We start from the raw sequence: 288,358 nt of genomic DNA on the forward strand, positions 1-288,358 counted from the left end.
TACCCCACCATACCCAGGAACGACTTTACTTGCCGAGTAGTGACAGGTCGGGCCAATTTCTAATTGCCTCAATTTTGTTCACCTGAGGTTTAATAATTCCATGCCCAATTACATACCCCAGGTACTTGGTCTCTTCTAATCCTATTGCGCACTTTTTTGGGGTAGCGGTTAAGCAAGCCTTCCTAAGGGAGTCCACTACAGCCTGTACTTTAGGTAGGTGACTTTCCCCACTCGGTGCTGTGGATAACGATATCGTCCAGGTACGCCGAAGCGTACCGAAGATGCGGACAGCGTACAATGTCCATTAGCCTTTGAAACGTAGCGGGAGCGCGATGTAGACCAAAGGGTAATACCTTGTACTGATACAGCCCCTCTGGCGTAATGAAAGCTGTTTTTTCCTTGACAGCCTCCATCAGAGGGACCTACCAGTACCCTTTGGTGAGGTCCAACACAGAAAAATACCTTGGCCCAACTTCTCAATAAGCTCATCCACTCGGGCATGGGATATGCATCAAACTTGGACACCTCATTCAGTTTGCGGAAGTCGTTACAGAACCACAATGTCCTGTCCGGCTTGGGTATTAAGACTATAGGACTGGCCCATTCACTTTTTGACTTCTTGATGACACCTAGCTGGAGCATTAGCTGCACTTCCTCTGCGATGGCTTGTCGCCGAGCCTCGGGTACTCAGGTATGGTTTTAACCGGACTTTTGCCTGAAGGCTCAGTGATAATGTCATGTTGGACTATGGAAGTGCGTCCAGGGAGGTCAGAGAACACATCCGTGTTCCGAGTAATGAACTCCCTGGCTTCCTAAGGCTGTCAGCAATTTTCACTGTGGCAGCCGCTTTCCTTGCTTCAGACAGAGGGGCCGAAACCGCTTCCCCTAAGAACCCTGGTCGTGGGCTGTCTTCCGTACAGGTTTCCCTATCTTTCCAGGGTTTGAGCAGATTCACATGGTACATCTGCTCCGGCTTTCGCTTCCCTGGCTGGTGTACCTTGTAATCTACCTCTCCAATTTTTGAAGCACCTTGTAGGGCCCCTGCCACCTAGCTAGGAACTTACTGTCTACGGTTGGTACCAGAACTAATACCCGATTAAAGGTCTGGACCCGGGCCTGCTGATTATAAATCTTACTCTGGGCTCGCTGAGCTGCCTCCATATGCTCCCTAACCAGAGGTAAAACAGTTTCCATCCGTCCTTGCATCTGGGTGACGTATTCAACAACACTTCTGTGCGGTGTGGGTTGTTGTTCCCATGCCTCTTTGGCCACGTCCAACAGACCGCAAGGGTGTCTGCCGTATAGCAGTTCGAAGCGTGAGAACCAAGTAGAGGCCTGGGGCACCTTTCGCACTGCGAACATGAGATAGGGCAGAAAAAGGTCCCAGTCCCTTCCATTCTTAGAGACCACTCTTTTTAGCATATTTTTTTATGTTTGATTAAACCTCTCTACCAGGCCATCCTTTTGCGGATGGTACACGGACATCCGTATCTGTTTTATGTGGAGCAACTTACAGAGTTCCCTCATGACCTTGGACATAAACGGGGTCCCTTGGTTAGTCAGAACCTCCTTATGCAGACCCACATGAGAAAACAACTCCATTAACTTCCTTATCTATGAGTTTGGTTGATCTATACCACAGTGGCACCTCCTTCGGGTACCGAGTGGCATAGTTGAGGACAACCAAGATGTGTTGGTGTCCTCTAGCAGACTTTGGTACCGGGCCTACGAGATCCATAGTAATTCGCTCGAACTGGACCTCGCTAATCGGGAGGGATATCAGGGGACTACGGAAATGTAGGCTGGGGCTAGTTATCTGGAAGGTTGGGCAAGACTTACAATATTCTTCTACCTCTCTGAGCACACTGGGCCAGTAAAACCGCTTTAGAATCTTATCCTGCATTTTTTGCATTCCCAGATGACCCCCGAGAACCAGCTGGTGGGCTAACTCTAACACGAGTTTGCGATAGGCCTGGGGCACCACCAACTGTTCAATGGATTCACCTCGCAGCTGGTTTACTCGATACAACATCTCTTGATGAACCACAAAATGGGGAAACAATCGCCTCTGCCCCCGGTTGTTGTGGTTCCCAGGCTCGGGATAGGGTTGGGTCCCGATGTTGTGCAGTACCAAAATTATCCCCGGAGACATTGAGGATTGGCTAGCTCCGGACCTGGTGGCAAATCCTTCATATCTCCCACCATCACACTTAGCGGGGTTGTCTCCCCCTCTTTCCACCGAAGCTGACGGTAATCCCTACTGCTGGCCCATCGGACTCAGGTTCCCAGGGTTCTGGTCTCCCCACTGGGCCACTCTGCTAGGGAAACCGGGGTAGTCTCTCCCAATTATCAGTTCATACAGTAATTTTGTGACGACGGCCACCTTATGAGTCCACCTGCCAGCCACCGTTGATATAAAATCCAGGGCGGTGGGAAAGTCCTTTAAGTCCCCATGAATGCACACAACGCCGACCCTTTGGCCAGTATACTCGACGGGCTGCACCAGGGCAGCTCTTACCAGAGACACCAGGCTCCATGAATCCAGCAGTGCCACCGCCAGAGTGTCCCCCACTTCCACATGGCACAGGTGGCTATTGTCTACAGTCTTAGAGGTACCTGTGGCACACAGCTTCCTGGCATACAATGAGTGGCGTTTGCCATTAGTTGGTATCCATGGGTTCACCCCGATAGGGACAGTCCTCACCAAGATTTCACCTTTTACGGTCGGGTAGTCGGCTGTTTGATTATCGGGAAGATCAAAAAACACTTGCTGGGGCCCAGATGCCAGGAACGGAGCGGCGACCTCAGCCCAGTGGTCTCGGGGTAACTTCTCCCTCACGGCCACCTTTTCGAACATCGCCATATAGGTCTCGATGTCATCCGAGGGGGACATCTTAGGGATTGCCGCACAGACAGCTTTCCGGGCATCGTGGACGTTCTAGGACGCTCCGGCTGCTTGCAACGCCATGACATGTTGTAATAGCAGCTGGATAGTTTCCTGCTGCTGCTTGTTAGCCTCGCGCTGCTGCTAGTTAGCCTCCACGAGGGCTTTCACGACCGCCTCCATTTTGACAGGGGACACGGGTCGTAACCTTGCCGGCTTAATGTAGGACATGCACTTGTGCCCGGGAAAAACAAAAAACTTTTCAGCCTTCAGGCCTGCCTCACTGCGTTTGCCCGCATCTGACACCAATTGTGGGGTTTTGCTCTGGTAGATAGGCTAGCGGACGCAGTATAGAGGCAATCACAAAGTCCTTAACTTAATCAGTTCGGTGTTTATTCACACAAAGAAAAACAAAATGACCGTTCACAGTCTTGGTGTCTGTTCACACCATGCAATGTCCATAGAACAAAATCTTCACCTGGTTAGCAGTTTTCTATCCGCAGTCCACAGCAGACTATAGGGGCCTGTTTCCCGGCATGCGGCTCTCGGCCCTTTAGCACGGCACAAATTCACAGGTCCCAACACACAGAGACTCCCCAGCTTCTCTGTCAGATGGAGGAAAAACCACACCCAGCTGAGACTGCTGGCTGGGTTTTACATAGGCCAAAAAAGACCCGGCCTTTGGCTACTCCCAGTAAGAGCCGGCCTGAATTGACTTTACAGCCACACTAACAACAAAACAGTGTCAGTCAGCACTAGCTGCCGCTGACACTTAAAACTATCGGCTCTTACCTAACCGAGGCCAGGAATCTCGGTGACACATACCTTCCATCATTGATGGCCCCTTGCACCTTCCTACATTATATATTAGTGTTTGAGAACTACCAGAGTTTGCTTCAAAACACAGAAACAGGTTGAACCACAGGTAAGCATACAGATAAACAAACACCCATTTGGCAGTGTACCAGATCTATATAAATATATGACAAAAATCTCAATAGACCCCCATATCATTGTTGCAACTCTCTTATTGCTCACATTTGTGACTACCTATGATTTGCATATCCACACCGTGTTCACAATATTTATAGAAATAAAGAGTAGGTGAAACCTTCATTTAGTCCTTTTGGACTGTCCAGCCTATAGATCCATTTGGTTTCTTCTTGTAATAGGATTTTATCCAAGTTACCCTTTCTCGATTTTTGGCATATACCCCAGAATTTCAAGCAACTGGAATTCCCATCATGATGCTGTCTGACATGTCTTGAGATGGAAGAGTCTTCTTTAGTATTGATGCTACTGATGTGTTGACAGATACGGCGCCTGAATTCTTGTATTGTTTTACCTACATATAATTTCAAACAGGGACACTGAGCAACATAAATGATACCTGTCGATTGACAGTTAATAAATTATTTAATTTGTTATTCCTTGTTATCAACTGGATTACTGAACTTTTTGATTTTCTTGATAAATGGACAAAAGGTACATCTGCCACACAGATGAGTTCCCACTACCTTAGACTGAATCCATGTACTTGGAGAATATTCTGGAGTGAAAAAGTGTGAACCAAAGTATCTTTAAGGTTCTTGCCTCTACCATACGTAATACTGGGCCGTGTAGTGATGACATCCCGCAAATCATTTTCCGCCTGAAGAATGTACTAATATTTATTCAATATTTGATAAACCTATAAATTATGAGAGTCATATGTGCCTATACATCTTATAATGTTGGTAACTGGTAATCTGCATTTGATTGCATAACAAATCAGACCGGTTCATATTCTTTGCACGGGCAAATGCCCTATGTAGTACTTTTTTAGGGTAACCTCTTTGTCTAAATTGCTGATACAAGCTAGTACTTTCACTTAGAAAGCTGGAATCTTTAGTGCAATTTCTAAGAGCCCTCATGTACTGGCCCGTAGGGATACCCTTTCTCAGTGGCAAAGGATGAAAGCTTTACCAATACAACAGATTGTTTGTAGAGGTCGGTTTGCGATACACCTCAGTTAGGACGCGTCCACCAGAATCCACACAGATCCTAAGAACCAGGAAGGTCAACATGTGTTCATTAATTTCTGAGGTTAATTTCATACCAATGTCGTTCTGGTTGAGGCAATTGACAAAATCATTGAAGAGTTCTGCAGTGTCATCCCAAAAAATTAAAACATCATCTATATACCTGCCCCAAAATAAAATGTGACTAGTGTATTGAGAAAAGTGATCCGTGAATACAATCGTGTTCTCCCACTAACCCAAAATTAAGTTAGTATAATTCGGTGCACATTTACTACCCATCACGGTGCCATTTGTTTGCAAATAATAGTGTCCATTTAATAAAAAATAATTGTGAGTTAACAAAAAATGAAAAAGTGTAAGGACAAGTTCATTGTGAGCGTGGAATTGTGTCCCCTTCGTGTACAAAATAGAAGAAGTGGCCTGAATACCTAAATCGTGTCTTATATTCGTGTATAGCGCTTCAATGTCCAAACTTGCCAATTTGGTATTAGCTGTGACCTGGATCTCTTGGAGTCTGGTGACCTGCGTCCTTTTTGTCTTTTATATAGGATAATAGACTTGGGACAAATGGAGTGAGAAACTCATCCACATATTGACTAATGTTCTCCGTGAGACAATTTTTACCGGAGACAACAGGTCTGCCAGGTATCGGTTGTCTCTGCTTGTGCACCTTTGGGATTGGATATAAGGTTGCAATAGTGGGATGTAAGTTTATAGAGATATTTGAACTCCTCTTAGAAATCAGATTATCTTCTTTTGCTTTAGTCAGTATGTTTTTGAGGTCAGTGAGAAATTCATCCGTGGGATTATTAGATAGTTTTTAATAGGTGCGAGCATCATTTAATAATTCCATCACCGTCTCCTGATACATGGGTTTGTCCATTATGACGATGTTGCCGCCTTTGTCTGATGGTTTTATAACCACTTCTTTATTAGCTAGTTCATATAGTGCTTGCTCCTCCTCTTTGTCGAGATTGCTGATGTGTGATTTATGAATTGACTTAATAGATTTAAGTTCTTCTGTAACTAATTGAACAAAAGTATCAATATTTCCAAATTGAGAAAAAGGAGGAGTAAATTTGGATCTCAGTTTTAGAGACGACAGAGGCGGCTCAATGCTATCAGTGACTTGCAAGTTCTCAGTATCCAGTGATTCTAATATAGGTAGAGCTGTTCTCTCTTGTTTTTGTGACTAATTAAAATCTCTTTGTGAGTTTTGTGCAACGCTAACCTGAGAGCAAATAAATGTATGTCCTTTACCCATGTAAAGCATTGCAGCTATTGATGGCCAACACAAAGGGACTGCTTTGGAGGAACTATATTGTGCTGTGCTATGGTTATGGTATTTTCCCTGTGGTATTGCTGACCCGCCTACTTGTGTTGCCCTACCTCCTGTAAATTTAGACACTCCTACAACATGGGGCCACTTTGAGTTTTTCTTTCTAGGGCCACTTTAAGTTCCCAATCCTCCCCTGGGTAGCTCTGTCTCCTAATAAAAGCTGTGGCCTGCTTACCAACTCAGTTTTCTCTCTGTCTCCCCATAAGGCACACGTGTGTGCTCACTCCAGCTTATAAAGGGCCAATGCGTGTGCACCCTAGTCTTCATCAGCCAGTAGCTGGCAACCTTGTGGTATGCAAAGCACCTTCTCCATGTGGGAAGGCGCCAGCTTAATAGGTTCCTACTACACTAGTGTGCTGCTAGGTGTGTTGTATTTCTGCAGCCTGCCCGAGTACCAATTTCTACTCATTTCCTTAATATAGACCCTCTGGTGTCTTACTTGAACTATGCCTGATGTCCATACAAACCCTGAGTTTCCTGTCCTGACCACAGACTGTTTATCACATTGCATATACTCTACCTTCCCTGACCTTGGTCTGTCTGACTATGGTTTTGCTGATCCCTCTGTTCACTGCACCAGTGTCTATTTCCCCTGTGGGTTAGCTGTCAACCAAACAAAAACTACACCAGGAGCTAGGGCCTGGTGGTTCTCCTGCAGCAGAATCCGGATCCCAATATATGGGTGAAAACCAAGGGACTGCCGGGATAAGGCCCTTAGACCCAAGTCATGCTCATTTAGTTGACATCCTCACTAGGTAACAAGAGCTACATGGACAAGGCACAGGAGCAACAGATACAAAATGCCAGATGTCAGGGTCAAGAGTGGGTTTCCATACCAGTAAGATCAAAGTAGTTCAGAAAGATTAATCAGTGGGGGCTGAAAAAAGACACAAAGGCAAACAAAAAGTACCAACAATTTCTAACTGTCTGCTCTATATAGTTATATAGACAGTAAAGATAAGGTGAAAGCAGTCACACCAAGTATATAATTTGAGCATGGAACACAAAGGAAATAAAATAGAAGAAAGTGCTATAGTGCTGGAACCAAAAGTCATGGGTTCCATTCCCTGTAGAAACCTTACATGATCTATCTTTTTTTTTCATTATACGGTATATCACATCTAAAAAGGACACCATAATCATCCACGTGCAGAACACTATAATGTACTTTTGATGCCGATGCACATAAATGCAAAACTATCTGCTATGTAGGACGTAATCATCCTCAAAAATAACTTTATAGTATGACTTTAAAATGATGTTTTGCATGTGCAGCATTTCTTAAAATTACTAATAAAATTACTTTTGTCAAATAGCAAGTCTGTAATCTGCAGTTTCTGCACTTTTTTCTTCCTTTTTTTCCACTTTTGAAAGTCACTGGTACACTAAAAAGGATTGATTTAAATTAATGTTAATAGGCGCTCTCTACTGAATGTCATGATAAAGTCACCATTTTTTGGAATGTCTCAGAATAAGACGCCTGAGACTCAAAATTGTAAGCAACAATCCTTCTACATTGTAAATGCATTTCAAAGCATTTGCAAGATTAAATAAAAAAATGTCTGTCTTCTGTACTGAAAAAACTAAGGTGATATTTCTAATGTGTGGAAGATAGTGTTGAGCTGTAGTACATGATTTAGAGCATTGAAATCTAAATTAGGAATTGAGTCAGCAGTATATGTCTGTTTGATGTGCAATTAATGTTGTTTCCACTAGTGGCGCAATACATTTCTCATCTGGGTTTGGACGATTGTTCTTCTGATATACCCCTACAATCTGTCAGCCCTCTCGGCAGAACTGCTACATGGTTACAAGCAGGGCCATATTTGGTCTGTATAGAAATATAATTTTTACCTAAATTATACCCCACTTCTGCCATACACTGCCAAATAATATGCCTATACAATAGCCATATAAAACTTCCAGGGGACCCTTAACTTTAAGCCGTAATCATTGGGGCTTAAATGGGTTGTCCCATTAAGTGCATATGACATACATAAATATCCAAAAGGTATGACTTCCACCTCTCGGACCCGCTTCTATCTCTAGAAAGAGGGCGCTGTATTGTACTACCATGAATGGAGCAGTAACTGTACATGCAATGTTTTTTGTTAGTTTTTTTGTCCAGCATCATGTCGGAAAACTAACAGATCGAATTCAGCGGGCCACAGTGGTGTTCGGTTATGCTGGATATGGCAATTCCAGTATTCTGTCAGTCTGCCGCATTTGTGGGCATAGCTTTATGTGCCTGAATTTCAGAAATATCTTTTAAATTTAGTTCTGTATATGTATCTATGCAGCCATATTGTTTTTTCTACTATATCTATATATTTTGCCTAGTTCAGTTCTACTTACAGTATGCAAAATACTTTTTTTGTTATTGTGTAGTAATTTTTGTTCTATCTATACAGTAAGCTCGGTTCTGATGCTGTATTTATGTAGTAACTAGAGATGAGCGAATTTCTCAAAAATTCTATTCGGTCGGTTCTCCAAATTTTCTGAAAAGATTTGATTGGATCCAAATTTATTTGTGGCAAATCGCGTTAAAAAACAGCTATTTCCAGGCTGCAGAGAGCCTTTATAGTGGTGTAGAACACTGTGCCTTGTAGTAACATGCATAGGGAGTCTGCTGTGGGAGTGAAATAATACTGTGAGTCAGTATGACATGTAGATGACAGGCGTCACTCTTAGAATTACTGCACAATTCACTTTTATGGGCAGTTACGGGTCCAAAACTGACTAAATAACTCAGCCTTACAGGTCAATGTTAGCTCCGAAGATCCTACTATAGCGTGAAAGAGTGCAGTCCTTTTACACAGTCGTCAGCTGATTCCACATAGATGTCTACAGAACCTGTTCTATTAAACACTTATACAAGTAGAGCCCCCCGACAGAGTGGAGAGGGTGTCAGCAGTAAGTTTGTGTTGACGTCACTGATTATTTTGCCCTTCCTCTGATCTGTCAGAACAATGCAACGGGCGCCTTCCCCTAGGGCCCTCTATATAATGCGTCCCAGGTGTAGGAAATGCCGAGTGGTATAATGGTTCAGCCTAAAATGTCTCTTTATGTGTGTCACAGTGCTCCTACCTGGATACCGCTGGACCCCCAGGCTTTGGCTCCGAAGCAATAAATAGGGGGAATAATTGAGGGATAAAAGAATAACTTGAGTCCAGACCTTGAGATGAAGTTCAAGGGTAGCTTTACTTTGGTAAATGTTTCTCCAAACAGTTTACAGGCTTTGTCTTGGTTCCAACAGGCTTTAGCAAGAAACTGGCAAACTCAACTCTGCTATAACTGTTTCTCTCTGAATCTGCTGTACTGACAGGCTGGCTGTATAACTCAGCTTCTTCTCTATGCTGCACTTTACTTTGTAGTCGACTCTAGATTATGCCAGGGAACTTTCCTCCTGGCTCCTGAGGCTTCAAACTTTGGCCTCCATGGCCAGCAGAGCTTAGGGTGCTCTGACTGGCGTGGGCACGTCCAGCAGACGTGTCCCTGCACACCCTTCCCCTGTCTAAGGAAGACTAGACTGGAACTAACTGGTTCCCACCCTTCCTGCAGGAAGTAGGGTTGGCCCACTCCTCTACAGAGTGGGGTTAGAATGGAATGGAAGGTTCCATTCTATCTAAATGCAGCTGCCGAAAAACGAAGATCCAGCTCACTCTTGCAGAGATTTACATGTATTTTTTTAGTGAGGTTAAAATTACATCCAGTACAAAAAACATTCTCAGTCTACGTGTTTCGGGCTACCATGTATGCAGGCCCTTACTCATGACAAGTGACTTGTCATGAGTAAGGGCCTGCACTGGGTAGCCCGAAACGCGTAGACTGAGAACGTTTTTGTACTGGATGTAATTTTAGCAGCACTAATAAAGTACCTGTGAATCTCTGCGAGAGTGAGCTGGATCTTAAAAGCGCAGAGCGTCACAGCCAGGGAGAAGATGAGTTTTGATTGGAAAGTGCTACAGCCAGGGAGAAGGAACGCCCATTTAGAAAAAGGGCAGTCTCCTCCCCATTGCTCCGTTGCTAGCAATTAGCATACAGAGCTGGAGAATATACCGGGGGCCACAGAGGGTGAACGGAGCGGCGCCCAGGAATAATAGTAAGTGCATTGAGATCCCTGGGCGGCGCTCTACATATCCTGATAGCTAGTTTTACAATGAAGGTCCTCTACTAAAAGGTCCTCTACTATAATTGGTGGCACAGTGCGCCCGTCCCTCCTCCTCCCGTCTCTCTTCTTATTGGCAGCGGCACAGGGGGAGGGAGAGAGTGACTCCTTCTCCCCTGTGCTGCTGAGGGAACATGAGCAGCGCACTCATGTTCTCTGATGCTAGGCTGCGCAGTAGGGCAGCCTACAGTAGTATCGATAAATGTCAAATCCTGGTATCGTATTGATACTGGGACAAAAGTATTGATTGGGTATTCGATACCCACAACAACCCTACTCTGGACTGTTACAACAATAACACCAAAAAAACGGATCTGTCTGTGAATCCGCCTTCACTCGGTCAGCATTTGGTCAGTAATCTATCAGTATTGCTAAAGCCCGAAAAAAACAGGAGTGGATGATTCAAAACAGAGATGACACGTGAATTGAATCTTTGCATGTCTTCTGTATTTTTTACCCACTCCTGCTTTTGGCTGCCAAATCATAAGCCAAATCTGATGCAAAATAGGGACCATGTCATACAGGCCTTACAGCTGCTACATATATAGGATCCGTTGTGCATCTCATTTTCCTTTCCTTCTGACAGATCAGAAGAAGGGTCAAATAAATGATGATGTTAACCAGGCCTAAAAGGCAAAATAGTGACCCTGTCATGGAGTGGGGAGGGTCGTAACAGCATGAGAAGTCCACAGAGTGGCCCAATAACAGAGTGGTGAGGTAGCAGCAGCAGAATGAGGATACCACAGAGTGGCCCAATGACATAGTGTTGAGGTGGCAGCAGCATGAAGAGACCACCGAATGGCCCAGTGACATAGTGGTGAGGTGGCAGCAGCATGAGGAAGCCACATAGTGACCCACTGACATAGTGGTGAGGTGGCAACAGCATGTGGAAACAACAGAGTGGTGAGGTGGCAGAAGCATGAGGAGACCACTTAGTGGTAAGGTAGTAACAGCATGAGGAGACCACTTAGTGGTAAGGTGGCAGCAGCATGAGGAGACCACAGAGTGGCCCAGTGACATACGTAGTGGTGAGCTGGCAGCAGCATGAGGAGACCACAGAATGGCCCAGTGACATATGTAGCGTTGAGGTGGCAGCAGCATGAGGAGACCAGAGAGTGGCCCAGTGACATAGTGTTGAGGTGGCAGCCGCATGAGGAGACCACAGAGTGGCCCAGTGACATATTGCTAAGGTGGAAGCAGCATGAGGAAACCACCGAGTGGCCCAGTGACATAGTGGTGAGGTAGCAGCAGCATGCGGAGACCAGAGAGTGGCCCAGTGACATAGTGGTGAGGTGGCAGCAGCATGAGGAGACCACAGAGTGACTCACTGACATAGTGGTGAGGTGGCAGCAGCATGAGGAGACTACAGAGTGGCCCAGTGACATAGTGGGGAGGTGTGGGGCAATACCAGTACCAGCTGAAAATGGTGGGTGGCTGTAAGAGCACCTGGTAGCAGGTGTGGCATCAGGTGGTTGGCAGCATCAGAATAGTAGCTAAAGCAGGTACCCAGAAGAAACAGGTCTCTTTTGTCAATGTGTAGGTGTGGCACCATGGATGATCTAATAAGATGCATCAGGCCCTGGTGTTTAAAAATCCTGGCTGATCCACATCTGATTCAACTTCAAAAAGGTCAGTTTCTCCACATTTTGGGTAGACTATGGCCCCCAAGGCACTAAACACCTGTTCCGATGCCACACTGCTGTCTAGGCAGAAAAGTTTGTCCAGGGCAAACTCAGCCATTGCAGCCACAAATCAAGTTTGGCTGCCCAGTAGTCCAGGGGATATTCAATGTAGGGTGACAGGGTGCACTTTCAAGTATGCCACAACCTGCTGGTTCAGGTTCTGCTCTGTCTAGTACCTGCTTGAGAAAGACCAGTCATGGTCAAAACGTCGCTGTGATTATACTGATGTTTGAATAAAACAACCAGATTTTTTTCACCTCATTGGCGAGTGCTGCGGATTCTTTTACTTTGGGCATTTAAATGGGACCCGCGATCTCTACCCGCGTGCACCATAAATTACTCTTCAACGATAGGTATGTTTATTCCCGGATTGGGACGGTTGGTGCTGTTTCTTCATAATTTTTTCTAGCTTCTTCAATAGGAAGGTGAAGGAAACTGCTCATCAGAGACTCTAGACTTCAGTTGCTGATGATGGAGCTGGTACTGCTCCTGCCTCCCAACTTCTCCAGCAGCCATGGCAGTGGAACGTGAGCGCAGAGGGCCCCCCCCCGGTCAGACCTGTGTGAGGATGGGCGATGGCGCACATAGGCAGCGGCCAACTGACTACATAGGATGTCTCAATAGTAGTTCAGTTTGTCCTCCCTCTCATCGGGTGTAAAAAAAGGCCCCCATTTTGGACCGGTAGCGAGGGTCTAACATGGTTGAGAGCCAGTGGTCATCCCTCTGCCGAATGGTGACAATTCGGCTGTCACTACGCAAGCAACCAAGCATGCATCGGGCTATTTGCGCAAGTGACTTGGAGGAATCCCTGCCTCCATCTCCATTGCATACTGCCAAGGCAGCGGCCAACTGACTACATTGCATACTGCACATAGGCAGCGGCCAACTGACTACATAGGATGTCTCGATAGTAGTTCAGTTTGTCCTCCCTCTCATCGGGTGTAAAAAAAGGCCCCCATTTTGGACCGGTAGCGAGGGTCTAACATGGTTGAGAGCCAGTGGTCATCCCTCTGCCGAATGGTGACAATTCGGCTGTCACTACGCAAGCAACCGAGCATGCATCGGGCTATTTGCGCAAGTGACTTGGAGGAATCCCTGCCTCCATCTCCATTGCATACTGCCAAGGTGTGTCTGGGTCATCTGCCTTGTTTTCCTCATCGCCCTGTAGCTCCTCCGGCTGCTCCTGCTCCTCGTCCTCTCCTGTCCCCTGTGTAGAAAAAATAGCCATTTCTCTACGCATTGCTTGTGCTCAAATGCCGTCCTCCTCCTCTAGTTCAGCTCCCACAGGGTTCATGTGGCCGTGAGATGTAGTTGCCACGTCTCCGGTCCCCTGGCCAGCCAGATTTAGCAGCATCTGTTCCAGGACATGAAGCAGTGGAATTACGTTGTTCATCCCGTAGTCCTGGCGACTGACAAATAAAGTGGCCTCCTCAAAGGGCCCGAGCAAACAGCAGGTGTCACGCATGAGCTGCCACTGACTACGAAGTTACACAGGGGAGTACCTCTGTCCGCCTGTATCATCAAGAAATCATTTATGGCCTTTCTCTGTTCATTTAATAGGTCCAACATATGGAGGGTGGAATTCCAATGGGTGGAAAAATCGCATATATGCTTATATTGGTGGACGCCGTTCTGCCGCTGCAGCTCAAGGAGGGTGTGCTTTGCTGTGTACGAGTGGCTGAAGTGAATGCAAAGTGTTTGGCCATTTTCAGGATGTCTTGCAGATGGGGTGAAGACTTCAGGAACCACTTTACAACCAGATTAAACACATGCGCCATGCAGGGCACATGGCTCAGCCCTCCTTGACGCAGCACCGACACCATGTTCTTCCCGTTGTCAGTCACCATGGTTCCAATTTTAAGTTGTCGAGAAAGCCAGGATTCGATTTCTTGATGAAGGTCGTGGATCAGTTCCTCCCCTGTGTGATGCCGTTCGCCCAGGCAAACTAAGTGCAGAACAGCGTGACACCGCCAAGCCCTGCAAATGTAGTATGCTGTAGGAGCATGGTAAATTGTCCCTGCAGTGAAGGCTGAGGACACAGTGGAGGATGAGGAGGCAGATGCGGACATTGTCACAGGACCAACGGCGTGATAACGTGGAGGCGGAAGTGGTGTCACCTGGTCAAGTTGCTGATGTGCCTGGGCAAAAATCAAATTTACCCAGTAAGCCGCAAAGGACATATATGGTCCTTGACCGTAGTTACAGCTCCAGAGCTCCTTCTATTCTACATATGTGTGAAGGGCTGATACTGCTTTTTTTTGCAAAGAAATGATGGTTTGGGACTCTCCACCTCGGCTCGGCACAAGCAATTGCAGCACACCAGACCTGCAGGGTATTGCGATGGTGAGGTCACGGTTATGGGCAATCGAGGGTTACTGACTTTTTAGAGGAGAACCCTGGGCAGGCATGCGGCAGTGAAGGAGAGGTAGACACAAGTTCCTCTGGGGCACACTCTGGATGTAGGGACCAGGCCTGATGGTGGATGAGGTGCCCTGGATGTTGCAGGTATTTTGAGTGCCTGGGGCAAGGTCCCTTTAAGGATCGTGACGCCAGTGCCTGTAACGGTGGCACACTGATTTATAGGAGTAGTAATTGAGGTACACAGAAGGTATGGTGAACCAAACGTTGCTTTACTTGGAAAACTGTCCAAACTTTATACAGACAGTTGGTTATGCAGTCCCTTGAATCATATAATTCACAAGCAGGTTTACTTCTCTATATGGCAGGTAACAATCTTGCAAGTTACTTGGAGGGTAAACAGTTAATGCTTCACAGTCAAGGCTGCTCTATCCCCTCAGCTATTCTAGCTGGCTGGATCCCAAGGCCCGGATGCCTAAATGCTGGCTTTAATCCTTGGTAATAAATCTTCCTCCAGTATTGACCCTTGCTCTTATCTTATAGTACCTCTGCCCATCAGCTTACTTCTCTGAGCTGGTTGTACTGTTCCTGTTGTGAGGGATGCTGCAGGTTTCTCCCAGGAGGTTCATCCCTACTACTGGGGTCACTTCTTCTGTGGTTGCTGGATTACTGGTCTCCAGGCAGGCTGTACTCCTTCACTAGCCTCCTGGTGCAACTAGAAACCTGGACTATCCAGCTGCATGTCAGGAGGAGGCCCTCAGCATATCTCTGGCTGGTGCCTTCTCACTTCTGTCTCCACAGACTCCTGACTATGACCTAACCCCTCCCTGTCTGGGCCTGGACATTTATACTAGAGGCTCCCTATCTCCCTCTAGTGTCTAGGATGTCTAACTACACCCAAATAGGCCTGCTGAGCATATAACAGGGGAAACAAGCATATGTAAAACACACAGAAAAATACATTAAAGGCATATAGGAATATAACATCACTGTCCCTTGTGAGCAGAAGTAACACGTGACTAAATTGACCCTTGTGTAGTGCCCACCAATCAGTTTTCTGAAAGGTGCAGAGTCCACCCTTTAGAAAGGGAGGGACTGCAGCACCAGCAATTTGTCCAGGAGCACGTTCAGCTTCTGTGCCATTGGATGAGTGCAAGCATACTGTTGTCTCTTGGCAATCGCTTCAGTGATCAATTGCTGGCGGAATGACTGACGAGGAGTAGGAGGATGAGGAGCAGGAGCATCAGGACCAGCAGATGATGGAAAGGACAGACAGCTCCCTTCGGCTGAGGTGGTGGATCCTTGACTGCATGAAATTGGGTGCGGGCCACTGGGTGATGCAACAATTGCTGTGGCAGGCTGGACCACCACATTGGAGCCACGGTTCTTCCAGGCAACTTTATGGTGACTCTGCATGTGTTGACATAGGGCCGTGGTGTCTACATTGGCACCCTGGCTATGCTTTACCTTTTGCCCACAAATTCTGCAAATCACCATGTTCACCATGTTCAGAACCCACTTAGCCACTGATAGAAGTTATATGGCACTAATATGTGCTATCACCTGATCTCTGCACACATTGGACTTCACCGTTAAAAGCGTCTGGCAGTGAACATATTATTCCCATAATAAAAATGGCCGAGGTGACTTCAGGACAGCAGTACGCAGCTGCGGGACTGTGAGCATATCGAAACCCGGAAGTGTGAGGTATACATCATCGAGACATGCGCAGTTGCGCTACAGGCACGCCGGACCGCGTGAGTTATGGCAGCCGCTCATTCTCCACCTCCTCCTTCACCCTCCGTCTGCATTACCTACGTAGTAAGCACTTAGCACTTTATTATTACACACAGCTGGCACTGTTAATGTCATGATTGTTAATTATGAATTTATGTAAGATTTTTTATAGATCACAGAATCATGTACACCGCTTATCAATTGAATATTTATTGTATGATTATGCATCAGTGATCACTGGTGTTACACTGTAATGTATGCACTTGTATTGCAATTTTTTGCTAAATAGTTTTATGTATTATGAATTGATTACACCTGTCTTGTGAATTGATATGACCTAGTATAATGGTATATAAACTCAGTATTTTGTCTGTACTCACTGCTTGAGAAAGGCTCCTACATAGAGCCGAAACGTTGCATGTCCCACATGGGTAAATAAAGCATTTTTTGCATTTTTACTTTCTGGAGTGCTGCCCTTTTTTGCAATTTATATATATATATATATATATATATATATATATATATAAAATTATTTTTATTTTTTTATCTCCCCCCACAAAAAATTATATAAATATTCACAGCAGAACGGCAAATAAGATGCATTCTTTTTCCTATAACTACACCCCAAAAAAGAAATATAACAATTACAATTCACTGCAGAATGGCTAATAGGACGTGCGTACCATATATTTCCTATGTAAATTCACAGCTGAATGACAATGAAGACATATATTTTTTTTTTCTGATTATTAAACCCCCAAAAAAGATAATCACAATTCACAGCAGAACAGATATAAGAAGTAGGTTTATTTTCCTTCAATACACCCCATAATTGGCTGTAGTACAATGTAACTTCACTGCAGAACAGCAATTAAGACGTATATATTTTTCTGATGAATAAACTCCCCCCCCAAAAGAAATATAACAATCACAATTCACCGCAAAATGGCTAATGGGACGTACCTATATTTCCTTTTAATGCACCACGTAAATGGCTTTAGTACAATGTAACTTCACCGCTGAATGGCAATTTATATATATGTGGCAAATGTTTTTTCCCTTTTTTTTTTCTATTAATACACCCCCCCCCCCAAAAAGTAAAATAATGTAAAATCAAAGCAAAACAGCTAATAGGATGTACGTATCTTTCCTATTAGTACACCACGTAAATGGCTGTAGTACAATGTAACTTCAATTATGACATATATATATATTTTTTCCTTTTATTTTTTCTATTATCACCCCCCCCCCCCTCCAAAAAAAAGTAAAACAATGTAAAATCAAAGCAGAACGGCTAATAGGATGTTCGTATCTTTCCTATTAATACACCTTGTAAATGACTGTATCACACAGAACTTGCACCCCAATAACAAGCAAGGTTTGCTGGAATTAGTGATGTATCATATAATGCAAACAACCTCAAAGCAGCTGTATAACTGCAATTTGGATCCCCAATAGGTGCAACAAGGTGTAATAGAATCGCTCCTATTACCCAGGCTGTACACTTTTCTATTGCACCCTGTATTCCTTTCATAGTGTAGATGATGCCTCCATATCCTTTCCCTACACCTTGAATAATCTTTCCCTGAACTTGGAAATCGATTTTTCAGCACAATGAAGTATTTTATAACATTGTCCCTAGCGCCTGCTGACATCTATCCCTGCACTAAGCACACTGGAAAATGGCTGAATCCAAGATAGCTGAGGCTATTTATAGGGCTGTGACATCACATTTATAGGGCTGGCTGCATGCATGGCATTGTGGGTGATCCCTTGTTCCCAGAACTCTTTGCTCCATGTCTGAACACGTGCAGTAGTCATTTTAGAAAAAAAATTGATTCGTTACCACGAAGCGTGAGGAAATTCGGCCTAGGTGTGAATCAAATTTTTCCTGAAATTCGGATTGAATTCCACTTCGTCAACTTCGATTAGATTATCTCTATTAGTAACCTTTGTTCTATTCCTGTATCTTTGTTGTAATCTTGGTTCTATTAATGTATCTATATAGTAACCTTTGTTCTGGCACCATATCTTTGTAGAAATTTTAGTTCTAGTAGCGTATCTATGTAGCCATTATGGTTTTGTTACTGTATATACGTACTAGTCTTTGTTCTGTTATCATATTTAAGTAGTAATCTTAATTATTTTACTGTCTATGTAGCAATTGTGGTTCTGTTACTGTCTATGTATTAATCGTGGTTCTGTTATTGTATCGGTGTAGCAAGTTTGCTTCTATTACTGTATATTGGTTCTGTTACTGTATCTATGTAACAATCTTGGGTCTGTTACCAAATCTATGCAGTAAGCTTGGTTATGTTACCATTTCTACAGTGCCTTGCAAAAGTATTCACCCCCTTGACTTTTTTTTAACGTTTTTGTTCATCTAAATTTTATGTGATGGATCAGAACACAATAGTCTAAGTTGGTGAAATGAAATGAGAAACATATATAAATAAAACTATTGTTCAGAAATAGACAACAGATAATTGGCACGTGCGTATGTATTCACCCCTTTGTTAGGAAGCCCATAAAAAGGTTTGGTGCAACCAATTACCTTCAGAACTCACATAATTAGTGAAATGATGTCCTCCTGTGTGCAATCTAAGTGTCACGTGATCTGTCATTACATATACACACCTTTTTTGAAAGGCCCCAGAGGTTGCAACACCTAAGCAGAGGCATCACTAACAAAACACTGCCATGAAGACCAAGGAACTCTCCAAACAAGTAATGGACAATGTTGTTGAGAAGTACAAGTCAGGGTTAGGTTATAAAAAAAAATATCAAAATCTTTGATGATCCCCAGGAGCACCATCAAATCTATCATAACCAAATGGAAAGAACATGGCACAGCAGCAAACCTGTCAAGAGACGGCTTCCCACCAAAACTCCTGGACCGGGCAAGGAGGGCATTAATCAGAGAGGCAGCACAGAGACCTAAGGTAACCCTGGAGGAGCCACAGAATTCCACAGCAGAGACTGGAGTATCTGTACATAGGACGACAATAAGCCGTACGCTCCATAGAATTGGGCTTTATGGCAGAGTGGCCAGAAGAAAGACATTACTTTCAGTAAAAAACAAAAAGGCACGTTGTGAGTTTGCGAAAAGCATGTGGGAGACTCACAAAATGTATGGAGGAAGGTGCTCTGGTCTGATGAGACTAAAACTGAACTTTTCGACCATCAAAGCAAACGCTATGTCTGGCGCAAACCCAACACATCACAATTCCCAAGGAACACCATCCCCACAGTGAAACATGGTGGTGGCAGCATCATGCTGGGGGGATGGGACTGGGAAACTGGTAAGAGTTGAGGGAAAGATGGATGGTGCTAAATACAGGGATATTCTTGAGCAAAACCTATACCACTCTGTGTGTGATTGAAGGCTAGGATGGAGGTTTACCTTCCAGCACGACAATGACCCCAAACACACTGCTAAAGCAACACTTCAGTGGTTTAATGGGAAACATGTAAATGTGTTGAAATGGCCAAGTCAAAGCCCAGATCTCAATCCAATAGAAAATCTGTGGTCAGACTTGAAGATTGCTGTTCACAAGCGCAAACCATCCAACCTGAAGGAGCTGGAGCAGTTTTGCAAGGAGGAATGGGCAAAAATCCCAGTGGTAAGATGTGGGAAGCTCATAGAGACTAGTATTGGGCGTGAATATATTCTAAACGCGAATATTAATCGCGAATATCGGCACTTTGAGAATATTTAGAATATTTACAATGTAGTGATATATATTCGTATTTTCGAATATTCTAGATTTTTTTTTAACTGAACCCATGATCCCTCCCTGATTCTTCCTTGTGCGCCAATGAGAAGGCTGCAATGTCTTTGTCTGAGCTTAGCAACATCCCTAGCAACCAATAGGAAAGTTGCCTACCCCTTACTATATAAGAACCTCCCCAGCAGCCATTTTCTGTAGTTTTATGGAGTTCTGAGAGAGACAGCAGTGTCATTGCTGTGCTCTGTGCTTTCCACTCATTACATTAGATAGATAGTTAGATAGCTGATCTGACTACAAATATATATAAGCTATCAGAAAGGTGAACCTAACCTATCTTTAGGCTGTGGTAGGGCAGCCTAAAGGGGCCAAAAAGAGCAGACCTTAGTTTAGAGTAAATATATACATACCGTTACGACACCCATTTTGAACGGAAAAGACCTTTCATGATGAAGGTGCGGAATATACCGTATATATCACAGTGACTTCCATCTACCTTAACTCTCTGTCATGTGCACCGCCACATCGTTCTTGGAGATGGTTAATGCTGATGCGATTGAAAGAGTGGCTGGTAACCAGGAACGATTTACTCCTATGTTGACTAACAACATATGACCATATTGCGAGAAGGTCTGAATCCTGAGAGCTGCAGACTGAAGCAAACAATGGTGAATCTGTTTGAAGGGCCTAGATGAACTCCAACCATCCGCCAAGGGCCCTGATCGAGCACCGACTGTTCCTGGTGGCAAAATACTTCACCTCTACTTATTCACCAGGCCACACTTTCTTTCTATTAAGGACCCAAAAGTTAGAACATGGCGTATGCCGTCTTACTATAGTAGTAGATTAAGTGAAATGTGTAAACTCACCAGGCCTGGGGAACCATCCACAGGAATACATGGCTATTTCGATTAATGAGCTAATGTTGCCTGTAATAAGGACAGAACGTACACATAATACCTGCAGTTGTGACAGAAAATTAGCTTAAGGTCATGATAAACTATGTATGCTGCCCCTCTAGTCGTGATAAGACATGTCGTGTCTGTAGACATGACAGACTTCGTAAAGTGCGCCTTATTACTTTACTTCCTACTGGAAGACGGACCGATACTCAGGACTTAGGCCGGACACCAACACCCTCAGCCCAAGTTTGTAGATGAAGTAAGCATGCCTGGGAGAAGATGATGTCCGCAAAGGCAGGCTTGGGATGACTGCTTATAAAGAAAACAATGAAGACCCAACAACCTAGAAAATAAAAAAGTCAGAGAAAACAATAACGTGAATGAGACTCTAATGGCACAAGCTACGCGTACGAGCCACCACAAGAAAATTGTATTGCGAGCCACAGATGACTGAGCCATGCGAGCTGGTCTGAAGGCAGAAAAAGACATGGAACCTACTTGTTGTGGGATCATGCAGCCAGCCTCGAATGGCGGAGTTGTGTGTAAAAAAAATTTAAATTTTTTTTTGTTTCATTTTTTATTAAGACAATAAAAATTACAGAATATTGTACGGTATAACTGCCAAAAGAGGCTGTAGAAAAACAATACAAGTAGTAGGAGTTACATCAAATTGACAGCCATTTTATAGACAATACAAATTCAGATCATACATGTGTACTAAGGTTAGGGCATTATAATTGATGTTAAGACATTACAATTTATGATTAGGCAGTATGGTTGGTGTTAGTGCTTGTAGGAGGATGTTAAGGTATATCAATTAATGAACAGACCTTCTGATTAAAGTAAAAGACCTAACAGTTAATGTAAAGCTAATGTTGAGCATCAATTTTATTTAAAATTCCTATACAATTCCCACTCTTTGCAGGCAACTTTGAACTTAGCGTGTGTCCTATTTTCCCAGGCCGCAATTTAATCAAATCTTTAAATAGTATCTACCTTACAGATCCATTGATCAAAAGAGGGGACATCAGTAGAGAGCCAATGTTTCGGTACTAGAAGGTGTGCCGCTATTATTAACTTGTTGAACAATGGAGGAATTCTAGGGGGTGTGTCGGATGAATAGGTACCTAGGATAGCCAATTGAGGAGACAGCAAAATAGCTGAGTTACATATTTTGTTGCTCTTTGAGAATATATTTTCCCACCAATTGTGGATAAGTAGGCACGTCCACCATATGTGGTAGAAGGTTCCCTTTTTTTCACCGCAGCGCCAACATACATCCGAGCCCCCCTTACCATATCTACAAGTTATATCTGGTGTCTTATACCACCTTGTTAAGACTTTATAGCCGTTCTCCTGGATCCTCACACACCTAGAGGAAGTATGAGGCTTCAAGGGAAAGTTCTTCAGAGGAAAACGTGTGGTTCAGATCTTTTTCCCAATGATTAATGTAAGCCGGTTTTGGCGGCAGAATAGGTGAGCTAATTCTTTTGTAAATTTGCAAAATGGGTTCACTTGGGGGGATTGGTTCTGTATCAGAGATTCGAACCACGTGAGGGGTCTGATTAGAGAACGGTATGGTATGTTTTTGGAGATGTAGTTCCATAAAAAGGAGAGAACAAAGGGGTTGGTTGAATGTGCTTGGATAGCTCATAGAAAGGCCTCACCTTCCAACAAAGTCCCAGAGTCATTGAACACAGACCTGATAGGGATTGTTGAGTGGTGGAGCGGGATAGGTATACATTTTTTCAGTTCTTCAGAGGCTAGGTCTAAAAGGTCCCTGATTTGCACAATAGGGGAGGGGACAGGAATGCCATAATTGGAGTCCTAGAACCAATTCTCCAAGGTAGCTTTAAACGTTGGACCTGCTTTTAGAACACTTGAAAGTAAGTTCTGAGTGTCTACCAAAAGACCCCTAAGTGAGTGATTTGATTGGGAGGTTTCCATCCCCACCCACAATTTGTGGGGTGGTTGTCTAAACCAGTTGAGGGCTCTTGTCAGGAGAATAGCTCTGTTGTATAAAAGCGGGTGGGAAAGTCCAATACCACCAAAAGCTCTGGGTCTCTGGAGAGTTGCTATGGAAATCCTAGATTTTTTTTTGTTCCAAACAAAGGCTCTAATTGGCTTTGAGAGAGAGTTATAGTATTCTTTTGGGATGGGAATAGGGAGAACCTGCTGCAGGTAATTGAGTCTGGGAAGGACCAAAGACATAACCATATTTTTTTGGCCAAACCAGAATAATGTGAAAGAATGTAAATTGTCCAATTGGTCTTGCATTGATTTAAGGAGGGGGATATAATTGAGTGCAAACTGTTTGTTTATATCCTGAGGTATTTTAATCCCTATATATGTGAGAAAGGGAGCTTCCCAGTTAAAAGTGGACAATTTGGCCAATCTTTGTTTAACAGAAGGTCTAAGGCCTACTGGGAGGACATTGGATTTATTCAGATTAATTTTGAAGTTAGATAGAGGGCTAAAGATTTCTAAGATGTTGTATATCAGAGGCAGGGATGTTTCAGGGTTGGTTGTGATTATCATAAGATCATCTGCAAAAGCAGCGATCTTGTGTTCCTGTGCCCCTAGATTAATATCAACTCAGGAGAAATTAGTACAAGAATATCCCTTAGGATGAATTTTATTATTGTTTAAATTACATAAAAAACATACATAAAACATTTAATTGCAGAAATTTATACAGAGTGCTACACTTTGTAGTCAATATCAACATCGCTTATATTTACTGGTAATATGTTATATATATGGTTGTGCTGTTGGACGACTGCAATAGGATGCTCAGGTCAGCATATAATATCAGTTAGCTGATTCCGGCGATTATCTGCAGTCCTCTCAGATCACAGCACAATCAATGTAGTGTGGGAGAAATGACGATTGTGGTGTGGCATTTTAAATGATGTCATTCGCTGTTATAGTATATTCATAGAAGCCTATCACATTTTCTATTTGTATATCTCATTTCTTACCCTGTTGTTCAGCGTGGTGAGGATATGGGCTGGTCGGTGTAGCGTGCGCTCCTCGACGCGCGTTTCGCCTATTGCTTCATCACCTAGATTAATGCCTTTTATTTTGTTTTCTTGGCGGATAGTTTGAAGTAGGGGTTCCATAATTAATACAAAGATAAGGGGGGAAAGGGGGCAGCCCTGTCTAGTTCCATTCTTAATAACAAAGGAAGGGGAAAGGGAATTGTTCACAATCACCGATGCTGAGGCATTTACATACATTGAGAGGATTGCCATAATGTAAGCTAAGGGGAATCCACATTTTTCTAGTGTGAGGGTCATGAAGTCCCATTTTACCCTATCAAATGCTTTCTCAGGATCGGTGCTGAGAAGAACAATGGGGAGGGAGTATTTTCTGGTATGGAATAAGGCATTAATTAATCTGGCAGAGTTATCTTTACCCTCTCTTCCCATCACAAATCCCGTCTGGTCTCTGTGGATGAGCTTCGGGAGGAAGGGGGAAAGATGGTTAGCCATCATTTTGGCTAAAAGCTTCAAATCTAGGTTCAAAAGAGATATGGGGCGGTAGTTCGCACATAGAGTTGGGCCTTTCTCTTCCTTGGGGATGATAGCAATATGTGCCTTAGTCATGTCTGGGGAAAGGGGAGTGCCTTGTAGTGATAAGTTGCAAATTTTTAGGAGGTGCGGGATCAGAGATTCACTAAATATACGGTAGTATAAGGCTGGAAAACCATCCAGGCCAGGAGCTTTATTTTTAGGAAGGTTTTTATGGCTAGGGCTAATTCCTCAGATGTGAATGGGGAACTTAGGACCTTCATTTGGGATTCTTCTAGCTTAGGGAGAAGGATGTTTTGGAGAAACTGTTTAGTTGGATGACTGGAGGAGGAAGCATCTGCGTCCCTTTCTTTTTGGGGGATGTTGTAAAGGGCCTGATAATATTCTTGGAATAGCTTGGCAATTTCTTTTGTTGTTAAGGCAAGGCTTCCGTCTGGCCTGGTTATTTTGTTGATATAGTTATGTGCTCTTCTCTTTTTGATCCTACTCATCATGAATTTGGAGGCCTTGTCTCCATGTGCGAAAAATTTGTATTGTGAATGTAGGAAGAACTTAGCTGATTGTGTGTTCAGGTGATTTTTTAGTTCAGCCCGAAGACTGCACAGCCGGGATAGTTGGGCATCCTGAAGAGATTTTTTGTGGAGAGTTTCTATTTTTTGTATCTCCGAAAGCAACAAGTCTAGGTGTGCATTTCTTTTATTTTTAAATATTGAGCCTGCATTGATGAACTGTCCTCTTATGTAGGCTTTATGGGTATCCCAGACCACATGAGGGGAGGTATCTGGGAGGGCATTAATTGTGAAAAATTCTTCCATGGATTCCTGTAATCTAAGTATTTGTTCTTTTGAGGAAATTAACTGCTCATTAAGTCTCCAGATACTAGATCTGGGGGACATTTGAGGGGTAGCTAAGGATACCAAGACTGGGGAGTGGTCAGAGAGGTGGATTGATTCAATCCAGGCTTTGTTGCAGAGGGAGAGATGTTCTTTAGAAATTAAGATATGGTCCAACCTGTGGTAGGAGCCATGGTCATTTGAGAAGAAAGTGTAGTCTCTGTTTTGGGGATGAGGGTTCTCCAGACATCTATAAGGTGTTGGTTATGAAGCTGTTTTTTAATAGCGTTTAGTGCTTTATGAGAAAGGGATGATTTCTGTGTAGTCGAATCCATTTGAGGGTCCAATGTCACATTGAAGTCTCCACCCATAATAACTATGCCTTCTTTAAACGTGTCTACTATTGGGGTGATACTCTCAAACCAGTCTCGTTGGTTGGTATTAGGGGCATAAATATTAAAGAATGTATAGACCTGGTTGGATATATGTCCCTTGATTAAAATATAACGACCATCAGGATCCTGTATCTGAGAGCAGTACTGGAAATATAAATCACAGAAAAAATGCACCACAAGGATATGCCACTGACTATACTGGCTAGTCATAAATGCAGATATTAAAAGCTGAGACTTTTGCCAATATATTCCTGTCAGGAAGATATCGGAGCCCCAAGCACCACGTCACGGTTCTCAGCATGGCAAGGGGTCCTACCACTACGCTACCTATGGTGTGAACAAGGTCTGAAGGTGATGTAATCCAGCTCACAGCCAAGCTTCCACACAACCGCCTAGCAGGACAACTAGTGCAATGTGAACAAAGCCAGACTGTAAGCCACACCCATATCAGACCATGTAATGGAGGCTACCAGGTGCAAAGAGTGTTTGAATGCCAGGTGAAGGCACATACACTACATGTAAAACAAGACAAAAACACAGAAATATAGTGGCAAATCTGGGGGAGCTGCTCAACCCCTAACACTGTAGCGTGTTTTTCATTGGGGGAGCAGCCCCACCGCATGTGGACCGCAGCAAACGACTATCCCCAGCAAAAAATATTTTGCATACGGTGGAGGATGTCGGCGCGGTCCACATGCACCACAAAGGCATCCTACACAAAACGGAGCATTGTGCGGATGAAAATATAATCATAAATCACAGAAAAAATGCACCACACGGATATGCCACTGACTATACTGGCTAGTCATAAATGCAGATATTAAAAGCTGAGACTTTTGCCAATATATTCCTGTCAGGAAGATATCGGAGCCCCAAGCACCACGTCACGGTTCTCAGCATGGCAAGGGGTCCTACCACTACGCTACCTATGGTGTGAACAAGGTCTGAAGGTGATGTAATCCAGCTCACAGCCAAGCTTCCACACAACCGCCTAGCAGGACAACTAGTGCAATGTGAACAAAGCCAGACTGTAAGCCACACCCATATCAGACCATGTAATGGAGGCTACCAGGTGCAAAGAGTGTTTGAATGCCAGGTGAAGGCACATACACTACATGTAAAACAAGACAAAAACACAGAAATATAGTGGCAAATCTGGGCAAATCTTGAGCAGCTCCCCCAGATTTGCCACTATATTTCTGTGTTTTTGTCTTGTTTTACATGTAGTGTATGTGCCTTCACCTGGCATTCAAACACTCTTTGCACCTGGTAGCCTCCATTACATGGTCTGATATGGGTGTGGCTTACAGTCTGGCTTTGTTCACATTGCACTAGTTGTCCTGCTAGGCGGTTGTGTGGAAGCTTGGCTGTGAGCTGGATTACATCACCTTCAGACCTTGTTCACACCATAGGTAGCGTAGTGGTAGGACCCCTTGCCATGCTGAGAACCGTGACGTGGTGCTTGGGGCTCCGATATCTTCCTGACAGGAATATATTGGCAAAAGTCTCAGCTTTTAATATCTGTATTTATGACTAGCCAGTATAGTCAGTGGCATATCCGTGTGGTGCATTTTTTCTGTGATTTATGATTATATTTTCATCCGCACAATGCTCCGTTTTGTGTAGGATGCCTTTGTGGTGCATGTGGACCGCGCCGACATCCTCCACCGTATGCAAAATATTTTTTGCTGGGGATAGTCGTTTGCTGCGGTCCACATGCGGTGGGGCTGCTCCCCCAATGAAAAACACGCTACAGTGTTAGGGGTTGAGCAGCTCCCCCAGATTTGCCACTATATTTCTGTGTTTTTGAGCAGTACTGGAAAGGCACATCTCCCCTAAATCCCACACTAACTCCTCTTGAGGCTGATCAATTTGAGCCACAGTGAAACCAGAGTGGGTATTTGGAATGAAAAAGGTTTGGGTAGTGGTTAAATTTAAAATGTGTTTCCTGCAATAGCAGGATAGAGCATTTTTTATTTTTTCAGGAATTAAAAGATTTTGCATCTTTTGGATGGGGCATTAAAACCCTTGACGTTATATGAGACAATAGTCAAATCTGCCATCATAGATTGATAATAGGGGAGGGGTTAGCCTTCCAGAAGCTCCTCTCATCATCAACATAAGCAATTTTAGTCAGATATGTCTCAGCATTGCTATCGGCAATCCATCTACTTGTACTATAACCAATGAGAAACAATATAAACCTGGAACAACAAAGCCACATTACTATTTGCATAACTATTGGCAACAATAGGATGTGGTGTATAAAGTGAGAAATTGTAGATCACTTGGTAGAGATGGACAATAAGTAATCAGAGATCAAGGGGGGAGAGGTAGAAAAAGTGTTTTGGTGCCCTTGTTTTTTTTTTTTTAGATACTGGGCAGGTGAGATCAGAGGGGGTTAAGGATTGTAGTTATCCTTTAGGGAAAGAAAAAGATCATAGGACATAGAAAGGGGTAAAGAAAGAGAGAGACATTAAATAGCATAGCTTGGATCAGATCAAAGCTGTTTGATCACCTAAGTGGAAAGTTCTCAATCCCCTAGCGGTAATCATTTTCAGAGTAGATTTTTACCCTCCTCGTCTTCCTCTTTGTTGTTTCGGAGTGAGCTGTTTGTCCCAAGATTCGGAAGGAGGGAGGGATGGTAATCCCAATAGGTCTTGAACTGGATCCCAGTTCTGGATGTCGAGTGGGTCTATATTTAGATGGTCATAGACGGTATCCATGTCTAGATGAGATGTAATGGACATCCTGTGACCCTCAAATACAAAAGTGAGACCAAAAGGGAATGTCCATCTATAGGGAATTCTCCTGCCCCTGAGCCATTCCGTTAGGGGCTTGAGGGCTCTCCTTTTCTTGATAGTGGTTTGAGCAAGGTCCTGAAAGACCATAATATCCTGGCCGTCCCATTTAACAGCTTGCATGTCTCTAGCTTTAGAGAGGACTACTTCCTTTACTGGGAAGCTGAGAAATTTGCAGATGATTGCCCTCAGTGGTGCTGTGGGAGCCGGCTTGGGTTTCAGAGCTCTATGGGCTCTTTCAAGCAGCACTTCATGTACCGAGTTGGGACCCAGAAGAGATAGGCAGATTTGTACAATTGTATTAGGGATATCTTCCTGGGCAACCGTTTCGGGTATACCTCTAAAGCGCAGGTTATTTTGACGTCCACGATTTTCCTGATCCTCAATTGCGCTATAAATGGAGTTCAGGTTTGATTGGACTGCTTGTAGCTTTTGTGTTAACGCTGTTTGATGGTCTATCAGGGCCATTTGAGAGTCCTCTAACACCTCCACTCTGCGCCCTATGTGGCGGACATCTTGTTTTATAGTGCAAATGTCGGCACTGAGCGGCTCTAAAGCAGAGGCTAGCGTTGAAGATAGGGTATCTCTCAGGTAGGAGCGGGATATTAGGAGGGTGTCGGGTTCATCCTCACCTCCCTGTGCGCCTTGAGAAGTCTCTGCATCCTTTCGGCTGGCTGAGTGTGGAGATGCCGGCGCCATCTTGGCTTCCCTGCTCACATATGTCACGGCAGCTTTCTTTATAAATTTGTCCATTTCTCCACTGTTGGTGGACGATTTGGATTTATTCGCCGGCTCACCCGTTTTAGGACCTCCAATCTTCACCATAGTTCGACCTGACAGGCGGATTTTCAAGCTGAAATGGCACCTTTTCAAACAGAGCTCTAGCTTCACACAGTCATCCGGCTCAGACGCTAGCTCCGCCCCCCCGAGTTGTGTGTAAAATGTAAACAGAGAAGCCATGCGTGAGAGACTCTAATGGCGGAGTCATATGTGTAAAACTAAAACGGAGAAGCCATGCGTGAGAGACTCTAATGGCGGGAAAAATAAATAAATAAATAAATAAAAAATAAAATAAATATATATATATATATCTTATGCAGCACCAGTATGACTTGGGGACTCGCATAACCATGTCCCTCTCCGACAATAAACCTAGGACGCTAACCAGCCTACAGCCATATTGTACCCCTAATGAACAACATGAAGAACGGTCATCGGGCCCCCGAAGCCATGAGGCCCCCCGAAGCCAAAAGACTGACCTGGATGACCTTACAGTGACGATAAGTAATTAAAACGTGAGCCAGACCTAATGGAAAATGCATAGACATTAATGATCCGAACCACATGCATAAACGAAACATTAAACCAACCGCGAACCGTGAAATTGAAACAGAAGGGAGAAAAACAAGAGCCGGAGGCATTGCAGTTCGCTAAGAGAAAACCCTTGTCGTGACAAGTAGGCTTTCGAGCCTATACAGCTTGGAGTAAGACAACATGCATAAAGAGGATGATGTGGTCAAAATACTCATTTGCCTAATAATTCTGCACTCCCTGTATATACACATATATAAAATCTGCATAAAGGATCAAAAGATTGTACACATATATAAAATCTGCAAAAAAGATTAAAAGATTGTACACATAGGTAGGATCACTGCATACCGTCTCGAGTGCCTGAGAGACCATGTTCTGCAGTATCGTACACGATATAGTGTGGTACAGTTAGGCAAATCAATAGGTAAAAAATCTGCTTAAAAGGATACCAATACATATATTAAAATAATGTGGTGTCGTGGGTTCATTTACTCACTTCACGAGGGGGGCGGTTTACCAGGATAAGCATAATACACCTGTAAACCGAGTACCCCCCCAGCCTGGATCGCTTCTACAGGGAGTGCAGAATTATTAGGCAAATGAGTATTTTGACCACATCATCCTCTTTATGCATGTTGTCTTACTCCAAGCTGTATAGGCTCGAAAGCCTACTACCAATTAAGCATATTAGGTGATGTGCATCTCTGTAATGAGAAGGGGTGTGGTCTAATGACATCAACACCCTATATCAGGTGTGCATAATTATTAGGCAACTTCCTTTCCTTTGGCAAAATGGGTCAAAAGAAGGACTTGACAGGCTCAGAAAAGTCAAAAATAGTGAGATATCTTGCAGAGGGATGCAGCACTCTTAAAATTGCAAAGCTTCTGAAGCGTGATCATCGAACAATCAAGCGTTTCATTCAAAATAGTCAACAGGGTCGCAAGAAGCGTGTGGAAAAACCAAGGCGCAAAATAACTGCCCATGAACTGAGAAAAGTCAAGCGTGCAGCTGCCAAGATGCCACTTGCCACCAGTTTGGCCATATTTCAGAGCTGCAACATCACTGGAGTGCCCAAAAGCACAAGGTGTGCAATACTCAGAGACATGGCCAAGGTAAGAAAGGCTGAAAGACGACCACCACTGAACAAGACACACAAGCTCAAACGTCAAGACTGGGCCAAGAAATATCTCAAGACTGATTTTTCTAAGGTTTTATGGACTGATAAAATGAGAGTGAGTCTTGATGGGCCAGATGGATGGGCCCGTGGCTGGATTGGTAAAGGGCAGAGAGCTCCAGTCTGACTCAGACGCCAGCAAGGTGGAGGTGGAGTACTGGTTTGGGCTGGTATCATCAAAGATGAGCTTGTGGGGCCTTTTCGGGTTGAGGATGGAGTCAAGCTCAACTGCCAGTCCTACTGCCAGTTTCTGGAAGACACCTTCTTCAAGCAGTGGTACAGGAAGAAGTCTGCATCCTTCAAGAAAAACATGATTTTCATGCAGGACAATGCTCCATCACACGCGTCCAAGTACTCCACAGCGTGGCTGGCAAGAAAGGGTATAAAAGAAGAAAATCTAATGACATGGCCTCCTTGTTCACCTGATCTGAACCCCATTGAGAACCTGTGGTCCATCATCAAATGTGAGATTTACAAGGAGGGAAAACAGTACACCTCTCTGAACAGTGTCTGGGAGGCTGTGGTTGCTGCTGCACGCAATGTTGATGGTGAACAGATCAAAACACTGACAGAATCCATGGATGGCAGGCTTTTGAGTGTCCTTGCAAAGAAAGGTGGCTATATTGGTCACTGATTTGTTTTTGTTTTGTTTTTGAATGTCAGAAATGTATATTTGTGAATGTTGAGATGTTATATTGGTTTCACTGGTAAAAATAAATAATTGAAATGGGTATATATTTGTTTTTTGTTAAGTTGCCTAATAATTATGCACAGTAATAGTCACCTGCACACACAGATATCCCCCTAAAATAGCTAAAACTAAAAACTAACTAAAAACTACTTCCAAAAATATTCAGCTTTGATATTAATGAGTTTTTTGGGTTCATTGAGAACATGGTTGTTGTTCAATAATAAAATTAATCCTCAAAAATACAACTTGCCTAATAATTCTGCACTCCCTGTAGAGTTTTAACGGATGAAGGCAGCCAATCACACGGGTGCTTCTCTTCAAAGGTCTTTATTGCATGTACATATAAATCCGTCTCAACGCATTTCGGGACAGGCACGTCCCTTCATCAGGAGCAAATTGCTCCTGATGAAGGGACGTGCCTGTCCCGAAACGCTATCACGATACCACATTATTTTAATATTGCTGTCACGATACCACATTATTTTAATATATGTATTGGTATCCTTTTAAACAGATTTTTTACCTATTTATTTGCCTAACTGTACCACACTATATCGTGTACGATACTGCAGAACATGGTCTCTCAGGCACTCAAGACGGTATGCAGTGATCCTACCTATGTGTACAATCTTTTAATCTTTTTTGCAGATTTTATATATGTGTACAATCTTTTGATCCTTTATGCAGATTTTATATATGTATATATATATATACATTTTTATCCTACACATTGATATCTCTATACACATCCCTACAGCCTTTATTTCACTTTTTTGCAAATACAATGCTGATGCAAAACCTATTACACACTTAAGTAGCTCGACACCAACCCACCATTATCGATCGACCACTATTGGCGCCCAAAAGGGTTTATTCAAAAATAGGTGAGTCCTGGAGGGTATTTCTACCTACCAGTCCCCCTATTTTGGCATACTACCATAACCTGACAATGTAACAGACGGTTTTTTGAAATTTATTGCCCTATCACCTATGCAGAGCAGGGGTTTAATCACGGCAAAAATGGTCAAATGTCACCCAAAAATGTAAAAAAAATTTAAGGGAAAAGGTCAGACTTTTTTACCATCGAAACCAGACAGACTGACCTTTTGAATGTCTGGTTTAGCTATATTATTATGTCTGAAAACCTGTTTTTGTCTGGAAACAAATGCTGTGCCATTGCCATTGAGTGTCATTGAAGCTCTAATGTAAGTATGAGAGACAAGAGTTGTAACATTGTATTTGTCTTGAGTTTCTCCTTTCCATCCCTTCCACTAGAAGGTTCTAATTCTGCCAGAAACTGTATATTCGGAGAGCAGTCATAGTCCCTAGTGTTCTGAAGTTAGGTACCAGTGCTTAAAAAAGGAGACTCATGCAAGTCTGCATGAGTGACCAGAAGAAGATGCTGAGAGGATGACGCTGAGCTACAGACCATGGGTCACCAGCCCTTGACCAAGGAGACACCTGGACTACTGAGCTACAGACCGTGGGCCTCTAGCCTTTGATCAGGATACCAGCCTTCTGAGAGAGAGAGGGGGACAGCTAGCTCAGGTCTTTCGTCAGCAACAAACTCTTCTGCCAAGGAATAGACTGAAGAAGTCAGTCCTATGCAACATCTGTATTGTTTTGCACCTGAGTTCTTCCAGTAAAGAAGCACCCTGATTATCTGCAGACTCTGACTCTCTGTACCTATTTCCCATTGGGGTGCACCATGCCTTACCATCCCTTCCGGAGAGCAGCAACATGTGGTGATTAGAGATGTACGCGAATTTCCGCAAATGTTCGCGTACGGGCGAACCGCCATTGACTTCAATAGGCAGGTGAATTTTAAAACCCAAAGGGACTCTTTCTGGCCACAATAGTGATGGAAAGGTTGTTTCAAGGGGATTAACACCTGGACTGTGGCATGCTGGAGGGGGATCCATGGCAAAACTCCCATGGAAAATTACGTAGTTGACGCAGTGTCGGGTTTTAATCCATAAAGGGCATAAATCACCTAACATTCCTAAATTGTTTGGAATAACGTGCTTTAAAACATCAGGTATGATGTTGTATCGATCAGGTAGTGTAATGGTTACGCCCGCTTCACAGTGACAGACCAAACTCCCTGTTTAACGCACCGCAAACAACCGTAAACAGTCCATTTGCACAATCGCAAACTCCCCATTTGCACAAGGTTGGATACCAAGCTAGCCATGTCCCGTTCCTTGTCCTCACTGATGTCATTGAAGGTCTCTTCCTCCACCCAGCCTCGTACTACAACAAGGGTCCCCGAAAGGTAACAACAAGCCCCCTGGGACGCCTGCTGTGTTTGGTCTTCCACCTCCTCAAAGCCACCTTCCTCCTCTGACTCCTCTTCTTCAGACTCCTCTCTCTGCATTGCCTCTCTCTGCGTTATTATAAGGTGTGTTAACTGTTAAGTAGTACTATTCCTATCAGTTTAGCCCCTGTTACGTCCCCTATCAGGGGACGTTTATATGGAATCGATTTTAGGAACCGGGAGATGGAAAAAGATGCTTGGCCAGTCCTCCTACTTCAAATTTGGGGCACTGCGCGTGCAATCGAATGTGCCACTAGATATGAGTGGTGTGTTAAGTAGTACTATTCCTATCAGTTTAATCCCTGTTACGTCCCCTATCAGAGGACGTGTATATGGAATCGATTTTAGGAACCGGGGATGGAAAAAGATGCTTGGTCGGTCCTCTTAATTCCAATTTGGGGCACTGCGCGTGCGCTGTGTTATGTACTGTGCAATCTCAATATATGTGGTGTGTTAAGTAGTACTATTCCTATCAGTTTAATCCCTGTTACGTTCACTAGTATTATTATTATTATTATAAGGTGTGTTAGTAGTAATATTGCTATCAGTTTAATCCCTGTTACGTCCCCTATCAGGGGACGTGTATGGAATACATTTTAGACAACCGCAAAGAGTTGTCAATAGTTGACACACTCATGACATAAATTTTATTCCTCTATGCGTCAATCTTGGTGTAGTGATGACTGTGCTCGTGCGCACGTTCGGGATATTGCAGGCAATGGGGGTTTTTCAAAGCCTATGGTCGTGCTGAGGTAGTTCAGTGACAGTTAAGTGACCCAGAAAACAATGATTCTGCAGTGTGGGCCCATTGTTGGCCTAGTCGGCTTTAATGATCACCTTAGATGATCACAAAGAAAATTAATGTTTTTTCTATGCAAAATTATCCAGCCGATCGCTTTTGGTCTGTTCACAATGAAGCAACGACCTTATCATCTGGGGTGTGCCAACATTGCCATTGCCAACACACTCATAGAGGTGATCGCTAGAGATGTCGCGAACATAAAATTTTCCATTCGCGAACGCAAATTTCTCCAAATGTTTGCGAACGGGCGAACCGCCATTGACTTCAATAGGCAGGCGAATTTTAAAACCCACAGGGACTCTTTCTAGCCACAGTAGTGATGGAAAAGTTGTTTCAAGGGGACTAACACCTGGACTGTGGCATGCCGGAGGGGGATTCGTTGCAAAACTACCATGGAAAATTACATAGTTGATGCAGAGTTGGATTTTAATCCATAAAGGGCATAAATCACCTAACAATCCAATTTTTTTTTTAACAACGTGGTTTAAAACATCCAGTGTGTGTATACGATCAGTTATGATGTTGTATCGATCAGGTAGTGTAAGGGTTACGCCCGATTCACAGACATTGACAGACCAAACTCCCCTTTTAATACACCACAAGCAACCGCAAACAGTCCATTTGCCCAACCGCAAACTTCCCATTTGCACAAGGTTGGATACCAAGCTAGCCCGTTGATGTCATTGAAGGTTTCTTCCTCCACCCAGCCACGTACAACACCAAGGGTCCCCGAAAGGTGAATTGAATTGATTTTTCAAACGTGGAGATGGTTGATAAAACGCTGGCTCCCTCCCCTTTGTTTGAATCCACGCCACGGTCACTGCGTCTGCGCCGTGCAATTTACTGTCCCACCCGATATGAGTGCTATTTTCTGTAGTACTATTCTCATCAGTTTAATCCCTGTTACGTCCCATATATATCATAGATTTCCTTTTGTGAAAAAAAAATTTGGCCGGGTACCTTCGACTGCCTTCACAGTGACAGACCAAACTCTGATACACCGAACTGAATTGATTTTAGGAACCGGGAGATGGAAAAGCAGCTTGGTCGGTCCTCTTACTCCCAAGTTGAGGCACTGCGCGTGCACGGAGCAATGTGCTGTGACACCCTATATGAGTGGTATCTTAACTAGTTCTATTCCTATCAGTTTAATCCCTGTTACGTCCCCTGTCCGGGGACGTGTGTCAAATTGATTAATCATTGTTGAATGTTGAGGAACGGTTGAGCCGTATGCATATATATCCATGCATGCCTGCAAACATGTGCGGGCATGTATGGTATATGTGCATGCATTATCCACCGCATCATGGGATGATGTGCGCAGATGTGCCCAACGTCTGCGCACGTCTGCTCATGGGGATCCCCAGGGGCTCATGGTGGCCCCTGTGGGATATATGTGCTTGTGTCCCCTTATAATGTAGGGGCTTGTGTCCCCTTATAATGTAGGGGCTTGTGTCCCCTTATAATGTAGGGGCTTGTGTCCCCTTATAATGTAGGGGCTTGTGTCCCCTTATAATGTAGGGGCTTGTGCCCCCTTATATAATTATGTGCCCCCTTATGTCCCTAATATTAATGTATATACATGTGTATGGATGTGCCCCAAGCATCCATACTCATGTATATTATACGTATCCCCCCCTCCTACACCTGAAACCAGGTGCATCGGTTTGAATGTGCCCCAAGCATTCAAACCGATGCAATCTGGCTAATTACATCAGAATGACTGGACAAGGGTCCGGTCATCCTGATGGATACAAAGAGCTCAGATTCAACAGAATCTGAGCCCTTTGTTGTAATTATCTCCAGCGCTGCTGGAGATAATTACGCATGATAGAAGAAGGGGAGAAGCTTCCCCTCCTCCTATTATGCGCATTCCGACAGTGCGATTACAATCGCACTGTCCGGAATGCTAAGGGCAGCAGGCGGGAGATCAAAGGCATCTCCCGTCTGTCTGCAGCGCGTCCCCGATGTGCGGGCCGGCGCAGTGACGTCATATCACTGCGCCGGCCCACGTGGATGATGGGGGCGCGCGCCCCCTGGTGGGCGGCGCAGCGCGGGAGTGCGGGCGGCCGGGTTTAAATATCCGGCGGCCCGGCACTCCGTAGTTAGTGAAGGTCTGGGCCCCCCACGTGAGAGGAGCGCATCCTGCGCTCAGGAGAGGGCCCCCCCCGACCGGACCCCCACCTGTAATGCGAGCGCTTCCTGCGCTACAAGAGGACTGGACGACCCCCCCACCTGAAAGGGAGCGCATCCAGCGCTCAGGCCTCCACCGGATCCCTGTCCCGCTTGTTAGGATCGGGACCCCCACCTAAAAGGGCAGCGCATCCTGCGCTCAGCTCCACCACCCCTGGTTAACCCCTGCCACACCCCCATTCCCCTGGTTAACCCTTGCAGTTATCCCCGCTGGTGAACCCCTGCACTGCTGCGCTGTAGAGCATGCTTCTGCTCTGCAAACAAACTGTAGGGACAGTATAGAGCTAGGCGGGTGGGTTGTTATACCTGTATGTGTGTAATGTATAGATAGTATGTGGGGTGGAATTTGGGAACGTGTAGCGTAGTTTGAGTATTGTATATGTGTAGTGCTGTGTATTGTTAGTGTATTGCGTGCTTAGTGTGTTAAATAAATACCGTTATATTTGTACCCTTTGTGTAGCGTGTACTTGTTAGCGGTAGCGAGTTAGTAAGGCGCATGCAGCTAGCATTAGTGATTAGTGTAAAGCATAGCGAAAGTATTGTGTATTTATTATATAAAGGCATAAATAGGCGGAGTCATCACCAGGTGGCTCATCCTATTTAGGAATATTAATTATCGATATTCGCATAATATTGGTCATTAATATTCGCCCTTTATATTGGCGAGCCAGGCCCACTGCTTGGATTTTGAAATCTGTGTTTGGTTTTGAGGTTAGAGGTCGGTTGTCCTGTGAATTGTCAGGCAAGAGAGACGTAGTCAGCAGTCTGAGCGTCTAGGAGAGACGTGGTCAGCGGTCTGAGCGTCTAGGACCTGATAATTCGGACAGGAAGCGCGGCTCTTCCTCACAGTACCAAGCGCAGATCAAAATCTTTAGCAGAGAATCTATGTTCTATCTGTGAATTAATATTTTGCTATTTGCTTTGCACGGTCACTACACCGCTCGAGTGATTGCGAGGGAGAAGAGGATACGTCACTGGAAGAGATCCATCTTCGTGGGAGCAGCGTACAAAGTCAGGCTGGTCGGGAAGAGGCGTTCCGGGAAAATGGACTTCTTCCAAGCAGCTGCGAGGAGGTACGGCCCCAAGGAGAAGATGGACGCTCAAACGGTGAGTATGGACTTCCCCACACTGCAACACTTGAGCAAACACAGTACATTCAATCCCATCCTCCCCACCACATACAAGTCAGCAGAAATGCTGTGGTCCGATTTGTTGGCACAGGCTTGTAGTTATGACAAGCTTTGTGTTAACAAACGGACGGTGTTGAATAAGGCCACTAAACGGCTTCGGATGCTGGCCAAACTCGTTCATACGTTTGAGGCTAGCATCTGTAAGCCAAAGGAAGTGGCGCTGGTGTCTCAGTCAACAGAGACAATTCCTCCGGCTGTTCACTGCCAGTGCTGTGCCAATAGTTCCGACCAGGTTTCGGCATTGCGGGCACAGCTGGCGGAGAATGCGCAGTCTACTGTTGACCGAGATGCGCAGGTGGCTCGAATACGGTCACAATTAGTGGAAATGCAGAAGCAGAAGGAGGAAATTGAGGCTAAGTTGACCCAGTCTTATACTGAGGTCAAGGCCTTCAAGGAGCGGACTGCCTAAACTAGTGTGACGGTAGCCAAATTGAAGGCTCACGTTGCTGTAAGCTCCCAGATAATAACTGGCTTGCAACAGGTCATCACCAAGTTGGTGCCGGCCCTTTCTTTTCCCATAAAGTCAGGGTCGGAATATCCCAAAACTTTGCCCTATGCAGGGCAAATAGGGGGGAGAGTAGTCTGTGACAGGCCAAATCACCAGACCAAGCCTGTCCAGACTAACAGAGATTTCTCCCTGACTTTGGGGAAAAGAAACATCGTGAAAAGTGCCTCCCTGAAGATGGAACAATTCAGGGAGCGCGGTTGCAGTGTGGACGGACCTAGGCCACACCGGGCAAACATCAAATGCTTTGCTTGTGGTGGCTTGGGTCATATAGCGAAGCACTGCAAAACACACAGGACAGTAAGCCCAATCAGGTGCTTCAGGTGTGGGAACAAAGGACACATTGCAAGGAATTGCCCTTGTGCAAGTAATTGCAATGTGTCCAGTGATGGGATTCAGGTAGCAAATCGTGCAGCGGGGTCTAGTCAGCTTGGCCATAAAGGGGTAACCTCTTGGCGGCATCATCAGCTGCTGAGGAGCCAGAGTGGCCAAGCTAGGCTAGGCAACATTTGACACCCCTGTACTATTTGTTACACCGTTTGTACCCTATACATGTCCATGTTGTGTGTTTTTGTTGTCCATTGTAACGTTATGTTGATGGTGGTCCTTGTCTATGAGTGTGTTCCACCAGGCTGATTTATGTAGTGTTGTAATGTCCCGTCTGCTGTCTTGTTTCATTCTGTGTCCCCTTGGAGCGGAGCAGTGTTATACTGTGGATCGAGAACGTATAGGGTCGCGAGCAGATAATGTCACACGGGAAATCCTGCTGGTCGGGAGAAGGCATAAGGACCTTCTTCATGCAGCACACAAAGGATGATGTGATATTATTCTGGGCAACCAGGGTCTCGGATCGATACAGATAACACTGTTGTGCTCAAGGTTTTCGATAGGGCTGTGTTGCGCTGGGGACTGGGGCGGACAGACAACATTGGTGTAATGTTGTGCTGCGCACTTAATTCTAGTCCGAGCAGGTAGCACAGCTCTGATAGGGATTGGACGCAGAGTGTTTGGCAGCAGAGGGTGGACTGTGTTCTTGTGTTGTGGGGTCCTGGGGAGCCGGGGCATGCCTATGCCGTTGGTTCTGCGGGCCTCCGCAAGATGGGATCACAGGGGGAGGTCAGCCTGGGTACACATGAGTGGACAGGGATGCGGTGCCATCAAGATGGTGCTTTGTCCACAGAACTCCAGTTATCCTAACCTAGTAGGGAGGCCATCCTTATCTGTTGGTGCAGAGGGATGTGTAGCAGAGGACACGCTCCTCTGAAGGTAGGGTGTTCAGACACCAGTGTTGGGTTAATGAGGAGTCCTGTGAGACAAAGGGCAGCCCAATACCTTTCTCTACCCATGGGTCAAAGGTATTGGTGCTGGGAATTTTTGAACATTTAACTGCACCGTTAGGGGAGAAATTCCCCTGGGAGCACCTGGTATTTTCTTCTGCCATAGGTTTTATATGGAGCGGAAGAAAAACCCAGGAGAGGCCACGGAAGAGGCCAGCTATTCCCCCTGACGCTCTTGGGAGACTCCAGAGGATCCCACTGGATTTTGGCAGCCAAGCGACCTCTGCCTAGAGGTGTTTTAGAGATGGAGGACTGTGCCACAATCCAGCGGGAGCATTATTTAAGGCTCTGGAGGAAGATTTGGAGACGTTCGGGTGGAACAGCACATCACTTGTTTCACCCAGTGAAACTTCTTCTGGTTCTGGTGATCGTCATCTACAGTTGGAGGGTCAAGGGACTTATTGACCAAAATACACCAGAACCAGACAGAACTGTACAGAACTATCCGGAGGAGGAGGCTCAGGACACCACAAACATGGTTCCTGTAGCCAAATATTATTGTATGGACACGTTTTGTTTTCAATGGGGGTTCGGGACGTATAACATGTACTACCCTGAAACGCCATAGCACATTGTATTGTACATATACTGATTATGTTTGTTGGTTGATTGTGTACCCATAGACACTCTAGGTACAAATGTGTGACAGCCTATACCCAGGGAAACTCACCCAACGCATTGTGGTGAGTTATAATTTGGCTGTACACATTTGCATCCTATAGTCGTTTCCCATTGACACAGGGGTCTACGACCTACCTGTGTCTTTGGAGGTAGAGAGGAATGCCAGGTTGCATGAGTCTCTATGGGTGCACACATGTAATGGAATTTGGTGGTGTTGGGCGGGAGGTAACATATATTTTGTGTGAATGGGGATAAGGTTAGGTCACTATAGGGACAGGCCTCATTCATTTGCCACCTTGAACCCTGGAACGGTGAGGTTCTTAAGGGAAGGGCTGGAGGTGTAGTGTGGCGGAGGTGTTCTCCGCAGTAGAATTTAGGTACTGTGACATCGCCGCTTAAGAGTCTGACCTGCCTTGTAAAGACCTATTAATCTGTCCACGGGAGAACCGCACCCGTCAAGATGGAAACGGATATTGGACTGAAGAAAGTTGGGACTGAGACTGTGAGGGTGAACCCGCTCCAGATGCCTTGGAGGCGGGCCATACCTGAAGATCGGCAGAACGACCGAGAGACTGTGGGGTGTGGTCACTCCAAAGTGGGGGTGGCCGACACCAAGAGACGGATGAAAGAAAGGCCAGTTAGACGGCAGGAGTACCAAGAGACTGTGGGGGTGTGGCCACTCCAAAGTGGGGGTGGCCAACACCAAGAGACTGCGAAAGAAAAGACTGCGAGGGTGAACCCGCTCCAGAATCCTTGGAGGCGGGCCGTACCTGAAGATCGGATTACCGAGAGACTGTGGGGGTGGGGTCACTCCAAAGTGGGGGTGGCCGACACTAAAAGACTGTGGGTGTGTGGTAAGACGATGGTGTATCCTGTGGACGGAGGAGTAGGTTACGGTGAAGGGCAGGTCGGAGGTAAATGGATTAGGGATGTCTAAGTACCTAAAGATCAGTGTACACTACAGTTCTTCCTGAACTTCCACCAAGGATGGGGTTGAGGGGGGGGCAAATATATCTCAACCCGTTCCCCCAATTATATTGTCGTATTATAAAGTCCGACAACAGGGGGATTGTTGAGGAACGGTTGAGCCGTATGCATATATATCCATGCATGCCTGCAAACATGTGCGGGCATGTATGGTATATGTGCATGCATTATCCACCGCATCATGGGATGATGTGCGCAGATGTGCCCAACGTCTGCGCACGTCTGCTCATGGGGATCCCCAGGGGCTCATGGTGGCCCCTGTGGGATATATGTGCTTGTGTCCCCTTATAATGTAGGGGCTTGTGTCCCCTTATAATGTAGGGGCTTGTGTCCCCTTATAATGTAGGGGCTTGTGTCCCCTTATAATGTAGGGGCTTGTGTCCCCTTATAATGTAGGGGCTTGTGCCCCCTTATATAATTATGTGCCACCTTATGTCCCTAATATTAATGTATATACATGTGTATGGATGTGCCCCAAGCATCCATACTCATGTATATTATACGTATCCCCCCTCCTACACCTGAAACCAGGTGCATCGGTTTGAATGTGCCCCAAGCATTCAAACCGATGCAATCTGGCTAATTACATCAGAATGACTGGACAAGGGTCCGGTCATCCTGATGGATACAAAGAGCTCAGATTCAACAGAATCTGAGCCCTTTGTTGTAATTATCTCCAGCGCTGCTGGAGATAATTACGCATGATAGAAGAAGGGGAGAAGCTTCCCCTCCTCCTATTATGCGCATTCCGACAGTGCGATTACAATCGCACTGTCCGGGAATGCTAAGGGCAGCAGGCGGGAGATCAAAGGCATCTCCCGCCTGTCTGCAGCGCGTCCCCGATGTGCGGGCTGGCGCAGTGACGTCATATCACTGCGCCGGCCCACGTGGATGATGGGGGCGCGCGCCCCCTGGTGGGCGGCGCAGCGCGGGAGTGCGGGCGGCCGGGTTTAAATATCCGGCGGCCCGACACTCCGTAGTTAGTGAAGGTCTGGGCCCCCCACGTGAGAGGAGCGCATCCTGCGCTCAGGAGAGGGCCCCCCCCCCGACCGGACCCCCACCTGTAATGCGAGCGCTTCCTGCGCTACAAGAGGACTGGACGACCCCCCCACCTGAAAGGGAGCGCATCCAGCGCTCAGGCCTCCACCGGATCCCTGTCCCGCTTGTTAGGATCGGGACCCCCACCTAAAAGGGCAGCGCATCCTGCGCTCAGCTCCACCACCCCTGGTTAACCCCTGCCACACCCCCATTCCCCTGGTTAACCCTTGCAGTTATCCCCGCTGGTGAACCCCTGCACTGCTGCGCTGTAGAGCATGCTTCTGCTCTGCAAACAAACTGTAGGGACAGTATAGAGCTAGGCGGGTGGGTTGTTATACCTGTATGTGTGTAATGTATAGATAGTATGTGGGGTGGAATTTGGGAACGTGTAGCGTAGTTTGAGTATTGTATATGTGTAGTGCTGTGTATTGTTAGTGTATTGCGTGCTTAGTGTGTTAAATAAATACCGTTATATTTGTACCCTTTGTGTAGCGTGTACTTGTTAGCGGTAGCGAGTTAGTAAGGCGCATGCAGCTAGCATTAGTGATTAGTGTAAAGCATAGCGAAAGTATTGTGTATTTATTATATAAAGGCATAAATAGGCGGAGTCATCACCAGGTGGCTCATCCTATTTAGGAATATTAATTATCGATATTCGCATAATATTGGTCATTAATATTCCCCCTTTACATTGAATAAACGACATCCTGAAATAATTTAGTTCTGAGCTCTGTACTTGCTTTGTATTGGAATTGATGGGGATTTTTTAAATTGTCTGCATTATTTCTAATAAACTATTAAGAGACTTTATTATGATTTTTTTATTTTATGTATTAAAAACCCATACAACTTAAAAAAATAAAATAATGTTTTTTCTATGAAAAATTATCCAGCCGATCACTTTTAGTCTGATCATAATGAAGCAACGGCCTTATCATCTGGGGTGTGGCAACATTGCCAACACACTCATAGAGGTGATGATCGCTTCATTGTGATACGCAAGCCCTTTCACCACAACAAGGTACCGATCACGAAGGGGAATTGACACATGTATGTGCCTTTTTTTTGTTTTGTTTTTGCAGCCACAGTGCAGCACTAGAGGCCAGAAAAATTAGGCATGTACACATGGCTAAAAAATCAGGTATTGTTGCAGCCGCTGCTGTAGCAGCGGCCGGAAAAATTTATGTTTTCCAGGCAGAAAGGTGACTAAAACATTGCGACTTGAATCCTAGTTAGTGGCGGAGAATTCACGAAAGTCATCCGGTATGCAGACATTAAATACAGCAGCGTGGGGACCATTTTGAGGCCAAGGCATGTCATCAGGCCTTTTGTTTGTCAAACATATCCCCCACTGTCAGACCCTTCAGGATTAGGGATGAGCGAACTCGAACTGTATAGTTCGGGTTCGTACCGAATTTTGGGGTGTCCGTGACACGGACCCGAACCCGGACATTTTCGTAAAAGTCCGGGTTCGGGTTCGGTGTTCGTCGCTTTCTTCGCGCTTTTGTGACGCTTTCTTGGCGCTTTTTGAAAGGCTGCAAAGCAGCCAATCAACAAGCGTCATACTACTTGCCCCAAGAGGCCGTCACAGCCATGCCTACTATTGGCATGGCTGTGATTGGCCAGAGCACCATGTGACCCAGCCTCTATTTAAGCTGGAGTCACATAGCGCCGCCCGTCACTCTGCTCTGATTAGCGTAGGGAGAGGTTGCGGATGCGACAGTAGGGCGAGATTAGGCAGATTAACTCCTCCAAAGGACTTCACTTGATTAATCGATCGATCTGCAGCTGTGCATCATTGAGCTGCTGATACTCAAATGCTCACTCACTGTTTTTAGGCTGCCCAGACCGTTTGTCAGTCACTTTTTTATGGTGTGATCGGCGGCCATTTTGTGTCTTGTGCGGTGCTGCGACCAAGTGCATCCAAGCTGCGACCAAGTGCATTTAACCCTCAATGGTGTGGTTGTTTTTTGGCTGAAGCCTACATCAGGGTGAAGCTGTCACACCAAGTGCATTTAACCAGCAATAGTCTGTTCATTTTTTGGCCATATACTAAATCAGGGGCAAGCTGCGCCTGTCACCAAGTGCATTTAACCCTCAATGGTGTGGTTGTTTTTTGGCTAAAGCCTACATCAGGGTGAAGCTGTCACACCAAGTGCATTTAACCAGCAATAGTCTGTTCATTTTTTGGCCATATCCCAGTCTAATTCTGTCACTAAATCCATACCGGTCACCCAGCGCCTAAATACTAGGCCTCAAATTTATATCCCGCTAAATCTGTCCCTAGTGCTGTAGCTGGGCGAGTTATTTAGTGTCCGTTCAAGCACATTTCTTGTTCTGGGTTGAAATACAATTCCCAATTTAGCAATTTCATAATTTAGTGGTTTCTGCTATATCAGAGCTATTTGAAATCTATCCCTAAAAGGGTATATAATATTCAAGGTGCACATTGGGTCATTCAGAATAACTTCACACACACCCGCTACTGTGTATTTCCAAGTCTAATTCTGTCACTAAACCCATACCTGTCACCCAGCGCCTAAATACTAGGCCTCAAATTTATATCCCGCTAAATCTGTCCCTAGTGCTGTAGCTGGGCGAGTTATTTAGTGTCCGTTCAAGCACATTTCTTGTTCTGGGTTGAAATACAATTCCCAATTTAGCAATTTCATAATTTAGTGGTTTCTGCTATATCAGAGCTATTTGAAATCTATCCCTAAAAGGGTATATAATATTCAAGGTGCACATTGGGTCATTCAGAATAACTTCACACACACCCGCTACTGTGTATTTCCAAGTCTAATTCTGTCACTAAACCCATACCTGTCACCCAGCGCCTAAATACTAGGCCTCAAATTTATATCCCGCTAAATCTGTCCTAGTGCTGTAGCTGGGCGAGTTATTTAGTGTCCGTTCAAGCACATTTCTTGTTCTGGGTTGAAATACAATTCCCAATTTAGCAATTTCATAATTTAGTGGTTTCTGCTATATCAGAGCTATTTGAAATCTATCCCTAAAAGGGTATATAATATTCAAGGTGCACATTGGGTCATTCAGAATAACTTCACACACACCCGCTACTGTGTATTTCCAAGTCTAATTCTGTCACTAAACCCATACCTGTCACCCAGCGCCTAAATACTAGGCCTCAAATTTATATCCCGCTAAATCTGTCCTAGTGCTGTAGCTGGGCGAGTTATTTAGTGTCCGTTCAAGCACATTTCTTGTTCTGGGTTGAAATACAATTCCCAATTTAGCAATTTCATAATTTAGTGGTTTCTGCTATATCAGAGCTATTTGAAATCTATCCCTAAAAGGGTATATAATATTCAAGGTGCACATTGGGTCATTCAGAATAACTTCACACACACCCGCTACTGTGTATTTCCAAGTCTAATTCTGTCACTAAACCCATACCTGTCACCCAGCGCCTAAATACTAGGCCTCAAATTTATATCCCGCTAAATCTGTCCTAGTGCTGTAGCTGGGCGAGTTATTTAGTGTCCGTTCAAGCACATTTCTTGTTCTGGGTTGAAATACAATTCCCAATTTAGCAATTTCATAATTTAGTGGTTTCTGCTATATCAGAGCTATTTGAAATCTATCCCTAAAAGGGTATATAATATTCAAGGTGCACATTGGGTCATTCAGAATAACTTCACACACACCCGCTACTGTGTATTTCCAAGTCTAATTCTGTCACTAAACCCATACCTGTCACCCAGCGCCTAAATACTAGGCCTCAAATTTATATCCCGCTAAATCTGTCCTAGTGCTGTAGCTGGGCGAGTTATTTAGTGTCCGTTCAAGCACATTTCTTGTTCTGGGTTGAAATACAATTCCCAATTTAGCAATTTCATAATTTAGTGGTTTCTGCTATATCAGAGCTATTTGAAATCTATCCCTAAAAGGGTATATAATATTCAAGGTGCACATTGGGTCATTCAGAATAACTTCACACACACCCGCTACTGTGTATTTCCAAGTCTAATTCTGTCACTAAACCCATACCTGTCACCCAGCGCCTAAATACTAGGCCTCAAATTTATATCCCGCTAAATCTGTCCTAGTGCTGTAGCTGGGCGAGTTATTTAGTGTCCGTTCAAGCACATTTCTTGTTCTGGGTTGAAATACAATTCCCAATTTAGCAATTTCATAATTTAGTGGTTTCTGCTATATCAGAGCTATTTGAAATCTATCCCTAAAAGGGTATATAATATTCAAGGTGCACATTGGGTCATTCAGAATAACTTCACACACACCCGCTACTGTGTATTTCCAAGTCTAATTCTGTCACTAAACCCATACCTGTCACGCAGCGCCTAAATACTAGGCCTCAAATTTATATCCAGCTAAATCTGTCCTTAGTGCTGTAGCTGGGCGAGTTATTTAGTGTCCGTTCAAGCACATTTCTTGTTCTGGGTTGAAATACAATTCCCAATTTAGCAATTTCATAATTTAGTGGTTTCTGCTATATCAGAGCTATTTGAAATCTATCCCTAAAAGGGTATATAATATTCAAGGTGCACATTGGGTCATTCAGAATAACTTCACACACACACGCTTCTGTGAATTTCCAAGTCTAATTCTGTCACTAAATCCATACCGGTCACCCAGCGCCTAAATACTAGGCCTCAAATTTATATCCCGCTGAATTTGAATACAATACATTGGGCCAAATAATATATTTGTTGTTGTGGTGAACCATAACAATGAGAAAAACATCTAGTAAGGGACGCGGACGTGGACATGGTCGTGGTGGTGTTAGTGGACCCTCTGGTGCTGGGAGAGGACGTGGCCGTTCTGCCACATCCACACGTCCTAGTGTACCAACTACCTCAGGTCCCAGTAGCCGCCAGAATTTACAGCGATATATGGTGGGGCCCAATGCCGTTCTAAGGATGGTAAGGCCTGAGCAGGTACAGGCATTAGTCAATTGGGTGGCCGACAGTGGATCCAGCACGTTCACATTATCTCCCACCCAGTCTTCTGCAGAAAGCGCACAGATGGCGCCTGAAAACCAACCCCATCAGTCTGTCACATCACCCCCATGCATACCAGGGAAACTGTCTCAGCCTCAAGTTATGCAGCAGTCTCTTATGCTGTTTGAAGACTCCGCTGGCAGGGTTTCCCAAGGGCATCCACCTAGCCCTTCCCCAGCGGTGAAAGACATAGAATGCACTGACGCACAACCACTTATGTTTCCTGATGATGAGGACATGGGAATACCACCTCAGCATGTCTCTGATGATGACGAAACACAGGTGCCAACTGCTGCGTCTTTCTGCAGTGTGCAGACTGAACAGGAGGTCAGGGATCAAGACTGGGTGGAAGACGATGCAGGGGACGATGAGGTCCTAGACCCCACATGGAATGAAGGTCGTGCCACTGACTTTCACAGTTCGGAGGAAGAGGCAGTGGTGAGACCGAGCCAACAGCGTAGCAAAAGAGGGAGCAGTGGGCAAAAGCAGAACACCCGCCGCCAAGAGACTCCGCCTGCTACTGACCGCCGCCATCTGGGACCGAGCACCCCAAAGGCAGCTTCAAGGAGTTCCCTGGCATGGCACTTCTTCAAACAATGTGCTGACGACAAGACCCGAGTGGTTTGCACGCTGTGCCATCAGAGCCTGAAGCGAGGCATTAACGTTCTGAACCTGAGCACAACCTGCATGACCAGGCACCTGCATGCAAAGCATGAACTGCAGTGGAGTAAACACCTTAAAACCAAGGAAGTCACTCAGGCTCCCCCTGCTACCTCTTCTGCTGCTGCCGCCTCGGCCTATTCTGCTGCTGCCGCCTCGGCCTCTTCCTCCGCCTCTGGAGGAACGTTGGCACCTGCCGCCCAGCAAACAGGGGATGTACCACCAACACCACCACCACCACCTCCGTCACCAAGCGTCTCAACCATGTCACACGCCAGCGTTCAGCTCTCCATCTCACAAACATTTGATAGAAAGCGTAAATTCCCACCTAGCCACCCTCGATCCCTGGCCCTGAATGCCAGCATTTCTAAACTACTGGCCTATGAAATGCTGTCATTTAGGCTGGTGGACACAGACAGCTTCAAACAGCTCATGTCGCTTGCTGTCCCACAGTATGTTGTTCCCAGCCGCCACTACTTCTCCAAGAGAGCCGTGCCTTCCCTGCACAACCAAGTATCCGATAAAATCAAGTGTGCACTGCGCAACGCCATCTGTGGCAAGGTCCACCTAACCACAGATACGTGGACCAGTAAGCACGGCCAGGGACGCTATATCTCCCTAACTGCACACTGGGTAAATGTAGTGGCAGCTGGGCCCCAGGCGGAGAGCTGTTTGGCGCACGTCCTTCCGCCGCCAAGGATCGCAGGGCAACATTCTTTGCCTCCTGTTGCCACCTCCTCCTTCTCGGCTTCCTCCTCCTCTTCTTCCACCTGCTCATCCAGTCAGCCACACACCTTCACCACCAACTTCAGCACAGCCCGGGGTAAACGTCAGCAGGCCATTCTGAAACTCATATGTTTGGGGGACAGGCCCCACACCGCACAGGAGTTGTGGCGGGGTATTGAACAACAGACCGACGAGTGGTTGCTGCCGGTGAGCCTCAAGCCCGGCCTGGTGGTGTGTGATAATGGGCGAAATCTCGTTGCAGCTCTGGGACTAGCCAATTTGACGCACATCCCTTGCTTGGCGCATGTGCTGAATTTGGTGGTGCAGAAGTTCATTCACAACTACCCCGACATGTCAGAGCTGCTGCATAAAGTGCGGGCCGTCTGTTCGCGCTTCCGGCGTTCACATCCTGCTGCTGCTCGCCTGTCTGCGCTACAGCGTAACTTCGGCCTTCCCGCTCACCGCCTCATATGCGACGTGCCCACCAGGTGGAACTCCACCTTGCACATGCTGGACAGACTGTGCGAGCAGCAGCAGGCCATAGTGGAGTTTCAGCTGCAGCACGCACGGGTCAGTCGCACTACAGAACAGCACCACTTCACCACCAATGACTGGGCCTCCATGCGAGACCTGTGTGCCCTGTTGCGCTGTTTCGAGTACTCCACCAACATGGCCAGTGGCGATGACACCGTTATCAGCGTTACAATACCACTTCTATGTCTCCTTGAGAAAACACTTAGGGCGATGATGGAAGAGGAGGTGGCCCAGGAGGAGGAGGAGGAGGAGGAGGAGGAAGAGGGGTCATTTTTAGCACTTTCTGGCCAGTCTCTTCGAAGTGACTCAGAGGGAGGTTTTTGGCAACAGCAGAGGCCAGGTACAAATGTGGCCAGCCAGGGCCCACTACTGGAGGACGAGGAGGACGAGGATGAGGAGGAGGTGGAGGAGGATGAGGATGAAGCATGGTCACAGCGGGGTGGCACCCAACGCAGCTCGGGTCCATCACTGGTGCGTGGCTGGGGGGAAAGGCAGGACGATGACGATACGCCTCCCACAGAGGATAGCTTGTCCTTACCCCTGGGCAGCCTGGCACACATGAGCGACTACATGCTGCAGTGCCTGCGCAACGACAGCAGAGTTGCCCACATTTTAACCTGTGCGGACTACTGGGTTGCCACCCTGCTGGATCCACGCTACAAAGACAATGTGCCCACCTTACTTCCTGCACTGGAGCGTGATAGGAAGATGCGCGAGTACAAGCGCACGTTGGTAGACGCGCTACTGAGAGCATTCCCAAATGTCACAGGGGAACAAGTGGAAGCCCAAGGCCAAGGCAGAGGAGGAGCAAGAGGTCGCCAAGGCAGCTGTGTCACGGCCAGCTCCTCTGAGGGCAGGGTTAGCATGGCAGAGATGTGGAAAACTTTTGTCAACACGCCACAGCTAACTGCACCACCACCTGATACGCAACGTGTTAGCAGGAGGCAACATTTCACTAACATGGTGGAACAGTACGTGTGCACACCCCTCCACGTACTGACTGATGGTTCGGCCCCATTCAACTTCTGGGTCTCTAAATTGTCCACGTGGCCAGAGCTAGCCTTTTATGCCTTGGAGGTGCTGGCCTGCCCGGCAGCCAGCGTTTTGTCTGAACGTGTATTCAGCACGGCAGGGGGCGTCATTACAGACAAACGCAGCCGCCTGTCTACAGCCAATGTGGACAAGCTGACGTTCATAAAAATGAACCAGGCATGGATCCCACAGGACCTGTCCGTCCCTTGTCCAGATTAGACATTAACTACCTCCCCATAACCATATATTATTGGACTCCAGGGCACTTCCTCATTCAATCCTATTTTTATTTTCATTTTACCATTATATTGCGAGGCTACCCAAAGTTGAATGAACCTCTCCTCTGCCTGTGTGCTAGGCCTAAATATATGCCAATGGACTGTTGCAGTGGTGGCTGACGTGAAGCCTCATTCTCTGCTATGACATGCAGACTGATTCTCTGCTGTCATGAAGCCAGATTGTCTGTTACGGGACCTCTCTGCTCTGCCTGTGTGCTAGGCCTAAATATATGCCAATGGACTGTTGCAGTGGTGGGTGACGTGAAGCCTCATTCTCTGCTATGACATGCAGACTGATTCTCTGCTGACATGAAGCCAGATTGTCTGTTACGGGACCTTTCTCCTCTGCCTGGGTTCTGGGCCTAAATTTATGAAAATTGACTCTTACAGTGGTGGGTGACGTGAAGCCTGATTCTCTGCTATGATATGAAGACTGATTCTCTGCTGACATGAAGCCAGATTGTCTGTTACGGGACCTTTCTCCTCTGCCTGGGTTCTGGGCCTAAATTTATGAAAATTGACTCTTATAGTGGTGGGTGACGTGAAGCCTGATTCTCTGCTATGATATGAAGACTGATTCTCTGCTGACATGAAGCCAGATTGTCTGTTACGGGACCTTTCTCCTCTGCCTGGGTTCTGGGCCTAAATTTATGAAAATTGACTCTTACAGTGGTGGGTGACGTGAAGCCTGATTCTCTGCTATGATATGAAGACTGATTCTCTGCTGACATGAAGCCAGATTGTCTGTTACGGGACCTTTCTCCTCTGCCTGGGTTCTGGGCCTAAATTTATGAAAATTGACTGTTGCAGTGGTGGGTGACGTGAAGCCTGATTCTCTGCTATGATATGAAGACTGATTCTCTGCTGACATGAAGCCAGATTGTCTGTTACGGGACCTTTCTCCTCTGCCTGGGTTCTGGGCCTAAATTTATGAAAATTGACTCTTACAGTGGTGGGTGACGTGAAGCCTGATTCTCTGCTATGATATGAAGACTGATTCTCTGCTGACATGAAGCCAGATTGTCTGTTACGGGACCTTTCTCCTCTGCCTGGGTTCTGGGCCTAAATTTATGAAAATTGACTCTTACAGTGGTGGGTGACGTGAAGCCTGATTCTCTGCTATGATATGAAGACTGATTCTCTGCTGACATGAAGCCAGATTCTCTGTTACGGGACCTCTCTCCTCTGCCTGGGTGCTGGGCCTAAATTTATGACAATGGACTGTTGCAGTGGTGGCTGACGTGAAGCCTGATTCTCTGCTATGACATGCAGACTGATTCTCTGCTGTCATGAAGCCAGATTGTCTGTTACGGGACCTCTCTGCTCTGCCTGTGTGCTAGGCCTAAATATATGCCAATGGACTGTTGCAGTGGTGGGTGACGTGAAGCCTGATTCTCTGCTATGATATGAAGACTGATTCTCTGCTGACATGAAGCCAGATTGTCTGTTACGGGACCTTTCTCCTCTGCCTGGGTTCTGGGCCTAAATTTATGAAAATTGACTCTTACAGTGGTGGGTGACGTGAAGCCTGATTCTCTGCTATGATATGAAGACTGATTCTCTGCTGACATGAAGCCAGATTGTCTGTTACGGGACCTTTCTCCTCTGCCTGGGTTCTGGGCCTAAATTTATGAAAATTGACTCTTACAGTGGTGGGTGACGTGAAGCCTGATTCTCTGCTATGATATGAAGACTGATTCTCTGCTGACATGAAGCCAGATTCTCTGTTACGGGACCTCTCTCCTCTGCCTGGGTGCTGGGCCTAAATTTATGACAATGGACTGTTGCAGTGGTGGCTGACGTGAAGCCTGATTCTCTGCTATGACATGCAGACTGATTCTCTGCTGACATGAAGCCAGATCCTCTGTTACGGGACCTCTCTCCTCTGCCTGTGTGTGTGCTGGGCCTAAATATATGCCAATGGACTGTTGCAGTGGTGGCTGACGTGAAGCCTCATTCTCTGCTATGACATGCAGACTGATTCTCTGCTGACATGAAGCCAGATTCTCTGTTACGGGACCTCTCTCCTCTGCCTGTGTGTGTGCTGGGCCTAAATATATGCCAATGGACTGTTGCAGTGGTGGCTGACGTGAAGCCTCATTCTCTGCTATGACATGCAGACTAATTCTCTGCTGACATGAAGACAGATTCTCTGTTACGGGACCTCCCTCCTCTGCCTGGGTGCTGGGCCTAAATATATGCCAATGGACTGTTGCAGTGGTGGCTGACGTGAAGCCTCATTCTCTGCTATGACATGCAGACTAATTCTCTGCTGACATGAAGACAGATTCTCTGTTACGGGACCTCCCTCCTCTGCCTGGGTGCTGGGCCTAAATATATGCCAATGGACTGTTGCAGTGGTGGCTGACGTGAAGCCTCATTCTCTGCTATGACATGCAGACTGATTCTCTGCTGACATGAAGCCAGATTCTCTGTTACGGGACCTCTCTCCTCTGCCTGTGTGTGTGCTGGGCCTAAATATATGCCAATGGACTGTTGCAGTGGTGGCTGACGTGAAGCCTCATTCTCTGCTATGACATGCAGACTAATTCTCTGCTGACATGAAGCCAGATTCTCTGTTACGGGACCTCTCCCCTCTGCCTGTGTGTGTGCTGGGCCTAAATATATGCCAATGGACTGTTGCAGTGGTGGCTGACGTGAAGCCTCATTCTCTGCTATGACATGCAGACTAATTCTCTGCTGACATGAAGACAGATTCTCTGTTACGGGACCTCCCTCCTCTGCCTGGGTGCTGGGCCTAAATATATGCCAATGGACTGTTGCAGTGGTGGCTGACGTGAAGCCTCATTCTCTGCTATGACATGCAGACTGATTCTCTGCTGACATGAAGCCAGATTGTCTGTTACGGGACCTCTCTCCTCTGCCTGGGTGCTGGGTAGTGTTGAGCGCGAATATTCGAAAAGCAAATTTTTTTCGCGAATATCGCAACTTCGCGATTTCGCGAATATTTCGAATATAGTGCTATATATTCGTAAAAACGAATATTCGTTTTTTGTTTTTTCCCCCCCCCCCCCACAAAATTACAGTACACATATAATTGATTGTTTCCCAAAGGTCCAACAGCTCAGATCTTACTCACATTGCCTAGAAAGTGATTGAGGCGCGAATCTTCGTAAGGCGATTTTATTAGCGCACATGCGAATATCGGCACGTCCCAGAACAGAGGCAAAGGGCTTTGCATTCATACATTAGTGAATTGAGTTGCGAATCTTCGTAAGGCGATTTTATTAGCGCACATGCGAATATCTACACTTGTCCCAGAACAGAGGCAAAGGGCTTTGCATTCATACATTAGTGATTGAATTGAGCTGCGAATCTTCGTAAGGCGATTTTATTAACGCAAATGCAAATATCTACACTTGTCCCCAGAACAGAGAGGCAAAGGCCTGTGCATTCATATAGTATAGCACCATATTCGCGAATACGTAGAACTTCGTAAAATTCGATTAACGAAAATTCGTATTTTTTATTTTACTTTCCACCTTACAGATTACATTGATCTGTACTCTGTCAACTACTGTCATCACCCCCCACTGTATCTCGATTGATTCCCAAAAGTCTCACATTCCCTAGAAAGTGATTGAGGTGCGAATCTTCGTAAGGCGATTTTATTAGCGCACATGCGAATATCTACACTTGTCCCAGAACAGAGGCAAAGGGCATTGCATTCATACATTAGTGATTGAATTGAGTTGCGAATCTTCGTAAGGCGATTTCATTAGCGCACATGTGAATTTTGCATAGCATATGTATTATGCGATGCGAAAATTCGAATTATCGCATATGCGAAATAATAACGAATTTGAATAATCGCGAATATTTTACGAATATTCTTTCGAATATTCACAAAATTTCGCGAATTCGAATATGGGACATGCCGCTCAACACTAGTGCTGGGCCTAAATTTATGACAATGGACTGTTGCAGTGGTGGGTGACGTGAAGCCTGATTCTCTGCTATGACATGCAGACTGATTCTCTGCTGACATGAAGCCAGATTGTCTGTTACGGGACCTCTCTCCTCTGCCTGGGTGCTGGGCCTAAATATATGCCAATGGACTGTTGCAGTGGTGGCTGACGTGAAGCCTCATTCTCTGCTATGACATGCAGACTAATTCTCTGCTGACATGAAGACAGATTCTCTGTTACGGGACCTCTCTCCTCTGCCTGGGTGCCGGGGCCTAAATATCTGAGAATGGACTGTTCCAGTGGTGGGTGACGGGAAGCCAGATTCTCTGCTATGGAACCTCTCTCCAATTGATTTTGGTTAATTTTTATTTATTTAATTTTTATTTTAATTCATTTCCCTATCCACATTTGTTTGCAGGGGATTTACCTACATGTTGCTGCCTTTTGCAGCCCTCAAGCTCTTTCCTGGGCTGTTTTACAGCCTTTTTAGTGCCGAAAAGTTCGGGTCCCCATTGACTTCAATGGGGTTCGGGTTCGGGACGAAGTTCGGATCGGGTTCGGATCCCGAACCCGAACATTTCCGGGATGTTCGGCCGAACTTCTCGAACCCGAACATCCAGGTGTTCGCTCAACTCTATTCAGGATCCATGCCTCATTCATCTTAATAAAGGTGAGGTAATCTTCATGCTTTAGTAAAGCAGGCAAATCATTGTCCAGAATAGACCTAGTACTGATAAATAGCAAATATGTGAAACTGATAAAACAAATGAAATATGAAACAAGGTCAATATCTGATCACTCCCCGTTAGTACTTGAATTATGCTTCTCTCAGGAAAGATATACACCAAAACCTCCCTTTAGACTAAACCCTTACTGGTTATCAGTTATAAAGACACATGAAATAATTCGAAATGAAATAGGCCGATTCTGGGATATTAACTACGGCTCAGCAAAAATTCAAGTGGTATGGGATACCTTTAAGGCGTACATGAGGGGATTGATGGTTAGTAATATCACGAATCTCAGAAGGGAATATGGAAAAAAACAGAGAAATCTAGAAAAACATGTAATCTCAGCGACAGAATCCTTCCATATAAATAAGACGGAGAATAATAGGGAAAATATGCAAAAAGCCACACAAATATATGCTAATTTTTTACTGGATAAAGCTCAACAGAATCTCTTCTTTAAAGGGCAAAAATATTTTACAGAGTCTGGGCGACCCGGTAAGCTCCTCTCCAGAGTAATCTCCAATCAACAACCTAAAAAACATATAGACAAGGTTCGAGTGAGGGATGGTAGAATAGTTACTGGACAGGGTCCGGTGGAGAAGGCCTTTTTTGATTATTTTCTTGATCTGTACAAGGCTGATTCTAATATTACAGATGATAAGATAGATTTCTATCTAGATAGGATCAACTTTTCAACTATCACTGAGATTCAAAAGAAAGCATTAGAATTGGAGGTCTCAATTCAGGAACTTGAGGGAGCTATTAAATTAGGTTCAGCTAATTCTACTCCTGGTTCAGACGGGCTTCCATATGAATTTTATAGTAAATATGGGGACTGTATTTTTCCTAGATTATTGGAGGTCTTTGCTGAATCAATGGAGGATGGGAGGTTGCCAGATTCAATGATGGAGGCTACAGTGATACTAATTCCAAAAAAAGGCAAGGACCCTCTAGATCTAGAATCTTATAGACCAATTTCACTGCTTAATGCAGATGTAAAGCTTTTGGCGAGGGTCCTTGCTACAAGGCTCTCTGGGGTTATCTCCTCCATAGTCCATCCGGATCGGAGCGGTTTTATTAAAAATAAGGGTACACATCATAATTTACATCGGCTCTTTTCTAATATCCAGGCCCCTGGGGGGACCGCCCGCTCCATCCTGTCATTGGATGCCTCTAAGGCCTTTGACAGGGTGGAGTGGCGTTTCCTCTGGAAGGTTCTTGTTAGGATGGGCTTTGGAGAGAGGTTTATACGTACTCTTAGGTTATTGTATGGATCTCCAAGGGCTAAATTGAGTCTTAATGGAATTTTGAGTAGTAGTATCGAGTTAAACAGAGGCACCCGTCAGGGTTGCCCATTATCTCCCTTATTATTTGATATATATATCGAACCCCTTGCGATGGCCATCAGGCAGGACGATCAGGTCAAAGGATTTGGTACGCTAGGAATACAAGATCGCATCTCATTATATGCAGATGATGTTCTGTTTTTTATAGATCACACGGAAACCACTCTCCCTAGGATCATTCAAATGGTTAAATTATTTGGTGAGGTGTCTGGTCTTCTTATAAACTGGGCCAAGACCAGTCTGCTCCCAATAGACCCCCTGCCACAGAAAGAGGCTCCTGTTACACAGTTGGATATTGTTGATACTTTTCAATATTTGGGTTTGACTATATCGTCTCGGGTCGAAAACTTTGTAGAACTTAATTTGATCCCCATAATGGTAAAGATCAGAGCTAAAATAGGAATCTGGCTGAAACTTCCCTTATCTAGAGCTGATCGAGTTTCACTAGTTAAAATTGTGATACTACCACAATTTCTTTATGTGCTCAGGAATACACCTATTTGGATACAAGACAAACATTTTAAACTTATGGAGAGACTAATTAATGATTTAATATGGGGAAGAAAGCGAGTTCGAATTAAGTTGGAGTATTTGTATAAATCACTGGAGTGCGGGGGTTTAAATCTCCCCTACTTTAAGGGGTACTTTATTGCAGCCCAGCTATTGAGATGCTATGAATCAGAGCATAGCGCACTACTGGGGAAGTTGGTAACTAGTCACGCCCACAATAATATTTTTTCCTTGTTGGAATCTGGCCTATTGAAGAGTTATGAGCAAGGCTATAGAGAGACTATAAAACTACTCCTTAAGGTGTGGGCTATAACTAGGACATGGTTGAAGGTTAAGGGTTCACTCACATTTACGCCTCTTTGGCATAATTTGCATTTACAAAGGCTGGATGAAATTGCAGCTGACACATTTTGGCAGAAGAATAAAATTTTATATATTTCACAGGTAGTTAAAGATAGAGAAATTAAACCCTATATAGAAATGACACAAAATATAAAAAATCTTTCATGGTTTAGGTATTTCCAATTGCGTTCTGTATTATCTAGTTTGGATGATAAGCGGATGTTGGATATAGATAATTTATCCTTTCTGAATGATTGGGTAGGGGGTACACTTTCTAGAATAAAAATTTCAAATATATATAAGTTATTACTTAAGGTACGGTTTAGTGACATACACTCACCAGGACAAAAAGCGTGGGAGGTGGATTGTCCGAATGTACAAATAGAAGGGTGGGAGAATATTTTTGGGAATCTATCGTCACTATCCCAGAACTTTAACCATGTCCTGATACAATTTTATATCTGCCACAGATTATATATTACTCCATTGTGGATGAATAAATGCGGGCTAAGAGACACGTCCAACTGTCCCAAATGTGATACTGTAGGAGCAGACTTTCTTCATATGATATGGACCTGTCCAGAACTTATAAACTACTGGAATGGTATCAATAACTGTATTATGTGTACACTAAAAATTCGAATTCCTTTTGAACCACAAGTATTTGTTCTCAATGATCTCTCCAAATTAAAAAATCATAAGCATCAAAAGATTCTCCTGAGTAGAGTACTGATGTTGGCTAGAGTTTTGATCAGCCGCACCTGGTTTGCCCGATCCACTCCAGACATAAACACATGGATAAATTTAATTGATAAGGTAAAGAACTACGAAAAAATTTTATATAGACGGAGGGAAAATGAATACCAATGGAGTAGGATATGGGGTGGTTGGAGGTCTGGTTAGTTGAGATCAAGTTGTTTCATATATAGGGGTCCTACTTTGACGCACCACAAACTGGGAGGGAGGGAGGGGAGGGTTTTCTAAATACTATGAAAAGATGAGTGGAATATATTTATATATAATTACTCGGGTCACTAAGAATTGAGAGATTGTAAAAACTTTTTTATTGCAAATGTTTTGTAGTTTTCCCAATAAATAAATTTAAAAAAAAATAAAAAAATAAATAAATAAATAAAATAAAGGTGAGGTAATCAACACTTTTTTGACCGAGGCGACTTTTTTTGTCAGTGGCAATGCCTCCTGCTGCACTGAAGGTCCTTTCTGACAGGACACTTAAAGCGGGGCAGGCCAGAAGTTCTATCGCAAACTGGGATAGTTCAGGCCACAGGTCAAGCCTGCACACCCAGTAGTCAAGGGGCTCATTGCTCCTCAGAGTGTCGATATCTGCAGTTAAGGCGAGGTAGTCTGCCACCTGTCGGTCGAGTCGTTCTCTAAGGCTGGATCCCGAAGGGCTGTGGCGATGTGTAGGACTGAAAAAGCTCTGCATGTCCTCCATCAACAACACATCTGTAAAGCGTCCTGTCCTTGCTGCCGTGGTCGTGGTAGGAGGAGGATTACTTTCACCTCTTCCTCTGTTAGATTCCCGTTGTGCTGTGACATCCCCCTTATAAGCTGTGTAAAGTATATTTTTTAGTTTGGTTTTGAACTGCTGCATCCTTTCTGACTTCCGGTAATTTGGTAACATTTCCGCCACTTTCTGCTTATACCGGGGGTCGAATAGCGTGGCCACCCAGTACAGGCCGCTCACCTTGATCCTTTTTATACGAGGGTCCCTCAACAGACATGACAGCATGAAAGACCCCATTTGCACAAGATTGGATGCTGAGCTACTCATTTCCCGTTTCTCGTCCTCACTGATGTCATTGACGGTCTGTTCTTCCCCCCAGCCACGTACAACACCACTGGTCCCAGATAGGTGACAACAACGAGCACCCTGGGATGCCTGCTGTGGTTGGTCTTCCTCCTCCTCAAAGCCACATTCCCCCTCTGACTCCTCTTCCTCATACTCCTCTTCCAGCGTTGACGCAAGTCCAGCAAGCGATGATGACAAGGCTGTTTCTGGTGGTGATGGTGACCACAACTCTTCCTCTTCATGCTCATCTACAGCCTGATCCAGCACTCTTGGCAGGGCATGCTCCAGGAAGAAAACAAATGGGATGAGGTCGCTGATGGTGCCTTCGGTGCGACTGACTAGGTTTTTCACCTCCTCAAAAGGACTTGTGAGCCTACAGGCATTGCGCATGAGCGTCCAGTTACGTGGCAAAAAAATTCCCAGCTCCGCAGAGGCTGTCCTAGCACTCCGGTCATACAAATACTCGTTGACGGCTTTTTCTTGTTGGAGCAGGCGGTCGAACATTAGGAGTGTTGAATTCCAACGTGTCGGGCTGTCGCAAATCAAGCGCCTCACTGGCATGTTGTTTCGGCGCTGAATGTCTAAAAAAAGTGCGCCATGGCCGTGTAGGAACGCCTGAAATGGCCACACACCTTCCTGGCCTGCTTGAGGACGTCCTGTAAGCCTGGGTACTTAGACACAAAGCGTTGTACGATTAGATTCAACACATGTGCCATGCACGGCACATGTCACAACTTGCCAAAATTCAATGCTGCCAACAAATTGCTTCCATTGTCACACACCACTTTGCCGATCTCCAGTTGGTGCGGGGTCAGCCACTGATCCACCTGTGCATTCAGGGCGGACAGGAGTGCTGGTCCGGTGTGGCTCTCTGCTTTCAGGCAAGTCAACCCCAAGACAGTGTGACACTGTCGTATACGGGATGTGGAATAGCCCCTGGGGAGCTGGGGGGATTCAGTTGATGTGCAGCCAGATGCCGCAGCAGAAGAGGACTCAGAGGTTATGGAAGAGGAAGGAGTAGGAGGAGTAGAGGAGGTGGCAGTAGGCCTGTCTGCAATTCGTGGTGGTGTCACCAACTCCGCTGCAGAGCCACGCATTCCATGCTTGGCAGCCGTCAGCAGGTTGACCTAATGCGCAGTGTAGGTGATATATCTGCCCTGACCGTGCTTTGCAGACCAGGTATCAGTGGTCAGATGGACCCTTGCCCCAACACTGTATGCCAGAGATGCCATGACTTCCTTTTCAATCACTGAGTAGAGGTTTGGGATTGCTTTTTTGAAAAAAATAATCATCCGGGTACCTTCCACTGTGGTGTCCCAATAGCGATAAATATTTTGAAGGCCTCAGACTCCACCAGCTGGTATGGTAAAAGCTGGCAGGCTAAGAGTTCCGCCAAGCCAGCTGTCAGACGCCGGGCAAGGGGGTGACTCTGTGACATTGGCTACTTACGCTCAAACATTTCCTTTACAGACACCTGACTGTGGGCAGATGAGATGGAACTGCTGAAGGTGAGAGGCGGAGTGGCGGGTGGTTGAGAGGGGGCAAGGAGGACAGCAGTGGTTGACGTGGCTGAAGATGCTGGACCAGGAGGAGGATGGTGGCTTTGAGCTTGTGTGCTGCTTCTACTCGTCATCATGTGTTGATCCCATAGGCGTTTGTGATATGAGATCATGTGCTTTCGCAAAGCAGTTGTACCTAGGTGGGTGTTGGATTTCCCACGACTCAGTTTCTTTTGGCACAGGTTGCAAAGTTACGCTGCCAGTGCCCGCCCGCCCAGCCTCCTGCCTCCAGCCTGCTATGATCGTAGGTACAGGCTGCTGGATCGAACATATCTATAGTTAAACATTGCCTGTCTGCAGTTACAGTAGATACAATTAGTACAGTGAGCGGGGCTCAGTGCAATAGAATACAGTGACTGCACCGGGCCCCGCTGCCATTACAAAACTAGAGGCCGGCCCCCAGCCCCTCCTTCCTCCTCGCTGATACACACGTCGGCCCACACAGACACGGGGAGAACATAGAAACTCCATACAGATGTTGTCCTTGGTCGAATTTGAACCTAGGACCCAGCCCTAACCACTGAGCCACCGTGCTGCCCTGTATACATAAAGGTTATATTGTAACTAGAAATACTTTGGAAATATCAGACATGGGCAAATCCTTTTTCCTCAAGGTCATTATGAAGCGATTGAATCTTCCAGATCTGCAAGTTCCAGTTCTACATCTGAATATGCAGCCACTTATCACAGGTTATTTTGATGCACCAGATGGTTATTTGGGCAAAGTGATTTATACAGGTGAACGTTCTGTGAGGCTTTGTAAGTGTCAGTGGTTTTCTGCTTTCAACCCATCTGCTCTGTACTGACTTAAAGGTCATTGCGTGACCGGACATCAGCACAGATTTTATTAAGGGGGCACAGAGCTGATTATATTGTAGGAAACTAGGAGGAATTGCAATAAAAACAGGTTTTTGGAATTGAAATGTATTTCAAATACTCAGAAATTTTGCATGATACAGGTACAAGGAAAAACAAGAATACAGTATGAATGTGGTTTTCTAAAAGTGAATGCAAATCATATTGTTACATAGAGGGTGCGGAACCATTGTGTTAACCAAACAGATTTAGTTTGGGCAGTCCCCTGGTTTTCATCCTTTAATCACTGCACAGGGATCTAGACTTCTCTTCAGGGAAACCACCAGGCCACTATCTTCTGGAGTAGTCTGTGATTAGTTGACAACTGACCCATTGGGGTCAAAAGACACTGTTTATCAGGCAAAACCATAGTCGGGGACAAACCGTGGTCAGAGCAGGCAGAGTATGTGCAGATAAACAGTCAAAGGTCAGGGCAGGCAGCTCAGAATCAGTACAGGCATCAGGCAAAGGTCAGGTCATGCAATAAAGGATCAAATCAGCGAATAAGGCAGAAGTCAGGACACAGACAGGCAAACTTATAAATTATATAAGCAGACTGGAACCTATTGCTCAGGCATATTTCCACAGGGGAAGGCACCTTAAAGAGAATTCCTCACCAACAACCTCCCTATAAAACTGTTTGCAAAGACACATAGCTGTGGTTCACCTAATTTAATTTTATTTATTTTTTCATTTGTTGATCTGAGGCTCAGTTTCCAAGTTATAACTTTTTCTTAATATGCAAATTAGGCCTTTGGTTCAAAGATGGCATCCTAATTGCTCTTATAGCACCCAAGCTCTACTCCTTTCTGCAGCCAGCCCCTCCCAGGCTGCTTTGCCGCTGTCTGGCCCTGTCAATCAAAGCAGCGAGGGAGGAACTAACCACAGAAAGGAGTGGGTGCAACAAGAGCAACGGTGATGCCCTTATTGCACCAAAGGCCTAGTTTACATATTAAGAAAAAGTATCTTAACTCTGCAACGGAGTCTCCGGTCAACAAAAGAAAAACAGCGCTTTAATCAGGTGAATCACAGCTATGTATCTACAAACAGTTGTATAGGGAGGTCACTGGTAATAGATTCTCTTTAAGTAGCCTAAGATAACCAGACATTGACTAGCAAAGATTATGGTGTGTGTGTGCTGGCAAGCAGGCCACAGCCTGCATGGAAGGACAGAGCTACTCCAGCAGCAGGGGCATAGCTAAAGGCTCATGGGCCCTGGTGCAGGAGTTCAGCTTGGGCCCCCCACCACCACTTTCACTCAGTGCTTTATGGCAAGGAGCATGGGTGCACCTAGCCTTTTTGGTGCCTGAGGGAAAAATTGAAACATCCCCCCCCATGCCAAATTCTCAACCTAACCCATTCCCTCCAGTGCTACTGTTAAAAGGGTTGTCCTCTTTTTACTACTGATGACCTACCCTAAAGATAGGTCATTAATATTAGACCGGTAGGGGTGTTGGGAGATCAGCTGTTTGAAGAGAGGGCAGTGCTGATATGAGAGCTACTTTGTCTGCTCTGTTCACCTGCTCACCGCAGCAATTGCAGTGGTGAGTAGGTAAACAGAGCAGAGAAGACAGCGCTCGTATGAAAAATAAAGTGGACAACCTCTTTGAAGACATACTTGGAACACATTACATGTAGCGCTACAGAACATACAGGGTAATACAGCCCCACATATGTACCTATTCCATCCAGTGATCTCTCCTCTGATGTAGATATTCTCTTTTCTCATCTTCTCCTTCAGACCAGACTACCATGGTGACTTCTGTCAGCTGTGTCTTATCTCTGCTTCTCGTCACCCCATTCTGACCCCCCCCCCCCAAATCCCCAATACTATACTGTAGAAACAGTCCCCCTGAAAATACTGGTACCACACAGATAGTGTGCCAGTACCAAAAAAAATACCCCCTTACCTTTCAGATCAGACCCCCATATCAAACCCCTTATGAGACCCCCCCATCTCAGACCAGACCCCTTTAGACCTTTGTCAGACCCCCATTAGACCTCAATGTCAGACCCCACCCCAATATCAGACCTCAGATAAAACCCCCATTAGACCTCCAGATACCCATTAGACCTCAGACCAGACCCCCATTTGACCTGCAACTCCCATATCTGACACCTATTAGACCTCTAGACCCCCATCAGCCCCGATTAGACTTTCAGACACCCATTCAGACCCCCATTAGACCTCCAGACCCCCAATCGGACCCCCATTAGACCTACAGACCTCCAATCAGACCCCCATTAGACCTCCAGACCCGCAATCAGACCCCCATTAGACTTCTCTAGACCCCCAGTCAGACCCTTCAGACCCCTAATCAGATCCCCAATCAGACCCTTTAGACCCTAATCAGACCCTTTAGGCTCCTAATCGGACCTTTTGACTCTTCAGACTCTTCCGACCCCCAATCAGACCCTTCAGACCCCCATATCAGTCCTCAGATCAGACTATAAAATAAATAAAACAAACTTACCTCTCCTGCTGTGCCGCTCCTCTTCCGGTCGGGCTGTCTCCTGGGCTCTCCTCTTTTCTCAGGTCCCGCGCTGCAGTCACCTGACCTCCTGTAGAGTCAGGTCAGAGTGCGCTATGTACATCCTGACGCTGCAGGTAGCCAGGACACAGGAGCGCAGGACCCGGGAAGAGCGAGCAGGAGGAGGGGTAAGTACTGTACAGCGCTCACAGTGCTTTTATCCCCCTCCTCCTGCAGACTAGTAAAATCTTTTGTTATGGAAGCGCTCACTAGTATTCCCTTTTATAAGATGCAGTGCATCTTATAAAGGGAAATATACAGCACCACTGGCAAGGGGGGCCTTCTGCGACCGATGCGACCACTATAGTTACGCCATTGTCTGGCGGTCAGGCCCGCTGGGAAAAAGAGGAGGTTTGCACCACCAGGACCCAGAACACAGGAGCGGGTGAGCAGATAAGCAGCAGCAGAATTTCCAATGTTATTATGTGAAGGGGAGGAGCACTTGGTGGAAAACTCCCACAATTTTCTGCTGTTATTACTATTAGAGATGAGCGAATTGAATCCACCGAAGTGGAATTCAATACGAATTTCAGGATAAATTCAATTTGCGGCAAAGCCAAATTTCCTCGTACTTCGTGGTAGAGAATCGATTTAACCTGAAACAAAAAAAAATCATACTTACCTGCTTCATTTGCTCACGACGGGCCGGCCGCCGCCATCTTGATTGAAGATCTCAGCCAAAATCCCGTGCCGCCCCAGCCGGCGTGATAACGTAATCTCGGGCCACGTGAGATTTTGCGCCAGATTCTCAAGCAAGATTGCGGGTATATAGAGGAGGTAAGTTTGATTTTAAAAAAAATATGTTCATTTTACAGTTTTTACAGATGTCGTGATCATGTTTGAACGCAGCATCTGAGGGGTACAATGATGGGGGGTGGCGCTATTGCACCTGACAAGCAACTTAAGCAGGGAGGAATCATAACTTCAGATGGAAAAAAATGACGAATATTTTTAAAAAATTAATATATAGCACTATATTCTATAGTGCTATATATTAATTTTTTGACCCACGCCTGTATTGATCGTGTAATATTCGCATATTGCTGAATTGCTGATATTGCTGATTGCAAATTTTTCGAGTAAAAAAAAAGTAGAATATAACGAATATTCGAATTTGCTAATATTCAACGAATATTCTACAAGATATTCGCGAAATATCGCAAATTCGAATATGACCCCTGCCGCACATCACTAGAGCCATCATAATGTTCCTCTTATTGTCGGTCACCATCATTCCGATTTTCAGTTGTCGCAGAGAAAAACAGGATTCGATTTCTTGTTGAAGGACACAGAGCAGTTCCTCCCCTGTGTGGCTCAGTTCGCCCAGGTAAACAAGGTGCAGAACAGCGTGACACCGCCATGCCCTGCCCATGTGGTATGCTTGAGGGGCACTGTGCATTGTCCCTGCAGTGGAGGCTGAGGACACGGTGGAGGATAAGGAGGCAGAGGCGGACATTGTCACTGGACGAACGGTGTGGCAATGTAGAGGCGGAAGCGGCGTCACCTGGCCAAGTTGCTGATGTGGCTGTGCAGGAACCACATTCACCCAGTGGGCCATAAAGGACAGGTACTGTTCCTGACCGTAGTTATAGCTCCACATGTCGACACTGCCGTGCACTTTGGCAGACACAGACAGGGCGAAAAGGACTGGGCCACCTTCTGTTCTACATATTTGTGCAGGGCTTGTACTCAGTGGCGTAGGGATCGCCATAGCAGCCATAGCAATGGCTATGGGGCCCTACGCCACTGGGGGGCCCGCCGCCGACTGAGGATTAAAAATAAATAAAATAAAAATCATGTGGCGAGAGGGCCGGGCCCGGGGCGTGGCGCTGTGATAGGGGGCGGTCGGACTCGTAGCTGGAGGCAGAGAGGCAGTCTGGGCTGTGGTTCGCCGGAAGTGGAGGAGGCGGAAGCGGCATGTACAAGGAACCTGCGAGGCGAGCTGCTAGAGTGTGGGTGGCTGGCTTGGCGGTGCGCGCGGTACGGTACGGCTTCACTGTGTCGGTTCAAGTGGCTGAGGTGAGGGCTGGCTGGGGAGTGGGACTGACTCTGTCCCTGTTGCGATGTGTGTCCGACCGAAGCGGCAGGTGGCAGCGTAAGTCAGTGAGTGGAGTCAGACGTGGAGTACTGTAACTGGAGACGGAGTGGACAAGTATTACAGACCCCTCAGATAGGATTAGGTGGCTGTGTCTTTGCCAAAATCCCACTAACCATTACCACAAATGCAGCTGCGCCTGCCAGGCTTGAGCAGGTATATGTGTGAATATGGAAGATGCTGAGATCCGGCTGTACCTCACAGTGAGGTACAGCCGGATCTCAGCATCTTCCCTAATCCATATTCACACATATACCTGCTCAAGCCTGGCAGGCGCAGCTGCATTATTTAATAGTGTGGTGTGGTAATGGTTAGTGGCGTTTTGGCGAAGACACAGCCACCTAATCCTATCTGAGGGGTCTGTAACACAAGAAGGTGAAAGTACATATCGTGGGGTGTGTATGTGTATTAGACAGAAGGTAGGGATATGTATCTTGTGTAGTTTGGGTATTAGGGAGAGTAAGGGGTATATATCTATTGCTGTTACAGAGCCGCTCTTCACCTACACGTGTATCAGCACTAGATATATACCCCTTACACTCCCTAATACCCAAACTACACAAGATACATATCCCTACTTTCTGTCTAATACACATGCACCCCCCACGATATGTACTTTCACCTTCCTGTGTTACAGACCCCTGTACAATTTAAAGAGGACCTTTCACCTGGAAAAACATTGTGAACTAAGTATGCAGACATGTAGAGCGGCGCTCGGGGATCTCACTGCACTTACTATTATCCCTGGGCGCCGCTCCGTTCTCCCGTTATGCCCTCCGGTATCTTCTCTCTGTAAGTTATAGTAGGTGGTGTCTGCCCTTGTCCTGTGGGCGTCTCCTTCTCCTAGGCTGCAGCGCTGGCGAATCGCAGCGCACAGCTCACAGCCTGGGAGAAAAAAAAACTCCCAGGCTGTGAGCTGTGCGCTGCGATTGGCCAGCGCTACAGCCTAGGAGAAGGAGACGCCCACAGGACAAGGGAAGACCCGCCTACTATAACTTACATGTACTACTATAACTTACTGTACTTCTGGGACCCGCCTACTATAACCGCTCTACATGTCTGCATACTTAGTTCACAATGTTTTTCCAGGTGAAAGGTCCTCTTTAACAATCTTCTTTAATACACAGACATTTGGGCTGGGTTCACACCTGAGCGTTTTACAGCGCGTTCCTACACGCTGTAAAACGCTCAACAGGCAAAAACCAATGATTCCCTATGGGCATGGTTCTCACCTGAGCGTTTTACAGCACGTACGAACGCGCTGTAAAGCACCCTACGCCCCCAGAAGTACAGGAGCTTCTTTGGGGCATATTGTCGCACTTTCCTGCACATAGATTTAGCGGGAACGAGCGACAATGGGCGTTTGCTTGTTTTCTCGCGCGTATGTAAACGCACGATAAAAACGCCTGAAAAAAGCGCATACAGAGTACGCTCAGGTGTGAACCCACACTTAGATTCATACATTTCCTACACTGGCACAAATGCGTTGCCAGTGACCAACTGTCTGTGCTCAGTCCTACGCGTAACCGTTGCAAGCATATGAGGAGCTGCGGATGTGGTGGCGAGGTCCGAGAGGTATGTGGGAGATCCGGGACGGGGGGCCCATAACAGTTTTTTGCTATGGGGCCCAGTCATTTCTAGCTACGCCCCTGCTTGTACTGCATTTTTGGCAAAGAAATGACGGCTTGGGACTCTCCACCTCGGCTCAGCACAAGCTATCAGTTCTCTGAAAGGTGCAGTCCACCCCTTGAAAAGGGAGGGACTGTAGCACCAGCAACTTGGACAGGAGCACATTCAGTTTCTGCGCTGTTGGATGAGTGCACGCATACTGTTGTCTCTTGGCAATCGATTCAGTGATCGATTGCTGATGGAATGCGTGACGAGGAGTAGGAGGAGGAGGAGCAAAAGCATCAGGACCGGCAGATGATGGGAATGACAGACAGCTCCCTTCGGCTGTGGTGGTGGAGCCTTGACTGGCTGAAACTGGGTGCTTGCCAATAAGTGATGCAGCGGTTGCTGTGGAAGGCTGAACCACCACATCGGAGCCACGATTCTCCCAGGCCACTTTGTGGCGACGCTGCATATGTTGATGCAGGGCAGTAGTGCCAACATTGGCACCCTGGCCACGCTTCACCCTCTGCCCACAGATTCTAAATATGGCCACGTTCACCTCCTCCGGTGGCTTTAAAAAAATGCCACACCGCTGAGTAGGTGATTTTACACCCAACACTACACACTGACTGACTGCTACCGCCGCTTGCCACCCTGCTGACTCCCGCCCACGCTAGCGACTTGCTGGCTCCACCGCTGGCTCACGGGCAAGCTGCCACCCTCTTCTTCCGATGATGATGAAGCCCCTTTGTCACCCGGCTCCCAAGTTTGATCAGCTACATCATCATCATCATGTACTGTCTGCACGTCACTGATTTCCTCCTCAACTGTCTTTGGATCAGGAGCCTGACTGCTCTCAACACCAGCTCCTGTCCCACTCTCCTCATTACTACTTGCTCGCCTAGCGGAGGAAGCGGCTAATGTCTCCTCCACATCTTGGCTGGGCAGTAGCTTCTGACTGTCCTCTAGTAGCTCTTCCTCGCTAAAAAGTGGAGCTGAGCCTATAGCATATAATTCTTCTCGCGTTGAGGGAACAGAAAAGGACAGAGGCAGGTTGAGGACAGGTGAGGGTACAGGGCAGCTACCGGACATTCCAACTAAGGGTTGTGTCTGACGAACCCACTGGCTCTTGGATAGGGGTGTCTGATGTCACTTGCGACTAAGTTGAAGATCGAGTCAACCATTTAAGAGCCCCTGTGTTTCTGGTCACGACATGACCGCTAGCTGACACTGGGAGCTCAGGCCTCTGGAAGTGACCCCTCCTGCCATGGCCCCTTACTCTGCTACGACCTCTGCCTGCGCCAGAACCATTTAGGCCTCTGCCACTCCCCTGTGCAGGGCCTAGCATTTCTCTGTCTGACATACTGTTAGATCAAATAACCAAATGTTAGATCAAATATTTTTTATTTCGCCACTAATACAGAGCAAACAGGGCTTTAGACTATATCACTGGACCGCAGAAAGGCAATTCCGCCCTAATTTTTTTCTACTTTTAGGGCTCTTTCACATCTGCGTTCTTTTCTTCCGGCAAAGAGTTCCGTCATCGGGGCTCTATGCCGGAAGAATCCTGATCAGTTTTATCCTAATGCATTCTGAATGGAGTGAAATCCGTTCAGGATGCATCAGGATGTCTTCAGTTCCGGAACAGGACGTTTTTTGGCCGGAGAAAATACCGCAGCATGCTGCGCTTTTTGCTCTGGCCAAAAATCCTGACAACTTGCCGCAAGGCCGGATCCGGAATTAATGCCCATTGAAAGGCATTGATCCAGATCCGGCCTTAAGCTAAACGTCGTTTCGGCGCATTGCCGGATCCGACGTTTAGCTTTTTCTGAATGGTTACCATGGCTGCCGGGACGCTAAAGTCCTGGCAGACATGGTAAAGTGTAGCGGGGAGCGGGGGAGCAGCATACTTACAGTCCGTGTGGCTCCTGGGGCGCTCCAGAGTGACGTCAGGGCGCCCCAAGCGCATGGATCACGTGATCGCATGACACGTCATCCATGCGCATGGGGCGCTCTGACGTCACTCTGGAGCGCCCCGGGAGCCGCGCGGACTGTAAGTATACCGCTCCCCCGCTCCCCACTACTACTATGGCAACCAGGACTTTAATAGCGTCCTGGCTGCCATAGTAACACTGAAAGCATTTTGAAGACGGATCCATCTTCAAATGCTTTCAGTACACTTGCGTTTTTCCGGATCCGGCGTGTAATTCCGGCAAGTGGAGTACACGCCGGATCCGGACAACGCAAGTGTGAAAGAGGCCTTACACTACACAAAATGCTTTTCAACAGATCAGTGCAACGCAGGACGGCAAATATATTTTTATTTTGCCAGTAATACACGGCAAACTGGGCTTTAGGCCCCTTTCACATGGGCGAGAATTTCACGTGGGTGAAATGCGTGAGGTGAACGCATTGCACCTGCACTGAATCCGGACCCATTCAATGGGGCTGTGCAGATGAGCAGTGATTTTCACGCATCACTGGTGCATTGCGTGAAAATCGCAGCATGTTCTATATTCTGCGTATTTCACGCAACGCAGGCCCCATAGAAATGCACGGGGCTGCGTGAAAATCGCATAGCATCCGCAAGCAAGTGCAGATGCGGTGCGATTTTTATGCATGGTTGCTAGGAGATGATAGGGATGAGCAACCCCGGACCCCATTAAAGTCTATACACTGTATTATTTTCCCTTTTAACATTGTTATAATACAGAATGCTTAGTAAAATGTGCCTTGAGGGGTTAAAAAAATAAAAAAAATAACTCACCTCATCCACTTGATCGCACAGACGGCATTGTCTTCTTTCTTCTACTTTCAGGACCTGCAAAAGGACCGTTGATGACGTAAGATCCTTCTATCTTCATTCAGCAGAACCTGCGCTGACGTCACCACGCTCACCACGTCGTGAGCACGATTACATCATCAAAAGTCCTTTAGCAGGTCCTAATAGAAGAAGAAGAAAGAAAGAAGATGATGCCGGCTGTGCGATCAAGTGGATGAGGTGAGTTATGTTTTTATTATTTTTTTAACCCTCTATTGACATTATACTTAGTATTTTGCATTAAAGAATGCTATTATTTTCCCCTATGTTATAATGGAAAAAAATAAAATTTACAGAACCCCAAACCCGTACTTCAGTGAAGAAGTCCGGGTTCGGGTCTGGGTACCACATACAGTTTTTTCTCACGCGCATGCAAAACGCATTGCACTTGCGTAGAAAAAACTGAACAATGGAGTGCATTTGCAGTCAAAACTGACTGCAAATGTGTGCCTACTCACGTGGGTTTCCGGCAACGCACCCTGAACGCATCCGGCCCTCACCTGCGACGCCCGTGTAAAGGGGGCCTTAGAGTATAGCACTGCACCACACAAGGGCAAATAGGCCCTAGTTCTTTTACACTTTTACAGAACACAACAGGCTTTTCAACAGATAAGTGCAACGCAGGACGGCGAATATATTTTTATTTTACCAGTAATACACGGCAAACTGGGCTTTTACACCCAATTTTTTTTCTATTTTTACACAATAGGCTTTTCAATAGATAAGTGCAATGATGAACAACAAATATATTTTTATTTTGCCAGTAATACACGACAAACTGGGCTGTAAAATATCTCACTGCACCGCTGAGCGGCAAAGATATTTTTCCTTTTTCCAATTATATATGCAAAAAAGGGCTTCAAAACAGATAACTGCACCGCTGAGCGGCAAATATACTTTTCCTTTTTCCACTAATACACGCAAAAAAGGGTTTAAAACAGATAACTGCACCGCTGAGCGCCAAATATATTTTACTTTTGCCACTAATACACGCAAAAAAGGGTTTAAAACAGATAACTGCACCGCTGAGCGCCAAATATATTTAACTTTTGCCACTAATACACAACAAAAAGGGCTTTAATTTTGCTTTTCACCACACAACGGCTAATAAGCCCCTTTTTCCCACTAATACAAGCCAAAAAAGGCTTTAGAACATATAACTGCACTGCACAAGGGCAAATAGGGACGTAGATATATTTCCTTGTAATAAACCCTGTTAATGGCTGTATCAAACAGCACTTGCACCCCAATAACAAGAACGGTTTGCTGGAATTACAGAGCTGTATAATGGCAATTTGGATCCGCAGTAAGTGCAGCAAGGTGTAATAGGATTGTTCCTATTACCCAGGCTGTAAACTCCTCTGCTGGACCCTGTTCTACATAAATGCTGCGGAATGATTCCTCCCTATCCTTTCCCTACACCTTGAATAATCTTTCCCTGCACTTGTAAATCGTTTCTTTAGCACAATTAAGTCTTTCCTAGCACTGTCCCTAGCGCCTGCTGACGTCTCTCCCTGCACTAAGTACACTGGAAAATGGCCGAACCCAAGATGGGTGAGGCTAGTTATAGGGCTGTGACATCACAGGGCTGGCTGGCTGCTGATTGGCTGCATGCATCGCATTATGGCTGATCCCACCTTCCCAAAGTTCCTTGCCCCATGTCCTCACACGTGCAGCAGCCAATTTAGGAAAAATGTGATTCTTTACCACAAAGCGTGAGGAAATTCGCATTCGGTGTGAATCAAAATTGTCCTCAAATTCTGAACAAATTCCACTTCGTCAGCTTCGATTCGCTCATCTCTAGTTACATGCATTCCCCATGTAATAACAATTTTGTAGCATCTGTTCTTATTGCTCTATGTTGTGCCATTCCTTTATTATTTCTACTAGAATTTGTGAATCAACTGCTAGCAGTCTGCAGTAAGGGTACAGAGGGGAGGTAACAAGTTGGGGGGGGGGGGGGGGTGTACCTGCACAGACTCACTCTATCCAATCAGAGCTGCCATTTTCAGACTGTGCAGGGCCACACCCCAACTGGTTACCCCCCCCCCCCCTCCCCTCCCATTCTCTGTACCCTTACTGCAGACTGCTAGCAGTTGATTCACAAATTCTATTAGAAATAATAAAGGAATGGCACAACATAGAGCCATAAGAATAGATGCTACAGGATTGTTATTGTTATTACATGGGGAATGCATGTAACTTTAAAAACAGGCATGTCAGGAGCGGTGACGGGTCCTCTTTAAATCAATATAAAGCAAAACCTTTGACCGTCTTCTTTGAGCAGCCTATTCCCCTAGAACACCATTTCCATTGCAACTTTGTGCCTTTTTTAATCTTTGATTTCTTTCATTGCAGTGTATTTATTTTATTTTTGATATCTTTTGTTGTTTATATTGTTCACATAGTGCAGAGAAGTGATGGAAGGTCTATTAGGATGCATTTTACTTATCTTGAGCCTGGTCCTTTCTACACTTTATTATGGTGCACTTGCGTTTATAGCTGTAAATACATTTGCTTCTGGCTATTTTAAGCATTGAGACATTGCGCGTTTGATGGATAGTAAAGAAGGACTGGAAAAAAGGAGATGCGCTGTGTTTTGTTCTGCAGAGTTTTCTTCTGAAATCGTGCCATCTTTCCGGCATTGACTCTACAGAGCATTAAGTAAATGTTTGCTTTTTGACAGGCACTCTTCCAAATTGCAGCTTTTACAGCCCTAGAGGTTTTCACACAGGCCTTTCCAAAGAGCTTATCGTCTTTTCCCAGAATGTACTCGAGTAATTTCACTTGTTAGTTTGAAAATTTTGCAGAGCTGCGTTTCCTTTTTTTAGTTCGGTAAGATCACTTGTAGATTATTCTTAGCTGTAATGATGAGCGGAGTCTGCGGCAAATTCAGAACAGTCCACAGTGATGCTGGCGGCTATTACTAAAGAGATAGTAAAGTCGCCAAATAATACAAACCTCTACATATAATTATCACAACCGGGGAGAAAAAGTAAAACGGGTGCAAACAATCCACCTCTCACTTTGCATCTGATTGCATACATAGTGCATGGCAGTACGGTAGTTACATAGTAGTGCATTAGGCAGGTTAGTGTTTTATCACTACGATATAACAAACTAATAGCAAAGACAGGTGCACTCTGCGGTCTTACTAAACCCTCAAACTGATTTTAAAATTGAGAGATTAGTCAACATGTCCTACGGTGTAGGACATGTCTAAGCCCGGGCACCACGCCAAGGTTTCTCAAGTAGCCCGGGTCCTAACACTCTCCTACCTGAGCCGTATGGGCAATACCAGGAGCCAGTGGGCAAATTACAGGAGCATGAGGCCACTCATCACTACGACCAGCCTGTTACACACTGGATCGGAGGGGGACAAATGTGGGGCGAACCAACCTCCCTTCACCTAACCACCTATATTGTCTCAGTAATTATTTAAAGGAGCATCAGAGGGGTAATCATTAAACACAACTATGCAACAGGATATCAGTTATGTACTGTATTTGAGCTGCGAGTTCAGTTCCTCATAGTGTCAAAAAATGTGGTGCATGAAGGGGTTAAACAGGACCTGACATGTCCGTTTTAGTAATTGCTTGTATTGCTATGTAATCACATCTATTCTTATGAGTGTTGTGCCACTCCTCTATTATTTCTGCTAGAAGGTAGGAATGAATTGCTAGCAGTTTTCTACGAAGGTTACCAGTTGGCGGCGTTTCTGTGTACAGTCATCGACTATCCAAGCAGTGCCGCCAGCGTCAGACTTGAGTAAAGATGCACCCCCAACTGGAAACACCTGTGTGCACCTTCATTGCAAACTTACAGCAATTCATTCAGAAATTCTAGCAGGAATAATAAAGGAATGGCCCATTACAGAGTCACAAGAATTGCTCTTGCTAATATTACAAAGGGGAAGCAAGTAATTTCATAGGAGCACTTGTTAGCTATCATCTGGCGGAGTAAAGGTTCCGAAGATTTCCTGATGAACGAGCAAAAAGCTTGTTCGGCAGGTACCGTAATTGGATCTTTCTACATTGTTGTTTGAAACAAAACAAAAATGAAATAAGGTGTGGTGGTATACGTCCTTTATATTCATGAAGAGGAGCGCTAAAACAAAATAACAAATCTTTATTAATGTAGTACTAAGGTAAAATAGAGGGGTATATACCCAAAGGCCAACTACCACCTGGATAGAGAAGGTAGGTATCACTTAATTATGGGACCTCACCTAATAAGAATACTAATAACGCCACTGAAAGAGAGGTAAATGTAACAGTAGGGTAAAAGGTGGGTCCCACAAACTGAAGCCCCCAGCACTAACGGGCTACACCCACATGGTCGTGATGCTGACTAATGTGGGAATAGATAAAGCAGGATATCCTAGCACGAAGGAACTGTGGTGCTAGGACTACAGTTGCAGTGGGTGACACCGCGCATTGCCCCCCTTGCACTGAATAAAATTGAGGTGCTGGGCTAAGGCACACAGAAGAGCCGCTGCTATGGCTAGTGTGCCAGCAGACACCGACTCCACTGCCACCGCCACGTATGGTAATTGCTTAACGCATTTTCGTGCACTACATCAGGAGCAGAGTGCACCGTCAGCCTACTACAGCCAATTGCCTCAGAAACCGAGGCCTGGTAATATTATGTACACTCACGCCGTGTGTCATTAGTTTAGATACCACGCAAAATCCAGCCAGCTGATGTGATGACGTCATCACGGGCCGCACAAGATTTTGCAGATCTTCTATCAAGCTGGTGGCGGCCGGCTCTTCGCGATCAAAGGGATAATTATTTTTCTTTTTTAAATTTTACACTGTGATATTAATGTCAGATGCCGCGATCAGCTATGAACGAGGCAGCTGAGTGGTACAATAAAAGGGGTGCGGCTCAATCGCCGTTCCCTGTCATTGCACCCACTACTTAAAAAGAAATGCGCTCTGTGACAAAGTCATTTGTCACAGAGCTCATTTTTTTGTAAAATTCGGCGAAGCAGCCAAATTAAATTTTCCAATACTTCGCTCGTCTCTGGCTACCACTAATTACCCCATACACGAAAATAAATATCTATTTCCAAAAGTAACATTTCATAGATATTTTAGCTTCAATACGGCTCTGATCTGTAATACGGCACACCTGATTCACAGCTGTGGAAAATTAATTTGACGTGACAAACTTTTCAGGATGAGCAATATCGATTAGTGCAGAAAGTGCAGAAATGACTGGTTCTAAATACAGAACTCCCAAAGGCACTAGGCACCTAAACAAGGAGATGCTGTAATTGCTAGTTTCTGCTATAATTCAGAAACAATAGCGCTCAGACGGCACTGTTGTTCAAGTTTTTGTTAGTTAATTCTCCACTAATGTCAGATTAGTTGCTAAGCAAAGGCATGCTCGCAGAATTTTACTTAACAGAACAGATTTATGTGTCTGGAATGGTAACTGTGAGAGCGTGTAACAAATATCAACAAAGCTTAGAGGAACAACACCGTGTAGCAGGCACAAAAGGAAGTTGGGATCCTCACATCAGGGTTTCGAGTTCTGCTGACCTCAGATGGTTTTATTTACAGATTGTATCAAAAGAATAAAACAAAACAGACAAAACAAAAGCCTCTGGCGCAGTACAGTCCCCAACTAACCAGGTGCTGGCCCAGTGCCTGGCACCACATGCCAGCAGGGCGGTACAATCCATAGCATCAGTAAGTCAGCGTTTTCTGAAGTAAGACAACTCCAGCTCTTTTTTCCCAGGTTCTGGCCCTGGCTTTCACTATAAGGGATCATGCACACAACCGTATGTATTTTGAGGTCCGCAAAACACGGATCTGCAAAAAATATGTTTGATAACTGTGTGACATCCATCTTGTATCCAAATTAATTTTTTTTGTGGGTCCATTTTAACAATGCCTAACCTTGTCTGCAAAACGGACAAGAATAGGACATGTTCTATCTTTTTTGTGGAACAGTCATGCGGACATATGGAAACGGAATGCGGACGGAGTAATTTATGTTGTTTTTGTTTTGCAAACCCATTGAAGTGAATGGTTCCGCCTACAGGGCATAAAAAAAAAAAAAAAACCTGAATGGACACGGGAAAAAAAATACATTCGTGTGCATGAGTCCATGAGTCCTAAGGCAAATTCTACCTCTGAAAAATCTACCACATATTCCACGGCAGAGACCAGTGTGGTTTTAAATTTGAGTGTCGCGAACCTGCTTGTGGTTTACTCATATTGAATGGAGCTAAACCTCGAAAGGACACCAACTGCAGCTTCCATCGTCTGCACAAACACAATGCCAAAAAGGGACATGTCCCTTCTTGGCGCAGTCACGGTTTTAAACAATGGGAGGCAGACACAGTGCAGCTGCCGCCAGAATTTTGTCATGCCAAAATTCCAGCTACAAAATCCGCCAAGGGAACAAGCCACCGCAGCCCTAAATAGCCCAGCTATTGCATATGGGCTAAGTTGGGCTAGGAGAAAACTGTGTACTGGAGTGGGGAGGGAATGGAAGGTTCCACTAACAGTCCTAACTGCCATTCAATAAAAATCCAGAACAAAAAAAGCCAACTTATTAAAAACAAAAAGTCTCAGGAAACTAGATTTTACTAAGGGAACCCAGCTTTTCTGGATTTCTCATCTCACCCATCTTAGCAAGCAAGGCAAAATGTACATCTACTCCAGTAAGGTTATGAACATGGGAATGAATAATGCCAACACAGTTATATATCGTGGTTATTAAACCAGGTTGTGGTCCTTTGACAGTGTGGGCAGGTGCCAAGTCAAACAATGACAGTCAAGAGAATGGCCTATTAGATTGCCTGAGAATTTTATGGCCCGTTCACACTGGGTTTTTTGCTGGTGGAAAAAGCAGCCAACAGCAGTGCTGATTCTACCTCCTATTATTCTCAAATGGACATCATACTGCATTGCATATGGCCTTGGTTTATAGCCAAGACCACGTCAAGAAAGGGACATGGCCTTTTTCTTAAAGGGGTTGTCTAGGGTTAAAAAAAAGTATGCTTTCTTCCAAAAACAGTGCCGCCCCTGTACACAGGTTTGTGTGTGATATCAATTTGCAAACATATGCACACACATTTTTCCTTTCCTCCACACCATAAAAAATACATGCAAATCAGTACATCCCATGTACCCCAAAATAGTGCCTATGAAAACTACATTGCGTCCTGCAAAATCAAGCTGTTCTATATCTATGTAAAAAAAAAAAAAGTTCTCACTCTAAGAATGTGGTGACGCAAAAAACAAATAATTCCTGTTGGCCATAATACCATAATAGGCTTGGTACTTAATAAGTCAAAGAAATAAAATAGTTCTGCCCCTGCCATACTGCCCTCTAGTGTGAGTTTAGGGGTGGTATTTAGGATCCTGTCTTTCTGCTCTTTCAGCAACACTGAATGTACTGTAGAAGTGATGCTGGTAGAGGGATTTGCTGCTGAGGCACTCTGCACAATTAATTAACTGAATGACCACCGAAGAGGAGACGAGCACCAGATGTGTACACAAGGGGGTTAGAGGGATTACCTAGAAGATCTTGTACAAATCTACTCTGCTCATTAAAGTCCATTCAAAGTAAATATATCTGATAAAAATTGATGAATAGCTAAACATGCCAGTCGACTAATAAAATCTTCACAGTATAGTTGCAAGAAAAGTAAATGAACCCTTTGTAATTGCTGTGTTTTTCACCCTACAAAGACTAGTGTTGATCACGAATATTCTCATTGGGAATTTTTATCGCGAATATTGGCACTTTGAGAATTTGCGAATATCTAGAATATAGTGCTTATAGCTCCGTAATTGCAAATATTCTAGATTTTCTTTTCATCAGTACCCAGCTTCTTGCTTGTGAGCCAATGAGAAGGCTGCAATATCTTTGACTTTAGGAGTAGTGTTGATCGGGAATTTTCGGATCGCATAATTTATCGCAAGTTTTTCCGATTGCTGATTTTCGCAATCAAGAAAATAATGATTGGAGATTACAAATTCTCGAATTCGCTAATATATGACGAATATTCACCCAAATATTTGCAAAATATCGTGAATTCGAATATTGCCCCTGCCGCACATCACTGTACAAGACATACCTTCCCCCCCAATGTGGGGGGAAAATGTCAGTGCGTCTTATGGGGTGAATACTAATGGACACTTCCATTATGGAAGTGCTCATTAGTACAAGAGGACCAGGGAGCGGTGAATGCATCGCCCCTTGTGCAGGCTCTGGACTCACCTCTTCCTGGTCTTCGTCGGCCACACATTGTGTTGTGACCTGCGCAGAGTGTGAGGACATTGGCGCTCTGTGTCCTCACGCTGTGCAACATCGAGTCTCAGCACAGTGAGGGAGAAAGTTGGATCTCAACAATGGCAGTGGCATCCAGCGCAAGAGAGGTAAGTTAATTTGCTTTTTTCTCTGATCTGAGATCTGATTAACATGGAGTCTTATTAACACGGGGGTCTAATCTGAGGTCTGATTGAGAGTCTGATCTGAGGGCTGATGGGGGGGGGGTCTTATATTTCACCCTATGTGCTGTGGAAGAAACTCAAGATAGTCTTCCTGCTGATGAGTTGTGTGAGAACAGTTAGCATTTGGGCTGTCATAAGGAGGTCTAGGCGAAGGGCAATTCATAGCTGTGGTGGTGGTAGTAGTAGTAGTAGTGGTGGCACTTGTATCCACAGAGATACCAATAGGGGCAGTGGGAGCTGTGGTAACAGTGAGACTTGCACAAATACAGAGGAGAGAATTTGAGAGGGGCCAAGGAGCCCACAATGACATATCATAGTCATATCATATCAAGTGTTGGGGAAGGTGAGGACTATGATGATGATTGTGTATTGGACAGGACCTGAGAGCTGGATCAGGGTGCTGACAAGGAGGTGACATCAGTGGAGCAGGGTGGTGGCAAAAAAACAGCAGAGGCATTGTAGGACCAAATCCTTAAAAAAAAAACTAAAAAAACTGTAAGAGCCAGATCTGCTTTGATTACAGTCAGTTGACTAATAAAATCGTCACAGTACAGTTGCAAGAAAAGTAAATGAACCCTTTGCAATTATTGTATTTTTTTCGCCCTATAAGCCAAACTTTTTTCCCATCGAAGTGGGGGAAAACAGGCTGTGGTCAGGAACTTTTGATGCAGCTGATACTATGTGTGCAGGCTCAAAATGTGCCTGCCCTTGGTCAAGCTCGGCTGTTGCTAGCTCTGTGTAAGGATCTCCCCTCTGGCAGATTCTGTCCATAGGGCAGGCACATAAAATCACTGCCAGGTGCAAGATGTGCAGGACAAAAATAAGCCATGGGCATTGAAGCACAAAGATAGGTATCACAGCTTTATTGAAGCACATGAGGTGGCGACTCTATATACTGTGGGAAAAACTGGCCAGCATTTGGAACAAGTCTGCCCTCCTTTTTCTGGTCTCCTTTGTGGTAGCCAGGCCGCATCCCCAAGCAGTACAGTGCCTTTGTCATCATCCTCTGCTTCATCTCCTCCTTTTCTTCTGCTCCTTCATGAGTAGGGATGAGCAAACCCGAACTGTATAGTTCGGGTTCGTAACGAATTTTGGGGTGTCCGTGACACGGACCCGAACCCGGACATTTTTCTAAAATTCCGGTTTCGGGTTCGGTGTTCGTCGCTTTCTTGGCGCTTTTTGAAAGGCTGCAAAGCAGCCAATCAACAAGCGTCATACTACTTGCCCCAAGAGGCCGTCACAGCCATGCCTACTATTGGCATGGCTGTGATTGGCCAGTGCAGCATGTGACCCAGCCTCTATTTAAGCTGGAGTCACGTAGCGCCGCACGTCACTCTGCTCTGATCAGTATAGGGAGAGGTTGCAGCTGCGACGTTAGGGCGAGATTAGGCAGTGATTAACTCCTCCAAAAGACTTCATTCAGTGATCGATCTGCAGCTGTGGATGATTGAACTGCTGCTATTCAATTGCTCACTGTTTTTAGGCTGCCCAGAGCGTTTTTCATTCACTTTTTTCTGTGGTGATCGGCGGCCATTTTGTGTCTTGTGGTGCGCCAACACAAGCTGCCACCAAGTGCATTTAACCCTCAATAGTGTGGTTGTTTTTTGGCTATATCCTACATCAGGGTGAATCTGTCACACCAAGTGCATTTAACCAACAATAGTGTGGTTATTTTTTGGCCATATACTACATCAGGGGCAAGCTGTCACCAAGTGCATTTAACCCTCAATAGTGTGGTTGTTTTTTGGCTATATCCTACATCAGGGTCAAGCTGTCACACCAAGTGCATTTAACCATCAATAGTGTGGTTATTTTTTGGCCATATACTACATCAGGGGCAAGCTGTAACCAAGTGCATTTAACCCTCAATAGTGTGGTTGTTTTTTTGGCTATATCCTACATCAGGGTCAAGCTGTCACACCAAGTGCATTTAACCATCAATAGTGTGGTTATTTTTTGGCCATATACTACATCAGGGGCAAGCTGTCACCAAGTGCATTTTACCCTCAATAGTGTGGTTGTTTTTTGGCTATATCCTACATCAGGGTCAAGCTGTCACACCAAGTGCATTTAACCATCAATAGTGTGGTTATTTTTTGGCCATATCCCAGTCTAATTCTGACTGTAAACGTATACCTGTCACCCAGCGCCTAAATAATAGGCCTCAAATTTATATTCATCCAAATCTGTCATTATTGCTGTAGCTGGTCAAGTTATTTAGTGTCCGTCAAAGCACAGTTTTTTTCTGGGTTGAAATACAATTCCCAATTTTGCAATTTCCTAATTTAGTGGTTTCTGCTGTATCAGACCTACATTAAATCTATCCCTAAAAGGGTATATAAGATTCAAGGTGCACATAGGGTCATTCTCAATAACTTCACACACACGCTACTGTGCATATCCCAGTCTAATTCTGTCTGTAAACGTATACCTGTCACCCAGCGCCTAAATAATAGGCCTCAAATTTATAGTCATCCAAATCTGTCGTTATTGCTGTAGCTGGTCAAGTTATTTAGTGTCCGTCAAAGCACAGTTTTTGTTCTGGGTTGAAATACAATTTCCAATTTAGCAATTCTCTAAATTAGTGGTTTCTGCTGTATCAGGCCTACTTTAAATTTATCCCTAAAAGGGTATATTAGATTCAAGGTGTACATAGGGTCATTCTGAATAACTTCACACACACGCTACTGTGCATATCCCAGTCTAATTCTGTCTGTAAAGGTATACCTGTCACCCAGCGCCTAAATAATAGGCCTCAAATTTATAGTCAGCGCTACTTTCACACTTGCGTTCGGGGCTCCGCTTGTGAGTTCCGTTTGAAGGCTCTCACAAGCGGCCCCGAACTGATCCGTCCAGCCCTAATGCATTCTGAGTGGATACGGATCCGCTCAGAATGCATCAGTCTGGCACCGTTTGTCCTCCGCTCCGCTCAGCAGGCGGACACCTGAACGCTGCTTGCAGCGTTCGGGTGTCCGCCTGGCCGTGCGGAGGCAAACGGATCCGTCCAGACTTACAATGTAAGTCAATGGGGACGGATCCGTTTGAAGATGACACACTGTGGCTCAATTTTCAAACGGATCCGTCCCCCATTGACTTTCAATGTAAAGTCAAAACGGATCCGTTTGCACTATCATGAAAAAAAAAAAAATATATATATTTTTTTTTTTTTTTTTGTTCATGGTAATGCAAACGGATCCGTTCTGAACGGAGCCACCGTCTGCATTAATATGAGCGGATCCGTTCAGAACGGATCCGATCGAACGCTAGTGTGAAAGTAGCCTAAATCGGTGGTTACTGCTGTGCCTGTATTAGTGTAATACGGTACCTAAATAGATAGCCAGATAGTGTTAGGTGTCTTTAAAAAAAGGCCTGAATTTGAATTCAATACATTGGGCCAAATAATATTTTTGTTGTTGTGGTGAACGATAACAATGAGGAAAACATCTAGTAAAGGACGCGGACGTGGACATGGTCATGGTGGTGTTAGTGGACCCTCTGGTGCTGGGAGAGGACGTGGCCGTTCTGCCACAGCCACACGTCCTAGTGTACCAACTACCTCAGGTCCCAGTAGCCGCCATAATTTACAGCGATATTTGGTGGGGCCCAATGCCGTTCTAAGGATGGTAAGGCCTGAGCAGGTACAGGCATTAGTCAATTGGGTGGCCGACAGTGGATCCAGCACGTTCACATTATCTCCCACCCAGTCTTCTGCAGAAAGCGCACAGATGGCGCCTGAAAACCAACCCCATCAGTCTGTCACATCACCCCCATGCATACCAGGGAAACTGTCTCAGCCTCAAGTTATGCAGCAGTCTCTTATGCTGTTTGAAGACTCCGCTGGCAGGGTTTCCCAAGGGCATCCACCTAGCCCTTCCCCAGCGGTGGAAGACATAGAATGCACTGACGCACAACCACTTATGTTTCCTGATGATGAGGACATGGGAATACCACCTCAGCATGTCTCTGATGATGACGAAACACAGGTGCCAACTGCTGTGTCTTTCTGCAGTGTGCAGACTGAACAGGAGGTCAGGGATCAAGACTGGGTGGAAGACGATGCAGGGGACGATGAGGTCCTAGACCCCACATGGAATGAAGGTCGTGCCACTGACTTTCACAGTTCGGAGGAAGAGGCAGTGGTGAGACCGAGCCAACAGCGTAGCAAAAGAGGGAGCAGTGGGCAAAAGCAGAACACCCGCCGCCAAGAGACTCCGCCTGCTACTGACCGCCGCCATCTGGGACCGAGCACCCCAAAGGCAGCTTCAAGGAGTTCCCTGGCATGGCACTTCTTCAAACAATGTGCTGACGACAAGACCCGAGTGGTTTGCACGCTTTGCCATCAGAGCCTGAAGCGAGGCATTAACGTTCTGAACCTGAGCACAACCTGCATGACCAGGCACCTGCATGCAAAGCATGAACTGCAGTGGAGTAAACACCTTAAAAACAAGGAAGTCACTCAGGCTCCCCCTGCTACCTCTTCTGCTGCTGCCGCCTCGGCCTCTTCTGCTGCTGCCGCCTCGGCCTCTTCTGCTGCTGCCACCTCGTCCTCTTCCTCCGCCTCTGGAGGAACGTTGGCACCTGCCGCCCAGCAAACAGGGGATGTACCACCAACACCACCACCTCCGTCACCGAGCATCTCAACCATGTCACACGCCAGCGTTCAGCTCTCCATCTCACAAACATTTGAGAGAAAGCGTAAATTCCCACCTAGCCACCCTCGATCCCTGGCCCTGAATGCCAGCATTTCTAAACTACTGGCCTATGAAATGCTGTCATTTAGGCTGGTGGACACAGACAGCTTCAAACAGCTCATGTCGCTTGCTGTCCCACAGTATGTTGTTCCCAGCCGGCACTACTTCTCCAAGAGAGCCGTGCCTTCCCTGCACAACCAAGTATCCGATAAAATCAAGTGTGCACTGCGCAACGCCATCTGTGGCAAGGTCCACCTAACCACAGATACGTGGACCAGTAAGCACGGCCAGGGACGCTATATCTCCCTAACTGCACACTGGGTAAATGTAGTGGCAGCTGGGCCCCAGGCAGAGAGCTGTTTGGCGCACGTCCTTCCGCCGCCAAGGATCGCAGGGCAACATTCTTTGCCTCCTGTTGCCACCTCCTCCTTCTCGGCTTCCTCCTCCTCTTCTTCCACCTGCTCATCCAGTCAGCCACACACCTTCACCACCAACTTCAGCACAGCCCGTGGTAAACGTCAGCAGGCCATTCTGAAACTCAAATGTTTGGGGGACAGGTCCCACACCGCACAGGAGTTGTGGCGGGGTATAGAATAACAGACCGACGAGTGGTTGCTGCCGGTGAGCCTCAAGCCCGGCCTGGTGGTGTGCGATAATGGGCGAAATCTCGTTGCAGCTCTGGGACTAGCCGGTTTGACGCACATCCCTTGCTTGGCGCATGTGCTGAATTTGGTGGTGCAGAAGTTCATTCACAACTACCCCGACATGTCAGAGCTGCTGCATAAAGTGCGGGCCGTCTGTTCGCACTTCCGGCGTTCACATCCTGCCGCTGTTCGCCTGTCTGCGCTACAGCGTAACTTCGGCCTTCCCGCTCACCGCCTCATATGCGACGTGCCCACCAGGTGGAACTCCACCTTGCACATGCTGGACAGACTGTGTGAGCAGCAGAAGGCCATAGTGGAGTTTCAGCTGTAGCACACACGGGTCAGTCGCACTGCGGAACAGCACCACTTCACCACCAATGACTGGGCCTCCATGCGAGACCTGTGTGCCCTGTTGCGCTGTTTTGAGTACTCCACCAACATGGCCAGTGGCGATGACGCCGTTATCAGCGTTACAATACCACTTCTATGTCTCCTTGAGAAAACACTTAGGGCGATGATGAAAGAGGAGGTGGCCCAGGAGGAGGAGGAAGAGGGGTCATTTTTAGCACTTTCAGGCCAGTCTCTTCGAAGTGACTCAGAGGGAGGTTTTTTGCAACAGCAGAGGCCAGGTACAAATGTGGCCAGCCAGGGCCCACTATTGGAGGACGAGGAGGATGAGGAGGAGGTGGAGGAGGATGAGGATGAAGCATGGTCACAGCGGGGTGGCACCCAACGCAGCTCGGGCCCATCACTGGTGCGTGGCTGGGGGGAAACGCAGGACGATGACGATACGCCTCCCACAGAGGACAGCTTATCCTTACCTCTGGGCAGCCTGGCACACATGAGCGACTACATGCTGCAGTGCCTGCGCAACGACAGCAGAGTTGCCCACATTTTAACGTGTGCGGACTACTGGGTTGCCACCCTGCTGGATCCACGGTACAAAGACAATGTGCCCACCTTACTTCCTGCACTGGAGCGTGATAGGAAGATGCGCGAGTCCATCCCTTGTGCAGATTAGACATTAACTACCTCCCCTTAACCATATATTATTGTACTCCAGGGCACTTCCTCATTCAATCCTATTTTTATTTTCATTTTACCATTATATTGCGAGGCAACCCAAAGTTGAATGAACCTCTTTTCTGTCTGGGTGCCGGGCCTAAATATATGCCAATGGACTGTTCCAATGTTGGGTGACGTGAAGTCTGATTCTCTGCTATGACATGCAGACTGATTCTCTGCTGACATAAAGCCAGATTCTCGGGACCTCTCTCCTCTGCCTGGGTGCCGGGGCCTAAATATCTGAGAATGGACTGTTCCAGTGGTGGGTGACGTGAAGCCAGATTCTCTGCTATGGGACCTCTCTCCAATTGATATTGGTTAATTTTAATTTTTTTTATTTTTATTTTAATTCATTTCCCTATCCACATTTGTTTGCAGGGGATTTACCTACATGGTGCTGCCTTTTGCAGCCCTCTAGCTCTTTCCTGGGCTGTTTTACAGCCTTTTTAGTGCCGAAAAGTTCGGGTCCCCATTGACTTCAATGGGGTTCGAGTTCGGGACGAAGTTCAGGTCGGGTTCGGATCCCGAACCCGAACATTTCCGGGAAGTTTGGCCGAACTTCTCGAACCCGAACATCCAGGTGTTCGCTCAACTCTATTCATGAGCCATCTATAGCAAAATGTGTGGCCATAAGAAAACTATTTGCGACCACAAATTAGCTTGTGTGCAAGCTGCACTTCAACCTGGCCAAATTGCTAGTGGGGCAATTGCTGCTGTATCACTAGTGTTGATCGAGCACCAAAATGCTTGTGTGCTCTGGTGCAACACTTCCTGATGCTCTGGTGCTCTACAGAGCACACAAGCACAATGGAATTCAATGGGAGAACCTGACAATTAAACCAGGCACCCCCTGCTCTGAAGAGGCGAGGGTGTGGGGACTCTAGTTTGGCTTAGGAGTCCCTGCTCTGACTCCATATATAGCTACAGTATGTCCATATATGGAGTCAGTGCTTGGGGACACTCAGTGTATTTAAATCTAATTTAGCCTCTATTTCTGAAAGGTTTCTGGCGGGATTCGAACTCACAACCTTGTACATTAGAGCCAAGAATCCTATCCGCTATACGCCAGTTACTAAAAAAATAAATAAATTAGACTTCTGCTATATAGGAATACTTACTACTAATACTTAACACTAACTGTCTTGCAGTTTCAGACCTTTTATCTAACATACATATTTCACCTAAATTTTATTCTTCTCTATGGCCATCTGTCAGTTTTTATAAAAAAATAAATACAATCTTGAACATTATCTAGTTTTTTAAATGTCATGCAGTTCTGCGCCTTCACCATAATATTTTTCTGCTCCATGGCATTTGTATTTCTGGCCAGCTTTTTTTCCCCAAACAATTGTCATTGTTTAATGTATAAATAAATCCATTCATACCGTGTGCTCTCACATGGGTCACTCCTAGGAATTGTCTCTGTGTGGCAAGGTGCATGCCACCATGGAGAGGTGGAGCACTTTTATGTACCTTGTATGTACCTGTCTTTCTGTCTCTTAACGGGCTAATGTTATGCGTGGTTGCGGCAATGCAACCCCACAGTAACAGCAGTATTGACACCTCCATATTTGTGCTGGTCTGGTTTCCACAGCGGGCTCCACATCCTCCTCCATGTCCGTCTCAACAGGCTTCTTCCAATCCAAAACAGAAAGAGGTCAGAGCTTTGCTTTTACTCCATCTCCCTCCTTTCATATGTGTAAACTGAAGCTTGCCACGCTGTCTTAAAACTACGGTAATGACCATGGGCGAGAAGCACAGTGGATCAGTTGGTAATACATATGTATCAAGAAAAACATTTTCCCTCAGTACTGACTCGGAGAAAGCCTTTGATAGAGTCAACTGGTCCTTCATGAAACAGGTTCTCTCATCCCAAAACTTCCCATGCGCCTTTATGTATGCCATCGATGCCATGTATACCAATGCCTCCGCCTCTTTTTCAGTAAATAGCACAATATCCCTCCCTTTTAACATTAGGAACGCTACTAGACAGGGGTGTCCCTTGTCCCCTATTTTATTTGTTTTAGTTTGTAGGAGGGGTTCTAAAGTTATCAGGAAAGACACAGCCATCAAAGGTATTATTCTTGGAGACCAGGAACATAAAATAGCAGCCTTTGCTGATGATATGCTTGTTATGATTAGCAATCCAGAATCTGCTCTTCCCAGGATTTATCTACACTTGGAAAAATATGGACTTTGCTCCAACTTTAATGTAAATCATAGCAAATCGCTTATCATTTGCTGAGGTCTATCTGCTTCTACAAAACAAAGGTTAGCCCAAGCATCCCCTTTCAACTGGTCAGCCCCTTACTTGACGTATTTAGGGGTCAAGATTAGCACAGATCCTTCCCAATTGTTCGGCTTGAACTATAATCCTTTGTTAATAGAAATTACCAAGGCAATTAACAGTCTTGACATACCAATACTTTCTTGGTTTGGGAGGAAGAACATCCTGGCCTCACTAATCCTCCCGAAACTAACATATTTACAACAGGTTCTCCCTATCCCGGTTCCCTCACTTTTCTACAAAAAAGTGAGATCTCTCTTTAGCTCCTTCATTTGGCGCAACAAGAGACCTAGACTTTTGTATAAGTCACTGAACAGAGCAAAGAAATGGGGCGGTATTGCCCTCTCTGACCCAGAAATATATGTGAAAGTGATTCTCCTAGCTAGAGTGATAGATTGGTTGAGGGTACCTCCCCATAAATCATGGGTTTCCATGGAACAAGCCCTACTGGGAAGCACATTTAGGGCCTTCTTGCTAGGCCACAGAACAGCCCAATCCCTACCCCCACTAGCCTCTCCATTAATGAAAGCTACCTTTTCAGCCTGGAAAGGGCTCAGTGACACCCAACATTTTATACCATTTCCTTCTATAACCCTACAAATTAGAGATGTCATAAATGTCGCCCCCAAAGCTCTTTTAGACAGCGTGAAGGGATCCCTCAAAAACTCCACGACCCTTCTAAGAGACTTCATAGAAGACTCCCACCTTTATTCCTTAACAGACCTGAGGACCAAACTTAATTATCAACACCCTAATCTCTCCCCTTTACTCTTCCTTCGTTCATACCTTCAACAAAACATTAATTCACAGGACCTTTCCCGCCCACAAGTATGGCTAGAAAGCCTATTCGAATGTACCCAGACCCCAACCAAATTAATCTCTCAACTTTACAATAAATTAAGACTTCCTGACGCTCTCTTTACCCCGGCATTCATTAGACTCTGGGAAATAGATCTGAAAAGATCGTTTTCCAGGCAGGAAATAGACCAAATCTTGATTTCCCCACATAGGGCTTCAAGATGCGTCAGAATACAGGAGAATTGTTACAAAGTGGTAGCCAGATGGTATAAGACCCCAGATAAAACTTGCCTATACTCAGCATCTGCTTCAGACGCATGCTGGAGATGCTCAAAATCTAGAGGCTCCTTCCTACATATTTGGTGGGCGTGTCCTCCCTTAAAGGATTGGTGGATGCAGATTTTCGATATATGCAATCGAATCTGCAAGTCCTCTCTCATACCTCAGCCTGAGATTGCTTTGTTAAATTTATATCCTACAGCCTGTAGGACTCCAAACATTGGCCTCTTCAGACAGTTAATCAACGCGGCAAAATTTTTAATTCCGCACTACTGGCTCTCGCCAGATACCCCTTCTATCGAACAATGGCTCTCTAGAGTCAACCAGATATACAGACTTGAGGAAATCTCCCACTGGGAAAGGAGATCTATCCATAAGTTTAATGCCACTTGGCTCGCTTGGGAAACTTATAGAGGGCTTAGGAGTTGATAGAACTCTTAGAGCCCATACTCCACTTTAAGCCCACTCTACACATTTTCCAGTTAAATAGCACATCATTCAGGTACCTGATTAGCTTTGAAGCGTGGACCAGAGGTTGACTCTCTCTCGAAAAATGGACTCTGAATTTTCCAGTACTATATGCAATATGTAGTAATGACTTTAAAGTTCCTTGTGATCTATTATGTATCATACAATTGTTAACTTGTTAGTTAATATACTATGTCACTCTGTCCTCACCCTCCTCTATTCTCACTTTTTTATGTACTCCTGCTTTTATAAATAAAGCTTTTGAAAAAAAAAAAAAGATTGCAATTGCCCTATGTACGAAAGTAAAAAAAAAAAAAAAAAAAGAAACACATTTTCCAGTGGATGCCTCCCCGCCAACTACAATTGTGCAAGGTGGTCAGCAACGATAACAGAAACATTGTGGCTGCACTGCATTATCTGAAAAAATTTAAGGGAGGCTGATGATGATGATGGCGACACTAATTATTATGATGATGAATTATCGCAGTAGGGTAGCTGGAGAGAACTGGGTCCTCGTACACGCTGAAGAGCATGGCATGCTGTGTGCCTGCTTGTTTATGTGATGACAAGCATATCATTAGCATCAAGCAAACTGATGATTACTGGATAGCAATGCTTGTGGACCATCACAAGCAAAATTAGGGAATTTTTTCATGTTGCCAAAAAGGAGGCTACATTGCTGTATTACTAGGATACACTGTGTACACAGCTTACTGCAGCTTTGAGCAAACAGACACCTGCCACCCACAGTCTGACCAGGAGTCCCTTCTCCGTCCCCCACTGAGTCACTCATCTCCCGCTGTATCTGCTACCACAATTAGCAGAAGCTGCAGCAGCAGCAGCCAGTTCAGTTTGCTGAACATCATGAAACAGTTTTTTCAACTGCCACGCCAACCTGACAAAAATAAATGGACATGCACAGTCTAAACAACTAGGTTCAGTCATACCTGCACATACCCTGTTCCCTGACACCATGGATGGGGTGGCAGATTGCTGGGCTGGTGCAAGGACTTTTGCCAGACCAAGGCAAAAGCTAATTTTGCCGCCCCCTTGACTCCGCCCATTGACCATGTCTTTTGACCTGCCCCTTTTTTTGTCGGCCAACTATTTAATGATTGTTGCATGCAACATTTTACTTGACCAGCTAATTTTAGATATTCTACAGCAGTCCCGTTACAATCCCGCCTCCCCCAGTCAGCCTTTCGACCAAATAATAAAAATAGTAAAGTAGAACATTTAATTAAAACATTTTAATTGTAAACATTTTCTCATATGCAAAACATAAAATAGCAGCATTGCACATATACAGCAGCACATACCTGTCACATCCAGGGCCTCCAGGTGACGTCTCCTCTGATGTAGATCTTCTCTGTCATCATCTTCTCCATTTGATTTGACACTTCTCTCAGCCGCTTCGTCTCTGCAGAGTGTGACACACAGACATCTTAGTGTCCTCACTTTTCTATCATCCCCCAACCTGGAGTCACCACAGTGTTATCCTGCTGCTCGCTGTGCTCCGGCCCCAATACCACAAATACTATCCTGAAGAAATATTAGTGCCCCCATAGTAATATCGCTCCTCATAGTCCCACCAATAGTAATTCCCTTCTAGAATGCCCTCATTAGTAATACTGCCCCATACACTGCCCCACATTAAGTGATTTGCCCTCTACACTGCCCAATATTATGTAATTTGCCCCACACTGCCTCACATTATGTAATTTGCCCCCACACTGTCCCACATTATGTGATTTTCCCCCTACACTGCCCCACATTAAGTAATTAGCCCCCCACACTGCCTTACATTATGTAATTTGCCCCCACACTGCCCCACATTAAATAATTTGCCCCAACATTATGTAATTTGCCCCCACACTGCCTCACATTAATTTGCCCCCACACTGCCCTCCATTATGTAATTTGCCCCATTAAGTAATTTTCCCCCACATAAGTTAATTTTGCCCCCAGACTGCCCTCCATTATGTAGTTTGAGTTCATTCAAGTTCAGAGTCTTGAGCGCGCAATCCCATCCTGCGGCGCGTGATCCCGCAAGACCCACCTCGGCAGGTCACGGGTCTCGCAGGATTGCGCGCCGAAGTGACTGAACTCATGCCCGCGCAGCCAGCAAGTAAGTACAGGATCAGATCAGCGAAAGAAGTACAAGGGGGCGGGTGCTAGTGGTGTTGGGAACTTGGGTCCGGCACATGACACCCCATCAGACTGGTGTCACCCGGTGCGGCCCGCACCCGCCACAGTCACCTCGCAACGCCACTGGCAGCCAGACTCCAGAGCGCCCGTGCCCCCAGCAGACACTAGGGAGAGTGAAAAAAAACTTAATTGTAAAAGAAAAAAACTGTTTAAAAGTGCACAATAAGGATAGGGAGGAATCATTTCACATCATCTAAGTGCAGGGAGAGACGTTTCAGGCGCTAGGGAGAGTCATACAGAAAACATTGGGAAAAAAATACAATTTACATATGCAGGGAAAGATTATTTGGGGACAGCTCTGTCATTCCAGCAATTTGTTCTTGGGCTGCAAGTGTTATGTTGAAAAGCCTTTAGTGACTTATATCTGTGGAAAAAGATAAATATATACTCTGTTCACTTCGGCAGCTATATACAGTATGGTGAAAGCGTTTAGGGCCCTTTTATAGTACAGTACGAGAAAAATAGACGCTATTCACATTTGGTGTTATTTGCGCTAAAAGGGTTTCTTGTCATATTTCCATCGAAAAAGAGAAAAATACACTCCGTTCACATTTGGCGATATTTGCTTGTGCTCGAATATTTGAATAGCGAATATTAATCGCGAATATCAGCACTTCGAGAATTTGCGAATATTTAGAATATAGTGATATATATTGGTAATTTTGAAAATTCAAGATTTTTTTCCATCAGTAACCTCCCTTCTTGCTTCTGGGCCAATGAGAAGGCTGCAATGTCTTTGTCTGAGCTTAGCAACATCCCTAGCAACCAATAGGAAAGCTGCCTACCCCTTACTATATAAGAACCTCCCCAGCAGCCCTTGTGTGCAGTTCTGAGAGAGAGAGAAAGCAGTGTCATTGCTGTGCTCTGTGCTTTCCACTCATTACATTAGATAGTTAGATAGCTTATATATATATAATACAGATAGTTAGTGGGAGATAGTCAGTGTAGGTTATATCCTGATATAGTGTAGCTGATTTTGCAATTGCGAATATATATTGGAGCACTCTATCTGCATATAAAGCTATTGTAATGTTCTGCCGTGCCAACCATTTTTCTCCAGTCTCAGGAAACTTCTAGCAGCTTTAAATATGTAGCTATAGTGACCCACGCCTGTATTTCGTGCGCATTATGCAAATATTACATTGGCGATTTTTCGCGATCAAAAAAATAATATCAAATTCACGAATATATGATGAATATTCTACTAAATATTCGCGAAGTATTGTGAATTCAAATATTTTCCCTGCCGCTCATCACTATTATTTGCATTAAAACCATTTAGTGTCATATTTCTAGAGAAAAAGATATAGACATCTATGTGGAATCAGCTGACGAGGATGTAAAAGGACTGCGCTTCTTCTTTACACTAACATCGACCTGTAAGGCTGAGTTAATACTTGAGTTATTTGGTCGGTTTTAGCCCCGTGACTGCCCAAATAAGTGAAGTGTGCAGTGTGATTCTAAAAGCGACGCCTGTCATCTGCATGTCATACTGACTCACAGTATTGTTTTACTACCACAGCAGACTCTCTATGCGTGTTACTGTAAGGCACAGTGTTCTACACCCATATAAAAGCTCTATGCAGCCCGGAAATAACCGTTTTTTAATGCGATTTATCGCAAATTAATTCAGATCGAGGCAAATTTTTCCGGAAAATTGGTCGAACCAGCCCAATCAAATTTTTGAGAAATTCGCTCATCTCTAATAGTTACATAGCTAATGCGGTTGAAAAAAAAAGATAAGTTTAACCAAAGGATAGGTGGGGACACGAATCCCAGAAGGAAGTGAGACTCAGGTTTCTACACGTTTTCATTTGCATTAATGTTGTTTACTTTTAATAATTAATTTAAACCCTTTTAAAACTGTCCAGTGTTCCTGCTGTGACCATGTCCTAAAGGAAGTCTATTCCACAGATTTACAGAATTCTGGAGACTGAACTTTTTCTTCTCCAGTCGAAGGCAGTGCCCCCTTGTCTTTTGAGGGCATTTTACATGGAACAGTTTTTCACCATATTTTTTGTATAGCCCATTTATATATTTGTATAGGTTAATCATGTCCCCCCTTAGACATCTCTTCTCAACTTTAAATAAATGTAATTATTTTAGATTTTCCTCATAACTAAGACCCTCCAGGCCCCTTATCAGTTTCGTCACTCTCCTTTGTACCTTTTCCAGCTCCAGGGCATCCTTTCTATGGACTGGTGCCCAGAACTGAACTGTATATTCCAGATAAAGCCGCACCAATGGTTTGTAAAGTTGTAATATTATATCCCTGCCCTGCGAGTCCATGCCTCGTTTAATGCATGACAATATCCTGATAGCCTTAGAAGCAGCTGATTGACATTGTATGCTGTTATTTAATCTACAATCCTTCTCTATAAGTGACTCTCCCAGTGTTACTCCCCCCAGGACATTTGATGCAAGGAGATTATTACTACCCAGATGCATAACTTTACATTTATCCACATTGAACTTTATTTGTCAAGTTGATGCCTAATCACCCAGAGTGTTCAAGTCAGCTTGTAGTTTATAGACATCTTCCATAGACTGCACTGTACTACATAGCTTAATGTCATCCGTAAAAATAGAAATGGTGCTATTAATCCCATCCTCAATATCATTAATAGTGATGAGCAGCATAGTCAATATTCATTCTCACGATATTTCGCTAATTTTTGGCCTAATATTCGCCATAAATTCACCAATTCTAAAATTTGTGATCTCCAGTCATTATGTTCTTTTTTGCGAAAATCGACAATGTAATATGAGCATATTGCGGGCGCAATACAAGCGTGGCTCACTTTTGCTACATTTTTCAAGCTGCTAGAAGTTTCCTGAAACTGGGGAAAATGCACAGTACAGTAATTCCTATCACACTACCTAACACCCTCCACTGGAACCTATCAGCTACACTATATCAGGATCTAACCTACGCTGACTATTTACCACTGTCTGTTTTTTATATATGAGCTAACTAACTATCTAATGTAATTGGATAAGGAATAGGATCCAGATGAAAGCCCAGAGCACAGCAATGACACTGCTCTCTCTCAGAACTGCAAAAAAAAACAGCAGAAAATGGCTGTTGGGGAGTTTCTTATATAGTTATGGGAGAGGCTTAAAGGCAACAGATGAGGAGAAGCGCTTACCCCTGACCTAAGCTGGCTGTGTTGGGCCGGGAGCAAGGAGAGAGGGCAACCCTGGATAGATGGCCCGAGGACATGGAGTGGGAAATCGCCGCCCGGCAACTAGCCAGTTTCTCCTCCGGGAGGCTGGCCTTCATCCGGATAGAATCCAGAATGACGACTAGAAACGTCACCCTATTGGCAGGGCACTCTGTTTTGGCGTGGGCTATCGGGACCTGCAGGCTGTAAAAAATGTGGAGAAGAGTAGCCAGATTGCCCGACCCACCATGTGGACCCTCGATGATCAAAAAATCATCGAGGTAGTGGATGACCGTAGGCAAACCGCCATGATGGAGGAGGATCCAATGAAATGCCTTGGCAAATTGGTTGAACTACCATGGGCTACTCTTCGAACCAAAGGTGAGTCTGTTCAGAAAATAGTAGCGATCAGCCCATCTAAGGCCGTAGTAACCCCATAAGTGCGGTTTAACACGAAGGAGCTTGAAGGCGTCTGCGATATCCGCCTTCGCCAACCAGGAACCCCTGCTGGAGTTCACAATGTCCTTAATTCAGGTCTCTGCATCTTTGGGCACGTCAGATTGTGTTGGCTGATGCTGCCTGTGATGCTGCAGATAGTGTTTGTGATGTTCTCCTTAGGGATGTGGATTGTTAGCAGGTACTTTCTGTTTTGAATTTCCCCACAGATAAAAATGGGCTGGAGAACTCGGTGGCCATAACCCCTTGCTCACAGTTCTCTCCTCCATAAACAGTTCCCGAACCCGTGCCAGTGAGTCCCATGAGGTGCAGCATGGTGCTCTATCTTGTTGGAAAAAGCAGGACATTTTTCTTCTGGTGTTAGCTGGTTGTAAAACTGTTCAAGGTAAATTACGATACTCACAGTTGATTTGAAGAAAATTGGGCCCACTATTCGTGTTCCTGCACACCAAATGCGGATTTTCTAGTCGTAAAGTGGTGTTTCGTGAGTCAAATGGGGATTTTCAGTTGACCAGTGACATAGTGTTGAGTTAGCTGAGTTTAAAAAGACAGGGGGCACACCAAATACTGACAGGAGTGCAAAGGGTGGAATAATTACATATGGCAAATTATCTGACCCAAGAGAGAGTCAAAAGAACCACCCCATAAATGCATGTGCATTTGGATGTGCATTTATGGGGTGGTTCTTTTGACTCTCTCTTGGGTCAGATAATTTGCCATAGTGTTGAGTTAGCAGCAGCATGAGGAGACCACAGAGTGGCAAGGTGACATAGTGTGGAGGTGGCAGCAGCAACATGTGGAGTCCAGAGAGTGGCACAATGACAAAGTGTTGAGGTGGCAGCAGCATGAAGAAGCCACAGAGTGGCCCAGTGACACCGTGTTAAGTTAGCAGCAGCATGAGAAGGCAACAGACTAGCAAGGTGACATAGTGTGGAGGTGGCAGCAGCATGAGGAGGCCACAGACTGTCAAGGTGACATAGTGTGGACGTGGCAGCAGCAGCAACATGAGCCTGAGAAGGCCACAGAGTGGAAAGGTGACATAATGTAGAGGTGTTAGCAGCAGCATGAGGAGGCCAGAGATTGGCAAGGTGACATTGTGTTGAGTAGTGATGAGCGGCAGGTGCCATATTCGATTTCGACGAAATTCGCGAATATTCGATAGAATATTCGTTTTATATTCGTCGAAATCGAATATTCGTCATTATGCTAGTTATCGCGAATAATATGCGATTTAAAAAATCGCATATGCGATTTTTTAAATTTATTATTTTTATTTTTTTTTTAAACTTAAAGGCTACTCTCCTATTGAAATCGCAAATGCGATTAATATAACACGAAATAATCGCATTTGCGATTTCAACGTAAGTCTCAAATCCGACAGTACATTCTAGTATATGGAGACGTTACCATGGTGATGGGGACGCTCCATGAGCATGGCATATAGCAGGGATCAGCAACCTTCGGCACTCCAGCTGTGGTGCAACTACAACTCCCAGCATGCACACCTCCATGGCTGTTCTCAGGACTCCCAAAGAAGTGAATGGAGCATGCTGGGAGTCGTAGTTTGACAACAGCTGGAGTGCCGGAGGTTGCTGATCCCTGGAATATAGCATTACTAAGTAAAAATCGCAAATGCGATCATTTCGTGTTATATTAATCGCATTTGCGATTCTTTTTTTTTTTTTTTTTTTACTATGGTTGGCTTCAATGGTAGAATTAGCGAATATGACGAATATATTCGTTATATTCCACAAAACGAATATACGAATGTATTCGTCATATTCCACAAAACGAAGATAACGAAGTATTCTGCATCTCAGTTATATCTACCTATTCATCAACTTCGCTAATTCTAGCAATCATATAGGACAGTTTACTATAGAGACAGATAAGTATAATTCGCTATGCGATTATATGACTGCTTTTTTTTTTATATAAATAGAATAATTATAATACCTGATAATTATTATAATCTATTTATATAAAAAAGCAAAGTAATATAATCGCATAGCGAATTATACTTATCTGTCTCTATAGTAAACTGTCCTATATGATTGCTAGAATTAGCGAAGTTGATGAATAGGTAGATATAACTGAGATGCAGAATACTTCGTTATCTTCGTTTTGTGGAATATAACGAATATATTCGTATATTCGTTTTGTGGAATATAACGAATATATTCGTCATATTCGCTAATTCTACCATTGAAGCCAACCATAGTAGTAAAAAAAAAACAAAAAAAAAAAAAAACGCAAATGCGATTAATATAACACGAAATAATCGCATTTGCGATTTTTACTTAGTAATGCTATATTCCAGGGATCAGCAACCTCCGGCACTCCAGCTGTTGTCAAACTACGACTCCCAGCATGCTCCATTCACTTCTTTGGGAGTCCTGAGAACAGCCATGGAGGTGTGCATGCTGGGAGTTGTAGTTGCACCACAGCTGGAGTGCCGAAGGTTGCTGATCCCTGCTATATTCCATGCTCATGGAGCGTCCCCATGTCCATGGGAACGTCTCCATATACTAGAATGTACTGTCGGATTTGAGAATTACGTTGAAATCGCAATTGCGATTAATATAACACGAAATAATCGCATTTGCGATTTCAACGTAATTCTCAAATCCGACAGTACATTCTAGTATATGGAGACGTTCCCATGGGCATGGAATATAGCATTACTAAGTTAAAATCGCAAATGCGATTATTTCGTGTTATATTAATCGCATTTGCGATTATTTTTTTTTTTTTTACTATGGTTGGCTTCAATGGTAGAATTAGCGAATATGACGAATATATTCGTTATATTCCACAAAACGAAGATAACGAAGTATTCTGCATCTCAGTTATATCTACCTATTCATCAACTTCGCTAATTCTAGCAATCATATAGGACAGTTTACTATAGAGACAGCTAAGTATAATTCGCTATGCGATTATATTACTTTGCTTTTTTTATATAAATAGATTATAATAATTATCAGGTATTATAATTATTCTATTTATATAAAAAAAAAGCAGTCATATAATCGCATAGCGAATTATACTTAGCTGTCTCTATAGTAAACTGTCCTATATGATTGCTAGAATTAGCGAAGTTGATGAATAGGTAGATATAACTGAGATGCAGAATACTTCGTTATCTTCGTTTTGTGGAATATAACGAATACATTCGTATATTCGTTTTGTGGAATATAACGAATATATTCGTCATATTCGCTAATTCTACCATTGAAGCCAACCATAGTAAAAAAAAAATAAATAAATAAATAAATAATCGCAAATGCGATTAATATAACACGAAATAATCGCATTTGCGATTTTAACTTAGTAATGCTATATTCCATGCTCATGGGAACGTCTCCATATACTAGAATGTACTGTCGGATTTGAGAATTACGTTGAAATCGCAAATGCGATTATTTCGTGTTATATTAATCGCAATTGCGATTTCAACGTAATTCTCAAATCCGACAGTACATTCTAGTATATGGAGACGTTCCCATGGAGATGGGGACGCTCCATGAGCACGGAAGGCGGCAGAAGCGGCAACGGGCACTGACTGGAGCAGCCAGGAAGCCAGGAATCCAAAGGACAGGTAAGAACAACTTTAGGGAAGTGGGAAAGGAAAAAATATAACAATTAAAAAAAAAAAAAAAAAAAAGAATATTCGAAATAGCGAATTTATAGCACTATATTCAAAATATTCGCGAATTAGCGAAGTGCCGATATTCGCGAAAAAAATTCGCGATTCGAATATTCGCGCTCAACACTAGTGTTGAGTTAGCAGCAGCATGAGGAGGCCACAGACTGTCAAGGTGACATAGTGTGGACGTGGCAGCAGCAGCAACATGAGGAGACCACAGAGTGGCACATTGACATAGTGGGGGGGTGGCGGCAGCAGCAGCAGCATGAGGAGACTACAGACAGTGTTCTTTCTAAGCTGCGCAGGTGAGTGGCCATGCAGCAATTATGCCACCCACTCACCCTGCTTGAAAACTGACAACACTTGCCACCCCACACTATTGATGAGTTCTTCCTCTGTCTGCGCGGTAAGCAAGCGCTGCCGGCCACATATTCCCGCACTACTGCTGCCTCCTCCTTCTTTTTCTGACCGAAGAGGAGGACTGAGCAGCAGTGCATAGGGAGAGGTAACGTGTAGTGTTGATCACGAATATTCGAATTTTAAATTTTTATCGCAAATATAGGTACTTAGTTATATATATTCGTAATTTTGAATATTCAAATTTTTTCCCCCTTTTTTTTTCTTTTTTTTTATTCGATTTTTTTTTAAATCAGTACACATGATCCCTCCCTGCTTCTAGCTTGTAATTTTTTTCCAATCTGAACTTCAGATGAGAAAAAAATTACAACTATTAGACAAAGAAGATTATAGCACTATATTAGCTAAATTGCTCTATATTCGATTTTTTGGGAATATTCGCTATATTGCTATAACCTTGTTTTTTCGAATATTCGTAATATTCTAAAACAAAAATATATAGCAATATAGCGAATATTCAAAAAAAACGAATATAGAGCAATTTAGCTAATATAGTGCTATAATCTTCTTTGTCTAATAGTTGTAAGTTGAAAAATTTGCAATAAAAAATTAGAATCCGAAAATTCGAATTACGAAAATTTGCATATTACACAATCAAGAAAAAAATAGCGCAAATTTGCGAATTTGCGAATATTCGACAAAATATTCGTGAAATATCGCGAATTCGAATATAACACCTGCCGCTCATCACTAGTAACGTGTAGTCGGGCCATCTTAGTAGCTAGGCTCCGTCCTGAGAGCTGCCTGCTGTGCCTGCTACATAGTATGCTGGGGTGTCTGGGGGCAGACCCGGAGGGCATGCTGCTGCAGAACACAAGGGGTTAAACCACATCTCAGTGATCGGATGGTACCAGCTCATCCACCCGGGGAATGGGATACGCATTGAATTTGGAAACCTCATTAAGTTTTCAAAAGTCGTTACAAAACCGCAACGTCAATACTATAGGACTGGACCACTCACTTTTTGACTCCATAATGACGTCTAGCTGCAACATTAGCTGCACCTCCTCCCATATGGCTTGTCGCCGAGCCTCGGGTACCCAGTATGGTTTTAATCAGACTTTTGCCTGAGGCTCAGTGACAATGTCATTCTGGATTATGGAAGTGCGTCCAGGAAGGTCCAAGAACACATCAGTGTTCCGACTAACAAACTCCCTGGCCTCCTGAGTCTGTTTAGAGGAGAGGCTGTCAGCAATTTTTACTGTGGCAGCCGCCTCTCTTGCATCAGACAGAGGATCAGGTACCCCTTCTCCTAGAAAACCCAGCTGTGGGTTGTCTTCTGTACAAGTTTCCCTATCTTTCCACGGTTTAAGAAAATTCCCATGGTAAACCTGCTCCGGCTTTCGCCACCCTGGCTGGTGTACCTTGTAGTTTACATCTCCAATTTTCTCAAGTACCTTGTATGTCCCCTGCCATCTAGCCAGGAACTTACTGTCCATGGTTGGCACCAGAACCAAAATCTGATAATCCGGGTTAAAGATCCGGACCCAAGCTTGCTGATTATAGACCCGACTGTGCTTGCTGAGCTGCCTCCATATGCTCCCTAACAAGAGGCAACACTGTCTCTATACGATCTTGCATCTGGGTAACGTGCTCAATGACACTTTTATGTGGAGTGGGTTGTTGTTCCCACGCCTCTTTTGCCACGTCCAAGAGACTGCGAGGGTATCTGCCATATAGCAGTTTTAAGGGCAAGAACCTAGTAGAGGCCTGGTGTACCTCTCCCACTGAGAACATGAGAGGCAGGAGGAGGTCCCAGTCCTTCCCATCTTTAGACACCACCCCAACATATTTTTTTATGTTTGGTTAAACCTTTCTACCAGACCGTCCGTTTGCGGATGGTAAACAGGCATCCGTAGTTGTTTTATGTGCAGCAACTTACAGAGTTCCCTCATCACCTTGGACATAAAAGGGGTCCCTTAGTCAGTCAGAACCTCTTTAGGTAGTTCTACTCGGGAAAACATCTCCATTAACTCCTTAGCTATGAGTTTGGTTGAGGTATGTCGCAGTGGTACTGCCTCCGGGTACCGAGTGGTTTAGTCTAGAATGATTAAGATGTGTTGATGCCCTCTGGTGGACTTCAGTACTGGGCCTATGAGGTCCATAGCTATTCGGTCAAACAGTACTTCGATAATCTGGAGAGGTACTAGGGGACTACGCAAATGTTACTGGGGACTAGTTATCTAGCAGGTCGAGCAAGACTTACAAAACGCTTCAACTTCTTTGAATATGCTGTGCCAGTAAAACCACTGTAGAATACGATCCTCAGTTTTCTGCAGCCCCAGGTGACCCCCGAGAACGTGTTGGTGGGCTAGATCTAACACAAGCTTTCTATAAACATTGGGGACCACCAACTTTTTAATAGGTTCACCCCGTAGTTGGTTTACCCGATACAACATATCTTGATGAACCACAAAACAGGCAAACACTGACTCTGCCCCAGGTTGTTGTGGTTCACCATCTACTATTAACACATTTTCCGAGGTGCGGGATAGGGTTGGGTCCCAAAGTTGGGTGGTACCAAAATTATCTCCAGAGACAATAAGGTCTGCCAATTCAGGACCCGGCGGCAAGTCCTCCACGTCTTCCACCATCACACTTAGCGGGGTTGTCTCCTCCTCTTCTACCAAAGTGGCAGTCACCCCTACCGCTGGCCCTTCGGTCTCAGGTTCCCAAGGTTCTGGTCTCCCCCCTGAGCCGGGCCACTCTGTTAGGGTTACCCCTGTCTCATGGGTATCAGTCACTCTCATAGCAGGCCACAGTGCCGGGAAGCCCGGAAAGTCTCTCCCTATTATGAGTTTATAATGTAAATTGGTGGCGACGACGAACCTCATGGATCCACCTGCTGGCAACTGTGGACAGAGACACCAGTGCAGTGGATAGTTATTTAGATCTCCATGGATGCACACAACCCCGACTTTTCAGCCAGTATACTCGGCAGGCTGCACTAGGGATGCTTTTACCAGGGACACCAGACTCCTTGAGTCCAGCAGAGCTACTGCCAGAGTGTCTCCCACTTCCTCCTGGCACAGGTGGCTATTGTCTATAGTCTCTGGCGTACCTATTGCACACAGCTTCCTGGCATACAAGGAGTGGCGGTAGCCATAGTTGGTATCCATGGGTTCTCCCCGATGGGGACAGTCGGCCCTTATGTGGCCAGGCTCCTGACACCACCAGCAGACTAACGTAGCTAGGTCTGTAGGGGAATATCCTGGGTGGGTTTTGCTAGCACCAGTCCCGGGTCTGGGGTGGAGATTTCTGGGATCCTGGTAGCCTTATAACGCTCAATCTGGTCGACCATCTTAAGGGCATTACCAGGAGACACCTGGCCAATCCAGTGCTGGAGAGGGTCGGCAAAGCACTCCAGAATACATCAGCCAATAGACGGTCCAGCATAGCAGTGGAACTGAGCACGTCAGACTGCAGACATTTTTGCAACCGGTGTAACAGATCATAATACCGAGGTCTTGAGGGTTCAGCCAGGTTAAACTCCCACTGATGCACCCACTGGGCCTGGACCAACACAATCACCGCCAGTATTGCCATAATCTCAGCCTTTACTGTGGTGTAATTGGCCGCCTGATCATCTGGTGAGTAGAAAAACACCTGCTGGGGTCCGGATGCCAGTAACGGAGCGACCACCTCATCCCACTGATCTTGGGGTAGTCTCTCCCTCACCAGCACCTTCTCGAACGCCGCCAGATAGGTCTCGACGTCGTCTGAGGGGGTCATTTTAGGGATCGCTGCAAGGACTGCTTTTCGGGCATCGTGGACGCTCCTGCCGCTTCTAAATCCATCACATGTTGAATGGTTTCCTGCTGCTGCTTATTAGCCTCCCACTGTTGAAAGTTAGCCTCCATGAGGGCTTTCACGACAGCTTCCATTTTGTCGAGAGACATGGGTTGTAATCTCGCTGGTTTGATGTACAAAAATATTTCGGACTTCACGCCAGCCTCACTGCACGTGCACGCATCCTCCAGCTATTGTGAGGACTCGCTCTGGAAAACAGGATTAGCGTACGCAGTATAGGGGCAACAACAAGTTCTTTGGATCAAACAGTTCAATGTTTTATTCACACTTTAGGCAAGTGACAAAACATTTAAGGACAGCAAGGTGCTGCCAAAACCCGGAATGGCATTTAAAATCTGGTCCGGTATTTGACCTCACCTGGCTGTAAATCAGCCCAGCAGCACATGCTGTTTTCCCAGACCAAACCTCTCACTGTGTCACTATACAGGGAGTGCAGAATTATTAGGCAAGTTGTATTTTTGAGGATTAATTTTATTATTGAACAACAACCATGTTCTCAATGAACCCAAAAAACTCATTAATATCAAAGCTGAATATTTTTGGAAGTAGTTTTTAGTTTGTTTTTAGTTTTAGCTATTTTAGGGGGATATCTGTGTGTGCAGGTGACTATTACTGTACATAATTATTAGGCAACTTAACAAAAAACAAATATATACCCATTTCAATTATTTATTTTTACCAGTGAAACCAATATAACATCTCAACATTCACAAATATACATTTCTGACATTCAAAAACAAAACAAAAACAAATCAGTGACCAATATAGCCACCTTTCTTTGCAAGGACACTCAAAAGCCTGCCATCCATGGATTCTGTCAGTGTTTTGATCTGTTCACCATCAACATTGCATGCAGCAGCAACCACAGCCTCCCAGACACTGTTCAGAGAGGTGTACTGTTTTCCCTCCTTGTAAATCTCACATTTGATGATGGACCACAGGTTCTCAATGGGGTTCAGATCAGGTGAACAAGGAGGCCATGTCATTAGATTTTCTTCTTTTATACCCTTTCTTGCCAGCCACGTTGTGGAGTACTTGGACGCGTGTGATGGAGCATTGTCCTGCATGAAAATCATGTTTTTCTTACCTTGCAGACTTCTTCCTGTACCACTGCTTGAAGAAGGTGTCTTCCAGAAACTGGCAGTAGGACTGGGAGTTGAGCTTGACTCCATCCTCAACCCAAAAAGGCCCCACAAGCTCATCTTTGATGATACCAGCCCAAACCAGTACTCCACCTCCACCTTGCTGGCGTCTGAGTCGGACTGGAGCTCTCTGCCCTTTACCAATCCAGCCATCTGGCCCATCAAGACTCACTCTCATTTCATCAGTCCATAAAACCTTAGAAAAATCAGTCTTGAGATATTTCTTGGCCCAGTCTTGACGTTTCAGCTTGTGTGTCTTGTTCAGTGGTGGTCGTCTTTCAGCCTTTCTTACCTTGGCCATGTCTCTGAGTATTGCTCACCTTGTGCTTTTGGGCACTCCAGTGATGTTGCAGCTCTGAAATATGGCCAAACTGGTGGCAAGTGGCATCTTGGCAGCTGCACGCTTGACTTTTCTCAGTTCATGGGCAGTTATTTTGCGCCTTGGTTTTTCCACACGCTTCTTGCGACCCTGTTGACTATTTTGAATGAAACGCTTGATTGTTCGATGATCACGCTTCAGAAGCTTAGCAATTTTAAGAGTGCTGCATCCCTCTGCAAGATATCTCATTATTTTTGACTTTTCTGAGCCAGTCAAGTCCTTCTTTTGACCCATTTTGCCAAAGGAAAAGAAGTTGCCTAATAATTATGCACACCTGATATAGGGTGTTGATGTCATTAGACCACACCCATTCTCATTACAGAGATGCACATCACCTAATATGCTTAATTGGTAGTAGGCTTTCGAGCCTATACAGCTTGGAGTAAGACAACATGCATAAAGAGGATGATGTGGTCAAAATACTCATTTGCCTAATAATTCTGCACGTAGTGTATATATATATATATATATATATATATATATATATATATGTATATATATATATATATATATATAAATATATATATATATATATATATATATACAGTACAGACCTAAAGTTTGGACACACCTTCTCATTCAAAGAGTTTTCTTTATTTTCATGACTATGAAAATTGTAGATTCACACTGAAGGCATCAAAACTATGAATTAACACATGTGGAATTATATACATAACAAAAAATTGGGTCAAATGGGTCAAAAGTGGGTCCTGTGACCCCCCCCCCCCCCATGTAGGCGATCGCAGCAAACAGCAGGTCAATTCAGACCTGCGGTTTGCAGCGTTTATGGGTTATTCGGGTCTCTGAGGACCCGATAACCCGGAACAAGATGGTGATTGGTGGTGTGATTTTACCCCACCAATCACCATCCTACGATCCTGAGTGGTGATGGTGACATCACCTCTCAGGATCGCTTCTGATTGGTAGAAGAGCAGGCTGGCGGGAGTTTCAAATGATAGCAGCGCTCCTCTCCTCCTCAGTATATAAGTGTAGTAGTCTATAGTAGTTTGTGATGCCAATTGCAGCTTGCGCAGGTACTGTAGCAGCGCCCTTTAAGATGTTATAGCTCACATACCAGGTGAGGAATGCCAGAGGGGGATAATGTCTCTGTATAGTAGGTATAGTAGTGTCGACCGGTGTCTCCTACCTTGGTACGGCTGGACTCCTGGATCCTGGCTCACTTGCAATAAAATGAGTGTTGTTAGTAGGAGTAATTGAGGAATGATTGAGATCCAGACTTGAAGTATAATGCAACTTGTCTTTACTGGATGGCAACAGAAATCCATACGAGTTACAGCTTTAGTCTTGGGTCCCAGCAGGTGTTGGCAATATGGGCAGGAATCTATATATATTCTGCTTCTTGTCATATGTCTAGAGAATCTGGCAGGTATCTATCTTCTGCTCTGTCTGTCTTCTGCTTAGTAATGGGCCTGACTAGCTGAGGAGGAATTTGGCTTCTCCTAGACTCTGGATAAGTACTCACAGGACTGCTCCCAGGGAATGATTCTTCCTGGGGATCTGTAGTTCTGGAGGTGTTGCTTGGTTGTCCACAGTCGAGGCTGAAGGGCTCAGACTGGGAGGAGGGATCATTGGCCTCAGCCGAGGCTGGATCCTAGGTTGGGATCCCTGTAACTGGGAGCTCCTTCTAACACAGCCTGCCCCTGGCAGGGGTGGCTGGTACACTGACTAAACGTCCTCTTCTCCTCATGAGACAGGACAGGAAAATGACAGCAAATACATAATACAAGCCTAGAAAATACACATAATGGAAAATGCAAAGTTTGACTACATAAGCTGGCAATAAATATACACTTAACATATTGTAGCAGGGAGACAGAGTTTTAGTAACATACTCTGGGATGTTACATACCCGCTTACTTTAAGCTAAGCCGTCCTCGGTGTATGCTAAGAGGGTGGAGGAATCAGCTCTGGGTACCCAATAAATGCAAAGTGCTGCGTGAATTTATATACTGTATAATGACAAACATAGACAAAACATATAACGTCTTTCTCGAGGTTCCTGCCCGCTAGAGTAAGATGTCCAACACACAGTTTCCTTCTCTTGGTATAACCAGGTAACCTAATACTGCACAAAGCAAACATTACTGTAATGACCGGCGTCACACACAGGGAGGAAAACAGGGAAAGCCCTGCCCAAGGGAGAGGGAAAGGTGGTGACCCCTAACTCACCTTGCGGCTGGCACCTGACTGCCCTGACCTCCCTAGACGGGTTCCTCACCCGTGCGGCGATCACGTGCCTAAACCCTTGCTTTCCCTGAAATGAGCCCTAGATAGTGAACGGGCCGGTGGGATCGCTAGTCCTCACCACTGCACTAAGAGGGAAACACCAGGGAGAGGACAGACAAATACAAACAAACACAAACACCCAGGTGGGCGACCACAGCAGTCCACAAAGGTCCAACAGGGATCCGGAGGGTAGCGTTCTGAAACAACCATCCGAGAACGCAGCAACACAGCTCCAGTGGGTCAGAATAGATGTCCAGGCAGGAAGCTCTATCTCTGGCAACCAGAGAAGTGTGAGAGAGGAATATAAGGAGGTTTGGGAGTGCTGGACAAGGAACAGCTGAGGAGAAGGAGCTACGGATCCCTGAGTGAGCCAAAAGGGTTTGCAAAGCAAACCCAGAAAGCTACCATAAGGAAAACAGCCCTATCTTAAATAGAGCGTGCAGCCAACCGCTGCGACTTTCTGACCCCGGGTATAACGGAGTCAGGCGTGGTTCTCGATACCCTCGTGACAATTACTGACTGATCTTGTATATTGTCCACCAATACCAAAGAAAGTATGGGGGTGTCTTTACTCCGTAATCCCACCATTGTGTAATGCAAAGCCCGCAAATAGAATGGTGGCTTTATCCTGTATTCCCTTCCCTGCACCAAAGCCTGAAGAAATTTGGCTTGTAGCACAATCACTATGATGAGTACGAGGAAGCTAAAGTATGGCTCTAAGGTTTGAGGCGCCTTACCTTAGGCAAAAGGCTCAGAAGGGGAGGTATTTATCGTCTCCGTGTCTTCTGGCAAGGTCACAGGAGGAGGGCTTTTAATCCTATGCGCTCCTGGAAATGAGACACCTCAGGATGGGAACAATCCTGAACATAAAACAAGCGGGAAGGAGCAGCCTAGGGCTTCTAACGATTCCCGAAGCAGCAGGGGTACCTGTGAAGTAACTGGATCTGCCTGGACTTACCACTTGGTCCTACCCGGGTGTAGGCCATTAGTATACAACGTCCCTATGATGACAGTCCTTACAAGGGGGAGAGAGAACAAGAGCTGTAAAAAGGCACACTTTAAAGGGTTTCTATCACTTCGCTGCACATATTTACCTGTCAGACACTAGCGATCCGCTAGTGTCTGCTCTGCCCAACCATCCTAATATAATTGCTTTTGGGGCAGCCGTTTTGCTAAAAAAAAGAACTTTTATTAATATGCTAATGAGCCTCTAGGTGCTATGGGGGCGTCATTAGCACCTAGAGGCTCCGTCTACCTTCAGAAACTGCCGCCGCCCAGCGCGTCCCTCCAGCCCGCCCATCTCCTCCTGAATGCGATCCTCCTTGTGAGCGTATGTATTCTGCGCATGCGCAGTGAATGTCTGACCGCTTCCTTGCTCAGACATCTCCACTGCGTCTGCGCGATGACGCCATAGTGCTCCGAGGAACAGGCGCAGTGGAGATGTCTGAGCAGGGAAGCTGTCAGACATTCACTGCGCATGCGCCGAATACAGGCGCTCACAAGGAGGATCGCATTCAGGAGGAGATGGGCAGGCTGGAGGGACGCGCTGGGCGACGGCAGTTTCTTAAGGTAGACGGAGCCTCTAGGTGCTAATGACGCCCCCATAGCACCTAGAGGCTTATTAGCATATTAATAAAAGTTCTTTTTTTTAGCAAAACGGCTGCCCCGAAAGCAATTATATTAGGATGGTTTGGCAGAGCAGACACTAGCGGATCGCTAGTGTCTGACAGCTAAATATGTGCAACGAAGTGATAGAAACCCTTTAAGTAAGTTGCTACAATTTTTGTTAAGTGCAATGGTTAAGTGCAATCAATAGAAACAGTGCATAAATTCACATTGTGGCACCTAGAAGAAGAATACACACAATGGGCAGGTTATCTTGAACGTTGCATAACATGTAAACTGGTACAATAGTGCAAAATTATTAAATAGGACATCACAAAGAGCTCAGGTATCACGTTTGAGTCCTTTCTTTGGGTGCAAACTTTTACGTTGCAAATTTTTTAAAATAAAATAGTGCAACTTTTTATACGAGGATAGGCTCAACAATAACTTGAGTCCTTTTTCCTGGAAGTGCTTTGTAGAATCCTCTGGAAACTGATAATAGTCAATTTGTAATCCACAGGGCAAAAGTCAATTGTATTCCAAGGGTTAAAATGTCGTAAGATCAGCAGGCTATCAAGTAACCTGAGAAAGGGGATAAAACAGGTAACTTGGACATGAGGGGGTTAAGTGCTGATGGGGGGAGTCCTTACTGACATGACCATCTGGATGAGGACAACCACTGGTAACCTGAAAGATAAAACATTAACATTGCACACAAAAGGCCAAACAGGTCCTCACCTGTCAGGAAATCTGTCTATGGCATGGCTCCCAAACAATGTCACTGAAGGATTTTTCTTATCATGGGGCCACCCTACAGGAAGGTGTCCAGCTCCTCGTCGCTGCTGGAGCTGCTAAATCTCATCAGAGGTTGTTCCTGCCTCTGATGGTAACTCATTGTAGCATTTGTAGTGGTGCGCCACTGCACTCTGCTGGTGGCTGCAGGTACTAGTTGGGCGGACAATCTTGAAAAAGCAGCAGTGATACGCTGCAGCCTGGGATCTCCAGCCGGTACAGGTGGTGGAAGAACTTCTGGCTGCAGGGGAGCAGGAAGAGAGGGGACAGCTGCTTGAGGCTGCTTCCAGGGCAGCATATATGGTGGGTTGAGGTAGGGCTGGACCTTAAGATTTAAGGTCAGTACAGAGTTGTTTATCTGCCCTACCCTCAGGGTTGGTGGTGGCGATAGATTTGGGAAAAGAGGTGCCGTTTCAGGTTGGGGCTTTTCTCTAAATTGTAAGCGGCCATCCAGGTCTTCCTGAAGACATCTTATCCTGCCCGCAGAGCCTGGGTCCTCCTGCCAGGACTCTGGGGTGACGGCAGGGGTAAGCGGTTTGTCCAGCAAAGTGACACCAGCCGCAAAGAGTCCTTGCATGGACCGCATGGGGGTGTACTCAATCTGGTCCCCCACATAAAGGTTGTGCCTGGCCTGGGGCAAGTAATGCCTTTTGACGGAGCGTCGACCTACAAACACTTCGGTGCCCGAGTAATTGTCCTGGAGGAACCCGACTCCTCGCTCCACCGAGAACCACAGTACTGTCCCGGTTCTTCTAGTTAATTTAGGATCCCCTGGCTGGGGGTTATCAACAACTTGTTTTACCCACTCCTCGACCGCTGCTTTGTATTCCCAGGCGGTCTGGGCAAATGCGGTGATCTCATGTGGCACCTCGGGGTTAAGGCTCCGGAGCTTGGCGTAGCTGGGTGGCGGAGTGGAATCACCAGCCGCTTCCGCCACACCAGGAGGTATTGACAGCGGGGCAGGCTCGGGCCTGGTAATGTTGGCTGGGATCGCAGGACGTGGTGCAGGGGCGGACGCCGACTCGGTTCATCGCCAAACGCCATCTGGTTCCACCATGGCTGGGGGAACGCCATCTTCACCACCTTTTAGATCCAACAGACTGCAAGTCCTAAGGGTGTAGCCCAGGGGGTGGAGTATTTATCTCCTCGGTCCACAATAGAAAGTTCACTGGGTGCAGTCTCTATTTTTCCCGCTTCTAGAGGGGCGTATTTGACATCTTCGCGCTCTTGAGGGGGAGATACAGAATTTTCCCGCTTCTGGGGGGCGTATACAGCATTTTTGCGCTCTTGAGAGGGTCAGTTGGATTGCAGCAGATAATGCTTCCAGTCGGTTAAGCACCACCCTGTCTTCCACAAAGTCCAGTCTCAGTAGCCAAGAGTCTAGTCAACAGAATCCTCACCCTGACACTCCTTCCACCCACCATAGAGAGTCTTGGCAAACAAGTGATCCCACACTTGGATATTCCGAGGAGCTGTTTTCATCGCTATTCCTTAATTTGGGCCTCTCGCAAAGCCCGCTTGAAGGGGGGCAAGAGGAGATCGTGTGCCATGATTACCAAACTCTGGAGCATCCACAGTCAGAAGAAGATGACGGTGGGGAATGGCAATTAGTGTTTCACGAGGTTCAGGGTGAGGATGAGACACAGTTGTCAATAACTGAAGTTGTTGTTAGGTCAACAAGTCAGGAGGATGACCAGAGTGAGGAAGTGGAAGAGGAGGTGTTGGGCGATGAAGTCACTGACCCAACCTGGGAAGGTGGCAAGACGAGCAAGGACACCAGTACGGAGGGAGAGGGATTCGCAGAACCGCAACAGGCTGGAAAAGGCAGTGGAGTGGCAAAAGGGAGAAGGTGGGCCACATCAAACAGGCCCACAAGTGTTCCATGGAGCACCCCCTTGTGGAAATCTCCCTTGCCAAGGGATAGGGTTTCCGCAGTCTGCCACTTTTTGAGGAAAGTGCAGACGATAAAAGAATTGTCATTTGCAACCTGTGCCGCACCAAAATGAGCAGGGGCGTGAACACTAGCAACCTCACCACCACCAGCATGATCCGCCACATGGCATCAAAGCACCCTAATAGTCGGGCCAAACGCCTGGGTCCTCAACCAGTGTCTGCAAGTCATACCACTGCCTCCTTTTCCCCTGTGCTACTTGCTGGCCAATCCCCTGTCCAAGATGCAGGCCCAGATGCCTCCCACCATGCACCTGGACCTTCGCAAGCACCATCAGCTAGCACATCCACTTCTGTGTCCCAGCGCAGCGTGCAGATGTCTATACCCCAGACCTTTGAACGAAATTGCAAATACCCAGCCACCCACGCACAGACCATAGCACTAAATGCGCACCTTTCCAAATTGCTGGCCCTTGAAATGTTGCCATTTAGGCGTGTGGACACTGAGGTTTTCCCCAGCCACCAATATTTTTTATGGTGTGCAGTCCCAGCCTTACACCAGCATGTGTCCCAAAAAATCACCCATGCACTGACCAACGCAGTTATTGGGAAGGTCCACTTAACGACTGACACATGGACAAGTTCTTTTGGCCAGGGAAGCTACATTTCCCTGACGGCACACTGGGTGAACGTTGTGAAGGCCGGGAGTGAGTCATACCCTGGGATGACACAGGTGCTACCGACACCAAGGATTGTATGCCCTACTTCCATCAGGGTCTCCGTCCCCACCTACGTTAGTGGCTGCAACCCCCCCCCCCTTCTCCTCCTCCTCTTCCACCTCTGAATTATCATCTTGCAGCACCAGTCAGACATCAGTCAGTAGCTGGAAGCAGTGTAGCACTGCAGTGGGGAAGCGGCAACAGGCTGTGCTTAAACTGATCTACTTAGGCGACAAACAGCACACCACCGCAGAGCTGTGGCAAGGAATGCGGAATCAGACTGAGCTGTGGCTCTTGCCACTCACCCTTGAACCAGATATGGTTGTGTCTGATAATGGCCGTAACTTGGTGGCAGCTTTGGAGCTCGGCAAGCTCACACACATACCATGCCTATTCCACGTGTTCAGCGGTTTCTCAAAACCTACCCCAATTTGCCTGAGCTACTGGTGAGGGTGCGTCCCATGTGTGCCCATTTCCACAAGTCTTCGACAGCTTCTGGCAACGCTTCAGCAGCTCTTGCAATTGCCAGCTCACCGACTGTTGTGCTACGAGAGCACGCGTTGGAACTCCACATTCCTCATTTTGGCCAGGCTTTGTGAGCAGCAGAGGGCAGTAGTGGAATACCAGCTGCAACATGCACCACAAGCAACAAGTGGGCATTGATGTCTGACCTCTGTGAGGTTTTACGCCACTTTGAGGAATCAACACAGATGGTGAGCGGTGATAGCGCTATTATGAGCGTAACAATCCCACTTCTGTGTCTACTCAAACACTCGCTGCTCACAATTAAGGTGTACGCTTTGCATGTGGACGAGGTAGAAATGGGGGAAGACAGTTCACAGGGTGATAGCCAGACCACCCTCAGTTCGTCTTCTCAGCGCAAATTGGATGATGAGGAGGAGAAGCAGGAGACGGTTGCCTCCGCTACAGAGGGTTATACCCATGGAAGTTTTATTACTTCTGTTCAGCGTAGATCGGTAGAAGAGGAGGAAGAGGATGAGGAGATTGAGAGTAGAGTTGAGCGAACACCTAGATGTTCGGGTTCGGGGAGTTCGGCCGAACTTTAAAAAAAAGTTCGGGTTCGGGACCCGAAACTTGATCCAAACTTGGACCTAAACCCGAACCCCATTGAAGTCAATAGGGACCCGAACTTCACGTTATTATTTTCCGTTATAACATGGTTATAACGGAAAATAATAGTATTAGCTTTTTCAGATCTGAGTTTTCACGATCGTGAAAACTCAGATCCGACAGTATATTCTAACACAGAGGCGTTCCCATGTTGATGGGGATGCCTAAAGTTAGAATATGCTAAGAACTGTGTACATAACTGCCCCCTGCTGCCTGGCAGCACCCGATCTCTTACAGGGGGCTGTGATCTGCACAATTAACCCCTCAGGTGTCGGGCCAGACCCCCCTCCCTCCCCAGTATTAAAATCATTGTTGGCCAGTGCAGCACCCCCCTATTAAAATCATTGGTGGTTAGTGCGGTCCCCCCTACCCTATTAAAATCATTGGTGTCCAGTGCGCCCTCCCCTCCCCCCCACCCCTAATTAAAATCATTGGTGGCAGTGGCCACAGGTTAACAACCCCCCTCCCCCCCCCATTATTTTTGGCAGCAGAGCGGCAATTCTGATCAGAGTCCCAGTTTAATCGCTGGAGCTCCGATCGGTTACCATGGCAGCCAGGACGCTACTGCAGTCCTGGCTGCCATGGTTACTTAACACTTTTAGCAGCATTATCCTTACATGTGCTGTCTGTGGCCGGCCGGGCGCTACTCCTACTGGTAAGTGACAGGCCTGTGCTATAAGCAATGCGCCGCACAGACCTTTCACTTACCAGTAGGAGGAGCGCCGGCCGACCACATACAGCGCATGTAAGTATAATGCTGCTAAAAGTGCTAAGTAACCATGGCCGCCAGGACTGCAGTAGCGTCCTGACTGCCATGCCCCAGCGATTAAACTAGGTCTCCGATCGGAACTGCCGCTCTGCTGCCACCAATGATGGGGGGGAGTGGGGTTGTTAATCAATGATTTTAATTAAGGGGGGGAGAGGGGAGGCCGCACTGGACACCAATGATTTTAATAGGGGGTGGGGGGCCGCACTAGCCACCAATTATTTTAATTAGGGGTGGGGGGAGAGGGGAGGCCGCACTGGACACCAATGATTTTAATACTGGGGAGGAAGGGAGGGGTGGCTGCACTGGCCACCAATAATTTTAATACTGGGGAGGGAGGGGGGTCTGGCCCCTGCTGCCTGGCAACACCCGATTTTTTTACAGGGGACTGAGATCCACACAATTAACCCCTCAGGTGCGCCAGGCAGCAGGGGGCCGTTATGTCCACAGTGCTCAGTATATTCTAACTTGAAGCGTCCACATCACTATGGGAACACTTCTGTGTTAGAATATACTGTCGGATCAGAGTTTTCACAATCTAACTCAAATCCGATGGTATATTCTAACATAGAGGCGTTCTTAAGGTGATGGGGACGCTTCAAGTTAAAATATACCATGGGATTGGAGAAAACTCTGATCCGATGGTATATTAATATTACCCGAACACCGAACCCGAACTTTTACTGAAATGTTTGGATTCGGGTGCCGAACACCGTAAAGTTCGGTACGAACCCGAACTTTACAGTTTGGGTTCACTCAACCCTAATTGAGAGTTATCCTCCTGATAAGTATAGTGAGAATAGACCACGGCACTCGTTATATATAGTTGGCTTTTTTATTTTTTTTATTTCTTCGGCTTTTTTATTTTTTATCCATCCAGAATTTAATTGTAAAAACTGGCCAACATTTCGGTCTTATCACAAGACCTTGCTCACGGCCTTAGTTTAAGAGACATATTGTGTGATGGATGACGCCATCCATCACACAATATAAACTAAGGTCGTGAGCAAGGTCTTGTGATAAGACCGAAACGTTGGCTAGTTTTTACAACTAATTTCTGGATGGATAAAAAATAAAAAAGCTTTATTGATTCAACTATATATAACGAGTGCCATGGTCTATTACCATTTAGCACCGTACTGAAGAACCGAGGAATGCTGTCCAATTAACTCTAATCCTCCTGATAAGGACAGCGAAGTCTTGTCTGTTGGGACTCTGGCACACATGGCTGACTTTATGTTAGGCTGCCTTTCCCGTGACCCTCGCGCTGTACGCATTTTGGCCAACACTGATTGCTGGTTGTTTACCCTTCTCGATCCCCGCTAGAAAGAGAACTTCTCATCTCTCATTCCTGTGGTGGAGAGGACAAGCAAAATGGTGCAATACCAGAAGGTTCTTGTGGAAAAATTGCTCCCAAAATTTCCAGCTGACAACGCTGCAGAGTCCATAGTTCCTTGGCCAACCGAGGAGAGGAGATGAGGGGAACATACAGCAGTTCCAACAGAGGCAGGGCAACACTCTCCAAGGCCTGGGACAGTTTTATGACACCCGGCCAGCACCCTCAACCTGGTGCACAGCCTAGTGTAACAAGGAGTGAAAAATTTTGGAAGATGGTGAAGGAGTACGTAGCAGACCGTGTCAGCAGCCTCAGTGCCTTACAACTATTGGGTGTCCAAGTCACTGTTAAAGGGGCGGACACTGTGGAGCTCACTGTTAAGGGGCAAGGGCCGCTATTAAAAGGGCAACTGCTGTGGAGGTCACTGTTAAGGCAGCAGGATACTGTGGAGGTCACTGTTAAGGGGGTGGGCCCCTGAGAAGGTCACTGTCAAGGGAGTGGGTTGCTGTGAAACTGATTGTTAAAGGGTCAGGCTGCTGTGAAGGTCAAAGTTAAGGGGATGGGCTGCTGTGGAGGTCCCATTTTAAAGTGTCGGGGCACTGTGGGGGGGTCAGTGTTAAGTGGTAGGGGACTGTGGAGTTCACTGTTAAAGGAGCAGGGTGCTGTAGAGGTCACTGTTTTGGGGGATACTCTCGATATCTTTTAATGACACACACAAACATTAAATGAAATAGATTAAATATACCAATGCAAAGCCGGGTCCTTCTGCTAGTATTATATAATAAACATTACTGCTTGCCAGTGTATCGCTGATAGGCAGGCTTTAGGATTGCCTAATAGGTACAGAATGAGTTGAGCAAATTCATTCTGAAATTTAAAATCTGACCAGACTTTTAAAAATCTGATTTTAACAAGTCCAAATTGTGTACTATTCGAACAGAGAGCGACAGAGAGATAGAACAGTATCGATTCAGACAACCGATCAGCTAACCCAAATGGAGTCTTAGAAATTTCCACTCATCTCTTCTCTAATAGTAACATAGTAACATAGTATATAAGGCCGAAAAAATACATTTGTCCATCCAGTTCAGCCTGTTATCCTGCAAGTTGATCCAGAGGAAGGCAAAAAAAAAAAATGAGGTAGAAGCCAATTTTTCCCACTTAAGGGGGGAAAAATTCCTTCCTGACTACATTCAGGCAATCAGATAACTCCCTGGATCAACGACCCCTCTCTAGTAGCTATAGCCTGTAATATTATTACACTCCAGAAATAGATCCAGGCCCCTCTTAAATTCCTTTATTGTACTCACCATCACCAGCTCCTCAGGCAAAGAGCTCCATAGTCTCACTGTTCTTACCGTAAAGAATCCTCTTCTATGTTTGTGTACAAACCTTCTTTCCTCCAGACGCAGAGGATGTCCCCTCGTCACAGTCACAGTCCTGGGGATAAATAAATTTGTCTTTTACATATTCTATTTTTTTCCTTATAGTTTTTCAGTGCTTCCATGCTACCCTCCTGTTTTAGTAATTTAAATGCTTTCTTTTTGTCATTTATTGCTCTTTACAGTTCTATTTATCCACATTGGTTTATTCTTGTTCCTTAACCCTTTATTCCTATAAGGTATGTACCTCTCACAATTAGATTTTAGGATGCTTTTAAAAATATCCTTATTTTGTGGCAGTATTTTTATTTTTGAGGCCTTTATCCCAGTTAGTTATGCCTATGGCCTCTCTTAGTTGGCTAAATTGTGCTTTTTTAAAGTTTGGTATTTTTGTTCCTCCCTGAAGAAACACTAATTTGAAGGATAATTGGAAGGTTATTACTTTATGGTCAATATTTTCCAGGTGTCCCCCAACCTGCACATCTGTTGTTCTGTCAGGTCTATTGGTTAATACTAAATCCAGTATGGCCGTCCCTCTGGTCGGGTTCCAGTTGGGAAAGGTATTTAACATAGTAACATAGTACATAAGGCCGAGAAAAGACATTTGTCCATCCAGTTCGGCCTGTCATCCTGCAAGTTGATCCAGAGGAAGGCAGAAAAAAAACTGTGAAGTAGAAGCCAATTTTCCCCACTTTAGGGGAATAAAAAATTCCTTCCCGACTCCAATCAGGCAATCAGAATAACTCCCTGGATCAACGACCCCTCTCTAGTAGCTATAGCCTGTAATATTATTACGCTCCAGAAATACATCCAGGCCCCTCCTGAATTCCTTTATTGTACTCACCATCACCACCTCCTCAGGCAGAGAGTTCCATAGTCTCACTGCTCTTACCGTAAAGAATCCTCTTCTATGTTTGTGTGCAAACCTTCTTTCCTCCAGACGCAGAGGATGTCCTCTCGCCACAGTCACAGTCCTGGAGACAAATAGATGATGGGAGTGATCTCTGTACTGACCCCTGATATATTTATACATAGTAATTAGATCTCCCCTCGGTCGTCTTTTTTCTAAAGTGAATAACCCTAATTATTTGTCTTTGGTTATTGCCAAGTACCTGTTTCCTTTATGAGATGTACAGCTTTCAGTTTCCCAGTCTATATCTGGGTAGTTGAAGTCCCCCATAAAAATCCACCTCATTATGATTTGCCGCCTCGTCTATTTCGTTTAGTAGTAGATTTTCTGTGGACTCTGGTATATTAGGTGGTTTATAATATACTCCTGCTAGTAATTTATTATTATTTTTGCCTCCATGTATTTCTACCCACAGTGACTCCACATGTTCATGTCCCTTGCTTATATCTTCTCGGACTGTGGGCTTTAGGCAGTAACGTAATTACCCTCCCCCAGTCCCTAGTTTAAACACTCCAACCTTCTAGCCATCTTTTCCCCTAACACAGCTGACTCTTCCTTTTTGAGGTGCAGCCCATCCCTACGATAGAGCCTAATAGGCATATAATATGGCAAACCTGGGGGAACTTTGTTTCGCCCACGCTTGCTTTAGTAACCCACTATCACCCAGCAATTGCTCCTGCTGTCATGCTCCTTAGACGTCACAGTTGCTATTGACTTTGGCATCTAAGTTGTTAAATCACAACATCAAAGGTGCCACCCCTGAGGAAATTAAGCATTACAAAGTCCCTGTAGAAATGAATGTTCAAGTTCTCCAACTGCTCAATTTCTCTTTTTCTAATCTAATTGATGAAAGTCCTGTATGAGGGATTCCCTTCTATTAACATAAGAATTTTAAAACTCCATAGATTTTCTAAACACGGCAACCACCTTAAAAAAAAGACAAAATGTACTGGGCAAACATGATGGAAAATTTACTTGTTGAAGTATTTAGAAGTATACAGTCAGAGAATAAAGGCATAAACAATATAGTCTTTTATAATGTATTTAAATGGAAAAAAATAATTTAAAAAAACAATATTCTGATTCATTGCAGAAGAAAGTTTTCCAAGCGCGGTCTCAAAGTAAATTAATTATGAAGGAACATAAATAAATGAAATGGGATAACACTCTTTGATTACTTCAATGTGATGCAGTGTTTTGTTGTGTTTTTTGGAGAAAATCATTAATATGAATACAAGTGTAATCCAATGTGTTAAATTGCAGCTCACAGGTTGATTGCTCTATTCATAACGCCATATAATATTGTGCGCTGTTAAAATTTATTGAGTGTATGTTGCTGACGATACACATATATATCACTATAACAATACACGATATTGCATGCAAAGCAGATAATTACACTTATAAATTGCCAGGAATGGGAGGCCCTGCCTTGAGCTTCTTGGCATGCAAGCTAAAATGAACGCAGTAATATTCTCTATATTTCCTTCTGCAAAGTGAATTTATTTTATTTATAAAATGTTTTACCCACAAGAAATAAAATTGAGATTACTCAAGATTTGAAATATTTCCTGGGGAATAGTCTCTCAGAGGCTTAGATAAGAACTCGAGCAGCAGACGTTGTATTTACAGTTCATATAATTAACAACTTTTTTTTTACCAAGAATTTAAAGCAGGAAGGTAAAACTGAAAAGCATGTTTTTTTCTGCCAACATACGAAACGAAAATGAAAACTAGAGCTATCCAACAAAGTAGAAGAGGGTAGCCAAATAATGTGGTTGGCCTGTCCTAAGGATAGGTTATCAATATCTGATTGGTGGGGGGTGTGACCCAGGCACCCCTGATCATCAGCTGTTTGAAGAGGCCTTGTGATTCAGTGAACTCTGTGGCCTCCTCATAGCTTACCAAGCACAGCTCTGTACATGCAGCCCAGGTGTATTCACTTCAATGGGGCTAACCGATGAACGTGACATCTCCGGCCTAAGTAGAGGCTGTTGCGCTCACTAGCGCCTCTTCAAAAGGTTGATTGGCAAGGGTGGTGGAAGTTGGACCGTCACCCATTAGATATTGATGATCTATCCTGAGGATAGGCCATCGATATATAAACCCCCAACAACTCCTTAAATAGGCAGCACGGTGGCTCAGTAGGTAGCACTGGTGCCTTGCAGCGCTGGGGTTCTAGGTTTGAATCCGACCAAGGACAACATCTGCATGTACTTTGTATGTTCTCCCTGTGTGTTGTGTGGGTTTCCGCCGGTTTCTTCCCACACTCCAAAGACATACTGATAGGGACCTTAGATTGTGAGCCTCATTGGGGACAATGATATTTAATAATATCCTAACAGTCTACTCATATAGCAAAGTAGAGCTCAGCTCTATTTGTCATTTTGAGATTTTGTTTGGCCCAACTCAGGTGAAATAACCACTGTTGGGCTTGGGTACCTGGGTCTCACCAGAGAAAATTATTCTCAAGTCTCAACCCCTATACCATCCACAAAGTTTTTTTTTTTTTTTTTTTCAATCTCCATATTTTATTTATGATACAAAAATACATATCGACATGACATTTATAATATCTTAAATGTTGAAATCATCCCCAACCCGCCCCAACCACCCCCCTCCCTCCCAACCTTGCAGGGAAAGAAAAAAAAAAAAAAAAAAAAAAATTAATGAATTAAGCCGTAACCCACTCTCCCCACAGACCACTCCATTTTAAGTAGGCTCCTCTTTGTTTGTACAAGATCTTCTCGTAGTTTTTCACCTTCTCAACCATAGCCATCCAGTTACCACAATCTGGGATGGAGGAGCTAAGCCACAGTCTAGCAACAATAAGCCTGGCCAGGAACATAACCTTAATCAATAATTGACAATTTATCGGCTGATAGTTAACCTCCGATAGGTCTCCCAGGACCCATATCCTGGGGGACAAAGGAACAAGCATATTCAGTTTGCAGGCCAAAGTGGTCTGGACTGATCTCCAATAACCACCCACCATCGGGCAATCCCAGAACAGATGTAAATGGTCTGCCCCGGAGTCGCCACAGCGTGGGCAATCGGAGGAGGTCCTAAATCCTCTTCTATATAACCACATAGGTGTCACATATATTTTGTGCAGAATGTTAAATTGTACAACAGTGTGATTAAAGTTGTGTGAGACATATTTTAAGTTTTCCCCTATAGTTTCCCAATCTGGGGGACCCACCTCTGAAAGTAGCAAAGACCAGGACTGGTCTTTGCTACCATCCACAAAGTTAAGTAGGTTTTGAATCAAAGAAATAGACCCTAGTGGCAAATCACTGGCTCCAAAGGCAGTAAAATGTTTTTGTTTTTTTTCCTCTGAGATCTTTGGGCCCATCAATGTATTAGAGCCTGGGCCCACAGGAGGATCCTCTGGTAATCTGGTGGGCCAGTCCGATCCTGGAAATCACTATGTGCTATTGGTAGTTTTACTACTGGCGATTCTGCATTATCCTAATTCACTGAGCTACAGTACGTAATAGTGACTGTTCAATGACAAATAGACTTTTGCTTCATCTGTATTTGGTAGGGCAGTATTTTTTCATTTTAAATCTTTGTCTATTTCATGTTCAACTTCATTTTAAGTAAATTCAGTAATTGCATCTATTGCTTATTCTGCACTTTATTTTGTCAGCAGACTTGAGCCAACCGGAAAATCTAATTCATAATTAAACAGGAGAATTGTGTTTGCTTTCTACGCAATAGCAGAAGTATATTTTGTAGTAAAATGAATAAATAACCCAAAGTATCATTCCAAACAGGGGGCCGTGTACCATAAAGGCAGACCACGTGGTTGCATTGGGGCCACTGGAGAACGAATAATTCTTTACCTGGTGAAGAAAACACCCTTCACAACAGTTGGCCAGATCAAGAACACTCTCCGGGAGGTAGGTGTATGTGTGTCAAAGTCAACAATCAAGAGAAGACTTCACCAGAGTAAATACAGAGGGTTCACCACAAGATGTAAACCATTGGTGAGCCTCAAAAACAGGAAGGCCAGATTAGCGTTTGCAAAACGACATCTAAAAAATCCTTCACAGTTCTGGAACAACATCCTATGGACAGATGAGACCAAGATCAACTTGTACCAGAGTGATGGGAAAAGAAAAATATGGAGAAGCAAAGGAACTGCTCATGATCCTAAGCATACCACCTCATCAGTGAAGCATGGTGGTGGTAGTGTCATGGCGTGGGCATGTATGGCTGCCAATGGAACTGGTTCTCTTGTATTTATTGATGATGTGACTGCTGACAAAAGCAGCAGGATGAATTCTGAAGTGTTTTGGGCAATATTATCTGCTCATATTCAGCCAAATGCTTCAGAACTCATTGGATGGCGCTTCACACTGCAGATGGACAATGACACAAAGCATACTGAAAAAGCAACCAAAGAGTTTTTTAAGGGAAAGAAGTGGAATGTTATGCAATGGCTAAGTCAATCACCTGACCTGAATCCCATTGAGCATGCATTTCACTTGTTGAAGACAAAACTTAAGGGGAAACGTCCCAAGAACAAGCAGAAACTGAAGACAGTTGCAGTAGAGGCCTGGCAGAGCATCACCAGGGATGAAACCCAGTGTCTGGTGATGTCTATGCATTCCAGACTTCAGGCTGTAATTGACTGCAAAGGATTTGCAACCAAGTATTAAAAAGTTTGATTTATGATTATTATTCTGTCCCATTACTTTTGGTCCCTTAACAAGTGGGAGGCACATATGCAAACTGTTGTAATTCCTGCACCGTTCACCTGATTTGGATGTAAATGCCCTTAAATTAAAGCTGAGAGTCTGAAGTTAAAGCACATGTTTGTTTCATTTCAAATCCATTGTGGTGGTGTATAGATCCAAAAATGCTAGAATTGTGTCAATGTCCCAATATTTATGGACCTGGCTGTATACCAGCCTCAACCATCCATTCTTGTACTCAAGTGCACTTATTCTTTGTTTATTTTGTTATATGTTATTGGATATGGAGAGAATATGGCGCACTAGAGTGACCAGGGATCAACGTGAGGTGCACCCACTAGCAGATGACACCCAATCTGAAGGAAAAAATGTAATAAATAAATAACAGTGGGGCACTCTCTATAGCAATGGGAGCAGTGGATATTGGTACATAAAATTTTATTTATATATCTAAAATGAGTAGTTCACAATTAGTGGTTTAAAAGTTTGCAATTATAAATACATGTATATATAGCAGCATAAATGGTGAAAATTTGCATGCTAAAACGACATTGTGAATAATTGTTAGGGTAAAATGCAATTAATGATCCATAAATAGAAACTTTGCCTCCCAAAAATATATCAGAAAGTTTATTTTTTAAGTGCTCTGGGTATCCACAATAGAGTTCAGTTCAGTATTAGTAGCAGTTAGACTCCAATCTAACATATAGATTAATAGTGGCTGTATGCAGAGCGGCGTCCCGCAGTAAATTTTGGAAAGCTATCGCTTATTATCGTAAATGCTTTGATCTTACCCGGAGGGTTTCGATTAATTCTCCTACCCAATCTGAAGGGTCAAATTCAGGTCCCGAACCCAAACTTTTTTTTCAAGTTCGGCCGAACTTGTCGAACCCGAACATCCAGGTGTCCGCTCAACTCTACTTATTAGGAATAAACCCATTTTGATCAGGATGTATAATTGATGAAATAACTTTATACAGTCTTGTGGTAAGAATCCTTGAGAGAAGCTTAACATCCATATTAAGTAAAGAGATCGGCCTATATAAAACCATATCTAAGGGATCTTTGCCTTTTTTCAATATTAGTACTATTACAGCTTCTGTCATTAATTCTAGGAGACTACCATCTTCTAATGACTCCGTAAATACCTTCAAAAGACAGGGGAGAATAACCTCCCTATATTTACAATAAAATTAATATGGGAATCCATCAGATCCAGGAGAGGAGTTTCCCACACAAGCCTTTATTGCTCCTTCTAACTCCTGCAAGGAGAAGTCTGCCTCAAGGGATTCTCTTTGAGTATCTGTAAGAACTGGAAAATAGATGGAGTCCAAATATGAATCAATCGCTTCATCTGAAACAGTATTATCTGATTCATACAATTCCGAAAAGTATTTCACAAATGTTTATTTAATACAATCCTGATCTTGGGTAATTGTACCTTCAGAAGAGTGGATACTAACTATCTCTTTTATTTAACCTGATTGGAAATCACCCTAGCCAACATTTTCCCTGGACAACCTGATTCAGAAAAATATTTTTGTCCCCTAAAAAAAAGCCCTTGCTGAGCCTTATCTAGAATAAAATCAGAATGAGCCTGACTTGTCCTCTGCATAGTTTCCCTAGTTTGTTCTGTGTTCTTACTAGCAAACTCATCCATACTAGCAGCCGCTGCTTCTTGCAAGTCTCTCTCTTTCTTAGCATAGATTTTTCTTAAATTAGAAATATTACTAATAAACACTCCCCTCATAAAGGCCTTGAATGCATCTCATACCAAATGGGTCCTTACTGAGTTATAGTTGTTATCCCAAAAGAACTCTATCTCCTGTTTAATCAATTCATGGTTATCCATTATAGAAATCCAATGAGAGTTTAATCTAAATGGAGGCCTAACACTATATTTATTATGGAGAGAGGTAGATGATCCAATAAAGACCTAGCCTCATACTTAATAAGTTTTATATATCTCGAATAATTTTTATTTATCAGGGCTAAATCTATCCTGGATATCGACTTCCCAGATTTACTAACACAAGAATATGCCCTTCCCTAAGTATCCCCATACTGTATATCCACAAAACCGGATTCCTGGCAATAATGGGACAAGGGGGACCCTTGGCACTGGGTATGCATATCTCTCCCCATGGAAATCCTATCCTTTTCTGGATTGATAACACAATTAAAGTCCCCATTAACTATGGAAGGACATTCAGGCCACTGATCCATAAAAGTTAATAAACAGTTAAGTACATGAAAAGAAAAGAGGGAAGGAGTAAAGATAAAAGCCAGAATGCATAAGTTCCCAAATAATTCTCCATAAAGGAAAACAAATCTCCCCTGCTTATCGATAGAGTATACCCGGCAAACAAAATCAATCCCTTTATGAATTAATACGGTTACTCCTTTTGAATAGCTAGTAAAAGTGGAATGATAGGTCTGCACGGTCCATCCCCTACCGAAGCGAGGGATCGCCCCCTCAGTGAAATGGGTCTCCATTAAGGCTACTTTCACACTAGCGTTCGATCGGATCCGTTCTGAACGGATCCGATCATAATAATGCAGACGGAGGCTCCGTTCAGTACGGATCCGTCTGCATTATTTTAGCATATAACAGCTAAGTGTGAAAATAGCCTCGTACGGATCCGTCCAGACTTTCAATGTAAAGTCAATGGGGGACGGATCCGCCTGAAGATTGAGCCATATTGTGGCATCTTCAAACGGATCCGTCCCCATTGACTTACATTGTAAGTCTGGACGGATCCGCACGCCTCCGCACGGCCAGGCGGACACCCGAACGCTGCAAGCAGCGTTCAGCTGTCCGCCTGTCCGTGCGGAGGCGAGCGGAGCGGAGGCTGAACGCCGCCAGACTGATGCAGTCTGAGCGGATGCGCTCCATTCAGACTGCATCAGGGCTGGACGGCTGCGTTCGGGTCCGCTCGTGAGCCCCTTCAAACGGAGCTCACGAGCGGACCGACGAACGCTAGTGTGAAAGTAGCCTAAGCTGACAATCGCTGGAAGATGTCTATGAATCAGATCAAAGACTGCCTGTCTTTTTAATTTGTCACCAATACCCCGAACATTCTAGGTTAGATTTCTAACCGAGATCAATCAGCCAGAAAAAAAAAAGAAAGAAAATAAAATCCCCAAAGTGAAGAAGCTCACAATTCATACCCCCTCCCCCTCCAACCTGGGAGACGCATCGCAGCCCACCCCACAGACTACAAACCCCCACCCCTCCACTACTTGATCCGCCACCTGCCTCCCCCCCCCCCCCCCCGTCACAAATGAAAAGGGCACTCAGATATTATTCCGATCGAGCCAATCCACTACTAGGTCAGGAGTGTCAAAAAAGTAAGTTGCACTATTAAAGATTATCCGCAGTTTGGCCGGATAAACAAATTAATATTTAATGTACTCTTCACACAGTCGTCTCTTAACCTCGATATAGCTATGTCTTTTTTCTTGGATGTCCTTGGAAAATCAGGAAAAATGGACAATCTATTTTCATTATATAAGATAGTGGGGCACGCCCTTGCCCTTCTCAGAATCATATCCCTGTCTTGTGAAACAAGTATCTTCACAAGAAGTATCCGCGGGTGCCTTCCAGGAGTTAGTTTACCCCCTGGAACCCGATGGCCCTTTCCACCAAAAAATATTAATGAAGAAAAATGCAAAAATCACAAGGATTATCCCCTTCTATACACCTATCTTCCATCTCCACCATCTTTTATTTAAGATCTCAGATCTCAACATGGGGATTTTCTTTTTAAACAGTTTAAATTTCTTCTCAAAGACCTCCACAGTTTTTTCTATGGTAGTTACTCTGTTTTGTATCTTTGTGAAATCATCTCTTATCAAGACCATATCGGTCTGAATTACCCCAAGTTGTATTGAGATATCTTTTATTAGCTCTCCGTTTTTTTTAACTGCAGCCAAGATTTCCTTTAGTGGAGAAGATTCATCTTTGGACAATACATTTACGTCCTGTCTTTCCGCCCCCCACCTCCTGAATGTAATCATCCAATACTTCTTCCACTCTAAATACGCCTTTTTTTTTCTGCATTCAGATAATGCAACCCTTTTTGTCCTGCTCTTGTGGTTACAACACTTGGGGATTTCAAGAGCTGTTCAATTTTTGCAGATTCAGTCTGTTTGTGGCCTGTTTTGGCAGATGTATACTCGGTGGAAAGCCTGTTTTGCTTAGATGCCATTTTTTTATTATTTTTTTCCCCTTCCTTATAATATGTTTGTTTTCCCTCCTTTCCCTTTTCTTCCCCTCTTTTTCCTTCCTCTTTTCCTGTTTTCTTCCTATATTAATTACTTAGACCAACAAGAAAAAAATAAATTAAATATAAACAGATCTAGTCAAACTTTCTTATAATAAAAAAGGGAGAAAGAAGCAACAATAATATTTCATTCAGAATACAGCCAGTACAAGTCCAATAGTAAAATCAAAGGCACAACAAATGAAGCGGAACTTGGAGGTAACAAAGCAAACACAGGAGGGTCGGAATGTATACGCAGGAAACAGGAGGGAAGGTGGATCAGACTAACAAGCAGGGAAGGACACAGGGCAGCGTCTCTTCAAACCTCAATCCAAAGACCAGTGGGGGGCGGAGAACAAGGAAGCAGAGGAGCAAGGAGCAGAGAGTTCAAGGAGAGCAAGCGGGGATCAGAGACAACAACCATCCACGGAGCAGCAAGGAAGAGCAGGGAGTCACAGTACGGCAACGGGGAGGATGTTCAACAGGTCCGGACGTGTGCAGGGCTCAGAAGCGGTGGATACCTCAGGTCGGTCGAGGCAAAGCATAGCTTAGCTTACACGGCGTGGGGAGGTGAGCGGGAGGAGGGAGGTGCAACTTAGCGTAACTACGTCATCACGTCATCCTCTGAAAGGTAACCCAAAGTACTCCTAGTACTATTAGATATTGGTTGGGAATAAAGGTATCCCTTTGTTGTATGTCCCTTTGGCATAATTACTATTTACAGGCCCTAGATGATTTGGTTGGGGATCAGTATTGGCAAAAGAATAAGATTCTCAATGTTGCACAAGTGGTTGGGAATGGGGATATTCTTTCGTTCTTGAAGTTAGCACAAAGAGAAAATATATCTAATCTATCTTGGTTTAGGTATTTTCAGTTATGTTCGGCACTTTTTAGTATAAAGGAAAAATCGTTGTTTGACGTAGATACTTTCACATTTTTTTATGATTTGATAGCAAAGCCAGCACAGAGGGCTAAGATTTCTTAATTTTATAAATGTTTACTTAAAGCACGATTTAATAATATACGCTCTCCTGGGCAAAAGGCCCGGGGAAGTGATTGCCCAATAATTCAATTAGATGATTGGGACAATATAACCGTAAATTTAGGATTAGTTTCTTATAATTTTAATCACGTTTTGGTTCAATTTAATATTTTACATATAATCTATATTACACCTTTATGGCTTAACAAATAGGGTTTGAGAAACACTTCTAATTGTCCATGGTGTGATTCACCTAAGGCTGACCATTAGAGATGAGCGAATTTCAAAAAAATTTGATTTGATCCGAATTTATTTGCGGCGAATTACGTAAAACAAACAGCTCTTTCCGGGCTGCAGAGAGCATTTATAGGGGTAGAGAACACTGTGCCTTTCAGTAACACGCATAGGGAGTCTGCTTTGGTAGTGAAATAATACTGTAAGTCCATATGACATGCAGATGACAGGCGTCGCTATTAGAATCACTGCATACTTCACTTATTTGGGAAGTCACGGGGCCAAAACTGACCAAATAACTGAAGTATCAACTCAGCCTTACGGGTCGATGTCAGCGTCAAGAAGAAGCGCACTCCTTTTGCACCGTCGTCAGCTGATTAAACATAGATTTCTACAGAACCTGTTCTATTAAACGTTTATACAAGTAGAGCCCCCCCGACAGAGTGGAGAGGGTGTCAGCAGTAAGTTTGTGTTGACATCACTGATTCATTTGCCCTTCTTCTGATCTGTCAGAACTATAACCCACAAAAAATGAATCCTGTCTGTGGAGCATCCGCCTTCACTCGGTCAGCATTTGCTCAATAATCCATCTGTATTGCTAATGCCCCCAAAAAAACTTGAGTGGATCTAAAACAGAGATGACAGGTGAATGGAATATTTGCATGTCTTCTGTGTTTTGTACCCAATCCTGCTTTTTGCTACCAAATCATAAGCCAATTCTGATGGGACCATACAGGCCCTACAGCTGCTACACAGACAGGATCCGTTGTGCGTCTCATTTTTCCTTCCTTCTGACAGATCAGAAAAAAGGTCAAATAAATGATGATGTCAACCAGGCCAAAAGCCAAAATAGTGGACCAGTAATGAAGTGGGGAGGGTGGGAACAGCATTAGAAGTCCATAGAGTGGACCTATGACATAGTGGTGAGGTGGAAGCAGCATGAGCAGACCACAGAGTGGCCCAATAACAGGGTTACCAGTACCCGCTGACGAAGGTGGGTGAAAGAAGGAGCACTTGGCATCAGATGTGTGGCATCAGGCAGGTGGCAGCATCAGAGTAGTAGCTGAGGCAGGTAGCCAGAGTAAACTGGTCTTTATTTTCAAGGTTTGGGTGAGGCGCCATGGATGATCTAATCAGATGCATCACTCATTGTTGGGGGGAAATTCTGGCTGATCCACTCCTAAATCATCTTGACAAAGGTCATTCTCTCCACATTTTTGGTGGGCAGGCGAGTTCTCCTTGGGGTAACTATGGCCCCCACCACACTAAACACCCGCTCTGATGCCAACCTACTGGCCAAGCAGGACAGCTTTTCCAGGGCAAACTCGGCCAGTTGCGGCCACAAATCCAGTGTAACTGCCCAGTAGTCCAGCGGATCTTCAATGACAACTGGCAGGGTGCTGTCCAAGTATGCCACCACCTGCTGGTTCAGGTTCTGCTCCAGATCTAGTTGCTGCTGCTGGTGAGTAGTTTCTTCACTATTCTGGTGAAGAAAGCTACTTATCAGCGACTGTAGACTCAGACTGCTGCTGATGGAGCTGGTACTGCTCCTGACACCCAACCCTTCCCCAGCAGCCAAGGCAGTGGAACGTGAGTGCAGAGGGCCCCCCAGTCAGACCTGCAAAAGGATGGACGATGGCACAGATAGGCAGAGGCCTACTGACTACAAAGGATGTCTCTGTAGTAGTTCAGTTTCTCCTCCATCTCAGTGGGTGTAAAAAAGGCCCCCATTTTGGATCGGTAGTGAGGGTCCAAAAAGGTTGAGAGCCAGAAGTCATCCCTCGGCCGAATGGTGACAATTCGGCTGTCACTACTCAAGCAAGTGAGCATGCATCAGGCTATTTGTGCGTGTGACTCGGAGGGACTCCCTGCCTCCATCTCCACTGCATACTGCCATGGTGTGTCTGGGTCCTTTGTCTCATCTTCCTCATCGCCCTGTAGCTCCTTTGGCTGCTTCTGCTCCTCTCCTGCTCCTCCTTTCCTGTCAACTGAGTAGAAAAAACACCCATTTCACTACACATTGCCTGTGCTCTAATGTCCTCCTCCCCCTCTTCCAGTTCAGCCCCCACAGGGCTCATGTGGCCGTGAGATCTAGGCACCACGTCTCCTGTCTCCTGACTATAATTAGGTACAGTATACATCAGGAACTTCAATTTACTGAAGTCCATTCCACCGAGAAACTGCAATTCCTTGATACATTAATTTATGTGCAAGAAGACACCTTAAATACTGACCTGTTTATTAAAACAACAGACAGGAATAATATGCTCCAATTCGATAGCTCACACCCACGCAGCATGATGAATTCTTTACCGTATAGTCAATTCTTACGGGTTAGAAGGGTGGTTAGCGAGGAACAGAGAGTTCACAATAGAATTCAGGAAATGAATAATAGATTCATAAAAAGAGGTTATCCACCACATTTGGTTAAAAGACAACAAATTAAAGCCCAGAACTTGACAAGGCAAACACTCATAAAGAAAACACGGAATAAAAAGGAGACTTGTAGGATTCCATTTGTCTCTACATATACTCCCATCAGTAATAAGGTTGCTGCTATCATCAAGAAAAGTTGGAAATTATTTGCCCAATCTTTTCCAAATACATTAGAATTCCAGAACCCCCCACTATTATCATACAGGAGAGGTGCTAATCTGAGAGATAGATTGGTCCATGCAGACTCTATCCCATTACGACAACAGCAGAGTAAAAAAACGGATTGCTTCCCATGTCTGAACTGCTGCCATTGCAGCAGCATGATCAAGGGAGGATCGTTTGTACATCCTCAGACAGGAAAGAGGTACTACATTCGACAATTCTTCACGTGTAATTCCTGTTATGTTATTTATATTCTACAATGTCCCTGTGGACTTTTGTATGTGGGTGAAACCACACAAGAAGTAAAAAAGAGGATAACACAGCACAAATCCAAGATACGCAACTCAGCCTTGGAATTGCCAGTCCCAGAACACTTCTCAAAATGTGGACATAATATCTCCCAATTACGATTTTAAGTAATTGATGGGATTCAACGACCCCGCAGGGGAGGTGATCGAGAAATTCTTTAAAAAAAATGTGAACTTAAATGGATCCATAGATTAAATACCTTGGAACCAAAAGGTCTTAATAGAGACTTCAACTTGGGTATCTTCACGTAGTGATTCTACCATTGGTTCCGGTCCCCTTCTTCTCTTCTATATGGACCTTTTATATGGCGCTTCAACATAAATTTGTGCCCAACAATAGTTTTGTTGTGTTTTTATTCTTCCTTTTTTTATCACTTATGGATTTTAATTTCTATTCCTCTTGTTTTTAGGCGACATCCCATGTGAAAATCGTATGTGGTTCCATCGGCTCTTCCGGTTGCGCCTACGCCGAACATAGTTATTTTCAATGGTGGATCCCTCCATTACGCCTCCTGGAAAACATTATGATTGCTACAAACACCTTAGGGGTGAGTTATATACTGTTTGGTTGGTTTGATTTTGCTGAGTATAATGATTTCCTAATATGGGATGGTCATGTGGACAATGACCCTATAAGGGAATGATCCTCTTGATAATGTATTGTAGACATGGTGCGCATGAAATAACTACAGACAAGTTTAACATTTACGCTGTCTGTAGGTGCACTCGAGTAACTGGGCCGAGACCTCCTTGGAATTATGGAACGTGGGATGACTATCTGCAGATCCCATCCATCTAAAGGTCATGGCTCTTTTAGGGGATCTATAAAATGACGATGGTCAGATTGAGAATCCCTTTTCATGACACATCTCAGCAACCAACTATATGATCTACCCCCTATTTAGTTTGATTATAGCTTTCTATGTCACCCTATATTGCTGTGGTTTCACCAGCAGGAGGATGGAGATTCCCTTTGCGAGTATGTATAGATATGGTGGCTTCTGACTGTGATCGGGGAGCGATTCAGCTTATCCTGGGTCACTCCCTTGTCATAGCAACAGCAGACGTCACTACTTGTCTTTTTTTCATTGGCTAAGTGCGCTCTAGTCATGCACCGAGCTCGTCGCATGCGCAGTCGGGATCTGAGTACGCCGGACAGTGGCGTGCGTTCCGAAGTACAGCCCTGGATTACACATGGGAGACCACCATATGTAAGTTATCTATGCAAAATATAATGTATTAAGTGCTATTATTTAGAGACCATAAATGCTGTAAATATGGCAATGTTAATATATGAACAAAAGAAAAAAGGAAATCTATATTAGTATGTTTTACTATTACTGTTATCACTGGGTTCACACCCCCATTAGGGTGAAGATGTGGGATACACCCCCTTTTTTCACTACTTAAGGCACACTATGTACTGTGATTTCATTGCTTGACAAAGACCGGAGACGGTCGAAACGTCGCATCACCTGCTGGTTAATTAGACCGGATTTTTTCACCATCGGAAGAGTGCTGTGGATTTTTTTTTTTTCTACGTTATGCTGGGAACTATGGCCAGGATCCCCATCTCCCCCATTAGGCCATCTAATGGCCTTTTCTCCATGTGTGGAGTTGTAGTGCTGCTTATTATTTTATTCAGTCTGTCCCCTGACTAGCCATTGTTACCACCATCTGTTCCAAGACATGAAGCAGTGGAATGACGTCGGTCATCCTGTAGTCCTGGCGACTGACAAATAATGTTGCGTTCTCAAGGGCCTAATCAAACGGCAGGTGTCACGCATGAGCTGCCACTGGCTGACATCGAAGTTACACAGGGGAGTACTCCTATTCGCTTGCATCATCAAGAAATCGTTGATGGCCTTTCTCTGTTCGTATAGTCTGTCCAACATATGGAGGGTGGAATTCCAATGGGTGGAAACGTTCCATATCAGCCTATGTTGGGGTATGTCGTTCTGCCACTGCAGCTCAAGGAGGGTGTGCTTTGCGGTGTACGAGTGGCTGAAGTGCGTGCAAAGTATCTTGGCCATTTTTAGGATGTCTTGCAGATGTGTGAAAGACTTCAGGAACCGCTTGACAACCCGATTAAACACGTATGCCAATGCCCTCCTTGACGCAGCGCCGACACCATGTTCTTCCCGTTGTCGGTCACCATGGTTCCGATTTTCAGTTGTCACGGAGAAAGCCAGGATTTGATTTCTTAATGAATTACATGGAGCAGTTCCTTCCCTGTGTGACTCTGTTTGCCAAGGCAAACGAGGTGCAGAACAGAGTGACACCGCTGTGTCCTGCACATGTGGTATGCTGGAGGGGCACTGTGATTTGTCCCTGCAGTGGAGGCTGAGGACATGGTGGAGGAAGAGGAGGCAGAGGCAGATATTGTCACTGGATCAATGACGTGAGAACGTGGAGGCAGAAGCGGGGTAACCTGGCCAAGTTGCTGGTGTGGATGCGCAGGAACCACATTCACCCAGTGGGCCGTAAAGGACATGTTTTGTCCCTGACCGTAGTTACAGCTCCATACGTCGACGCTGCCATGCACTTTTGCAGACACTGACAGGCTCAAGGACTGGCCCACCTTCTGTTCTACTGTACATACGTGTGCAGGGCTAGTACTGACTTTTTGGCAAATAAATGATGGCTTGGGACTCTCCACCTCGGCTTGGCACAAGCCATCAGTTCTCTGAAAGGTGCAGAGTCCACCACTTGGAAAGGGAGGGACTGCATCACCAGCAACTTGGTTCAGCTTCTGCGCCATAGAATGAGTGCCTGCATACTGTTGTCTCTTGGCAATCGCTTCAGTGATCAATTGCTGATGGAATTACTGACAAGGAGTAGGAGGAGGAGGAGGAGGAGCAGGAGCTTTTGGACCAGCAGAAGATGGGAATGACAGATAGCTCCCTTTGGCTGAGGTGGTGGAGCCTTGACTGCTTGAAACTGCGTGCGTGCCACTGGGTTTCTATGGCAGGCTGGACCACCACATCGGAGCCACGGTTCTCCCAGGCCACTTTATGATGATGCTGCATATGTTGACGCAGGGCCGTGTTGCCAACATTGGCACCATGGCCACGCTTCAGCTTCTGCCCACATATTCTACATATGGCCATGTTGACCTCCTCCGGCAGCTTAAAAAAAAACTGCCACACCACCAAGTAGCTGATTTTACCCCCAACACTACGCACTGGCTGACTGCAACCGCGGCTGCTTCCGTGAACCCATGCACCCCTTCTTTCCGGGCAGGTAGGCTTCTGCAAAGTGGTTGGTATACCCCATGCCCGTTTGGCTTCCGAACTCCCACTGCTGCCACCCTGCTGACACCCGGCCACGCTAGCAACTTGCTGGCTCAGCCGCTGCCTCACAGGCAAGCTGCCACCCTCTTCTCCTGATGATGACGAAGCCCCTTCTTCACCCGGCTCCCAAGTGCGATCGGCTTGATCATCATAGAGTACTGTCTGCACATCACTGATGTCCTCCTCAACGGTCTCTGGGTCAGGAGCCTGACTGGTCGCAATACCAGCTCCCACGCCACTTTCCTCATCACTACTTGCCCGCCTATCGGAGGAAGTGGCGGATGTCTCCTTTAGATCTTGGCTGGGCAGTAGCTGCTAACTATCTTATAGTAGCTCTTAGTAACATGGTAACATAGTACATAAGGTCGAAAAAAGACATTTGTCCATCCAGTTTGGCCTGTCATCCTGCAAGCTGATCCAAAAAACTGTGAGGTAGAAGCCAATTTTCCCCACTTTAGGGGAATAAAAAATTCCTTCCCGACTCCAATCAGGCAATCAGAATAACGCCCTGGATCAACGACCCCTCTCTAGAAGCTATAGCCTGTAATATTATTACACTACAGAAATACATCCAGGCCCCTCTTGAATTCCTTTATTGTACTCACCATCACCACCTCCTCAGGCAGAGAGCTCCATAGTCTCACTGCTCTTACCGTAAAGAATCCTCTTCTATGATTGTGTACAAACCTTCTTTCCTCCAGACTCAGAGGATGTCCCCTCATCACAGTCAGAGTCCTGGGGATAAATAGATGATGGGAAAGATCTCTGTACTGACCCCTGATATATTTATACATATTAATTAGATCTCCCCTCAGTCGTCTTTTTTCTAAAGTGAATAACCCTAATTTTGTAGGTGGTAGGACTATGTTCTCATCACGGGCATCTATGCCCCTTTTGATGCAACCCATTATCTTATTGGCCTTGGCAGCAGCTGCTCGACACTGCTTTTTGCAGCTTAGTTTGCTGTTTATTAAAATTTCTAGATACTTTTCCATGTACGGGTGACTTGCATTATTCCTTCCCATGTGCATAACTTTACATTTGTCAGTGTTAAACCTCATCTGCCACTTCTCTGCCCAAGCCTCTAATCTATCCAGATCCCTCTGTAGTAGTATACTGTCCTCTTCAGTGTTAATTGCTTTACACAGCTTAGTGTCATCTGCAAAAATTGATAGTTTACTATGCAAGCCTTCTACCAGATGATTAATAATTATATTCAAGAGAATAGGACCCAATACTGATCTCTGTGGTACCCCACTAGTGACAGTGACCTAATCTAAGTGTGTACCGTTAATAACCACCCTCTGTTTTCTATCACTCAGACAGTTACTTACCCACATAGAGACATTTTCTCCCAGTCCGAGCATTCTCATTTTATATACTAACCTTTTATGTGGTACAGTGTCAAATGCTTTGGAGAAGCCCAGATATACGACCTCCATTGATTCGCCACTGTCAAGTCTAGAACTTACCTCCTCATAGAAACTGATTAAATTACTTTGGCATGACCGATCCTTCATGAAGCCATGCTGACATGGCGTTATTTGCTTATTTCCATTGAGATGCTCTAAGATAGCATCTCTTAGAAAACCTTCAAACAGTTTACCCACAACAGATGTTAAACTTACCGGCCTATAGTTTCCAGGCTCTGTTTTTGGACCCTTTTTGAATATTGGCACCACATTTGCTATGCTCCAATCCTGTGGGACATTCCCTGTCAGTATAGAGTCTGCAAATATCAGAAATAAAGGTCTGGCTATGACATTACTTAATTCCCTTAGGATACGGGGGTGTATGCCATCCGGTCCTGGCGATTTGTCTATTTTAATCTTTTTAAATCGCTGTTGTACTTCTTCCTGGGTCAGACAGGACACTTTTAATGGGGAATTTATTTTTACATTCAGCATTTCATCTGACAGTTTATTTTCCTCAATGAATACAGTGGAGAAAAAAATATTTAACAGCTTTGCTTTCTCCTCGTCGCTCTCTGCGACTCCCCCCTTAGTACTCTTTTAAAGGGCCGGCACCTTCAGATTTATACTTTTTAACATTTATATAATTGAAGAACATTTTAGGGTTAGTTTTGCTCTCTTTGGCAATTAATCTCTCGGTCTCTAGTTTGGCCACTTATTTTATTCCTCGCTTTAAAGTGGACCTGGGCCCACAGCATACAATACTTCTGTGGCTGAGTAAACAGCAAAGGAAAGAGCCAGGTTGAGGACAGGTGAGGGTACAGGGTCTGCTCCTGGGCCACGCCAATTAAGGGTTGTGTCTGATGTCACTTGGGATGAAGTGGATGACCGAGTTAACCAATCAAGAACCACTGGGTTGCTGATCAAGATACAACCACTAGATGACACCAGGAGCTCAGGCTTCTCGCGGCGACTCCTGCTCCCATGCCCACTTACTCTGCTGTGACTTCTGCCTGTGCCAGATACATTTAGGCCTCTTCCACTCCTCTGTGCATGGCCTGGCACTTCTCTGTCTGACATACTTTTAGCTGAACTAAATAAATGAAAAACAAATTAAAACCCTCCTAAATGCAACAAATATGTTTTTCTTTTTTGTACTGAATTAGGCCACTAAACGCTTTCACCACAAATAACTGCAACAGTGAAATGCGTATATAGTTTTCTTCCAGTACTGAAATAGGCCACTAATCGCTTTCACCACAAATAACCAAATTAGAATATCGTGCAAAAATCCATTTATTTCATTAATGCAAGTTAAAAGGAATTGCATTAATGCAGCTTAAAATTAGAATTTTGTGAAAAGGTTCAATATTCTAGGCTCAAAGTATCACACTTCAGTCAGCTAAATAATCCTTATCCCCTGAGCAAAGGGTACCTCAAAATTGTGACTTTGGGGTTTCATAAGCTGTAAGCCATAATCATCCAAATTATAACAAATAAAGGCTTGAAAAATCTCGCTTTGCATGTAATGAGTCTATCTCATATGTTACATTACTGAAATAAATTAATTTTGCACGATATTCACATTTTTCGAGTTTCGCCTGTGTATATATAAATTTTTTTGTACTGAAATAGGCCACTAATCGCTTTCACCACAAATAACTGCAACAGTGAAGTGCGTATATATTTTTCTTTTAGTACTGAAATACGTCAGTAAACGAGAAAATGCTTAGAGAAGGCTCACCTCCTAGGCAGAAAATGGAGTGGGTGCACCTGCAGGAAGATTACACCCAATCTTTAGAAAAAATGTTGAATAGAAAATGTAGTAGGGCACACCTACACTTGAGGTCACACAGGAGAGTATAGTAGACAGTAATATAATTTATTTATACCAAATAAATATACAGAAAATACATATAATATTATTAAACATAAATGGTATGCTATATAGACTTTGATCCTCTAAAATGGGTATTGCTAAAATATAAAAACACATGTAAGGTCCTATAGGAAAGATATCCGGATGGTCAAGTTTTTGTTCTTTACTACTGATATAGTGTCCAGTACACTTGGTATAATCGAGTTTTAAATACCGGAGTTCACAGATAAATTTCAATAAAGTCAGAGTGCCGATCACTCTAGTTTCTTTTACTGTGAGTTGACAATGCAACAAATCGCTCTGCCTGTGTATACACTCATTCGGCACTTGTGTTACTTACAGTTCTGTAGGTTTGTGCCGGCAGTGCTGCGATTTCACGTGGTGTCCCACGTGTGATGCGTTTACAGGCTGCGATATATCCTCCAGGAGGTAAAGTCAGGGATCCATAGTAATCGATTGTAGAAGTGCCGTCTCAGTAGTTCTGTAGAATTCAGTTCCTGCACAGGTGCTCAATCAAGCAGGCAGGTCAGATGTTACTGCGGCTGTCGATTTTTGAAGTTTTTCGATTTTTTCTACCGAATTTAGAATACCGATCCCGCTACTCCCGGTCGACTTGAAGCGCTTCAGTATATCCTTAGTCTCATGGGATTGTCCTACCAGACGCGTTTCGGAGTTAACTTGACTCCTTCCTCAGTGGTTGACTTTCCCATGAAAATGATCGGCTTTATATAAAAGTATGTCCAGGTGTAATCCAGCTTGGTTTGATTCAGCTATATTGAAATCACGGAATGGAGTGTTTGGTAGACCAACAGGGCTATTTGTAACACATAACTTTCCCTTATCTATATATATACAAGTAAGATATACACTAATGGTTTTCAAATAAAAATCCAAATGATATACTTATATATATTAAAAAACCCATGTATGCATAAAAGATAATAAAATATCAAACATAATGTATGTGTAAAAATACATCAATCATCATATGTTACTCTTTCTGATACTAATATTTCTGCCCAGTGAACTGCGTATATATTTTTATTTTTGTGCTGAAATAGACCACTAATCGCTTTTACCACAAGGACAGGTCTCCCGAGAGTGTGACTCCACATCTGGAAGGGATTTCCAGCCGCAGAATATGAGCCACTTGCTCCGCTCCATAACTGCTGGGCATGCTGTTGTGGTTGGTTGCCCTTAGAAACAGCCTCGCAGATCCTCGGCACATCCTCTCTAGGACTCTGTCTCCACTGGAAGAAAACACTCAACCTCCTGAGAGCCAAACTGCTCTCCCCCTCTTTATCTTCCCCACGGTTTCCCTTGGCAACGGCATATCTTTACTTTTCCCCCGATAGTCCCGACACACCATTAACCTCTTGGAACTTTGTACAGGGTCCATACAGTGTTGAGAACCCTTTTCTCAGGGCCAGCTGCAACTGCACCTCCAAAGCCTCTCGCTCTGCATCAAATTTTGCCAATTCATTTTTAGTGTAGCCAATCGCTATAGCAATTTCTTCTCCCTGCTGTATGCCGCCGGACGTGCTCTTCCCCGAGACCCATGGTAGCAGGAAAAACTTTCAGCCACAAGTCCACTTTTGCTGGGCTACTAGCCCTTTAATTCACTGCAGTTTTACTTGCACCACAGCAAAATAGTCCACACTCTTATAAGCAGCACCTGCTCCCCTGGATAAAAAAAAAAGCTTCCGGCCCTTTAACTCCACACACGGCAAAAAACTGCTTTTAGCAGCACCTGCAGTCTCATCGTTGCCCTTAGCAACCGACTGTTGCCCTTCTCTCATGGACAACCCGCCCTCATCCTCCACCATAAGTTGGGATCATCTCTTATTCGGGAGTCATTCTCGCAGAATTATCTTCAGAACCACTGGGTTTCAGGTCCAAACAGTGCGATTTGTTTGACACTCTTCATACACAGCATGGCATAAAACAAAAACCTGCCCGTCTGGGCTCTAGCTAAACATAATAAACATTGTATCTCTAACTCGGCTATACGATAGTGTTCACACATCGAACCAGGTGCGGCTTACCCCAGACATACAGTCCACCAGCCCTCAGGCTGTAACAAGTGCAGTACCTTTGGAGGAGATTGTGGTCTAGCAGTCCTCCCGACTCTGACCTTTCAACACTTGTTCCCGGGCGTCGCTGAGTCCCCTATAGTCCAGGCTATTGCATAGCCTCAAGGCCCCTTAGCCCTGCCTAGCTGAGACCACACTGACAGAGCCTCACCAAGCCTCTGTCTGCACACTCTCCAGCAACCAGATTAACCCCTTTAGGACACAGCCTTATTTTACCTTATGACTAGGCTATTTTTTGCAAGTCTGACCAGTGTCACTTTAAGTGGTGACAACTTTAAAACGCTTTGACTTATCCAGGCCATTCTGAGATTGTTTTTTTGTCACATATTGTACATCATGACACTGGTAAAATGAGTCAAAAAAAATAATTTTTATTTATAAAAAAATACAAAATTTACCAAATTTTTTTAAAAAAATAGCAAATTTCCAAGTTTCAATTTCTCTACTTCTATAATACATAGTAATACCTCCAAAAATAGTTATTACTTTACATTCCCCATATGTCTACTTCATGTTTGGATCATTTTGGGAATGATATTTTATTTTTTGGGGCTGTTACAAGGCTTAGAAGTTTAGAAGCAAATCTTGAATTTTTTCTGAAATTTTCAAAAACCCAATTTTTAGGGACCAGTTTAGGTCTGAAGTCACTTTGTGAGGCTTACATAATAGAAACCAACCAAAAATGACCCCATTCTAGAAACTACACCCCTCAAGGTATTCAAAACTGATTTTACAAACTTTGTTAACCCTTTAGGTGTTCCACAAGAATTAATGGAAAATAGAGATACAATTTCAAAATTTCACTTTTTTGGCAGATTTTCCATTTTAATAATTGGAAGTTACAAAGTAAGGGTTAACAGCCAAAGGGTTAACAGCCAAACCAAACTCAATATTTATGGCTCTGTTTCTGAAGTTTACAGAAACACCCCATATGTGGTCGTAAACCGCTGTACGGGCAAACGGCAGGGCGCAGAAGGAAAGGAATGCCATACGGTTTTTGGAAGGCAGGTTTTGCTGGACTGTTTTTTTTTTACACCATGTCCCATTTGAAGCCCCCCCGATGCACCCCTAGAGTAGAAACTCCATAAAAGTGACCCCCATCTAAGATATTCAAAACTGATTTACAAACTTCGTTAGCCCTTTAGGTGTTCCACAAGAGTTTTTGGCAAATGGAGATGAAATTTCTGAATTTCAATTTTTGGGCAAATTTTCCATTTTAATCCATTTTTTTCCAGTAACAAAGCAAAGGGTTAACAGCCAAACAAAACTCAATATTTATTGCCCAGATTCTGTAGTTTACAGAAACACCCCATATGTGGTCGTAAACTGCTGTACGGGCACACGGCAGGGCGCAGAAGGAAAGGAATGCCATACGTTTTTTTAAGGCAGATTTTGCTGGACTGTTTTTTTTTTAACACCATGTCCCATTTGAAGCCCCCCTGATACACCCCTAGAATAGAAACTCCAAAAAAGTGACCCCATTTTAAAAACTACAGGATAGGGTGGCGGTGATCGAAAATACACATGAAGGCCTGATTCACACAGTTTCCTCTTAACAGTTGTTCTAGAGATATGTCTGCTGCTAGAACTCTGTGTGGCATTGACCTGGTCTCTAATCTGAGCTGCTGTTAACCTGCGATTTCTGAGGCTGGTGACTCAGATGAACTTATCCTCCGCAGCAGAGGTGACTCTTGGTCTTCCTTTCCTGGGGCGGTCCGCATGTGAGCCAGTTTCTTTGTAGCGCTTGATGGTTTTTGTGACTGCACTTGGGGACACTTTCAAAGTTTTCCCAATTTTTCGGACTGACTGACCTTCATTTCTTAAAGTAATGATGGCCACTCGTTTTTCTTTACTTAGCTTCTTTTTTCTTGCCATAATACAAACAGTCTATTCAGTAGGACTATCAGCTGTGTATCTACCTGACTTCTCCACAACGCAACTGATAGTCCCAACCCCATTTATAAGGCAAGAAATCCCACTTATTAAACCAGACAGGGCACACCTGTGAAGTGAAAACCATTTCAGGTGACTACCTCTTGAAGCTCATCAAGAGAATGCCAAGAGTGTGCAAAGCAGTAATCAAAGCAAAAGGTGGCTACTTTGAAGAACCTAGAATATGACATATTTTCAGTTGTTTCACACTTTTTTGTTATGTATATAATTCCACATGTGTTAATTCATAGTTTTGATGCCTTCAGTGTGAATCTACAATTTTCATTGTCATGAAAATAAAGAAAACTCTTTGAATGAGAAGGTGTGTCCAAACTTTTGGTCTGTACTGTATAGTATTCTTTTTGTACTGGAATACGTCACTAAACGATTTCACCACAAATAACTGCAGAAGTAAACTGCATATATATCTTTCTTTCAGTACTGAAATACATCACTAAACGCTTTTACCGCAAATAACTGCAACAGTGAACTGCGTATATATTATTCCTTTTGTACTGAAATAGGCCACTAAAATGCTTTCACCACATATACCTGCAGAAGTGAACTGAGAATATATTTTTCTTTTTCCACAGATATACGCCACTAAAGGCTTTTCAACATAGCACTTGCACCCCAAGAACAAATAGGTGGAATGACGGAGCTGTACAATGGCTATTTGAATCCCCAAATAATCTTTTCCTGCACTTGTAAATCGCTTTCCTATTACTGTCCCTAGCTCCTTCTGACTTCTTTCTCTGCACTAAGATGCTGTGAAATGATTCCTCCCTATCCCTGCACTTATAAATAATTTTTTTCATTTTTTTTTTTATCGGAATGAGGTTTTTCCTATTGCTGTCCCTAGCTCCTTCTCACATCTGACCCTGTACTCAGAACGCTGGAAAATGGTTGAATCCAAGATGGCTGCTGTATTTATAGGGCTGTGACATAACTGCTGACTGGCTGCATGCAGGCATGTCAATATGGGTGATCCCGCCTTCCAAGAGTTCCTTGCCCCATGTTTTCACACGTGCAGCAGCCATTTTAGAAAAAATGTTATTCGTTACCATGAAGCGCAAGGAAATTCGCATTCGTTGTGAATCAAATTTTTCCTGAATTCCACTTCGTCAGCTTCGATTCGCTCATCTCTACTGACCATCTACATATGTTTTGGACTTGTATAGAATTAAAAGAATATTGGGTGGCAATTCATAATTTTATTGCCCAAAAAACTAAAAAGTGGAACTTCCATTTACGGTAAAGTCTTGGATTTGGAGTGACCTTTTCAAGGTTGGATGCCATAAATATAAAAGAACTCTTTTAGTTAATAAAATATTGTTTTTTGCTTGCACGGGCTTGGTTCTCATCGAATACTCCAAGTATAAACACATGGTTAAATCTCGTTAATAAGATTAAAAGAGATGAAAATATTTTATATAAACAAAGAAACTCTGAGAATAAATGGTTCAAGGTATGGGGAGAATGAAATTTTTTATTTTTCCTGGCTCAACCTTCTCACTATTCCCATTCCGTCTTTTTGATGGGGAAATGGGAGACGCATTGCAAAGGGCAGGGAATAGGGAAAAAGGGGGGGGGGGGGTAAGGGTTAAGAAAACGGAAATAACAATTTTCATGCTTTATTTTGTATAGAAATATTATTGCTTGGTTTTTCTATTAAAAAAGTATTTGGGGGGAAAAAAATAAAAATATCCCAAAGCATCGAAGAATTCTGTGACATTGTACTTGAATGGTAAACCTATCTGTTCTGCGAAACGTGCACTGACCTTAAGACATCAAATCAATATGTATTTGGGGTCAGAGTGTTAATTAATGTATGCTTTCATCTCGGGAGTAACTTCTTAGATCACTTGCTAATTAGCCCAATCCACACGACAGTGATAGCACAATGTCAGCATTCTTTTTTTGGATCTTTTCCTGGCTTTCCTTTGAAAAAACAAATATACGAACCAAATGAACTGTGGGAAGTCACCTTAAAGGGAATGTTTTTATGTTTAATATTTAGGTTTTTTTATTGATTTTTTTATTTTTCCATGTCACTATATAAAAATAAAAAATCCTGAAATCATCCAGTTTTCAAACTAGCCACTAGGCCGCTAGGCCTAAACTATGTCAAGACTACCTGTTCTTTGAGAGCAGCCACATGGGAACGATGGAAAAGAACAGACTTCATTGACTTTTATGGGAGAGTTTTTTGGGCATGCTCTTTGACCTGTGCAGAGGTCAGGAGGGAATAGATAAGCTGTGATATCACCAATTGTGAATGGAGGATCCGGTGTTATCTATACAAAGGTGATGATAATGAGATGCCTACTGAAAACAATAAAATAATGAATATGAGATCTGTTGGGGTTTCACACCTGGCACCACACCAATCAGCCAAATATCTATCTATCTATTAATCTCATATACAGTAGAATAAAAAATTCCACAGCTCTCCATTCATATTACTTTGGACTATCTATCTCATCTATCTATCTCATATCTATCTATCTATCTATCTATCTATCTATCTATCTATCTATCTATCTGCATATTCAGCTATCCCTTCTGATCCCTCATACATATGCACACTTGGATTTGCCATGCATGCATGTGTTATTAATGGGAATATGTTGGACCCTTGCTTCCCCCAGCGTCTAAAATGTCAGGTATGAACAATTTAAGAATGTAAACTCAATTTCTCGGAGAAAAGCCAACTATTTAGATATTGTGTGATATGCTACATTTAAATAATAATAAAGGGGTTTTCTGGGAGTTCAGTAAATAAATCATTATCTGATCAGTGGGGGTCTGACTCCCGGAATGCCCACCAATCAGCTGTCTGAAGAAGCCACAATGCTGCAGTGATCGTTGCGGCCTCCTCACAGCTTACCAAGCACAGCACCATCCAATGTGTAGTGGCTGTGTTTGGTATTGGAGTCCAGGCCCATTCACTGAGAATGAGCCGCACATAAGCCATGTGACCAATGAACATGACATTACTGGTCTAGGAAGAGCCTGCTATGCTCACCAGAGGGCCATAGACTCTTCAAACCGCAAGGGTGCCAGATACTGGACCTTCACCAATCAGGTATTGATGACCTCTCCTTAGGATAGGCCACCAATATTGGATTTTTACATAAAACCCCTTTAAATTTGAAAGTGAACACTTATTTACTGGGAAATAGGAAAAAATTTATAAAAAGTAAATAACGGGAAATTTACCTTAAAATTATTTCTCTTTAAAATGTCTGGAGGTACAGCACCACATTCTAATAAGTTAATTACCTTGTAAAATTAAGCTATCTAAAACATGACGGATATGGCAGAATTGTAGAAGCACTATAGACGGCATTCGGTGGATAACATCTGCTGACTCTTATGTGCCAAAAAGATAAATTTAAAAAGTCTATTTATGAGAGCCAGTAACATTTTTATACATATTACTTGTTTTTTTTATAATAAAAGCTGGGACCACCTAAGGAGAACAGTTTCGTTCTGCAGACGTTTACTCAGCATGCAACAAAACATAAAATTTATTAAGTACAGAAAAAGTTACACTGTAAAAAACATATTCTAAATTGAAGTATTCTAAAGTTTTTTTTCTTCTGGAAAACAAACATGTAAACAATACCATGGAAATACACTGTAAAGAGAATATTATAGGGGTAGTCCCAACATAAAGGAGTTGTACAGGAGTACAGAGACATGGCTGCTTTCTTCTGACAGTGCCACACCTCTCTAGGGGTTGTGACTGGTATTACAGCTCAGTAAAAATTAAAATAAAAAAGGATTTTATCACTAAATACTTTAAAATCGGGACATACTGCATGCCAAAAACAATCTGTTGAGGCATAAAGGGTGCAGCTATAAATTAGGATATCCTGTGATCACACACATCCCAAAATAGCTGTAATTTGAGTGTGGACAGGTGCTGTAGGAGAAATCACTCCCCTAATGTTTACAGATCAAAGCACCTAACCATCCATAAACAACCTCAAAAATAACCTTAACATAAAGGATCAGCCTGCAGGCTACCCAGGGAGCCTCCTATATCTATCCCTTGGGTTACAACAGTGCAGTGCCCATCTAGCCAATAGGCGCACCACAATCTAGCCAATAGGTGCACCACACAATATTGCTTGCTGCAGTGCTGCCTGTTACTGGTAGAACAAAGCTTTATCATATCACTGCCTAGTCTAATAACAAAAAAATAATGATTCTGACAGAGCCTCAGGAGATGCAAGCAAGCAAGAACTAAAGGAGGAGGATTTGCATAGCTACAGCAAGAGAGATAGAGACCGCAAGGTAACCCAGCTTAAAGCATTCCAGATCCTGCTGCATAGGGGAGACAAGCTGAGACACCCTATGCACCCCGGACTATTGGACACTATACCCACTGTTCCCAGAATATAGTTACTAGTCAGAGATCCAAGTAACAGAGATTTTAGCAAGAGAAGGAATAACCAGAGGGCTATTGCTGCAACAAACTGCCTAGCTCATGCTTGCACATCTGGGAGGAATTGGCACTGTGTACAGATAACTGCTGGATGTACTACAACTCCTATTGTCAATTTGGATTTGTCTCTGACTCTCTTAACACCACACACTGGCCCTTGCATTTCCATGACATGCCCTGCCTAGCACCTACATGGTCACCCCCACACCAGGGGTGAATTGGCCATAGACCCTACAGGTGGGCCAATGCCCAGGGAGCCACTCAAGTCCTGTTGATGGCCACAGGCCAGGTACATAAAAATCTGATACCCAATGGACACAGGTGCTTTCCTGAACTCAACTGTGATACAAATTAATACTGTGGTTGGGGTAACAGTGTTTTGTGCTGCCCTGTGATATTTGGTTCTGCTGGGGTAGTATTCTGTGCTGCACTACGGTAGTACAGGCCCTGCCTACTTATGTTAGACCTGCCTACTTATGGGCCACTTTTAGTTTTTTTCCAAGGACAATTTAAGTTCCCAATCAGCCTCTACCCCACACTACCATTAGGCAGGAGCCCTCCGCTATACGGAGTGTCCCGATGGAACAAAGAGTCCCTCTTCTAAACTGCATCGATCTCAGTGACTGCCTGAGAAAGTACAGTATGACACATCATAGTCCCTCCTTCCATTCCTCCCCACATGGGACTGGGGGAGGAATGGAAGGAGGGACTAGAACAGTTCAGAAGGAAAGGTATAGGGTAAAAAATATACATAATCCTCTCAAATGTATGTATACTAATGCCAGAAGCCTGACTAATAAAACTGGGGAACTGGAATTAGTGATGTGTGAGGAGAACTATGACATAGTGGGAATAACTGAGACATGGCTGGATGATAGCTATGACTGGGCAGTTAATGTACAAGGTTACAGTCTGTTTAGAAAGGATCGCCAAAACCGGAGAGGGGGAGGGGTTTGCCTTTATGCAAAGTCTTGTCTAAAGCCCACACTCCGGGAATATATAAGTGAGGGACATGAACATGTGGAGTCACTGTGGGTAGAGATACATGGAGCTAAAAACAATAATAAATTACTAATAGGAGTTTACTATAAACCACCTAATATACCAGAGTCCACAGAAAATCTACTACTAAATGAGATAGACGAGGCGGCAAATCATAATGAGGTTATTATTATGGGGGACTTCAACTACCCAGATATAGACTGGGAAACTGAAACTTGTATATCTCATAAAGGAAACAGGTTCTTGGCAATAACCAAAGACAATTACCTCTCCCAACTGGTTTAGGACCAGACTAGAGGGACGGCCATACTGCACTTAGTATTAACCAATAGGCCTGACAGAACAACAGATGTGCAGGTTCGGGGACACCTGGGAAATAGTGACCATAAAGTAATAACCTTCCAATTATCATTCAAAAGAGCGTTTCTACAGGGAGGAACAAAAATACCAAACTTCAAAAAAGCTAAATTTAGCCAACTAAGAGAGGCCATAGGCCGAACTAAATGGGACAAAGTCCTCAAAAATAAAAATACAGCCACAAAATGGGATATCTTTAAAAGCATCCTAAAATCTCATTGTGAGAGGTACATACCGTATGGGAATAAAAGGTTAAGGAACAAAAAGAAACCAATGTGGATAAACAGAACTGTAAAGAAAGCAATAAAGGACAAAAAGAAAGCATATAAAACACTAAAACAGGAGGGTAGCGAGGAAGCACTGAAAAACTATAAGGAAAAAAAAAGGAACATGTAAAAAACAAATAAAAGCGGCCAAACTAGAGACAGAGAGATTAATTGCCAAAGAGAGTAAAACTAACCCTAAAAGGTTCTTCAATTATATAAATGTTAAAAAGTATAAATCTGAAGGTGTCGGCCCTTTAAAGAGTAATGAGGGGGGAGTCGCAGAGAGCGACGAGGAGAAAGCAAAGCTATTAAATATTTTTTTCTACAATGTAATCACTGAGGAAAATAAACTGTCAGATGAAATGCTGAATGTAAAAATAAATTCCCTATTAAAAGTGTCCTGTCTGACCCAGGAAGAAGTACAACAGCGACTTAAAAAGATTAAAATAGACAAATCACCAGGATCGGATGGCATACACCCCCGTATCCTAAGGGAATTAAGTAATGTCATAACCAGACCCTTATTTCTGATATTTGCAGACTCTATACTGACAGGTAATGTCCCACAGGATTGGCGCATGGCAAATGTGGTGCCAATATTAAAAAAGGGTCCAAAAACAGAGCCTGGAAACTATTGGCCGGTAAGTTTAACATCTGTTGTGGGTAAACTGTTTGAAGGTTTTCTGAGAGATGCTATATTAGAGCATCTTAACGGAAATAAGCAAATAACGCCATATCTGCATGGCTTCATGAAGGATCGGTCATGTCAAACTAATCTAATCAGTTTCTATGAGGAGGTAAGTTCTAGACTTGACAGCGGCGAATCAATGGATGTCGTATATCTGTACTTCTCCAAAGCATTTGACACTGTACCACATAAAAGGTTAGTATATAAAATGAGAATGCTCGGACTGGGAGAAAACCTCTGTATGTGGGTAAGTAACTGGCTCAGTGATAGAAAACAGAGGGTGGTTATTAACGGTACACACTCAGATTGGGTCACTGTCACTAGTTGAGTGCCTCAGGGGTCAGTATTGGGCCCTATTCTATTCAATATATTTATTAATGATCTTGTAGAAGGCTTGCATAGTAAAGTATAAATTTTCGCAGATGACACTAAACTGTGTAAAGTAATTAACACTGAAGAGGACAGTATACTACTACAGAGGGATCTGGATAGATTGGAGGCTTGGGCAGATAAGTGGCAGATGAGGTTTAACACTGACAGATGTAAAGTTATGCACATGGGAAGGAATAATGCAAGTCACCCGTACATACTAAATGGTAAAACACTCGGTAACACTGACATGGAAAAGGATCTAGGAATTTTTATAAACAGCAAACTAAGCTGCAAAAACCAGTGTCAGGCAGCTGCTGCCAAGGCCAACAAGATAATGGGTTGCATCAAAAGAGGCATAGATGCCCGTGATGAGAACATAGTCCTACCACTTTACAAATCACTGGTCAGACCACACATGGAGTACTGTGTACAGTTCTGGGCTCCTGTGAACAAGGCAGACATAGCAGAGCTGGAGAGGGTCCAGAGGAGGGCAACTAAAGTAATAACTGGAATGGGGCAACTACAGTACCCTGAAAGATTATCAAAATTAGGGTTATTCACTTTAGAAAAAAGACGACTGAGGGGAGATCTAATTACTATGTATAAATATATCAGGGGTCAGTACAGAGATCTCTCCCATCATCTATTTATCCCCAGGACTGTGACTGTGACGAGGGGACATCCTCTGCGTCTGGAGGAAAGAAGGTTTGTACACAAACATAGAAGAGGATTCTTTACGGTAAGAGCAGTGAGACTATGGAGCTCTCTGCCTGAGGAGGTGGTGATGGTGAGTACAATAAAGGAATTCAAGAGGGGCCTGGATGTATTTCTGGAGTGTAATAATATTACAGGCTATAGCTACTAGAGAGGGGTCGTTGATCCAGGGAGTTATTCTGATGCCTGATTGGAGTCGGGAAGGAATTTTTTATTCCCCTAAAGTGAGGAAAGTTGGCTTCTACCTCACAGGGTTTTTTTTTTTTCCCCTTCCTCTGGATCAACTTGCAGGATGACAGGCCGAACCGGATGGACAGATGTCTTTTTTCGGCCTTATGTACTATGTTACGATGTTACTATCATCAGGGCCACTATCATGCCGTTGCTCCTACTCCTGCTCCTGAATAGTGTTGGGTGCGAATATTCGAATCGCACATTTTAATCGCGAATATCACCACTTCGAGAATTCATGAAGATTTAGAATATAGTGCTATATATTCGTATTCGCAAATATTCTAGATTTTTTTTCATCTGAACCCATGATCCCTCCCTGCTTGTGGACCAATGAAGAGGACAGTATACTACTACAGAGGGATCTGGATAGATTGGAGGCTTGGGCAGATAAGTGGCAGATGAGGTTTAACACTGACAGATGTAAAGTTATGCACATGGGAAGGAATAATGCAAGTCACCCGTACATACTAAATGGTAAAACACTCGGTAACACTGACATGGAAAAGGATCTAGGAATTTTTATAAACAGCAAACTAAGCTGCAAAAACCAGTGTCAGGCAGCTGCTGCCAAGGCCAACAAGATAATGGGTTGCATCAAAAGAGGCATAGATGCCCGTGATGAGAACATAGTCCTACCACTTTACAAATCACTGGTCAGACCACACATGGAGTACTGTGTACAGTTCTGGGCTCCTGTGAACAAGGCAGACATAGCAGAGCTGGAGAGGGTCCAGAGGAGGGCAACTAAAGTAATAACTGGAATGGGGCAACTACAGTACCCTGAAAGATTATCAAAATTAGGGTTATTCACTTTAGAAAAAAGACGACTGAGGGGAGATCTAATTACTATGTATAAATATATCAGGGGTCAGTACAGAGATCTCTCCCATCATCTATTTATCCCCAGGACTGTGACTGTGACGAGGGGACATCCTCTGCGTCTGGAGGAAAGAAGGTTTGTACACAAACATAGAAGAGGATTCTTTACGGTAAGAGCAGTGAGACTATGGAGCTCTCTGCCTGAGGAGGTGGTGATGGTGAGTACAATAAAGGAATTCAAGAGGGGCCTGGATGTATTTCTGGAGTGTAATAATATTACAGGCTATAGCTACTAGAGAGGGGTCGTTGATCCAGGGAGTTATTCTGATGCCTGATTGGAGTCGGGAAGGAATTTTTTATTCCCCTAAAGTGAGGAAAGTTGGCTTCTACCTCACAGGGTTTTTTTTTTTTCCCCTTCCTCTGGATCAACTTGCAGGATGACAGGCCGAACCGGATGGACAGATGTCTTTTTTCGGCCTTATGTACTATGTTACGATGTTACTATCATCAGGGCCACTATCATGCCGTTGCTCCTACTCCTGCTCCTGAATAGTGTTGGGTGCGAATATTCGAATCGCACATTTTAATCGCGAATATCACCACTTCGAGAATTCATGAAGATTTAGAATATAGTGCTATATATTCGTATTCGCAAATATTCTAGATTTTTTTTCATCTGAACCCATGATCCCTCCCTGCTTGTGGACCAATGAGAAGGCTGCAATGTCTTTGCCTGAGCTTAGCAACATCCCTAGCAACCAATAGAAAAGTTGCCTACCCCTTACTATATAAGAACCTCCCCAGCAGCCATTTTCTTCAGTTTTTTGCAGTTCTGAGAGAGAGAGCAGTGTCATTGCTGTGCTCTGGGCTTTCCACTCATTACATTAGATAGTTAGTTAGCTTATATATATAATACAGATAGTCAGTGTAGGTTATATCCTGATATAGTGTAGCTAATAGGTTCCAGTGCAGGGTGTTAGGTAGTGAGACAATACTTAGTGCACCAATCAGTAATATGTAGTCAGACCTGCTAAAAATGTGAAGTTGCACGTATTGCGTCAAAATATGCGCATCATTAATCGCAAATATATTCTCTATAGCACTCTATCTGCATATAAAGCTTTTGTAATGTTCTGCCGTGCAAACCATTTTCTCCAGTCTCAGGAAACTTCTAGCAGCTTTAAAAATGTAGCAAAAGTGACCCACGCCTGTATTGCGAACTCAATACACGCATATTACATTGCCGATTTTAGCAATCAAGAAAATAATGGCAAATTCATGAATTTATGATGAAAATTCACTGAAATTTTCACAAAATATCGCTAATTTGAATATTGCCCCTGCCGCTCATCACTACTCCTCAAGGGCTCACTGCAGAGACGTCTGTATATAACCCAAAATAACTCAAACCAAAAAAAAAAAAATGGTACTCCGGCCAGAATATTAGGAGGCAAAAAAACCTTAAACATAACCTGTCTCGAAGGCCAAAATTGGGTCAGTCCTAAAGCAGTGAATAGATGTATAATATTACATATAATTAGCTTAGAAATATTGCTTTTAAAACTGGATGTTTTACAATGGATAATGATATTTCCAGTAAAGATGGTAGTTTGACATTTCTAGTGCTGTGAATAACTGGTATAGCAGTAAATCATGAAATGCAGCTCAAACGAATTAATACCAGGAGTGAAGGAAAATGTTTGACATTAAAAAGATTGTGTTATGCGCTCTCATTATAGACAGCCCTTCTAACCCCAGATGTAACATCTCCCTCCCTTTACAAAGTTATATGCCTAAATAGGAAGACATAAATTGAGATCTCCACTATAGGAACAGTCTTCTCACCACTCTGCTTGTTAAACCCATGCCCTGGTCAACCCTAATAACCACAAGTATCCCTTAATACCTGTAATGCTCTATTTTTTTAAGAATTTTGTTGAAAACAAACTGTGACTTTTATTTGATTACTGCCACTGTCACGTACTATAAAATAAGAAAAATGACAAGTAAGTGGAAAGCCGCTGGTACAATAATATGTTCTCTCCTGTTTACTGAGCATTCTTCTGAGACATGGGAGAGTGGTGGACAAGAATCATTGTCACCTAGTGTATATATATAGTATTCCTAAAACTTGTATATTTTGTACATTTAGCAGTAGATTCTTTAAGAAAAAATAAATTCCACATTTTATGTATAGTGTATTAGACGATGCAGCATACATCTAATAGTGGTTTACTTTTGTTCTTTGCACTTGACTAGGGTATTAGTAATCTCACTCGGGTCCTCCATAGGCTAACTAACCCCAACTTCTTAAGCCCAACCAATAAAACACAGAGACCAAGTCGGATTAAATCGGCCACAGTAGCCGTTTTTATTAAACAAAATAAATATATAAATGTCAATAAATACCATACATTAACTCTGACAATGGAGGTCCTTAAAGCCCCAAAAGTTTAATTTCCACTAGACCAAAAATGGCATCTCCATCTTGCCTCCAGCTGATGAACACCAACTCGGAGGCACCAACTGATGGACACCTATTACTACAAACCAACTGCCAAACCGAGAGAGTCCAGTCTCACCAGTAAGGCTCTCCCATTCTCCACCACCAGCTTCAAGGACCTCCGACCACCACGACTGCTGTGACATACTTACACATGAAAAAAAATACCCTTTATAACAGACACCATCCCCAAAACCTACCGAACAACCCCCCACATTCCCCAGCCTATGCTAACCACACTCATCAAGGTAGGGAGGGCGGGAGCTTGCTCAACTGTCTAATAAAATGGTGCCTATTCACCCAGTGCACCTCACTTTTCAAACCTAAGCCCCACCACTTAGCCCATAACCCCTACTTACCTAGTGTTAACCCCTGAATTCCTAGACCCTCTTCACCTCTCTGGAGTTCTGAGATAAAGACATATTAGATTTAAATTGGGCAAAAACACCTATTTTGGTGGGATTGGCTGACAGTCTAAAGTGCAGTGTGGCCTCAAGGTGTTATGAGATTTTAGGAGAAAGAAGCACTGGGCATATTGGATTTCAACATGTCTGATCCTTTGTTCTCACAGGAAATCAACAAGCATTGGATGTTGGTGGATGTGGTGGTGTAGGTGGAAACGGCGGTGCAGGAGGAGGAGGTAGCCTACACTGTTTTTTGGTTTTAAATTTATTTTTATTTTTTTAAATTAGGGTACACCCCAAAACATTGGGAAATATAACCTGTGATAACCCCCTCCAGTCGTGCCAAACACACGTTCAGACAATACACTGGCTGCAGGGCAGGTCAGCACCTCCAAGGCGTAAAGGGCAAGCTCAGGCCATGTGTCCAATTTAGAGACCCAGAAGTTGAAGGGGGCAGAACCATCAGTCAGTTCGTGTAGGCATGTTCAAACATACTGCTCCACCATGTCACACGTCCCCGTGATGTCCACAATCCAATTGGATATCTTGTCTATCAACTTTCGATGTTTTTTTATGCGCCTACCATGGTGCTCACGGGTGGCGGGGAATCAGGGTTCCAGGCCAGAGAGGGAGCCTCAGAAAGGGATACAGCATCCATAGAAGGTCAATGGATGAAATTAACTGTAATCAAGCAGAAATGTGGGACAAAGTATTGAAGCATAAGCTTCCAAGTTAAGGAGGGCGAGCGCAGAAATTACCCACTCCCGACTCTGGGAGGTAGTGATGATAAATAACAATACAAGACTCTTAAGATGCCCTGTTATCGGAATGATTAATAAAAAATTATAGTGAATGTCACTGGGGTATTTTGGATTTGGAAACGTTAGCCAGGAGAGGCCCTGCTGCCGCTTTGTTGACTCTAGATAACTTCTGCCTGATCGCACGTCCCTGTGAAGTCCAAGATCCATTTGGATACCTTCTCTATCAACTTTTGGTGTTCTTTTCTGAGCCTACCATGTTGATCACGGTTATCGGCGAATCAGGGTTCCACGCCAGAGAGGGAGAGTTAAAAAAGGGTGACCTCATCCAAGGGAGGTCAATGGCTGCAATGGGATGAAGCGGAAATGTGGGACAAGTTATTAAGGCAGAAGGATCGAATGAAAGGGCCAATTAAAGATGAATTATAGAAATTTAAGTCCCTGTCACCTATGCAGAGCAGGGGTTTTATATCGCCAGAAATGGGTTAATGTCAACCACCAATGGAACAGATTATTTTGAAAAAATTCGGTCCCTGTCACCTATGCAGAGCAGGGGTTTATTCACGGCAAAAATTGTAAAATGTCAACCCAAGAATATAACAGAAAAATTTGTGAAATTTATTAACCTGTCTACTAAGTAGAGCAGGGGTCTATCACAGCAAAAAATTGTTGAATGTCACCTGAAAATGTAACAGACAAATTAGTGATTTTTTTTTACCTGTCTACTAGGTAGAGCAGTGGTATATCACACCCAGAAATTGGTGATTTTAACCCGAAAATGTAACAGACAAATTGGTGATTTTTTTTTTTACCTGTCTACTAGGTAGAGCAGTGGTATATCACACCCAAAAATTGGTGAATTTCACCCTGAAATGTAACAGACAAATTAGTGATATTTTTTTACCTGTCTACTAGGTATAGCAGTCATATATCACACCCAAAAATTGGTGAATTTCACCTGAAAATGTAACAGACAAATTAGTGAATTTTTTTAACCTGTCTACTAGGTAGAGCAGGGGTATATAACACCCTAAAATTGGTGTATTTCACCCAAAAATGTAACAGACAAATTAGTGAATTTTTTTAACCGGTCTACTAGGTAGAGCAGTGGTATATCACACCCAAAAATTGGTGAATTTCACCCGAAAATGTAACAGACAAATTAGTGAATTTATTTTACCTGTCTACTAGGTAGAGCATGGGTAGATCACACCCAAAAATTGGTTAATTTCACCCAAAAATGTAACAGACAAATTAGTGAATTTTTATAACGTGTCTACTAGATAGAGCAGTGGTATATCACACCCAAAAATTGGTGAATTTCACCCGAAAATTTAACAAACAAATTAGTGAAATGACATAAAATAAAATACATACAAATAAAAAAACAAAACTTGAGGTGGAGGTCCATATGGAGTAGGAGTTTGAGGAGGCAGTGAACGTAGCGGTGTAGGTGGAAGCAGCGGTGGAGGAGGACGAGGTAGCCAACACTGTTTTTTTGTTTTAATTATTTTTATTTTTTTTATTAGGGTACACTCCAAAAGAGTGTGAAATATCCAAAATACAAGAATGAGCAATTGCGCTGTAGTATAACAATGGCTGGTTAAGGCCGGTATACTTGTCTATTCTGCATAAGGTACGGACAAGTCCTGTGGGATCCATGTCTGGTTAATTTTAATGAACGTGAGCTTGTCCACATTGGCTGTGGACAGGCGGCTGCGCTTGTCTGTGATAATGCCCACTGCCGTGCTAAACACACGTTCAGATAATACACTGGCTGCAGGGAAAGCCAGCACCTCCAAGGAGTAAACAGGGGTGTATCTATCACGAGGCAAATAAGGCATTTGCCTAGGGTGACACTTGCCAATGGATTGGCAGCATGAGAGGATGCCGCGCCCAGTACGTGCGATGCTCCGCGTCACCATAGAGACGACATAACCTCTTCCTGTCACATGACCCCTCCCTGTCAAAGACCTCAAGAGTCACCGTCGCCCTGTGAGACACGGGCGCAGCATGGACACTCGGCAGCGGGTACAGCGACAAAATGAAGGCAGGCCGGAGACGGTATCCGCAGAGCTGGCGGAGCGGAGGAGGGAGGTTTCGGGGCTGCCTGCTGACGCTGTCTCAGCACTCCTACTAGTTCAACATATGGATCTTCCTCCTGTTTGACCTGATCCTGCCCTGAATCGGTGAGTGGTGGCTGTAATGCCCTGTCTGCCCCCTGCATCGTATGGGTGGTAGCCTGTGAATCTGCCTTTGCTATGGAAAGACACACAGCCCTAACTGCCCCCTGCGATCATCTAGTCGCCATATTTATCACCAATTTAGTATTTATGGAAGTCCCATAAATACTAAATTGGCAGTAAATATGGCGACTGGATGATCACAGGGGGCAGTTAGGGCTGTGTGTCTTTTCTTAGCAAAGGCAAAAGTTGTACTTTTCTAATTTTTAGAATAATGATACAGCCATTTTATTTAATGTATTTGTGCTAATTTCTGTGCTGTTGGAGGGGGGGGGTGAGGGGCAATATTACACAATCTTTATATATTTTTTATACATATACAGATTGTGTAATACTGCCCCTCACCCCCCTCCAACAACACAGAAATTAGCACAAATGTATTAAATAAAATGGCTGCCTGTATCATTATTCTAAAAATTAAAAAAGCTCAACTTCTCACACAAATGTATTGTAAAGAGGAAGGAATGGGGTTTACAGAGGAAGGGGTCTGGCCTTGACAGGAAGGGGTGGGTCAAATTTATATTAGGGGGGTGCCAGAGTTTAGTCTCGCCTAGGGCAGCACAAAACCAAGATACACCACTGGGCGTAAAGGGCAAGCTCAAGCCATGTGCCCAATTTGGAGACCCAGAAGTTGAAGGGGGCAGACCCGTCATTCAGTACGTGTAGGCGTGTGCACACATACTGCTCCACCATGTTGGTGAAATGCTGCCTCCTGCTAAGATGTTCCATATCAGCTGGTGGTGCTGGTTGTTGTGGCGTGCTGACAAAGCTTTTCCACATTTAGGCCATGCTAACCCTGCCTTCTGAGATGCTGGTGGTGCCCCAGCTGCGTTGGCGACCTATTCCTCGTCCTCTGCCTTCGCCTTGTGCTTCCACTGTGCCCCCGCTGTCAGGTGGGAATGCCACCAGCAGCGCGTCTACCAGCGTGCGCTTGTACTCGCACAACTTACGATCACGCTCCAGTGAGGGAATTAAGAATGGTACGTTGTCCTTATAACGGGGATCCAGCAGCGTGGCCACCCAGTAATCAGCACAAGTTAGAATGTGGGCAACTCGGCAGTCGTTGCAGAGACACTGCAGCATGTAATCGCTCATGTGTGCCAGGCTGCCCAGAGGCAACAAAAAGCTGTCCTCTGTGGGAGGTGTATCGTCTGTGTCCTCTGTATCCCCTCATCGATGCACCAGTGATGGCCATGAGCTGGTCTGGGTGCCCACCCTGCTGTGAACATGGTTCCTCCCCCATCTTATCCTCCTCATCCTCCACCTCATCATCCTCCAGAACTGTGCCCTGGCTGGACAATTGTGTTCCTGGTGTTTGCGGGTGCAGGAACCCACCCTCGTAGCCCCTTGTGAATGACTGGCCAGAAACCCTATGAAATGATCCCTCTTCCTCCTCCGTCTGTGCCACATCCTTTTCCATCATCGCCAGCAGCGTTTTTTCAAGGAGGCATAGAAGTGGGATAGTAACGCTGAGAACGGCGTTATCGGCACTGGCCATGTTTGTGGAGGTCTCGAAACAGCGCAACAAGGAACACAGGTCTCCCATGGATGCCCAGTCATTGGTGGTGAAGCGGTGCTGTTCCGCAGAGCGACTCACCCGTGTGTGCTGCAGCTGAAACTCCACTATCGCCAGCATGTCGCATGTGTAAGGTGGAGTTCCACCTTGTGGGCATGTTGCATATAAGGCGGTGAGCGGGAAGGCCGAAGTTGCGCTGCAGCGCTGAGAGGCGAGCAGCAGTAGGGTGAGAACGCCGAAAGCGCGCACGGATGGCCCGCACTTTATGCAGCAGCTCAGACATATCGGGGTAATTTTTAAGGAATCTCTGCACCACCAAATTCAGCACATGTGCCAGGCAAGGGATGTGCGTCAAACTGGCTAGTCCCAGAGCTGCTACGAGATTTCGCCCATTATCGTACACACCACCAGGCCGTGCTTGAGGCTGACTGGCACCAACAACTCATTGGTCTATTGTTCAAGGCCTGTCCACAGCTCCTGCACGGTGTGGGGTTTTTCCCCCAAACAGATACATTTTAAAACCGCCTGCTGTCGTTTACCCCTGGCTGTACTGAAGCTGATGATGAAGGTGTTACACCGACCGGATGAAGAGCCGGTATAAGATGAGGAAGCGGAGTAGGAGGAGGAAGCAACAGGAGGCAAACTGAAGCGCCCTGCAATCCTCGGTGGTGGAAGGACATGCGCCAAACTGCTATGCGCCTCAGGCCCAGCCTCCACTGCATTTACCCAGTGTGCTGTTAGGGAGATATAATGTACCTGACCATGCTTACTGGTCCACGTATCCGTAGTAAGGTGCACCTTGCCACATATGGCGTTGAGCAGTGCGCTCCTGATTTTGTCCTCTACTTGGTTGTGCAAGGAAGCGATGGCACGCCTGGAAAAGTAGTGGCGGCTCGGCACAACGTACTGTGGGACAGCCACCGCCATAAGGCTTTTAAAGCTCTCCGTCTCCACCAGACAGAATGACAGCATTTCAAAGGCCAGTCATTTTGAAATGCTGGCATTCAGTGCTAGGGATCGCGGGTGGGTAGGGGGGTACTTTCTCTTCCACTCCAGTGTTTGGAAGATGGAGATCTGAACGCTTCCGTGGGACATTGTGGAGATGCTTGGTAACCCAGGTGGTGGTGTTGCTGGCAAATCCTCTGTTTGCAGGGTGGCAGGTGGCACTGTCACTCCAGAGGTGGATGAAGAGGCTGAGACTGCAGCAGAAGAGGAAGCAAGAGGAGCCAGAGACTTTTCTTGGTTTTTGAGGTGTCTACTCCACTGCAGCTCATGCTTTGCACTTAGATGCCTGGTCATGCAGGTTGTGCTCAGGTTGAGAACATTTATGCCTCGCTTCAGGCTCTGATTGCACAGCGTGCAAACCACTCGTGTCTTGTCGTCAGCACATTGTCTGAAGAACTGCCACGCCAGGGAACTCCTTGGAGCTGGCTTTGGTGTGCTCGGTCCCTTGCTGCGGTGGGCAGTAGCAGGTGTACTGTCTAGGGGACGGCCGCTCCGCTTTTGCACCCTGTTCCCTCTTCTGCTGTGCTGGTGGCTCTGTGTGACCACCGTCTCTTCCTCCGAACTACACAGGTCACTCGCATGACCTTGATTCGATGTGGGATGAAGGCCCCCGGCGGCTGTTCTCAGAACTGCCTGCTCCTGCTGACCGCATTTGTTTTCAGACCAGCTCGCGGCACAGGCACAGGTAAGGGCTTACCTGTGCCTCGCCGGACTTGTGAGTTAAGATGGCAGCCCGCATGTGTTCGCAGGCAAACACGGCGAACTGGCCATCACTGTTTGTAACCCCATGCTTACAGGCTCTTGTGCACAACTCACTAAAGTGGGCAGCCTTTGCTCGGACCAGCGGATTATAACTCATATGGTCCTATCTATGATGCGCTCTCCTTTTTCTCTTCTTATATAATTGTTGCACAGTGAAAGCAGTTTGGATTTTTTTTGGGCGCCAGTTGCACAAAAATAATGGTTTACGTGTTATACGTGTTTTAAACAGTTTCTGTCACTCAATAGAAATTTTCAAAAGTGTGTAGAAAAGGTGGCATCATGACTAAGTGGACATCCAAAAGTAAGCCACCCAAAATGGTTGGCAAGAAGAGAAAAGTGTCTAATCTGTTTTTCAAGATGTGCCAATTTTATCACACAGCATGCGCCACTGAGATAAATTTGGCACACCTTTTGCTGGTTTCTTCTATGATTATATCTTTTTTTTTAAACGTTAATAATAAATCTGTATCACTGGATGCACGATATGTCCCCTCCAAAAGCAGAAAACTGTGCTGCAAGAGTTTTTGCTCATCCACAGCATGGAGTATGGGTGTCATTGACTTTGTGAGATACCATTCAAATAGTCACAAAAAGAACAACAAAGATCTTCATATCCTTCTTCCAATACCTACTAAATGTACAGGCCTTGCATCACACCTTTGTGATGACCAGGAAAAGAACCCATCTGGATGTGCAATATGCCGGATTGGGACTAATGCACTCTGGCGCAATAATATGCACTGACTGGGTCAGGTGTAGGTATAGTTAATAGTTTTTGTTTGTGACGCCAAATGCAATGTGTGCAGGGTACTGTTGCAGGGCCCTTTAAGATGTAATAACTCACGTACCAGGTGAGGAATGCCAGAGTGGGGATAGTGTCTCTGTGTAATGTCAACGGTGTCTCCTACCTGGGTACGGCTGGACTCCTGGATCCTGGCTCACTTGCAATAAATTGAGTGCTGCTAGTAGGAGTAATTGAGGAATGAATGAGATCCAGACTTGAAGTATAATTCAACTTGTCTTTACTGCATGCAGCATAAATCCATACGAGTTACAGCATTAGTCTTTCAGGTCCCAGCAGGTATGAGCAATATGTGGCAGGGATCAATATCTCTTCTGCTTATTATCATATGCCTGGAGAATATGGCAGGTATCTATCTTCTGCTCTGTCTATCTTCTGCTTGGTGTGGGCCTGACTAGCTGAGGAGGGTGGCTTCTCCTGGGGGAACATTCCGCACCTCCTCAAAGAGGGGGGAGCTAAACTGGAATGTACTATTCCAGTCTAGCAATACTAAACTGTCTAAGGTCCTGCTACATATCGCTTCCACCTGCTGGTGTACATGGAAATTACAGCATAATACATAAAACAGGCCTAGAAAATGCATACACTCACCTAAAGAATTATTAGGAACACCTGTTCTATTTCTCATTAATGCGATTATATAGTCAACCAATCACATGGCAGTTGCTTCAATGCATGTGGTCCTGGTCAAGACAATATCCTGAACTCCAAACTGAATGTCAGAATGGGAAAGAAAGGTGGGCTACAACAGCAGAAGACCCCACCGGGTACCACTCATCTCCACTACAAATAGGAAAAAGAGGCTATAATTTGCACGAGCTCACCAAAATTGGACTGTTGAAGACTGGAAAAATGTTGCCTGGTCTGATGAGTCTCAATTTCTGTTGAGACATTCAAATGGTAGAGTCCGAATTTGGCGTAAACAGAATGAGAACATGTATCCTTCATGCCTTGTTACCACTGTGCAGGCTGGTGGTGGTGGTGTAATGGTGTGGGGGATGTTTTCTGGGCACATATTAGGCCCCTTAGTGCCAATTGGCCATCCTTTAAATGCCACGGGCTACCTGAGCATTGTTTCTGACTATGTCCATCCCTTCATGACCACCATGTACCCATCCTCTGATGGATACTTCCAGCAGGATAATGCACCATGTCACAAAGCTCGAATAATTTCAAATTGGTTTCTTGAACATGACAATGAGTTCACTGTACTAAAATGGCCCCCACAGTCACCAGATCTCAACCCGATAGAGCATCTTTGGGATGTGGTGGAACGAGAGCTTCTTGCCCTGGATGTGCATCCCTCAAATCTCCATCAACTGCAAGATGCTATCCTATTAATATGGGCCAACATTTCTAAAGAATGCTATCAGCACCTTGTTGAATCAATGCCACGTAGAATTAAGGCAGTTCTGAAGGCAAAAGGAGGTCCAACACCGCATTAGTATGGTGTTCCTAATAGTTCTTTAGGTGAGTGTATAATGACAATAGATTATACAGACTGACAATACACATACACTTAACATGTGGTAGCGGGGAAAAAGAGTTTGGTAACATACTCCGGGATGTTACAGATGGCACATATCATTTATAGGAATACTCTTTCCCAAGACTGTGGCTTTAAGTCAGAGTAATCACCTGGAGCCATGTGCCCAAAGCTAGCCTGAGTGATAGCCGTTCCCTAGCCTGAGTGATATCAGAAAACAGGGACTAGTTTGAAGTCATGATTGCTAGGGGCAATGACAACTGAAAGTCTATGTAGAAATATACTATAATGTGTGAAGACCTTTTCCAGAGACACAAAACAACTCTTCATAAATGTAACTCTTTAATGATTCCACAAACAATATTACAGAAACAGTCTACATTGTCAATGGAGCCTCAACAGGGCCTGGGGAATTTGACCACTGCAGGAAGTTGCAGTGGAGACTCTTCTGTGGGTCATAAAGGAGCTATCTTCTACTAGCACAGAATTTCACAGCAACGATGTGCTATATCATGGGCTTAGAGATCACCACATGATGGTTGGAGTGGCTGCTACACACTGTAAAAGACAACCAACACACAATCACTGAGTTTAAAGGGTTTCTACCACTTAGGTGTCACATATTTGGCTGTCAGACACTAGCGATCCGCTAGTGTCTGCTCTGGCCAACCATCCTAATATAATTGCTTTTGGGGCGGTGGTTTGGCTAAAAAAACTACTTTTATTAATATGCTAATGAGCCTCTAGGTGCTATGGGGGCGTCATTAGCACCTAGAGGCTCCGTCTACCTTCAGAAACTGCCGCCGCCGAGCGCGTCCCTCCAGCCCGCCCATCTCCTCCTGAATGCGATCCTCGTATGTATTCTGCGCATGCGCAGTGAATGTCTGACCGCTTCCTTGCTCAGACATCTCCACTGCGCCTGCGCGATGACGCCATAGTGCTCCGAGGAACAGGCGCAGTGGAGATGTCTGAGCAGGGAAGCTGTCAGACATTTACTGCGCATGCGCAGAATACATACGAGGATCGCATTCAGGAGGAGATGGGCGGGCTGGAGGGACGCGCTGGGGGCGGCAGTTTCTAAAGGTAGACGGAGCCTCTAGGTGCTAATGACGCCCCCATAGCACCTAGAGGCTCATTAGCATATTAATAAAAGTATTTTTTTTAGCCAAACCACCGCCCCAAAAGCAATTATATTAGGATGGTTGGCCAGAGCAGACACTAGCGGATTGCTAGTGTCTGACAGCCAAATATGTGACGCCTAAGTGGTAGAAACCCTTTAACAGTCCACAACAGTAGTTTATCTGCAATAGTTTGGCAAATGGACCTCTTAGTCCTCTAGTTATAATCTCCATGTCAACTGAAGTGTGTGGGTTTTTGAACTACTGCATGCAAACTTTCACAGTCTCTATGGATAAGGCCTCATGCACACGACCGTTGTGTGCATCCATGGCCGTTGTTCCGTTTTCCGTGATTTTCTGCGGACCCATTGACTTTCAATGGGTCAGTTGAAAACTCGGAAAATGCACCGTTGTTCATCAGCGGCCGTGATCCGTGTTTCCTGTCCGTCAAAAAAATATGACCTGTCCTGTTTTTTTGACGGGCTACGGTTCACGGACCCATTCAAGTCAACGGGTCCGTGAAAGAACAAGGATGCACACAAGATTGGCATCCGCGTCCGTGATCCGTGGCCATAGGTTACTTTCATACAGACGGATCCGAAGATCCGTCTGCATAAAAGCTTTTTCAGAGCTGAGTTTTCACTTCGTGAAAACTCAGATCCAACAGTATATTCTAACACAGAGCCGTTCCCATAGTGATGGGGACGCTTCAAGTTAGAATATACTACGAACTGTGTACATGACTGCCCCCTGCTGCCTGGCAGCACCCGATCTCTTACAGGAGGCTGTGATCTGTACAATTAAGGTGCGGCACCTGAGGGGTTAATTGTGCATATCATAGCCCCCTATAAGAGATCAGGGGCTGCCAGGCAGCAGGGGGCAGACCCCCCTCCCTCCCCAGTTTTAATTTCATTGGTGGCCAGTGCGGGCTCCCCCCGCCCCCCCCCTCTATTGTATTAATTTCATTGGTGGCCAGTGCCGCCCCCCCTCCCTCCCTCTATTGTATTAATTTCATTGGTGGCCAGTGTGCGGCCCCCCCGGCCCCCCCTCCCTCCCTCTATTGTATTAATTTCATTGGTGGCCAGTGTGCGGCCCCTCCCTTCCTCTATTGTATTAGTTTCATTGGTGGCCAGTGTGCGGCCCTCCGGCCCCCCCTCTCTCCCTCTATTGTATTAATTTCATTGGTGGCCAGTGTGTGGCCCCTCCCTCCCTCTATTGTATTAGTTTCATTGGTGGCCAGTGCGGCCCCCCCTCTATTGTATTAATTTCATTGGTGGCCAGTGTGCGGCCCCCCCGGCTCCCCCTCTCTCCCTCTATTGTATTAATTTCATTGGTGGCCAGTGTGCGGCCTCCCCCCCCTCCCTCCCTCTATTGTATTAGTTTCATTGGTGGCCAGTGTGCGGCCTCCCCCCCTCCCCCCGATCATTGGTGGCAGCGGAGAGTTTCGATCGGAGTCCCAGTGGGTGGTGGGGGGCCACACACTGGCCACCAATGAAATTAATACAATAGAGGGGGGGCCGCACACTGGCCACCAATGAAACTAATACAATAGAGGGAGGGAGGGGCTGCACACTGGCCACCAATGAAATTAATACAATAGAGGGAGAGAGGGGGAGCCGGGGGGGCGCACACTGGCCACCAATGAAATTAATACAATAGAGGGGGGGCCGCACTGGCCACCAATGAAACTAATACAATAGAGGGAGGGAGGGGCCACACACTGGCCACCAATGAAATTAATACAATACAGGGAGAGAGGGGGGGCCGGAGGGCCGCACACTGGCCACCAATGAAACTAATACAATAGAGGAAGGGAGGGGCCGCACACTGGCCACCAATGAAATTAATACAATAGAGGGAGAGAGGGGGAGCCGGGGGGCCGCACACTGGCCACCAATGAAATTAATACAATAGAAAGGGGGCCGGGGGGGACCGCACTGGCCACCAATGAAATTAAAACTGGGGAGGGAGGGGGGTCTGCCCCCTGCTGCCTGGTAGCCCCTGATCTTTTACAGAGGACTATGATACGCACAATTAACCCCCCTCAGGTGTGGCACTTGAGGGGTTAATTGTGCTGATCACAGCCCCCTGTAAGAGATCGGGTTCTGCCAGGCAGCAGGGGGCAGTCATGTACACAGTTCTTAGTATATTCTAACTTGAAGCGTCCCCATCACCATGGGAACGCCTCTGTGTTAGAATATACTGTCGGATCTGAGTTTCACGATCTAACTCATATCCGACAGTATATTCTAACATAGAGGCGTTCCCATGGTGATGGGGACGCTTCAAGTTAAAATATACCATCGGATTGGAGAAAACTCTGATCCGATGGTATAATAGGGACTCCTGACTTTACATTGAAAGTCAATGGGGGACGGACCCGTTTGCAATTGCACCATATTGTGTCAACGTCAAATGGATCCGTCCCCATTGACTTGCATTGTAAGTCAGGACAGATCCGTTTGGGTCCGCACGGCCAGGCGGACACCAAAACGATTTTTTCTTCATGTCCGTGGATCCTCCAAAAATCAAGGAAGACCCACGGAAGAAAAAACGGACACGGATCACAGACCTACGGACCCTGTTTTTGCGGACCGTAAAAAAAAATAGTTGTGTGCATGAGGCCTAACACAACCAGTCTCTATCCACATCTAGCAGAGGAAGGCTAGCACAGGGTTTTCAGTCCGGTGGAGGTCAACTCCACTATGCTTGGTCTGAGGTCATGCTCTCAGACCTACTTCAGCAACTTTCTCTATCTTTCACAGCCACCAGCATGCTTCTATGTGGTTACCTAGGTCAAGACCTTTGCCCAGACTTACAGTAGGGCTTGCAGCGTAACATTCAATCAACACGCACATACTTGCCAGGGTTTGACTTGTCTGGTTTGAGTTGGCTCACTAAGGCCAAAAGTCAGCTGTCGAAGCTGACTCTCCAGGCATTTCATGTGGTTTCAGCCACATACTGCCTTATTTCCTGCTTCCATCCACTATTTATGGTGCTACAGAGCCATCTAGTGGACACCATTAATATTCAGGCATAATTAAATGCAGTGTACAGAAGAAAAGACTAGAGGTAGGAGAGACATGTGAAATTCATTGTAGAAGTTTTAAAGGGGCAGTACAAGCCCAATACCATACCAATGAAGTGAGGTTAATAAACTGAATAAATGATGGATGCTGGTATAAATCAGATGTCAGAGTAGCCAGGATTGGGAACAGATGTCAGGCAGCTCTGGAATGCTGGACCGTAATCAGACAGGCTAGCAGGTAGAAGGTCAGGTAGAAGGGGTATGCAATACATTAGACTAGTTAGTAGCATAGTCAGGCAAGCCAGGGTCAAATTAAAACAGGCCAGTTTGGATTGCAGCAAAAAAACAAAAAGGAGCAAAACCGTTTTCCTTAAAAACTGCACCCTTCATTTTGACTGGACAACTATGCACAGTCGATTTTCACCACTCAGCAGCCCTAACTACCTTACGCAAGGCTCATTCATTACACATCAAGGAATTTGCAAGATATCCATATTAATGTTCGGTTGCCTAGATTACAAAACAGAAAAGAAAAAACACCACTCAACATCGATTGTAGGGGGAAAAAAAAGCAAGAAGAGCTATCATATCTATGCGACTACATCAAAGCACTCCTTAGATAAAATGCATAAAAGGACATCCACCGATATGCAAATACCAACATTTAACCAGACAAATAAAGCATAAGTGGCAGCTCAGCCCCAAGGGTTAAGAAATTCATGTAATTTGAGACACAAAATAGTAAAAATGAGTGATTCGCTTTCATCCTAAGCACCTTCTGTAAATGAGGCCAAGAACATTAAAGAATATTTTGTTCCAATTGGTGTTGTTTTACAATGTAATTTCAGGAAGTAAACTGCTTATGTATTCAGTTCCATTTGCTTTCCCCTCAATTTCACCTTGCATCATTTTGCTCATCTGAACTATTTAGCCGCACACAGAAAACATATGTCCTAGGGAGACTCCAGAATCTCACCACTTGTCCTGAGTCCTTCTCGTAATTCTTTATAAAGCGTGGTGAAATTTAACATAAAGAATATTGAAGGTGACTAACAATACAACACCAGAAAATGGTTAAATGCTTTAATACCGAACACATTTTTTCAGACTTAATGACCAAGAGCATTTTAGCAATTTTTGTGCTGGTTAAAATGTCATCATTTGTATATGTTATTGAAGGGGTGGCTTACTTTCTACAATCCCTTCTTGTTTCAAGGGTTAGTTGACAATGAACTGCAAAATATGCCCCCCCCCAAAAAAAAATAAAAAAATAAAGTTATTCTTTTAGGGAAAACCTAGCAGTCAGTGCAGAGCCCCCACAGAAGAAATGAAATAAAGTTGTCCAATCAAATCAATGAGTTGTCTGTCTAATGCAGGACAGGATAGATCGTGAGTGATGCTTTTTGAAAACGCTCTTCACTCTGGCCAGGAGATAAGGACTCCACTCTGTTATCCATGATTAATGGTGATAAATGAAAATAATAGATGACGATGTCTTACAAACAAGGCTAGAACCAGCCCTGTACCTCACATGGATCCAGAGATCTCCTCAATCATTGCTCCAATTGCTCTGCTAGAATTATTTAAAGATGGTAGATCTGGGCATCTGAGGAATGGAACTGAGCATGTGCAACCACCTAAGTAGGTGGACGTGGACATTACTATACAGATTGAATACAAAGGGGCACTATTATAATGAACATCTGACAGCTGGAGAAATGTGTAGGTGAAAGTAAATTACAAAAGTAACACGCTTTTAATTTTTTCAATTTCTTTATTGCGTAGAAAAACTCTAAAGTTTTATAGAGTCAACATTTATTGGCATTTAGACATGAAGGCTGAAAAGGAAAAGAAAAAATCTTTATTTAAAAATACTTTTGTAATTGCATGTAATTAAAAATTTAGCATAGCCACCGAGTTATTCAATAAAATGTATCCGTATAGCGCCACCTGCTGCTTATTCTTTTTCTTATTTCTTTGACCTGCTTACTGAGAAGGCTGCACATGCTCAGTTTTATCCTTCAGCTGCCTCCTGAGCTGTGATAGGAAGAGCTGAGACACGCCTCCTGAGCTGTGATAGGAAGAGCTGAGACACGCCTCCTGAGCTGTAATAGGGAGAGCATGGACACGCCTCCTGAGCTGTGATAGGAAGAGCTGAGACACGCCCCCTTAGTTGCAGCAGAAAAGAGACGCCCCTTGAGCCGTCAGCTTGATATAAATCTAGCAGATCAATGAAAGGGAAGATCTCTGGATCCATGTGAGGTACAGGGATGGTTCTATCTTTGCTATACAGAGGTTGACATTTACTATACGCCTGATTTTAACTTTTTACATTAGTCATGGGAGAACCCCTTCAATATAAGATCATGAAATACTAATCTATATTTCACAATTTCAGCCTCCACTGACTTATGAGACAATCAAACATTGGGCCCTGGTTGGAATGACAACAAGCCAAATCTCGGTGGTGATTTTTACTAGACACAGGTGCATCGAAGAAGGAATGGTCTGGTACATGGGAAGAACTGGATAAAGGTGTGTCATGACATATAGGAGACCAGAGGATAGAGGGGTCTGGTACCTTCTTCAAGAAGGACCAAGGGAGGAAGAGAAAAGCTAATGTTTGTCATTTCTATACACCAGTAAAAACGACTGTGAATTAACTTGTGGGTTTTTCTATTTTTGTCAGTATAAATTATGGAAGATAGCTCATCATACCAGACATGACACCATTATGTATGCACGTTCTGTCAGTGAGGAGCAAAGATCTGTAAATTACAGGTTTACTTACTGTGATGACATGTATATGTTGCTCTATGCTGTCTTATGCTTTTCTAAAATAAATATCAGATACTGTATCTCATATTCAGAGAGGAACATGAAAACAGACTGCACCTAATTAATGCAAAGTGGCTCTAAAATCATATCTCTATTGCCAACCATTCCTAAAACATATGGTACATAAAAAATAAATGCACTCAAATCATAAAACCCTTTAAGTACCACAACTGTAGGTAGAGAATATTTTTATAAATGTTTTATATATTGACGGTAATGATTGTGATTGGAAACATTATCATTCAGTAAATACAAATAGAAGGAGATGCTAAAATTATTCATTGCTTGTAGGAGAGGACTGGAGAAATGTAAAAATGATTAGTTTAGGAAATGTATTCTGATGAAGCAAAATATACTTAAAGGGGTCTTAAAGGGGTTTATCCGGGGTCCTGATATTGATGACCAACCAATCAGTAAGGGTCCGACACCCTGCACCGTCATGGTCAGCTGTTCATGAAGCCTCCAGAGCTGGAACTAGCTCTTGAATGGATTGGGAAGCCCAGCTCCGTTTAAAGTGTAGTGACCGTGCCAGGTTACTACCGCTTAGCTCCCTTGGGAGCAGAGCTTTAATAACCTGGCACAGGAACTATACTTTGAATAGAGCTGTGCTTCCCGATCCATTCATGAGCTAGTTCCAGCACCTTAGGCTGCAGGGAACAACTGATCGGTGGAGGTAAAGGGTGCTGGACCCTAACTGATCAGATATTAATGACTAACTTACCCAAGAACAAACGTTTTACTTTAAAAAAATATTTTTACCATCTTTCTGTTCCATGAAGGAAATGTATGTGGTAGGAGACTGGGAGTTGAGGACCCATGTTATTCAGCACCCTTTGGAATTCAGCTATGGGATCGGGTAACCAGGAGTGCAAAGCTTGCTCGGGAAAGGCAGGTGTGATTGCATGTGCATGCACAGTGAAGGGAAGGCTTTTGGAGGATGGCCTGGTGTCAAGAACGGTGGTATCCAGGATATCAGTGGTGATAAATCAGAGCAACTGGCTTTCTTTCATTTAGAATGGCTTGTAGGAGAATTTGGCATTAAATACTGGTGACGCGTGATTCAATCATGGAGGCAAGATGTCTGAAGACAGGTAAAATTACTTAAGCTATTAGCTATGGTTAAACTTCCTTGGGAGATGTGCTAAAACAGCATTGTAAGTGGCAGACAATAGAAACATAGAAACATAGAATATATAATAAATAAGAACCATTTGGCCCATCTAGTCTGCCCAATATACTGAATACTATGGATAGCCCCTGGCCCTATCTTATATGAAGGATGGCCTTATGCCTATCCCATGCATGCTTAAACTCCTCCACTGTATTTGCAGCTACCACTTCTGCAGGAAGGCTATTCCATGCATCCACTACTCTCTCAGTAAAGTAATACTTCCTGATATTACTTTTAAACCTTTGCCCCTCTAATTTAAAACTATGTCCTCTTGTAGCAGGTTTTCTTCTTTTAAATATTCTCTCCTCTTTTACCTTGTTGATTCCCTTTATGTATTTAAAAGTTTCTATCATATCCCCTCGTCTTTCTTCCAAGCTATACATGTTAAGGTCCTTTAATCTTTTATGGTAAGTTTTATCCTGCAATTCATGTACCAGTTTAGTAGCTCTTCTCTGAACTCTCTCCAAAGTATCAATATCCTTCTGGAGATATGGTCTCCAGTACTGAGCACAATACTCCAAATGAGGTCTCACTAGTGCTCTGTAGAGCGGCATGAGCGCCTCCCTCTTTCTACTGGTAATGCCTCTCCCTATACACCCAAGCATTCTGCTAGCATTTCCTGCTGCTCTATGACATTGTCTGCCTACCTTTAAGTCTTCTGAAATAATGACCCCTAAATCCCTTTCCTCAGATACTGAGGTTAGGACTGTATCACTGATTTTATATTCTGCTCTTGGGTTTTTACGCCCCAGGTGCATTATCTTGCACTTATCAACATTAAATTTTAGTTGCCAGATTTTAGACCATTCCTCTAGTTTTCCTAAGTCCTTTTCCATTTGGTGTATCCCTCCAGGAACATCAACCCTGTTACAAATCTTTGTGTCATCAGCAAAAAGACACACCTTTCCATCGAGGCCTTCTGCAATTTCGCTGATAAAGATATTAAACAATATGGGTCCCAGAACAGATCCCTGAGGTACCCCACTGCTAACAAGACTATGGTCTGAATATACTCCATTGACTACAACACTCTGTTGTCTGTCCCTCAGCCACTGTCTAATCCATTCAACAATATGGGAGTCCAAGCCCAAAGACTGCAATTTATTGATAAGCCTTCTATGTGGGACAGTATCAAAAGCCTTACTAAAGTCTAGATAAGCGATGTCTACTGCACCTCCGCCATCTATTATTTTAGTTACCCAATCAAAAAAATCAATAAGATTAGTTTGACATGATCTCCCTGAAGTAAACCAATGCTGTTTTTCATCTTTTAATCCGATAGATGTCCCACCCCTCCACCTCTGTCCAAGGTTGGTTTCTCCATTTAGAATGGCTTGTAGGAGAATTTGGGATTAAATACTGGTGACCCGTGCTTCAGTCATAGAGGTAAAATGTCTGAAGAGAGGTAAGATAACTGAATCTAATAGCTGTGATTAAACTGCCTCAGGTGATGTGCTAAAACAGCATTGTAAGTGGCAGACAATAGATGTCGCACCCCTCCACCTCTATTCAAGGTTGGTTTCTCCAGTTTAGCATAAATAGCTTCTTTCACACTTCTTTTGAATTTACAATGCTGTTTTAACACTCTTTAGATGCAGTTTAATCACATCTAATAGCTTCAGTCATGCAAATGCAATCAACATCTTACCTCCACGAAGCCACACAAGCCATTCTAATTGAGAAAGCCAGTCTGATGAGTAGCGAAATATCTTCAAAGGAAAACAAAAAGGAAAAAGTCCAGTTACTTAGGCTTATCACTACTGATATACAATGAACTGGATGAATAAGACTCTAGAAAGACAGCATCAAGGACAAACTGACTTTCTGCAGGACGTACAAGGATTGGACTGCAGAGGTTTTGGGAAAAGTTATTTTCTCTGATGAATCCCCCTTCAGACTGTTGGGGACATCTGGAAACATGACTATAAGAAGAAAAAAAGGTGAGCACTACCATGAATTCTGTGTCATATCAACAGTGAAGTTCCTGAGACCATATATGTGTATACTTACCTCTCATACAAGGGAGTGGGCTCACTCACAATTTGGTCCAAAAACACTTCAATGAATAAAGAATGGGATCAAAACATCCTCCAAGCACAACTTATCTTAGAGATTCAGGAGGATTTGGTGATGAACAATGCTTTTTCCAGCATGATGGCGAACCATATCAATGCAAAAGTGATAACTAAGTGGTTTGGTGAGCAAAACATTCATAATATGGGTCAATGGCCAGGAAATCTGACCGAGAACCTGTGTTTAATCCTCAACAAGTGGGCGAACAAGCAAAAACACAGAAATTGTGATAAACTCTGAGCAATGATTAGGCAAGAATATGTATAATGTGGTTCACGTGGATAGCTCACCACCTTTTCAGGATAAAAAAGGTGCTCTAGTCTTGACTGATCACCCAATCAGTGAAAGGTAAAAATAGGAATAACGAAATATAAGACTGGCACTCAGTATGTGGATCATATGCAAGGTGGCAATTTATTATACACAATTGTAAATGTAAAATCGGCACATAATGGGGAATATAAAAGAGGACTATAAAATGTAAATATAAAATGTAACACAATATCACACAGTAAAATGTAATAAGTTCAAAAAATACTTTAAAAAAATATTTCTGAAAAATTCAAGAAAATCGCAGGACAATCGCACGTGGATAGTGACGTATAAATGATGGAAGGTGCGATATTGGCGTCAGCTGATCGCAATTTGCGCATAGAAGTATATGTGCACAAAGTTCTTTTATATAATCACAAAGGGATGGATCCATCCAGATTTAGCAATATTTCAGAGGTCACCTCCTAACACATGGGGGTACGGTCCAGGAAATATTCCCCCTTAATAAGAACAGTCATTCATTCAGTAATGTGCATACAGCGACTGAGTCCGGTAAAGAGAATCCTGTTATTTCGGCTGGTGCTAATGGTTGTATACAGGTGGTGAGTAAGGCAATGATGTGTGTCTTACCCGTAGGAGATCGGGAACGGTAACCGGAGATTGAATCTTCCCAGCCAGTACTCACCACACCGTACCGCTTTCTTCTCTTGCAGTTGGCGTCCTCGTCCGAGAATCTCGTGTCACGTGATTATTATCTCGCGAGAATAGCCTGTTGAGTCCTGTTATCGTCGGACTGTTTCTGGATAGAGGATTATGGAGCGCTCCAATAGTGGAAATATCTTCAATCTTTCGTGGTGTATCCGGTTCTTTCGTTATGGAAGTGAACTACGCCAAACGTTTCGGGGACCTCTCTCCCCTTCCTCAGTGGCTCTACCCCCGCTACAACGTCACGTCCTTTTATAGTTCAATCGGTATCATCCAAAAACTGGACCGGAACAGAATTTAGCTTCTTGCGGTATACTTGCGTTTTACATGCCATTTTTTGTGTACATGTGCGTTTTCTACATATTGTCTCCACCATATTGCGATTCAACTATGTAATAAAGGATACATTCCTGCGATGTTACTTTCTTAAGATAAAATAACAAAAACATATATACATATGGCGGTATATAAATACAAAGATATATAAATGTACCGAAGTGTAGCATAGACTTAGGAAACATAAAAACAAGCTAAAAAGGGGGGGGGGGGAGAACCCCTTATCATTGAACTCATTTATTTCAAACGTAGTTTGATAATATGTGTCCCACATCCACTTTTCACTTAATTCTAGACTAATTATTAAAGGAATATACTGCGGAATAATACACTATAAAGATACATTATAAAAAAGTAGGAGGAACTAAAATCTATGATAGAAACTCAGTCATATAATGGTTTGTGTAGAAATGAGGCCCTGTATGCCACACAAGAAGGGACAAAAAACTTATTATATTATGCACTATGATTCAATTGTATTGTCTCTCTCTTGTCGTAGCTATATGACTGAGTTTCTATCATGGATTTTAGTTCCTCCTACTTTTTTATAATGTATCTTTATAGTGTATTATTCCGCAGGATGTTCCTTTAATAATTAGTCTAGAATTAAGTGGAAAGTGGATGTGGGACACATATTATCAAACTACGTTTGAAATAAATGAGTTCAATGATAAGGGGGTCTCTCCCCCCCCCCCCCCCCTTTTTAGCTTGTTTTTATGTTTCCTAAGTCTATGCTACACTTCGGTACATTTATATATCTTTGTATTTATATACCGCCATATGTATATATGTTTTTGTTATTTTATCTTAAGAAAGCAACATCGCAGGAATGTCTCCTTTATTACATAGTTGAATCGCAATATGGTGGAGACAATATGTAGAAAACGCACATGTACACAAAAAAAGTCATGTAAAACGCAAGTATACCGCAAGAAGCTAAATTCTGTTGCGGTCCAGTTTTTGGATGATACCGATTGAACTATAAAAGGACGTGACGATGTAGCGGGGGTAGAGCCACTGAGGAAGGGGAGAGGGGACCCCGAAACGTTTGGCGTAGTTCACCCCCATAACGAAAGAACCGGATACACCACGAAAGATTGAAGATATTTCGACTATTGGAGCGCTCCATAATCTTCTATCCAGAAACAGTCCGACGATAACAGGACTCAACAGACTATTCTCGCGAGATAAAAATCACGTGACACGAGATTCTCGGACGAGGACGCCAACGGCAAGAGAAGAAAGCGGTACGGTGTGGTGAGTACTGGCTGGGAAGATACAATCTCCGGTTACCGTTCCCGATCGCCTTACTCACCACCTGTATACAACCATTAGCACCAGCCGTAATAACAGGATTATCTTTACCGGACTCAGTCACTGTATGCACACAGTGCACATTACTGAATGAATGACTGTTCTTATTAAGGGGGAATATTTCCTGGACCGTACCCCCATGTGTTAGGAGGTGACCTCTGAAATATTGATAAATCTGGAAGGATCCATCCCTTTGTGATTATATAAAAGAACTTTGTGCACATATACTTCTATACGCAAATTGCGATCAGCTGACGCCAATATCGCACCTTCCATCATTTATACGTCACTATCCACGTGTGATTGCCCTGCGATTTTCTTGAAATTTTTCTGAAATATTTTTGGGAAAGTATTTTTTTAACTTATTGCATTTTACTGTGTGATATTGTGTTACATTTTATATTTACATTTTATAGTCCTCTTTTATATTCCCCATTATGTGCCGATTTTATTACAATTGTGTATAATAAATTGCTGCCTTGCATATGATCAAACATACTGAGTGGCAGTCTTATATTTCGTTATTCCTATTAGGCAAGAATAGGCTGTCATCGCACAGGATTTGGCCCAGAAGCTGATATCCAGCCTGTCAGAGCCAATTGCAGAAGTCTTGAAAAAGAAGAGTCAACACTGGAAATATTGAGTCTTTGCATAAACTTTGAGGAACAAAAAGACAGAAAAACACTGAAGCAGCAAACTTTGTGGAAACAAATATTCGTGTCAGTTTTGAAACGTTTGGCCACCACTGTAATTCCTAAAAGAGCATATAGAGAAGGGTTGTCTTGATAAGACGAACCTTTAAATTGTAGAGTTTCTACTGTATATAGGACTAAAATATGCAATAAAAAGAGATTGTTTTAAAAAATGTATTCATGGCCAGTCTTAGGTTACATGGTGCCCTGTGCAAGAAGTATTTATGCTCCCACCCTGCCTGTCCAAATAGTTAAATTTTCAGGCAGAAAGTAATTAATTAAATTGCCCGATAACAAAGACATGGACAATGCTTGCTGCATCTAAGGAGATCTGAAAGACCCCTCCCACACACACACATCTATGCAACCAAAATGTCTGACATTTCCCACCTCTGGGGGATCCTCTCCTGCCTCAAGAACAGGCCCTAAAGGGAATGGAGAGAAAGCCACACATCTGCAGCCACTCCAGCATTCACCACTGTATGACTTCTGAAAATAGGCTCTCTAGGCTATTTTTTTAAGTTCCATAGCAGTAAATTGAGAAGATGCAGCGCATGCGCAGTGTGATATTTAAGATATAGTACTAGTGGTGCCATACTAAGCTTATTACATAATTACCACATAAGAACCAATAATGATACATAAATACAGCACTAAAACCAAGTACCATGAATATAGTTCCACAACCAATCTCATTACATGAATACAGCACCAGAACCAAGTCCATAACATAAATACAGCACCAGAAACAAGCTTATTACATACACATATATATATATATATATATATATATAGCACCAGAACCAAACCCATTACACAAATACAGCACCAGAACCAAGCTCATAGCATACATACAGCATCAAAACCGAGCCCATTACATAAATATAGCAGTAGAACCAAGCTGATTACTTGAATAGAGCATCAGAACCAAGCCCATTACAAAAATACAGCACGAGAACCATGTAAAGTACTTAAATTCAGCATTAGAAACAAGCTCATTACATACATATAGCACCAGAACGAAACACATTACATAAATACAGCCCCAGAACCAAGCTCATAGCATACATACAGCATCAGAACCAAGCCCATTACATAAATAAAGCAGCAGAACCAGGCCCATTACATGAATTTAGCATCGAAACCAAGCTCATTACATAAATACAGCACCAGAACCAGCACAGTACAGTGTGACCCTACAGCTCCTAGTATGTCCTGAACAGGTGTAAAGTATGCTGGGAGTTGTTTGACAAAAAGGAATGCTACCACCCATCATCATGCTGTCAACCATACAAGTGACTACAGTGCTGATCAGACACAGTTAGTGTCAGAATAATCATACAGGTGATGTCTCCCAGAGTTCTTTTCTTTCCTTTTCTTTCCTTTCGGTTCAGACCACCATAGATGGCTTCTCCTGTCAACTGCAGAGTTTGCCGCCCAGAGAGCATCTTGCTTTACAAACTCAACCAACACATCCTAGTAACTAAAGCAAATGCATCTTTGTTTATATTAGAGCAGCATACACTGTGCCCCTGAATAAAATCATATCACATACTATGCCCCCTGAAAATAATGTACTACACAGTGCCCCTATTGGTAGTGTCCACTATAGATAATGCCCCCACTCTGTGCCCCATGCTCTGTGCCCCCATACTTAGTGCCACATGCCCTGTGCCCTCTGTGCTCTGTGTCCCCATGTTCTGCCTCTCCTTATATAGTGGTACATACGCTGTGCCCTCATACTGTGTAGTGATGAGCAGCATAGGCAATATTCAAATTCACAATATGTCATTAATGTTTAGCTGAACATTCACCATAAGCTCACAATTGCAAAAATCATCAATGTAATATGCACATATTGGGAACATAATTTCATTACCTATAACAAACAATCAAACAAAGCCTATATGCCAAAAGCCAGGTATGTACAGTCGTGGCCAAAAGTTTTGAGAATGACACAAATATTAGTTTTCACAAAGTTTGCTGCTAAACTGCTTTTAGATCTTTGTTTCAGTTGTTTCTGTGATGTAGTAAAATATAATTACATGCACTTCATATGTTTCAAAGGCTTTTATCGACAATTACATGACATTTATGCAAAGAGTCAATATTTGCAGTGTTGGCCCTTCTTTTTCAGGACCTCTGCAATTCGACTGGGCATGCTCTCAATCAACTTCTGGGCCAATTCCTGACTGATGGCAACCCATTCTTTCATAATCACTTCTTGGAGTTTGTCAGAATTAGTGGGTTTTTGTTTGTCCACCCGCCTCTGGAGGATTGACCACAAGTTCTTAATAGGATTAAGATCTGGGGAGTTTCCAGGCCATGGACCCAAAATTTCAACGTTTTGGTCCCCGAGCCACTTAGTTATCACTTTTGCCTTATGGCACGGTGCTCCATCGTGCTGGAAAATGCATTGTTCTTCACCAAACTGTTGTTGGATTGTTGGAAGAAGTTGCTGTTGGAGGGTGTTTTGGTACCATTCTTTATTCATGGCTGTGTTTTGGGGCAAAATTGTGAATGAGCCCACTCCCTTGGATGAGAAGCAACCCCACACATGAATGGTCTCAGGATGCTTTACTGTTGGCATGACACAGGACTGATGGTAGCGCTCACCTTTTCTTCTCCGGACAAGTTTATTTCCTGATGCCCCAAACAATTAGAAAGAGGCTTCATCAGAGAATATGACTTTGCCCCAGTCCTCAGCAGTCCATTCACCATATTTTCTGCAGAAGATCAATCTGTCCCTGATGTTTTTTTTTTTTAGAGAAGTGGCTTCTTTGCTGCCCTTCTTGACACCAGGCCATCTTCCAAAAGTCTTCGCCTCACTGTGCGTGCAGATGCGCTCACACCTGCCTGCTGCCATTCCTGAGCAAGTTCTGCACTGGTGGCACTCCGATCCCGCAGCTGAATCCTCTTTAGGAGACGATCCTGGCGCTAGCTGGACTTTCTTGGATGCCCTGAAGCCTTCATTAACAATAATTGAGTCTTTCCTTGAAGTTCTTGATGATCCTATAAATTGTTGATTGAGGTGCAATCTTAGTAGCCACAATATCCTTGCCTGTGAAGCCATTTTTATGCAACGCACTGATGGCTGAACGTGTTTCTTTGCAGGTCACCATGGTTAACAATGGAAGAACAATGATTTCAAGCATCACCCTCCTTTTAACAGGTCAAGTCTGCCATTTTAACCCAATCATCCTGACATAATGATCTCCAGCCTTGTGCTCGTCAACATTCTCACCTGAGTTAACAAGACGATTACTGAAATGATGTCAGCAGGTCCTTTAATGACAGCAATGAAAAGCAGTGGAAAGGTTTTTTTGAGATAAAGTAAATTTTCATGGCAAAGAAGGACTATGCAATTCATCTGATCACTCTTCATAACATTCTGGAATATATGGAAATTGCTATTATAAAAACTTAAGCAGCAACTTTTCCAATATTTATGTAATTCTCAAAACTTTTGGCCACGACTGTACAAGCTAACAACCTATCCATAAGACAGGTACAGTCAGCAATGCTAGCCTTGTGCACAATTACAAACCGGATTCCCAAAAAGTTGGGACACTATACAAATCGTGAATAAAAACTGAATGCAATGATGTGGAGGTGCCAACTTCTAATATTTTATTCAGAATAGAACATAAATCACGGAACAAAAGTTTAAACTGAGAAAATGTACCATTTTAAGGGAAAAATATGTTGAATCAGAATTTCATGGTGTCAACAAATCCTCAAAAAGTTGGGACAAGGCCATTTTCACCACTGTGTGGCATCTCCCCTTCTACTTACAACACTCAACAGACGTCTGGGGACCGAGGAGACCAGTTTCTCAAGTTTAGAAATAGGAATGCTCTCCCATTCTTGTCTAATACAGGCCTCTAACTGTTCAATCGTCTTGGGCCTTCTTTGTTGCACCTTCCTCTTTATGATGCGCCAAATGTTCTCTATAGGTAAAAGATCTGGACTGCAGACTGGCCATTTCAGTACCCGGATCCTTCTCCTACGCAGCCATGATGTTGTGATTGATGCAGAATGTGGTCTGGCATTATCTTGTTGAAAAATGCAGGGTCTTCCCTGAAAGAGATGACGTCTGGATGGGAGCATATTTTGTTCTAGAACCTAAATATATTTTTCTGCATTGATGGTGCCTTTCCAGACATGCAAGCTGCCCATGCCACATGCACTCATGCAACCCCATACCATCAAAGATGCAGGCTTCTGAACTGAGTGTTGATAACAACTTGGGTTGTCCTTGTCCTCCTTGGTCCGGATGACATGGCGTCCCAGATTTCCAAAAAGAACTTTGAATCGTGACTCGTCTGACCACAGAACAGTCTTCTATTTTGCCACACTCCATTTTAAATGATCCCTGGCTCAGTGAAAACGCCTGAGCTTGTGGATCTTGCTTAGAAATGGCTTCTTCTTTGCACTGTAGAGTTTCTGGAAGTGACAATGATTTCTGGAAGTATTCCTGAGCCCATTCTGTGATTTCCTTTAAAGTAGCATTCCTGTTTGTGGTGCAGTGTCGTTTAAGGGCCCAGAGATCACGGGCATCCAGTATGGTTTCACGGCCTTGACCTTTACGCACAGAGATTGTTCCAGATTCTCTGAATCTTCGGATGATGCAATTTTTCGCTGGGTAACACCTTTCTGATATTGCTCCACTATCTTTCTGCGCAACATTGTGGGAATTGGTGATCCTCTACCTATCTTGGCTTCTGAGAGACACTGCCACTCTGAGAAGCTCTTTTTATACCCAATCATGTTGCTAATTGACCTAATTAGTGTTAATTGGTCTTCCAGCTCTTTGTTATGCTCAAATTTACTTTTTCCAGCCTCTTATTGCTACTTGTCCCAACTTTTTTGGCACCGTGAAAATAAGAATCAACATATTTTTCCTATAAAATTATACATTTATTCGGATTAAACGTTTGATTTGTCATCTACGTTCTATTACAAATAAAATATTGACATTTGCCATGTCCACATCATTGCATTCAGTTTTTATTCACAATTTGTTTAGTGTCCCAACTTTTTGGGAATCCGGTTTGTAGATATTCAAGACTAGCTCTCTATCCATACAGATGTGAGAGCCAGTGAACCTCAAAGTTGCTTGACTTTTGTTGGATGGCTTGGGGGACCTGTGCACCTAGATCATTATCATTAGGGTGACAAAAAATGTAAATTATTTTTTGGGATGCCAGCCAGGGGCGTACATAAAAATCACTAGGCCCCATAGCAAGAATCTAAATTGGGCCCCCATTCCCCTTTTATAGCCCCTCCCACTACCCATTCCAGGCCTCTCCCTTTGTTCCATGAACTATTCTTGCTGCTGCGTTTTATAGTTTATGCCATCAGGGCCGGATTGGGATTACAAAACATCCCTGGCACACAAAATAGCTATAATAGATGCAGTGTGTACAGATGTATAGTATATACGGCAGTGTATAGTTATGTGAGGTACGTGGTATAATATATGCAGTGTGTACAGGTATATAGTATATTCCCTAGTGTACTGATATATGAGGTATGAGGTATAATATATGCAGTGTGTACAAGTATATAGTTTATACAGCAGTGTACTGATATGTGAGGTACGGGGTATAATATATATGCAGTGTGTACAGGTATATAGTATATACAGTAGTGTAATATGTGAGATACGAGGTATAATGGATGCAGTGTGTACAGATATATTGTATATACAGCCTGTGCTGACATGTGAGGTACGAGGTATAATAGATGCAGTGTGTACAAGTATATAGTAAATACAGCAGTGTATTGACAGCTCGTACCTCCCATATCAGTACACTGCTGTATATACAATATACAGTGGGATGAGAAAGTTTGGGAAACCTTGTTAATGATTTTCCTGTATAAATCGTTGGTTGTTACGATAAACAATGTCAGTTAAATATATCATATGGGAGACACACACTGTGATATTTGAGAAGTGAAATGAAGTTTATTGGATTTACAGAAAGTGTGCTATAATTGTTTAAACAAAATTAGGCAGGTGCATACATGTGGTCACTGTTGTCATTTTATTGATTCCAAAACCTTTAGAACTAATTATTGGAACTCAAATTGGCTTGGTAAGCTCAGTGACCCCTGACCTACATACACAGGTGAATCCAATTATGAGAAAGAGTATTTAAGGGGGTCAATTGTAAGTTTTCCTCCTCTTTTAATTTTCTCTGAAGAGTAGCAACATGGGGGTCTCAAAACAACTCTCAAATGACCTGAAGGCAAAGATTGTTCACCATCATGGTTTAGGGGAAGGATACAGAAGCTGTCTCAGAGATTTCAGCTGTTTGTTTCCACAGTTAGGAACATATTGAGGAAATGGAAGACCACAGGCTCAGTTCAAGTTAAGGCTCGAAGTTGAAGACCAAGAAAAATCTCGGATAGACAGAAGCGATGAATGGTGAGAACAGTCAGAGTCAACCCACAGACCAGCACCAAAGACCTACAACATCCTCTTGCTGCAGATGGAGTCACTGTGCATCGTTCAACCATTCGGCGCACTTTACACAAGATGATGCTGTATGCGAGAGTGATGCAGAGGAAGCCTTTTCTCCGCCCACAGCATAAAAACGTGCCGCTTGAGGTGGACTAAAGCACATTTGGACAAGCCAGCTTCATTTTGGAATAAGGTGCTGTGGACTGATGAAACTAAAATTGAGTTATTTGGCCATAACAAGGGGCGTTATGCATGGAGGAAAAAGAACACAGCATTCCAAGAAAAACACCTGCTACCTACAGTAAAATATGGTGGTGGTTCCATCATGCTGTGGGGCTGTGTGGCCAGTGCAGGGACTAGGAATCTTGTCAAAGTTGAGGGACGCATGGATTCCACTCAGTATCAGCAGATTCTGGCGACCAATGTCCAGGAATCAGTGACAAAGCTGAAGCTGCGCCGGGGCTGGATCTTTCAACAAGACAACGACCCTAAACACTGCTCAAAATCCACTAAGGCATTTATGCAGAGGAACAAGTACAACGTTCTGGAATGGACATCTCAGTCCCCAGACCTGAATATAATTGAAAATCTGTGGTGTGACTTAAAGAGAGCTGTCCATGCTCGGAAGCCATCAAACCTGAATGAACTAAAGATGTTTTGTAAAGAGGAATGGTCCAAAATACCTTCAACCAGAATCCGGACTCTCATTGGAACCTACAGAAAGCGTTTAGAGCCTGTAATTTCTGCAAAAGGAGGAAGTACTAAATATTGATTTCATTTCTTTTTTGTGGTGCCCAAATTTATGCACCTGCCTAATTTTGTTTAAACAATTATAGCACACTTTCTGTAAATTCAATAAACTTCATTTCACTTTTGAAATATCACTGTGTGTGTCTCCTATATGATATATTTAACTGACATTTTTTATCGTAACAACCAACAATTTATACAGGAAAATCATGACGATTAACAAGGTTGCCCAAACATTCGCATCCCACTGTATCTGCACACACTTCATCTATTATACCTCGTACCTCACATATCAGTACACTGCTGTATATACTATATATCTGTACATATGCATCTATAATACTGTGTAATATATGCAGTGTGTATATATATATATATAGAGTAGCAGGAAAGTCCAGAATGCACTCCAAGATAAAAGTGAAAAAAAGTGATTTATTCACCCATAACAGGCATAACTCGCGACGTTTCGGCTCGCAGAGCCTTTCTCTGCGAGCCGAAACGTCGCGAGTTATGCCTGTTATGGGTGAATAAATCACTTTTTTTCACTTTTATCTTGGAGTGCATTCTGGACTTTCCTGCTACTATAACAATTGAGGTATTGCCGCCACCTTATACCGGATAGTGCACCCACACCTAGGTTGATGCTCCCGCTGGATTTCTCTGTTTTTCTATATATATATATATATATATATACAGAGCAGTGTATTGATGTGTGACATACAAGGTATAATACTGTAGATGCAGTGTTTACAGAAATATGTGGTCAGTTATACATTATGGTCACTGTGTGTGTGAGGTACATGAGATAGAGGTCAAGTCTGAAGTATTATACATATGAGTGAGCAATGAGTAAAAACAGGGCATGGGGGGGGGGGGTAAATGACAAGAAGTGGAGGACCTCCTCTTACAAATCCATTCCAGTCTGTATGGATCAATGCAGAGCTGATTGTGAACTTCTAATACTTGCTGTTAGAGGTTGAATGACCTATGATGATGTCATCACAGGTTCTGGCAGATGCACTGTTCTAACCTGGGAACTGCACTTTACATCATCAAAGGTCCTTTAGCTTATGAAAGATAGACAGGAGCAATTAGGGGGCGGGGCCTCTCCTCCACTTCGGGCCCCTATTTCTCACGGGCCCCATAGCAGCTGCGTGGTCTGCCTATATAATAGGTACGCCACTGATGCCAGCTAACTCTTCTCTCACTGCTTAGGAGGGCTGCATAAGGTTTTCAGCTGAAACACTATTTGTATGTCTTTCCCATATGCCCATGTTTATGCAAATTAGTTTACATGACAAAACAGTATAGAAAGGTTATTAAATATGAATGTTAGGAAAATTTGAAAACTGAAAATTTGAGAGAGGAGTTAGCTGGCATCCCAAAAAAATAAAAAATAATTTTTGTCACTCTAATGATAATGATCTAGGTGCGCACATCCCCCAAGCCATCCAACAAATATCAAGCAACTCTGAGGCTTATTGGCTCTCAGTCAGATGAGAGCTGGTCTTGAATGTCTCATTGGACACAAGGCTGCTATTGTAAGGTATGCGGACTGTACCTGTCTCATGGATAGGTTGTTGTCTTCCACCTACCTGGTGTTTGGCATATAGCCTCTGTGTGATTGTTTGTTATATGTTGTTTATTGTACGGTATGTTATAGGGGATTATTTATTTGAAATGGTAATTATAGGTAGGAAAATACTTATAATAAAAAAAAAGGTACGGATAATAGATAGCATAATAAGGATAAAGAGAAGCTATACACAATAAGTGGAAAAAATAAAATCTAGTATATTCGCGATTACGGAGATATAGAACTATTAAAACCACTTTGTTGGGCTATTTCTTGCTTAAGACATAACTTTTACTAAGTTTGCTCTTAAAATAATGGGGAAACGCTATCTATATTCAAAATTTACAGTGATAAATTATTGTACCTGTGAATGGACAGTCCCTATAATGATATGGAATATTCTTACCAGATCAGGAGATTCAATTCTGTCCAAACTACACCCGTCTGTATGGGTCCAAACGGTTTAGGTACGCTGTTAGGCTCGTATTTGCTGAATGGAGTCTTCCATGGGACAGAGTCCTACCTAGCCCTGAATCTAATCCCTAACGAGTGCATTGGGGTAGGGGCTATTAGGCCCTGCCTATCAGAAATACAGAGCACCCGCCCCTATAGGGGCGATCCCGTCAGGAATCTTTCCCTGTAAGGGACTTAAATCCCTAATGGATTCCCTCTCTAATGTATATATGCCAGGGGTTTATTTGCGACGAATAAGCGTGTTAATTAGAGTTGAGCGAACACCTGGATGTTCGGGTTCGAGAAGTTCGGCCGAACATCCCGGAAATGTTCGGGTTCGGGATCCGAACCCGATCCGAACTTCGTCCCGAACCCGAACCCCATTGAAGTCAATGGGGACCCGAACTTTTCGGCACTAAAAAGGCTGTAAAACAGCCCAGGAAAGAGCTAGAGGGCTGCAAAAGGCAGCAACATGTAGGTAAATCCCCTGCAAACAAATGTGGATAGGGAAATGAATTAAAATAAAAATTAAATAAATAAAAATTAACCAAAATCAATTGGAGAGAGGTTCCATAGCAGAGAATCTGGCTTCCCGTCACCCACCACTGGAACAGTCCATTCTCAGATATTTAGGCCCCGGCACCCAGGCAGAGGAGAGAGGTCCCGTAACAGAGAATCTGTCTTCATGTCAGCAGAGAATTAGTCTGCATGTCATAGCAGAGAATGAGGCTTCACGTCAGCCACCACTGCAACAGTCCATTGGCATATATTTAGGCCCAGCACCCAGGCAGAGGAGAGAGGTCCCGTAACAGACAATCTGGCTTCATGTCAGCAGAGAATCAGTCTGCATGTCATAGCAGAGAATCAGGCTTCACGTCACCCACCACTGCAACAGTCCATTGTCATAAATTTAGGCCCAGCACTAGTGTTGAGCGGCATGTCCCATATTCGAATTCGCGAAATTTTGTGAATATTCGAAAGAATATTCGTAAAATATTCGCGATTATTCAAATTTGTTATTATTTCGCATATGCGATAATTCGAATTTTCGCATCGCAAAATACATATGCTATGCAAAATTCACATGTGCGCTAATGAAATCGCCTTACGAAGATTCGCAACTCAATTCAATCACTAATGTATGAATGCAATGCCCTTTGCCTCTGTTCTGGGACAAGTGTAGATATTCGCATGTGCGCTAATAAAATCGCCTTACGAAGATTCGCACCTCAATCACTTTCTAGGGAATGTGAGACTTTTGGGAATCAATCGAGATACAGTGGGGGGTGATGACAGTAGTTGACAGAGTACAGATCAATGTAATCTGTAAGGTGGAAAGTAAAATAAAAAATACGAATTTTCGTTAATCGAATTTTACGAAGTTCTACGTATTCGCGAATATGGTGCTATACTATATGAATGCACAGGCCTTTGCCTCTCTGTTCTGGGGACAAGTGTAGATATTTGCATTTGCGTTAATAAAATCGCCTTACGAAGATTCGCAGCTCAATTCAATCACTAATGTATGAATGCAAAGCCCTTTGCCTCTGTTCTGGGACAAGTGTAGATATTCGCATGTGCGCTAATAAAATCGCCTTACGAAGATTCGCAACTCAATTCACTAATGTATGAATGCAAAGCCCTTTGCCTCTGTTCTGGGACGTGCCGATATTCGCATGTGCGCTAATAAAATCGCCTTACGAAGATTCGCGCCTCAATCACTTTCTAGGCAATGTGAGTAAGATCTGAGCTGTTGGACCTTTGGGAAACAATCAATTATATGTGTACTGTAATTTTGTGGGGGGGGGGGGGGGGGAAACAAAAAACGAATATTCGTTTTTACGAATATATAGCACTATATTCGAAATATTCGCGAAATCGCGAAGTTGCGATATTCGCGAAAAAAATTTGCTTTTCGAATATTCGCGCTCAACACTACCCAGCACCCAGGCAGAGGAGAGAGGTCCCGTAACAGACAATCTGGCTTCATGTCAGCAGAGAATCAGTCTGCATGTCATAGCAGAGAATGAGGCTTCACGTCAGCCACCACTGCAACAGTCCATTGTCATAAATTTAGGCCCAGCACCCAGGCAGAGGAGAGAGGTCCCGTAACAGAGAATCTGGCTTCATGTCAGCAGAGAATCAGTCTTCATATCATAGCAGAGAATCAGGCTTCACGTCACCCACCACTGTAAGAGTCAATTTTCATAAATTTAGGCCCAGAACCCAGGCAGAGGAGAAAGGTCCCGTAACAGACAATCTGGCTTCATGTCAGCAGAGAATCAGTCTTCATATCATAGCAGAGAATCAGGCTTCACGTCACCCACCACTGTAAGAGTCAATTTTCATAAATTTAGGCCCAGAACCCAGGCAGAGGAGAAAGGTCCCGTAACAGACAATCTGGCTTCATGTCAGCAGAGAATCAGTCTTCATATCATAGCAGAGAATCAGGCTTCACGTCACCCACCACTGTAAGAGTCAATTTTCATAAATTTAAGCCCAGAACCCAGGCAGAGGAGAAAGGTCCCGTAACAGACAATCTGGCTTCATGACAGCAGAGAATCAGTCTGCATGTCATAGCAGAGAATCAGGCTTCACGTCAGCCACCACTGCAACAGTCCATTGTCATAAATTTAGGCCCAGCACCCAGGCAGAGGAGAGAGGTCCCGTAAAAGAGGATCTGGCTTCATGTCAGCAGAGAATCAGTCTGCATGTCATAGCAGAGAATCAGGCTTCACGTCAGCCACCACTGCAACAGTCCATTGTCATAAATTTAGGCCCAGCACCCAGGCAGAGGAGAGAGGTCCCGTAAAAGAGGATCTGGCTTCATGTCAGCAGAGAATCAGTCTGCATGTCATAGCAGAGAATCAGGCTTCACGTCAGCCACCACTGCAACAGTCCATTGTCATAAATTTAGGCCCAGCACCCAGGCAGAGGAGAGAGGTCCCGTAACAGAGGATCTGGCTTCATGTCAGCAGAGAATCAGTCTGCATGTCATAGCAGAGAATCAGGCTTCACGTCAGCCACCACTGCAACAGTCCATTGTCATAAATTTAGGCCCAGCACCCAGGCAGAGGAGAGAGGTCCCGTAACAGACAATCTGGCTTCATGTCAGCAGAGAATTAGTCTGCATGTCATAGCAGAGAATCAGGCTTCATGTCAGCCACCACTGCAACAGTCCATTGGCATATATTTAGGCCTAGCACACAGGCAGAGGAGAGGTTCATTCAACTTTGGGTAGCATCGCAATATAATGGTAAAATGAAAATAAAAATAGGATTGAATGAGGAAGTGCCCTGGAGTCCAATAATATATGGTTATGGGGAGGTAGTTAATGTCTAATCTGGACAAGGGACGGACAGGTCCTGTGGGATCCATGCCTGGTTCATTTTTATGAACGTCAGCTTGTCCACATTGGCTGTAGACAGGCGGCTGCGTTTGTCTGTAATGACGCCCCCTGCCGTGCTGAATACACGTTCAGACAAAACGCTGGCTGCCGGGCAGGCCAGCACCTCCAAGGCATAAAAGGCTAGCTCTGGCCACGTGGACAATTTAGAGACCCAGAAGTTGAATGGGGCCGAACCATCAGTCAGTACGTGGAGGGGTGTGCACACGTACTGTTCCACCATGTTAGTGAAATGTTGCCTCCTGCTAACACGTTGCGTATCAGGTGGTGGTGCAGTTAGCTGTGGCGTGTTGACAAAAGTTTTCCACATCTCTGCCATGCTAACCCTGCCCTCAGAGGAGCTGGCCGTGACACAGCTGCCTTGGCGACCTCTTGCTCCTCCTCTGCCTTGGCCTTGGGCTTCCACTTGTTCCCCTGTGACATTTGGGAATGCTCTCAGTAGCGCGTCTACCAACGTGCGCTTGTACTCGCGCATCTTCCTATCACGCTCCAGTGCAGGAAGTAAGGTGGGCACATTGTCTTTGTAGCGTGGATCCAGCAGGGTGGCAACCCAGTAGTCCGCACAGGTTAAAATGTGGGCAACTCTGCTGTCGTTGCGCAGGCACTGCAGCATGTAGTCGCTCATGTGTGCCAGGCTGCCCAGGGGTAAGGACAAGCTGTCCTCTGTGGGAGGCGTATCGTCATCGTCCTGCCTTTCCCCCCAGCCACGCACCAGTGATGGACCCGAGCTGCGTTGGGTGCCACCCCGCTGTGACCATGCTTCATCCTCATCCTCCTCCACCTCCTCCTCATCCTCGTCCTCCTCGTCCTCCAGTAGTGGGCCCTGGCTGGCCACATTTGTACCTGGCCTCTGCTGTTGCAAAAAACCTCCCTCTGAGTCACTTCGAAGAGACTGGCCTGAAAGTGCTAAAAATGACCCCTCTTCCTCATCCTCCTCCTCCTCCTCCTGGGCCACCTCCTGTTCCATCATCGCCCTAAGTGTTTTCTCAAGGAGACATAGAAGTGGTATTGTAACGCTGATAACGGTGTCATCGCCACTGGCCATGTTGGTGGAGTACTCGAAACAGCGCAACAGGGCACACAGGTCTCGCATGGAGGCCCAGTCATTGGTGGTGAAGTGGTGCTGTTCTGTAGTGCGACTGACCCGTGCGTGCTGCAGCTGAAACTCCACTATGGCCTGCTGCTGCTCGCACAGTCTGTCCAGCATGTGCAAGGTGGAGTTCCACCTGGTGGGCACGTCGCATATGAGGCGGTGAGCGGGAAGGCCGAAGTTACGCTGTAGCGCAGACAGGCGAGCAGCAGCAGGATGTGAACGCCGGAAGCGCGAACAGACGGCCCGCACTTTATGCAGCAGCTCTGACATGTCGGGGTAGTTGTGAATGAACTTCTGCACCACCAAATTCAGCACATGCGCCAAGCAAGGGATGTGCGTCAAATTGGCTAGTCCCAGAGCTGCAACGAGATTTCGCCCATTATCACACACCACCAGGCCGGGCTTGAGGCTCACCGGCAGCAACCACTCGTCGGTCTGTTGTTCAATACCCCGCCACAACTCCTGTGCGGTGTGGGGCCTGTCCCCCAAACATATGAGTTTCAGAATGGCCTGCTGACGTTTACCCCGGGCTGTGCTGAAGTTGGTGGTGAAGGTGTGTGGCTGACTGGATGAGCAGGTGGAAGAAGAGTAGGAGGAAGCCGAGAAGGAGGAGGTGGCAACAGGAGGCAAAGAATGTTGCCCTGCGATCCTTGGCGGCGGCAGGACGTGCGCCAAACAGCTCTCCGCCTGGGGCCCAGCTGCCACTACATTTACCCAGTGTGCAGTTAGGGAGATATAGCGTCCCTGGCCGTGCTTACTGGTCCACGTATCTGTGGTTAGGTGGACCTTGCTACAGATGGCGTTGCGCAGTGCACACTTGATTTTATCGGATACTTGGTTGTGCAGGGAAGGCACGGCTCTCTTGGAGAAGTAGTGCCGGCTGGGAACAACATACTGTGGGACAGCAAGCGACATGAGCTGTTTGAAGCTGTCTGTGTCCACCAGCCTAAATGACAGCATTTCATAGGCCAGTAGTTTAGAAATGCTGGCATTCAGGGCCAGGGATCGAGGGTGGCTAGGTGGGAATTTACGCTTTCTATCAAATGTTTGTGAGATGGAGAGCTGAACGCTGGCGTGTGACATGGTTGAGGTGGTGGTGGTGGTGTTGGTGGTACATCCCCTGTTTGCTGGGCGGCAGGTGCCAACGTTCCTCCAGAGGCGGAGGAAGAGGCCGAGGCGGCAGCAGCAGAATAGGCCGAGGCGGCAGCAGCAGAAGAGGTAGCAGGGGGAGCCTGAGTGACTTCCTTGGTTTTAAGGTGTTTACTCCACTGCAGTTCATGCTTTGCATGCAGGTGCCTGGTCATGCAGGTTGTGCTCAGGTTCAGAACGTTAATGCCTCGCTTCAGGCTCTGATGGCACAGCGTGCAAACCACTCGGGTCTTGTCGTCAGCACATTGTTTGAAGAAGTGCCATGCCAGGGAACTCCTTGAAGCTGCCTTTGGGGTGCTCGGTCCCAGATGGCGGCGGTCAGTAGCAGGCGGAGTCTCTTGGCGGCGGGTGTTCTGCTTTTGCCCACTGCTCCCTCTTTTGCTACGCTGTTGGCTCGGTCTCACCACTGCCTCTTCCTCCGAACTGTGAAAGTCAGTGGCACGACCTTCATTCCATGTGGGGTCTAGGACCTCATCGTCCCCTGCATCGTCTTCCACCCAGTCTTGATCCCTGACCTCCTGTTCAGTCTGCACACTGCAGAAAGACGCAGCAGTTGGCACCTGTGTTTCGTCATCATCAGAGACATACTGAGGTGGTATTCCCATGTCCTCATCATCAGGAAACATAAGTGGTTGTGCGTCAGTGCATTCTATGTCTTTCACCGCTGGGGAAGGGCTAGGTGGATGCCCTTGGGAAACCCTGCCAGCGGAGTCTTCAAACAGCATAAGAGACTGCTGCATAACTTGAGGCTGAGACAGTTTCCCTGGTATGCATGGGGGTGATGTGACAGACTGATGGGGTTGGTTTTCAGGCGCCATCTGTGCGCTTTCTGCAGAAGACTGGGTGGGAGATAATGTGAACGTGCTGGATCCACTGTCGGCCACCCAATTGACTAATGCCTGTACCTGCTCAGGCCTTACCATCCTTAGAACGGCATTGGGCCCCACCATATATCGCTGTAAATTCTGGCGGCTACTGGGACCTGAGGTAGTTGGTACACTAGGACGTGTGGATGTGGCAGAACGGCCACGTCCTCTCCCAGCACCAGAGGGTCCACTAACACCACCACGACCATGTCCACGTCCGCGTCCCTTACTAGATGTTTTTCTCATTGTTATGGTTCACCACAACAACAAATATATTATTTGGCCCAATGTATTGTATTCAAATTCAGCGGGATATAAATTTGAGGCCTAGTATTTAGGCGCTGGGTGACCGGTATGGATTTAGTGACAGAATTAGACTTGGAAATGCACAGAAGCGTGTGTGTGAAGTTATTCTGAATGACCCAATGTGCACCTTGAATATTATATACCCTTTTTGGGATAGATTTCAAATAGCTCTGATATAGCAGGAACCACTAAATTATGAAATTGCTAAATTGGGAATTGTACTTCAACCCAGAACAAAAAATGTGCTTTGACGGGCACTAAATAACTTTCCCAGCTACAACAGGACAGCGGTAACGAGAGATTTAGAGGGATTTAAATTTGAGGCCTAGTATTTAGGCGCTGGGTGACAGGTATGGGTTTAGTGACAGAATTAGACTTGGAAATACACAGTAGCGGGTGTGTGTGAAGTTATTCTGAATGACCCAATGTGCACCTTCAATATTATATACCCTTTTTGGGATAGATTTCAAATAGCTCTGATATAGCAGGAACCACTAAATTATGAAATTGCTAAATTGGGAATTGTACTTCAACCCAGAACAAAAAATGTGCTTTGACGGACACTAAATATCTTGCCCAGCAACAACAGTACAGCGGTGGGTAACGAGAGATTTAGAGGGATTTAAATTTGAGGCCTAGTATTTAGGCGCTGGGTCACCGGTATGGATTTAGTGACAGAATTAGACTTGGAAATGCACAGAAGCGTGTGTGTGAAGTTATTCTGAATGACCCTATGTGCACCTTCAATATTATATACCCTTTTAGGGATAGATTTCAAATAGCTCTGATATAGCAGAAACCACTAAATTATGAAATTGCTAAATTGGGAATTGTACTTCAACCCAGAACAAAAAATGTGCTTTGACGGACACTAAATATCTTGCCCAGCAACAACAGTACAGCGGTGGGTAACGAGAGATTTAGAGGGATTTAAATTTGAGGCCTAGTATTTAGGCGCTGGGTCACCGGTATGGATTTAGTGACAGAATTAGACTTGGAAATGCACAGAAGCGTGTGTGTGAAGTTATTCTGAATGACCCTATGTGCACCTTCAATATTATATACCCTTTTAGGGATAGATTTCAAATAGCTCTGATATAGCAGAAACCACTAAATTATGAAATTGCTAAATTGGGAATTGTACTTCAACCCAGAACAAAAAATGTGCTTTGACGGACACTAAATATCTTGCCCAGCAACAACAGTACAGCGGTGGGTAACGAGAGATTTAGAGGGATTTAAATTTGAGGCCTAGTATTTAGGCGCTGGGTCACCGGTATGGATTTAGTGACAGAATTAGACTTGGAAATGCACAGAAGCGTGTGTGTGAAGTTATTCTGAATGACCCTATGTGCACCTTCAATATTATATACCCTTTTAGGGATAGATTTCAAATAGCTCTGATATAGCAGAAACCACTAAATTATGAAATTGCTAAATTGGGAATTGTACTTCAACCCAGAACAAAAAATGTGCTTTGACGGACACTAAATATCTTGCCCAGCAACAACAGTACAGCGGTGGGTAACGAGAGATTTAGAGGGATTTAAATTTGAGGCCTAGTATTTAGGCGCTGGGTCACCGGTATGGATTTAGTGACAGAATTAGACTTGGAAATGCACAGAAGCGTGTGTGTGAAGTTATTCTGAATGACCCTATGTGCACCTTCAATATTATATACCCTTTTAGGGATAGATTTCAAATAGCTCTGATATAGCAGAAACCACTAAATTATGAAATTGCTAAATTGGGAATTGTACTTCAACCCAGAACAAAAAATGTGCTTTGACGGACACTAAATATCTTGCCCAGCAACAACAGTACAGCGGTGGGTAACGAGAGATTTAGAGGGATTTAAATTTGAGGCCTAGTATTTAGGCGCTGGGTCACCGGTATGGATTTAGTGACAGAATTAGACTTGGAAATGCACAGAAGCGTGTGTGTGAAGTTATTCTGAATGACCCTATGTGCACCTTCAATATTATATACCCTTTTAGGGATAGATTTCAAATAGCTCTGATATAGCAGAAACCACTAAATTATGAAATTGCTAAATTGGGAATTGTACTTCAACCCAGAACAAAAAATGTGCTTTGACGGACACTAAATATCTTGCCCAGCAACAACAGTACAGCGGTGGGTAACGAGAGATTTAGAGGGATTTAAATTTGAGGCCTAGTATTTAGGCGCTGGGTCACCGGTATGGATTTAGTGACAGAATTAGACTTGGAAATGCACAGAAGCGTGTGTGTGAAGTTATTCTGAATGACCCTATGTGCACCTTCAATATTATATACCCTTTTAGGGATAGATTTCAAATAGCTCTGATATAGCAGAAACCACTAAATTATGAAATTGCTAAATTGGGAATTGTACTTCAACCCAGAACAAAAAATGTGCTTTGACGGACACTAAATATCTTGCCCAGCAACAACAGTACAGCGGTGGGTAACGAGAGATTTAGAGGGATTTAAATTTGAGGCCTAGTATTTAGGCGCTGGGTCACCGGTATGGATTTAGTGACAGAATTAGACTTGGAAATGCACAGAAGCGTGTGTGTGAAGTTATTCTGAATGACCCTATGTGCACCTTCAATATTATATACCCTTTTAGGGATAGATTTCAAATAGCTCTGATATAGCAGAAACCACTAAATTATGAAATTGCTAAATTGGGAATTGTACTTCAACCCAGAACAAAAAATGTGCTTTGACGGACACTAAATATCTTGCCCAGCAACAACAGTACAGCGGTGGGTAACGAGAGATTTAGAGGGATTTAAATTTGAGGCCTAGTATTTAGGCGCTGGGTCACCGGTATGGATTTAGTGACAGAATTAGACTTGGAAATGCACAGAAGCGTGTGTGTGAAGTTATTCTGAATGACCCTATGTGCACCTTCAATATTATATACCCTTTTAGGGATAGATTTCAAATAGCTCTGATATAGCAGAAACCACTAAATTATGAAATTGCTAAATTGGGAATTGTACTTCAACCCAGAACAAAAAATGTGCTTTGACGGACACTAAATATCTTGCCCAGCAACAACAGTACAGCGGTGGGTAACGAGAGATTTAGAGGGATTTAAATTTGAGGCCTAGTATTTAGGCGCTGGGTCACCGGTATGGATTTAGTGACAGAATTAGACTTGGAAATGCACAGAAGCGTGTGTGTGAAGTTATTCTGAATGACCCTATGTGCACCTTCAATATTATATACCCTTTTAGGGATAGATTTCAAATAGCTCTGATATAGCAGAAACCACTAAATTATGAAATTGCTAAATTGGGAATTGTACTTCAACCCAGAACAAAAAATGTGCTTTGACGGACACTAAATATCTTGCCCAGCAACAACAGTACAGCGGTGGGTAACGAGAGATTTAGAGGGATTTAAATTTGAGGCCTAGTATTTAGGCGCTGGGTCACCGGTATGGATTTAGTGACAGAATTAGACTTGGAAATGCACAGAAGCGTGTGTGTGAAGTTATTCTGAATGACCCTATGTGCACCTTCAATATTATATACCCTTTTAGGGATAGATTTCAAATAGCTCTGATATAGCAGAAACCACTAAATTATGAAATTGCTAAATTGGGAATTGTACTTCAACCCAGAACAAAAAATGTGCTTTGACGGACACTAAATATCTTGCCCAGCAACAACAGTACAGCGGTAACGAGAGATTTAGAGGGATTTAAATTTGAGGCCTAGTATTTAGGCGCTGGGTGACAGGTATGGGTTTAGTGACAGAATTAGACTTGGAAATACACAGTAGCGGGTGTGTGTGAAGTTATTCTGAATGACCCAATGTGCACCTTCAATATTATATACCCTTTTTGGGATAGATTTCAAATAGCTCTGATATAGCAGGAACCACTAAATTATGAAATTGCTAAATTGGGAATTGTATTTCAACCCAGAACAAGAAATGTGCTTGAACGGACACTAAATAACTCGCCCAGCTACAGCACTAGGGACAGATTTAGCTGGATATAAATTTGAGGCCTAGTATTTAGGCGCTGGGTGACCGGTATGGATTTAGTGACAGAATTAGACTGGGATATGGCCAAAAAATAAACAGACTATTGCTGGTTAAATGCACTTGGTGTGACAGCTTCACCCTGATGTAGGCTTTAGCCAAAAAACAACCACACCATTGAGGGTTAAATGCACTTGGTGACAGGCGCAGCTTGCCCCTGATTTTGTATATGGCCAAAAAATGAACAGACTATTGCTGGTTAAATGCACTTGGTGTGACAGCTTCACCCTGATGTAGGCTTTAGCCAAAAAACAACCACACCATTGAGGGTTAAATGCACTTGGTGACAGGCGCAGCTTGCCCCTGATTTTGTATATGGCCAAAAAATGAACAGACTATTGCTGGTTAAATGCACTTGGTGTCACAGCTTCACCCTGATGTAGGCTTTAGCCAAAAAACAACCACACCATTGAGGGTTAAATGCACTTGGTGACAGGCGCAGCTTGCCCCTGATTTTGTATATGGCCAAAAAATGAACAGACTATTGCTGGTTAAATGCACTTGGTGTGACAGCTTCACCCTGATGTAGGCTTTAGCCAAAAAACAACCACACCATTGAGGGTTAAATGCACTTGGTCGCAGCTTGTGCTGGCGCACCACAAGACACAAAATGGCCGCCGATCACCCCAGAAAAATGAGACTGACAAACGGTCTGTGCAGCCTAAAAACAGTGAGCAATTGAGGATCAGCAGCTCAATGATCCACAGCTGCAGATCGATCAGTTAATCAAGTCCTTTGGAGGAGTTAATCTGCCTAATCTCGCCCTACTGTCGCAGCCGCAACCTCTCCCTACGCTAATCAGAGCAGAGTGACGGGCGGCGCTATGTGACTCCAGCTTAAATAGAGGCTGGGTCACATGGTGCTCTGGCCAATCACAGCCATGCCAATAGTAGGCATGGCTGTGATGGCCTCTTGGGGCAAGTAGTATGACGCTTGTTGATTGGCTGCTTTGCAGCCTTTCAAAAAGCGCCAAGAAAGCGTCACAAAAGCGCCAAGAAAGCGACGAACACCGAACCCGAACCCGGACTTTTACGAAAATGTCCGGGTTCGGGTCCGTGTCACGGACACCCCAAAATTCGGTACGAACCCGAACTATACAGTTCGAGTTCGCTCATCCCTAGTGTTAATATGATGGAAGAGGAGGATGAGAATAGGAAGATTCAACCATATACCCTTGTTTGTGGTGGAAGGGGTGCATGGGAATACAGTGTATTCAGTACATTGTAAACAACACATTTAATGTGCCTTTATGTTCATCAGCTTTCCTCTGGTGGAGTCAAGATGTCATGATCAATCCAGGCCTTGTTCATTTTTATAAGAGTCAACCTGTCAGCATTTTATGTTGACAGGCGAATGCGCTTATCTGTTATAATGCCACCAGCAGCACTAAATACCCACTCAGACAAAACGCTGGCAGCAGGGCAGGCCAGCACCTACAAGGCATAGAGCGCCAGTTCATGCCAAGTGTCCAGCTTGGACACCCAGTAGCTGTAAGGCACTGAGGGATCATTGAGGACGCTGACACGGTCTGCTATGTACTCCTTCACCATCTTCCAAAATGTTTCTCTCCTTGTGACAGTAGGCCGCGCATCAGGGTGAGGGTGCTGGCGAGGTATCATAAAACTGTCCCAGGCTTTGGAGAGTGTTGCCCTGCCTCTGTTTGAACTGCTGTGTGTTCCCCTTATGTCCCCTTCTCGGTTGGCCAAGGAAGTATGGACTCTGCCACAAGCGTTGTCAGATGGAAATTTTTGGATCAATTTTTCAACAAGGATCTTCTGGTATTGCACTGTTTTGCTCATGATCTCCACCAGAGGAATGAGAGATAAGAAGTTCTCTTTGTAGCGGCGGTCGAGAAGGGTGAACAACCAGTAATGCGGGTTGTCTAAAATACGTATAAGGTGCGGGTCGCGGGAAAGGCAGCCTAACATGAAGTCAGCGATGTGTGCCAGAGTACCAACAGGCAAGACTTCGCTGTCATCATCAGGATGATGACTATCAATCTCCTCATCCTTTTCCTCCTCTTCTGCCGACCCACGCTAAACAGATGGAATGAAACTTCCATGGGTACTACTCTCTGTAGCGGAGGCAAACGTCTCCTGCTCCTCCTCCTCTGCATCGTCCAATTCGTGCTGAGAAGACGAACTGAGGGTGGTGTGGCTATTACCCTGTGTAATGTCCTCCCCCATTCTTACTTCCACATGCAAAGCGTTGTCCTTAATTGTGAGCAGCGAGCGTTTGAGTAGACACAGAAGTGGGATGGTTGCGCTGATAATAGTGTTATCGCAGCTCACCATCTGTGTTGATTCCTTAAAGTTTCTTAAAACCTCACAGAGGTCAGACATCCACAACCACTCCTCGCTTGTGAATAGCGGAAGCTGACTGTAAAGGCGACAAGCATGTTGCAGCTGGTATTCCACTACTGCCCTCTGCTGCTCACAAAGCCTGGCCAACATGTTGAACGTTGAGTTCCAGCGCGTGCTCACGTCGCACAACAGCCAGTGAGCTGGCAATTTCAAGCGCTGCTGCAGCATTGACAGACCGGCTGAAGCTGTTGATGACTTGCGGAAATGTGCACACATGTTGCACACCTTCACCAGTAGCTTAGGCAAATTGTGGTAGATTTTAAGAAACCGCTGAACCACTAAGTTTAAGACTTGGGCTAGGCATGGGATGTGTGTGAGCTTGCCGAGCTCCAAAGCCGCCACCAAGTTACGGCTATTATCAGACACAACCATGCCTGATTCTATGTTGAGTGGCGAGAGCCACAGCTCAGTCTGGTCTCTTATCCCCTGCCACAGCTCTGCGGCAGTGTGCTGTTTGTCCCCGAAGCATATCAGCTTTTGCGCGGCCTGTTGCCGCTTCCCCACTGCAGTGTTACACTGCTTCCAGCTACCGACTAATGACTGACTGGTGCTGCACTCGGATAATTCGGAGGTGGAAGTGGAGCAGAAGGCGGAGGAGGAGAAGTGGGGGTTGCAGCCACTAATGTAGGTGCTGGCGAAAACCCTGATTGACGCATGGCCCGCAATCCTTGGCATCGGTAGCACCTGTGCCATCTCAGGGTACAACTCGCTCAAGGCCTCCTCAACATTCACCCAGTGTGCCGCCAGGGAAATGTAGTGTCCCTGGCCGAATGCACTTGTCCATGTGTCCACGGTTAAGTGGACCTTCCCAGTAACTGCGTTGGTTAGGGCACATGTGATGTTACGGGACACATGTTGGTGTAAGGCGGGCACGGCACACCTTGAAAATTAGTGGCGGCTGGGGACGGCCGCGGACATGAGGCTGCGGAAGGCCTCAGTGTCCACAAGCCTAAATGGCAACATTTCCAGGACCAGTAAATTTTCAAAGCTGTGCATTTAGTGCTATGGCCTGTGGGTGGGTAGCTGGGTATTTGCGCTTGGGGTAAGGACATTTGTACGCTGAGCTGGGACATGGAAGTGGATGTGGTTGCTGATGGTGCTTGCAAAGGTCCAGGTGCAGGGTGGGAGGCATTCAGGCCTGCGCCTACGACAGGGGATTGGCCAGCACATAACACAGGGGAAGAGGAGGCAGTGGTGTAACCCGCAGACACAGATTGTGGACCCAGGCGTTCGGCCCACCTATTACGGTGCTTTGATGCCATGTGGCGGATCATGCTGGTGGTGGTGAGGTTGCTAGTGTTCACGCCCCTGCTAATTTTTTTATGGCACAGGATGCAAATTACAATTCTTTTGTCGTCCGCACTTTCCTCAAAAAAGCGCCAGACTGCGGAACACCTACCCCTTGGCAAGGGAGATTTCCGCAAGGGTGTGATCCGTGGAACAGTTTCGGGCTTGTTTGGTGTGGCCCGCCTTCTCCCTTTTTCCACCCCACTGCCCATTTCAGTCTGTTGCGGTGCAGCAGATCCCTCCCCCTCTGTACTGCTGTCCTCGCTCTGCTTTCCACCTTCCCAGGTTGGGTCAGTGACTTCATCGTCCACCACCTCCTCTTCCACTTCCTAACTCTGCTCATCCTCCTGACTTGTTGACCTAACCACTACCTCAGTGATTGACAACTTTGTCTCATCCTCTTCATCATCCTCTTGACTGAGACAGTAATTGCCGTTGCGTTATAGTGTCTCATCATCATCCACCTCATTACACAGTAATTGCCATTCCCAACCATCATCTTCTTGTGATTGTGGATTCTCAAGAGTTTTTTTAATCAGGGCACAAGATCTGTCCCTCTTCAAGAGTGCTTGGCGAGAGGGCCAAATCAAGGAATGGCGCAGAAAAGAGCTCCTCAGAATATCCGAGTGTGGGATCACTTGTTTTAGAAGTGTATACGCAAACAAATGTAAAAATGTATTTTGGATGTGGAAACATCACACAGGAGATATCCCGCAGATAATGTCAATGCTGTGACCATCTGCTAATGAAAAATTACAAGGAATGTCACAGGTGTTTGGAATGACGAAACGTTATAAAGGAGAGGTACCACCTGTAATATCACTCTCCGCAGCGTCTACGCAAAATGGTACACTGTATGTCACAGATAAATTTTTGAAGCGCACACGTTACACTGCAGATGTGGCCCTTGTAAGGTCACTGTCAGAAGCGGACGTCTACGGAAAAAGTACACTGTATGTCACAGATACATTTTTGAAGCGCACACGTTACAGTGCAGATGTGGCCCTGTTAAGGTCACTGTCAGAAGCGGACACATCAATTAAAAAAGTACACTGTATGTCACAGATATTTTTTGGATGCGCACACTTTACACTGGAGATGTGGTGCAGCTAATGTCACTGTCCGCAGCGGACACCGTCTATGGAAAAAGTATACTAAATGTCAGATATTTTTGGGATGCACACACTTTATGTCACGGGTAGAGTCACGGGAATCAAGATAGAGCGGAGGTGCACCCCCTGAGCTGCCACCCGGTCCCCTGTCCCTGCCTACTTGCACCACCCGCCCTAGGTGAAGGAGCGCAACTGGGTGACAGTCCCTAACCTACTAAGTGCAAGCAGAGAGAGAGAGACAGCAGGGAAGAGGACAGCCACTGAAAAGTTACAATAAGCGGACAAGAGGTAGAACAAAAACGGAAGGCGAGGCGGGTCAACTAGCCGAGGTCAGTCCAGGAGGTCACGTCAGAAAAAGGGAAGAGGCAAAGACAAATCTGTAAACAACCCGAGGAAAAAATCAAAGAAGTAGCGTCAAGGTACAGGGAGCAGGCAGAAGAGTTGTCAAGAGGCGGATCGAGGTTCAATTCCAGAGGTAGCTTAATAACATTAAAGTACACAGCCTATAGGACGAAAATCACAGGCAACCTGTAGCCAGCAGGCCGCCTGTATTTATAGTGGGGAGTGAGGGGAGACAGACAATTCGAGCACCGAGTGATCAGCTCGGCGCTCAAAGCAGACCTAAGAGCAGGGAGCCTCCCAGCTAGCAAATCCGCCCTGGGAACGAGGCCAAATACAGATCCTCGCTCCCGAAGCTAAGCAGCAGGTCTGTGGCTGATGGGAGACCGAGTGCACCTTCGTCGCCCCGTTACACTTTACACTGGAGATGTGGCGCAGCTAATGTCACTGTCTGCAGCGGACACCGTCTATGGAAACAGTACACTGGATGTCAGATATTTTTTGGATGCGCACACTTTACACTGGAGATGTGGCACAGCTAATGTCACTGTCAGCAGCAGATACAGTCTACAGAAAAAAGGACACTTGGGATTATAGATTATACTTACCCCATTCGCCCAACTTGAAACCTACTACCCATAAAATAAAAGAGACACATGGACACCTTATATAATGGATAAAATTAGGCACGGCTAACTTTATTAAAGAACAGCTCAATATTATATAACCATAAGGAGAGGATATAGTCTATTGCTGGGTTGGAGAAAGTAATGCCCAAATCTTTTTCCCATTGTATGATAAAGGTTGGGGTAGTCCTAATTGGAGGAATTCTAAGTCTATTATATAATTGTTATATAGGCTTCAGGGTTTTTTGGGGATTACTAACTAGGCTCTCAAACCATACCTGGGGCCTATTCAGATCTCCATGTTTAACATTTTGAGAGATATAGGTTCTCAAAAAGTATAGGGAATTGGTATAGGAGTGGTTAATCTCTAGCTTTTGTTTCATGTCTTCCAATTTAGGAACTTGGGAGTCTTGGAAAAGTTCATGTATCCCCATAGTAGAGTGTCTTATTTTGAGGGGGAGGCTGTCGTACAATGCTTTTGGAGCCAAGTGGACGATGTCCCTAATTTGTAAACGCAGGGAGGGAAAGGGGGTAGAATATAGCATTTTTTTAAACCAGTCCCAAGCAGAGAGAGTGGCTTTAATAAGGGGGGTGGCATGTGTGAGGGCCAGTTGGGTAGTTTTGGAGCCCAGAAGTAAAGCTCTAAAAGAAGAACCTAGCATTGATTGTTCTAAGGAAACCCAGGAACTGCTTGGAGGGGCTCTCAGCCAATCAACCACTCTAAAGAGGAGGAATGCTCTACCGTAGCGTTCGGGGTCTGGCAGGGCTATCCCACCTAGATTTTTGGGACGGCTCAGAGTGTCGTATGAGAGACAGGCTTTCTTTTTGTTCCAGATGAAAGATATGAAGATAGATCTTATGGAGTTGTAGTACGTTTTAGAGATCGGGATAGGAAGGACTTGTTGGAGGTAAGTTAGTTTTAGTAATACCAAGGACGTTAGAATGTTTTTCCTTCCAAACCATGAGAGATTTGGTAGGTCCAGGTTGCTTAATGTCTCTGTGATATTTTTCAGAAGGGGGGTATAGTTTAGGGAGAAGATCTGGTTCGGGTCAGGGCTAATTTTCACTCCCAGGTATGTTAAGTAGGGAGAGGACCAGTTGAAAGGGGAGTTCTGTTCCAGTTTTTTCCTATGAGGGGCAGAAATGCCTAGACTAATGATCAAGGACTTATTAAGGTTAACTCTAAAGTTGGAAAAGGAGCTGTAAGTCTCTAGGTGTTGGTAAATCTTAGGGAGAGCAATGACTGTATTGCTAATCATAATAAGCAAATCATTCGCAAATGCGGCTGTTTTGTGATCCTGGTCTCCTAGTGTTATGCCTTTAATCTCTTTGTCAGTTCTAACTGTCTGAAGAAGTGGTTCTAGATTTAATCTGAATAAAAGTGGGTATAAGGGGCATCCCTGTCGAGAGCCATCTTCACAAATTTTCTAGATATCGAGAGACTATGCTTGCTTCCTGCCTTCTCCACTTTGCTATCTCTACCCCATGCTTCTGGCCCGTCTTCCCCAGCGTCACTCTGAGCTGCTGGCGCCATCTGTAATTCTTTAGCCATGCTAGTAGCCATGGCTTTTTTTAACAAATTTGTCCATCTCACCGCTTCCTGGGATCGATTTATGTTGATGGGAGGAATTTTTGGCTGGTTGAGCTAGCGTGAGCTGAGGTAGAGATGATCCTGTGGATCGGAGCTCAGACACTCTGTTCTGGTACTGGCTCTGCCCCCCCCCCCCTCGACTCTTTGATTTTGATGGGATAGACAAAATGTTTGGCAGAAGTCTTTGCTGCTAAGACTAGGGACATATCTGCACCATGTGATGACAACACTGTGGCAGTTGTCCACCTTCTGGACTTGGAAAAACTATAAGAAAAAGTTTAGAGTCCCACTTCAGACCAATGGCACACTGCAAAAGATAGAGTTAAAAATTTATTTGCTTTAATACCTATATTGCTTATATTTGCACCTGGTATTAATAGGCCATATCCTCTGCCACTACTAGATGGAGCTGGTGTCGCCCACTTTATATAGAGATGTAGGAACATTCTGGAAACAGAACAGATGAGATGAGATTACTGAGTCAGTCCGAGCTTGGGCTCAGTATTTAGAGGAGCTCATGCTGCTGACTAATGAGTCAGACTGAACCCAGATCCAGCCAGAGCAGAGTCAGACAGAACTACTACAAGAGTAGGCCAGATGGAAAAAGGAGCTGTAAGTGAAAGCTCACCAGAGATAACCTGTCCAAAAGGACTTATTGGCTCTACGGCACATGTGATCAGGAGTTTGCCTCCAGTACTTGAATAAGCATTTAAGCAGATTGATCATCTGTGTAAAAATCTCCATATCCTACAGTGGATTTTGGGAATGTATACTGTAAGTACAGAAATCTGTTGCAAAAAAGACCAGATAATTTGCCTGCTATTAGGGAGAACCACCCTGTGGTTGCATCAAACTGCAGAGTAAGGAAGACTACTTTAAAGAGAGACTTTGGAGTATTAACTTAACTACCTGTGCAGCCATGAAACCCGTATTATGTGTGTGAAATGCATTTTATGACCATATGCCAATCCATTGCTTGCTAAAGAACTATCTGCATTTGAATTGTTCAGTAAAGAACTGTTCTGCTGCACAACTGCCTCATCATTGCTCCCTGCGCCAATGTGTTGGCAATGGCATCACGACACCCAGGACCCTGCCTTGCACCTTAAAACCTTCATCACCAAGGGCACCTCAATTGTCATGGGACAGGAGAATCTCAGAACGAGAGTGTGCCCCCAAGAGAAGAACCGGTGCACTTTTCCCATCACTCCATGAGCCTATGAAGCTTTAGAAACGTAAGTACTACTACTCCTCCAATCCAGCCACCCACACTCACATATGCTCCTGTGGCATGCTGCAGAAGGAATGGCAAGGAATAATCCCTCTGGGAGAAAAATGTATTACCTAAACCTTTGTAAAAGACATAAAGGGGCACAAATGTTGCTCTGAGCATTCAGCCTCTTTGTCTTTTATTGACTCTGCAAAGCTTTTAAAAATACACCACAAATGTTAAAAAATATTTGTCCATGTATCATCTAAAAACATAAACAATAAAAATTAACAAATTAACATAAAAATTACAATTTTTACACCACAGTAAACTCTGTAAAAATTTAATCGGGGAAAAACTATTGCAATTTTTCCTATTCCACACCACAAATAATTTTACATTAAATTTAAATTAAATAATTTATTTACAGTTTCTCAATACATTGCATGGAACATTAAATGGTGGCGTAAAAAATAAAATTCATCCTGCAAACATCAGTTAGTAACATGGCAATTTCGACAGAAAACTAACAAAATGATGGCTCTTTGAAGATGAGAAGGAAAAAAACTAAGACATTGCACACAACATTGGCATGGTCTTTAAGAGGTTAAACCATTCTGTTGAAATTCAGTTAACACAATTTAAAGCATTGTAATAGTGTGACCCAGTATAAATATATTTTTTTAGCTCATCCCATTAAATACATCAATGGTAAAATCATAGGAATCTAAAACCTGAAAAAAAATGAAGAGTGAACAATGGATGATTAAACATAAAAAAACATTAAAAGGCGCAGAGAACAAAAGCTGTGATGGCGAGGTTACCAGAATCATCGGACTCAAAGTGCATTGATTGAAAGAACTTATGTTCCAGCCACTTGTTGGGTACTTAGACCGAGTTTCTGTGTCGAAGGTTAGACTGAAAGCTGACAAAACCAGCATTTTAAAATAGCGGGATCCCAATTTAAGCTAGTTTTGTCAAGGTTGTGACTGCAATGATGATGCCGCCAGCAGAGTCACAGCTTTGCATGTTTCAGCTTTGGAAACCTAAAAAAAATTAAAAGTAATGTTATACTGTGTACAATAGAAAGTTAAAGGACACATATGATATGGCTGACAGAACTCTTGATTCATTTACTTTTCTCTAGAGATAAGTGGATTTCTTAAAGGGATTAACATAGTATATAAGGCCGAAAAAAGACATTTGTCCATTCAGTTTGTTATCCTGCAAGTTGATCCAGAGGAAGGCAAAGAAAAAACTGTGAGGTAGAAGCCAATTCTATCCCGACTCCAATCAGGCATCAGAATAACTTTGTGTATAAACCTTCTTTCCTCCAGACGCAGAGGATGTCCCCTCGTCACAGTCACGGGGATAAATAGATGATGGGAGAGATCTCTGTACTGACCCCTGATATATTTATATATAGTTATTAGATCTCCTCTCAGTCGTCTTTTTTCTAAAGTGAATAACCCTAATGTTGATAATCTTTCACAGTACCGTAGTCCCCCCATTCCAGTTATTACTTTAGTTGCCCTCCTCTGTACCCTCTCCAGCTCTGCTATGTTTGCCTTGTTCACAGGAGCCCAGAACTGTACACAGTACTTCATGTGTGGTCTGACTAGTGATTTGTAAAGTGGTAGGAAAAAGTTCTCATCACGGGCATTAGTGATGATCGAGCAAGCTTGGCCGAACACCGGCTCGGCTCGAGCATCTCGATGCTCGGCACATGGCGGTATTCGGCCGAATACCGCATGTGCTCGAGCGCAATGCTCGAGTCTCCGCCACGCACATTTCTTGGTTGCTATGCAGCCAATAAACGTGCAGGTAAGTACTGCTCTCACTGTAATGCCGTAGCCATGTTGGCTGCTGGCATTACAGTGATTGGCTGGCCGGAACTCGTCATCGGGTGCTATATAGCACCCGATGACACGTGGTCAGCTCATTCTTAGTCAGGTAGAGCTGTGCTTAGGAAGGGACAGACAGTGTAGGGAGTGATTTAAGAATATTTTTACCACCAAAACTTTTCAGAGACATAAAAGTCCTTTTAAGGACTATTGTGTGTGGCAGCAGCAATCTATATTTAGAGCGCAACCTGCCCTAAATTTCTAAAACTATACAGACCCAAAAGTCCTTCTAAGGACTATTGTGTGTGGCAGCAATATCTATTTTTAGCGCATCCTGCGCTAAATAGCGTACAATAGTTAGGCCGCTGCAGATAGCAACATTAGCTGCGCGACATCTCCAGTGTAAAGCGTGGGCATCCAAAAATATCTGTGACATCCAGTGTACTTTTTCCGTAGATGGTGTCCGCTGTGGACAGTGACATTAGCTGCTGCACATCTTTAGTGTAAAGTGTGCGCATCCAAAAAATATCTGGCATCCAGTGTATTTTTTCCATAGACGGTGTCTGCTGCGGACAGTGACATTAGCGGCGCCACATCTCCTGTGTAAAGTGTGCGCATCAAAAAAATATCTGTGACATCCAGTGTCCTTTTTCAGTAGACAGTGTCCGCTTCTGACAGTGACATAACCAGTGCCGCATCTGCAGTGTAACGTGTGTGCTGAAAAAATTGTATCTGTGACATTCAGTGTACTTTTTCCGTAGACGGTGTCCACTGCGGACAGTGACATTAGCTGCGCCACATCTCCTCTGTAAAGTGTGTGCATACAAAAAATATCTGTGACATACTGTTAGGATCCCGAAAATCCCATTTGGAGGGATCTTCATGGGATTATGATTATCACAAGGGCTAGTATTGGGTTTTTTTTGCGGGAATTTTCCTGCCAAGATAGTGTTTCCCGCCAAAACTCAGTGGCCAAGTTGCTTGGTAAAGGGAAGAATGCGGGTGATTGGCTAGAGTAGGGATCCTATAGGGGAATGGTTGCTGGGGCTAGAATGTTTTAGGTCCCCAGCAACAAGTAGAGCATTGGAGGATAGGTTTGGGGTGGTGGGGTAGAATTTGTATATAAGACGAGGGGGCCGCTATTAGGCTGTCTGCCAAGTTGTGTTTTAGGATCCAGCTGCCCTCCTGCTGCCGGTCAAGACTGCCCGCCTGCCGCCCATGTGGACTGCTTCCCTGCCTGCCTCGGTCATCTCACTTACTATAGAGGAGTTTATTGCAGAGCTCAAGCGACGTGCTGAAGATGGGGAGACGGCTGCCTGGTTGGATGCCTGCCTGTTGGACCTCTCATCCTCTGCGCCTGACGTGATGGAGCCTTACGATGTGGTCTTGGCGGCTGTATCGGCGGCAGTGCCGACTCTGGATGCGGGGACTCCGGCTGGCTCTTTTGCGCTGCGCTCCTCATAGCGTGAGAGTAGGGAGCGCACAATTTTCTCTCCCACCCCCTGCAGGTCCTCACCTGAGCGGCGTTCAGCGGAGAAGAGGCCAGAGTCTGCTGCCAGAACAGGAAGTGGCCTCAAGCGGATGATGTCAGTTCCGCTTGTGCACCACAGTTCAGGGTCCCCTGGAAACTTTGTCCAGAAGATTGGTTCCGGTCTGCCTACTAGGAGAAGAGGTTCCCAGCCAGCTCTGCAGGGAGGCTGTCCATCTGCGGCACCGCATCGTAAGAAGAACCGGCAGTGCAGGAGTCGGGTTCCTTCAGGGCAGCGTCTGTCCTAGCAGCTCCACGCGTTGAGCAGCCAAGAAGCTGCGTGCCAAGAAGATTCCTTTCAGCCATCTGAAGAATCCGGTCCATCTTCGGATCAACCAGGGGCTGCGTCTGGGGGTGAGTGTGTCACTGGTTTAGCACCTGTTCTAGCATCGTTGTCAAAAGTTTTGTCCTCCTTGCAGAGTTTGGTCCCCCCTTTACATGCGCCTGTGGGTCCGTCCGCTTTGGCGGGTGATGTTACTGATGCGTGGCGTGCAGGTAATCAGGGGAGGGGGGAATCGGGACTCGGATAGCCACCCGCTTCCCCCTAGAAAGTAACGGCAAAGGAAGGGAGTGGCTGAGACTTCCTATAAAGCGCCGCTCCCTTGTGACATCTCGCCTCTGGGTTTTCATTTGTCCATGTCTGTGAAAGAGAAGATATGGAGGAATGAATTCGCAGGCATCCTTTCCTTGTTGCCTGCATCAAAGGAATTTATTGCTAAATTAGAAAAGCGGGATGTTAAGACAGAGGAGAATAGGAGACGTCCGATCCCTATGACTTTTAATAACTGGTTGCAGGCTTATTGTATATTTTGCAGCCTGATGGGCGAGAAGTTCCCACAAAGATGCTTGGGTTTATTTAAGCATTTAGACAATGTTTTAGAAGCCTATAGGAATTTTGGGGTGTTCGGTTGGTTTGCACATGATGAGGGCATTAGGCAACGGCTGGCGGTCTACCCTAGCATGCGATGGGGCACAAAGGACGTAGGTTTGCAGCTTAATTTGTTGGTTCCATAGCGTACGTCTCCTTCTGCACCTAGGCAGCAGCCAACTTGGACAGGACAACAATCCGGGCTGAGGAAAGGCACGTGCTTTGCGTTTAATGAAACGCAGTGTCGATGGTCTTCGTCCTGTAAATACAAACATGAATGTACACTTTGGTCCTAGGTATGTCCTATCTGCGGTTATCATTGGCCCCGGCTACTTGGTCAGATTATGTGCGTTCGTGGGGTAAGTGGTGCCATTTTGTGAAGTTTATGGGTTGGTCCCCTTTAGTAGGTGATGAAAGTTCGGCCTTATCCTTTTGTTTGTATCTTTTTAAGATGCAGTTGGCGCATGCAACTGTTGTGCGGGTTTTGGCAGGTGTTTCCTTTTTTCTTGTGTTTTTGGATTATTTTATGGTTAGGCAAGTTCTGAAGGATTATAAAGTGGGTAATTTTTCTCCGAATAATAGGTGTCCTATTTCCCCCAGTTTATTGTCTTTGTTATGTCAGGTAACGTCGTTGATCTGCGATAATGCATATGAGTCGTTGATTTTTCTCTTCAGTTTTTGCATGCATGTTTTTTGGTGCTTTCAGGATCAGTGAGATCTTACCTAAAAGTAGAACATCTGATGTGGGTTTGGCCTGGATGAACGTGAGTGTGCATAGTAATTATATTTAGTTTTTTCTTCCTCATTCAAAGACAGATCGGGCAGGTAAGCGTTCATAGATCCGAATGGGTAGAGTCCAGTCGGGTGGTATCTGCTCTGTAAGTATTCAGTCATGCTACTGGCACTGTAGGCCAGCAGGTGGGGGTTTGGTTTTTGTTCATGTTGATTCCTCTCCAGTAACGCAATATCAATTTAGACCAGTTTTGTGTAAATGCTTGAGGGAATTTGGTCTGGGGGATTTTAAAATCACGTCTCATTCATTTAGGATTGGGGCTGCGACTACAGCGGCCCGTTTGGGGATGAGTAAGTCACGGATTAAAAGGTTGGGAAGGTGGTCTTCTAACCGTTTTCAGCTCTATATCAGACCGTCCCTTCAGGTTATTTAATGCTGTTTGTTTTTCTTGATAGTTTTTACAGGAAGCACCGTATGGATTATCGGTAGAGTTGAGCGGACACCTGGATGTTCGGGTTCGAGAAGTTCGGCCGAACATCCCGAAAATGTTCGGGTTCGGGATTCGAACCCGATCCGAACTTCATCCCGAACCCGAACCCCATTGAAGTCAATGGGGACCAGAACTTTTCGGCACTAAAAAGGCTGTAAAACAGCCCAGGAAAGGGCTAGAGGGCTGCAAAAGGCAGCAACATGTAGGTAAATCCCCTGCAAACAAACGTGGATAGGAAAATGAATTAAAATAAAAATTAAATAAATAAAAATTAACCAAAATCAATTGGAGAGAGGTCCCATAGCAGAGAATCAGGCTTCACGTCACCCACCACTGGAACAGTCCATTTTTATTATAAATTTAGGCCCAGCACACAGGCAGAGGAGAGAGGTCCCGTAACAGACAATCTGGCTTCATGTCAGCAGAGAATCAGTCTGCATGTCATAGCAGAGAATCAGGCTTCACGTCACCCACCACTGTAACAGTCCATTTTCATAAATTTAGGCCCAGCACACAGGCAGAGGAGAGAGGTTCCGTAACACAGAATCTGGCTTCATGTCACCAGAGAATCAGTCTTCATGTCATAGCAGAGAATCAGGCTTCACGTCACCCACCACTGTAACAGTCCATTTTCATAAATTTAGGCCCAGCACCCAGGCAGAGGAGAGAGGTCCCGTAACAGACAATCTGGCTTCATGTCAGCAGAGAATCAGTCTTCATATCATAGCAGAGAATCAGGCTTCACGTCAGCCACCACTGCAACAGTCCATTGTCATATATTTAGGCCCAGCACCCAGGCAGAGGAGAGAGGTCCCTTAACAGAGAATCTGGCTTCATGTAAGCAGAGAATCAGTCTGCATGTCATAGCAGAGAATCAGGCTTCACGTCACCCACCACTGTAACAGTCCATTGTCATAAATTTAGGCCCTGGCACCCAGGCAGAGGAGAGAAGTCCCGTAACAGACAATCTGGCTTCATGTCAGCAGAGAATCAGTCTTCATATCATAGCAGAGAATCAGGCTTCACGTCATCCACCACTGCAACAGTCCATTGTCATATATTTAGGCCCAGCACCCAGGCAGAGGAGAGAGGTCCCTTAACAGAGAATCTGGCTTCATGTCAGCAGAGAATCAGTCTGCATGTCATAGCAGAGAATCAGGCTTCACGTCACCCACCACTGTAACAGTCCATTGTCATAAATTTAGGCCCAGCACCCAGGCAGAGGAGAGAGGTTCCGTAACACAGAATCTGGCTTCATGTCACCAGAGAATCAGTCTTCATGTCATAGCAGAGAATCAGGCTTCACGTCAGCCACCACTGCAACAGTCCATTTTCATAAATTTAGGCCCAGCACCCAGGCAGAGGAGAGAGGTCCCATAACAGACAATCTGGCTTCATGTCGGCAGAGAATCAGTCTGCATGTCATAGCAGAGAATCAGGCTTCACGTCACCCAACATAGGAACAGTCCATTGGCATATATTTATGCCCCGGCACCCAGACAGAGGAGAGGTTCATTCAACTTTGGGTAGCCTCGAAATATAATGGCAAAATGAAAATAAAAATAGGATTGAATGAGGAAGTGCCCTGGAGTCCAATAATATATGGTTAAGGGGAGGTAGTTAATGTCTAATCTGCACAAGGGATGGACAGGTCCTGTGGGATCCATGCCTGGTTCATTTTTATGAACGTCAGCTTGTCCACATTGGCTGTAGACAGGCGGCTGCGTTTGTCTGTAATGACGCCCCCTGCCATGCTGAATACACGTTCAGACAAAACGCTGGCCGCCGGGCAGGCCAGCACCTCCAAGGCATAAAAGGCTAGCTCTGGCCACGTAGACAATTTAGAGACCCAGAAGTTGAATGGGGCCGAACCATCAGTCAGTACGTGGAGGGGTGTGCACACGTACTGTTCCACCATGTTAGTGAAATGTTGCCTCCTGCTAACACGTTGCGTATCAGGTGGTGGTGCAGTTAGCTGTGGCGTGTTGACAAAACTTTTCCACATCTCTGCCATGCTAACCCTGCCCTCAGAGGAGCTGGCCGTGACACAGCTGCCTTGGCGACCTCTTGCTCCTCCTCTGCCTTGGCCTTGGGCTTCCACTTGTTCCCCTGTCACATTTGGGAATGCTCTCAGTAGCACGTCTACCAACGTGCGCTTGTACTCGCGCATCTTCTTATCACGCTCCAGTGCAGGAAGTAAGGTGGGCACATTGTCTTTGTACCGTGGATCGAGCAGGGTGGCAACCCAGTAGTCTGCACACGTTAAAATGTGGGCAACTCTGCTGTCGTTGCGCAGGCACTGCAGCATGTAGTCGCTCATGTGTGCCAGGCTGCCCAGGGGTGAGGACAAGCTGTCCTCTGTGGGAGGCGTATCGTCATCGTCCTGCCTTTCCCCCCAGCCACGCACCAATGATGGGCCCGAGCTGCGTTGGGTGCCACTCCGCTGTGACCATGCTTCATCCTCATCCTCCTCCATCTCCTCCTCGTCCTCCTCATCCTCCAGTAGTGGGCCCTGGCTGGCCACATTTGTACCTGGCCTCTGCTGTTGAAATAAACCTCCCTCTGAGTCACTTCGAAGAGACTGGCCTGAAAGTGCTAAAAATGACCCCTCTTCCTCCTCCTCCTCCTCCTGGGCCACCTCCTCTTCCATCATCGCCCTAAGTGTTTTCTCAAGGAGACATAGAAGTGGTATTGTAACGCTGATAACGGCGTCATCGCCACTGGCCATGTTGGTGGAGTACTCGAAAGAACGCAACAGGGCACACAGGTCTCGCATGGAGGCCCAGTCATTGGTGGTGAAGTGGTGCTGTTCCGTAGTGCGACTGACCCGTGCGTGCTGCAGCTGAAACTCTACTATGGCCTGCTGCTGCTCGCACAGTCTGTCCAGCATGTGCAAGGTGGAGTTCCACCTGGTGGGCACGTCGCATATGAGGCGGTGAGCGGGAAGGCCGAAGTTACGCTGTAGCGCAGACAGGCGAGCAGCGGCAGGATGTGAACGCCGGAAGCGCGCACAGACGGCCCGCACTTTATGCAGCAGCTCTGACATGTCGGGGTAGTTGTGAATGAACTTCTGCACCACCAAATTCAGCACATGCGCCAAGCAAGGGATGTGCGTCAAACCGGCTAGTCCCAGAGCTGCAACGAGATTTCGCCCATTATCGCACACCACCAGGCCGGGCTTGAGGCTCACCGGCAGCAACAACTCGTCGGTCTGTTGTTCTATACCCCGCCACAACTCCTGTGCGGTGTGGGACCTGTCCCCCAAACATATGAGTTTCAGAATGGCCTGCTGACGTTTACCCCGGGCTGTGCTGAAGTTGGTGGTGAAGGTGTGTGGCTGACTGGATGAGCAGGTGGAAGAAGAGGAGGAGGAAGCTGAGTAGGAGGAGGTGGCAACAGGAGGCAAAGAATGTTGCCCTGCGATCCTTGGCGGCAGAAGGACGTGCGCCAAACAGCTCTCCGCCTGGGGCCCAGCTGCCACTACATTTACCCAGTGTGCAGTTAGGGAGATATAGCGTCCCTGGCCGTGCTTACTGGTCCACGTATCTGTGGTTAGGTGGACCTTGCCACAGATGGCGTTGCGCAGTGCACACTTGATTTTATTGGATACTTGGTTGTGCAGGGAAGGCACGGCTCTCTTGGAGAAGTAGTGGCGGCTGGGAACAACAAACTGTGGGACAGCAAGCGACATGAGCTGTTTGAAGCTGTCTGTGTCCACCAGCCTAAATGACAGCATTTCATAGGCCAGTAGTTTAGAAATACTGGCATTCAGGGCCAGGGATCGAGGGTGGCTAGGTGGGAATTTACGCTTTCTCTCAAATGTTTGTGAGATGGAGAGCTGAACGCTGGCGTGTGACATGGTTGAGACGCTTGGTGACGGAGGTGGTGGTGGTGTTGGTGGTACATCCCCTGTTTGCTGGGCGGAGGAAGAGGCCGAGGCGGCAGCAGCAGAAGAGGCCGAGGCGGCAGCAGCAGAAGAGGTAGCAGGGGGAGCCTGAGTGACTTCCTTGGTTTTAAGGTGTTTACTCCACTGCAGTTCATGCTTTGCATGCAGGTGCCTGGTCATGCAGGTTGTGCTAAGGTTCAGAACGTTAATGCCTCGCTTCAGGCTCTGATGGCACAGCGTGCAAACCACTCGGGTCTTGTCGTCAGCACATTGTTTGAAGAAGTGCCATGCCAGGGAACTCCTTGAAGCTGCCTTTGGGGTGCTCGGTCCAAGATGGCGGCGGTCAGTAGCAGGCGGAGACTCTTGGCGGCGGGTGTTCTGCTTTTGCCCACTGCTCCCTCTTTTGCTAAGCTGTTGGCTCGGTCTCACCACTGCCTCTTCCTCCGAACTGTGAAATTCAGTGGCACGACCTTCATTCCATGTGGGGTCTAGGACCTCATCGTCCCCTGCATCGTCTTCCACCCAGTCTTGATCCCTGACCTCCTGTTCAGTCTGCACACTGCAGAAAGACGCAGCAGTTGGCACCTGTGTTTCGTCATCATCAGAGACATGCTGAGGTGGTATTCCCATGTCCTCATCATCAGGAAACATAAGTGGTTGTGCATCAGTGCATTCTATGTCTTTCACCGCTGGGGAAGGGCTAGGTGGATGCCCTTGGGAAACCCTGCCAGCGGAGTCTTCAAACAGCATAAGAGACTGCTGCATAACTTGAGGCTGAGACAGTTTCCCTGGTATGCATGGGGGTGATGTGACAGACTGATGGGGTTGGTTTTCAGGCGCCATCTGTGCGCTTTCTGCAGAAGACTGGGTGGGAGATAATGTGAACGTGCTGGATCCACTGTCGGCCACCCAATTGACTAATGCCTGTACCTGCTCAGGCCTTACCATCCTTAGAACGGCATTGGGCCCCACCATATATCACTGTAAATTCTGGCGGCTACTGGGACCTGAGGTAGTTGGTACACTAGGACGTGTGGATGTGGCAGAACGGCCACGTCCTCTCCCAGCACCAGAGGGTCCACTAACACCACCACAACCATGTCCGCGTCCCTTACTAGATGTTTTCCTCATTGTTATCGTTCACCACAACAACAAAAATATTATTTGGCCCAATGTATTGTATTCAAATTCAGCTGTATATAAATTTGAGGCCTAGTATTTAGGCGCTGGGTGACAGGTATGGGTTTAGTGACAGAATTAGACTTGGAAATGCACAGTAGCGGGTGTGTGAAGTTTTTCTGAATGTCCCTATGTGCACCTTCAATGTGATCTACCCTTTTAGGGATAGATTTCAAATAGCTCTGATACAGCAGAAACCACAAAATTTTTAAATTGCTAAATTGGGAATTGTATTTCAACCCAGAACAAGAAATGTGCTTGAACGGACACTAAATAACTCGCCCAGCTACAGCACTAACGACAGATTTAGCTGGATATAAATTTGAGGCCTAGTATTTAGGCGCTGGGTGACAAGTATAGATTTACTGACGGAATTAGACTTGGAAATGCACAGTAGCGTGTGTGTGAAGTTATTCTGAATGACCCTATTTGCACCTTGAATATTATATACCCTTTTAGGGATAGATTTTAAATAGCTCTGATACAGCAGAAACCACTAAATTAGGAAATTGCTAAATTGGGAATTGTATTTCAACCCAGAACAAAAAATTTGCTTTGACGGACACTAAATAACTTGCCCAGCCACAACAGTACAGCAGTAACGACAGATTTAGCGGGATATAAATTTGAGGCCTAGTATTTAGGCGCTGGGTGACAGGTATAGATTTACTGACGGAATTAGACTTGGAAATGCACAGTAGCGTGTGTGTGAAGTTATTCTGAAGACCCTATGTGCACCTTGAATATTATATATCCTTTTAGGGATAGATTTCAAATAGCTCTGATACAGCAGAAACCACTAAATTAGGAAATTGCTAAATTGGGAATTGTATTTCAACCCAGAACAAAAAATGTGCTTTGACGGACACTAAATAACTTGCCCAGCCACAACAGTACAGCAGTAACGACAGATTTAGCGGGATATAAATTTGAGGCCTAGTATTTAGGCGCTGGGTGACAGGTATAGATTTACTGACAGAATTAGACTGGGATATGGCCAAAAAATAACCACACTATTGCTGGTTAAATGCACTTGGTGTGACAGCTTGACCAACCACACTACTGAGGGTTAAATGCACTTGGTGACAGGCGCAGCTTGCCCCTGATGTAGTATATGGCCAAAAAATGAACAGACTATTGCTGGTTAAATGCACTTGGTGTGACAGCTTGACCAACCACACTACTGAGGGTTAAATGCACTTGGTGACGGGCGCAGCTTGCCCCTGATGTAGTATATGGCCAAAAAATAAACAGACTATTGCTGGTTAAATGCACTTGGTGTGACAGCTTCACCCTGATGTAGGCTTTAGCCAAAAAACAACCACACCATTGAGGGTTAAATGCACTTGGTGACAGGCGCAGCTTGCCCCTGATGTAGTATATGGCCAAAAAATAAACAGACTATTGCTGGTTAAATGCACTTGGTGTGACAGCTTCACCCTGATGTAGGCTTTAGCCAAAAAACAACCACACCATTGAGGGTTAAATGCACTTGGTGACAGCTTGACCAACCACACTACTGAGGGTTAAATGCACTTGGTGACGGGCGCAGCTTGCCCCTGATGTAGTATATGGCCAAAAAATAAACAGACTATTGCTGGTTAAATGCACTTGGTGTGACAGCTTCACCCTGATGTAGGCTTTAGCCAAAAAACAACCACACCATTGAGGGTTAAATGCACTTGGTGACGGGCGCAGCTTGCTCCTGATGTAGTATATGGCCAAAAAATAAACAGGCTATTGCTGGTTAAATGCACTTGGTGTGACAGCTTCACCCTGATGTAGGCTTTAGCCAAAAAACAACCACACCATTGAGGGTTAAATGCACTTGGTCGCAGCTTGTGCTGGCGCACCACAAGACACAAAATGGCCGCCGATCACCCCAGAAAAAAGTGACTGACAAACGGTCTGGGCAGCCTAAAAACAGTGAGCAATTGAGTATCAGCAGCTCAATGACCCACAGCTGCAGATCGATCAATAATCAAGTCCTTTGGAGGAGTTAATCTGCCTAATCTCGCCCTACTGTCGCAGCCGCAACCTCTCCCTACCCTAATCAGAGCAGAGTGACGGGCGGCGCTATGTGACTCCAGCTTAAATAGAGGCTGGGTCACATGGTGCTCTGGCCAATCACAGCCATGCCAATAGTAGGCATGGCTGTGATGGCCTCTTGGGGCAAGTAGTATGACGCTTGTTGATTGGCTGCTTTGCAGCCTTTCAAAAAGCGCCAAGAAAGCGTCACAAAAGCGCCAAGAAAGCGACGAACACCGAACCCGAACCCGGACTTTTACGAAAATGTCCGGGTTCGGGTCCGTGTCACGGACACCCCAAAATTCGGTACGAACCCGAACTATACAGTTCGAGTTCGCTCATCCCTAATTATCGGCCATTCCTTCATATACTGGGCCCATAGAAGAGCATTAGGAAGATCACACGGTGACAACGTGACAACTTTAATCGTCTACAGATGATGTTCAAATTTTTTGGAACAGTGTTAGAGGACTTTGTTGGGAAGGGGTGCTAGACGTAATCCTCGAGATGTGTTCTTTATATCCTGATCTGGATGTTATTATTTTTCATGCGGGTGGTAATGACGTGGGTAAGGTAGGCACTATTGAGTTGGCATTTAGTATGAAACGGACCTTAGTCAGAGTCAGGCGACTCTTTCCCGACGCTCGTCTGATTTTTTCTGAAATAGTGCCGAGATTGTTATGGCTGTCTTATGCGAATGTAAAATTTTTGGACAAAATTAGAATTCACGTAAACAGGATTATGGCTTGTTTTATGTCACTAGTTTGGGGTTTTTCTTTTAGACACATGGACTTGGAAGGAGGTTTGCCCGGCCTTTATTTTTCAGATAAAATTCATCTTTCAGAGATTGGCCTGGATATTTTTAATTTGGATGTGCAGACCATGATCGAAATAGCTGTGGATGGGGTAGGGCCCATGCCCCCTGCTTAGGTCGCTCGCCAATAAGTGGCAAGCGGACAAGTTGATTCAGGTATTTAAGCCGAGCTTATGGCTGGCCTAATCAGTGGTTATTATTAATGGAATTTATATGGTTATATAATATTAAGCTGTTCTTTAATAAAGTTGACCGTGGCCTAATTTTATCCATTATATAATGTGTCCATGTGTCTCTTTTATTTTATGGGTAGTAGGTTTCAAGTTGGACAAATGAAGTCAGTATAATCTATAATCCCATGTTAGGATCCCGAAAATCCCATTTGGAAGGGATCTTCATGGGATTATGATTATCCCAAGGGCTAGTATTGGGTTTTTTGGTGGGAATTTTCCCACCAATATAGTGTTTCCCGCCAAAATTCAGTGGCCAAGTTGGCTAAATTTAGCTTGGTTACTTGGTAAATGGAAGAATGCGGGTGATTGGCTAGGGTAGGGATCCTATAGGGGAATGGTTGCTGGGGCTAGGAAGTTTTAGGTCCCCAGCAACAAGTAGGGCATTGGAGAATAGGTTTGGGGTGGTGGGGTAGATTTTGTATATAAGACAAGGTGGCCGGTATTAGGCTGTCTGCCAAGTTGTGCTTTAGGATCCAGCTGCCCCTCCCGCCCTCCCTTTATTTGTTGCTTTGTCACGGTCACTTTATTAGAAGGAGGGGTAAGGTCGCTCGCCAATAAGTGGCAAGCAGACGAGTTGATTCAGGTATTTAGGCCAAGCTTATGGCTGGCCTAATCAGTAGTTATTATTAATGGAATTTATATCGTTATATAATATTGAGCTGTTCTTTAATAAAGTTGGCCGTGGCCTAATTTTATCCATTATATAATGTGTCTATGTGTCTCTTTTATTTTATGGGTAGTAGGTTCCAAGTTGGCCAAATGGGATAAGTATAATCTATAATCCCAAGTGTCCTTTTTTCTGTAGACGGTGTCCGCTGTGGACAGTGACATTAGCTGTGCCACATCTCTTGTGTAAAGTATGCTCATCCAAAAAATATCTGTGACATACAGTGTACTTTTTACATAGACGGTGTTTGCTGCGGACAGTAACATTAGCTGCGCCACATCTCCTGTGTAGAGTGTGTGCTTCCAAAAAATATCTGTGACATACAGTGTACTTTTTACATTGACGGTGTCCGCTTCTGACAGTGACATTACCAGGGCCACATCTGCAGTGTAATGTGTGCGCTTCAAAAATGTATCTGTTACATACGGTGTACTTTTTTGCGTAGACGCTGCGGACAGTGACATTACTGGTGGTACCTCTCCTGTATAACGTTTCCTCTTCCAAAATACCATACCTGTGACATTCCCTGTAATTTTTCATTAACCACTGGTGATAGCATTGACATTACCTGCGGGATATCTCCTGTGTGACGTTTCCACATCCCAAATACCTTTTTTAATTTGTTTGCGCATACACTTCCAAATCCTACGCTACTGTACGTGTGACAGACTTTCAATCATATATAACATTTAATATGAAGGAGGTGAGCAGTAAGGGACGTGGCAGTGGCCGTGATGCTGATGGTGCACGCAGAGGCTGTGGCCCTGGGCGTGGTGAAACTGTGCCTGCTGCCAGAGGACAAGAAAAACAATCATCCACGATATCTAGCTTTATGTCCCAGTTTGCAGGGTGGCGCAGGACACCAATCTTGAAGTCAGACCAGTGCGACCAGTTGATCGGTTGGATTGCAGCAGATAATGCTTCCAGTTGGTTAAGCACCACCCTGTCTTCCACCAAGTCCACTCTCAGTAGCCAAGTGTCTGCTCAACCCATTCCTCACCCTTATCCTCCTTCCTCCCACCATGGAGAATCTGGTGCAAACAAGTGATCCCACACTCGGATATTCCGAGGACCTCTTTTCTGCGCCATTCCTTGATTTGGCCCTCTTGCCAAGCACGCTTGAAGAGGGACAGATCTTGTACCCTGATTCAAAAAACTCTTGTGCATCCACAATCACAAGAAGATGATGGTGGGGAATGGCATTTACTGTTTAATGAGGTGGATGATGATGATGAGACACAGTTGCCAATAACTCAACGGCAATTACTGTCTCAGTCAAGAGGTTGATAAGGAGGATGAGACACAGTTGTCAATCACTGAGGTAGTGGTTAGGTCAACTCTTGTGCATCCACAATCACAAGAAGATGATGGTGGGGAATGGCAATTACTGTTTAATGAGGTGGATGATGATGATGAGACACAGTTGCCAATAACTCAAAAGGCAATTACTGTCTCAGTCAAGAGGTTGATAAGGAGGATGAGACAAAGTTGTCAATCACTGAGGTAGTGGTTAGGTCAACAAGTCAGGAGGATGAGCAGAGTGAGGAAGTGGAAGAGGAGGTGGTGGATGATGAAGTCACTGACCCAACCTGGGAAGGTGGAAAGCCGAGCGAGGACAACAGTACAGAGGGGGAGGGATCTGCTGCACCGCAACAGGCTAGAAGAGGCAGTGGGGTGGCAAAAGGGAGAAGGTGGGCCACACCAAACAGGCCCACCACTGTTCCACGGAGCATACCCTTGCAAAAATCTCTCTTGCCAAGAGGTAGGTGTTCCGCAGTATGGCGCTTTTTTGAGGAAAGTGCGGACAACAAAAGAATAACACTAGCAACCTCACCACCACTAGCATGATCCGCCACATGACATCCAAGCACCGTAATAAGTGGGACGAACGCTTGGGTCTACAATCTGTGTCTGCGGGTCACACCACTGCCTCCTCTTCCCCTGTGTAACGTGCTGGCCAATCCCCTGTCAAAGGCGCAGGCCCGGATGCCTCCCGCCCTGCACCTGGACCTTCGCAAGCACAATCAGCGACCATCTCCACTTCCGTGTCCCAGCGCAGAGTACTAATGTCCTTACCCCAGGCATTTGAACACAAGCGCAAATGCCCAGCCACCCACCCACAGGCCATAGCACTGAATGCGCAGCCTTCCAAATTACTGGCTATGGAAATGTTGCCATTTAGGCTTGTAGACACTGAGGCCTTCCACAGCCTCATGTCGACGGCCATCCCGCGTTACGCAGTCCCCGGCCGCCACTATTTCTCAAGATGTGCCGTGCCCGCCTTACACCAACATGTGTCCCATAACAACACACGTGCCCTGACCAACTAAGTAACTTGGAAGGTCCACTTAACTACGGACACATGGACAAATGCATTTGGCCAGGGACGCTACATTTCCCTGATGGTGCACTGGGTGAATGTTGTGGAGGCCAGGTGCTACCGATGCCAAGGATTGCAGGCCATATGTCAATTAGGGTTTCCACCAGCAACTACGTTAGTGGCTCCTACCCCCACTTTTCCACCTCTGCCTCTTCCTCCACTTCCACCTCTGAATTATCCACGTGCAGCACCAGTCAGTCATCAGTCGGTAGCTGGAAGCAGTGTAGCACTGCAGTGGGGAAGTGGCAACAGGCCGCGCTGTAGCTAATATGCTTGGGGGACAAATAGCACACTACCACAGAGCTGTGGCAGGGGATAAGAGACCAGACTGAGCTGTTACTTTCGCGACTCAACCTAGAACAAGGCATGGTTGTGTCTGATAATGGCTAGGGATGAGCGAACTCGAACTGTATAGTTCGGGTTCGTACCGAATTTTGGGGTGTCCGTGACACGGACCCAAACCCGGACATTTTCGTAAAAGTCTGGGTTCGGGTTCGGTGTTCGTCGCTTTCTTGGCGCTTTTTGAAAGGCTGCAAAGCAGCCAATCAACAAGCGTCATACTACTTGCCCCAAGAGGCCATCACAGCCATGCCTACTATTGGCATGGCTGTGATTGGCCAGAGCACCATGTGACCCAGCATCTATTTAAGCTGGAGTCACATAGCGCCGCCCGTCACTCTGCTCTGATCAGCATAGGGAGAGGTTGCGGCTGCGACAGTAGGGCGAGATTAGGCAGATTAACTCCTCCAAAGGACTTGATTAATTGATCGATCTGCAGCTGTGGATCATTGAGCTGCTGATACTCAATTGCTCACTGTTTTTAGGCTGCCCAGACCGTTTGTCAGTCACTTTTTTCTGGGGTGATCGGCGGCCATTTTGTGTCTTGTGGTGTGCCAGCACAAGCTGCGACCAAGTGCATTAACCCTTAATGGTGTGGTTGTTTTTTGGCTAATTCCTACATCAGTGTGAAGCTGTCACACCAAGTGCATTTAACCAACAATAGTCTGGTTATTTTTTGGCCATATACTACATCAGGGGCAAGCTGCGCCTGTCACCAAGTGCATTTAACCCTCAATGGTGTGGTTGTTTTTTGGCTAAAGCCTACATCAGGGTCAAGCTGTCACACCAAGTGCATTTAACCAGCAATAGTCTATTTATTTTTTGGCCATATACTACATCAGGGGCAAGCTGTCACCAAGTGCATTTAACCCTCAATGGTGTGGTTGTTTTTTGGCTAAATCCTACATCAGGGTGAAGCTGTCACACCAAGTGCATTTAACCAGCAATAGTCTGTTTATTTTTTGGCCATATACTACATCAGGGGCAAGCTGTCACCAAGTGCATTTAACCCTCAGTAGTGTGGTTGGTCAAGCTGTCACACCAAGTGCATTTAACCATCAATAGTGTGGTTATTTTTTGGCCATATCCCAGTCTAATTCTGTCAGTAAACCTATACCTGTCACCCAGCGCCTAAATACTAGGCCTCAAATTTATATCCAGCTAAATCTGTCGTTACTGCTGTACTGTTGTGGCTGGTCAAGTTATTTAGTGTCCGTCAAAGCACATTTTTTGTTCTGGGTTGAAATACAATTCCCAATTTAGCAATTTCATAATTTAGTGGTTTCTGCTGTATCAGGCCTACTTTAAATACATCCCTAAAAGGGTATATCAGAATCAAGGTGCTGATAGGGTCATTCTCAATAACTTCACACACACGCTACTGTGCATATCCCAGTCTAATTCTGTCCGTAAAACATATACCTGTCACCCAGCGCCTAAATACTAGGCCTCAAATTTATATCCTGCTAAATCTGTCGTTACTGCTGTACTGTTGTGGCTGGGCAAGTTATTTAGTGTCTGTCAAAGCACAGTTTTTGTTCTGGGTTGAAATACAATTCCCAATTTAGCAATTTCTTAATTTAGTGGTTTCTGCTGTATCAGAGCTATTTGAAATCTATCCCTAAAAGGGTATATAATATTCAAGGTGCACATAGGGTCATTCTGAATAACTTCACACACACGCTACTGTGCATTTCCAAGTCTAATTCTGTCAGTAAACCTATACCTGTCACCCAGCGCCTAAATAGTAGGCCTCAAATTTATATCCAGCTAAATCTGTCGTTACTGCTGTACTGTTGTGGCTGGTCAAGTTATTTAGTGTCCGTCAAAGCACATTTTTTGTTCTGGGTTGAAATACAATTCCCAATTTAGCAATTTCCTCATTTAGTGGTTTCTGCTGTATCAGAGCTATTTGAAATCTATCCCTAAAAGGGTATATAATATTCAAGGTGCACATAGGGTCATTCTGAATAACTTCACACACACGCTACTGTGCATTTCCAAGTCTAATTCTGTCAGTAAACCTAAACCTGTCACCCAGCGCCTAAATAATAGGCCTCAAATTTATAGTCAGCTAAATCTGTGGTTACTGCTGTGCCTGTATTAGTGTAATACGGTACCTAAATAGATAGCCAGATAGTGTTAGTTGTCTTTAAAGAAAGGCCTGAATTTGAATTCAATACATTGGGTCAAATAATATTTTTGTTGTTGTGGTGAACGATAACAATGAGGAAAACATCTAGTAAAGGACGCGGACGCGGACATGGTCGTGGTGGTGTTAGTGGACCCTCTGGTGCTGGGAGAGGACGTGGCCGTTCTGCCACAGCCACACGTCCTAGTGTACCAACTACCTCAGGTCCCAGTAGCCGCCATAATTTACAGCGATATTTGGTGGGGCCCAATGCCGTTCTAAGGATGGTAAGGCCTGAGCAGGTACAGGCATTAGTCAATTGGGTGGCCGACAGTGGATCCAGCACGTTCACATTATCTCCCACCCAGTCTTCTGCAGAAAGCGCACAGATGGCGCCTGAAAACCAACCCCATCAGTCTGTCACATCACCCCCATGCATACCAGGGAAACTGTCTGAGCCTCAAGTTATGCAGCAGTCTCTTATGCTGTTTGAAGACTCCGCTGGCAGGGTTTCCCAAGGGCATCCACCCAGCCCTTCCCCAGCGGTGGAAGACATAGAATGCACTGACGCACAACCACTTATGTTTCCTGATGATGAGAACATGGGAATACCACCTCAGCATGTCTCTGATGATGACGAAACACAGGTGCCAACTGCTGCGTCTTTCTGCAGTGTGCAGACTGAACAGGAGGTCAGGGATCAAGACTGGGTGGAAGACGATGCAGGGGACGATGAGGTCCTAGACCCCACATGGAATGAAGGTCGTGCCACTGACTTTCACAGTTCGGAGGAAGAGGCAGTGGTGAGACCGAGCCAACAGCGTAGCAAAAGAGGGAGCAGTGGGCAAAAGCAGAACACCTGCCGCCAAGAGACTCCGCCTGCTACTGACCGCCGCCATCTGGGACCGAGCACCCCAAAGGCAGCTTCAAGGAGTTCCCTGGCATGGCACTTCTTCAAACAATGTGCTGACGACAAGACCCGAGTGGTTTGCACGCTGTGCAATCAGAGCCTGAAGCGAGGCATTAACGTTCTGAACCTTAGCACAACCTGCATGACCAGGCACCTGCATGCAAAGCATGAACTGCAGTGGAGTAAACACCTTAAAAACAAGGAAGTCACTCAGGCTCCCCCTGCTACCTCTTCTGCTGCTGCCGCCTCGGCCTCTTCTGCTGCTGCCGCCGCCTTGGCCTCTTCCTCCGCCATCTGGAGGAACGTTGGCACCTGCCGCCCAGCAAACAGGGGATGTACCACCAACACCACCACCACCTCCGTCACCAAGCATCTCAACCATGTCACACGGCAGCGTTCAGCTCTCCATCTCACAAACATTTGAGAGAAAGCGTAAATTCCCACCTAGCCACCCTCGATCCCTGGCCCTGAATGCCAGCATTTCTAAACTACTGGCCTATGAAATGCTGTCATTTAGGCTGGTGGACACAGACAGCTTCAAAACAGCTCATGTCGCTTGCTGTCCCACAGTATGTTGTTCCTAGCCGGCACTACTTCTCCAAGAGAGCCGTGCCTTCCCTGCACAACCAAGTATCCAATAAAATCAAGTGTGCGCTGAGCAACGCCATCTGTGGCAAGGTCCACCTAACCACAGATACGTGGACCAGTAAGCATGGCCAGGGACGCTATATCTCCCTAACTGCACACTGGGTAAATGTAGTGGCAGCTGGGCCCCAGGCGGAGAGCTGTTTGGCGCACGTCCTTCCGCCGCCAAGGATCGCAGGGCAACATTCTTTGCCTCCTGTTGCCACCTCCTCCTTCTCGGCTTCCTCCTCCTCTTCTTCCACCTGCTCATCCAGTCAGCCACACACCTTCACCACCAACTTCAGCACAGCCCGGGGTAAACGTCAGCAGGCCATTCTGAAACTCATATGTTTGGGGGACAGGCCCCACACCGCTCAGGAGTTGTGGCGGGGTATAGAACAACAGACCGACGAGTGGTTGCTGCCGGTGAGCCTCAAGCCCGGCCTGGTGGTGTGTGATAATGGGCGAAATCTCGTTGCAGCTCTGGGACTAGCCGGTTTGACGCACATCCCTTGCTTGGCGCATGTGCTGAATTTAGTGGTGCAGAAGTTCATTCACAACTACCCCGACATGTCAGAGCTGCTGCATAAAGTGCGGGCCGTCTGTTCGCGCTTCCGGCGTTCACATCCTGCCGCTGCTCGCCTGTCTGCGCTACAGCGTAACTTCGGCCTTCCCGCTCACCGCCTCATATGCGACGTGCCCACCAGGTGGAACTCCACCTTGCACATGCTGGACAGACTGTGCGAGCAGCATGGGGCCATAGTGGAGTTTCAGCTGCAGCACGCACGGGTCAGTCGCACTACGGAACAGCACCACTTCACCACCAATGACTGGGCCTCCATGCGAGACCTGTGTGCCCTGTTGCGCTGTTTCGAGTACTCCACCAACATGGCCAGTGGCGATGACGCCGTTATCAGCGTTACAATACCACTTCTATGTCTCCTTGAGAAATCACTTAGGGCGATGATGGAAGAGGAGGTGGCCCAGGAGGAGGAGGAGGAGGAAGAGGGGTCATTTTTAGCACTTTCAGGCCAGTCTCTTCGAAGTGACTCAGAGGGAGGTTTTTTGCAACAGCAGAGGCCAGGTACAAATGTGGCCAGCCAGGGCCCACTACTGGAGGACAAGGAGGACGAGGATGAGGAGGAGGTGGAGGAGGATGAGGATGAAGCATGGTCACAGCGGGGTGGCACCCAACGCAGCTCGGGCCCATCACTGGTGCGTGGCTGGGGGGAAATGCAGGACGATTACGATACGCCTCCCACAGAGGACAGCTTCTCCTTACCCCTAGGCAGCCTGGCACACATGAGCGACTACATGCTGCAGTGCCTGCGCAACGACAGCAGAGTTGCCCACATTTTAAAGTGTGCGGACTACTGGGTTGCCACCCTGCTGGATCCACGGTACAAAGACAATGTGCCCACCTTACTTCCTGCACTGGAGCGTGATAGGAAGATGCGCGAGTACATGCGCACGTTGGTAGACGCGCTACTGAGAGCATTCCCAAATGTGACAGGGGAACAAGTGGAAGCCCAAGGCCAAGGCAGAGGAGGAGCAAGAGGTTGCCAAGGCAGCTGTGTCACGGCCAGCTCCTCTGAGGGCAGGGTTAGCATGGCGGAGATGTGGAAAAGTTTTGTCAACACGCCACAGCTAACTGCACCACCACCTGATACGCAACGTGTTAGCAGGAGGCAACATTTCACTAACATGGTGGATCAGTACGTGTGCACACCCCTCCACGTACTGACGGATGGTTCGGCCCCATTCAACTTCTGGGTCTCTAAATTGTCCATGTGGCCAGAGCTAGCCTTTTATGCCTTGGAGGTGCTGGCCTGCCCGGCGGCTAGCGCTTTGTCTGAACGTGTATTCAGCACGGCAGGGGGCGTCATTACAGACAAACGCAGCCGCCTGTCTACAGCCAATGTGGACAAGCTGACGTTCATAAAAATGAACCAGGCATGGATCCCACAGGACCTGTCCATCCCTTGTGCAGATTAGACATTAACTACCTCCCCTTAACCATATATTATTGTACTCCAGGGCACTTCCTCATTCAATCCTATTTTTATTTTCATTTTACCATTATATTGCGAGGCTACCCAAAGTTGAATGAACCTCTCCTCTGCCTGGGTGTCGGGGCCTAAATATCTGACAATGGACTGTTCCAATGTTGGGTGACGTAAAGCCTGATTCTCTGCTATGACATGCAGACTAATTCTCTGCTGACATGAAGCCAAATTCTCTGTTACGGGACCTCTCTCCTCTGCCTGGGTGCTGGGGCCTAAATATCTGACAATGGACTGTTGCAGTGGTGGCTGACGTGAAGCCTGATTCTCTGCTATGACATGCAGACTGATTCTCTGCTGACATGAAGCCAGATCCTCTGTTACGGGACCTCTCTCCTCTGCCTGGGTGCTGGGCCTAAATATATGACAATGGACTGTTGCAGTGGTGGCTGATGTGAAGCCTGATTCTCTGCTATGACATGCAGACTGATTCTCTGCTGACATGAAGACAGATTCTCTGTTACGGGACCTCTCTCCTCTGCCTGTGTGCTGGGCCTAAATATATGACAATGGACTGTTGCAGTGGTGGCTGACGTGAAGCCTGATTCTCTGCTATGACATGCAGACTGATTCTCTGCGGACATGAAGACAGATTCTCTGTTACGGGACCTCTCTCCTCTGCCTGGGTGCTGGGCCTAAATATATGACAATGGACTGTTGCAGTGGTGGCTGACGTGAAGCCTGATTCTTTGCTATGACATGCAGACTGATTCTCTGCTGACATGAAGACAGATTCTCTGTTACGGGACTTCTCTCCTCTGCCTGGGTGCTGGGCCTAAATATATGACAATGGACTGTTACAGTGGTGGGTGACGTGAAGCCTGATTCTCTGCTATGACATGCAGACTGATTCTCTGCTGACGTGAAGCCAGATTCTCTGCTATGGGACCTCTCTCCAATTGATATTGGTTAATTCTTATTTATTTTATTTCTATTTTTATTAATTTCCCTATCCACATTTGTTTGCAGGGGATTTACCTACATGTTGCTGTCTTTTGCAGCCCTCTAGCCCTTTCCTGGGCTGTTTTACAGCCTTTTTAGTGCTGAAAAGTTCGGGTCCCCATTGACTTCAATGGGGTTCGGGTTCGGGACGAAGTTCGGATCGGGTTCGGATCCCGAACCCAAACATTTCCGGGAAGTTCGGCCGAACTTCTCGAACCCGAACATCCAGGTGTCCGTTCAACTCTAATAATGGCCATAACTTGGTGGCTACTTTGGAGCTCGGCAAGCTCACACTCATCCCATGCCTAGCCCACGTCTTAAACTTAGTGGTTCAGCGGTTTCTCAAAACCTACCCCCTGAGCTACTTTTGAAGGTACGCGTGTGTGCACATTTCCGTGTCATCAACAGCTTCAGCCGGTCTGTCAACGCTGCAGCAGCGCTTGAAATTGCCAGTTCACCGGCCGTTGCGCGACGTGAGCACGCGCTGGAATTCCACGTTCCACATGTTGGCAGGCTTTGTGAACAGCAGAGGGCAGTAGTGGAATACCAGCTGCAACATGGTTGTCGCCTTTCCAGTCAGCTTCTGCTATTCACAAGCGAGGAGTGGGCATGGATGTCTGAGCTCTGTGAGGTTTTAAGAAACTTTGAGGAATCAACACAGATGGTGAGTGGTGATAACGCTATTATCAGCATAACCTTCCCACTTCTGTGTCTTCTAAAATGCTCGCTGGTCACAATTAAGGACAGCGCTTTGCATGTGGAAGAGGTGGAATTTGGGGAAGACATTACACAGGGTGATAGCCAGACCACCCTCAGTTCGTCTTCTCAGTGCAAATTAGACAATGAAGAGAAGGAGGAGCAGGAGACGGTTGCTTTATCTTTTAATTTTTGTAATTTTTATTTTACACTTTGTGTCCCCCATAAGGTCATACAAGACCTCTGGGGGACATTTAACTTCACAATTTTTTTTTTTTACTATTGATTTCTCCTGTAACTGGTGCCGACATACTGTAGTAGCCCTAGTTACAGGGGAAATACAGCCCCAGAGAGGCTGGACAGCAGAATACTGTGCTGCACAGTGTGCAGGGCTGATTGTGGTCTATGGAAGACCCGACTGCTCCTGCACTCTTCCGGCCCCAGCAGTCACATGACTACCAGGCCGGGACAGGCATAGCGCTTCCTGATCTGTATACAGCGATCTAGAAGACAGGGAAACCTGGGAACTGTCCCTGCCTTCCCTCTGGGTTGCCCTGCAGTCACTGACAGCAGGCCCCCCGCTCTGCAGCTGCACAATTAGCGTGCAGCTGCCATCTCTGAATCAATGTTTTAGAATGTCCATTTAGAGATAAACAACCGCCCATAGGACGTTTATATCCTATGGGCGGTCGGGAAGTGGTTAAAGCTCTATACAAGTTTATGATAGATAAAAATTGTAACATTGTTTCTGTTTAGGATGTGATTCTCCACTCCATCCATCCCATTAGAAGGTTGTACATAGTTCAGCTAGAAATTGTATATTAGGAGAGCAGTTAGAGTCCCTAGTTGTCTGCAGATAGGGACTAGCCCTTAGTAGAAGAGAATCTGCCAGACTGCATGAGTCACCAGAAGAAAACGCTGAGATGGGGATACTGTGATTCAGATCTTTGGTCACCAGCCCTGTGACCAGGGAGCCAAACGGTGGGCCAATAATTCTTTGAAAGAGAGGGACAGCTAGGCATCTCCTCAGCACAAAACCTTCTTCTTCCACAGGAGAGTGCAAAGGACTGATTACCAAAAATGCCCAGAGCACCCCTTGAAAGTTCAATTTGTGGACGAATCAGTCGCCTGGAAGGCTTTCTCCTCTCTCTCTCTTTTAAAATAGGGATTTGTGACTTCGTAGGGATTGTATGACTGTTTGCATTTTTACACCGCTCACTCCCATTACTAAAAGGGAGTAGAAAAATGGACGAGTTAGCTATGGTAATCAGTAGCGATGAGCGAATCGAAGTCGAATTTGTTTCGAATTTCAGGAAAAATTAGATTCTGAACGAATGCGAATTTCCTTGCGCTTCGTGGTAACGAATCGCAATTTTTCCTAACATGGCTGCTATCCGGCTACAATGGTGGCTAAAATGGCGGCAACACGTGTACGACGACATGGAGCAAGGAACTCTGGGAAGGTGGGATGACCCAAAATAGACGCAGTTCACATTTGGTGTTATTTGCGCTAAAAGCATTTATTGTCATATTTCTAGAGAAAAAGAGAAAAATATTTGCCGTTCACTTTTTCTGTTATTTATTTAAAAATCGTTTAGTGGCCTATTTTTCTATAATATGATAAATATATACGCAGTTCACTTTTGCTGTTATTTCCGCTGAAATAGTTTTGTTGCCAATTTCAAATCCTTTAGTTGCCTCTCAGTAAAAAAAGAAAAATATATTTGACGCTTTTAGGGGTGTTTTAATTTGCTTTTAATTTATTTAGTTCAGCTAAAAGTATGTCAGACATAGAAGTGCCAGGCCCTGCAGAGCGGAGTGTCAGAGGTGTAAATGATTCTGGCGCAGGCACAGGTCGCAGCAGAGTAAGGGGGCATGGCAGCAGGGGTTTCTTCCCAAGGCCTTAGGTCCACATGTCAGCTAGCGGTCGTGTCTTGACCAGCAACCCAGCCGTTCTTCATTGGTTGACTGGATCTTCGACTTCGTCGCAAGTGACAACAGCACCAGCAGCCTGAGTCTAGAGCAGCTGTCTTAACCCACCTAGTGGAGAAACTACTCACCAGCAGCAGCAGGTAGACCTGGAGCAGGACCTGAACCAGCAGGTGGTGGCATATTTGGACAGCACCCTGCCAGCCGTCATAGAAGATCCGCTGGACTACTGGGCAGCCAAACTGGATTTGTGGCCAGTAGTAATGAGCGGTAGGGGAAATATTCGAATTTGCGATATTTTGAATATTTTGTAAAATATTCATCATATATTCGCGAATTCGAGATTATATTCTTGATTTTGAAAATCGTTAATGTATTATTTGCGTAATGCGCGCAAAATACCGGCGTGGGTCACTTATGCGACAATTTTCTAGCTAGTATAAGTTTCCTGAGACTGGAGAAAATGGTTGGCAGAACATAACAATAGCTTTATATGCATATAGAGTGCTCCAATATACACTCACCTAAAGAATTATTAGGAACACCATACTAATACGGTGTTGGACCCCCTTTTGCCTTCAGAACTGCCTTAATTCTGCGTGGCATTGATTCAACAAGGTGCTGATAGCATTCTTTAGAAATGTTGGCCCATATTGATAGGATAGCATCTTGCAGTTGATGGAGACTTGAGGGATGCACATCCAGGGCACGAAGCTCCCGTTCCACCACATCCCAAAGATGCTCTATTGGGTTGAGATCTGGTGACTGTGGGGGCCATTTTACTACAGTGAACTCATTGTCATGTTCAAGAAACCAATTTGAAATGATTCGAGCTTTGTGACATGGTGCATTATCCTGCTGGAAGTAGCCATCAGAGGATGGGTACATGATGGTCATGAGGGATGGCCAAATTCAGACTCTACCATTTAAATTTCTCAACAGAAATCGAGACTCATCAGACCAGGGAACATTTTTACAGTCTTCAATAGTCCAATTTTGGTGAGCTTGTGCAAATTATACCCTCTTTTTCCTATTTGTAGTGGAGATGAGTGGTACCCGGTGGGGTCTTCTGCTGTTGTAGCCCATCCGCCTCAAGGTTGTGCATGTTGTGGCTTCACAAATGCTTTGCTGCATACCTCGGTTGTAACGAGTGGTTATTTCAGTCAACGTTGCTCTTCTATCAGCTTGAATCAGTCGACCCATTCTCCTCTGACCTCTAGCATCAACAAGGCATTTTCGCCCACAGGACTGCCGCATACTGGATGTTTTTCCCTTTTCACACCATTCTTTGTAAACCCTAGAAATGGTTGTGCGTGAAAATCCCAGTAACTGAGCAGATTGTGAAATACTTAGACCTGGCACCAACAACCATGCCACGCTCAAAATTGCTTAAATCCCCTTTCTCTCCCATTCTGACATTCAGTTTGGAGTTCAGGAGATTGTCTTGACCAGGACCACAACCCTACATGCATTGAAGCAACTGCCATGTGATTGGTTGACTAGATAATCGCATTAATGAGAAATAGAACAGGTGTTCCTAATTATTCTTTAGGTGGGTGTATTTGCGCTTGTGAATTTTCGGCAATTAATGATGCGCATATTTTTTCGCAATACGTGCAACTTGTGACATCACAGCACTATGTTTGTAGTATGTATGTATGGACAGCAGACTATACACTATAGATCAATCTAACCATCTCCCCCTCACTATCTGAATTATATATATATATAAGCTATCTAATGTAATACAACAAAGCACAGAGCACAGCAATGACACTGCTCTCTCTTTCATAACTGCAATAGACTTTAGAAAATATCTGCTGGGGAGGTTCTTATATAGTAAGGGGTAGGCAACTTTTCTATTGGTTGCTAAGCTGTGACAAAGCCTTCTCATTGGCCCACAAGCTAGAAGAAGGGAGGGAGTACCTGATGTGTACTGTGTAAAAAATAAAAATACGAATATATAGCACTATATTCTAAATATTCGCGAATTCTCAAAGTGCCGATATTCGCAATAAAAATTTGCTTTTCGAATAGCGGTAGGAGCAATATTCGAATTCACAATATTTCGCAAATATATGGTAGAATATTCATCATATATTCGCGAATATTCGTATTTGAGATATTCGTTTTATTGCGATAAATCTGCAATAAAAAAAATCGCATTATGCTAATTTTTATGCTAAAAAAAGGTGTTGGTCAAAAACGAGTATATAGCACCACAGAATATACTGCTATATAATCGTTTTTAGAATATTCGTAATTTTTTCCATCTGAACAAATGATTCCTCCCTGCTTAAAATGCTTGTGGTCAATGAGTCATTGGCCCACAAGCAAGAAGCAGGGAGGACTCATGACTTTAGATGTTGAAAAAAGACGAACATTCTAAAAAACTAATATATAGCACTATAGCGAATATATTCGTTTTGAAATTTTTTAGAATATTCGTCTTTTTTTTTTTATCCAAACAGTACAGTTAAACCCCTTTGGTATACTCCTCCCCACAAGCGTCCCCGTCACCATGGGAACGCCTGGTGGTTAGAATATACCATTGGATCTGAGTTATATCGTGAAAACTTAAATCCGATGGTATATTCTAACACAAAAGCCTTCCCATGGTGATGGGGACACTTGAAGTTAGAGTATACCAACAGGCGCATACATACTGGCCCCCTGCTGCCTGGCGGCACCTGACCTCTGACGGGGCACTGTGATCCACACAATTAACAGGGTGCTGCACCTGAGGGGTTAATTGTGCAGATCACAGCACCCTGTAAGAGGTCGGGTGCCGCCGGAAGCAGTGCACCCCCCCACTATTAAAATCATTCATGGGCAGTGCGCCCTAACCCCCCTTGCCAGTATTACAATCATTGGTGGCATTGTTAATAGTAATCAGCGCCTGTATATACCGTAATCTTATCTATAATTGTGGCATTGTTAATAGTAATCAGCGCTGTGTATTACTTACAACAAGCACTCGGTAGAAGAGAGGAGGCAGGCCGGGAGGACGGGCGCTGGCAGCGTGAGTCACTGCGTCACGCACCTGCGCCTCCCACTTTATGAATGAAGCAGGCGGTGCAGGCACGTGACGTAGTGACTCACGCTGCCAGCGCCCGTCCTCCCGGCCTGCCTCCTCCCTCCTCTCTTCTACCGAGCGCTTGTTGTAAGTAATACACAGCGCTGATTACTATTAACAATGCCACAATTATAGATAAGATTACGGTATATACAGGCGCTGATTACTATTAACAATGCCACAATTATACAGGGTGGGCCATTTATATGGATACACCTTAATAAAATGGGAATGGTTGGTGATATTAGCTTTCTGTTTGTGGCACATTAGTATATGTGAGGGGGGAAACTTTTCAAGATGGGTGGTGACTAGGGATGAGCGAACTCGAACTGTATAGTTCGGGTTCGTACCGAATTTTGGGGTGTCCGTGACACGGACCCGAACCCGGACATTTTCGTAAAAGTCCGGGTTCGGGTTCGGTGTTCGTCGCTTTCTTCGCGCTTTTGTGACGCTTTCTTGGCGCTTTTTGAAAGGCTGCAAAGCAGCCAATCAACAAGCGTCATACTACTTGCCCCAAGAGGCCGTCACAGCCATGCCTACTATTGGCATGGCTGTGATTGGCCAGAGCACCATGTGACCCAGCCTCTATTTAAGCTGGAGTCACATAGCGCCGCCCGTCACTCTGCTCTGATTAGCGTAGGGAGAGGTTGCGGCTGCGACAGTAGGGCGAGATTAGGCAGATTAACTCCTCCAAAGGACTTGATTAACTGATCGATCTGCAGCTGTGGATCATTGAGCTGCTGATCCTCAATTGCTCACTGTTTTTAGGCTGCCCAGACCGTTTGTCAGTCACATTTTTCTGGGGTGATCGGCGGCCATTTTGTGTCTTGTGGTGCGCCAGCACAAGCTGCGACCAAGTGCATTTAACCCTCAATGGTGTGGTTGTTTTTTGGCTAAAGCCTACATCAGGGTGAAGCTGTCACACCAAGTGCATTTAACCAGCAATAGTCTGTTCATTTTTTGGCCATATACAAAATCAGGGGCAAGCTGCGCCTGTCACCAAGTGCATTTAACCCTCAATGGTGTGGTTGTTTTTTGGCTAAAGCCTACATCAGGGTGAAGCTGTCACACCAAGTGCATTTAACCAGCAATAGTCTGTTCATTTTTTGGCCATATACAAAATCAGGGGCAAGCTGCGCCTGTCACCAAGTGCATTTAACCCTCAATGGTGTGGTTGTTTTTTGGCTAAAGCCTACATCAGGGTGAAGCTGTCACACCAAGTGCATTTAACCAGCAATAGTCTGTTCATTTTTTGGCCATATACAAAATCAGGGGCAAGCTGCGCCTGTCACCAAGTGCATTTAACCCTCAATGGTGTGGTTGTTTTCTGGCTAAAGCCTACATCAGGGTGAAGCTGTCACACCAAGTGCATTTAACCAGCAATAGTCTGTTTATTTTTTGGCCATATACTACATCAGGGGCAAGCTGCGCCCGTCACCAAGTGCATTTAACCCTCAGTAGTGTGGTTGGTCAAGCTGTGACACCAAGTGCATTTAACCAGCAATAGTCTGTTCATTTTTTGGCCATATACTACATCAGGGGCAAGCTGCGCCCGTCACCAAGTGCATTTAACCAGCAATAGTGTGGTTATTTTTTGGCCATATCCCAGTCTAATTCTGTCACTAAATCCATACCGGTCACCCAGCGCCTAAATACTAGGCCTCAAATTTATATCCCGCTAAATCTCTCGTTACCGCTGTCCTGTTGTAGCTGGGAAAGTTATTTAGTGTCCGTCAAAGCACATTTTTTGTTCTGGGTTGAAGTACAATTCCCAATTTAGCAATTTCATAATTTTGTGGTTTCTGCTATATCAGAGCTATTTGAAATCTATCCCTAAAAGGGTATATAATATTCAAGGTGCACATTGGGTCATTCAGAATAACTTCACACACACCCGCTACTGTGTATTTCCAAGTCTAATTCTGTCACTAAACCCATACCTGTCACCCAGCGCCTAAATACTAGGCCTCAAATTTATATCCTGCTAAATCTCTCGTTACCGCTGTACTGTTGTTGCTTGGAAAGATATTTAGTGTCCGTCAAAGCACATTTTTTGTTCTGGGTTGAAGTACAATTCCCAATTTAGCAATTTCATAATTTAGTGGTTTCTGCTATATCAGAGCTATTTGAAATCTATCCCTAAAAGGGTATATAATATTCAAGGTGCACATTGAATCATTCAGAATAACTTCACACACACCCGCTACTGTGTATTTCCAAGTCTAATTCTGTCACTAAACCCATACCTGTCACCCAGCGCCTAAATACTAGGCCTCAAATTTATATCCTGCTAAATCTCTCGTTACCGCTGTACTGTTGTTGCTTGGAAAGATATTTAGTGTCCGTCAAAGCACATTTTTTGTTCTGGGTTGAAGTACAATTCCCAATTTAGCAATTTCATAATTTAGTGGTTTCTGCTATATCAGAGCTATTTGAAATCTATCCCTAAAAGGGTATATAATATTCAAGGTGCACATTGGGTCATTCAGAATAACTTCACACACACCCGCTACTGTGTATTTCCAAGTCTAATTCTGTCACTAAACCCATACCTGTCACCCAGCGCCTAAATACTAGGCCTCAAATTTATATCCTGCTAAATCTCTCGTTACCGCTGTACTGTTGTTGCTTGGAAAGATATTTAGTGTCCGTCAAAGCACATTTTTTGTTCTGGGTTGAAGTACAATTCCCAATTTAGCAATTTCATAATTTAGTGGTTTCTGCTATATCAGAGCTATTTGAAATCTATCCCTAAAAGGGTATATAATATTCAAGGTGCACATTGGGTCATTCAGAATAACTTCACACACACCCGCTACTGTGTATTTTCAAGTCTAATTCTGTCACTAAACCCATACCTGTCACCCAGCGCCTAAATACTAGGCCTCAAATTTATATCCTGCTAAATCTCTCGTTACCGCTGTACTGTTGTTGCTGGGCAAGATATTTAGTGTCCGTCAAAGCACATTTTTTGTTCTGGGTTGAAATACAATTCCCAATTTAGCAATTTCATAATTTAGTGGTTTCTGCTATATCAGAGCTATTTGAAATCTATCCCTAAAAGGGTATATAATATTCAAGGTGCACATTGGGTCATTCAGAATAACTTCACACACACCCGCTACTGTGTATTTCCAAGTCTAATTCTGGCACTAAACCCATACCTGTCACCCAGCGCCTAAATACTAGGCCTCAAATTTATATCCCGCTAAATCTGTCCTTAGTGCTGTAGCTGGGCGAGTTATTTAGTGTCCGTTCAAGCACATTTCTTGTTCTGGGTTGAAATACAATTCCCAATTTAGCAATTTCATAATTTAGTGGTTTCTGCTATATCAGAGCTATTTGAAATCTATCCCTAAAAGGGTATATAATATTCAAGGTGCACATAGGGTCATTCAGAATAACTTCACACACCCGCTACTGTGCATTTCCAAATCTAATTCTGTCACTAAACCCATAGCTGTCACCCAGCGCCTAAATACTAGGCCTCAAATTTATATCCCGCTAAATCTCTCGTTACCGCTGTCCTGTTGTAGCTGGGAAAGTTATTTAGTGTCCGTCAAAGCACATTTTTTGTTCTGGGTTGAAGTACAATTCCCAATTTAGCAATTTCATAATTTAGTGGTTTCTGCTATATCAGAGCTATTTGAAATCTATCCCTAAAAGGGTATATAATATTCAAGGTGCACATTGGGTCATTCAGAATAACTTCACACACACCCGCTACTGTGTATTTTCAAGTCTAATTCTGTCACTAAACCCATACCTGTCACCCAGCGCCTAAATACTAGGCCTCAAATTTATATCCCGCTAAATCTCTCGTTACCGCTGTCCTGTTGTAGCTGGGAAAGTTATTTAGTGTCCGTCAAAGCACATTTTTTGTTCTGGGTTGAAATACAATTCCCAATTTAGCAATTTCATAATTTAGTCGTTTCTGCTATATCAGAGCTATTTGAAATCTATCCCTAAAAGGGTAGATCATATTGAAGGTGCACATAGGGTCATTCAGAATAACTTCACACACACGCTTCTGTGCATTTCCAAGTCTAATTCTGTCACTAAATCCATACCGGTCACCCAGCGCCTAAATACTAGGCCTCAAATTTATATCCCGCTGAATTTGAATACAATACATTGGGCCAAATAATATATTTGTTGTTGTGGTGAACCATAACAATGAGAAAAACATCTAGTAAGGGACGCGGACGTGGACATGGTCGTGGTGGTGTTAGTGGACCCTCTGGTGCTGGGAGAGGACGTGGCCGTTCTGCCACATCCACACGTCCTAGTGTACCAACTACCTCAGGTCCCAGTAGCCGCCAGAATTTACAGCGATATATGGTGGGGCCCAATGCCGTTCTAAGGATGGTAAGGCCTGAGCAGGTACAGGCATTAGTCAATTGGGTGGCCGACAGTGGATCCAGCACGTTCACATTATCTCCCACCCAGTCTTCTGCAGAAAGCGCACAGATGGCGCCTGAAAACCAACCCCATCAGTCTGTCACATCACCCCCATGCATACCAGGGAAACTGTCTCAGCCTCAAGTTATGCAGCAGTCTCTTATGCTGTTTGAAGACTCCGCTGGCAGGGTTTCCCAAGGGCATCCACCTAGCCCTTCCCCAGCGGTGAAAGACATAGAATGCACTGACGCACAACCACTTATGTTTCCTGATGATGAGGACATGGGAATACCACCTCAGCATGTCTCTGATGATGACGAAACACAGGTGCCAACTGCTGCGTCTTTCTGCAGTGTGCAGACTGAACAGGAGGTCAGGGATCAAGACTGGGTGGAAGACGATGCAGGGGACGATGAGGTCCTAGACCCCACATGGAATGAAGGTCGTGCCACTGACTTTCACAGTTCGGAGGAAGAGGCAGTGGTGAGACCGAGCCAACAGCGTAGCAAAAGAGGGAGCAGTGGGCAAAAGCAGAACACCCGCCGCCAAGAGACTCCGCCTGCTACTGACCGCCGCCATCTGGGACCGAGCACCCCAAAGGCAGCTTCAAGGAGTTCCCTGGCATGGCACTTCTTCAAACAATGTGCTGACGACAAGACCCGAGTGGTTTGCACGCTGTGCCATCAGAGCCTGAAGCGAGGCATTAACGTTCTGAACCTGAGCACAACCTGCATGACCAGGCACCTGCATGCAAAGCATGAACTGCAGTGGAGTAAACACCTTAAAACCAAGGAAGTCACTCAGGCTCCCCCTGCTACCTCTTCTGCTGCTGCCGCCTCGGCCTATTCTGCTGCTGCCGCCTCGGCCTCTTCCTCCGCCTCTGGAGGAACGTTGGCACCTGCCGCCCAGCAAACAGGGGATGTACCACCAACACCACCACCACCACCTCCGTCACCAAGCGTCTCAACCATGTCACACGCCAGCGTTCAGCTCTCCATCTCACAAACATTTGATAGAAAGCGTAAATTCCCACCTAGCCACCCTCGATCCCTGGCCCTGAATGCCAGCATTTCTAAACTACTGGCCTATGAAATGCTGTCATTTAGGCTGGTGGACACAGACAGCTTCAAACAGCTCATGTCGCTTGCTGTCCCACAGTATGTTGTTCCCAGCCGGCACTACTTCTCCAAGAGAGCCGTGCCTTCCCTGCACAACCAAGTATCCGATAAAATCAAGTGTGCACTGCGCAACGCCATCTGTGGCAAGGTCCACCTAACCACAGATACGTGGACCAGTAAGCACGGCCAGGGACGCTATATCTCCCTAACTGCACACTGGGTAAATGTAGTGGCAGCTGGGCCCCAGGCGGAGAGCTGTTTGGCGCACGTCCTTCCGCCGCCAAGGATCGCAGGGCAACATTCTTTGCCTCCTGTTGCCACCTCCTCCTTCTCGGCTTCCTCCTCCTCTTCTTCCACCTGCTCATCCAGTCAGCCACACACCTTCACCACCAACTTCAGCACAGCCCGGGGTAAACGTCAGCAGGCCATTCTGAAACTCATATGTTTGGGGGACAGGCCCCACACCGCACAGGAGTTGTGGCGGGGTATTGAACAACAGACCGACGAGTGGTTGCTGCCGGTGAGCCTCAAGCCCGGCCTGGTGGTGTGTGATAATGGGCGAAATCTCGTTGCAGCTCTGGGACTAGCCAATTTGACGCACATCCCTTGCTTGGCGCATGTGCTGAATTTGGTGGTGCAGAAGTTCATTCACAACTACCCCGACATGTCAGAGCTGCTGCATAAAGTGCGGGCCGTCTGTTCGCGCTTCCGGCGTTCACATCCTGCTGCTGCTCGCCTGTCTGCGCTACAGCGTAACTTCGGCCTTCCCGCTCACCGCCTCATATGCGACGTGCCCACCAGGTGGAACTCCACCTTGCACATGCTGGACAGACTGTGCGAGCAGCAGCAGGCCATAGTGGAGTTTCAGCTGCAGCACGCACGGGTCAGTCGCACTACAGAACAGCACCACTTCACCACCAATGACTGGGCCTCCATGCGAGACCTGTGTGCCCTGTTGCGCTGTTTCGAGTACTCCACCAACATGGCCAGTGGCGATGACACCGTTATCAGCGTTACAATACCACTTCTATGTCTCCTTGAGAAAACACTTAGGGCGATGATGGAAGAGGAGGTGGCCCAGGAGGAGGAGGAGGAGGAGGAGGAAGAGGGGTCATTTTTAGCACTTTCAGGCCAGTCTCTTCGAAGTGACTCAGAGGGAGGTTTTTGGCAACAGCAGAGGCCAGGTACAAATGTGGCCAGCCAGGGCCCACTACTGGAGGACGAGGAGGACGAGGATGAGGAGGAGGTGGAGGAGGATGAGGATGAAGCATGGTCACAGCGGGGTGGCACCCAACGCAGCTCGGGTCCATCACTGGTGCGTGGCTGGGGGGAAAGGCAGGACGATGACGATACGCCTCCCACAGAGGACAGCTTGTCCTTACCCCTGGGCAGCCTGGCACACATGAGCGACTACATGCTGCAGTGCCTGCGCAACGACAGCAGAGTTGCCCACATTTTAACCTGTGCGGACTACTGGGTTGCCACCCTGCTGGATCCACGCTACAAAGACAATGTGCCCACCTTACTTCCTGCACTGGAGCGTGATAGGAAGATGCGCGAGTACAAGCGCACGTTGGTAGACGCGCTACTGAGAGCATTCCCAAATGTCACAGGGGAACAAGTGGAAGCCCAAGGCCAAGGCAGAGGAGGAGCAAGAGGTCGCCAAGGCAGCTGTGTCACGGCCAGCTCCTCTGAGGGCAGGGTTAGCATGGCAGAGATGTGGAAAACTTTTGTCAACACGCCACAGCTAACTGCACCACCACCTGATACGCAACGTGTTAGCAGGAGGCAACATTTCACTAACATGGTGGAACAGTACGTGTGCACACCCCTCCACGTACTGACTGATGGTTCGGCCCCATTCAACTTCTGGGTCTCTAAATTGTCCACGTGGCCAGAGCTAGCCTTTTATGCCTTGGAGGTGCTGGCCTGCCCGGCAGCCAGCGTTTTGTCTGAACGTGTATTCAGCACGGCAGGGGGCGTCATTACAGACAAACGCAGCCGCCTGTCTACAGCCAATGTGGACAAGCTGACGTTCATAAAAATGAACCAGGCATGGATCCCACAGGACCTGTCCGTCCCTTGTCCAGATTAGACATTAACTACCTCCCCATAACCATATATTATTGGACTCCAGGGCACTTCCTCATTCAATCCTATTTTTATTTTCATTTTACCATTATATTGCGATGCTACCCAAAGTTGAATGAACCTCTCCTCTGCCTGTGTGCTAGGCCTAAATATATGCCAATGGACTGTTGCAGTGGTGGCTGACATGAAGCCTGATTCTCTGCTATGACATGCAGACTAATTCTCTGCTGACATGAAGCCAGATTGTCTGTTACGGGACCTCTCTCCTCTGCCTGGGTGCTGGGCCTAAATTTATGACAATGGACTGTTGCAGTGGTGGCTGACGTGAAGCCTCATTCTCTGCTATGACATGCAGACTGATTCTCTGCTGTCATGAAGCCAGATTGTCTGTTACGGGACCTCTCTGCTCTGCCTGTGTGCTAGGCCTAAATATATGCCAATGGACTGTTGCAGTGGTGGGTGACGTGAAGCCTGATTCTCTGCTATGATATGAAGACTGATTCTCTGCTGACATGAAGCCAGATTGTCTGTTACGGGACCTTTCTCCTCTGCCTGGGTTCTGGGCCTAAATTTATGAAAATTGACTCTTACAGTGGTGGGTGACGTGAAGCCTGATTCTCTGCTATGATATGAAGACTGATTCTCTGCTGACATGAAGCCAGATTGTCTGTTACGGGACCTTTCTCCTCTGCCTGGGTTCTGGGCCTAAATTTATGAAAATTGACTCTTACAGTGGTGGGTGACGTGAAGCCTGATTCTCTGCTATGATATGAAGACTGATTCTCTGCTGACATGAAGCCAGATTCTCTGTTACGGGACCTCTCTCCTCTGCCTGGGTGCTGGGCCTAAATTTATGACAATGGACTGTTGCAGTGGTGGCTGACGTGAAGCCTGATTCTCTGCTATGACATGCAGACTGATTCTCTGCTGTCATGAAGCCAGATTGTCTGTTACGGGACCTCTCTGCTCTGCCTGTGTGCTAGGCCTAAATATATGCCAATGGACTGTTGCAGTGGTGGGTGACGTGAAGCCTGATTCTCTGCTATGATATGAAGACTGATTCTCTGCTGACATGAAGCCAGATTGTCTGTTACGGGACCTTTCTCCTCTGCCTGGGTTCTGGGCCTAAATTTATGAAAATTGACTCTTACAGTGGTGGGTGACGTGAAGCCTGATTCTCTGCTATGATATGAAGACTGATTCTCTGCTGACATGAAGCCAGATTGTCTGTTACGGGACCTTTCTCCTCTGCCTGGGTTCTGGGCCTAAATTTATGAAAATTGACTCTTACAGTGGTGGGTGACGTGAAGCCTGATTCTCTGCTATGATATGAAGACTGATTCTCTGCTGACATGAAGCCAGATTCTCTGTTACGGGACCTCTCTCCTCTGCCTGGGTGCTGGGCCTAAATTTATGACAATGGACTGTTGCAGTGGTGGCTGACGTGAAGCCTGATTCTCTGCTATGACATGCAGACTGATTCTCTGCTGTCATGAAGCCAGATTGTCTGTTACGGGACCTCTCTCCTCTGCCTGTGTGTGTGCTAGGCCTAAATATATGCCAATGGACTGTTGCAGTGGTGGGTGACGTGAAGCCTGATTCTCTGCTATGATATGAAGACTGATTCTCTGCTGACATGAAGCCAGATTGTCTGTTACGGGACCTTTCTCCTCTGCCTGGGTTCTGGGCCTAAATTTATGAAAATTGACTCTTACAGTGGTGGGTGACGTGAAGCCTGATTCTCTGCTATGACATGCAGACTGATTCTCTGCTGACATGAAGCCAGATCCTCTGTTACGGGACCTCTCTCCTCTGCCTGTGTGTGTGCTGGGCATAAATATATGCCAATGGACTGTTGCAGTGGTGGCTGACGTGAAGCCTCATTCTCTGCTATGACATGCAGACTGATTCTCTGCTGACATGAAGCCAGATTCTCTGTTACGGGACCTCTCTCCTCTGCCTGTGTGTGTGCTGGGCCTAAATATATGCCAATGGACTGTTGCAGTGGTGGCTGACGTGAAGCCTCATTCTCTGCTATGACATGCAGACTGATTCTCTGCTGACATGAAGCCAGATTGTCTGTTACGGGACCTCTCTCCTCTGCCTGGGTGCTGGGCCTAAATATATGCCAATGGACTGTTGCAGTGGTGGCTGACGTGAAGCCTCATTCTCTGCTATGACATGCAGACTAATTCTCTGCTGACATGAAGACAGATTCTCTGTTACGGGACCTCTCTCCTCTGCCTGGGTGCCGGGGCCTAAATATCTGAGAATGGACTGTTCCAGTGGTGGGTGACGGGAAGCCAGATTCTCTGCTATGGAACCTCTCTCCAATTGATTTTGGTTAATTTTTATTTATTTAATTTTTATTTTAATTCATTTCCCTATCCACATTTGTTTGCAGGGGATTTACCTACATGTTGCTGCCTTTTGCAGCCCTCTAGCTCTTTCCTGGGCTGTTTTACAGCCTTTTTAGTGCCGAAAAGTTCGGGTCCCCATTGACTTCAATGGGGTTCGGGTTCGGGACGAAGTTCGGATCGGGTTCGGATCCCGAACCCGAACATTTCCGGGATGTTCGGCCGAACTTCTCGAACCCGAACATCCAGGTGTTCGCTCAACTCTAGTGGTGACCATGGTGGCCATTTTGAAGTCGGACATTTTGAATCCAACTTTTGTTTTTTCAATAGGAAGAGGGTCATGTGACACATCAAACCTATTGGGAATTTCACAAGAAAAACAATGGTGTGCTTGGTTTTAACGTAACTTTATTCTTTCATGAGTTATTTACAAGTTTATGACCACTTATAAAATGTGTTCAATGTGCTGCCCATTGTGTTGGATTGTCAATGCAACCCTCTTCTCCCACTCTTCACACACTGATAGCAACACCGCAGGAGAAATGCTAGCACAGGCTTCCAGTATCCGTAGTTTCAGGTGCTGCACATCTCGTATCTTCACAGCATATGCTGTAGATAAGATTACGGTATATACAGTGAGCCGGGCCCATGTAGTAGAAAACAGTCACTGCACGGGCCACGCTGTCATTATAAAACCAGATGCGACCCCCACCCCTGTATTGGGGGTCATTCACACTACAAGGACACTGTTGTGGAGGGGATCTGTGGATGACACATAGCATAAGATGCTACCCCCCCATAACAGTGTCATCCACAGATCCCCATAACAGTGCCATCCAGAGACCCCAATAAGAGCCATCCAGAGATCCCCATAACAGTGTCACCCACAGATCCCCATAACAGTGTCACCCACAGATCCCCATAACAGTGTCACCCACAGATCCCCCATAATAGTGTCACCCACAGATCCCCATAACAGTGTCCTTAACAGATCCCCATAACAGTGTCCTTAACAGATCCCCCATAATAGTGTCATCCACAGACCACCATTAGTTCAAAACCCACCAAAAGCACACCTTTTTGTTCAAAATACAGGGAGTGCAGAATTATTAGGCAAGTTGTATTTTTGAGGATTCATTTTATTATTGAACAACAACCATGTTCTCAATGAACCCAAAAAACTCATTAATATCAAAGCTGAATATTTTTGGAAGTAGTTTTTAGTTTGTTTTTAGTTTTAGCTATTTTAGGGGGATATCTGTGTGTGCAGGTGACTATTACTGTGCATAATTATTAGGCAACTTAACAAAAAACAAATATATACCCATTTCAATTATTTATTTTTACCAGTGAAACCAATATAACATCTCAACATTCACAAATATACATTTCTGACATTCAAAAACAAAACAAAAACAAATCAGTGACCAATATAGCCACCTTTCTTTGCAAGGACACTCAAAAGCCTGCCATCCATGGATTCTGTCAGTGTTTTGATCTGTTCACCATCAACATTGCGTGCAGCAGCAACCACAGCCTCCCAGACACTGTTCAGAGAGGTGTACTGTTTTCCCTCCTTGTAAATCTCACATTTGATGATGGACCACAGGTTCTCAATGGGGTTCAGATCAGGTGAACAAGGAGGCCATGTCATTAGATTTTCTTCTTTTATACCCTTTCTTGCCAGCCACGTTGTGGAGTACTTGGACGCGTGTGATAGAGCATTGTCCTGCATGAAAATCATGTTTTTCTTACCTTGCAGACTTCTTCCTGTACCACTGCTTGAAGAAGGTGTCTTCCAGAAACTGGCAGTAGGACTGGGAGTTGAGCTTGACTCCATCCTCAACCCAAAAAGGCCCCACAAGCTCATCTTTGATGATACCAGCCCAAACCAGTACTCCACCTCCACCTTGCTGGCGTCTGAGTCGGACTGGAGCTCTCTGCCCTTTACCAATCCAGCCATCTGGCCAACCAAGACTCACTCTCATTTCATCAGTCCATAAAACCTTAGAAAAATCAGCTTTTAAAAAAAAGTTTCAGCTTGTGTGTCTTGTTCAGTGGTGGTCGTCTTTCAGCCTTTCTTACCTTGGCCATGTCTCTGAGTATTGCACACCTTGTGCTTTTGGGCACTCCAGTGATGTTGCAGCTCTGAAATATGGCCAAACTGGTGGCAAGTGGCATCTTGGCAGCTGCACGCTTGACTTTTCTCAGTTCATGGGCAGTTATTTTGCGCCTTGGTTTTTCCACACGCTTCTTGCGACCCTGTTGACTATTTTGAATGAAACGCTTGATTGTTCGATGATCACGCTTCAGAAGCTTTGCAATTTTAAGAGTGCTGCATCCCTCTGCAAGATATCTCACTATTTTTGACTTTTCTGAGCCTGTCAAGTCCTTCTTTTGACCCATTTTGCCAAAGGAAAGGAAGTTGCCTAATAATTATGCACACCTGATATAGGGTGTTGATGTCATTAGACCACACCCCTTCTCATTACAGAGATGCACATCACCTAATATGCTTAATTGGTAGTAGGCTTTCGAGCCTATACAGCTTGGAGTAAGACAACATGCATAAAGAGGATGATGTGGTCAAAATACTCATTTGCCTAATAATTCTGCACTCCCTGTATTATTTTTCTTATTTTCCTCCTCAAAAACCTAGGTGCGTCTTATGGGCAGGTGCGTCTCATAGGGCGAAAAATACGGTAATACTGGGGTGGAAGGGCGGATTGAGGGCGCACTGCCAGCAATGATTAATACTGGGGAGGGAGGGGGGATTGAGGGGGCACTGCCACCAATGATTGTAATACTGGTGGGGGGGGGGGGTTAGGGCGCACTGCCAGCAATGATTAATACTGGTGGGGGGGTTAGGGCGCACTGCCCATGAATGATTTTAATAGTGGGGGGGGGGGCGCACTGCTGCCCGACGGAACGCTATAGTGCTATATATTTGTTTTTTAGACTATTCGTCTTTTTTCAACATCTAAAGTCATGATTCCTCCCTGCTTTTTGCTTGTGGGCCAATGACTCATTGACCCACAAGCATTTTAAGCAGGAAGGAATCATTTGTTCAGATGGAAAAAATGACAAATATTCGATATAACGAATATATAGCAGTATATTTGTAATATTCGCAAATTATCGAAGTTGCGATATTCGCATTTAATATTCGCTATTCAAATATTCACGCTCAACACTACTCAACACTACCGGCCAGTAGTGTGGCATCAGAGCGGGTGTTTAGTGCGGTGGGGACCAAGTTACCCCAAGAAGAACTCGCCTGTCCACCCAAAATGTGTAGAGACTTACTTTTATCAAGATGAATCAGGCATGGACCAGCCAGGATTTCCACCCACCAATGCCTGATGCATCAGATTAGATCAACCATCTCCACACAATGGCTCCTGATGCTGCCATCTCCACACTATGTCACCTTGCCACTCTGTGGTATCATGCTCCTGCTGCCATGTCCACACTATGTCACCTTGCCACTCTGTGGCCTCCTGATGCTGCCATCTCCACACTATGTCACAGTGCCACTTTGTGGCCTCCTGATGCTGCCATGTCCACACTATGTCACCTTGCCACTCTGTGGTATCATGCTGCTGCTGCTTTTGCTGCCATCTCTACATTATGTCACCTTGCCACTTTGTGACCTCCTTATGCAGCCATGTCCACACTATTTGACCATGACACTCTGTGGTATCATGCTGCTGCTGTTGTTGCCATCTCCGCACTATGTCACCTTGCCACTCTGTGGCCTCCTGATGCTGCCATCTCCAAACTATGTCACCGTTCCACTCTGTGGCCTATCATACTGCTGCTCTCAGCTCCACACTTTGTCTTTGTGCCACTCTGTCGCCTCCTAATGCTGCTGTAACTTCCAGACCCTGTCATTGTGCCACTTGGTGGTCTCCTCATGCTGCTTCTATCTCACCACTATGTTATAGGGCCACTCTGTGGACTTATCATGCTGTTACCACCGACCCCACTCTATGGCGGGGTCGCTATTGTCCTTGTTTGGCCTTCTTGAAATCACCATTTATTTGACCTTTCCTCTGATCTGTCAGAAGGAAGAAAAAATGAGATGCACAATGGATCCTGTCTGTGTAGCAGCTGTAAGGCCTGTATGGTCCAATCAGAATTGGCTTATGATTTGGTAGCCAAAAGCAGGAGTGGGTACAAAACACAGAAGACATGCAAATATTACCTTTACGTGTCATCTCTGTTTTATATCCACTCCTGTTTTTTTTTTTGCATTACCAATATTAATGGATTACTGACCAAATGCTGACCGAGTGAAGGCGGATGCTCCCCAGACAGGATCCGTTTTATTGTGGGTTATAGAACTTCTGACGGATCAGAGGAAGGGCAAAATAATCAGTGACTTCAACACAAACTTACTGCTGACACCCTCTCCACTCTGTCAGGGGGGGGGGGGGGGGGGGCTCTACTTGTATAAGCGTGTAACAGAACAGGTTCTGTAGACATCTATGAGGAATCAGCTGGTGACGGTGTAAAAGGAGTGCGCTTCTTCTTGACGCTAACATTGACCTGTGAGGCTGAGTTCACACTTGAGTTATTTGGTCAGTTTTGGCTCCGTAACTGCCCAAATACGGAAGTGAAGTGTGCAGTGATTCTAAGAGCGCCGCCTGTCATCTGCGTGTCATACTGACTCACAGTATTGTTTCACTACCACAGCAGACTCTCTATTACTGCAAGGCACAGTGTTCTTCACCCATATAAAGGCTCTATGCAGCCTGGAAATAGTCATTTTTTATCGCGATTCATCGCAAATATATTCAGATCGAATCAAATCTGCGGCGAATCTGCAAAATTGCATTTTTGAGAAATTCTCTCATCTCTAGTAAACAGTCTTACTTCAGATTTATCAACTGAGACTTTTTTTAAAGTTGCAAAAATTGTCAAAACCTTCCGTTTTGCAACTGTTAGTATATTTTTTCCTGCTGTGTCATCTGTTTTCGTGCTTTTTTCAAGCTCATAAAAGAAACTAAAACTGAACAATAATACACAGCATCGCAGTCACCATTGAGTAATTGACAATTCTCCAGTGGGGTTCAGTTCTAGAGATAAGGAAATGTATTCTGTTAAGGCCTCTTTCACACTATTGTTTTTTTTTACGTTTTGCGGACCGTTTTTTTTTGCGTTCCGTATATGGTCCGTATACGGAACTATTCATTTCAATGGGTCCGCAAAAAAAACGGAATGTACTCCGTATGCATTCCGTTTCCGTGTTTCCATATTTCCGTTCCATGCAAAGATAGAACATGTCCTATATTTGGCCGCAAATCACGTTCCGTGGTTCCATTAAAGTCAATGTGTCTGCAAAAAACCCGGAATGCATCCTTATGTCTTCCGTATCCGTTCCGTTTTTTGCGGAACCAGCTATTGAAAATGTTATGCCCAGCCCAATTTCTTCTATGTAAATACTGTATACTGTATATGCCATACAGAAAAATGGAACGGAAAAATGGAACCACAACGGAAACAAAAAATGGAACAAAGGATCCGTGAAAAACGGACCGCAAAACACTAAAATAGCCATACGGTAGTGTGAAAGAGGCATAAGAATGGAATTTGACCCAAATTTTTCAAAATATTGAGATTTGGTAGAACCTGAATTTTTTGTTATTTGATTCACACGCATTTTATAAGCCACTATTCAGATCGAAAGACATGAATAAAAGAGGAAGAAGGAGGATCACATGACCCCTGGAAGCTTGTGTGTTTAACCCTTAGGTTTCCAGCATGCACAGCACTGAGTGAGTCTTTAAACATGGCGCCCGCTTGCATGTGCAGCAGGCATCATAGCCAATGGCTCTCTGCTGTTTCAAACAGCAGAGGCCCGTGGGTCGTGTCTGTGACCAGTAATGCATATTGACGGCATTTAAGCATTGAGATGCTGTGGTCAAGTTTGATGATCAGGGAAGCCAGTCATTGATTCTAATATGCTGAGTCTCTCTGAGTAGACCCAGTGTATTACAGTTGCAATTCATATGTTGGCCAGTAGGTGGCAGGCAAACAGAGGATAACAGCAATTTGAACTTATAGTGTAGTTCTATGGGAATACAGTATAAGCCATAAAAAAACAAGTTAGTGGATGTTCTATCCTCCTAGAGGGGAAACTAAAACGTTTTTTATTTTGTTTTAAATGTACAGTACAGACCAAAAGTTTGGACACACCTTCTCATTCAAAGAGTTTTCTTTATTTTCATGACTATGAAAATTGTAGATTCACACTGAAGGCATCAAAACTATGAATTAACACATGTGGAATTATATACATAACAAAAAAGTGTGAAACAACAGAAAATATGTCATATTCTAGGTTCTTCAAAGTAGCCACCTTTTGCTTTGATTACTGCTTTGCACACTCTTGGCATTCTCTTGATGAGCTTCAAGAGGTAGTCACCTGAAATGATTTTCACAGGTGTGCCCTGTCAGGTTTAATAAGTGGGATTTCTCGCCTTATAAATGGGGTTGGGACCATCAGTTGCCTTGTGGAGAAGTCAGGTGGATACACAGCTGATAGTCCTACTGAATAGACTGTTAGGCCCCTTTCTCACGGGCGTTGCGGGAAAATGTGCGGGTGCATTGCGGGAACACCCGCGATTTTTCCACGCGAGTGCAAAACATTGTAATGCGTTTTGCACTCGCGTGAGAAAAATCGCGCGTGTTTGGTACCCAAACCAGAACTTCTTCACAGAAGTTCAGGTTTAGGATCGATGTTCTGTAGATTGTATTTTTTTCCCTTATAACATGGTTATAAGGGAAAATAATAGCATTCTGAATACAGAATGCATAGTAAAATTGCGCTGGAAGGGTTAAAAAAAATAAAAAATAATTTAACTCACCTTAATCCACTTGCTCGCGTAGCCCGGCATCTCCTTCTGGCTCCTTTGCTGAACAGGACCTGGGGTGAGCATTAAATACATGAACAGGACCTGTGATGACGTCATGATCCATCACATGATCTTTTACCATGGTGATGGATCATGTGATGACTGTGACGTCACCAAAGGTCCTTGTTACTGCACAAAGCTCAGATGAAGACAGAAGGAGATGCCGGGCTACGCGAGCAAGTGGATTAGGGTGAGTTAATTTTTTTTAATTTTTTTTTTAACCCTTCCAGCGCAATTTTACTATGCATTCTGTATTCAGAATGCTATTATTTCCCCTTATAACCATGTTATAAGGGAAAATAATAATGATCGGGTCTCCATCCCGATCGTCTCCTAGCAACCGTGCGTGAAAATCGCACCGCATCCGCACTTGCTTGCAGATGCTTGCGATTTTCACGCAACCCCATTCACTTCTATGGGGTCTGCGTTGCGTGGATTATCTCACCGCAACGCACAAAGAGGAGCATGCTGCGATTTTCACGCAACGCATAAGTGATGCATGAAAATCACCGCTCATGTGAACAGCCCCATAGAAATGAATGGGTCGGTATTTGCTGGTGACACTGTTGGGGATTTATTCAAAATTTAAGGCATATTGACCCAACATGGCTACCACAGCATCTTGCAGCGGCATGCAATTCCATCCGGTTTGCGTTTAGTTGGACCATCATTTATTTTTCAACAGGACAATGACCCCAAACACACCTCCAGGCTGTGTAAGGGCTATTTGACCATGAAGGAGAGTGATGGGGTGCTGCGCCAGATGACCTGTCCTCCACAGTCACCGAACCTGAACCCAATCGAGATGGTTTGGGGTGAGCTGGACCGCAGAGTGAAGGCAAAAGGTCCAACAAGTGCTAAGCATCTCTGGGAACTCCTTCAAGACTGTTGGAAGACCATTTCAGGTGACTACCTCTTGAAGCTCATCAAGAGAATGCCAAGAGTGTGCAAAGCAGTAATCAAAGCAAAAGGTGGCTACTGAAGAACCTAGAATATGACATATTTTCAGTTGTTTCACACTTTTTTGTTATGTATATAATTCTACATGTGTTAATCTATAGTTTTGATGCCTTCAGTGTGAATCTACAATTTTCATAGTCATGAAAATAAAGACAACTCTTTGAATGAGAAGGTGTGTCCAAACTTTTGGTCTGTACTGTATATAAACATATATAAACATTTAAATCACCCACTTTTCCCTAGAATAAAAAATAAATACATAAACAATAAAAGCATATAGGATGGACATCTGAAAATGCCCTTACTATTAAAATCTAAAAATATTTATCCCATACGGAAAATAGCGTATCAAAATGGCAGATTCGTCATTTTTTCATCGCTTCTCTTACCCAATTTTTTAAAATAAAATGTGATCAAAAAGTCACACACACTACAATATGGCAATTTTCAAAGTTTTTACTGGTTTTATTATTTTTTCAGTATTAAAACACAAGAAAACCTATGCATATTGGTTATCATTGTGATCATACTGAGAATGAAAATCAAAGGTCAGTTTTTCCACATAGAGAAAGCCATAGGGACAAAACACATAAAAATGTGGCGGAATTTTTTTTTTTTTTCCAATTTCACCCCATTTGGATTTTTTTTCCCCGCGTTTTACTACACTGTATGTCATATTAAATGGAGTCATTAGAAAGTAAACAACAAAAAACAAGCCCTCATACAGCTATGTGAACGGAAAAGTAAAAAAGTTATGACTCCTGCAAGAGAGGGAAGAAAATTGAAAACGCAATTGTGAAAAAAAACATGGGATTTTTAAGTACCGGCAAGCATCTACCACAATCCCAAACATTTTTAGACTTTTTTTTTATAAAGCATGAAAATTCTGACAGTGCAGTGTGTTATGAAACAGGCTCTTACCACTGTAGTATCCATTTACCCACAATAAATGCTATGCTGGAGATAAATAGCTTGAATAGGGTTGGATACAATCCTAGAAGATCTCAGAGTGTCCTACATGACTTTTCATTTGAGCACTTTCGATTTGAGTCAAATTTTATCTGGGTCAAACTTGCTCGCCTCCTTTTAATTATTTCACTGACCCATTGACTTGAACAGGCAAGTTCTGCATGAAAAAAATGCATGTCCTGCATATGTTTGGGTTTGTTTTTCACACAGACCAGAGGCATAGCTACCTGGAGGGAATGGGGGAGCAGCTGCTTGGGCACACTAAGGGTACAGATGCTCTATTATTTCAGTAAAATAAACTGTCTAGGGTCAGAAAACGGTTAGTGTAGCAGTTCTAGGAATGGCTTTACTCACCGCTCCCTGTTCTACATCAGGTCACAGTGCAGCTCAGGCACCTGAAGGAAGATTGCAGAGGACCAGGATCGACAGCAGCGCCCAGAGCATAAGAAGAAGAGTATGGTCTGAGGTCTTCATATAGAGGATGTTGGGGTGGGAATTATAGAGAATGAAAGGGGTTTAAAAGATTTGGGGGTTGGATCTGGAGGCTGAATTAATTTAGTACTATGATTTGGCATATGATTTGGGGGTCTATAGGAATTTGGGAACTGATTTACAGTCTGTATGACTTTGGGAGCTGAACTGGGGTCTGTATGAATTAGGGGAGTGATTAGAGGTCTAATATGGTGTATATATGCTGATTTGGGGTCTGAGCTGAGGTCTGTAAGAATTGGGGTGCTGATTTGGGGTCTGATCTGGGGTATGAATTTGGCATTTGAGCTCAGGGCTTATATATATGTAGGCTGATCTGCCGAAAAAGTGCAGGGTACTGCGGCGAGATACATTATTGATTATACAACCCCTTTAATAGTAATGTCTGAGATGTAAAGTAGATGTAGATAAATGCTAATTGTGATGTCTATAACCAGACCCCATTGACTATCATTGGATCCAGAAGAGATCTGGATGCTTTCTGGCATCAGTTCACTGATTTTCATCTGGCCTTAACCTGGTGACGCTCTTCCCGCTAACCAGCCGTATCCCATTATAGTCAATGGGCTTTGGCGGTACATGGCTCTATCCGGCTGGATGGATCTATCGACAGGTGTCGAAGCAGCCTCAGAACTTTTAGGTTTTTCTAAACTTTTTCTGTAATTATTCTATAATTATCACCATATAAACAGCAATGTATTGATTTGGATCTAGTATTTTTCCCTTTTAACTTTCCTCCATGAAATGTCATATGTATCTTCTGTCACGTCACACGCCATCTATATGTAGATTTGATTCAACATTCAGAAGAACTTTTAATGTGCTACATGGCATTTAAATAAAGTGTTTGATGGATAATAAATTAAACCCAGGAAGTTTTAGAAAGTTTTAATGCTCATTACCGATTCCAGGCAGTGTACATTAACAGTTAACCTCAGATCATCCCTTTTTTAATGAATCTCATTGGGAATAGGTCTATATTTAAATAGCTTTCTCTGTGATCATTTAAGTACCACTTTTTTTTTCCATATTGTGGAGGTTTATATGGACTTTCATTTTTTCACATTAAATATAAAGGAATGGCACATGATTTACATCCTGATATATCATTTCCCATTGAACGTTTTAAAGGGAAATAGACTTTTATGACTTTATTACCACCTGTTTCTGTCTTATAAAAGGAATCCATTTAGGATTACAATCAATGTCAAGATTTATTAGGGACATGTGAAGACCAGGTCAGTGGTGGGAAGTCAGTGGATGGGAGTATGTGAAACAACTTTAACTCTTTAAATTGGATCCATCAGGTCATTTGCTAGAAGAGTGTATGCCGAACTAGGTGATATATTTAGGGATGAGCGAACCAGAACTGCAAAGTTTGGGTTCGTACCGAACTTTACGAGTTCGGGTTCCCGGACCCGAACCTGGACTTTTTCAATGATGTCCGGGTTCGGTGTTCAGGTGATTTTATTATATTATGTTATAACATAGTTATATAGGAAAATGATAGCATTATTAAGACAAAATGCGAAACAATATGGCCATTTAGGGGTTTAAAAAAACAGCTCACCTTATCCACTCGATCGTGCTGCAGCAGCTTCTTCTATCTTCACTGAACAGGACCTGCCAAAGAACCTATGAGGTGCGCCATGACGTCACCGCGCTCTATCGCAGGTCCTTCGGCAGGTCCTGTTTAGTGAAGATAGAAGAAGTTGCTGCAGCGTGATCAAGTAGATGTGGTGAGTTGTTTTTTTTGTTTTTAACTCCAAAATGGCCATATGTTTTGCATTCTGTCTTAAGAATGCTGTTATTTTCCGATATAACCATGTTATAACAGAAAGGCCCCTTTCACACGGACAAGTATTCCGCGTGGATGCGATGCGTGAGGTGAACGCATTGCACCCGCACTGAATCCCGACCCATTCATTTCTATGGGGCTGTTCACATGAGCGGTGATTTTCACGCATCACTTGTGGGTTGCGTGAAAATCGCAAGCATCCGCAAGCAAGTGCAGATGCGGTGCGATTTTCACACACTGTTGCTAGAAGATGATCGGGATGGAGACCCGATCATTATTATTTTTTCTTATAACATGGTTATAAGGGAAAATAATAGCATTCTTAATACAGAATGCATAGTAAAAGATCATGTGATGACCGGAGTGACCACCGGTGATCACCAAAGGTCCTGTTACTGCACACAGCTAAGATGAAGACAGAAGGAGATGCCGGGCTGCGCGATCAAGTGGATTAAGGTGAGTTAAATATTTTTATTTATTTTTTTAACCCCTCCAGCGCTATTGTACTATGCATTCTGTATTCAGAATGCTATTATTTTCCCTTATAACCATGTTATAAGGGAAAATAATACAATCTACAGAACACCGATCCCAAGCCCGAACTTCTGTGGAGAAGTTTGGGTTTGGGTACCAAACACGCGCGATTTCTCTCACGCGAGTGCAAAACGCATTACAATGTTTTGCACTCGCGCGGAAAAATTGTGCGTGTTCCCGCAACGCACCCGCACATTTTCCCGCAACGCCCATGTGAAACCAGCCAAAATAATAAAGTTCAGTTCGGGTCCCCATTGGCTTCAATGGGGTTCAGGGTCAAGTTCAGGTTTTTTTCTACAAGTGGGCAGAGAAATAAAGGACTGAGGATAGACTGCATTCTTTATGGTTCAGCAGTAAAAGCAGGCATCAAAAGTTTTCTCTATAATTCCGCAGGGGAAGCAGAACTCACATGCTTTGTCTATGATTTGGGGAAGCACAGCTCACAGGCTTTCTCTATAAGAAGAAAGGGGGAAGCAGGGATAGGTGGAGGCTGCAAGACTCACGTGCTTTCTTTATAAATTGATGGAGGATACAAGACTCACAGGCTTTCTCTAGAAGTGGGTGGATAAAGCAGGACTCACAGGCTTTCTCTATAAATGGCCAAGGGAAACAGGACTCACAGGTTTTTTTCTATAAGTGGATGAGGGGAGCAGGGCTCACAGGCTTTCTCTATAAATGGCCAAGGGAAACAGGACTCACAGGTTTTATCTATAAGTGGATGAGGGGAGCAGGGCTCACAGGCTTTCTTAGAAGTGGGTGGTGGATGCAAAACTCAAAGTCATTATCTAGAACTGGATGGGACAGCAGGACTCACAGGCTGTGTTTATGTGGGTGCTGGATGCAAGACTCACAGGCATTCCCTGGAAGTGGGTGGGGAAGCAGTACTGAAAGGCTTTCTCTATAAATGTGTAGGGATGTAGGACCCATAGGGTGCTCTACAAATAGGTGAGAGGACCAGGACTCACAACTTTTTGTATGACTGTGGGGAAAGCAGGTCTCACAAGATTTCTCTATAAAGGGGTGGAGGACAAATAACTCAGGAGCTTACACTATGAGTCCTGGCAGATGTTCAATTACTTTTTATGTGAAAATACTGACTAGATCATAGAAAACTATATAGCATCCTCTAGCTTAGCTTTTCCATTTCTCTTCTATGTTGTCCTTTGATAGAAGACCTGACAGGTCTACTTTGAAAGGTTATCTCATGAAAATGATCTGTGTCCATATGCCCTTTTTGTGGAACATGAACATTAAATAATGGAATTCTATTCTTTACCCTACACCCCCTCTATGAGCCGGAATGGAGGCTCGCACTCTAAGAATATTTCCCACTATGGTAAACTCGAGCTGACCATGTGTTAAATGAACGACCATTCATCTAAATGGCCACCATGTAATACTACATATGTCTGGCTGCAGCTTTTCAATAACCTTTGCAAATTGAGTTTTTTTCATCCTAAAGCGGTTTTGAAGATAAAAAAAAAAATCTGCTTTTTTTCTTCTTCAGAAAACAGCCCTATGTCTGTCAATGGACAAGAGGGGCGCTTGCCTAAAGGAAAAAAAAAAGATCCTTTTAATCATTTATTACTTAGTCATAATGTAGTGTAAGAAAGATTAGGCTATTCACACATGAAGTCTACATCGATTTCCTTGACAGGCAGAGCTTTATTCTTTACTGTTTTATAGTTATTCCTTTCATTACTAGCATCATTAGGGCCAAAATGTGAAAAATAGCAAAAAAAGGTCATATTTTTTTTATATTTTTTTTTTAAAGTGTAATGTTACTTTAACAAAGACTCTTACAATCATTTCCCATTTTGCTACATTTTTATTATACTTGATAAGTACAGTTAAATTCTAAGCTCTGCTAACGGTACTGAGAAACGTTGAAAAAGAAGTAAAACTACAAATTTCTATTTAGGTATACATATGTTAAAAATAGGAAGGACCTATATATCACCAAAACAGAACACAAACACAAAACATAATTTTCTACATAAACTCGTGGGCCTCAATTCTTCGATAGACAGTGATCATTGAACTGGTCCCCTCCCTCACATTCTAACATTTAGATGTACGGTGAGGATCCAGTGGTCACTGCTATGTGATGGCGTACTAATTATGGGCACCGTAATCAGAGGTCCAACTATTTGTTTGGGGCTCCAATTTGTGCACCATCAGTAGTCAGCCAGTTGGTCCTCACCACGTTAAGGTCCAACTAACAACCTCTGGTGAGGATCCAGTGGCCACTGTGTGTGGTGCCCTGCAGCAAGTAGATTTGTAACGATGCACTACGAGGTCCCACTTTAGCCAGCTGCTTCCTCTATACTGTAGCATATATAAGTTAGAGGGCACAAGCGGCTATTAACATGCGACTAAGTTCATTAGTTGTCCAGCTGATCTGGACTAGGGATAATGGGCACATTCACATCCCCGCACACATTGTTTCTGGCCCCTGGGGATGTGAATCTCTCGTATCTTCCCTTCCCTAGTCTAGGTACAGATCATAAATTTTGCCTGACACTAACTATACCGGCTAGCTTCCCTAATAAGCGTCCACATGTTTTCTGCACTAAAGATCCTGTACTCTGCTGGACGCGTTTCGCTCAAAGCTCATCAGGAGCATTGGATCTAATAAAGGACAGACACACAAACATTGATCAAGTCAACAGTATCGTGTAACCAGACGGCGGCATCAGCGCCGGGGTGGAGGTAGGTACGGTCACTGCAATCAGCTGTTTAAATAAGGAATGCCCCTCCCCGTCCTGGGGCATCAAATGCCCTATTAGCAAATGGGAGGGCGGCGGGCGCGTCCGTAGCACAGCCGCCGTGTCGCGAAGAGTGACAAGCACTTGATATGCAGGAAACAATCGGCGGTTGTGCTAGAATATCGGAGCGGCATCAGTACATATGGGAAAGAGGGGACAACCAGTACAGATAGAATAAAGTGCAAATATTACCTAAATGTGGCATATGTTGGTCTGTAAGTACATCAGTAGGAGTTTAAACCGATGCCTAAAAGTATGTATCATGCCTGCCCAGCATATTTAAAACTGAGAGAGGATGCCATCAAAGTGACCTAATCACTGAGGGGTGTATAAATAATATTTAATCGAGATCAGGTGCGTACATCTGATCAAAAGCTATTTAGTGGTTAAAAGGGTGGTATGAGAGGGCGGGGGAACGGGACGATTCTATATGGCAAGAGATGAACTGGGATAATGGCCTAAAGGGAAGCCAATAGAGATTAAATTATCTCATATAAGGCACACATAAGAAATGTGATCATTAAGGCCCTCAGGTCGTACTGTTCGTAACCTGAACGTCAATTCAGCTTCCTTTTGTAATAATTTCTTGTAATACAAACGCAAAAACACAATTGCAATCGCACTCTGCAACCAGCACTCTGCCCTGCCTCTATGCTGGATGTTGAATGAGGCATTGGTGTACATTTTGGCCAAAGCGTAATAAGCCACTCACCACATCAAGGTCGCCTCCATGAGTGGTCCCTAACACTAGTTCCTACCTGTTATGGGCCATGACAGCCACACAAAGTCCAGGGAGCGCAGGTACAGCATGCACGCCAAGCACACTCTGCTTTGAACCCCGGCACTGGACGGGGTTAAAAGCAGAGTGTGCTTGGTGTGCATGCTGTACCTGCGCTCCCTGGATTTTGTGTGGCTGTCATGGCCCATAACAGGTAGGAACTAGTGTTAGGGACCACTCATGGAGGCGACCTTGACGTGGTGAGTGGCTTATTACGCTTTGGTCAAAATGTACACCAATGCCTCATTCAACATCCAGCATAGAGGCAGGGCAGAGTGCTGGTTGCAGAGTGCGATTGCAATTGTGTTTTTGCGTTTGTATCTGTATTTCGCCATAGCAATGTGCACCTGCATACAGGGTTGTGCTGATTGAACCCCCCCCACATTAATTTCTTGTAACAGTCCCCACCCCTCGGCAATTTTCGAATCGCTTCAATGCCCTAGAATTTTATGGCATTTACTTTTCCATCGTGGATGGCACAAATGTGGCGTGCAATGGGGGTATCGGCTTCTTTACGGATATCGTTAAGATGTTCCCCTATCTGTCACTGAAACTCACGTACTGTTTTACCCACATACTGTAGGCCACATATGCACGTTGCCAAGTAGATAACACCTCTCATTTTGCAATTTATAAATGAAAAAATGTAAAACTTTTTCTGCGTCACTGTACTAGTGAAACTGTCACCCTATTCGATTGCCGTACACTCCACACAACCTCCGCAACGAAAAGTACCACTCAGTTGAGGGTTTAGCCATGTTGTAGGTTGTGGGGTTTGTTGGAAGCTATAAACTAATCTGTCCCTCAAATTGCGACCTCGGAGATATGTAAAATACCCCAGTAGCGGGTGAGAACATGCCATACCTTCTCGTGTGCTTCATCAAATGTGGCGATAATATGGATTTCGTTATCATCATTTTCTCTTGTTCGTGGTACAGGCAGCGTGTTGTGATTTATCGATAGTGAGTGCTGGTATGCATTCTTGAGGGCCTGATCTGGGTATCCCCTATTTTTGAACTGATTTTGGAGGTCCTTCGCCGCCACCCTAAAGTCTGAAACCCTAGAGCAATTACAGAGCAGTCTCAGGTATTGCCCTTTGGGGATGCCTCTTTTGAGGGCTAGTGGTTGCCAGCTGTCCCATTGTAAAAGACTGTGGCCGTATCTTTGCGAAACAGTCGTGTGTTCAGGTTCCCCTCAAGATCCCTGAAAATCATCAGGTCCAGGAATGTGATTTTATTTTTGTGGATTTCTGATGTAAAATATAGGCCTAATTCGTTATTATTTAGGTCTTTTATGAAGTTCTCAAATTTCACAATGCTTCCCGAACATATAATCAGCACATCATCTATGAAGCGTAACCACAAATTGATGTGTTCTGCATATCTGCTGGCTTCATCCGCAAAGACCACCTCGCGTTCCCACCAGCCCAGGTAGAGATTGGTGAAAGTTGGTGCGCATGGACTCCCCATGGCCACTCCACTGAGCTGGTGGTACATCAGGTGGTCAAATAGGAACGTGTTGTGTTCCAAAATGAATTACAGTAACTCCAGCACAAATTCATTATGTCGCCACATATGTGTGCCTCGTTCCTGCAGAAAGGCCGCTACAGCCCCACACCCCTTGTCTTGGGGTACGGAGCTGTAGAGTGCATCCATATCTAGGCTGGCTAACAAGGTGTGATCATCTATTTGAATCCCCTCAAGCTTTTTTATCACGTCCATGGTGTCTCTAACATACGATGTAAGAGCCAACACAAAGGGCCGCAGAACTTCATCCACATAGGTCTTCCCTTACAGGAGGTTAGCCCCTTATGTATTTTGGGGAGACTATAGAAGCTAACCCCCCTTAAGGGAAGACCTATTGTCTCTGGGGTGGTAAGCAATTTGAGGGACAGATTAGTTCCTAGCTGCCACCAAACCCCACAACCTACCACGTGGCTAAACCGTCAACTGAGTGGTACTTTTCGTTGGAGAGGCTGTGTGGCGTGTACGGCAATCGAACGGGGTGACAGTTTCACTAATATGGTGACACCGAAAAAGTTTGCAATTTTTTCATTTATAAATTGCGGAACAAGGGGTGTTATATACTTGGCAACGTGCAAAGGTGGCCTACAATATGTGGGTAAAACAATACGTGAGTTTCAGCGATGGATAGGGGAACATCTTAATGATATCCGTAAATATCACCACATTTGTGCCATCCACGATGGAAAAGTAGATGCCATAAAATTCTAGGGCATTGAAGCGATTAGAAAATTGCCGAGGGGTGGGGACTATTACAAGAAATTATTACAAAAGGAATGGACGTTCAGGTTACGAACAGTATGACCTGAGGGCCTTAATGATCACATTTCGTATGTGTGCTTTATATGAGATAATATAATCGGCTTCCCTTTAGGCCATTATCCTAGCTCATCTCTTGTCATTTAGCATCGTCTAGTTCCCCCGCCCTCTCCTACCACCTTTTTCATCACTAAACAGCGTTTGATCAGATGTACGCACCTGATCTCGATTAGATATTATTTATACACCCCTCAGTGATTAGGTCACTTTTGATGGCATTCTCTCTCAGTTTTAAATGTGCTGGACATAGAGAAAAAAGACAATGAAACAGCACTCTGCAAACCAGATAATGTACAATAATGCCATAGTCACAAAAGACAATCAAGGGCTAATGCTACGCTTATTTATAAAGTGAGATGCTTGACAAAACCACTTGAGCCCGTCTGCCGTCAACTATGATCATTGAAACATAATACCTAAATGCCATTTTTCTGTGAATTATCAGTATCAAGTGGTGGATTATCTAACATACAGGACTATTAGAATTAAAATACAATACAAAAAAGCAACTATAGATATAATATAGTATACTGGGAGCTATGTTAACACGTTGCAAATATGCTGTAGATTACCCATCCATATTTGCGGGTGGGCATATTACAGCTAGGTCACATTTTTAACCCCTCTCCACCTTGTTTTACATTGTGTCCTGGTCAACCCTTTCACAGTCCTGAGCTGTATCATTGAAAATGTTCTAGGATGTAGATATTGATGACCTGTCCACAGTATAGCTCATCAATATCAGATCAAGAGGGGGTCCACACCCGTCAATCAGCTGTTTTGGGCTGCCGTTGGTGCCGTAAGCTTTGCAGTGGCTGGTGCCAGAAGTAGAAGATTCTGTGCGATTTATAGTGGCCATGCCAGGGTACTGGAGCTCAGATCCCATTTAAGTGAATGGGAGCTGGTTTGCAGTACTCTAGGACTGGAAATTGCACAGTTGACAGAGACTTTCAATCAATGCAAAATTTTGGGGACAGGTGGCTGCCTGGAACAGTTAATAACTGGGACCCCAGAAAATCCCTTTAAAGAAGTTATACCATGATTCATGTAAAAAAATGAAAATCAGGCATCAAACAGTACATGACAATCTCTTTCTTAAACTTGTTTAACACTGTTGGCAGCCTGTCATGACATAGAATTCCGGGAATCGGCCAGACTAAAACAGCTCCATGCAGCGGATCGGGGACGGTTCCCCATTATAGTTAATGGGGCCGGATGTCAATCCAGTTGTGCCAATATAACAAAATAATAGCAAAGACAGGTGCACTCTGCGGTCTTACTAAATCCTCAAACTGATTTTAAAATTGAGAGATTAGCCAACATGTCCTACGGTGTAGGACATGTCTGAGCCCGGGCACCACACCAAGGCTTCTCAAGTAGCCCGGAACTTAACACTCTCCTACCTGAGCCGTATGGGCATTACCAGGAGCCAGTGGGCAAATTACAGGAGCACGAGGCCGACTCACAAACAACTCACCAGTTACCTCCAGCATGTAACCATGCTTGCAATAGGAAGAGGGAGGAGTCTGCGAGTCTCAGACTCTTCCCTCCTCCCATTGCAAGCATGGTTACATGCTGGAGGTAACTGGTGAGTTGTTTGTGAGTCGGCCTCATGCTCCTGTAATTTGCCCACTGGCTCCTGGTATTGCCCATACGGCTCAGGTAGGAGAGTGTTAGTTGCCCATACGGCTCAGGTAGGAGAGTGTTAGGTCCCGGGCTACTTGAGAAACCTTGGCGCGGTGCCCGGGCTCAGACATGTCCTGCACCGTAGGACATGTTGGCTAATCTCTCAATTTTAAAATCAGTTTGAGGGTTTAGTAAGACCGCAGAGTGCACCTGTCTTTGCTATTATTTTGTTATATTGATTATCACATCCACATAATTGCTATCTTGTGTAGGATGTCTATTGTGGTACTTGTGGTTCACTGCGGGCATCCTCCACTGTATGCATTTTTGCTGGGGATCGTCATTAGCAACAGGCCACAAGTGCAGGATTTTCTCCCCTATATATATGCACAACTGCATGTGGGTTTGAGCACCTCCTGCTAATACCACGCCATTCTTTTCAGTTTGTATATATAGAATTGTCTGGAGGTGTATAAACTCCAATTTAAATGTGCCTGCTTTCCATCTACAGGCCACATATAGGTGCACCTGTGAGGCCTGGGCCATATCAGTCAGTCTTGAGTGGGACTCGCAGACTCCTCCCTCCTCCCATTGCAAGCATGGTTACATGCTGCAGGTAACTGGTGAGTTGTTTGTGAGTCGGCCTCATGCTCCTGTAATTTGCCCACTGGCTCCTGGTATTGCCCATACGGCTCAGGTAGGAGAGTGTTAGGTCCCGGGCTACTTGAGAAACCTTGGCGCGGTGCCCGGGCTCAGACATGTAGAGCGTAAACCAGCCAGTGGCAGCAGGAACTGAGAACTAGAAGGTACCAAAAATGGTACCAGCAGTACATTGAGCAACCAGGCAAGGCATAACAAGGCATGGCAAGACAGGAGGCGAACCCCCCTCCGGGGAACACAGGGATCCCCTTCCGGAGGTAGAACGGACATAACATGGCATGGACAGACAGGAACAGGTTCAGACGCAGATACGCTCTGCTAGGCGCAGGACAGATACAGGTACAGACATGAACAGGCATAGGACACAACAAGGCAAAATACAGAAACATTAAAGCAGAACAAGGAAATATCACACAGACCTATAGACAGACAGGAACATGGATCAGACGCAGATACGCTCTGCTAGGCACAGGACAGATACAGGTACAGACATGAACAAGCATAAAGGACTCCAAGGGTCAGTAGCAAAAGGCAAAGAACAGAAACAGGCATGGAAAACAAGGCAAAGCAGGGCAAGACATGACATAGCAAAAAAAACTAAGGAAGACTGACCATGAGGCTCCGCGCTCACAGGCTGAAATAGCCAGCTAACTAGTGCACCTGCCAGGAACACTCCCACAGAGCAACGCAGGGGAATTAACCCTCACTGATCCAAACAGGAGGTTCACAGGGAGGTCAGGGGTAAACAGAAACTGCAGCAACGAAAGCTGCAGTACAGGATGTTGCCACTAGCAACCATCCCGAAATACCCGCAGGAAGCCCTATCTGCCAAAGGGGTACACACAACCACAGGCAGGAGCACCAATAATACCGCAACCAGCATGCCGCCCCTAGCAACCAGCCTGCACGGAGACACCCGCAGCAAGTACGCCAAGGGACATGCAGCAAGCCTACACGGCAAACCATGTCATGGTGAAAATTGCCCCCAAAGGTGTACATAGCCTTTAAGCTTTTCAAGTTGGTAAATACAGAGGTGGCGAGCTCTGTCTCAAATGTCACGGCTAGTTTCTCGCAGAAGTCAATAAACTAGTTTGCATGTCTGCCCTTTTCTCTTGTAAATATGTTCAGCGAGTCTGAAAATGTAAATTGTCTTTTGTGACAGACGACAAGCAAAGCGGAAGCTTCTGAAAGGTCTTCTGAGAAAACCACTGTTAAAGGCCACAACCTTTCTTGAATCTATTTGTGTTTTCCCAAGTCCTAATCAGGTTCTTGAGCAACTTGGAGCCACAGTAACAAGAATCAGCTTCATTTAAAATCTTTGACATTAAAACTTAGGGATTAGTATATTATAAATTGTACATTTCTTGTTATAATACGTAATATACATAATATTTTTAACAATATGTAAATAGAAAGAGATAAACAATGCCACATATGGCACTGCTTATCTCTTGTAGCAGAACAAGCCCAAGTCTCAGATTGCTTTTGTGGAGATTCCACCGTCTCGTTAATTGACATGTTGTGTTCCCTTTCTCTTTTTTTAAAAAAAAAAAAAGAGGTTTTCAGCAGCTGCACTGTTTATTATACAGGACATTGTCACAGCTGCTGCAGAACAACATAATACGCATAGGGCTGAAATTGGGGGCAAACAGGTTTTGCAGTCTGTTGAAAAGGGGCACCTCAGATGCCCTGATTCTTAAAGTGGTGTTCTGAGCTTTTTGCAAAACCCATCCTTTTTTCTTTCCTGTGAAAGAAAGATAGTTTGGTCAACACTTAGGCTACTACTAGCGTTGTTCTTTTCCAGGATTGAGTTCCGGGGGGCTCAATACCGGAAAAGGACTGATCACTTTTATCCTAATGCATTCTGAATGGAGAGCAATCCGTTCAGGATGCATCAGGATGTCTTCAGTTCAGTCTTTTTGTCTTTTCAGGACGGAGATACAGTCATGGCCGTAAATGTTGGCACCCTTTAGAGTTTTCAAGAAAATGAAGTATTTCTCACAGAAAAGTATTGCAGTAACACATGTTTTGCTATACACATGTTTATGCACTTTGTGTGTATTAAAACAAAAACAAAAAAGGAAGAAAAAAAAGCAAATTGGACATACTGTCACACCAAACTCCAAAAATAGGCTGGACAAAATTACTGGCACCCTTAACTTAATATTTGGTTGCACACCATTTGGGAAAAATAACTGAAATCAGTCACTTCCTATAACCATCAATAAGCTTCTGACACCTCTCACCCAGAATTTTGGACCACTCTTCCTTAGCAAACTGCTTCAGGTCTCTCTTTTTGGAAGGGCAACTTTTCCCAACAGCAATTTTAAGATCTCTCCACAGGTGTTCAATACGATTTAGATCTGGACTCATTGCTGGCCACTTCAGAACTCTCCAGCACTTTGTTGTCATCCATTTCTGGGTGCTTTTTGACATATGTTTGGGGTCAGGGGCGTAACTAGAAGTGACTGGGCTCCACAGCAAATTTTTGTATGGGCCCCCCTCCCAGCACGCTTCACAACTCCCCCCTCCTGTGCAAGCCCCACTCCTTTGGCTAGTCACGATCTAGACCAGACCAGGCTGCCACGCCATCCTTTTCCTATAATATATATATATACACAGACACACACACACTGTCATGTAGTGTCATATAATAATACTGTTGTGGGGTCCCTGTCAAAGTCTTAAGTGGGGGCAGACAAGGGCCAGGGACGGGGCACAGATAAGGGCCAGGGACGGGGCACAGATAAGGGCCAGGGATGGGGTGCAGACAAGGGACAGGGGGGGCAGACAAGGGCAGGGGGGGCACAGATAAAGGGCCAGGGCCCAGAGGCGTAGACAGAGGCCAGGGGGAGGCACAGGCCAGGGCCCAAGGGCCGCAGATAAGGGCCAGGGGCACAGACAAGGGCCAGGGATGGGACACAGATAAGGGCCAGGGCCCAGGGGTGCAGACAGGCCAGGGGGAGGTACAGGCCAGGGCCCAGGGGCTGCAGATAAGGGCCAGGGGCACAGACAAGGGCCGGGGATGGAACACAGATAAGGGCCAGGGCACAGGGGCGCAGACAGGGACTAGGAAGGCGCAGCTAGTGGCCTGGGGCCCAGGCCGCAAGCCAGAGTGGGCACAGACAAAAGCCACAGGGGCACACATAATGATCAGCCACTTCTCTCCTGAAAGAGCCAACCAGCGAGGCACAATCACAGGGGCCAGGCAGGGCTGTGTAGCTGCGCTGACAAGAGCAACTTGGGCAAGGGGGGCACACAGGCAGCGGCCACAGGGGCACGATGGAACTGCCTGCCGGAATCCTCTGCCGCAAGTGTGAAAGTACCCTTACACGGCCACTGGGCCGCCGAGGCTGCTGTCTTTACTGCACTCACACAGACTGTGGGCTCTACTGCTCTGGTCCCGTCTGGATGTGTTCCCTAGTCTTCCTGTTCACTGAATCATAATAAGAAATTCACCTGCACATGAAGACTATAGAACACATCTGGTCAGGACAGGAGCAGGAGAGCCCATAATGGAGGTGATGACATCAGCAGCATGATGGACGGGTAAGTATTAACAAAAAAATATTTCTTCCACAGGGCAGAAGAAAGGACAGGCTTTGTAAAAAGTATGGAAAAGTCCTTTACAAGGATTCTCCAGGGTTTAGCCATAGGACGGGTCATCAATATTAAATCAGTGGGGGTCCGTCACCAGCCACCCCCACCATTCAGCATTCAGAAAATGCATAGTGGACGGAGCTGGTTACTGCAGCTCTGCTCTCATTCACTTCAGTGGGAGCAGTACTGCAGTAACTAGCTCCATCCACTACATAGCGGATGGAGTTATGTAGTACTGGCGCTAAATTAAGGCACTGGGGCTACCCAGGTGGTGTCAACCTTGCGATGAGTTATTTCTGGACAACTGAGGCAAAAAAAAGAATTCTAATACATTTCTCACCGCCTTATTTAGCACACACCCACAAAACGCCTCAGCCCCAATCACAGACAGTATATAGGATGCCCCCCAGAGCCCTGTATCAGAACCAAAAATTCACTGCTATCTATGTACTGCTCTTGCATCTGCGTACGGTACGTGTATAGTCTGCACCTACATCTATATCTCATGCATGTACATACTGCTCTTCCCTCTATATAAACACAGGGTGCAGTATATTCAGGCAGGGGCAGTATTTAGATGCGCACATAGGAGCAGTATACAAGCAGAACAAGCTGCAGTATATAGACATAAGTAATAATTAGCAAATTATATTAAATCAGTTTCCAACTGCAAGATAGGGCAGACAGTGACCTTCAAAACAGGGCAGACAGTGACCTGCAAGATAAGACAGACAGCAACCTGAAAAATAGGATGGCAGAGACCTGCAAGACAGGGCACACAGCGTACAGATCAACCAACATACAGTGGCATTTTCGACACACATATTGATGTCTTTCCTTGGCAGACAGAGGACTGTACATATGAGTAACAAAGCTCCAGAATGAAACTGAGCTGTGCCTATGTGTACTGTCTGGACTGCACTGGAGAGAGATCTGAGCTGAGAAAGAGTTTGTCTTGGTGGTTGCAAACTGGCAATATTGTGGCACTCACTCATGAAGTGCCAGTGTGTCACCATATTGCCAGTTCGCAAAACAAGACAAACTCTTAATAAGCTGAGTGGGAGTGGTTGCGGACCGGCCTGGATGGAGGAGTAGTAAGAGAGCTCTGCCTCTGTGTTACTCGTGTTACCAGTGTTATCCCTCATACCCGTTCTGCTGCTGCCTGCTCCTCAGACACCTCCTGCATCCCAGTCACTGCCCACACCACCAGCATAGCTCTGGCTGCTCTACCAGTACACTGCTCCCGGCCACCTCCAATACACCTACTGGTGAGAGAGCTGGTTGCAACGCTTCCAGGTACAGTGTGACCGCACTTTCTGTCACGGACTTACCAAGACATACAGAAGTCCCCGAGACAGTGAGTGGCAGAAGATCTTTGAGACTGGCAACACGTGGTTTGATTTGACATGTTTACCTTGTGGATCAATAGGTGTCTGTGTTGTTTCTGGTACTGGCCACACCCTTAACCTTCAAGTGTTGCTATTGTGGCCATTTAACGTTCCCTATTTATAGTTGTTTCTCTCACAATGCTGTGCGGTTTATAGCTTCAGTTGGACCTGTGGATAGCTGGTGTTTGGATCTCGGCTGAGCTCTTGGTGCTGCCATAGCTTCTTGGAAGTTGAGTGTTACTTTTCCCTTTGTATTTTGTCTTTTCTGTGTGTTGCATTTCTTTGTTGGTTTGTATTAGGCCTTAGGGAGACTCCCGTTCATCCTTCCTTTTGGAGGAACAGAATGTCTCTTTCCTGTCATTAGTACCTGGGTCCTTAAGGGTTAGATAGGATTTAGGTATTCCTGTGTATGAACTCGCCTACCTCTGGGGTCTGTTCATACTGGTAGTCAGTCAGGGCTTCCATTAGGGTTTTCACTAGGAGGTATCCATCTTCCTTCCCTAGTTTTCATGCCTTATTTCCTTTTCCCTTTCCCTCCTATGTTTGGTGTGGGGTTTCCCGCTGACACTAGAGCATGACACTTTTATTGGCCAGTAGGACTCCTCAACTTTTGGTCTCCAGACTCCAGCACAGCAGCTTCTCCAGCTTCCTGCCCTGCACAAGCGCAGTGTAGACTTCAAAAGTTTAAAGGCATAATCAGGAACAGATCTTATTTTTCTGTTGGACACCAAGAACAGAAGAAATCACCTTTTTTTGCGGACTGTCCATAAATCTACAGACAGTTGGCAACCCTGTTGGTGAGGAGCAGGGTATCAGAACCCTGCTGATCAGATATCGATGTCCTATACTAAGGGTAGATCATCAATATTAAAATTCTGGACTTTCAGAGTATTTTTACTGTAAAGCATCATATAAAAGAGCCTGCAAGTTTTACAGCATGCTGAAAATTGACACCTTTAATTGATCCTTTTGCTTGTTTGTGGTTGGGATTAGTTTTGACCTTTTTTAAAAAAAAATTAAAAAAAATTATTTTTTATAATCCATCTTAAATAGAAGATAATTTTCCCAAAGATGATAAACTTTTTCCCCATTATTGAGCAAATGACATGGTGCTGTGCGCCTGGAGAGGCCATTATTTCTGGATTCAAAATGCTGACAAATGTAAAAAATAGCTCCTGGTTATAAACCAACAACTTATAGGTGCATAAGCTTCTATCAATAAAAGACAAAATGATGGGAAGAAGTTCTTTGTGGCGCTCCAGAGCTACACACATTACTGCAGGATCGGAGAACATCACATGCACACTGTACTCCTGAGTCCATAAAAATATCTTAGCAGGGATTACAGTATATGTCTTATTTTAAGAGGTAGGCAATTTCTTTACCTCTGTCTTGTCAATATTATTCTCTACTTTCTCATCTTTCCTATGAATTCTGCAGCCTCATATTTATATATTTTTATTATATTTTAATTAAAGGAACTTCTTTAAAAAATGGACGTTGCTGTTTTTATATTCAGCCTCCATGATTGTGTTTTCAAAAATTTAACTTTATTACTTTTTATTTAATTCTATGGATGTGTGTAGTACTGCAGTAAAAAAGCTTAAAGGGGTTGTCTCACTTCGGGAAGTTAATACAAGCACTTGTATTGCTATTCTGAGGATGACAATAAAGTGAAATGCAGCCATGTCTCCCTGCCCGGGCTGCATACAGCTCAGGATGCAGGCCAGAAGAGGTCTGTGTCCTCCACCAACAGAGCCATGAAGGTACATTGCAAATGCCACATAATAAATTCCAACATGGTCGATCAAAAAATACTGAAGTTGCACTGCAAGTTTATATGCAAATTTTAGCCTGACTCTAAGGCAACGCCATGGAGCCTTCGCCTGAATAAGGCAGCCCTGCTCCTCAGTAATTGATACTAAATGACTCCAGGCTTTCGGGTTCTGTCTTATGTTTGACTCGATAACTATCCCTTCGATGTAAATGATGTTGTCTGGTTTATATTATGCTTCTATTCACAGTCTTCAAGCACATTGCATTTACAATCACTTCTGATTAGCAATCTTCCCATTTCTCTGCCATGCAATTAGTTTAGAATATTGAAAATGGGATTTATCTGTCAACTTCTGTATTTCAGTTGGTTTACAATACTGCTGGAGTATGCAGATCTGTTATTAACATTGTAGCTATTTTCGTGTGCGCAGCTTAAGCATATTTATCTATAGAGTCCTGATAGGTCCAGAAAGGAGAACTCTGGCCACACGGTGACACCGGGAGCTTATATTACAGTAGTCCATTGTCAAACAGAACATAACAGCATCTTATACGATGCCACAAAATATCCCCTAAATTAATAGTAATAAGGAATGTGATCCATGAAGACGTAGCAAAATGTAGTAAGACTTTGCTGACATGCAGTTATACCAAAATAGGCACAGTTTTAAGATTAATCGGTAATGGTTGCTCTGTTTTGCATATAAAAAGTATTTTTTGTCCACAAAATGACACACCCAAACGGAGTGCACACAGGGTCATTTCGGGGTTTTCTTTTCTCACGACTCCATTGAAGTGAATGGTTCTGCATATGGGCCGAAAAAAATGAAACGGACACAAAAAAATAAATACATTTGCATGCATGAGCCCGTATGAAAAGTGAAAGTGAGTTATTCACCCATGTTCGCAGCAGCAATGTTCCAGTCTTATCACAGGATATTTACAGGTGAAACTCGAAAAATTAGAATATCGTGCAAAGTTCGTTTATTTTGGTAATGCAACTTAAAAGGCGAATAATATATGTGAGTTAAAAAGACTGTCTGATGACCTTTCCTCTGATTGGTGGGGGTCTTTACCCGGGACCTCCACCGATCAGCTGTTTGAGAAGGCTCTGGTGCTCGCAGTAGTGCCGCTGCCTTCTCGCAGCTCACCAAGCACAGCGCCGTACATTGTATGACGGCTGTACTTAGTATCGCAGCTCAGCCCCATTAACTTAATTCACTGACTTTCCAAATAACACAGCATGTGGACATGAAGTCAGTCTCTATTCCTATGGGAGCCTCAATGTCAGTCTCATAGGAATGAATAGAGAGAAGTAACTGACTTCCTGTCCTATGTCAGTTGGAGATCAGAGTGCTGGTCACATGACACAGCTGAGGATCAGAAGGGAGGTTATAATTCACAAATACAGTCACTGGTAAGAAGATGACCTTCACTACAGATTACATCATGTACCTAACAGGTCAGAGAATAGAAATTGTGGGATTGCTACCTTAAATACAAAAGTCTGTAGGTAGAACTGTCCTCCCTTCCAAGGACAATAACACATATCATTATTCTCAAGATGGATTATTCCATTGTACTGCCCAGCAAAACCTAAGCTCCAGCCTCTAAATGTGTGCACTAGAAAGAAAAAGAAATTCAGTAGTTTATTTTGTGGAGATAATATATTCAAGTATATTAAGGGCAAGCTTCGATTGGACATCTGACTGGTAATGGTAAAATCAACACTCAATGTCACGAGAAGGGGATGGGGAAGGTGCAAACTGAATCCACCCACTCCTTTGTCCCTGCCTACTTGCACCTACCCGTCCTAGGCAACGGAGCGCAACTGGGTGGCGATCCCTAACCTGCGTAACTGCGGAGGAACAAACAAACATACAAACAAAGAGAAGTCGAATAGCAAGAAGGTCAAGGCGGTACAAGGGAAAAGGGAAAAGCAGAGTCAGTGAACAAACCGAATGTCAATAACAGGAGAAGCAAGTCAGACAAAAGGAGAAAGCAAGAGAAGAAGTCAAGTAACAAGCCGAAGTTCAAATGTCAAGTCAAAATGCCGAACGAATCACGCAAGGTATAGGACCTTAATCACAGGCAACCTGAGGCCAGCAGGTTGCCTTTTAAACAGGGGAGAGCAGGAGTCATGTGACATGGCCAGCGTCACATGACTCATCCCCCTGCATACAGCTAAGCGCCGAGTGCCCAGTTCGGTGCTCAGACACTTCGCAGTCACTATGGGAGCGGAGAACGGTGGCCACACTAAGGAGGCCTGTGCGGCCGGGTCCTCTTCTCCCCCTGAAAGGATTTGGACCTTTCTGGACCTCTACGACAACCTTGGTTTGAGACACTGACGTCAGGAGAGATGTTTCTCAGTTGGCAATAATAGACACACACATCACTGAGAAAACACTCTAACTTTATTATGCTATAGCTTGGCCTTATATAGGCAGTAGAAAAGTTTGCATAACAACAGCGTTAAACCAATCATAAAATATAAACATTGGTGGTCACAGAGATACTACCGGAACATCCTTTTATGGGTATACAATACGTCACATATAAGAATGTACGCAGTTGTGCCAAATGACCCTGAAAGAAACATAACATTTGTTCTAGTTCTGGGAGATTCCCAGAATCTGTCCTGGGACAGATAAGTGAAACCTAACTCACAGCGGGGTGATGTGAAACAGGGCGTGGGTGAGAAATTATAACAATTCTGTACATGTAAGAGAAGACAAGATGGAGTCACATTTCCCTTCAATCCCCTCTTAGAACCAAATTTCTTAGATAATATGGTTCTTACCCTTGCCCTTTTCCCTGTATACCGCCAGATATTTTCTATATCCTTCAGGTGAGTTGCCTTCAGGATTAGGCAGCAGAGTCTCATAAAATTACATATTTGATACTCCTTTCATCATCAGTTTCCGTACACATGGTATGATACATGTTGCAACTATTGCTATTGCTATAATAATTATCAGGATAATGATTCCCAACTGTACAAGTGCCTGTTTCCAGGTAGTGAACCAGCCAAAATACTGATCCCAATGGTTATCGATACCTGAGTTTCTTTTGAGCTCGATTGATAAATCCTCGAGTTTCTTTATTGCCAGTGTGACCTTACCATTAGGGCCGGTGTTGTTGGGTATGAGCGTGCAGCATGATGAGGGGTCTGGCAATACCCTACAGACACCACCTCTTTCTGCAAGTATCATATCGAGTACCATGCGGTTTTGAAATGTCATAATGGAATCTGCCTGTAACTGTTCTGCTACACCCTGTAACGCATCCCTGGTGTAGTTTACAAACCTTTGTTGATTATAGTAAATATAGTTGATCCAGTCTACATTTTTGTTGATTGTTACGTGGGGAATTATGGATTCAAATCCTGCTGCCAACTGACCTCTGGCCTTAAATTCATCAGGGACCCCTCTTGGGACCCCGATTGCATCAATATACACGTGTGGGTCGAAGCTACCTTTTGGGAGGGCACGACGGTTGCGTATATGTGTGTTGGAGTCTTTTTTATTTTCAGTGAAGATGTGTATGTTCATGATGGCTTTAGCAAGGGCACATTCACCTTTCCAGGAACCCTCTAGTCTAGATCTTATCTTTCCATCCCCACAGATCCAATATACTGTACATCTCCAATCGAGTATACTTGATTCTGTGTGAGGGAGGTATCTGTTTCACTGTAAGTTGCACAGTACCCTTCAGTGAAATTACCCAGGGATCTTTCTTGATCTCCCCCTCTGTGGCAGGTATAGTTACCAGGATAGATATGTATACCTGCACCAGGGCAGACAGCTTTTATGAGGAGTGGGTATTTTTGCTTCCATTCTTCACATGCAGACTGGTTACTAGATAAATTTGAGAATAATTGCAAAAAACATTCCTCAACACTAGAGGGCAATATTAAGGGCACAGTACCTAGGTGAGGCTTAGCTGTCCCACATATATAACAATTACTTTTATTTACTGAAGCTGCACTGTACTTTATCCATTCTAACCATAGGTTGGCATCAGAGAACCCAGTTTCTGCTGCAAGAGCCTCCTCATATGTTATATGTTAGATATTGCTCTCATATTGTTAAAAGTTAAGATACAGGGTTTGAGGGGGTTTGTTTGTTTCTGAGGGTATGTCCATTCTTATAGTGGTTGCCGCATCTCGTGGAAGTACTGCACTTCAGTATGCTGCATAAACAGAAGGAGTAAGTTGCAACGTGAGCACTAGAGGAATTGTACCAGAAGGTAGTGATTCCACCTTTCTGAGTTAAAGCAACTTCAGCTTTGTTATCCTCCAACAGAGTCATTAGGATCGTCAGTAATCCCACAGTCCAAGTGGACCATCTGTGCCATCTTCCAGAATTGAGGGAGTGCATCCTGGTGGAGATCAGAGCTGTCTGCTCCCGTTAGTACCTTACTTTGTCTGCCCCCGTTATCACATCCTTTTGGGGTGCCTCCTTTACCAGTTTCACTCTGGTGGCGTGGATCCAAGTAGGTACTTCTTCTATAAGTACAGCTGTGCGGTTGCGGCTACCACTGCAAATTTTCCTTTCTTTAATTTCTTTATCAGCACGATATCTTCCACTTGGAATGGGTGAGTATGTTCCTGTGGAAGACAAGGAGACTTACAAGCAACTTTTTTCTCAATTTCACTTAGGGCTTTAATCAATCTGGTTACATTGGTGTTTGGGTTGTTCCTCAAACATGTGATATATCTTCCCACATAATCTTACACTAACTGTTTAATGCCTGTAATATAGAAATTCTGTGCTAGCAGCATGTGTGTTGTTTGAATGCTGTTGTGTCCTACTCCATGAAAATGTGCAATGAACAGAGGGGAGCTGTGCTGTGGTATGCATGTTTCCCCCTCTTTGCAGATTAATCCTGTCCTAGGATTCTTCTGCAAGATTGGATAACACCAATCGGCCATTTCATCGCCAGTAGCTGAGGACTGGAGATCCACAAGCATCTGAGTTAACTCAAGTGAAGGAGGTACTAAATTCACCATTTGCAATGTGGCCAGGGCCATCAGTGCAGCCTTCTTGGCCTCCGCGTCTTCCAGGGCATTGCCTTGGGACACATGATCTTTACCAACAGTATGCGCCCCTCAGTGGACAATTGCAATCTGTGGCTTCTAAAAGTTGTATGACAAGTTGTGAATGTGAGATGTGCTTACCATCAGCTGCAATGAATCCTCTCCTTTGCCAAATGACCCCGTGGTCCCAGACCACTTCATGTGCGTACCTGCTGTCAGTGTACATGGTGACTGGCTTGCCTTCATGTAGTATGCATGTTCTTGTGAGTCCAATTCTGCTGCTTGTGCAGATTGGTATGTGATGGGTCTGACTTCCAGGACAATATGTGTGTCATGTTGTATGGCATGTATACAATCATGTGCCTCTGTCAAGTAATCCTCAGGTCCTTTAAGCCCTAATAGGGTATTCAAGATAGGTGCTGGACCTGAGGTGTGTGTTGCGTATTTGATTTGGAGGGAGGGATTGCTGAGAAGTAGAATCTCACATCCAGATAGTCTTTGTGCAGACATGTGCTGTGTGTGTATATGCCCCCGAGAAGGCCTACTACATCATGTGTTGGGTACAGGATAGTCTCATGTCCCATTGTGAGTGGCGTTGCAAGCTCAACCATCATAGCACAGGCTGCAAGAGATCTCAGACAGGCCGGCATTCCTTGGACGGATGGCAAAACCACCTTTGAGAAAAAGGCACAAGGACGTAACTTGCCCCCGTGATATTGTGTCAGCACACCCACCATGGTTTTACAATTTTGTCGAGCATATACGTGGAATGTGAGTTTGTAGTCAGGAAGGCCCAAACCTGGACTTGTCAAAAAAGAACATTTCAAATAATCAAATGCATTAAACATTTCCTCAGACCACCTGATGAGATCTGGCATGTCTGCCAGAGTGGCTTGTCTCATTACATTGTCAAATTAGGAGCAATCAGGAATCCATTGTCTGCAGTAGTTTATCATACCAAGGAAAGATAACATTTCTTTCTTGGTGTGCGGGGTGACCAGGCCCGCAACAGACTGGACTCTTTCTGTGCTGATTCTCCTTTCTCCCTTTGCACAATAACAAATAATCCACGTATTGCAAGAGTACAGAACCCTGGGGGGGGGGGGTGCCAGTGTTTTAAATTGGCTTGGAGGACAATGCTGTACACTGCAGGTGAATCAGCATTTTCCTGGGGCATCCTGCACCAGGTGAGTTGACGACCCTCAAAGGAAAAAGCAAAAAGAGTCATGTCTACTTGTCAACCGGGATAGAGAAGAAAGCATTTTTCAAGTCTATCACGCTGAAACAGACAGCATCTGCAGTAAACGGCTGACAGCAATTGAGAAATGTCTCGGCTGTCTCTGTTTACTCACGGTTTTGGCTCCTGAACTTTTGTAACTATGTGTGGGGGTCTGTATCTTCCTGATCTCAAAGCATCCCGCTGCCTCCTTCTTATATAAATGTTTCTCAAAGTCTTGTATTTTGTCTGAGATCCATGAGAAAACGCTTTGCTCTACAATCAACATGAGATTGGGAAGGAGAATTAGGCTGTCACTATTTGCAGCCTGCAGTCCCTGGTTGGGAGGGGGAAAATCACACATAGATTTTACTCCACCCACAGTAAGAAAATTCACCAAATGACAGAGTGATAATATTACAGTGAGATATGTTCTTACACTTACCACCAGAACAATAGCTCTCACACAAACAGATAAATCTTAACACTCTATTTATCTTATACTCTAAATATAGGTATGCGTCAAATCAAGGTAGGTCAGTCTCCCTGAGACTGTTCACTTACATGTACCCCTGGTACTAAAAAATATCTCTGTCGACAGTTAGATAAAGTAAATAGATCTCCCGGAGATCCGTTGGTGTGTCCCTGACATAAACCAACTTACGGATAGATCTCCCTGAGACTCTATACCGTGCATGGCACTCCAAGTGCCGGCCTTATTCATGAAAGTACTCCAAGTACTTATTATAAACTCCTGTAGTCTATTTTAAAGGCTTAACACTGTATCCCGGATACATAATAAAAACTCACAGGTAGAGATGTGGCCAGTGCCCTCGGACCCGGCAATGGACAAAAGGGATGTCTCTCTTACCGGACACAAGGATGGCCTTCTCTATCCTGGACGGAGCCCCCAAACTGAAAGGATTTGGACCTTTCTGGACCTCTACGACAACCTTGGTTTGAGACACTGACATCAGGAGAGATGTTTCTCAGTTGGCAATAATAGACACACACATCACTGAGAAACACTCTAACTTTATTATGCTATAGCTTGGCCTTATATAGGCAGTAGAAAAGTTTGCATAACAACAGCGTTAAACCAATCATAAAATATAAACATTGGTGGTCACACAGATACTACCGGAACATCCTTTTATGGGTATGCAATACGTCACATATAAGAATGTACGCAGTTGTTCCGAATGACCCTGAATGAAACAGAACATTTGTTCTAGTTCTGGGAGATTCCCAGAGTTTGTCCTGGGACAGATAAGTGAAACCTAACTCACAGCGGGGGGGAATATTAAGTGCGTGAGTGAGAAATTATAACAATTCTGTACATGTAAGAGAAGACAAGATGAAGTCACATTTCTCTTCACCCCCCTTTGCTCTGGAGACGAGGACGCAGCGCACGTCCTCGCTCCGAACTTATCGCAGGGCGCTAGCGGCACTAAATGGACTGAGTGCGAAGCCGGCGCCCTGTGACACTCAAGCCTCAATTCAACTTTCAAGCGCAAGTTTCTTCATAAATCAGGCGCTTCCTCCTGCAATCCTTGCACCTACGGTAAACTGAGATCTATGGCAGCTCAAAGATGAATATGGAAATGTATGTTTCCACGTCTCACTGGGTCAATGCTCTGCATGGCAGCAGCGATGCAAAGTCAGGTTCTATTGACACCTCCATATTTGTGCCAGCCTGGTTTCCACACCAGGTGCTGATCCACCTCCTCCCTCCATTCTGTCGACCTCAAAGGGCTTTCTTCCACCACCAAAAGAATCAGGGAAGGGTATTGCTTCTATTCTGTGTCCTTTCTGCATTATCAAGCAATTCATCCTTCAATGGGATGATCCACAATGCCGTATACCATTTGATTTTCTGTATCAATTTGTTAAAATCATTTGCTGCAATGTATCCATCCACATATTTATTATATTTATTTATCTGAAGAGTTGTTTCATTCTCTAAATAAATCACATTTGTGTCATCTACTCCCATGCCTCTACTTAAGAAGAAAGCCATTACCAGTGTCTTCAGTTCTCACATACTGCCTGCTATTCCATTATTTTTTCTTTCGTAAAATTGTATAAATCCTTAAAGTACATTCTTTAATCCTTGGGCTGTAGTTTCTCTTGGCTGACTTTGAAAAGCTTCCAGACACACTGCAATGACACCATTAGACAGAGAAGAAAAGAGGATTGAGTAGATCCTCTGACTGTGACAAGTAAATATTGAAGGCTTCACAGTCCTAACAAATATAACATCTTTTTTTCCTCACACATATAGACGCACCCAACAAACAAAAAGTGCATTGTTTATTACTTTCTTGTAACACTGTATCCCCCTCATCCAACATAAAAAAGCGGCAAATATAACTCAGTAAAGAAATTAAAGAATTAATTCCCACCACTCTGTAACCTAGCCTACAGACCTACCTAGCAGGTATCAGGGGCAAAAAAATGCACAAAAGAGGCTACAGACTGTGTTCTGCGCAGCAGCATTCATGTCACAGGCAGAGTGTAAACATTAGGAACTACACCTAAAGGAAGGACAGGGGATCCTCGATCCAGCAGCTCTGGTACAGTATCAAGGTGAAGAATGAACAGAAACATGGCAGTACATATGCTGCTCCCTACATACAAGCATTATGTCTCACCTGGTGGGGATGATCCACAAAGGCTCTGGTCTGGATGAACAGGTCTATCACTGCATGGAGAAATGGCAGTGGTGAAGAAGGACAGTAGGACAGATGCAGGAGAACCTGTGATGTGCCCTAGCTGAACTAGACTTATGGATGAGCAGCTATTGTTTCTGGGTTGCAGATATAGCTGAGTTGTACTGGTGTAGCAGGGTTGGAGGTAGCTGAAGTGATGTATCAGAGTTGGGTGTACTACAGCTGACCTGACACTGTACAGTTGGATGTAGAAGAGCAAAACTGATATAGCAGAGTTGGACAGGCATGGAAGAGATCTGATGTAAAGAGCTGGATATAGTAAAGCTGAATTGCTGTGGTGGAGTTGGGTGTAGCAGAGCTGATCTGGTATAGCAAAAATGGATGTAGCAGAGCTGGACTGAACTGGAGTAACAGAGCTTGGTGGTGACCGGGTAAATGGTAACAAAGACAGACAATTCAGGCAATGGACAGCAGGAATGTCAAGATCCTGAATAAAAAATAAACCCCAGTGACATGGCGTGACTTAATCTGTTTGTGCCGCATTGCTGTAGTAATCCAACATGCTGGAGGGGGGATAGGTCCAGCTGCATAAGAGGGATGGTGCAGCGCTTGGTGCTAGATCCCGGACAGGTGAGTAACAACCAGTCTACAAACCGGATTCCCAAAAAGTTGGGACACTAAACAAATTGTGAATAAAAACTGAATGCAATGATGTGGAGATGGCAAATGTCAATATTTTATTTGTAATAGAACGTAGATGACAGATCAAACGTTTAATCCGAGTAAATGCATCATTTTAAAGGAAAAATACGTTGATTCAAAATTTCACGGTGTCAACAAATCCCCAAAAAGTTGGGACAAGTAGCAATAAGAGGCTGGAAAAAGTAAATTTGAGCATAACGAAGAGCTGGAAGACCAATTAACACTAATTAGGTCAATTGGCAACATGATTGGGTATAAAAAGAGCTTCTCAGAGTGGCAGTGTCTCTCAGAAGCCAAGATGGGTAGAGGATCACCAATTTCCACAATGTTGCGCAGAAAGATAGTGGAGCAATATCAGAAAGGTGTTACCCAGCGAAAAATTGCAAAGACTTTGCATCTATCATCATCAACTGTGCATAACATCATCCGAAGATTCTGAGAATCTGGAACAATCTCTGTGCGTAAGGGTCAAGGCCGTAAAACCATACTGGATGCCCGTGATCTCCGGGCCCTTAAACGACACTGCACCACAAACAGGAATGCTACTGTAAAGGAAATCACAGAATGGGCTCAGGAATGCTTCCAGAAACCATTGTCAGTGAACACAATCCACCGTGCCATCCGCCGTTGCCAGCTGAAACTCTACAGTGCAAAGAAGAAGCCATTTCTAAGCAAGATCCACAAGCTCAGGCGTTTTCACTAGGCCAGGGATCATTTAAAATGGAGTGTGGCAAAATGGAAGACTGTTCTGTGGTCAGACGAGTCACGATTAGAATTTTTTGGGGGAAATCTGGGACGCCATGTCATCCAGACCAAAGAGGACAAGGACAACCCAAGTTGTTATCAACGCTCAGTTCAGAACGCTGCATCTCTGATGGTATGGGGTTGCATGAGTGCGTGTGGCATGGGCAGCTTGCATGTCTGGAAAGGCACCATCAATGCAGAAAAATATATTCAGGTTCTAGAACAACATATGCTCCCATCCAGACGTCATCTCGTTCAGGGAAGACCCTGCATTTTTCAACAAGATAATGCCAGACCACATTCTGCATCAATCACAACATCATAGCTGCGTAGGAGAAGGATCCGGGTACTGAAATGGCCAGTCTGCAGTCCAGATCTTTCACCTATAGAGAACATTTGGTGCATCATAAAGAGGAAGGTGCAACAAAGAAGGCCCAAGACGATTGAACAGTTAGAGGCCTGTATTAGACAAGAATGGGAGAGCATTCCTATTTCTAAACTTGAGAAACTGGTCTCCTCGGTACCCAGACGTCTGTTGAGTGTTGTAAGAAGAAGGGGAGATGCCACACAGTGGTGAAAATGGCCTTGTCCCAACTTTTTGGGGATTTGTTGACACCATGAAATTCTGATTCAACATATTTTTCCCTTAAAATTGTACATTTTCTCAGTTTAAACTTTTGTTCCGTGATTTATGTTCTATTCTGAATAAAATATTAGAAGTTGGCACCTCCACATCATTGCATTCAGTTTTTATTCACGATTTGTATAGTGTCCCAACTTTTTGGGAATCCGGTTTGTATAATATGTAAAGAAATAGCCAAGCACAAAATGAAGTATTAGACAGCTTATTCACCCCAATTTGATAATCAAGGAGTAATAGAATTGCTTATCTATTAAACAAGGTGGACACCCCAATGACAGTTAAATAACACAGCTTATTCACCCCAATTTGAAAATCAAGGCATAACGGATTGCTTATCTATTAAACAAGGTGGATACTGTTCAAATAGATATCGCTTTACCCTACACAGGGATTGATGCAAAGTGGGCTGTCTCCTATTGATTTCTTCAGCTTCAGAGTACAGAGCCTGCACTGTCCCTGCAGTCTCCCTATGCTCTCCCTGCAGTCTCCCTATCCCATATTCCACAATTAAAGGCATCTTGAACACTGTCCCTAGCACTTTGCATGTGTTTCCCTATGTTCAGATCACAGTGAAATGGTGGAGACCATGGGGGATGAGGCTTTTAAAGGACTGTGACAGCACAGGGGATGGCCATCTGCTGATTGGCTAGCTCCATAGCTTTATGGGTCATATTGTGTTCCCAGGCTTATTACTTTCACTTTGTAACATGTGTAGCCGCTATTTTAGGGAAAAAAACAATTCATTACCACGAAGCGCAGGAAGTTTCCTAAACTTTGGATCGAATTCCAGCTTGGATGCTTCGATTTGCTCAACACTAATTTTCAGACATCTCATTTAATTGTAAGACCACCCATGGAAATCATTTGGTGAAATGTATACAATGTTCATAATGTATGTATATCATATAATGCCATCTGACAGCACATTTTATGTAAGTAGCTTCAAATATGAAGGCTGATTGCTGCTATAAAAGTACCGACATATGTGAAATGACCCAGGAGGAGTGCAGGGAGGATAGAAGTGGTGATTGTGGCCCTGAGGGTTGTAGCAGTATTCACCGTTCGCTGTGGCAGTCTTCCATGCTACATTACCTAGGGCTGTGCAGTGAAGGGAGAGTGCACCCTTTCTTCCCTTGGTACTGGGAACCCTTCCTGATGGAAGTTGAGGTGCCCTTAATGGTGGGCAGTTGGCAGGGTACAAGACAGGAGGGCAGATGCATAGCTTGTGACAGGTTGAGACAATAATCCGTTTTGTTGCTTGCAATAAAAAAACTAAATCTTTCTTTACTGGATTGATGATGGGATCAGTAATAAATATAGCAGCAAAAGGTACAGTTCCAAAGTATATAATGATGCAGTCTTCTCCGAATAGCTGTGTGTAGGAAACAACCATGGTATTTGAAGTCCTCCCTAAGTCTGTCTTTCTAGATACATTTTGCAGTTTCTCCTAATTACCACGGGCATGATATTTTGTCTGGTTAACTCTTTCTACAATTTTGAACTAAGGAGTGCAGATCTTTAGGGCCGAAGGAATATATCCTTTCTACAGTAGCAAACTCTCAACGCCATAAACGAGCAAATACCCTGCTGTTTTAAGCTTGCATGACCTGGTTGGTTCTGGTCTCTTTTTCTCACATTTAGGGTCCATTCACATGTCCCTAGTGTATTGCGGTTCCTCAATACACCCGGCCGGCACCCCCATAAAACCAATTGCGGACAAGAATAGGACATGCTCTATTTTTTTCCGAAGCCGCGGACCGGAAGTTCAGGGCCGCGCTCCGAAAATTCAGATGCGGACAGCACACTGTGTGCTGTGCGCATCAATTCCTGCTTCATAGAGAATGAATGGGTCCGCACCCGTTCCGGATAATTGATGAACGGGTGCAGACACATTCTACACACATGTGGATGGACCCTTACTTTGATATCTGTAGAGCCTAACCTAGCTCGCAGGAGTTTTGCACATGTAGGTCTTCTTCCTTGCTCTCCTCAAACTTGGCTTACTTAACCAGAAGGGAGGCTTAGTCTATTAGCCTGGTAACTGCAGATTTCAACCATTCCAAAACAGAGGGTAAAAAATGTGGCAACCCAGCAGCATTTCCAAGATAATTTTCACAACACAATTTACAACATTTAGTGCAGATTTTGCTGCTGTGGAATGCTGGTATATCCATTTCAATATTTTACACTGCAGAAAATCCACAATAAACTTGCAATGTGTGATCATACCCTAATACATTTTATAGAGTGTGGGGCTTCATTTTTTGATCTGGAAGACTTAAAGTGTATCTCCAGTACAGGAGAAACTTTGTAATACATCTTTATTAAAGAATTAGGTTTCCTTCTGGGCTTCTCAGACTGCATTCTCCCTTCTTCCTTTCACTCAGCCTGTTATCTCTAAAGACACCATCTTCATCTCCAGCCTCACGCACAAAAAACTATGGAGAGAGGAGGGGGATTGAGGAGACTGCTGCCACATAGTAAGCAATTTATTACTGCACTCTGAACAGGTGTAGAGCCTAGTGTTGATCGAGCATGCTCGGCACATGGCGGTATTCGGTATTCGTCTCCTCCCGCACGTTTGTTAGCTGCTATATAGCACCCGATGACACGTGTTTGGCTCAGTTTTAGCCAGGTAGAGCTGTGCTGAAGAGAGGAAAGATAGTGTAGGGAGTGAATTATAATTTTTTTGTAAGTTAAAAAACTTGTCAGAGACCCAAAAGTCCTTTTACGGACTATTGTTCTGTGTGGCAGCAGAAATATATATTTGTAGCGCAACCTGCTCTAAATTGCTGAAACTTTACAGACCCAAAAGTCCTTTTAAGGATTATTGTGTGTGGCAGCAATATCTATTTTTAGCGCATCCTGCGCTAAATAGCGTGTAATAGGTAGACCGCTGCAGACAGTGACATTATCTGCGCTACACCTCCTGTGTAACGTGTGCGCATCCCAAAAATATCTGGGACCTCCAGTGTACTGCGGACAGTGTACTGCGGACAGTGACATTAACTGGGGTACATCTCCTGTGTAACGTCTCCAAATCCCAAATACCTGTGACATTCCCTGTAATTTTATATTAGCCACTGATGACATCAGCGACATTATCTGCAGTATTTCTCCTGTGTATCGTTTCCACATCCAAAATACCTGTGACATTCCCTGTAATTTTATATTAGCCGCTGCGGACATAAGCGACATTATCTGCAGTATTTCTCCTGTGTAACGTTTCCACATCCCAAATACCTTTGACATTCATGGTAATTTTATATTAGCCGCTGCTGACATCAGCGACATTATCAGTATGTTGAGCCCAGCAGCCACTACTTTTCCAGGCGAGCCATCCCTTACCTGCACAACCAAGTGGGGACAAAATCAGGTGTGCACTCTGCAATGCCATCTGTGGCAAGGTCCACATAACTACAGATACTGACTGGACCAGTAAGTACAGTCAGGGACGTTATATCTCCCTAACAGCACACTGGCTAAATGCAGTGGCGGCTGGGCCTGAGGCGGATTGCAGTTTGGCGCATGTCCTTCCACCACCGAGGATTGCAGGACGTTTCTCTTTGCCTCTTGTTGCTTCCTACTCCACTTCCTCTTCAACTGCCTCCTCATCCGGTCAGCGTAACACCTTCACCAACAACTTCAGCACAGCGAGGGGGAAATGACAGCAGGCAGTTTTGAAACGTATCTGTTTGGGGGACAAACAGGAGCTGTGGACGGGCATGGAACTAAAGACCGATGAGTGGTTGGTGCCAGTGAGCCTCAAGCCTAGCCGGGTGATGTGCGATAATGGACGAAATCTCATAGCAGCTCTGGGCCTAGCCGGTTTGACGCACATCCTTTGCCTGGCGCATGTGTTGAATTTAATTTAATAACTTGAACCACTCTCTTCACCCAATCAGATTTCAGCCATTGACCTCCCTTGGATGTGGTATCCCTTTCTCAGGCTCCCTCTCCGGCATGGAATCCTGATTCCCCATTACCCGTGATCACCATGGTAGGCGCATAAAAAAACATTGAAAGTTGATAGGGAAGATATCAAAATAGATTGCAGATGTCACGGGGACGTGCGATCAGGCAGAGGTTATCTAGAGTTAACAAAGCGGCAGCAGGCCTCTCCTGTATAACATTTCCTAATCCAAAATACCGCAGTGACATTCCCTGTAATTTTTATTACTCATTCCAATAACAGGGCATCTTAGGCATCCTGTATTGTTATTTATCGTCACTACCTCCACGAGTCGGGAGTGGGTAATTGCCCTGCGCCCCTTGCCTTCCTTCGATTTTTCTACTTTAATAACTTGTCCCCCATCTCCACCCAATCAGATTTCAGCCATTGACCTCCCTTGGATGTGGTATCCCTTTCTCAGGCTCCCTCTCTGGCATGGAATCCTGATTCCCCGTTACCCGTGATCACCATGGTAGGCGCCTAAAAGAACATCGAAAGTTGATAGAGAAACTACCCAATTAGATCGTGGACGTCATGGGGACATGCGACATGGTGGAGCAGTATGTGTGCGCACGCCTATACGTTCTGACTGATGAGTCTGCCCCCTTCAACTTCTGCGTCTCCAAATTGGGAACATGGCCTGAGCTTGCCCTTTACACCTTGGAGGTGCTAGCCTGTTCTGCAGCCAGCGTATTTTCTAAACGTTTGTTTAGCACGGCAGGAGGGTGGTTATCACAGATAAGGGGAACCGCCTGTCCACAGCCAATGTGGACAAGCTCACGTTCATTAAAATGAACCAGACAGGGATCCCACAGGATATGTCCGTACTTTGTGCAGAATAGAAATGTATACCGGCCTCCACCCAGCCATTGTTGTACTCCAGCACACTTTCTCTTTGTTTTATTTTTTATATTTCGCAATGTTTTGGGGTCTACCCAAATAAAAAAATAATAATAATGATATAAAAAATAAAAACAAAAACCAGTGTTGGCTACCTCCTCCTCCTCCACCGCTGCTTCCACCTACACTGCCACATCCACCGCTTCCTCAACCTCCTACTCCATATGGACCTCCTCCTGCTAGATCAAGATTATAATTTTTTATTTTTACGTATTTTAAGTAATTTCCCTATCCACATCTGTCGTGCTCTTAACCACATTTTGCTGCCTTTTGCAGCCCTCTAGCCCTTTCCATGAATTTTTCAGAGCCATTTTAGTGCTCCAAAATTCAGGTCCCCATTGCCTTCAATGGGATTTGGGTTTGAGGTCAAGTTCGGGTGCCAAACTTGAACTTTTTTGCGAAGTTCGGCCGAACCCTTCGAACCCGAACTCCCAGCTGTTCGCTCAACTCTACCTGTGACATTCCCTGTATTTTATTTAAGCCGCTGCTGACATCAGTGACATTATCTGCGGTATTTCTCCTGTGTAACGTTTTCACTCCCAAATTCCTGTGACATTCCCTGTAATTTTTTATTAGCCGCTGCTGACATCAGCGACATTATCTGCGGTGTTTCTCCTGTGTAACATTTCCACATCCCAAACACCTATGACATTCCCTGTAATTTTACATTAGCCGCTGCTGACATCAGCGACATTATCTGCAGTATTTCTCCTGTGTAACGTTTCCACATCCCAAATACCTGTCACATTCCCTGTAATTTTATATTAGCCGCTGCTGAGTCTGACATCAGCAAAATTATCTGCGGTATTTATCCCGTGTAACATTTCCACATCTCAAATACCTGTGACATTCTCTGTAATTTTATATTACCTGCTGCTGACATTAGCGACATTATCTGCGATATTTCTCTTTTCTCTTGTAGAACGTTTCCACATCCCAAATACCTGTGACATTCCCTGTAATTTTATATTAGCCACTGATGACATCAAAGACATTATCTGTGGTATTTCTCCTGTGTAACATTTTCACATCCCAAATACCTATGACATTCCCTTTAATTTTTTATTAGCCGCTGGGTAAGTCAGCGATATTATCTGCGGTATTGCTCTTGTATAACGTTTCCACATCCGAAATACCTGTGACATTCCATGTAATTTTATATTAGCCCCTGCTGACATCAGCAACATTATCTGCGGTATTTCTCCTGTGTGATGTTTACACATCCCAAATTCCTGTGACATTCCCTATAATTTTTTATTAGCCGCTGCTGACATCAGCGACATTATCTGCGGTATTTCTCCTGTATAACATTTCCACATCCCAAATATCTATGACATTCCCTGTAATTTTATATCAGCCGCTGCTGACATCAGTGACATTATTTGCGGTATTTCTCCTGTGTAACGGTTCCACATCCAAAATACCTATTACATTCCCTGTCATTTTATATTAGCCGCTGCTGAGTCTGACATCAGTGAAATTATCTGCGGTATTTATCCTATGTAACATTTCCACATCTCAAATACCTGTGACATTCTCTGTAATTTTATATTAGCTGCTGCTGACATCAGCGACATTATCTGCGGTATTACTCTTGTATAACGTTTCCACATCCCAAATTCCTGTGACATTCCCTATAATTTCTTATTAGCCACTGCTGACATCAGCGACATTATCTGTGATATTTCTCCAGTGTAACGTCTCCATATCCCAAATACCTGTGACATTCCCTGTAATTTTTTATTAGCCGTGACAGCATTGACATTATTTGCGGTATATCTCCTATGTGACGTTTTCACATTCCAAATACCTGTGACATTTCCTTTAAGTCTTCTGAAATAATGACCCCTAAATCCCTTTCCTCAGATACTGAGGTTAGGACTGTATCACTGATTTTATATTCTGCTTTATATTCTGCTCATTAAATTTTAGTTGCCAGATTTCTGACAATTCCTCTAGTTTTCCTAAAACCTTTTCCATTTGGTGTATCCCTCCAGGAACATCAACCCTGTTACAAATCTTTGTGTCATCAGCAAAAAGACACACCTTACCATCGAGGCCTTCTGAAATTTCACTGATAAAGATATTAAACAATATGGGTCCCAGAACAGATCCCTGAGGTACCCCACTGGTAACAAGACCTTGGTCTGAATATACTCCATTGACTACAACCCTCTGTTGCCTGTCCCTCAGCCACTGCCTAATCCTTTCAACAATATGGGAGTCCAAGCACAAAGACTGCAATTTATTAATAAGGCTTCTATGTGGGACAGTATCAAAAGCCTTACTAAAGTCCAGATAAGCGATGTCAACTGCCCCTCCGCCATCTATTATTTTAGTCACCCAATTAAAAAACTCAATAAGATTAGTTTGACATGATCTCCCTGAAGTAAACCCATGCTGTTTTTCATCTTTCATTCCATGGTATTTGAGATGTTCCACAATCCTCTCTTTCCATTCATTTCCCCACTATTGATGTCAGGCTTACTGGCCTATAGTTGCCCGATTTCTCCCTACTACCTTTCTTGTGAATGGGCACAACATTTGTTAATTTCCAATCTTTTGGGACGACTCCTGTTACCAGTGATTGGTTGAATAAATCTGTTAATGGTTTTGCTAGTTCACCGCTAAGCTCTTTTAATAGCTTTGGGTGTATCCCATCAAT

This window comes from Bufo gargarizans, chromosome 3, assembly GCF_014858855.1.
Source record: "Bufo gargarizans isolate SCDJY-AF-19 chromosome 3, ASM1485885v1, whole genome shotgun sequence".
Taxonomy (NCBI): Eukaryota; Metazoa; Chordata; class Amphibia; order Anura; family Bufonidae; genus Bufo; species Bufo gargarizans.